General features: G+C 61.5%; 22 protein-coding genes across 49 annotated transcripts; 12 read left to right on the top strand and 10 right to left on the bottom strand.

Moving 5' to 3' along the window:
• The first annotated feature begins 352 nt into the window (after nucleotides 1-352).
• FURIN (furin, paired basic amino acid cleaving enzyme) lies at nucleotides 353-17,552 on the top strand. The gene is made up of 16 exons (XM_049812050.1): nucleotides 353-591; nucleotides 2,633-3,017; nucleotides 8,590-8,688; nucleotides 9,411-9,506; nucleotides 10,127-10,255; nucleotides 10,509-10,585; nucleotides 10,955-11,043; nucleotides 11,287-11,459; nucleotides 12,469-12,681; nucleotides 13,015-13,115; nucleotides 13,251-13,354; nucleotides 13,544-13,661; nucleotides 14,673-14,852; nucleotides 14,927-15,051; nucleotides 15,447-15,563; nucleotides 15,649-17,552. Exons 2-16 carry the CDS (start codon nucleotides 2,838-2,840, stop codon nucleotides 16,215-16,217), a joined length of 2,370 nt encoding a protein of 789 aa, XP_049668007.1. The 5' UTR covers nucleotides 353-591; nucleotides 2,633-2,837; the 3' UTR covers nucleotides 16,218-17,552.
• A 3,011-nt stretch (nucleotides 17,553-20,563) lies between these two features.
• FES (FES proto-oncogene, tyrosine kinase) lies at nucleotides 20,564-27,268 on the top strand. Of its 3 annotated transcripts, none has more exons than XM_049812737.1 (19): nucleotides 20,564-20,699; nucleotides 21,472-21,723; nucleotides 21,826-21,999; nucleotides 22,073-22,169; nucleotides 22,609-22,792; nucleotides 23,105-23,242; nucleotides 23,353-23,472; nucleotides 23,555-23,677; nucleotides 23,747-23,933; nucleotides 24,007-24,108; nucleotides 24,415-24,570; nucleotides 24,900-25,022; nucleotides 25,264-25,317; nucleotides 25,428-25,546; nucleotides 25,758-25,852; nucleotides 25,968-26,091; nucleotides 26,227-26,384; nucleotides 26,598-26,720; nucleotides 26,888-27,268. In XM_049812737.1, exons 2-19 carry the CDS (start codon nucleotides 21,499-21,501, stop codon nucleotides 27,028-27,030), a joined length of 2,445 nt encoding a protein of 814 aa, XP_049668694.1. In that variant the 5' UTR covers nucleotides 20,564-20,699; nucleotides 21,472-21,498; the 3' UTR covers nucleotides 27,031-27,268. The 3 variants fall into 3 exon arrangements, with proteins under 3 accessions (XP_049668694.1, XP_049668692.1, XP_049668693.1); XM_049812735.1 differs by having other exon boundaries at nucleotides 20,565-20,699; nucleotides 24,361-24,570; XM_049812736.1 differs by having other exon boundaries at nucleotides 20,568-20,699; nucleotides 24,031-24,108; nucleotides 24,361-24,570.
• A 425-nt stretch (nucleotides 27,269-27,693) lies between these two features.
• On the top strand, nucleotides 27,694-37,559 carry MAN2A2 (mannosidase alpha class 2A member 2). Of its 6 annotated transcripts, none has more exons than XM_049813465.1 (24): nucleotides 27,694-27,800; nucleotides 28,422-28,576; nucleotides 28,776-29,030; nucleotides 29,187-29,331; nucleotides 29,451-29,622; nucleotides 30,374-30,501; nucleotides 30,655-30,828; nucleotides 31,152-31,338; nucleotides 31,420-31,597; nucleotides 31,706-31,908; nucleotides 32,246-32,428; nucleotides 32,623-32,737; nucleotides 32,950-33,017; nucleotides 33,198-33,363; nucleotides 33,658-33,894; nucleotides 34,002-34,124; nucleotides 34,224-34,338; nucleotides 34,434-34,567; nucleotides 34,682-34,823; nucleotides 35,056-35,189; nucleotides 35,532-35,609; nucleotides 35,945-36,139; nucleotides 36,267-36,377; nucleotides 36,846-37,559. In XM_049813465.1, the coding sequence occupies exons 2-24, from the start codon at nucleotides 28,445-28,447 to the stop codon at nucleotides 36,996-36,998; spliced, it is 3,528 nt and encodes a 1,175-aa protein (XP_049669422.1). In that variant the 5' UTR covers nucleotides 27,694-27,800; nucleotides 28,422-28,444; the 3' UTR covers nucleotides 36,999-37,559. The 6 variants fall into 6 exon arrangements, with proteins under 6 accessions (XP_049669422.1, XP_049669424.1, XP_049669421.1 ...); XM_049813467.1 differs by lacking the exon at nucleotides 27,694-27,800 and adding an exon at nucleotides 28,031-28,167 and having other exon boundaries at nucleotides 28,983-29,030; XM_049813464.1 differs by lacking the exon at nucleotides 27,694-27,800 and adding an exon at nucleotides 28,032-28,167.
• Nucleotides 37,560-37,666: 107 nt separating this feature from the next.
• Nucleotides 37,667-40,742, top strand: LOC126043759 (protein shisa-like-1). The gene is made up of 3 exons (XM_049812591.1): nucleotides 37,667-39,312; nucleotides 40,078-40,291; nucleotides 40,508-40,742. The coding sequence occupies exons 1-3, from the start codon at nucleotides 39,156-39,158 to the stop codon at nucleotides 40,740-40,742; spliced, it is 606 nt and encodes a 201-aa protein (XP_049668548.1). The 5' UTR covers nucleotides 37,667-39,155.
• Nucleotides 40,743-40,851: 109 nt separating this feature from the next.
• Nucleotides 40,852-48,212, top strand: UNC45A (unc-45 myosin chaperone A). 4 transcript variants are annotated; one of them, XM_049813470.1, is made up of 20 exons: nucleotides 40,852-41,017; nucleotides 41,245-41,403; nucleotides 42,044-42,080; nucleotides 42,186-42,361; nucleotides 42,470-42,562; nucleotides 42,835-43,002; nucleotides 43,279-43,447; nucleotides 43,712-43,882; nucleotides 44,013-44,184; nucleotides 44,415-44,715; nucleotides 44,898-44,992; nucleotides 45,072-45,213; nucleotides 45,407-45,547; nucleotides 45,749-45,876; nucleotides 46,085-46,151; nucleotides 46,338-46,451; nucleotides 46,814-46,929; nucleotides 47,041-47,158; nucleotides 47,248-47,403; nucleotides 47,651-48,212. In XM_049813470.1, the coding sequence occupies exons 1-20, from the start codon at nucleotides 41,006-41,008 to the stop codon at nucleotides 47,909-47,911; spliced, it is 2,796 nt and encodes a 931-aa protein (XP_049669427.1). In that variant the 5' UTR covers nucleotides 40,852-41,005; the 3' UTR covers nucleotides 47,912-48,212. The 4 variants fall into 4 exon arrangements, with proteins under 4 accessions (XP_049669427.1, XP_049669428.1, XP_049669430.1 ...); XM_049813471.1 differs by lacking the exon at nucleotides 41,245-41,403; XM_049813473.1 differs by lacking the exon at nucleotides 41,245-41,403 and having other exon boundaries at nucleotides 42,167-42,361.
• A 27-nt stretch (nucleotides 48,213-48,239) lies between these two features.
• RCCD1 (RCC1 domain containing 1) lies at nucleotides 48,240-55,219 on the top strand. Of its 2 annotated transcripts, none has more exons than XM_049813491.1 (7): nucleotides 48,240-48,416; nucleotides 48,856-49,216; nucleotides 53,759-53,880; nucleotides 54,079-54,183; nucleotides 54,338-54,490; nucleotides 54,644-54,673; nucleotides 54,930-55,219. In XM_049813491.1, the coding sequence occupies exons 1-7, from the start codon at nucleotides 48,260-48,262 to the stop codon at nucleotides 55,070-55,072; spliced, it is 1,071 nt and encodes a 356-aa protein (XP_049669448.1). In that variant the 5' UTR covers nucleotides 48,240-48,259; the 3' UTR covers nucleotides 55,073-55,219. The 2 variants fall into 2 exon arrangements, with proteins under 2 accessions (XP_049669448.1, XP_049669447.1); XM_049813490.1 differs by having other exon boundaries at nucleotides 54,296-54,490.
• Nucleotides 55,220-55,370: 151 nt separating this feature from the next.
• On the bottom strand, nucleotides 55,371-63,850 carry PRC1 (protein regulator of cytokinesis 1). Of its 3 annotated transcripts, none has more exons than XM_049813478.1 (14): nucleotides 63,450-63,850; nucleotides 63,160-63,292; nucleotides 62,567-62,689; nucleotides 61,963-62,196; nucleotides 61,710-61,880; nucleotides 61,306-61,455; nucleotides 60,883-61,030; nucleotides 60,597-60,733; nucleotides 60,210-60,305; nucleotides 59,912-60,058; nucleotides 59,367-59,477; nucleotides 58,903-59,013; nucleotides 58,237-58,422; nucleotides 55,371-56,762 (listed from the first exon to the last, which is right to left on the bottom strand). In XM_049813478.1, the coding sequence occupies exons 1-14, from the start codon at nucleotides 63,551-63,553 to the stop codon at nucleotides 56,685-56,687; spliced, it is 1,929 nt and encodes a 642-aa protein (XP_049669435.1). In that variant the 5' UTR covers nucleotides 63,554-63,850; the 3' UTR covers nucleotides 55,371-56,684. The 3 variants fall into 3 exon arrangements, with proteins under 3 accessions (XP_049669435.1, XP_049669436.1, XP_049669437.1); XM_049813479.1 differs by having other exon boundaries at nucleotides 59,376-59,477; XM_049813480.1 differs by having other exon boundaries at nucleotides 58,314-58,422; nucleotides 63,450-63,849.
• Nucleotides 63,851-63,930: 80 nt separating this feature from the next.
• Nucleotides 63,931-71,663, bottom strand: VPS33B (VPS33B late endosome and lysosome associated). Of its 8 annotated transcripts, none has more exons than XM_049813481.1 (23): nucleotides 71,547-71,663; nucleotides 71,175-71,255; nucleotides 71,040-71,101; nucleotides 70,745-70,794; nucleotides 70,332-70,399; nucleotides 70,055-70,100; nucleotides 69,597-69,691; nucleotides 69,069-69,173; nucleotides 68,720-68,816; nucleotides 68,417-68,509; nucleotides 68,060-68,133; nucleotides 67,556-67,642; nucleotides 67,380-67,470; nucleotides 67,051-67,125; nucleotides 66,637-66,701; nucleotides 66,482-66,536; nucleotides 66,348-66,394; nucleotides 65,923-66,055; nucleotides 65,542-65,615; nucleotides 64,841-64,942; nucleotides 64,559-64,634; nucleotides 64,368-64,484; nucleotides 63,931-64,111 (listed from the first exon to the last, which is right to left on the bottom strand). In XM_049813481.1, the coding sequence occupies exons 1-23, from the start codon at nucleotides 71,640-71,642 to the stop codon at nucleotides 64,032-64,034; spliced, it is 1,869 nt and encodes a 622-aa protein (XP_049669438.1). In that variant the 5' UTR covers nucleotides 71,643-71,663; the 3' UTR covers nucleotides 63,931-64,031. The 8 variants fall into 8 exon arrangements, with proteins under 8 accessions (XP_049669438.1, XP_049669441.1, XP_049669439.1 ...); XM_049813484.1 differs by having other exon boundaries at nucleotides 68,417-68,494; XM_049813482.1 differs by having other exon boundaries at nucleotides 71,040-71,098.
• Nucleotides 71,664-71,678: 15 nt separating this feature from the next.
• HDDC3 (HD domain containing 3) lies at nucleotides 71,679-73,453 on the bottom strand. Its single transcript, XM_049813492.1, has 4 exons — nucleotides 73,104-73,453; nucleotides 72,476-72,531; nucleotides 72,126-72,366; nucleotides 71,679-72,014 (listed from the first exon to the last, which is right to left on the bottom strand). Exons 1-4 carry the CDS (start codon nucleotides 73,339-73,341, stop codon nucleotides 71,797-71,799), a joined length of 753 nt encoding a protein of 250 aa, XP_049669449.1. The 5' UTR covers nucleotides 73,342-73,453; the 3' UTR covers nucleotides 71,679-71,796.
• Nucleotides 73,454-74,184: 731 nt separating this feature from the next.
• TTLL13 (tubulin tyrosine ligase like 13) lies at nucleotides 74,185-86,570 on the bottom strand. Of its 3 annotated transcripts, XM_049813477.1 has the most exons (14): nucleotides 86,476-86,570; nucleotides 85,813-85,853; nucleotides 84,431-84,549; nucleotides 83,766-83,896; nucleotides 82,275-82,431; nucleotides 81,850-81,993; nucleotides 80,634-80,719; nucleotides 80,267-80,492; nucleotides 79,541-79,725; nucleotides 78,383-78,571; nucleotides 77,728-77,911; nucleotides 77,199-77,396; nucleotides 75,241-75,595; nucleotides 74,185-74,540 (listed from the first exon to the last, which is right to left on the bottom strand). In XM_049813477.1, the coding sequence occupies exons 3-14, from the start codon at nucleotides 84,449-84,451 to the stop codon at nucleotides 74,302-74,304; spliced, it is 2,115 nt and encodes a 704-aa protein (XP_049669434.1). In that variant the 5' UTR covers nucleotides 84,452-84,549; nucleotides 85,813-85,853; nucleotides 86,476-86,570; the 3' UTR covers nucleotides 74,185-74,301. The 3 variants fall into 3 exon arrangements, with proteins under 3 accessions (XP_049669434.1, XP_049669433.1, XP_049669432.1); XM_049813476.1 differs by having other exon boundaries at nucleotides 80,267-80,719; XM_049813475.1 differs by lacking the exon at nucleotides 81,850-81,993 and having other exon boundaries at nucleotides 80,267-80,719; nucleotides 84,431-86,570.
• A 195-nt stretch (nucleotides 86,571-86,765) lies between these two features.
• GDPGP1 (GDP-D-glucose phosphorylase 1) lies at nucleotides 86,766-87,980 on the bottom strand. The gene has a single exon (XM_049812791.1). The coding sequence runs from the start codon at nucleotides 87,950-87,952 to the stop codon at nucleotides 86,849-86,851; it is 1,104 nt and encodes a 367-aa protein (XP_049668748.1). The 5' UTR covers nucleotides 87,953-87,980; the 3' UTR covers nucleotides 86,766-86,848.
• A 49-nt stretch (nucleotides 87,981-88,029) lies between these two features.
• Nucleotides 88,030-91,219, top strand: CIB1 (calcium and integrin binding 1). Of its 2 annotated transcripts, XR_007507534.1 has the most exons (8): nucleotides 88,030-88,154; nucleotides 88,237-88,271; nucleotides 88,858-88,960; nucleotides 89,361-89,514; nucleotides 89,797-89,915; nucleotides 89,996-90,084; nucleotides 90,368-90,888; nucleotides 90,952-91,219. XR_007507534.1 is itself a non-coding variant. In XM_049812792.1 (7 exons), the coding sequence occupies exons 1-7, from the start codon at nucleotides 88,104-88,106 to the stop codon at nucleotides 90,387-90,389; spliced, it is 573 nt and encodes a 190-aa protein (XP_049668749.1). In that variant the 5' UTR covers nucleotides 88,030-88,103; the 3' UTR covers nucleotides 90,390-91,219. The 2 variants fall into 2 exon arrangements, 1 of the variants encoding a protein (XP_049668749.1); XM_049812792.1 differs by having other exon boundaries at nucleotides 90,368-91,219.
• Nucleotides 91,220-92,901: 1,682 nt separating this feature from the next.
• Nucleotides 92,902-105,931, bottom strand: SEMA4B (semaphorin 4B). 2 transcript variants are annotated; one of them, XM_049812850.1, is made up of 15 exons: nucleotides 105,856-105,931; nucleotides 100,951-101,135; nucleotides 98,004-98,164; nucleotides 97,582-97,644; nucleotides 97,373-97,471; nucleotides 97,117-97,228; nucleotides 96,861-96,977; nucleotides 96,585-96,742; nucleotides 95,936-96,117; nucleotides 95,621-95,771; nucleotides 95,269-95,479; nucleotides 95,066-95,181; nucleotides 94,707-94,870; nucleotides 94,528-94,622; nucleotides 92,902-94,376 (listed from the first exon to the last, which is right to left on the bottom strand). In XM_049812850.1, exons 2-15 carry the CDS (start codon nucleotides 101,051-101,053, stop codon nucleotides 93,601-93,603), a joined length of 2,508 nt encoding a protein of 835 aa, XP_049668807.1. In that variant the 5' UTR covers nucleotides 101,054-101,135; nucleotides 105,856-105,931; the 3' UTR covers nucleotides 92,902-93,600. The 2 variants fall into 2 exon arrangements, with proteins under 2 accessions (XP_049668807.1, XP_049668808.1); XM_049812851.1 differs by lacking the exon at nucleotides 105,856-105,931 and adding an exon at nucleotides 102,585-102,683.
• Nucleotides 105,932-109,302: 3,371 nt separating this feature from the next.
• On the top strand, nucleotides 109,303-113,884 carry IDH2 (isocitrate dehydrogenase (NADP(+)) 2). Its single transcript, XM_049812245.1, has 11 exons — nucleotides 109,303-109,422; nucleotides 110,426-110,517; nucleotides 110,879-111,044; nucleotides 111,493-111,653; nucleotides 111,743-111,886; nucleotides 112,012-112,148; nucleotides 112,305-112,456; nucleotides 112,572-112,684; nucleotides 112,776-112,873; nucleotides 113,022-113,114; nucleotides 113,407-113,884. Exons 1-11 carry the CDS (start codon nucleotides 109,332-109,334, stop codon nucleotides 113,492-113,494), a joined length of 1,335 nt encoding a protein of 444 aa, XP_049668202.1. The 5' UTR covers nucleotides 109,303-109,331; the 3' UTR covers nucleotides 113,495-113,884.
• A 1,007-nt stretch (nucleotides 113,885-114,891) lies between these two features.
• On the bottom strand, nucleotides 114,892-148,734 carry ZNF710 (zinc finger protein 710). 2 transcript variants are annotated; one of them, XM_049812242.1, is made up of 5 exons: nucleotides 148,638-148,734; nucleotides 119,241-120,684; nucleotides 117,939-118,130; nucleotides 117,247-117,421; nucleotides 114,892-116,096 (listed from the first exon to the last, which is right to left on the bottom strand). In XM_049812242.1, exons 2-5 carry the CDS (start codon nucleotides 120,654-120,656, stop codon nucleotides 115,924-115,926), a joined length of 1,956 nt encoding a protein of 651 aa, XP_049668199.1. In that variant the 5' UTR covers nucleotides 120,657-120,684; nucleotides 148,638-148,734; the 3' UTR covers nucleotides 114,892-115,923. The 2 variants fall into 2 exon arrangements, with proteins under 2 accessions (XP_049668199.1, XP_049668200.1); XM_049812243.1 differs by lacking the exon at nucleotides 148,638-148,734 and adding an exon at nucleotides 121,284-124,663.
• Nucleotides 148,735-153,187: 4,453 nt separating this feature from the next.
• Nucleotides 153,188-162,253, top strand: AP3S2 (adaptor related protein complex 3 subunit sigma 2). Its single transcript, XM_049812598.1, has 6 exons — nucleotides 153,188-153,758; nucleotides 154,080-154,171; nucleotides 154,292-154,403; nucleotides 156,914-156,985; nucleotides 160,710-160,817; nucleotides 161,414-162,253. The coding sequence occupies exons 1-6, from the start codon at nucleotides 153,690-153,692 to the stop codon at nucleotides 161,540-161,542; spliced, it is 582 nt and encodes a 193-aa protein (XP_049668555.1). The 5' UTR covers nucleotides 153,188-153,689; the 3' UTR covers nucleotides 161,543-162,253.
• A 3,000-nt stretch (nucleotides 162,254-165,253) lies between these two features.
• On the top strand, nucleotides 165,254-173,527 carry ANPEP (alanyl aminopeptidase, membrane). 3 transcript variants are annotated; one of them, XM_049812597.1, is made up of 22 exons: nucleotides 165,254-165,307; nucleotides 166,314-166,394; nucleotides 167,583-168,251; nucleotides 168,508-168,653; nucleotides 168,739-168,875; nucleotides 168,960-169,086; nucleotides 169,196-169,350; nucleotides 169,424-169,537; nucleotides 169,663-169,806; nucleotides 169,919-169,984; nucleotides 170,128-170,193; nucleotides 170,394-170,566; nucleotides 170,658-170,734; nucleotides 170,841-170,974; nucleotides 171,099-171,154; nucleotides 171,273-171,420; nucleotides 171,584-171,675; nucleotides 171,855-171,965; nucleotides 172,057-172,224; nucleotides 172,300-172,440; nucleotides 172,622-172,703; nucleotides 172,995-173,527. In XM_049812597.1, exons 3-22 carry the CDS (start codon nucleotides 167,590-167,592, stop codon nucleotides 173,151-173,153), a joined length of 2,958 nt encoding a protein of 985 aa, XP_049668554.1. In that variant the 5' UTR covers nucleotides 165,254-165,307; nucleotides 166,314-166,394; nucleotides 167,583-167,589; the 3' UTR covers nucleotides 173,154-173,527. The 3 variants fall into 3 exon arrangements, with proteins under 3 accessions (XP_049668554.1, XP_049668552.1, XP_049668553.1); XM_049812595.1 differs by lacking the exon at nucleotides 165,254-165,307 and having other exon boundaries at nucleotides 165,547-166,394; XM_049812596.1 differs by lacking the exon at nucleotides 165,254-165,307 and having other exon boundaries at nucleotides 165,547-166,394; nucleotides 167,281-168,251.
• Nucleotides 173,528-173,729: 202 nt separating this feature from the next.
• On the bottom strand, nucleotides 173,730-175,885 carry LOC126043757 (mesoderm posterior protein 2-like). The gene is made up of 2 exons (XM_049812589.1): nucleotides 174,908-175,885; nucleotides 173,730-174,014 (listed from the first exon to the last, which is right to left on the bottom strand). The coding sequence occupies exons 1-2, from the start codon at nucleotides 175,883-175,885 to the stop codon at nucleotides 173,730-173,732; spliced, it is 1,263 nt and encodes a 420-aa protein (XP_049668546.1).
• A 3,075-nt stretch (nucleotides 175,886-178,960) lies between these two features.
• On the top strand, nucleotides 178,961-180,922 carry LOC126043756 (mesoderm posterior protein 1-like). The gene is made up of 4 exons (XM_049812588.1): nucleotides 178,961-179,314; nucleotides 179,576-179,698; nucleotides 179,735-180,433; nucleotides 180,860-180,922. The coding sequence occupies exons 1-4, from the start codon at nucleotides 178,961-178,963 to the stop codon at nucleotides 180,920-180,922; spliced, it is 1,239 nt and encodes a 412-aa protein (XP_049668545.1).
• A 1,934-nt stretch (nucleotides 180,923-182,856) lies between these two features.
• Nucleotides 182,857-185,180, top strand: LOC126043682 (gonadotropin-releasing hormone receptor-like). The gene is made up of 4 exons (XM_049812455.1): nucleotides 182,857-182,899; nucleotides 183,336-183,889; nucleotides 184,332-184,536; nucleotides 184,726-185,180. Exons 1-4 carry the CDS (start codon nucleotides 182,857-182,859, stop codon nucleotides 185,178-185,180), a joined length of 1,257 nt encoding a protein of 418 aa, XP_049668412.1.
• Nucleotides 185,181-186,741: 1,561 nt separating this feature from the next.
• Nucleotides 186,742-189,584, bottom strand: TMED3 (transmembrane p24 trafficking protein 3). The gene is made up of 3 exons (XM_049812916.1): nucleotides 189,406-189,584; nucleotides 188,717-188,965; nucleotides 186,742-188,120 (listed from the first exon to the last, which is right to left on the bottom strand). Exons 1-3 carry the CDS (start codon nucleotides 189,562-189,564, stop codon nucleotides 187,884-187,886), a joined length of 645 nt encoding a protein of 214 aa, XP_049668873.1. The 5' UTR covers nucleotides 189,565-189,584; the 3' UTR covers nucleotides 186,742-187,883.
• A 2,324-nt stretch (nucleotides 189,585-191,908) lies between these two features.
• On the bottom strand, nucleotides 191,909-193,697 carry ANKRD34C (ankyrin repeat domain 34C). The gene has a single exon (XM_049812915.1). It carries the CDS (start codon nucleotides 193,650-193,652, stop codon nucleotides 192,057-192,059), a length of 1,596 nt encoding a protein of 531 aa, XP_049668872.1. The 5' UTR covers nucleotides 193,653-193,697; the 3' UTR covers nucleotides 191,909-192,056.
• Nucleotides 193,698-243,793: the final 50,096 nt, after the last annotated feature.

Here is a 243,793-nt window from a genome sequence, read left to right as displayed (position 1 = left end):
CCCGCTGGGGCCGGCACGGGCGGCCCCGCGTCGGGACGGGGGAGCGGCTGTGCTGAGCCCCGGGCCGTGCCCGGTGTCGGCGGAGGGCGGGTCACCCCCGGCCGGGAGGAGGGGGAGCGGCCCCGGCTCTGGCGGTGCCCGGGGTGGGGTGGGGGGAGCTGGGCCCAGCGCGGGGCAGCGGGGCCGGGGGCTGCGGAGGGGCGCGGAGAACTCGGCGGCGCCGGTGCGGCGGCGGGACGGGCGGGGCAGGCGGCGGTGACGGCATCCGGCGGCGCCCGGCGGAGCGGCGGCCGTGCCGGGCCGCGCCGCGCCGCGCCGGGCCGAGCGGAGCCGGGCAGGGCCGGGCCGCGCCGAGCCGAGCGGGGCCGGTCGGTCGGTGCGGGGCCGGTCGGTCGGTCGGCGCGGGGCGGGGCGGCGGGCGGCGCTGACAGCTGCTCGGCGTAAACAAGCGGCCCCGCCGGCCGCCCCGGCCGCCCCTGCCTGGGCCGGGCCCGGCTCCGGGGCGGGCGCTCCGAGCGCCCCGCGGCGTGACGCGGCGCCGCCGACAGACGGGCCCGGCCGCCGGCGGGACGGGAGCGGGCAGGCCGCGCGGTAAGGGCGCGGGGACGGCGGCGGGGACGGTGCTCGACCCGCCGGCGCCGGCGGTTTGACAGCTGGGGTGGCCCCGGCCGGGCGGGACCCCGGGCGGCAGCGGCGGTGGTGGGGCCGGGCCGGGCCGGGCGGGAGCGGCTGGTGGCGCCGCGGCCGTTGGGCAGCCCCGGGCTCGGGGCACCGCGGTCTGGGCTGGGGGGCAAGGTCTGCCCGCCCGGCGGGCACCCGCGGACGCGGAGCTCTGGCCGCCCCGGCGAGGGAGCTGGAGCTGGAGCTGGGGCTGAGGGCGACCGCGGGCCGGGGACCGGCCCGGCCCGGGCGCGCTCTGGGGCTGGCGGTGGGCACGGCCGGAGCAGCGGCCGCGAGAAGGCGAGGGCGAGGAGGCAGCCAGGCCTCGTCCCGTCGCGCCCGTGGGGCCAGCCCCGGCCCGGCCGCCCTCGCAGCCACCCGCGGCTCTGCCGCCGGACTCGCCCTGCGGGTGCGGGGACGGCCGGCGGCTCCGGCCGTGCCGCGGGGCCGCTGCCACAGCCTGGGGACTGCCGTGTCGCTGCCGTGCGGCGGCGGGGCTCGGCTGGCAGGGAAGCGCTGGTGTCCGTCGGTGCCGGAAAGGATCCCGGCCAGCTGCTGCCCTGCATGTGCCAGATGTGATCGGCAGCGTGCCGCTCCTGGGGCTGTGGGTGCGGAGCAGAGAGCGTGGCCTGGGAGCTCGTGGGGACTTGTTTCCCCGCTCGCACCCCACCGTGCAGGCTGGCCTGCAGCAGCCCAAGGCTGTCCCTCCTTCCTTCTTCTGCTCCCAGTGTGTAGGCAGCTCTGGGTGCCTTGGCAGGGTGGCCAGGCCCGCAGCTGGCTGAGGTCTGGTCGTGGAAGGGGAGCCGCAGCGTGCCTGAATCGCGGCACTGTCTGCGCTGCAGCTTGCGGCGAGGTCTCAGGTGGCTGCCAGGAGCTGCTCTCCTCCCCTGGCAGCACCGCAGGCTCCCTGCTCGCTGGGGCCGCTGCTTGGTGGAGGGGGATGGGGCTCCCCTGGGCACTGCTGACTCTCACCTTTCCCACTGTCTCTGAAACACGACCCGGTATTTCAGGGTGCCTGTGGAGCTCCGTGTGTGGAGCTCACACCGGTGCTGTCATGTTACAGGCTCCTTTGCGCTGGGTGGGTCACTCCCGGCTCTGCTCCCCACCTGCCTTCCCAGCTTCTTGTGCTTGGCCTCCGACATGGAGCAAGCTGTCCCCAGGCATCCCTGCGTGCAGGTCCCTGGGTGGGTGCTGGAGGTGATGGTGTACCCCTTTTCCTGGTTCCTGTGCCGGTTTCCTTTCTGTTGTGAAGATGAGTCACACCGGTGTCACCATGTTGTGCTCCAGGGGAAGGGCAGAGCTGAGCTGCTGGTGGTGACAGGCAGCACGGTGCTCGGCACTGCTACCAGGCATTGCCTGGTCGATCGCTGACTGTGGAGGCGCTGGGGCCTGGGGCTCCAGAGAGCCCCAGAGAGCAAGGGCTCTCCCTGGCTTTCCTTCTTCCAGTCTCTCGTTTAACTGGGGTTCCTCACACAGCATCTGTGGGCATCTCCTCTGGTCTCCCTTTGGGACTGGAGAGGCAGGCTTCCCATCCCAGTTGCTCCTAGCTCTGTGCCCAGATAGGCCCGTCCCGGTTGGAGAAGGGGCTCCTGTCTGCTGCAGACCGTGGTGGCAGGAGGCATGGCTTCCCTTGCCTTGCCTCTCCCCTCCTTCGGTGTCCTTCTCCCCTCCTGGTTTGTTTCCTGTGTTTGTAAGCACAGAGCGTAAGTACACATTGGGCAATAGGCAAGGTAAACAGCGGTGGCATGCTGGGGCAAGCATGCCGGGGCGGGCGCCCTGTGGAGCCAGCCGCCACCATGGCTCCTCGGGGCCCCAGGTCCCATGCAGCTCTCTGTGAACCACAGTGGACAGTGGGTGCAGTGTGCCAAGGCCCCCTTGCCCGGTGCCAGAGCTGTGGCTTGGTCCAGCAGAGCCCTTCCTGGGTTTGAGGAGAGGCGCCCCGGGGCCTGACCACTCTTCCATCTCTCTGCAGATTGTGCTGCTGTCCCAGACGGTCTGTTCCTGCTGCTGCTCTCTGGCTCAGCTGTTGTGGGCTTGTCCCCATGCTCTCTTGGGCTGAGCAGGGGCCAGCAGGGCAGAGAGGCCAGTGCGCTTCAGGGTGCTGACACAGGGAGGCCGCTGGACCCACCGCTCCTGGGACCCTCCTGCTCCCCAGCTAGAGGAACTCCGATACTCTGATGGATCTGAGACCCTGCTCGCTGCTCCTGCACTGGACTCTGGTGGTTGCCCTTGCTCTCCTGGCCCAGGAGGTGCTGGCCCAGCGTATTTACACCAACACCTGGGCTGTGCTCGTCCCCGCAGGGCCCCAGGAGGCTGACAGGCTGGCCAGGAAGCATGGATTCCTCAATCTGGGCCCGGTAAGTCCCCTGCTTCCCTCTCCCTATGGAAGTGGTGTCTTCTGCCATCTCTGCTGTGGGCTGGGCAGGCACTGGGCTGGGCCCTGGAGCTGGCTTGGGGGCTGCTCTTTCTGGCAGCAGAGCTGCTGTGTTCGCACCCGTTTGCTGCAGCCTTCCAGCATCCGTTGTGTTGACTCAAGGGTGGTAATTAGCTGGACGGAGCTGGGGCCTTCCCCTGCCAGTGGGATGGTCTGGTGGCATGGCACAGCACAGCACACCCTGCCTGCTGGAGGGGGAAGGAGGAAAAGCCCATCCCAGTGTGAAAAAATTGTGAGTGCTGTGCATTGGTGGAGGAGAGGAGGGCTCCCGGTTCCCGATGGTGCTCCCCCCAGCGAGCTGCCCCAGCGCGGCACAGCCTTGGCTCAGCTGGAACGGCAGCAGCACCTACTGGGTGTCCCCAGAGCAGGCGGTCTGACAGTGGCCATGTGTCCTTGGCCCTAAGCTGCCCTTCACAGAAGGTGTGTCAGCAGGTCCTCACCACTCTCAGCTTTCTCTGCCCTCAGCCAGTGGAGGGACAGGGCAGCGTGCACAGCTGTGCTGGACCAGCACCTCCATCAACCCCTGGCAGCAGAGTGGGGAGAACAGGGTCATGGCAAAGGAACTGGGGCCCCTTGTGTTTCCTGTGGTCCTAGCTGTTCCTGGCCTTGTCCCCAGTGTGGGGACCTCCAGGGTGCTCTCCTCCTGGCAGCCTTGGCAGGACCCAGCTTCCCTGTGCTCCAGGCCCAGGGAGCCGGCTCTGCTTTCCCTGGCCGACTGTGGGCTGTGCCCTCATTGGTAGCAAGGGTGCTCGCAGGTTTGGCTCCTGAGACGTCAGCATGAAAGCCAGGCCTTGGCTGAGAACCGCAGGGCCGGTGGGCCAATGGCCAGGCTCCTGCTTGCCAGCGCGGTGCTGCAGGCAAGACATGTCTCTGTTGGCAGGCCACTTCTCACAGGCCAGCGCTTCTTGATGCTGCTGTTGTAGCACAATGCCGGCTGCCCCGTGCTGTTGGTGCAGGCTGATCTGTGGGGCTTTTCTCTGCCTTGTGCCACAGGCAAGGCACCAGCCTCTGGGCTGGTGGCAGGTGGGGGCTTAGCTGATGGAGCTGGCGCCAGCACGGCTGCCATGACCAAGGCGGGGGCCAAGGAGATCCCACGGGAGCGGGTGCAGCAGGGCCAGCCCAGAGGGACGGCCCCCGTGCAGGCACAGGGAGCTGGACAGGCACTGCTTTGGCGAGGTGAGGCTGGCACTGGCGGAGCAGAGCCTGCTTGTCTCTGCCAGCCCCTGCTGGGCTGCCTGCGTGCCTGGGGGTCTGTTGCCCAGAGAGTGGGGCTCTGCCGCCAGGCTGGGCTGGCTCTCCAGGAAGGAAGCGAGGGGCGAAATCCCAAAGGAAATTGCATAACTTGTGGCTGCTGTGTCAGGACCTCGCTGTGAGCAGCTGCCGCAAGCTGCAGCGGGTGGAGAAGGTGGCCACCACTGAAGCTGGTGGGTGCCTTGTCCTGCCACTTGAAAGGAGCCCTGCATGGGGTGGTGGGTACGCAGGGCTCCAGGGACAGGGAGCCCCAAGTCCTCTGGGATTTGTGCTAGAGGAAGGAACTTTGGGGGTGCCAGGGCCAGGCCCCACTGAGGGTGTCTGTGCTGGGGTGGCAATGGGGCGGCCTCACACAGGTGCTGTCTGCGGGAAGTGTCTTACGGCTGATGTCAGGGCAAAAGACATGTTTGGGCCAGGGCCACTGCCGTGCAGAGGGGACCGGGAGAGCAGCCCAGGACATGTCCTGCTGGGCCAGGTCTCTGCCAAGACCCCTGGGAGCAGGGACAGGACTGAGGTGCCATCAGCCTGCTCCTGGCAGCATTTCCCATCATGCTGTGGTGCCGTGTCCCAGGCCCAGCTGCCAAGGCTGAGGGGCACTGGACTCTGCAGCCATGTCTCCATTGGCCCAGGGGTGCCCGTCAGGCCCTGGGCTGCAGCACAGAGCTGTGCAGGACCCTGTGGCTCAGTGGGGAGCCCAGGCCTGTTTGGGGTCCATCCCTGTGAGGCATGGAGGCTATGTGCCAGCTCTGCCCAGCAGCGCTCACCTTCTCCCCACGCTGTTCATTCTGTGGCCAGAGGCTGGCACCTCTCCCCCGGCCCTCCCGGCCCACTCAGCTGCTGGTAGAGCAGCAGTGAGGCAGCACCTGCAGGCAGAGCCCCGTGGGCTGTGGCAGCTTGGGCTGTGGCCCAGGAGCTGCTGGTCTGGGCATGTTTTCTCCTGTTCTGGAGCCTGTCTCGGTGTCTGTGCTGTGGGATGAGGCTCGGCTGGCCTGGGCAGCCCACTCCTGCAGAGGAGCCGTGGTGGCCTGGTGCAAAGAGCAGAGCTGGAAGGAGCCAGGCTTTCCCCCTCTGGAGGTTTCTGGGCTGCTGTTCCTGGGGAGGGTGTGCTGCTGGGACAGGATGCAGCAGCCAGGCTGCAAGGGGGGGGACCGGGTGCTTCTGGCAGTGCCCCAGTGAGAGGCCCCCAGGGTCCTTATCTGAGAGGATCCTGGCCTCAGCGTGGGGTCTGGACACTGTCCTTGGAGGCATGCTGTCCTGGCGTACTCCCTGTTCTGCTGCTGCCTGCGGAGCCAGGGCAGGCAGTCAGTCCCCTGGGTCAGCGGTGCCTCTGGCAGAGAGGTGCCAGGACCTGTGTCTGGTGCTAGTGGCCTTGAAGGGGACCCAAAGGATGGTGCGGGGGAGGCGAGTGTCAGAGGAGAGGGACAGATGTGGTAGTGAGGCGGGAACACAGTGGTTCATGCTGCTGGGGCTGGTGCAGATTGGGGGGTGCAGGCGCTGCCTGCCCCAGCTGGGGATGGGGAGCACTGGGGAAGGGCTTGGCTGCTGATGCTGGCCTTGGGCTGCAGCGGCAGGACACTGGGGCTGAGTGGCCCCAGCAGCACCAGCCCAGGGAGGAGTGCTCTTACCTCCTGTACCACTGGGCTGCAGGTCCCTTCTAGCCTCGGCTGCCACCCAGCACATTGCCCTGCTCCTAGGGACGTGGGCAGGAGTGTTTGCAGCCCACTGGCCCTGGTGTCCATGAGCTGTGGCAGGAGGTCAGGGCAGGAGCGGCGAGCTGGCACCACTTTCCACGGGATCAGTGCTGCCAGGCCCAGGGGGACACAGGGCTGGGGGGCAGCTCTGCCCTTGCTGAGGACAGGGACTGCAGGGATTAGGGTGGAAGTGCGTGGGCTGGCCGGCTCCTGGCGGCCGCTGCAGTGTCTGTGCAGACCTAATCCAGTTGGATGACCAGGCAGAACCATGATCTGTGTGCAGGAACAATCGGGTCTCTGTCCTTATCCCTGGAGGGGGTGAGGGGGTGCTGGGGGAGGGCAGTGAGCCTGTAGCTTGCTTTCCCCTCCGCCAGCCCAGCGCAGAGGCTTTTCACCTCGGCACCTCCCCAGATGCTCTGAGCTGCTAGGTGTCCTGGGCTTTACTGGGGGGACACAGTGTGCTGCAGGGAACAGGCCCAGGTCTGACCCCAGTGGCTCTGTCAGTGCTGGAGTCACTATCCTGCCCTAACAGGCAGGGCTGCAGCTCTGCAGCTGGCTGTACCAGGGCTCCAGCCACCTGCCCGTGCCCCACAGGGAAGGAGTGGAGAGCTGCAGGCCAAGTTCTGGCTTTTCCTCCACTGGCCCAAGGACAGGAGCAGCGCCCAGTTGCCACTGGCACCAGGGAGTGCAGCCCCATGTCATGAACACTGCATCTTGGGGAGCCAGCATGGTCTGCGGCTTCCCTGGATAACACCAGCTGGCATGGCGTGGGGTTGACTGGCAGGCTGCATTGTCCCCCGCCACGAGCTTGCTCCCCATGGTCCAAAGTCCAGGGAACACATGCAGAGAGAAGTGGGGTCCTGAGTTGGCAGCTGGGGGCTTTGCCTGCCCCTTCCCTGCAGACTGACGTGTGCCAGTGTGCTGTGAGCACCAGACTCCCGTGGTGGTGGAGCCGTGGACACAATTCCTGACCCTGTTGTTTGGCTGCTGCCATCCTGTGCCGCCAGTGCTGGGCTGCCATGAGTTGAGTCCATTCCCTTTCCTACCCACAGAGAGAGGCTGGTGCGCAGGGGTCTTGTGCTGTGGGGGGGAGCCCTGTGGAGTGGAACAATTCCCCTTGGGTGGGTGGGGGCCTGTCCTGCTGGCAGGCAGTTCCCCTCAAGCAGGGGTGGTGGAGGCCTGGCTTCAAGTGCTGGGGTGCATTTCCCTTGCCCTGCAGAGCACAGTGGGGGCTTTGGGGTGAAGCGCATGACTTGGAGAGGTGCATCCTGGATTTGCTGCCCCAGGGCTGAAGGTGCCGGTCAGCTGGGTGCACCTTTCCTCCCCTCCTCGGCTCTAGCTGGCTGTGTGGCTGGCCAGGGTAGTGGCACATCTGCAGAGCTCTGATAAGCTTGGGGGCATTCGTTAGCTGCAACCACACTGTTTTGCGGCAACCTGGGGCAGTGGAGGGCGAGATGTCCTCTCCCTCGTGTTCCCGCAGCCCTTGCAGCCCGGCCCTGCAGGCGATGGCGCAGCCTGGGCAGCTGGATCCTGCCGGTGGCCACTGCCCAGGCTTTGTGGCTTCCAGCAGGGCAGGGTGGGCACTCGGCTCCCTTCTCCCCAGACCAGGCAGGCTGCTGGGCTGGGAGGCCCTGGGCGGCAGGGGTGGGGCCGCCGCGGCCAGGCCAGCCTCCAGGACATGCAGGAGGGGATAAGGAAATGACAGCACTGGAGAGGGTTTGGGGTTTAAAAATAACCGGCTGGGCGGCTGCATGGCCTCCTGGCCCAGCCAGGCTGTGCTGGAGTCCCGTCCTGCCGCAGCCCCAACTGGCCATCCCTATGTGCATGGGAGCTGAGCCGGGGCCATCGCAGCATGGCTTCTCGGCTGGTGGCTGCCCCACCTGGGGTCGGATGCCTGTGTGCCCCCTCGCTTTGCTCTGCTGGAGCTGGCTGTGCCCCAATGTTGAGACCAGCTCTGGGTGGGTGCTCTGGTGGGGTGCTGGCCTGGGGTGCACGGGGAGAAGGGCTATGTGAGTGGCCTGTCTGGAGGAGCAGAGGCTGGCTCAGAGTCTCCCTGCCCTGGCTGGGGCCACCTGGGGAGTGGGGCCTCAAGCCCCCCAGAGTTTCCCCTCACCAGTAGCAGGGGGTGCTGGTTGGGTCTGGGAGAGGAGCAGTGGTTTTGTCTCCTGAGGTTGGTGCCTCTTCCAGGCTGGGTCCGAAAGGCCTGTCCCTCTCTGCCACTGCTTCCTTTAGGTCTTCCTGCCAGGGCAGCAGCTTTGTTGGAAAATTTAGGACATACTGCCACGTGGGGGTCTGTGGGAGGGTGAGGTGGGCAGAGGCTGTGTTGCTGTGGCCCCAGGGTCTCCCCAGCTGCCTTGTCACCAGCTGCCAGCTCCCGCAGCCTCTCGCAGGAGATACTGCCCCATGTACCTGGACATGAGCCCCAGCAGCTGCTCTGGAGTCGGGGGCCCAGCCTGCGTGGGGCAGCCCCCAGGGCTCGGGCTTGCAGGTGGTGGGATGGGGAATCAGAGAGACCGGGCTCTCCTGTCCATCCTGCTCCTTTCTCTGTTGCAGATCTTTGGTGACTATTACCACTTTCGGCACAGTGGTGTGGTGAAGCGTTCCCTCTCACCCCACCAGCCCTGGCACAGCCGTTTGGCCAGGGAACCACAGGTATGTGCAGCGCGGGGGTCCTACCTGCCATCTGCAGGGGCCTGTCTTTGATCCTGGGCACGTCATACTGCCATGTGAGCCAGTAGTGGGCTGAGCTGCCTTGAACCAGCCCCTGGCTCTGAGACCTATGGTAGAGCCAGGTGGGACCCCAGCACGTGGCTGGCAGGGGCAGGGGGTCGACAGAACTGGCATCACCACCCTGTGGGCTGCTGTGATCGCAGGGCACAGGGCAGCCTCTGCTCCCTGCAGGGCTCTCTGTCCTTGTACGCAGGGCAAGGTGTGCAGGGCAGTGCCAGCAGTGCCAGATCCCAGCGTGGTGGTGTGGCAGGGCTGCTGTGACCTCTGGCCCCTGGCTCCAGCCCAGGGGCCTGGCACGCTGGCAGCGCAGCGGGGCATGCAGCATGTCGCAGCAGCTGGCAGGCTCTTGGCAGCCTGCTGCTCTGCAGAGCTCTACGCTCTGACCTTCCTGCTCCACTGGAGCAGAGTCTGCTGCGGGACACCCGGCACTGCCGCCCTGGCATAGCTGGACAGGGGAGGCCAGGAGGGATGGTCTGGGTGCTGCGGTTGCTCTGCCAGCATGCTGGCAGCTGGCTGTGAGCTCCCCAGGGACAGCCCTTCTGGGCAAGTTGCTGGCTGGAGGGCAGGGGGCCTGGGGAGCTGCTGGCACAGGCGAGAGCTGCCAAGGGGGCAGCAATGGAGCCCCATGCCCTCTCTGCCCCCAGGTGCAGTGGCTGGAGCAGCAGGTGGCAAAGCGCAGGACCAAGCGAGACGTTTTCATGGAGCCCACAGACCCCAAGTTCCCGCAGCAGTGGTACCTGGTGAGTGCTGGGCAGGGGCTGCACAGTGCCAAGCGAGGAAGGGAGCCACACAGTTGTGACAGCGAATGCAAGTTCTGGGTATGCGGTTGCGTCATCCGAGGGATGGCTGTCAGGTGGCTGCTGCTGCTGCCGGCCAGGCTGGCAGGGAGGAGGAGGAGGAGGAGGAAGGCCTGAGGCAGCCACTTGGTGCTGTGTGTCCAGGAACAGCCCAGGGAAGAGGCTGTGCTCATGGAGCTGTGGCTCCCTGCCAGGGTGCTGGCAGGGCTGGGGAGAGCTTGGGGCTGGACTAGTGGGGAGCAGCCCTTTGCCTGGCCCAGGAACGGGGTCCATGCCTGTGCCTCTCTGTGTCGTTGAACTCTGGCACAAGCCTGATCTCTGCAAAGGGAGCCATGTTTATGGGCTCCAAACGCAGTCTGAGGCTCAGCCTCCTTTTGGAGCGGCCCTCCTCAGCCGGCTGTGCCTGGGTCCTCCGGGGTTTCCTCATCCCACACCACAGCAGAGAGGGGTGAAGGCTGCCTCTTGCCTGCCCTTACAGCCGGGCCTGGGAGGGGTCCGGGCACACCCCAGCTGCAGTGCTAGTGACTGGGCACAGTTCCTATTGCCAGCACTTCTCTTGGCAGTACAACACAAACCAGCGGGACCTGAATGTGCGTCAGGCCTGGGAGCAGGGCTACACGGGCAAGGGCATCGTGGTTTCCATCCTGGATGATGGCATTGAGAAGAACCACCCTGACCTGGAGGGCAACTATGTAAGTGTGGGGCAATGCTGCAGGGTGGTGTGCTGTGGGAGCCTGTCTGGGTGGCTGCGTTTGCTCAGTGCAGCCCTGGAGCTGCAGGGCTCGTGCCTGCCATGGCGGGACATGGAAAGAAGTGATGGAGGTGGGAGTGGAGCCTGCCCCCCTGCTCAGCCCAGCCTCAGGGCCATGGAGCACAGGCATGGCCCTCATGGTGGGGCTTGGTGGCCAGGGTAGATGGTCTCTAACTGCCAGATCTGTCTTCCAGGATCCAGGGGCGAGCTTTGATGTCAATGACCAGGACCCAGACCCACAGCCCCGCTACACGCAGATGAATGACAACAGGTGAGGCAGGAGACAGAGGCAAGGGTGGCAGAGCCCAGCTGCAGCAGGGACTCAGTGGCAGTGCCAGCCCTCACGGACTGCAGGAGGGTGCAGCGGTGGTGGCATGCTTCTGCCCCACAGAGAAACCCCCTGCCTCCCTTTCTGACACAACCAGCATCCTTTGGGGCTGCCCAGTGCCAGTCCAGGCCATTCATCCCCCTGCTCTGGAGCAGGAGAGTAGACAGAGGAGCCCTGCAGGGCCTTTGTCAGCTGCCTGGTTCAGGAGGGACGGGAGGCAGCCTGGGTACTGGTCCTTCCAGCTGCGGCTGGTGCCCAGCCCTGTGCTCCTTGTGCCTCATCTGAGCATGCTTGGTCCTGTTTTGACTGCAGACATGGCACACGCTGCGCCGGGGAAGTCGCTGCTGTGGCAAACAATGGGATCTGTGGTGTTGGCGTGGCTTACAACGCCAGGATCGGAGGTGGGTGCCACCCTGCCCTGCGCCAGAAGCAAAGCCTGCACTGGGCTCTGCGGGCGCCTCGTGGCTGGAGGAGTGGGTTGTGCTGGGGATCTTGGCACTGCTGGCCAGGGCAGCCCTGTGATGGCCCATGGCATGGGGCGGCAGCAGTGGATGGGAGGGCTCTCACCAGTGGCACCACTGCCCTGTGGCACACGGCCGCCCTGCCCCATCCCGTCGCCCGTGACGTCTGCTCTCTGGCCCTAGGCGTGCGCATGCTGGATGGGGAGGTGACTGATGCTGTGGAGGCCCATTCCCTGGGCCTCAATCCCAACCACATCCACATCTACAGTGCCAGCTGGGGCCCTGAGGACGATGGCAAGACTGTGGATGGCCCGGCCCGGCTGGCGGAGGAGGCTTTCTTCCGAGGGGTCAGCCAGGTGAGCAGGAGAGTTGGCTGGGGGAGTGCTGGCTGAGCTCCTGCCCCTGCCCCCAGGTTTTCCTTGCTCTGACTGCCCTGGTTGTTGTTCCAGCCCTCCTGCAATGAGCTGTCTTCCAGCCCATCTCCAGGATCAGGCTCTGTTGGTTTTTCCTGTTCTTCCTGCATGATGGCTCTGAGTCAGGGCTCCTCCCGTGCTGGGTACTTATCTCGCCTTTCTGAGCAGCCCTGTCCTCCCTGCTCAGAGGGCTCCTGAGCAGCCCCATGCTGGGATGGTCCCTCCCTGCTCTCCAAAGCCCTGTGCTGGTCCCTGCCTGGTTTCATGCCAGCTGCTCGCCCTCCCTTCCTCTGCCTGTCCGCCCGCTGTCCCCATGTGCTGTCAGTGCAGCCCGTGCCTTGGCATTGCTGTGGTGCAGCCCACGTGGTTAGCTGTGCCCCATGTTCTGTCTGGGAATCCCTGCATGGAGAGATGGGTGTGCTGTGCAAGGCATGCTGGCAAACTCGCCTCACTGTGCCATGCCAGCTCTGTCATGTCACATGCTGTGAGTGGAGCTGTGGCTTTTGGGTGCTGAGCAGCCGGTTGGGACTGCTCTGCTGAGCTCCCACAGTGCTGCCAGGCGGCTGCAAATCCCACACAGGCAGAGTCAGCCTGGGTAATTTCCGAGTGGAAAAAGACATCAGTTCTTGGAAGCTCTCCTTTGACAGAGCCTCCTGCCACACAGTGCCTTGCCTGTTGGGGAAGCCCCCGTAGCCTCTGCAGAGGTGCCCCAGCTCCCTCTGTAGGCACAGCGGTGGTGAGGGATGGCAGTGCCAGGTGCCCAGGCCCATGGGCCATGACTGGTGGCATCCCGCTGTCTCCCAGTGTCCCAGCTGCATTTGCTCAGTCTTTCCCACTCAGGCTGCAAGAGCCCTGGGCACCGTCCGCATGTCCCCAGCTTCAGCCTGGGGCTTCCTGCCCTGCAGCAGCGTGGGTGACACTGGCCTGGCCCTCACCCTGCCTCTGTTGCTAGGGCCGAGGGGGGCTGGGCTCCATCTTCGTCTGGGCGTCCGGGAACGGGGGCCGTGAGCACGACAGCTGCAACTGTGACGGTTACACCAACAGCATCTACACACTGTCCATCAGCAGCACCACGCAGTATGGTAACGTGCCCTGGTACAGCGAGGCCTGCTCCTCCACCCTTGCCACCACCTACAGCAGCGGCAACCAGAATGAGAAGCAGATTGTGAGTTGGGGCTGTTAGTGTCTGCAGGCTGGGGGCTCACAGGGGTGGGATGTGCCGTGAGCTGTGGCTGCCATGGGCATCCCTCTGGGAGCCGAGTGGGCTGCAGTGCTGGGAGCAGGGCTGGCCCCACTGTGCCATGCTGCCTCCCTCTGGGTCGTTCCCAGGGCTCGGCCTCATGAGTTGAGGACTTCTGGAGGGAAGCTCATGAGCTGCCCCAGGAGCGGCGGCTCTGCCTCGCCTCCTGCGGCCCTTGTAGGGACGCAAGCCCCTGAGCCAGATCCTGGACGTGGCTAGTGCCCACAGCACCTCCTACCCCAGCACTCCTCCTTGCAGGTGACGACTGACCTCAGACAGAAATGCACCGAATCGCACACAGGGACGTCCGCCTCAGCACCCCTGGCTGCTGGCATCATCGCCCTCGCCCTGGAAGCCAAGTAAGGGCGGGCGCAGAGCAGGGCTGGGCTAGGGGTGGCCACACAAGCCCCATGAGGCAGCAGCACCTGGGCACGGACCTGCCTGGGGCTGGGAGGAGCCGGGTTCAGCTGCCTGAGCCCCGTGTCTCCCCGCAGCAAGAACCTGACCTGGCGGGACATGCAGCACCTGGTGGTGCAGACATCAAAGCCGGCTCACCTCAATGCCAATGACTGGGTCACCAATGGCGTTGGCCGCAAAGGTACCGGGGTCCTGGGGGTGGACCAGGGGCTCCCATTCCCACAAGCATCGCTAGCCTGGGGGTGCTTGGGCAGAGCACCCTTGCATCCCTGGGGGGCAAAGGAGGCAGGAGGCCCTGGTGAGCTGCACAGTGGGGATGGGCACATGTCCCGACCCCCAGGAGTGGCACTGACCCCCTTTCTGTCCACAGTCAGCCACTCCTATGGCTACGGCCTGCTGGATGCCGGGGCCATGGTGAGCCTGGCCAAGAACTGGACCACGGTGGGACCTCAGAGGAAGTGTGTCATTGACGTCCTCACGGAGCCGAAGTAAGGGCTGGTGAGCCCAGGAGGGCATTGCCCAGCATCCGCCCAGTGCACAGCCCCACGCAGGAGCCCGAGTGCCTCTGGGTCCAAGGCGGGGAGTGGGAACGATGTCCAGGGCTGAGCTGTCCCCGAGACCCCAGGCCATCCTGTGAGAGCTTAGGGAGAGCTGGGAAGGGCGCCTTCAGCTGTCCGGCACTGACATCAACTGCTCAGCCTGCCCACTCTTGCTGGGGCCAGGTCGGGTTGGGCACCGTGGGGGTGCAGGCAGGCTGGGGCACTGTGGTTTGGGAGCAGCCGGCACGAGTCATCCCCAGACAGAGGGGCTTTTCAGGGGTCAGACAGAAGCTCCTTTTATTCCTGTTTGGCTCCCACTGCTGCAGTGCAATGTGTGCCGAGTCTCATGTGCGGCCAGGGCGCTCCCCAGGGGCTCTCAGCAGGGAGGGAGACATCCCTGGGCAGGGAGGAAGCCAGGGCTGGGCCCTGTGTGTGCCTGCTGCTCTGCCCTGGTCCCCTGGGACCCACCCCTGCCCGTCCAGAGCGGGCACTTCTTGCAACCGGTATCCTGTGCTGGCACCAGGGCTGGCGCCACAGTTGACTGCCAGGGGGACAGCTGCACAGGAGCACTGGGTTGGGGATGGCCGTGCCCATCCAGTCCCTGGCCACACCGTGCAGGGTGTAGCTGGCCTGGCAGCGGGTGAAGAAGGGGCCCATTCAGGGCTGGCATGGAGCAGCGGCTGGGGAGGTGGCACCAGGCAGCGTGTGCTCGGCAGAGCAAACCCAGCTGTGCCTAGGAACTGGGGCAGGCCTGCCTGCTGCCTGTGCCCTGTCTGGGAATGGAGAGGAGGTGCTGCCAGCCGCTGTGGGATTGCCTTGCCTCCCACTCCAGCTGCCTTGGGACACAGCACCCGGTTCCCAGGGCAGCCACAAAGCCCAGCAGTGGGTGGCAGGGGCTGGAGCACCCTGATGCGTGCCCCAGGGCTTAGGACTGGGCTCACTCTTCCCCGTCCTTGACAGGGACATTGGGAAGCGCCTGGAGGTGCGGCGGAAGGTGGATGCCTGCCTGGGGAAAGCCAACTATATCAGCCGGCTGGAGCACGCACAGGCCAGGCTGACGCTGTCCTACAACCGTCGGGGGGACTTGGCCATCCACCTTGTCAGTCCCATGGGCACCCGGTCCACCCTCCTGGCTGCCAGGTAGGTGCTGGGCTGCGGGGTGTCGCAGGTGTTTGCGGGACACTGGCACCCACCTCTTTCCCCTCCTTGTACAGGCCCCATGACTTCTCGGCTGATGGCTTCAATGACTGGGCCTTCATGACGACACACTCATGGGACGAGGATCCCTCTGGGGAATGGGTGCTCGAGATCGAGAACACCAGCGACGCCAACAACTACGGTAGGGCTGGGCTGGCCTCACCCCCACCATTGCCTCCCTCTGAGCCCAGGGTGGGAATGGGAGCAGAGTGGGTGCCCAGTGTCCCCCCAGCCCCCTTGAGCAGAGCCAGTGACACCTCAAGATGCTTTGCAGTGACCTGGCTGGGGAGAAGCTGGAGGGGATGCAGCTGCTCTGGGGCTGTGGGGGTCTGGGGCAGCAGGTTCCCCCTGTCACAGCTGGCCTGGCTGCCCCCTGCCCTGTGGGCAGCCCTGTGCAGGGGCATGGTCCCACGTCGGGTACTCTTCCAGGTAATGGGCTGCCTGTGGCAGGGTCAGTGCAAGCCCCCTCCCTGTGCCTGTCCCGAGCACAGGTGGTCCCACGGGTGTGTCGGTGGTCCTCACCCCATGTCATTGCAGGCACACTGACCAAGTTCACACTCGTGCTGTATGGGACGGCCACTGACTCCCCCAGCCTCTCCAACCAGCTGGAGAGCAGCGGCTGCAAGACCCTGACCCCCAGCCAGACCTGTGTGGGTGAGTGCGGGGCTGGCAGGGAGGGGGCGGGGGTATGGGATGCAGGTGGCTCCCCCTGCATGCGCTGACCCTGCCTTTCCCACAGTCTGCGAGGAGGGGTACTACCTGCACCAGAAGAGCTGCCTGAAGCGCTGCCCTCCCGGCTTTGCACCCGGTGTCCAGAGCACGCACTACAACCTGGAGAACAGCGTGGAGCCCATCGCGCCCCACCTCTGCCTGCCCTGCCACCCCTCCTGCGCCACTTGCGTGGGGCCCGGCCCCAACCAGTGCCTCACCTGCCCTGCGCACTCCCACTTCAGCAGCCTGGACCTCTCCTGCTCCCACCAGACGCAGAGCAGCCGTGCGTCCCCTGCTCTGGCAGACGGTGAGGGGCTGGCCAAGGTCCCCCCTCCAGCCAACCTGCCTGTCCTCATCGCCAGTCTCAGCTGCATCCTTATCGTCGTCATCTTTGTCACCGTCTTCCTGGTGCTGCAGGCACGCTCAGGCTTCAGTCTGCGGGGTGTGAAGGTCTATGCTCTGGACAGCGGGATTATCTCCTACAAGGGGCTCCCCTCCGACATCTGGCAGGAGGAGGGCCCCTCTGAGTCGGACGGTGAGGAGTACGAGGCCCACAGTGAGAGGACTGCCTTCATCAGAGACCAAAGTGCCCTTTGATGAGCCCTCCCGCCCCTCCCTCCTCCCTGCCCAGCACTGTGGGGCCGGGGCAGGTGAGGCCGAGGGGCCCCGGACTCTGCCCCCATCCCCCTCCTGCACCGCAGCAGCCCGGGGCTCCCCACCCGCTGGCATTGTCCCTTGGCCCTGGCCTGGGCTGCCGGGCATGGCCCCGCCAACACCGTCCCCAGCTCGGCACCGTCCCAGTCTTGCACCATCTCTCTTGGCCCTGCATCCATCCTGTACCCTACTCTGGGGTATTTGATGGCAGCGGGGCCCCTGGCGCTCACTGGCCCTGCACTGGCAGCCATGTCCCCTGCCCGAGGTGGGCAGCTGCTGCTGGGGGGGTCATGCAGGTCCCCTGGCATGGGCAGCATGTGGGGTCCCTGGGTTGTCATTGCTCAGGCTGGGCTGGCCGGGGCAGGAGTGGCTGTGCCCTGAGCCTAGCCCACGGCACGGCATCCCCCTGCCCCTGCCGCCCTCGGCACCTGCCGGGCCTCTGCCCGTGTCCCTGGCTCGGCCCGCTGTGTCCCGGCTCCCCACCACCTCCTGAGGGCCTGTCCGCCTTCACCCGTGCCCTTCAACAGCAATAATGGCCAGGCCTCAGCCTCTGCTGCCTGCTTGCCCGCTGCCTGCCCCTCCCACCGTGGCTGTGGCTGCCTGCAGTGTGGACAGGAGCCCCTCTGCACCAGAGAGCATGGGGCAGGGCCGCGCCTTGCCTTGTGCCTGAGGCTTAGCCCCCCAGTGTGGGCAGGGACCCCCTCGCACAGACCCTGCTCTGCGGGGCTGCCCCGGGCCCCCTCTTGTTTTGCCCCTCGGCAGGGCTGGGTGCGCTGCTGGCCGGGGCAGTTGGGCAGTGCTGGTGCCTGTGCTGCCCAGGCTCTGCCTGCACCCTGCCTGTGCTGGGCAGAGCCCAGCGTCCCTCCAGCCACAGCCCCCAGAGCGCCCCTGCCCCCCCGACGTGCCTTGCCCCCACTTGGTGACAATCCGTTCCGCTCCCTGCCGGAGCCCCTTCCCGGCGCCGCCTGCCCTCGCTGCCCCTTCCCCATGGGCTGGGGGCCGGTGCCGCGAGCCCCTTCACCGTCCGCTGCCGCACACCGGGGCTGTGGCATGGGCTCCCACCCACCCCGTGCCAGCGCCAGTCCCAGCCTGCCATGGACGGAGCCGCCGGCTGGGGGCCACAGGACTATTTTTCTATAATAACTTTTTGGTGCACAGTAATTTTTTCTTGTAATTTAATCAGCCGGGAGCTGCCTCCTGAGCCTGTTTTTAATTTAATGGATGTGGATATAACACTAGAGAGACTGAGTTATTAAATGTTCAGAACTATGCAAACCAGCTCCGCTGCCTGTGCTCTGTGTGCCGTGGCTGCGGGTGGCCCTGCCCTGGATGGGCAGCCTGGCCCTGGGGGCAGGAGGGTGCTGGGCCAGGGGCCATCACCCCGTGCTGCTGTGCTGGGCCTGTGGGGTGCCTGTATCTGCTCCACAGCCACAGGAGGGGGCCTGAGGCTCTGCCAGCACCTCTGCCTGCAGCTGGGCTGGGGGCACCTTGCTGTCGTGTCTGCCTGCTGTGCAGGCAGGGAGCCCCAGCTGCTGTGCTGCCCGCCGGAGTGTGACTGCAGGAGCCTGCAGTGCTGGGTGCCCCTGCAGCCCCTGGTCAGGACAGAGAAGCCCCCCAAGCGGTAAAGAACCCCCTAGAGCCAGGGGCTGCCCTGTCCAGGCTGCAGGCAGGAGCTGGTGCTGGGCAGGGGCTGCTGTTTGGGGATGTGGTGGGGACTTGGCACCTGGGCAGGGACCAGCCCCTTCACCTGAGCGATGGGAAGCAGCTGCTTATCAGGAACCCACAGAGAAGCTAATTTGGGAACCGGATGCGGTGTAGTAGGGGTGGGGGGCAAAAGCCTGGGGAACTCGCACCCATTTCCCACAGTGCACGGCTTGAGCCCCTCCACTGCAGCCTGGGGTCCCACCGAGCTCACACGCTGCAACCCGTGTCCAGCACCACCCTGCAGCGGGAGCACAATGCCCACGGGGCAGCCCTGGGGGTGAGGATGGCCAGGCTGGACGTGGGACCTGCTCATGCCATGGCCAAGCCCCAGGCAGAGCCCACCCCAGCCCCACTGAGTCCCAGCCCCCCAGGAGGGTTTGTCAGGGCTGCGCTTACTCACAGAAGCAGCTCCTCTCTGCAGAGCCCCTCGGCCTCGCTGCTCCCATCTATGGCTGTGGTGGCTTCCTGTGGTCAGGAGCGAGTTCCCCATGGCGTCCAGGCGATGGCCAGCACTTCTTGGCCCGCTCTTCCTTTTTTCATGAAGCCAGGGTGGGGACGGGTCCCTGCTGGCCCTCTGCTGAGGGCTGTGTGGGCCAGAGCTGGCAGCTCGCAGGCCATGCATGGACAGGTGGGTGTTGCAGGTGGGCTGCGGCCATAGGGTGCTGCAGTGACAGCTCCCTCCAGGGGAGCAGGCAGAGGCCGCAGCCCCACCAGGCTCTGCAGGTTGCAGGAGGGTGGACAGAGGATGTGAAACTGGGTGAGCTGTGGTGTGGCTCACAGCAACCTTCCTGCTGCAGGCAGCAGTTGTGGCTTCCAGGGAACAAGAGCTTCTGCACTCACTGTTGCACCCGGAGCCTTGCAGCACAGTCCCGACTGGCCCAGCACTGCAGGGGCAGGGGGCGGCCCCTTATCCCCCAGGCTCAGATACCTCCATCCAGAGGTGCCTGGTGTCCCTGGTGCAGCCCAGTGTAGGTAGGGAGGGGACCAGCGCTGCCTGTGAGGTGCCGGGGGGTGCTGCAGGATGCTGGGGTTAGGGAGAAGCAGCCCCTTGGCCTGGCTTGCAAAACACTTGCTAAGCTTGAGACAATACTGCAAGTCTCTCTGGAACCGGTGGGGCCTGTGGCCACTACTGGTGGGACCTGCAGCTCAGGCAGAAAACAAAACTATTCCTGGGCAGGCTCCAGGGCCGGGGCAGAGGGGGCTGGACACAGATTGGTATCTGCTGCAGGTGGGGGCAGCTGCAGTGCTGGTGCTAGCAGAGCTGCTGTCACCCTCAAACGTGCCATGAAAATTACTGTTTCCAGGATCCTGACACTGGTGGTGCCAGGGAGTGTCAGCAGCACTCAGTGCTCAGTGTGCCTGAATAGGGCACAGGGAAAGCGGAGCCCTCCTCAGCAGGCAGGACTCTGTGGGGATGGGCAGGCAGGGCCCCCTGCTGCAGGCAGGACCCCGGCAGCATGTGGCAGCTCTTGAATTGCTCATCTGGGCAAGCGGCAAATGGGCCATTAACTGGGCTCCTCTTGTGCGGAGGGGGGGCCATGGTGGCTCTGGGTGGGGATTTGTATCACTCAGCACAGCTGGAGCGCTGCTTGGGGTCTGTGGCTGGGGCACTGTGGCAGCCCCTGGCTGTGCCATGCCATGATGTGGCATGCCGTGCCATGCTGTTCCATGCCGTGCCATTGTGCTGCTCCTTGGTGTGATGACCCAGGCATTGCTCAGCTGTGGGAAGGCGTGTCAGCAAAACTCCCATCTGACGCACTTTTCCCCCCAACTTCCTCTAAAAGTGGAATCAGCTCGCTTGTGTCCTGCAGGTGACCATGACACCCCTCTGGGGCCGGGGCCTCCCTGCCAGGCACAGGACGGGGGGCTCAGCACAAACCACCCAAGAGGTTGCCAGGCTGAGCCGAGCAGAGCCAAGCCGGGCTGTGCCAGCGGCGGGGACGTGCAGCAGCACTGGGTGGAGGCAGTGGCAGCTGCCCCTGCGATGCAGCTGCCAGGGCTGAGCAGTCTCACCGTGGCACCAGTGGAGCACTTGGAGCGGGGAAGTGCCTGGGGCTGCCACAGGGAGCGGGGTCCTGGCTATGTGGGCATGGGCTGGCGACAAGAGCTGGGGCACGACTCCATGGCTGCCCATGCGGTGGATGCTCTGTCCTGTGGCCTTTCACGGTAACAAGGGCCAGGCTCAGGGGTGGTGACGGGATGGTCCTCCTTCAGCAGGGCTGCTCGGAGCCCTGGGCACCCCCCTGGGTACCACCCTAGTCCCTGCAGCCTCTCAGGGAAGCAGGGGCACAAAGAGGGGCTGGGGGACAGGCAGGACCAGGCATGGCTGAAGGAGCTTTGCTGGGTGAAACCCCTGTGGGGATGGGGCTGAGTCTAGGCTCCGCAGGGGTGATGGACCACAGCCGGGGCGAGGAAGAGCCCTGGGCTCCCGCAGGGCCAGATCCTGCCAGGGCCAGGCCTTCATTCAAGGCAGCCGGGAGAGGCAGCGGGGCTGGGGGCTGCCCAGCTATGGCGGCGCTGTGTGCCGGCGTCGGCCCCAAGCACAGGGGACTGGTAGGGAGGGGAGGAAGCACAGGAAATCTCGCAATGGCTGTATGGTCAGCACTGGGTTTCCTGTTCCTCCTCAGGAGCGGGAGCTGCACCAGGTCCAGACTGCGCCGGCCCTGACCCTGGGAGGACACCAGCGCCAGCCCCACGGCGGGGACCTCGCAGCACACACAGGTTAGAGGGGCCGTGTGCCAGTGGGGCACTGGCAGGGACAGGGGACCCTTTTGTGGGGCTGGGGGGGTGTCTCAGCCCTGGCCTTCTGTGGGGTCAAGGGCTGTGCCAGGGGATGTCCTGCCCTGCACAGAGACGTGCTCCAGCACCTCCTGCTCCTGCTGTGCCTTTGCCGTGGGGCAGGGCACCCCGGGACCACAGTTAGGACCAGTTCGGCTCCCAACAGCCGTACCAGAGTCCTGGGTGCTGGGATGCGTCCAGGCTCAGCACCTTCCTCTGGGGCTTGTTGCCCCGTCCCCTTCCTGCCGGCTCCCCGCCTGTGCCCTGGCCACCAGGAGCTCTCCTGTCCCGGTGTGCCCAGCCACCCCTGCCACGGACACAGGGGTGACCATGCCAATGGGCAGAACGGGGCTGCACCTGGGCAGGGGGTACAGCTGCGCTGCCCTTGGGGAGCAGACTCGTATGCACGGCAGAGGTGACGCTGCTGTTTTTGACCCCACACTTCCTCCTCCCTGGCACCATCTCCACGGGCCCCAGCTGCTGCGGAGCTTGGGGCGCGCTCAGCCCTCCTGCCTGCTTTGAAAGCGCTTTGCAAGGCAGATTGCATGGGGCAGGGAGAAATCTGCCCCTCGCCACCAGCCGGCCTGGGCATCACGTCCCAGTGACAGGGCAATGGGGTGGGAGGCTGTGAGATGCAAATGACCCCAGCCACCGGTGAGGGCAGCGCGGGGCGTAGGGCAGCAGTCGTGGCTCAGGCTCTCCTGATGCTCCACAGCCTCCTCCTGCTGGAGACGGTGGTACCATGGGCTTTGGGCCAGAGCTGTGGTGCCCACAGGGGCACAGCGCACTACTGCGGCTGCAGGACAGTGAGCTGCGCCTCCTGGAGCTGATGAAAAAGTGGATGTCACAGCGTGCCAAGAGCGACCGGGAGTATGCGGGGATGCTGCACCACATGTTCTCTCAGCTGGAGAAGCAGGAGGGCCCTGGGCAGCTCCGCACTGGTGACCACGGTGGACAGATCGGGGAGGTAGGGACACGCTGGTGCGGGAGCACACCCTGCAGAGCCCAGTGCGGTGTGGTACCGGGAGGCAGCCATCCCCACACTGTCCCTGACAACCCATCCCCGCAGTCCTGGTGGGTGCTGGTGAGCCGGACGGAGACACTGAGCCAGATCCTGCGGCAGCACGCAGAGGAGCTGGCGGCAGGGCCGCTGGCCAAGCTGAGCCTGCTCATCCGCGACAAGCAGCAGCTCCGCAAGGCCTTCAGCGAGCAGTGGCAGCAGCTCAGCCAGGAGTATGCCCGGGTACGTGGGTACTGGCGGGGGGAGCGGGGGGCACAGCCCAGCCCCGCTCCCCTGACAGCATCTGCCTCCCCAGATCACGCAGCAGGAGATGGAGAAGCTGAAGGCGCAATACCGCAGCCTGGCACGTGACAGTGCCCAGGCCAAGCGCAAGTATCAGGAGGCCAGCAAAGGTGCCTGCCAGCCCAGCCCCCTGCCTCCCCCATCCCCATCCCGCTGTGTCCCCTCCAGCTCCCTTCATGGGTCAGGGATGGCGGGAGCACCCGGTGCCCTGTGGGACCCGCAGTGCAATCTGCACTGGGTGGGGGGTCCGGGGGCAGCCGGCACGGGGAGAGCTTAGCCTGGCCCTGGGGGAGCTGGGCACAACTCCTGCAAGTTACAGCTTTGGGACACTGTGCTGCGGGTTGGGAGCATCCCTGGGGGAGGTCTGTGACTGCCCCAGCCCCCTGCCTGCCCTGGGACCCCCTCCCAGCCCTGTCACCTCCCTTGGTCCCTGCCCCAGCCTCGCTGGGTGCCTGTGCCCCTCGCCGGCTGCTTGGGGGGATGTGCTGTAGCACTGGGACTGGTGCCACGGTGGCAGCGGTGGGTGTTTTCTGTGGCCTTTCCACCCAGACAAGGAGCGGGACAAGGCGAAGGAGAAGTACGTGCGCAGCCTCTGGAAGCTCTATGCCCTGCACAACCAGTACGTGCTGGCCGTGCAGGCGGCCACGCTGCACCACCACCACCACTACCAACGGGCACTGCCCAGCCTTCACCAGTCCCTTTACAGCCTGCAGCAGGAGATGGTCCTCATCCTGTAAGAGCCCTGCCTGCCCTGTGTCCCACTGCCTGTCTCACGCCCCGTTGTCCATCCCTGGGCACCCCCATGGCCCCTGAGAACCAGCAGTGCTCCCTCCTCCTGCCAGAGCTCCGCCAGCCACGTGCATCTTCCCTGCCCCGCACACCCCTTGCCCCTCACGTTGCAGCCCTCACAGTGATGCCCTGCAGCGCCATGCAGCATGTGGGAACTGGAGAGCAGGGCTGGGGCAGGGGTGGTGGCGCCTGGCCACAAGGGCCCTGGGCTGGGGGCACAGGAGCCCGGCAGCCCCCAGCACCCATGTCCCCACAGGAAGGAGATCCTCAGAGAGTACTACAGCATCAGCAGCCTGGTGCAGGAGGACGTGCTGGCTGTGCACCGGGAAATTGCCAGCGCGATCCAGGCCATCGAGCCGGCCACGGAGTACAGCGGCTTCATCCAGAGCCACAGGTACGGCCCCACGTCGCTGCAGCCTCTCTGCCAGGCACAGCCCTGCTGGCCATGGGTGCCGGTGCTGGCACAGGGCAGGTGGGAGGCAGACCCATGCTGAGTGCCCACAGGTATGGCTCCGAGTTGCCGCCGGCTGTGTCCTTTGATGAGAGCTTGCTGGAGGAGACCGAGAGCCTGGCACCGGGGGAGCTGCAGCTGAACGAACTGACTGTGGAGAGTGTCCAGCACTCGTGAGTGGAGCCGGGCTGCGGGCAGGGGCCACTGTCACAAGCAGCGTGGCTCAGTGCCATCCGGCACCTGTGTCTTTTGCAGCCTGACATCAGTCAAGGAGGAGCTGGCGGCCGCCATGGAGGTCGTGAGCAGCAAGGAGCAGCGGGTGCAGGAGCTGCAGGCGGAGATCCGGGATGCAGAGCAGGGCCAGAGCCTCGAGGAGCGGTGAGGTGTGGCAGGCAGGGGGCGAGGGGCCAGGGGCGGTGGAGGCTGACCACTCTGTCCTGTCCTCAGGGTGCACTTGCTGGGCAAGCGGCAGGGGCTGCAGGAGGCGCAGCAGCAGCTCGAGGGCTGCCTCTGCACCCAGGCCAAGCTGCAGGCACAGCGGGACCTGCTGGCCGGGAAGCTGGCAGAGCTGGGTGCCGGGGACCCCCTGCCTGCCCTGCCTCTGCAGGAGGACCGGCAGTCGGTCTCCTCTGTGGTGAGTCCTGCCCCACTGTGCCCCGGGAACTGCAGGGATGGGGCATGCTGGGCTCGAGTCACTCCCTAGCCAGCACACAGCTCATGTCTCTCCCCAGGAGCAGGAGCGGAGCAGGGCCACCACACTGGAGACCCTCAAGAACCATATCTCAGGCATCTTCAGCCCCAAGTACTCGGTGAGTCCCCAGGCACGTCTGCCCACCCTGCCCTCCCAGCCAACTGCCTTGCTGACCCTCCCTGCCCTCAGTATCCCCTGCCCTCTCCTCTCTGCCCCCACAGCCCCCTCCCCTCTGTGCTCCAGGCCCTCCAGCCTCTGCTCCCCCCTGCCTGCTGCGCCCTGCCCTGGGCACAGCTTCCAGGCACCGCTGCTGCCCCCACCTCTGGCACAACCTGGGGGCACGGCTGGGCTCACCCCCGTCTCCATCCAGCTGCCACCCCCCATGCCCCTGATCCCGGAGGTGCAGAAGCCGCTGTGCCAGCAGGTCTGGTACCACGGGGCCATCCCGCGCGTAGAAGTGCAGGAGCTACTGAGCTGCAGTGGAGACTTCCTGGTGCGAGAGAGCCAGGGCAAGCAGGAGTACGTGCTCAGTGTGCTGTGGGATGGGCAGCTCCGGCACTTCATCATCCAGGCTGCTGACGTGAGTGACCACAGGCAGGGAGAACGGCTGGGGGTGGCCCTGCACAGGCCCTGGGTCTGCAGTCATGGGGCCCCTGGTGTGAGTGCACAGGACGTGTGTGTACCGTATGAGTTGTGTGCACCCGTCCTTACACAGGCCACGTGTGGAGCGTGGGGTGTGACCCCTGCATCGTGCACGTGTGCATGCTTGCTGTGCCCGGTGTGCATGCATGTCCTGCACCATGTGCGTGCATGCACACTCATCCACATGTGCACAGCCATGCACCCCAGCACTCGTGAGCACACCCATGTGTGTGTGCAGGAAAGCTCCTCAGCCTCCCCTCCCCACAGAACATGTACCGGCTGGAGGGGGAGGGCTTCCCCACCATCCCGCTGCTCATCGAGCACCTCCTGCAGAGCCAGCAGCCCATCACCCGGAAGAGCGGGATCATCCTGGCCAGGGCCGTGCCCAAGGTGATGGCAGGCAGGGGGGAGGGGGATGAGTCCCCTGAGCATGGGGCAACCCTGCCCGTCCCCTTCTCCTGCCCATGGTGGGACTGGGAGCCCCAAGCATGCTTCTCCAGCCAGCTGGGGGGGCCTGAGGGCTGGGAACCCCACTCCAGGGCTGCTTGAGAGGGAGCTGCAGGGGCAGGTGGATGTGGGCCTGGGGCAGGCTGGGGGACAGCTTACCGCCTTCAGTGTCTGCTCGCTGCAGGACAAATGGGTGCTCAACCACGAGGACGTGCTGCTGGGGGAGCGCATCGGCAGGGTGAGTTCAGAGTGCTCTGGTCCCTGCCTGTGCAGGGTCTGTGAGAGGGCAGGGGTTGCCTTGGGCCACATTGTGGCAAGCTGGGCTGGTGCACCCGTGTCTTTCGGCAGGGTAACTTTGGGGAGGTATTCAGTGGCCGGCTGCGTGCTGATAACACCCCCGTTGCTGTGAAATCCTGCCGGGAAACCCTCCCGCCTGAACTCAAGGCCAGGTTCCTGCAGGAAGCCAGGTCTGTGCATCCGTCACTCTTGTTCCAGCCCATCTGTCCATCCTCAGGACTTGGGGCTGTTTAGACCCCACTGGGACTGCAGCATCCTTGTGCTGAGGGCGGTGTCCCCAGGCCAGCTAGGCAGAGCATCCTGGGGACAGCACAGAGGTGGCTTGTGCCTGGGACAGCCAGGCTCCCCATGCACTCATGGTGCCCTTCCTTGTCCGCACAGAATCCTCAAACAATACAACCACCCTAACATTGTCCGGCTCATCGGCGTCTGCACGCAGAAGCAGCCCATTTACATAGTCATGGAGCTGGTGCAGGGTGAGCAGCCCCATCCTGCAGCCCTTTCACTGCAGGGGCAGCCAGTGCATGCATGTGCAAGCTCGCCACGGTGTGCCAAGGCAGCTGCCCGCCAGCTCCACAATCCTGGGTGCAGGGGGGGATTTTCTGAGCTTCCTGCGCAACGAGGGGCCGCACCTGCGGGTAAAGGAGCTGATCAAGATGACTGAGAATGCTGCTGCTGGCATGGAGTACCTGGAGAGCAAGCACTGCATCCACAGGTGGGCTCTGGCAGTGCAGACGGGCACTGGGCAGCGCAGGGTGAACCCCAGAGCCCTCGCTGCACCCCATCCTTTGCCAGGCGGAGGTCCCTGGGGACAGCCAGATGCATGGCTGACAGCTCTGGGACGTCCCAGGGACCTGGCCGCTCGCAACTGCCTGGTGACAGAGAAGAATGCCCTGAAGATCAGCGACTTTGGGATGTCACGGGAGGAGGAGGATGGCATCTACGCCTCCACAGGGGGGATGAAGCAGATCCCTGTCAAGTGGACGGCGCCTGAAGCACTCAATTATGGTACGGGATGCAGCCGGGCACAGCCTGGTGGCCCCGTGGCGCAGCTGGGAGCCAGGAGTCCAGGGCACACTGTCCTGCTCCCATGTGCCTGGTCCTGGGGAGGGACGCAGAGAGAGCTGGGGCACCCCAGTCTTCGTGAGCATGAGCACAGCCAGGGCAGTGGTGCTATGGGTGACCCCAGCTGCCAGCATCCATCCCACCCCATGTCCCCAGGCCGATACAGCTCGGAGAGCGATGTCTGGAGCTTTGGTATCCTGCTGTGGGAAGCCTTCAGCCTGGGTGCCGTCCCCTATGCCAACCTCAGCAACCAGCAGACACGAGAGGCAGTGGAGCAGGGTAAGGGACGCAGCCGGGGTCTGGCTCTCAAGGGCCACTGTGGGGTCATGGGCCCCGCACTATGGGTCTGGGGTGGAGCCATGCCCATGGGATGGGCAGGATGGGGCTGGGGGGTGAGAGGGGCCGGTGGCCTGGGCTGTTGTGTCCCCATCCCTGCCACTCCCCAGGCGTGCGGCTGGAACCCCCTGAGCAGTGCCCTGAGGAGGTGTACCGGCTGATGCAGCAGTGCTGGGAGTATGAGCCCCACAAGCGGCCCAGCTTCAGCACCATCCACCAGGACCTCATCACCATCCGCAAGAGGCACCGGTGAGGTGGACCACCGGCCAAGGGCAGTGCCCTGCCGCCCCCAATCAGGACAGCACCATGTGCCCTGGATCCATCCCGCCAGCAGCATCCATCCCTCGGGCAGGGCCTGCCTGGGAAGCGGGTGCTGCGGGGCAGCTGGACTGGGCTGTGCCCCCACCCTGGCCCAGGGCAGGGGGCTCCTGTGCACCCCAGGGACATGGCACCCATAGCCCCTGCCGGGCTTGATCCTGTATAATAAACAAACGAGCTCTGCAGCACCGCGTCTGTGGGGGCTACGGAGGGACATGCGCCCGGGGCAGGGTGCACTGGGACAGGGCACCAGCACCTTGACCCAGCCCCGGGGCTATGGGGGGCCAGGCATGTCCGGGTGCATCCCCGGGACTGTGGGGGGACGGCTGGGGCTGTCCCCAGGGCTACGGGGGGGGCACGTTCAGGTGCGTCCCCGGCGCTACGAAGCGTTGACCGGGGCTGCTGGGGGATGCCCGGGCCTGTCCCTGGGGCCAGGTGGGGGTCGCGGGGCCGTCCCCGGGAGCTCGGGCGTCCCGGCCGGGCCGGGCCGGGCCGGGCCGGGTCGGGTCGGGCCCGCCCCGGCGGCCGCCCCGCTGCGCTGCTCGGCTGAGCCGCCTCCCGGTAGGGCCGGGGCCGGGGCCGGGGCCGGGCCCGGGGCCGGGCGGGCGGGGCGGCGGGCGGGGCCTGGCCCAGCCCGGCCGCGGCAGCCGGTGGGCCCGGGGCGGGCGATGTGAGGAGCCGGGACGGGCCGCAGAGCCGCCCAGGGTAAGAGCGGAGCGGCCGCGCCCCCGGACCCGTCCCGCAGTGGGCGGCCCCGGCCCTCCCCGGCCCGGCCCGGGCCGCTCCCCTTCCCTCCCCGCGCCGCGCCGGGCCGTGGCGCAGAGGCCCTGGGCTGCCCGGCTCAGCGGGGCCGGCGGGGCCGCCGCGGCCTGCACCTGCACCGGCCCCGGCCCCGGCCCCCCCGCGCCAGCCCCGCGGCGGGCCGGGTCCGAGGCGCCCCTGGGCCCGTGCAGCTCCAGCCCCGGCTATAAATACCCGGCGCCGGATTAAGCGAAGTAGGACGCGGCGGGGGCGAGGAGGAGGATGGCGGGGGGGTCGCGGTGAGGGACGGCGGTGGGCAGGCAGGCAAGGGGTGGGCACAGAGTATGGGGGCACCGGGCTGCGCTGCCCGACCCCAGGTCCCGCGGCAGGGCTCAGCCCGGGGTGAGGGCACAGGGCAGGAGGCACTGTCCCCTCCTGTCCCATCCTGTCCTGTGCCCCCTGGGCCTGTCCCGTCCCATCCCTCCGGTGCCCTGTTCTGGTCCTGTCCCTGTACCTGTCCCATCCTCGGCCCCAGCCCTGTGGCTGGGCTGGCAGGGGAACTGGAACCGCTCTGTCTTGATGCAGGTCTGTCCCTGTGGCTCTCCGGGATGAAGCTGAAGAAGCAGGTAACAGTGTGTGGAGCTGCCATCTTCTGCGTGGCTGTCTTCTCCCTCTACTTGATGCTGGACCGGGTGCAGCACGACCCCACACGCCACCAGAGCGGGGGCAACTTCCCCAGGGTGAGCGGCAGGGCTGTGGGGATGGCAGAGCGGGCAAAGGGGGCCAGGGCCAGGCCTGCTCGGGGCCAGCCAGCACAGCTTGAGGCCTTTCGGTTGCCAGGGCCGGGGCTTGTTCCCTGCTGGTGTCAGTGCACGTGGGCGCCAGGACCCACCTGGCAAAGGGCACTGGAGGCTCTCACCGTGGTGTCTGTGTCCCCAGAGTCAGATCTCGGTGCTGCAGAACCGCATTGAGCAGCTGGAGCAGCTGCTGGAGGAGAACCACGAGATCATCAGCCACATAAAGGACTCGGTGCTGGAGCTGACAGCCCATGCAGAGGGGCAGCCAGCGCTGCCCCACCACTCACCCAATGGCTCCTGGGTGCTGCCCCCTGAGAGTCGCCCGAGCTTCCTCTCCGTCTCCCCACAGGACTGCCAGTTTGCCCTGGGGGGCAAGGGCCAGAGCCCAGACCTGCAGGTGAGGGGCTGGCATCTCAGTCCAGAGGCTCAGCGCCCATCTCTGCTAGTGCGAGGGAGTTATAGACCCCCTAGGGCATCCATGGGGTCCTGGCCCTACTCTGTTGGGGGTCTCTCAATCTGGTGTTGGCCCTGAGCCCTGTCTCCTACCCAGCAGATGCTGGCCGTGTACTCCCTGCTGCCCTTTGACAACCAGGATGGCGGCGTGTGGAAGCAGGGCTTCGATATCACCTATGAGCCTAATGAGTGGGACACTGAGCCCCTGCAGGTGTTTGTGGTCCCCCACTCCCACAACGACCCGGGTGAGCAGCAGGCGAAGGTGGGCAGGGGAGGGGAAGGGCTAGCCCCGCCACTGCTGCCCCACACCGCTGGCGGAGAAGGGCTGGGCGCCGTGCAGTGACCTCCCCACCTGCGCTGGCAGGCTGGATCAAGACCTTCGACAAGTACTACTATGACCAGACGCAGCACATCCTCAACAGCATGGTGCTAAAGATGCAGGAGGACCCGCGCCGGCGCTTCATCTGGTCCGAGATCTCCTTCTTTTCCAAGTGGTGGGACAACATCAGTGCCCAGAAGCGGGCTGCAGTGCGCAGGTAGGACTGCCCGGTGCGGTCCCTGCCTGGAGGCAGGGTGCTGTGGGAGTCGTCAGCTGTGAGCATGGAGTGTGTGAGGGAAGGGCCCTAAGGAGAAGGCAGCTGCCGTGGCTGCAGTGCAGCGGCTTTGGGCTTCACACTGCTCACTGTGGGGTGCCTTGCACTGCCAGCAACCTCTCGGTGCCACGAGATGTCAAAACCACAGCAGTGTGGAGTGAGAGCCAGGGTGCTGCCAGCACTGGGGGCCTGAGGGGCCGTGGGAGGCAGGTCTTGCCCTGTGCTCATGGGGCTTGGGAGCTCCCTCTCGTTGCTGTAACCCTGAGCATGTGAGCACTGCCGCAGCCTGAGCAGTGCCAGCACCTTGCAAGGCCTAGGGTACTGTAGGGTGGGGTGGGTGGGTAATCTGGAGAGCAGGATTTTTTGGTGGGAGAGGGCCCCCTTGTCAGCCCCCCTGCCCTGGGAGGGCTGGGACTGGAGGACAGAGGGAACATGGGCTGGAGGACACAGTGGAGGGCATTGGCCTGTGTGGGGATGGGCTCTGGCTGGGGCCTTGGCCAGTGTGGTGCTGTGGTTAGATGTCTGTCCGCATGGGGACAGGGTGGGCAGTGGGGCATGGCAGCCAGGGGTTGCAGAGGCTGCGGGTGGGACCCAGGTGGCTCCAAGGCAGGAGAAGGCTCTGCCATGGACACAGAGCTCACCGCAGGCAGGGCTCTGCCCGGAGCTGATCACATCTTGTGTGTCCCCCTTGCAGGCTGGTTGGCAACGGGCAGCTGGAGATGGTGACGGGTGGCTGGGTAATGCCGGATGAGGCCAATTCCCACTACTTTGCCATGATCGACCAGCTGATCGAGGGGCACCAGTGGCTGGAGAAGAACATTGGTGAGAGCTGGATGGGATGCCAGGCAGGAGGGGCAGAGTGCTGGATGGGGGGCTGCTTGATGCGCTGGCAGGCACCCACATCCCTGGCAGGACCCTCCTCACAGGCGATGCTGCTGGGCCCATTGCGGGGCTGACAGGTCTCTGTGCCTCCAGGTGTGACGCCCCGGTCGGGCTGGGCTGTCGACCCCTTTGGGCACAGCTCCACCATGCCCTACCTGCTGAAGCGCTCCAACCTGACGGGCATGCTCATCCAGCGTGTGCACTACGCCATCAAGAAGCACTTCGCTGCCACCCAGAACCTGGAGTTCATGTGGAGACAGACATGGGGTAGGGGCTGCTGGGAGGTGACCGCAGAGGGGACCCTGCCAGGGCGGGTGGCAGCAGGGAACAGCTACCAAGCACTTTCCTGTGCGGATGGCAAACTGAGCACTGGGTGCAGTGTCTCTGCCCTGCAGTGGTTTTGCCCTGAGGGACAGCCCCAGGGTGGATCCCCAGCTGCCTCCAGGGGAGGCTGCTGTACTCTCTGTGCTCCAAGTGGGTGAGCTTGTGTGCCAGGTCTGCTCTGCCCGAGCAGCCGACCACATCCCCATGTGCCCATGGGCCCCCAAGGGAGAGCCATTGCTGATGCTCATCTGTCCTTGGTCCCACAGATCCAGATGCCAGCACTGACATCTTCTGCCACATGATGCCCTTCTACAGCTACGATGTACCCCACACCTGTGGGCCAGACCCCAAGATCTGCTGCCAGTTTGACTTTAAGCGGCTGCCGGGTGGCCGGATCAACTGCCCATGGAAGGTTCCTCCCCGAGCTATCACTGATGCCAATGTGGCGGAGCGGTGAGTGCTGCAGGGGCAAGTGGCTCTGAGCCCCATGGCCCTGTCTGGGAGTCAGCCTCACTCCCCATTCCCCCGCGGCAGAGCCCAGCTGCTGCTGGACCAGTACCGCAAGAAGTCCAAGCTGTACCGCAGCAAGGTGCTGCTGGTGCCTCTGGGAGACGATTTCCGCTATGACAAGCCACAAGAGTGGGATGCCCAGTTCCTCAACTACCAGCGCATCTTTGACTTCCTCAACTCCCAACCCAACCTCCACGTCCAAGTATGTGCAGGGAGGTCCGGGGCAACACGGGGTGGGCAGTGCTGGGAGGGCTGGTGGGAGCCATGGCATCTCGCCATTGCACTCAGGGCTGCACGTGCCATCCTGCAGGCGCAGTTTGGGACGCTCTCTGACTACTTTGACGCACTGTACAAGAAGGTGGGCATTGTGCCGGGGATGAAGCCGCCTGGGTTCCCAGTGCTGAGTGGGGATTTCTTCTCCTATGCGGACCGGGAGGATCACTACTGGACAGGCTACTACACCTCCCGCCCTTTCTACAAGAGCCTGGACCGGGTGCTGGAGGCCCACCTTCGGTGAGGGGGAGTGGGCTGGGCCCCGGGGCAGGGGTTGTGGGGGGGGCACAGGTGAGGGTTGGCCGGGCAGCACCTGGGAGCCCTGGCAGTCCCCCGGTCTGTGCCCAGCTGCCAACATGCTGTGGGTGGCCCAGGCATGGCCCAGGCAGTGCCAAACCCTCGCCCAGCCCCAGGGCAGCACGTGCCCCCACCTGCCCTCCTTGAGGCCAGGCCCATGTGCATGGAGAACGTGCGGACTGGGCTGGCTGCTCCCCCTCTGCCCTCCGTCCTGGCACTGCTGGGCCCGGAGCTTTGGGGCACCAGGGCAGGGACCCTCGGTGACTCTGTCCCTGCGCAGGGGGGCAGAGATCCTGTACAGCCTGGCACTCGCCCACGCCCGCCATGCTGGCGCTGATGGCAGGTACCCACTCTCTGACTATGCCCTGCTGAGCAACGCCCGTCGCAACCTGGGCCTCTTCCAGCACCACGATGCCATCACCGGCACCGCCAAGGAGGCTGTGGCGGTTGACTATGGAGTCCGGTGCGTGCGGGGGACCGGGGTGCAGGCCTGAGGGGCCTGTCTTGGATGGGGGCTGGTGGGCACAGGGCTGGGAGCGTGGTTGGGCATGGGGCGTCCTGTAAGGGCCCTCTCCTCGGAGGAGGTGAGGGATGTTGGGGGGATGCTGAGAGAAAATGGGGGACAGTCCTGGGTGGCTCACTCTGCCTGTGCCCCAGGCTGCTCCACTCCCTCACGAACCTCAAGCGCGTCATCATCAATGCTGCGCATTACCTCGTGCTGGGGGACAAGGACACCTACCGCCATGACCCTGCTGCACCCTTCCTCAGCACGGTGAGCAGCACCCTGCCCCTTGGCTTCCTGCACCCCAGCACACTGGGCCATGCTGGGGCAGCTATCCTCGTCCCCCCAGGGAGCACAGCCCTGCCTGCCCATTCGGTGCTGGGTGGGGGCCCAGGGAAAGGGTCCCAGCCTGTGCCTGTGTCCCTGGGCCAGGCTGGTAGGGGTGGCGGGCACACCCCAGCTCTGACCATTTTTCTCCCCAGGATGACATGCGCCCCAACCAGGACTCCCTCCCAGAGAGAACAGTGGTCAAACTGGATGCCTCGCCCCGGTAGGGGCTGCCTGCCTTGCTCTTGGGGCTTGTGGGGCTGTAGGGGGGCAGTGAGGGGGGGTACCTAGGACTCCATGAAGCAGTGGGTGGGTGCATGGGACCCGTGGGTGGTGTGGAGCATGGGGCACCCGGGATGCCATGGAGCTGGGGTCACCATCCCTGTGTGACCCCACTCCACAGGTACCTGGTGGTGTTCAACCCACTGGAGCAGGAGCGCCTGAGTGTCGTGCCGGTGCTGGTGGACTCCCCACATGTGCATGTGCTCTCCGAGGAGGGGCAGCCACTGCCTTCCCAGCTCAGTGCGCACTGGGGCTCCGCCACTGACACGGTGCCTGACATCTACCAGGTATGGGGTGCCCACCCCCATCCTCAGCTTGCACAGCCCATGTGTGCCAGCCTCCCGCCCTTGCCCCATGGCCAGAACACCCTGTGAGCCCTTCTCTGTGGCAACAAGTGTTCCCACACCACAACACAAGCTCCCACTGCTTGCGAACCCCCAGGGCCATGTGCACGTCCCCCCTCAGCAGAAGCCCCAGAAGTGCCGAGCCAGGGTCTTTGCCCTGCCAAACAGCCAGCAGATCCCCACGTGCTGGCCGCTCTCCTGCGGAGAGGCTGGCTCAGGTCTCCATGCTGCCCGCAGGTATCTGTCCTGGCCCGCCTGCCTGCGTTTGGGCTGCGTGTGCTGCAGCTGCATAAGTCCTTCAACAGCCACGGCGCGCTGAAGTCCTCCGTGCGCCTGTACCTGCATGGCCGGGACTTGGCCGTGCGCAAGCAGGAGGCTGTACCCGTGCACGTCTTCCCGGCCACCGCCGAAGACTTCTGCCTGGAGAACCAGCACCTGCAGGCCTGCTTCTCGGGACACTCAGGCTTGCTGCAGGCAAGTGCAGGGGTCTGATGGGTGGTGTGGGGGTCAAGGAGGGGAGGGGGACACAGCACTGCCTTATGCAAGACGTGCTCACCGCTGTGCTGGCCCACACCTCACAGAGCATCCGCCGAGCTGGGGAGGAGCGGGAGCAGAGGGTGAGCAGTGAGTTTCTCGTCTACGGCACCAGGACCTCCAAGGACAAAAGCGGAGCCTACCTCTTTCTGCCTGATGGCGAGGCCAAGGTACAGGCACCACCTCTGTGAGCCAGCTGGCAGCCGTGCCCACGGCTATCTAACAGTCCTGCAGGCAGCAGCCTCAGCACAGCCCTCCTTCCCCCACAGCCCTACGCCCCCAAGGATCCCCCAGTAGTGCGGGTGACAGAGGGACCCCTCTTCTCAGAGGTCGTCAGCTACTACCAGCATGTCCAGACCGTGATGCGGCTTTACAACGTGCCAGGTGAGACAGTGTGAGGCTGTGCCAGGAAGGTCACTGGCCCAGGGGTGCTGGGCAATGCTGCCTGTGAGGCCCAGCCCCTCACTGCCTGCCCGCAGGGGTGGAGGGCCTGTCCCTGGATGTTTCTTGCCTGGTGGACATCCGTGACCACATCAACAAGGAGCTGGCCCTGCGCTTTAGCACTGACATCGAGAGCGATGACACCTTCTTCACAGACCTCAATGGCTTCCAGGTATCCGACAGCTTGGGGAGGGACAGCAGCTGCCCACGGGGGGACAGTGCCCTGCCACCTGGCACTGGCCACCGCAGGAGCCACCTTCATCTGCTGACCTCTTTCCCTTGGCAGATCCAGCCCCGCAGGTACCAGCGGAAGCTGCCACTACAGGCCAACTTTTACCCCATGCCTGCCATGGCCTACATTCAGGACATGCAGAGCCGCCTGACGCTGCACACAGCCCAGGCCCTGGGGGTCTCCAGCCTCAGCAGTGGTGAGCTGGGGCTGCGGGGCTGTGCCTCGGGCGGCCTGCTGCAGAACTGGGGCTGCCCTTGGCATGGGATGCTGGGGAGGAGGGTGCTGTGGGCTGGGCACAGGGTGCCATGGTCCTGCTGTCTCTGGGGGCTCCCCAGCTGCCCCCAGTCCTGTGGGAGCATTTCCATCTGTGGCAGCAGAGGTGGCTGGCTCCTGTTAAAGCCCAGGGCACTGGGACCTGCTCTCTGCAGGTCAGCTGGAGGTGATCCTGGACCGGCGCCTCATGCAGGATGACAACCGGGGCCTGGGCCAAGGGCTAAAGGACAACAAGCGCACCTGCAACCGGTTCCGCCTCCTCCTGGAGCACCGTGCCACTGCCAACAAGGTGCATGGGCTGTGAGGCCACAGGACAGGGGTCGGGTGCAGTGCCGCTCGCCCAGAGAGCCCAGCCCTGCCTTGGGATGGAGCAGGGTGGAGGTGTCTGCAGAAAGCCACACATGAGAGGGATGCAGGGTCTCCTTCCCTCCCACCCCATGGCTGTCCGGCCATCGTGCTGGCACTGCACAGGGTCATCCTGTGCCTGGAACACGGGGGTGTGGGGAGGGTGGGACCATGGAGCGGGGTTTGTCCCTCAGATGGGGTGCAGAGCGACGCTGCCCTCGTAATCACCGTGTTTTTGTCCCGTCCCCTTGCTGCTCTCTATGCATGCGCCATGTCACCCATTCAGAGTTCCAGCTTCTTTTCCAAACTGGCCTCCGTGTTTAAAGCCTTGGGCTTCCCCGGCGCCAGGACTGGCAGCCCAGAGGTAACAGCCGGCCTGGCCCCACTGTCTCTCCCTGTCTCGTGCACTAGCTGCTAGCACCTAGCCTAGCCAGGCCCTGTAGCAGGCCCATAGTCTGACCATCAGCTAGCGGGGGTCTGTGCAGGCTGCCCAGCCAGCAGCTGCCCTCTGTGTTTGGGTGCTGGGGAGGGGGTCAAGCCTGGGTGGGTGGAGCTCTGAGTGCCCTATGCTGGCACATGCCTGTTCTCTGGGCGCTGCTGGAGAGGCTGCAAGGAGCAGGAGGTCCCATGGGTCCTGTCCAGGTTCTGCCTGGCCCTGCTGCTCCCCTGGCCTGTGCTGACCCATGTGCTCTTTGGCAGGTGCAGGATGGCCGCCCGATCAGCTTCCCCTCCCTGCTGAGCCACATCACCTCCATGCACCTGAATGCTGAGGCCCTGGTCATGCCTGTGGCCCAGGAGAAGCCGGCCCCACCAGCCCTGCGCTCCTTCATGCCCCTTTCCACCACCCTCCCCTGCGACTTTCACATCCTTAACCTGCGGATGCTGCAGGCAGAGGTGAGCTGCGCCCCGCAAGCGAGGCGGGCATGGCTTGGGCAGGACTCTCGGGGGGGGTGAGGGGGGGGGTGTGGGTATCGCACCCGCTGTCCCCAGCATTGCACCTCACACCCTGGTTCCCCGGCAGGATGACTCACTACCCTCAGCTGAGGCAGCCCTGATCCTGCACCGCAAAGGCTTTGACTGCAGCCTGGAGGCCAAGAACCTGGGGTTTAACTGCACCACCAGCCAGGGAAAGGTAAGACCTGGCTGCCACCTCCACCTACTGCTGGGTCAGAGCTAGACTGGGGCCCCTGGCACGTCTGGTGCCAGGCCTGCCTCCTGCATCCCGTGCTCATGCCAAGCCAGGACAGAGGCTGGAGGTGGCTCCAACTCGCCCAGCACCAGTGTCCCAGAACCTGTGGCTGGTCAAGAATCCCACGGTTCAGCATGCAGCCCTGTTCTGTGCCTTGCCCAGGCAAAGCTGGAGGATGTTGGTTTCTAACAAAGTGGGTCTGGAGCCTTCCATGAGCCCTGCATCCCCCAGTGAGGAAAAGGCAGAGCCTGGGCTGGGCTGGGTCAGCGTGGTGCCCTGGGTGCTATGGGAGGCCTGTGAACTGGCTGCTGGCACAGTGCGTGTGAGGCTGCCCTGTGCACAGTGCTGCGCTGCCAGGCACCACATCCCACTTTTCCGGGGCACCCACCCTTCTCCCTCCTCTCTCCCTAGCTGGCCCTGGGCAGCCTGTTCCAGGGGCTAGAGCTGGGCTCCCTGCAGCCCACTTCACTGACTTTGATGTACCCGCTGGGCACAACCTCCAACAGCACCAACATCCGCCTGGACCCCATGGAAATTGCCACTTTCCGCATCCGCCTGGGGTAGCGTCTCCTGGAGAGGGAGAGAAGCAGACTGGCTGGGCAGCGTGGGAGCAGCTGCGTAGCCCAGCAGCACCAGCATGGCCCGGGAGAGGCTGGGCCAGCAGGCCCGTGGCTGGCAGGCGGGCTCTGGGCAGGAGGTGCCGGACTTGCAAAGGCTGCTGCCTTCTAATTTATTAGTCCTGTGTTCTCGGATAGATTTCAGAAGCGAACTGCTGTGGCAGGGCTGTGCAGAGGCTGCTGGATGCTGCCTGGGCATAGACGCCACAGGCTGGGCACTGCTCCGAGCAGAGCACAGCTGGCAGGGGCAGCAGGCCAGGTTCTGCTGCTGCTGGCAGGATGGGCACAGCTGCCCTGCGTTTGCACGGCTGCCCAGGAGGGTGCCCATCCCCGCATCTTGGGGCAGAGGCCCGTGCTGGCGCCTGGGCTCCCCCTAACCCACGGGGCAACATGGGGGCTGCCAGGAGCCTGGTGGGGTTGGGGCAGCTGGCCAGGGAGGTGCTGTGGACTGGAGACTGAGCTCGCCTGGAGCTTGTAGGAAACATGAAGCTGTTTCCAAGGGTCCTGCTCTGTGTCTGGTTTGTGGTTCTCACATTGGTTGCATGGGGAAGTGGGGAGATGGGACAGCACTCCAAGGCAGCGGGGAGGCAGGCTTGGAGCTGTGGCCAGGGCCAGTCTGGGTGTGCTGGGCAGGCTGCTGGGGCTGTGCCATGCTCTGCCCCATAGGGTCCCTGCCCCAACCGGTGCTCCAGGGACTGAGCCAGGCATGGGGCCCCAGGACACCTGTGAGAGGCCGGTGGCACAGCCAGGCCCAGCCGTGCTTGGGGGCAGGCAGCACCTGGTGCTGGCAGGAGCAAGGAGCACTGGGTGCAGACTGAAGCTAGGCAGCTCCCTGTGTAGGCAGCAACATCCAAGTTAAGCATGGGAATGGTGTCTCCCAAATTCAGTGCCTTTAGCCTCCTTCTGGTGTGAGCCTGACAGCCTGGTCTCCACTGGGGCTGCCGGTGGCTGAGGGGCAGGTGCTGACAGTCACTGGGGTCCTCCTGGCACCCCAGGAAGGGGGCCTGGCCTAGCAGGGAGGGGATGGGGGTACATTGTCTGTTGCAGCACCTGCATGTGCACTCCTGAGCTGTTGGGCAAGCGCCTGGCACAGCAGTCTCCTGGGGCTGGGGCGTGCTGGCTGCTCTCGGGGCTGAAGTGCTGGCAGCTGCTGGGGGAGCCAGACCCTCCTCCTGTGCACAGGGCTGTGGGGCGCTGCCCTGGGGCACTGCTGGCCGTGCGGGCTGGCCAGAGCTGAGTCAGAGGTTGCTCTGGCATCTGAGGAGCCTGGGCAACCTGTCTGCTGTATGCCCCAGGGGCTGGAGGAAGCCATGTCCCCAAGAGCATCCTCCCGGTTGCTGTGGGGACCGCAAGGGCTGCCGAGCTTTCCTGTCTCCCCCGGGGCTAATTACTGTGAAGGAGTGCCAGCAGTGAAGGCCATGGCCACCTGTGGGGAGGGCTGGGTGAGGAGATAGTGCGAGCTGAGCTCTGTCTTTGTTTCCTGCACAGCCTCCAGCACAGCCCACATCCCACAGGCTCAGCCATGGCCCCAAGAACAGGCAGAGTGCATAGAGCCAGCATGGACTGGCCCCGGCAGCTCGGCCCCTCGCGCTGCCCCAGGGACGGCCAGGCATGGGGCAGCGCAGCAGGGCAGGACCCCAGGCCTGGTGCAAGCTGGGGATGTGAACGTCCTGTGGGGCTGTGCCGGTGAGTAGGGGACCATGGCCCTGCACTGGCACTGTGTGCCACCGGTGGCTCTGGTGGAGGCCAGCTAATGGCATGGCTGGCAGGGGGCCAGGCTACTGGCACAGGGCCCACTGCCCTCTGGGGCTGGGCTGCCGAGGGGCTGCGGCACAGCCTGCCTGCCCATAGCCCCGGGGCCCGGTGCTCACCCCAGCCTGGCCTGTGGCCCTTGCCCGCGACACCGCGATCCCCAGATGGGCTGAGGTGCCCAACCAGGGCCCATGGACTGGCAGCTGATGCCCCACTGCGGGGTGGGGAAGGCGCCTCCCGTCCTGCACTTGGCCCCCGAGAAGCTCATTAGCGATGCTCCCCGCCTCCCGCCCTGGTCCCTGCGGAGCGGGCAGCGAGTGCAGGAGGCTCTAATGGCTCCAAGCAGCTCTTGATGGGCCGTGATGGAGGCGGGAGCAGGAGGGGCTGTGGTTTCTGCCTCTGCCGGAGCCAGAGCTGCCACTGCCCAGGGTCGGCCGGGAAGATGCTGGGTGGGCTCCTACTCTGGCTGCTCCTCGCCACGGCTCTGTGCCCTGGCCTCCTCGGGACAGGTATAGCCCCGTTCTTGCTCCTCCTGCTCCCTGAATGTGTCCTCTGTGTCCCTGCTGGGGCCCCATCCCTTGTGGACTGCTCCCCAATGGCCCTTGAAGGAGGCTGGGGTGGTCTGTGCTGGGAGGTGGTGGTCTGTGCTGGGGATGGGGACCCAGGTGTGGTGGTGCCCAGGCTGGTCTCACTGCAGCATGTCTGTGGGGTGAGAAGTGCTGTCCCTGTGGGGTGGTGGGGAACAGGGAGGGCATTCAGCAGGGGGAAATCGGGGCTGGCCTGGGGGCTTTCCCCTCCCCTCTGCCACCATCATGCCCCTTGCCCATGTTTGCCCTTGCCAGGGCGATGGGGTGCGCCGGAGGTCACGGCACACAGGGGTCCAGGGCCGCCAGCAGGCAGTTATGGGTGGGTGGGTCTGTGCTCAGCTGATGCTGCCCGTTGGCCTGGAGCCCAGCCACGACCGGAGCCCACTCTGAGGCCCCAGCCGAGGGCTCCTGTGCCTTGGCAGTGAGGCCCCGGGGGGCTGTGGTGCTTCCAGCCCCGCCCGGCCCATCGCTGCTGGGGCTGGGGAAGGCTCCACTCTGCAGCGTCCCTGCAAGGGCCACCTCACTGGAGCTGGCAGCCCATCCCAGCAGCACTGTGCCAGCTGCCAGCACACTGACTTGCCTCGATGCAAGGGCGAAGCCCAGCCAGCACCCCTCTCATGGGCTCTGCGGCACCCCACAGTGGGGGCTGAGCCCTGGCGCTTGCCAAGCGCCTGCTCCTTTCCCCAGTGTCGGTGCAGAATCTGCACCTCTGTGAGGGCTACGTGAGCCCCGATGGTCGCTACCACCCTGGCTTCTACTGCCCGCGGCTGACTGACCCGGCCGGCCACCGCTACTGCTGCCGTGCCAGCCCACGCGCCCTCAAGTCCTGCTGCTCTCAGCTGGCCCTGGAGACCATCACCGGGGTGAACCTCTCCAGCCTGGCCAGTCCAGGCCTTCTCCGGTGAGTGGGTGGCAGCCTGGCTGTGGGGCTCGGGGCCATGGTGCCTGGGAGGTGCTCAGGGGCAGCAGGGGCTCCTGGAGCATGGTCCCGGGGCTGGTGTGGTGTCACCCCAGGGCCCAAAACTGGCCCTGACTGGGCCTTCCCTGGCGCAGGGGTGCCAGTGGGGGGCTGTGGCCACTCCCTCCTGAGCTGCCCCCCCCCCCCCCCCCCCCGCAGGAACCCGCTGGCCCTGCCCTTTGTGGGGCTCTACGGGCTCCTCATCCTCCTCCTCATGGCTGTTGACCTCTTCCACTTCTACCGGACCCGCCGCTGCCGCCTCGGCCGCCTCCTGCCCCGCGCCTGCCGCCCGCCTTGCAGACCCCCGGGGAAGCGCCAGCCCCGCTCCCGGCTGCCCTGCGGCCCCCGCGTCCCCAGAGGGCTCTCGCTGCCGCCCCCCGGCCGGGCCTTCTGAGGGGGGGCCGCGGGCAGGGCGGGGCGGGGGGTGGGGGGCGGGGGGGGCTGGGCCGGGTCGGGTCTCTCTGCCTGGGGGTGCAGCGGGACACGGGGGGGGGGGGCGGGCACACACGCACACGAGATCGCACGTGGCCGGTGCTGGCACCGCCGGGCCGTGGGGTGGCGCTGGAGGCTCCCGCCCCCCTCACGTGACGCGGGCGGTGGCGTCCAGGTTCCCCGGGCGATCGCCGGTGACGTCGCGGGCGCGGCGAGAGAGGCGCGATGGAGGAGGTGGTGAGTGAGCGCCGGGCGGGCCGGGGCCGGGGCGGGCAGGGCAGGGCGGCTGCGGCCGGGGCTGGGCCTGGCGTGATGGGGGGCCGGTGCTCAGCGGCGGCCGGGGGCAGCGGGGCCCCTGTCCCAGGGGCCCATCCCCGGGGCGGCCGCTTGGGGGTGTCGGGTCAGGGCCGTGCCCAGGTCCCACCCCCCCCGGCACGCGTGTCCCAGCCGGTGCCCGTCGGCAGGTGACGGCGGGGCAGCTGCGGGAGCGGGGCAACGCGCTCTTCCAGGCGGGGGACCACGCCGCGGCCCTCGCCGCCTACACGCAGGCACTGAGCCTCTGCGACGGCGAACCGGAGCGAGCCGTGCTGCACCGCAACCGGGCCGCCTGCTACCTGAAGCTGGTGAGAACGGGGCGGGTGACTCACCGCGGGGTTCCTGCGGGAACCTGCCCGGCTGCCCCGGCCTGCTGGGGCTGTGCTGCTGGCGGCTGCCCCGGCCCATCTGCCTTCGCCGGCTGCGCTGGGAGGCCCTGTCGGTCCCCGGGCAGGGTGCAGTCGGTCCCGTGTTTCCTCCGTGTGCCTTTTCTTCTGTCCCTGCCCACTGCCTCACCTCTTGGGTGGACTGTCGGGGCCAGGGCAGGGCACTGCCATCCCTGCCTGGGCTGTGTGTATGCACTGGGGCTGTTCCCCAGGCAGTCACAGCGTCTCTGATCTCCTGCTGTGGAACTGTTTCTGAGGCCGGGGGGAACACAAGGAACTTCAGGGGCTCAAGTAGACCGGGAGCACTTGAAAAGTATTGGGGACCCTAGGGCTCCTCAGGGACCCCATGAGGGTTGCATTTTGGGAAGCACAAGAAGTCCTCTGGGCTGGCTCGCTGTCCTCAGTGATGCTGTTCCCATCCTCAAACGGCACAATCCTTTTCCCTGCTCTCCTTTCTAAAGTGGCAGGTGCTGCCTCTGCCTGCAGCAGGCTGGGCTGAGCAAGGCCTGCATGGGCAGCACATGAGGTGTTTCCCTCTCACTGCCTCTCTCTCTCTCTGCAGGAGGACTACGCCAAGGCAGAGGCTGATGCATCTAAAGGTAATGTCAGTGGTGGCTGGCAGGGGACCGGCCTCTGTGCACTGCCCATCCAGGCAGACCAGAGCAGTCAAGGGGCTTTGCAATAGATCCCCTGCTCGTCTGCAGCCATTGAAGCTGATGGCCGGGACATGAAGGCACTGTTCCGCCGGAGCCAGGCGCTGCAGAAGCTGGGCCGCCTGGATCAGGCTGTCAGCGATCTGCAGCGGTGCGTGAGCCTGGAGCCCAAGAACAAGGCCTTCCAGGAGGCCCTGCGCGCCCTGGGGAGCAGCATGCATGAGAAGGTGAGCGGGGAGGCAGTGTGGGGTCTGGGGGCTGCTGTGGCCCCCCTGTGCATGTGGTGGACTAAGGAAAGTGGTAAGGGCTGAGCCACTCTTTTTGCTCTCTCTCAGATGAAGACCATGTCCTGCACGGACTCAAAGGTGGCGCAGATGTTCCAGATCTTGCTGGATCCTGAAGAAAAGGATGCAGACAAGAAGCAAAAGGTCTGAACTTGGGAGAGGAGGGCAACGTGGCTTGGTTGGAAGGCAAGGAGGGGAGGAACGGTATTCCTAGGTCAGCACTGCTGGCTTGAATGGTGCTGCCCAGTGGAGGCTGGGCCTCCTGCCAGCAGAACATGCTTCCCGGAGATTGGGGGCGGAAGGCAGGTGCCTGCAGCCATGCTGGCTGCCCAGCCGGCTCCTGCTGGGGGGTTCCCTGTGCACGGTGGGCTGTGTTCTGGCAGGCAGGTGACCCAGACGAGACTTTCCTTTCCCAGGCTGCGCAGAACCTGATTGTGCTGGCACGAGAGGAGGCTGGAGCAGAGAAAATCTTCCAAAGTGATGGTGTGCGGCTGCTGACGCAGCTGCTCGACACGGTCAAGGCTGACCTGATGCTGGCGGCCCTGCGCACCCTGGTGGGGCTCTGCTCTGGGCACCGCTCCCGGGTAGGTCCTGCCGTAGCCCAGCTCTCATGTGTGATGGGGCCTGGCCCAGGGGAAATCAATGCTGGGGAGGCTGCGAAGCGTGTCAGGCAGGGGAGTGTTGCTGGCTTCTGCCTGGGGCTGGCTGCAGCCCTGCTGAGCAGAGGAGTTCTGAGCTGTCACCTGCCAGGCCTGAGTTTGTGAGAGCCTTGTTGTGACAGGGAACCATCCCGATAAGGTGCTGGGAAGCACCAAGGCTTTCCCAAAGTCTCTAGCAGACAGTTGTGCTTGTACCTGCAGACCATGGCCATCCTGGCAGAGCTGGGGGCCCCTCGTCTCTCAGCGGTGCTGGGTGTGGAGCACGAGCAGGTTTCCCTGGCTGCCTGCAACCTTCTGCATGTGATGTTCGATTCCCTGAAGGAAGGGCTGCAGAAGGACTTCCGTGGCAAGGAGGATGCCGTGGTGCTGGGTGAGTGCCTGCCGCCCTGGCTGGCTGGCGTGGGGTGGGGAGAGCACTCTGGGGAGGCGCTGAGCTGCAGTGGGTTCGCCTCCTGCTGCCCGCCTTTGTCACTGCTCCCTGCCACGGAGCCAGGGCTCTGGTCTAGGGCTAATAGGAGATTGAGCTGGGAGGCAGGAGCCCCTTGTCATGGTAGCAGCTCCTGCCAGCCTTACCATGGCAAGGTTGAGGCCTGTGCGCAGGGTGCTGACTCCTGGGCGCTGTCTCTTCTGGAAGATTCTTCCAAGGACCTGAAACTGTTGATCAAGCACCTCCTGGAGCTGCTAGTGCTGGAAGGGGCTTCTGCGCATGGCCGTGACAACGCCCTCAACCTGCTCATCAAGGTGGTGCCCAGGAAGTCACCGAAGGAGACGAACAACAGCATGAGCCTCTGGGTGATCGACCAGGGTGAGCAGAACAACCTGCAGCGTCCTGTTAGGGCATCGGTCCTCTCTGTCTCAGGGCGCTGTGTGCCTCGGTTCCACCTGTGCACCCTGTTTTGCTTTTAACTGGGTGTTTGATCTCCATGTCCTCCTAGGCCTGAAAAAGATCCTGGAGGTGGGAAGTACAGTGTGTGGCACCCCGGGCAGCCTGCCTGTGACAGAGAACAGCCGGATGAGTGCCTCGGTTCTGCTGAGCAAGCTTTATGATGACCTGAAATGCGATGCCGAGAGGGAAAACTTCCATCACTTGTGCGAGGACTATGTGAGGTGACCCAAGGCGTCCATGGGGGTAGAGCAGGGGTTCAGTCTCGTACGGCCAGCAGCCTTCTGGGGAAGTAGCAGCCCCCCTATCCCCAGATCTTTTCATTCTTAGTGATAAAAGCAGATTGCAGAGCCACCAGAGACCTGCTATGGTGGGCTTCAGTGGAGGGGGCCGTGTGTGGCTGAAGGCTGTGGGTGGGCTCAGCCTTATCCTTCCTGGTGGTCTTCCCCTACAGGAGCTGGTTTGAGGGGCACGAGCTGGCTGGGAAGCTGCGGGCCATCCAGACGGTGTCGTGCCTGCTGCAGGGCCCCTCAGACGCTGGGAACAGGGTGCTGGAGCTGGAGGGGATTATGGACAGCGTGCTGTCCCTCTGTGCCTCTGTCTGCGAGGCCCACCAGCTGGTAGCAGTGGAGGCGCTGATCCACGCTGCTGACAAAGCTAAGCGCGCCTCCTTCATCACTGCCAATGGTGTCAGCCTGCTCAAGGAGATCTACAAGCACAGCGAGAGAGACAGCATCCGCATCCGGGCGCTGGTGGTGAGCACGCCGGGAGCATGGTGGGATGGGAGGAGCAGCAGCTGTGCTGAGCCCTTGGGTGGTGCTGGGCAGGCTGTGGCTGCAGGGCCTACAGCGCTGTCCCCTCCCTGATGGGGGTCTCTCAGAGGCACCTTGGGGTGACCGTGGCCATTCCTGCTCTGACACCCTGCTCCTGACTGCAGGGACTCTGTAAACTGGGGTCCGCCGGAGGCACCGACTTCAGCATGAAGCAGTTTGCTGAGGGCTCCACAATGAAACTGGCCAAGCAGTGCCGCAAGTGAGTGCTGCCAGCTGTGGGGCACAGGGGAGCCAGGCAGGGTGCCCCACAGCCTGGGCTCACAGGGCCCCTCTCCCAGGTGGCTCTGCAATGAGACGATCGATGCGGGCACACGGCGCTGGGCAGTGGAGGGCCTGGCCTACCTCACCTTTGATGCGGATGTCAAGGAGGAGTTTGTGGAGGACAAGGCAGCGATGCAGGCCATGTTCCACCTGGCCAAGGTGTGTGCTGAGCGCCGTGGCAGCCGCCCTGGGTGGTGGGCACCATGGCACTAGGGAAATGTGCCGGAGGGGGTTGTGGGGCTCACACTGTGGGGCTGGGGAGTGTGCAAGGGGCCCAGTGGTGCTGGGTGGGCTTGAGCTCTGGCCTGTTCTCTCCATCGTGGGTGTGATGGGTGCCCCGTTATCGCTGCAGTCAGAGGACAGGAGCGTCCTTTACGCCGTTGCCTCTACGTTAGTGAACTGCACCAACAGCTATGACCATGAGGAGCCAGACCCCCAGATGCTGGAGCTGGCCAAGTACGCCAAGCAGCACATTCCAGAGCAGCACCCCAAGGTAAGCAGGGCACGGCTGTTCTCAGGAGCTGCTAGGACCCCTGGCCCCAGAGGAAGGCGTGGGGGTGGGCAGAGCTTCTGGTCCCGAGTGGGGACAGGGAGTCCTTGGGGCCTTCGGGGTGAGGTCAGAGACCTCGCAGTGGATGGCAGCAGGTGGCAGGCTGGTGGCACTGAGGCGAACAATGACCTGCCTCTGGGACAGGACAAGCCGGACTTTGTGAAGCGCCGGGTGCGGAAGCTGCTGACGGCTGGTGTGGTGTCAGCTCTGGCCTGCATGGTGAAGAGCGAGAACCCGGCACTCACCAACTCCTGCCGGGAGCTGATCTCCAGGTATGGGCGTGCTGGGTGTGTGGCAGGGAGGGAGCTGGGTTCTGAGGCTGCTGGTGCATTTACATGCCTGTGGTGAATGCAAGCTCCCAAGAGCAGAAGGGGGGTGTCTAGGAGTCTGGCATAGCCTGCACCCACTGCGGGTGTCTGGGTGCTGCTGGGACCCACTGCGGTATGTCCCTGACTCCAGCTGCTCCTGCTTTGTCCCTAGGGTGTTCTTGGCACTGGTGGAGGAGGCGGAGGACCGGGGCGGTGTGGTTGCGCAGGGAGGAGGCAAGGTGAGGGTGCAGGCCCTGCTGTGCTGCTGGCCTGTGCCACGTAGTGGGCTCTGGGGAGGGCTGGGGCTCTGCAGGGGTGGCTCTTGTTTGGCAAGGATCACACTGGCTCCCTCATACAGGAGACTTGGAGAAGCTGGGGCTGCTGTGACCTGGCTGCAGGACTGGCTGCTGTATCTCTGCATGCAGGCTCTTATCCCACTGTCCCTGGAGGGCACCGAGGTGGGGCAGACCAAGGCAGCTCAGGCCCTGGCAAAGATCACCATCACCTCCAACCCAGAGATGGCGTTCCCCGGAGAGCGGGTGAGTGTCACTGCTGTGGGCTGGGGGTCTGCCAAGCAGGGCTCCTGCAGTCAGCGCTGCACCGGGGCTTGCATGGGAGCAGCAGCAGGGACGTGGCTGCAGCTGGGGCTGAAGGCCACAGGGCTGGTGGGCCAAGGTGGGATCTGCGCTGCAGAACTGCCAGCATGGTTTTCCCCTTCCCTGGGGTGTGGGAGGTGGCAAGACCCCTGGTGTTCCCTACAAAGGCCCAATGGCTGAGGCCTGACCATGGGAGCAGTTCTGCCTTTAGTCTGGGCTCAGGGCTCCCTGTGCCCCCTTCTTCACAGTGTGCAGAGTCCCTGCCCCTTGCTCGGGGTTTGAGCCCTGCACTGCCGTCTCCACAGATCTATGAGGTGGTCCGACCCCTGGTAAGCCTTCTGCACCTTCAGCGCACAGGCCTGGAGAACTTTGAGGGGCTGATGGCGTTAACCAACCTGGCTGGGATCAGCGAGAGGCTGCGGTAGGGGCGGTGGGGCCAGCAAGGAGCTGGACCGGGTGGGGGGATAGAGGGTGCTCTGGCCTGGAGGTGTGCTGCCCTGGGCAGGGAGTGCTCATGCGCACCACGCCGCAGGCAGAAGATCCTGAAGGAGAAGGCTGTGCCCATGATCGAGGGTTACATGTTTGAGGAGCACGAGCTGATCCGGCTGGCTGCGACAGAGTGCATGTGCAACATGGCCATGAGCAAGGAGGTGAGGGCTGAGCCAGGGTGGGCTGGGTGTCTGCGCTGGCCTCGCAGCCCCCCAGAGCCCCCCACCCTCCTCCTCCTCTTCCTCTGCAGGTGCAGGAGCTGTTTCTGGCAGAGGACAGTGACCGGCTAAAGCTGATGGTCCTGTACAGTGGGGAGGAGGATGAGAAGCTGCGGCGGGCAGCCTCAGGGACCCTGGCCATGCTGACCGCCCTGCACCCCGCCATCTGCAAGCGGATCCCTCAGGTGGTGAGTGCCTGGCAGTGGGGTGGGGGCATCTGGCACCCCCTGGGACAGCACCCAGTGTCCCATATTCCCTCCCACTCCTGTCCTGGATCTGTATCCTAGTGCTGGCCCTGGGAGCTGGGGGAACCTATCCTGACCTGAGGCTGATTCTGAGCCAGGAGTGGGGGTGTTGGGGGCCAGCAGGGCTGCAGGGAGCTGGCCCCCCCTCTTGCAGGGGGCAGTGCTGAGCATGGCCCTGCTCCCCCTGCAGACGGTGCACTGGCTGGAGATCCTGCAGGCCCTGCTGCTGAGCCCCAGCACCGAGCTGCAGCACCGTGGGGCCGTGGTGGTGATGAACATGATGGCGGCCGAGCGGGAGGTGGCGGAGCAGCTCATGGCCAGCGAGATGCTGGAGATCCTCTCAGTGCTCGCCAAGGACAAGGACAAGCCGCGCGTGGCCCAGGCGGCCAAGGAGAGCCTGGCGCAGGCGGTGGCTTATGGCCTCATCAAGCCCAACCCCGGCCAGGAGTGAGGGCCTGGGTGGGGGGCTGCCTGCACACGCTGCTCCGGGCTCGTGCTCGCACACTGCTCTGGTGGGGGGGCTGCCCAGGGGGGGTCCCAGCTGCCCGCTGGTGCTGGCACACTGCTGCCCGGGGGCCGCGGCTGCGCCCGCCCGGTGCCCCCGGGGCGAGGACGGGGCTCGCCGCCGCCTCTGCCACCGTCTGCCTTAACCGGGGGGGCCGGGGCCCTGCACGGCGGCGGGCCCGCCCGGTGACACCGCACTAAAGCTGCTCTTGGACCACGGCCCGGTGTCCGTCCCTCCCTCCCCCCCCACCCCCGCCGCCGCCCCGCCCCCTCCCGGTGCAGGCCCCGCCCCGCCATGGCGGCGCCGCGCCGCGCCTGGCTCGTCTTCGGCTTCAGCACCGAGGAGGCGGCGGGGGAACTGGGGCCGGGCCCGGGGCCGCGGCGCCTGGAGTCGGGCCCCGAGGGGATCCACCGTGTCTGGCCCGCCTGGAGCTACGTGGTCGTGGAGACCGGTGAGCGCCCCCCGGGCCGGTGCCCCGGGGGTCCCCGTTCCTCCCGCGGTGCCGGTGCTGCCCTGTGCCGGCCTGGCGCCCGGTTCCCCCTTCCGCGCCCCCCCCGCGCTGCACCTGGATGGCGGGATCTCCGTTCCCCGCGGCGCCGGTCCCCTCGGTCGCTCCTGTCCGCCGCGTCCCCTGACGCCAGACCCCCGGGATGGAACCCCCACCCTCCCACGGCGCCGGTCCCCCGGGGTGTCCCCTTCTCCCCGCCAAGCGCCGGTCCCCCTGCGATGTCCCCGTCCCCCGTCTCAGCGCCGGTCTCCCCCAGATGTCCCCTTCCCTCCCCAAGCCCCGGTCCCCCCGGCGTCTCCCCTTCCCCCCGCCAAGCGCCGGTCCCCGGGATGTCCCCCTCCCAGGGCCGGTCCCCCGGCGCTGACGGTCCCGCCTGCGGCAGGCGCGGGGCTGGAGGTGCGGAGCGCGGGGCTGCGGCGGCGGCTGCCGCCGGGCTGGACCGAGGCGCTGCCCTCCGAGACCCACCTGGTGCTGCGGGGACCGGCGGCGGCCCGGGCCTGGCCGCGGGCGGCGGCGCTGCGGGGAGAGCTGCGGGAAGCGGCCGCCTGGAGCCGGGCCCTGCCGCCGCCGGGGCCCCGCCGCCCGCCGCCGCTGCCGCTGCTGCCCGGCGGCTTCGCCACCCCGCGGCCGCCCTTCTTCGCCGCTCTGCCCGGGGGAGTGAGGGCCCGCCGGCTGGCCCTGGGGCAGGAGCACGTCCTGGTGCTGGGCGCCGCCGGGGAGGCCTACGCCTGGGGCGGCGGAAGGTGAGCGCCGGGGGGGGGTCGAGGGGGTGGGTGCAGGCGTGGGCCGCGCCCGGCCCCGCGGGAAGGGTGCGAGGGACAGGGTGGGGTGCAGGGGAGGGACGCGGGGAGGTGCTTCCGAGGTGAGAAGGGGATGGGGGGGGGGTGCAGGAGGAGGGTGGCAGCGGGTTTGCCGGGCGGTTAGGAGGGAAGGCAGGAGTGCTGCGGCGGGAGGGGAGTGCGGGATGAAGGACATAGAGGGGGAGGTGATGCGGGAAGGGATGCTGAGCGTGCTGGGGGGGATGCGGCGAGAATGATGGGGGGTACAAAAGGGACGCCAGGGAGAATGCTGGGGATGCAGGTGAGAGAATGTTGGGGGCGGGGGGGGATGTCACCCCAGGGCCTGAGCTCTCCCCGTGAGCTCGCAGGCGTAAGACGGACCACTTGGAGTCTCTAGTGTTGATTGATTAGTCAATGTGGTAAAATAATCTAATAAAGTGATTACACGATCAGTAAACTAATTGACTAGTAAACACACCGCTCATTACTTCATCATCCTGTTATTCCGTGTGGTGTTGCGCATAATTACTGAGCTCCAGTTAAGAACTCTTAAGTCCTCTTGATGATATACAACTGCTGTTGAGTTACAGCCCTTTCTCCTTTCCCTCCACCCTCCTGCAGTGCCTGGGGTTAGGGTGCAAGTCTGTCCCTCCTTCCCTTTCCATGCTGCTACAGCTGGGGGGGGCTCAGGGTTAGGGTGTGGGGGTGCAAGCCCATCCCTCCTTACCCTCCCATGTCACTTGGCGTTAGTCCACGCCTCTAGGCTTAGCTCTCCCACTCCATGTCTTCAGGCCAGCAGTGTGATGGAGGGGGGCTGGTGGGTCACCCCCATGCTCTTCCCTGCTGGTCCCAGTTTTGCTACTTCTACCCGAATTTGGCATTTCTCACACTATCATTAAGCAATCTCAGCCCTGTACATCATTGCTGATGTAGTAGGTGTGCTCTCCATAAAGGGTGCTCCCCCTCGGCCCCTGGCTGCCCGCCTCCCCCCTGCTGCACAGTGTTCACCCCTGTGCTGACAGGATCTGGCATTCGCCCAAGCCAGGTCCTGCTGAGCACCAGCACATCCCCCCTGGCACAGGCAGCCTGGCTCATGGCTTCTGGGGAGCACTGGCCCTGCTGTGCCCACCCTGCCTGTGCTCCCATCCCTGCTGGGTCCCCCCCTCACTGGCCCCGTCTCCTCTGTGGGTGCTGGGGCTGTGGTTTCTGTGGGGCCACTGGCTTGTGGCCCTGTCAGGGCGGCCTCTGAGACCACTCAGGTCTCTGCATGACCCCTGATGTCCCTGTGGTCCCTTTTTGCTGAGTCTGCTGTGGTTTTCATGGTACCGGGCCATGTACCCTCCTGTCTGGTCCTGCAGCACTGCTCCTGTGGTGCGTGGCCCTATGCGTGCAGGATGATAAAGGAAGGTTGTTGCAGCACTATAGGCACAACCACAGGATGCAGTATCAAGTATAACGTAGCCACAGGTTTTGGGGACTGTCCCATAAACCTGTCACACCAGTGATGTACAATTGGCAGTTCACTCTCAGTCCCCATTTGAAAGGTTTTTATTCTCTAATGTACTTGCTAGGCCTGTTGGTTTTCCACTCTCAGCTTCTCTCTGGGTGCTGCAGTGATGTCGGGATGTTTCACCATGTCAGGTTGGCTGGGTCCCTGGCTGAGGTTGTTGGTGCATCAGCCCAGCACAAATCTCTCTTTCCTGTGGGCGAGTGACAGCCAGGTACCGCGTCTGTGCTCTGCCTTACCCTTCACCCGGCTGCTTCAAATCAGTGTAAGGTTCAGCTCCCTCTTCTCCTGCTCCTCTCTAACATGTCACAAAGGCAGCCACCTGCAGTCAAAGATCAGTTTGTTTCTGAGACGGATAGTGGTACCACATGTCTGTTAGCACTTCAGTACAAGATCCCTCTGCTAGGGAGAGGAGTAAACCCCTTGGGAAAAGCATCAACCCCTGACGCCATCTTTCACTTGCTAGCAGTTGCACTTGGGTGCAATAAACAGCCTGCAAGATTGTTCAGTTTAGTCTCTTAAAGGTGTTCTCTGTTAGCTCAGGGTTTGCTTTTGCACATGCTGCCCTGGCTGCCCCACATCCAGTAACATTTTCCCAGAAGATCACAGAGGGCGCAGCTCCAGGCCATCCCTTCTCTGGATCGCGTGATTTCTACTGCCTGGCACCTGCCAAAGGATTCCTGCTTCTCCCTTTGCTGCAAGGCTGAGGTGTGGTTACGCATTTGGCAACACAAGCTGCTGGCTCCTACCTGTGCCACCGTTTGTGTCGCTTGTACGCAGCATTGCAGCCCTCGCGGCTGCAGCTGCTCCGAGTTCCTGCCCTGTCCAGCACCATCAGTTCTGGCACAGTGGGCTAAATGTCCCCGGGGCCGCAGCACACGGGGATGCATCCTCTCAGTCCCAGAGCTGCAAAGATGTGCTGGGAGCCGTGGGCCTTTAAAGCCCTGTTACTGTAGGGCTCGTTTCTGGGTGTAGCTGAGGCATCGCTGGGTCTTGTCACGCTCTGACACCACCCCACCCCCACCCCCCAGCTTGGTAAATCCATTGGTTTGCATCTGTACATCCCCAGTACCACAGATGTACATGTGAGGCACCGTGTTGGGATGCCGGTGCGTGATCAACTCTGAGCACAGTAACTATTAGTTGTTAATATCCATAGGGTGGAAGGGATTATGTGTTCCTCTTTCTTTGCTACTTATGGAAAAGAAAACCACCAAAGACTGATGGTTGTACTCAGCAGAGCTGTGTGACTTGGCCCATCGCCCTCCCTCAGTGTATCTATCTGATCGGCTCAGGAGCATTTTGTTCCCCCATTCTCTGTTCACTGCTGGCTGGGGTCTTGGCCAGCTGGTCCTCACAGCAAACCTAAAACTCAGTTTAAATCAGCAGTTGTTGCGTTTGCAGATACTGTATTATCTTGTCCTTCTTGCTTCCCCTCAGAGGAAAGGTTTCTACACTTGTGAACATGTATTTTAGGATTAACATTTTTGAAAGAAAACTAAATGCCATGGTTAAGCTTTTCTCCATGGCTGAGAATCCTCCAGCATGTCCCTATGCCGTGTCCCACAGTGTCACAGCTCTTCTGTATAATGGCTCGGTGCTGGCCCGGCTCAAGCCTTCATAGCCCCTTTCTTTCTGCAGGCTGCGGTTGCCTTTGCCTGCTCGGGCTAGGAGCCCCCTTTCCCCACTGCTGCAAGCACTTCCCTGCTTGTCGGCACTCTGAGCTGCTGCTCGGTGCCTGCAGCTGAGCTTGGGGCCAGCCAAGAACCAGCCCTGCGTTTAGCCCTGCTGGGTGCATCTCTGTCCTGGCTTTCTGCAGATATCCCTGTGAAGGAGAGCAAAAATACTTTCCAGTGTTGTTGCATTAGCACAGTTTTTGGCATCCTGTTCTGACACTTTGACGATCCCCAAGGCTCATCTGCTCCGTGCAGCTGAGCTGTTTATTTTACCTTTCCAACTCTTTCAGCTTTTTCAACAGCTTTGACAATTAAAGCCACTGGTGTGTTATATTCCACTTGCTCGCCACCAACCCTCCCAGTCTGTAACTGTCACGGTTCCAGTCCTGTGCGCAGGTTGCCTGCACTGGGCATCGTCCTCCCACCAGCACTCGGCTTTTCCCTGTTTCTGGACTCGGCTCCTCCTGTCAGTGTGGCGATTCCTTCAGTGGCTCAGGCTCTGCCACCCCAAATGGTGCCAGAAGCCACATGCATCTCATCGCCTTTGGCCATGGCTGCCGCCCCCGGGGCTGTTTGTGTCCTTGGTGCTGCTGTCAGCACCAGTGATTGCACAGCTTGCCCACGCAGGGTGGATTTTTCGTGGGGCAGCTCCCCCACGGCGTGTGTGTCTGAGTCCTGCCCTGCATAGCCCAGATGGGCCTGCCCTCCTTTGTGTGCCCACCATGTGAAACACTCGTCATAGCAATTGGTGCCAATTGGTGCCACCCCCACCCCGGATGAGCCCCACCTTGTCCCCTTGTGGGATTCCCCCCACTTTCGCTTTCAAACTTGGGGGCCAAACTGATTGCTGCCACTGCGCTGTTGATTGCTGGCTCAGCACAGCCCAAGTGAGCTCAGCAAGCAGTTAGCTGAGCAATGGACTGACTTGTAAACACATTTATCAGTTTGGACTTGTGTCATTCACCGCACCGTTGCACAGCAATTGCACAATGACACGGACCCCTGCCTTGCGTTGTGCAGCTGCTACTGACCCACAGCCTTGTGTGCTGCAACCTGCTCTCTGGGCCCCAGAGCCCCTGCCAGCCTCCCATGGCCTGGCACCAGGGTGCAGGGGCACCCTCCTTCCTCCTGAGGCTGGGCTCTGTGCCCCCTCTGCACCCTCCCCGCCATGGGGGGTCCTGGGGGGCCAGGTCGTGGGCAGCAGCAGGCAGGAGGGGCTCGGTCAGGACCGTGGGCTCACGGCGGGGCTGGGAGGTGCGAGGGCTGGAGGGCAGTGAGGTGCGGGAGGTGTGTGTCTGTCTGTCCATGTGTGTCTCCCCACAGGCACGGGCAGCTCGGCCACGGGACCCTGGAGTCAGAGCTGCAGCCGCGGCTGGTGGAGGCGTTGGCCGGTGTGCCGATGCAGGCGGTGGCGGCTGGCGGGTGGCATTCGGCCAGCGTTAGCGGTGAGGGGCTGTGCTGGGTCCAGGTGGTCAGGGTGGCCAGTGGCAGCGTATGGCCCCGGCAGGACCAGTACCCCGTACTGCTGCCCTGTGCCATGCACGGTCGGTGCTGGTGCCCCCAGAGCACTCAGCCACTGCCAGAGGTTCAGGGCTGAGCTCTGCTCCAGGGACATCCCTGATGTGCTCCCTCCCACCCCGCAGAGACAGGAGACCTCTATGTGTGGGGCTGGAACGAGTCCGGCCAGCTGGCTCTGCCCTCCAAAGCACTGGCGGAAGAGGGGGCACAGGACAAGGACCCGGGAGCAGGTGAGGGTGCGGCTGGTCAGGCCAGGGACAGCAGGTGGTGCTGGAACCACAGGCAGTGCCAGCAGCTAGGTGTGAGGCTGATGTGGTTCCAGCCTGCTGCTGATGTTGACAGGGCCCGGTCATTCCTGGGAGCTGAGGGTCGGTTCTTCCCCAGGGGACGCTGAGCTGACGCCCCACCAGGAGCAGCTGGCTGCTGAGGACACCGCATTCATTTCCATCCAGGCGTTCCCAGCATTGCTGGATCTGCCACAGGACCTGGAGGTCAGCAAGGTCAGCTGTGGGTCCCGGCATACGGCCATCATCACACGTGAGTGCCTGGCTCTTGCTGGCGGGGAGGCGGGCAGCACCCCTGCTTTTGGTGCTGCCCAGGAACAGGGGGGTGGCTAACATGGCCTGGGGTTTACCAGGACCTGTTGGGGCAGAGGTGGGTGCTGTCTGATGGGTGCTGTCCTGTTTGCAGGAGGTGGCGAGCTCTACACCTGGGGCTGGGGTAAGTGATGTCTTTGCTCTGGGATGGTGCAGCACCCCCCAGGAACAGCCTTTGGTTTCTGCTTCCTTACCCTTGGCTGCTATTACCTGTATAACGAGTCAGTTTATCAGGGTGAGGTTTCATAGCAGAGCAGTGCCACAGGTTCCTGGCTGGAGCCAGGTGTAGGGGGACGCACTGCTCTCACATTTCCTCCCTGCCCCCACAAGGCCAGGGACCCCTCACCCTGTAATGGTGACCATGACTGTGGTGTCTGCAGGTAAATACGGGCAGTTGGGACACAAGGACAATGCCAGCTCTGACCAGCCACGCCGTGTTGAGTACCTGGTGGCCGAGGGGTTGCGGGCAGAGGAGGTGGTGTGTGGGCCCTGGACCACCTACATCTGTGTGCTGGAGCCATGAGGGCCCCAAAGGCCCCTGCTGTCCCCCAGCTGTCTGCAGTGAGGAAGACACAGGCAAGCTCTGCTCCTGCGTGCCTGGTGCTAGGACCAGCCCCAGCACCACTCTGCCCTCAGAGATGGGGCAGGCGATACCCCAAGACAGGATCTGGCCAGGTTTAGCCCACAGGGAACTGAACTCACACACTGGAACTGGACTGGCACCTGACCCTGCCCAGGCTGCAGCTGCACAAGTGCTGAAGACAACCAAGGGAAAGGCTGAACATATTTATTACATCTACTTTTCATTACATCTACTTTAATACTCATTATTCTACATTACATCTACTTTAATACTCATTATTCTACATTACATCTACTTTAATACTCATTATTCTACATTACATCTACTTTACTACTCATTACTCTACATTACATCTACTTTACTACTCATTACTCTACATTTACTTTACTACTTTCATTACATCTACATTACTACCACAGTAATGGCTGTGGTGGTGCTTCCTGTTGCATACAAAAGACTGTCCCCATCCCAACCCCAGCTAAAAGCTATGCCCAACCCTCCCCAGCTGCAAGGCCACAGGGGGGAGCCTTCGGTCACCCCACAGATACACAAACAACAGCAGCTATATAAACATATACATATTATTCCATTGAACAGTATATACAGAGTTACAGAACAAGGGCACAGAACCTGGAGAATAAATAACAGCAAGTGGGGGACTGTAGTGATAACAAGGTGCAAACTAGTCACAATCAGGGACAGACACATACATACAGAGCTTTGTTAACAAAAGTGCAAACCGGCCCCCCCAAACTGTGCCCAGGGCTGTCATACTGCCAAAGCACTCGGCTTGCTGTCCTCTGCTAGATCGAAGTGCGAGGGAGGGCAGAGGGCAGCACTGAACGGTGCAGAGCAGGTCCTGGGGTAGGACAAGCTGGTCTCCTTCCCAAGGGCAGGGAAGAAGGCCTTGTCCCCCTGTAGCTCACTTCCTTCCTAGTAATGTGTGCTCAGGCACTCACTGCCACAGGCTCTGCCTCTCCACTGCTTTTGGAGGGGGCAGAGGGAGCAGCAGGATACAAGGGGTCAAGCAAAGTCTGCTAACGGAACCTCAGCTAAAGCAAGCCCCCACTAAAGCAAGCCTGCTGTGATGTTGAGAAAGGAAGATGCTTATGGACAATAGCTACAGCAATATGGAGGGTAAAAAGGCCTCTGACGAAAGGCACCAAAGCCATAGGTCTTGTCTGTCCCAGAGCATGCTCAGCAAGGCAGAGCCCCTGTGACTGAGCACCAATACTCACCCCAGCCAGCCAGGCTGTGGCAGGAGCCAACACCCATCGCTGCACTACCCTAACACAATCTTTAATCATAAACAATTGCAAGAATTCCCTAAATAAAAGCAAGTTTTAAAAAGTGTACTTTTCACACCCTACCCCATTAGGCAGAAACACCCCCCCGCCCCACAGAGAGCCAGGCTGGCCAGAGTAACGCCTGGGACCCAGGTAAAAATTAAACCTAAAGCATGGGACGCTTTGGGCACAGGGAGAGCTGTGTAACACTGCCCGAGCAGCGACTCACTACGACTACGACCAGCTGGAGCCTGGCAGGCAGCAGCTCAGCAGAAGGCATTGGTGGTGGTGGAGTTCAGGATGCGGGAAGTACTGTCAGACCTGGAAGCCTTTGAAAGTTCGCGCTGTGGAAACAAGAAGCAGGAGACAGGGATGAGGGGACAGAGAGGGCAGCTGTGCAGATGGCAGCAGGGACAGTACTGTTGCTTTGTGGAAAAGCAGGAGCAGCTCCAGGCTGGCAAGAAGGGCAGGCCAGGGTGCTCCTGCTTGTTTGTTTGAGCCCCCTCCCCTGCTCTGTCTTGCTTCAGAAGAGGACAGGAAAACATTAGCATCAAGTAGCTGAGAAAGAACTAGGAGCCTGTCAGCCTCCCAGAAGCAGGAGTACCTGTTACCCAGACAGCCCCAGGCTGGGAACCACATCCTTCTCTCCTGCAGCAGGCTGGCTGTCCTGGAAAGCACTGCCAGATCAGTAGAAAGCAAACAAGCTGCCCCTTGGTGAAGGGAGGGCACGCAGGAGGACAGGGACAGCCATGCCCAGCTACTGGAGGAAGGGAATACCTAGCAGGAATCTGCCTCCATCACAAACCAGCACCCTCGTGGCCCTGAGGCTGTGCACAAGCCTGGAATCACAGCCCTGCTGCAGGGAAATCCTCAGCACAGCCCCAGGGACACAGAGGGTGCACCACACACCAGCTTAGCTGCCACAAGGAAGAGATGCTCGTGGCTTTCTAGTGTCAGAAGATGTTAAAGCTTAGGCTCAGCCCATCCTAATGGAAGGGCAGAGGCTGCTAAGGGACCTACAGCCAGCCAGAGACAGCAAAGTCCTGTCCATCAGCAGAGAGTACCTTCTTCAGCAGATGGGGCAGCTCCCCAGGCTTTGCTCACCCAGCACACCACAGAGAGACAGCGGAAAAGGTGGGACAGATGCCAGGGTCCCTTTGCAGGCTCAGCTCAGGGGGGTCAGCAAGCAGCGTCCGTAAGTCCATGCAGGCAGCAGGAAAAGGCTTCCTCCCCTTGGGGGGTCAGGAGACCCTCCCCTCCCCTCTCTCACTGACCAGGTTAGGACAGTAAGAGTGCTGCTGCTGCCAGCTGCCCTGGCCACCATACTGCAGCCCCTTGGACAGGCTGGGAAGCATCATCACCCCCAGAACACGTAGCAACAAGTGACCTGGACCCCATGGGTGGTCAAGCTGCTTGCTCAGGCAGCTGGAGACAGACCCACCTTAGGAGAGTGGCTGCATCACTGCAGCGGGGCTGTTCCAGGGGGCCTGGGCCATGTACAGCTTTGCCCCTGCACAGGGCTGGAAGATGCCACTAACATCAGCATTTCTCTTGTGTTTGTGTCTGTTCTCCATTGGGCTGCTTGGAGCCTTTGTGTGACCTGAGCAGTGCTTGGCCTCAGCCACCAAACCTCAATTTTAAGTTCTCGATGTAGGGCCAACAGATCTGCTGTCACAGGCACTAGCAGGAACAGCCCCTCTGCACAGGGACACCAGGAGGGCTGTGCAGAGCTGAGTCCCTTGGGGTACTCTGGGAGGGGGGGAGCACACCCCCTGTGCTGCCCAGTGAGGGGAGGTGGGTTTAGAAGAGGTGAATTACCGCAAACTCAGAATAGGTGCTGGCAACAGAATTAACGCTGTGGTTACGCTGGGCAGGGGCTGTGGGGGTGCACCCACCGCTCAGGGTGGTTCCATTCAGCTGGGACACGTTCTCCTTGTTCCGTTCCCTGTATCCAGGACGGGGGGGCTTTGCAACTGCACGGATAGGGGTCCGAGCCTGGCCAAACTACAGGAAAAAGTGACAGTTAGACAGGACACAAGAATTAAGTAGAGCTAGGGGAGCTGTGCTGGCTTTGCTGCCTGTCACTCTGCAGTGCCAGAGTAGTTTCAAGCTCCAGGAGCCCTCCAGGGTCTAGGGCCCAATTCTGATCTCAGAAACATACAACACCACACATGTTTTGAAGGTCCCCCAAGCTGCAGGCTCAGCCACAGAGGAACAGAAGTATGCTAGAAATCTGGGCTGGAAAAAGATTTCCTTAATGCTAGTACTACCCTACTCCTCCCTCAGGTCCCAGAAATATCCTGCCAGGATCACAGCAGCCTAATACAGCAGTCTATGGACAAACAGGGGCTTTTGCACCCCAGGAGCTTGGCAGGTGAGGCAGTGAAGCACAGTGTGACAGCAGTCAGAGCTGTGCCATTCCAGCTCACTCATCTCCTCCCCAGCTCATCCTGCTGGGCAGGGACACCCTGGAAAGCTCCTTACCTTCCCTCCAGAAGGTGGCAACCGAGATGTTGGTGAGTGGTAGATGGTTCCCCCAAAAGCTGAACGAACGGTGCTGTTGGGTGTGGCACTGGAGATGGAAGTGCCATTGAGCTGAGGGGAAAAGCAGAGCACATGTTACACTGGGAGGAAGCCAGCAGCTGCACCACGCCACAGAAACCAAGGTGGAAGTCCCAGCTGCACAGAGCCTTCTGCCTCCAGAGCACCACAGTGCAACAGACCCAGTTGTCCCCAGGGAAAACAGAGGTGCCTGCGGCCTGGGGCCTTTCTCTGCATCCATTACACTGCCACAGCACCCTGAGCCTTCCCTGCATCTCTGCATTGGACCAAGGACAGTCCAAGACAAGGCACAGCTCTAGCCTAGTGACAGCACTCAGCTCCCAGCAGGGTCCCAGCCAAGCACCTGGGGTTCAGCACATCTACACTGCTTCGCACAGACAGTTTACCTTCCTTACTTTGCCAGGCGTGTGGGGGCCGAGCACCCGGCGCTTGATGGGTGTCCGTGGGGTACTTCCATACATCATCTCTGCCTCAATCTGGCGGCTTTTCTTCAGGTGCTGTGTGAGAGATCTGCACTTACAAACCCAAGCACAACAGCTGTGCAGAGCTGCGGAGCACCTGCTTGCCACTGGCTGCCAGGGGAAGGGCAGGCTTCTGCCAACAGGCAGTGCCCTGCACACAATCTGTGGCATGGCCAAGCAGCAGGTATTTCAACAGAGGTTTACAGGTATCCAGAACCAAGCTGCAGTTCTGGCACAGCTGGGGCCAAGAAAGGGACTCAACACACACTGACACTGATAGCAATGGACACCAATCCCACCATCAAAAAAAGGTGACTGCATGCAGAGCTGCTTCCAGGCAGAGAGTGAGGAGACACAGAACCCCAGGCAGCAGCTGGGGCAGTTCTGCCACCCGTGCAGAGCAGGACCTGTGTTCAATGCAGCAGAGGCTCCTCCAGGTCAGGAGGCAGCACACTTAGCTTCGCACTCACCCGCTCCTGCTTCTCCTTCTCTTTCTCCAGGCGGTATAGCTGCCACTGCTCCATCACATACTCCATGAACTGCTGCCCCTTCACCAGGAAGGCCCCCTCGTGCTCCTGCTTCCAGGCCTGGACCCTGCTCTCCAGCTCCTCCTGCAGCTGATAGGACACAAGGGCAGTGTAGAGAGGCTGCCCTCCTGAACGTGGGCATCTCCACACCCAGAGATATCCCCTGCTGGCTCCAAGTGCTGTGCTCTTCCTCAGTCAGTGCTATCTGGGACTACAGTTTCTTCTCCAGGGCTGAACCTACCTTTGAAAGTGTCTTCTGCAGCTTTGCGCGCTGCTTCTCTTCTTTCAGCAGATTCCCCCCACGGTTGGCAAAGCGACTGGGGTCAGTTGCTTTCCTCTAGTACAGAAGGGAGGTCAGGAGAGAACCAAACACACTACCCAGTCTCACAGCCCAAGACACACCCCACAGAATAAAGGCCCTGGAGGAAGCCATGCCTGCTGCACAGCCCCCCATCACAAACCATACCAGTGCTCTACGTACATCATCCCATCCCCTCACTGACCCACTGTGGTTTCCTAGTGCCTCCTTGATCTTTCACAAGAGCACTTTGCACATGGCAGCAGAGGCACGCACTGCTCGGTGACCTAGCACTGAGCCAGGCGGAGCACGTTCCTGCCTGAACAATACCTCCAGCTCCAGGAACAGCTTCCAGTTCTCCTCCCACTTCTGGACAGCCTCAAACAGATCTTTGTGTGTTTCATAGTAGCTCTTCATCTTCCCCACCTCAGCGTCGTGGAGCTCAAGCAGGGTCTCTGTATAGTCCTCTGGAGAGGATATAACAGCACACTCAGGAGGCACCCGGGATCCCCACACCCCTGTGAGCTGAGGGCAGTCTTTCTCAGCAGCTGGCCTGCCAGCAGGCAGCTTGCAGCTCCCACAGGGGAGTCAATGAGCAGGAAGAGCCAGCACCCACCATCGTAATAGGGGCTGAAGCCTTCCCTCTGCTCCTGACTGTAGAAGCATTTGTCCCAGTAGTCAGCCAGCTCTGCCCGGATTGCCTGAATCACAGATTTCATGTTCTGCAGCTTCAGCTCCTCCAGACGGTCCACTTCCAACTGCAGCTGCCAACAAGATCAGAGCACAGACTCAGAGAAGGCAGCATGAGAAGAAAAGGATCAGAACAGGATTTATATTCTGCCTAAGCTACTTTCTAAGATGAGGCAGTCAGCAGCACCAACTCCCAGCTCCTCTACCCGCAAGGGCAGTTTTTGGCCTGCTCACCTCGCACCTGGCTGCTGGAAGCAGCTCCTCCCTTCTAGCTGAGCAAACAGGAGCATGAAACCCAGAGCTGCTGCTCCCCAGCCCTCCCCCTCCAAGGGCACAGGAGGGTCCTTACAGCTTTCCTGGTTTTGGCTCTGGACCCAGTCATGTGCACTGCAGAAGTCTCTCTCTCCTCCACAGGAACCTGCAGCCTTTCCCAAAGCGCAATGATTCTGGAGCGCAGCTCTGTGCACACAGCTTCATTCAGGGATCGCCGGGCTTCCAGCTACAGAGGGTAAAGCACAGGCTCAGCACCAGCACAGCCTAGACCAAAGGGCACAAGTATGCCATTTGCTCTACTGCACCTAGCAAAGCCACTTGCTCATCTTCCAAGGTCTTGCAAAAGCTCCCAAAAGGATGTTCTAACACACAATCTTGCTGAAAACCAAGCCGTTGCTCTTTACATTGCAATACTAACTGCTGCCAGGACCCATTGACAGCCTCCACAGCAAGCAACACTGCCTCAGTGTGCCAACATACCTGCTGCAGCAGATTCTGGAGGGCAGCAATGTTGTCCACAGACAAACAGAAGGCTTCCTCGTCCTCGCACACCACATCCCGCTCAAAGCTTGTGTCTGGAGTGTGGTCCAGCTCCTCCATAAGGAGGATGATTTGCCGCTTGCTGCTGACAAACTCTTCTCGCCTTTGCTCCTGGAGGTGGTGAGCAGCGTTAGAAACCAGCTAGCACCTTGCGTGCCACCCTCAGCGAGATCTTCAGCCCCTCTCTGCTTACCTTCTCGGCGGTCAGGGAGGCCAAGTGGCGCCTGTAACGATCCAGGTCCTCCAGGCTGGGCACGGCAGTACTGTCAATGCAGAACGGGGTTGTGCAGAGGATGTCACACAACTCTCGATCTTGTTCTTGCAAGGTTTTGAGCTCCTGCTTCCTGTCCCTTTTCTGCTTTAACATCACTTCCACGCGGGTGCGCAAATTCTTCTCCATCTGCAGAATAGTAGTTTCTTCCTCTGCCTAGAAGAGTACAGAAATCAGTGCTTTTCTCCACAGCTCTTGCAGACCTGACTCATATATTTAGGCTTCTTAAACAAAGACCTGGGACACAAGCCCTTGTTCCAAGCAAGGTGTTCCCCAGGAAGGTGCAAACACAGCAGCAATGCTCAAAATGAGATGCTGCAAGACACCTGGCCTCCTCACAACCATCTCTCAGTACCCAACCTGCAAGGAGCCACAAAGCCTTTGGCTCTACCAAATGTCAGGAAAAGTGGTTTTGAACAGATGCTTGCCTTGCGAAGGCTCCAGCCTTACTGAGGTGCCAGGGCAGAGCCCAGGCAGCAGAAGAGTGTTGCCAGCAGGATCCCAGGAGCGAAAAACAATACCTTACCTCAAAGGGGTCCAGCTGGAGCTCCCTGCAGAGGGTGTCAAGCTCCTTCCGACACAGAGCAATGCTCTTCAAGAGACGCTCCTTCAGGCTCTCCTCCTCTGCAACCATCATGTCCAGGAGACTCTGCGGCACAGGCATGGTTAGATAAGCGGGTCCCGGGGATGGAGAGCGAGAAGGGAGCACGAGGGGAGACTGGGCAAGCCACTGGGACCACGGCTAGAGAACTGCTGCTAGGGCCCAGCAAAGAAAGGGCCAGCAGAAGGGCAGGCAGCACAGGGTACCCAGCAGGACCAGGCCGCACAGGGCAAGGGCAGAGGCACAGCGACATCCCCGGGTGTCCCCAACCCAAGCAGGGACCTCTGGGTGCTTCTGCTAGACCTGGCTGGCCCTGTCCTTGCAGCCTGGCCCGGAGGGCCCCGACAGAGCCCTTCTGGGCGAGCTGCTGCCAAGCTGCCCTAGCCCCGGGCCAGGCTGGGGGGGGGGTGGGGGGGCTCTCGCTGCAGCCGCAGGCCCAACGGCGAGCGTGAGCCTCAACAGCGGGCCCGGGGACCGCCCTGTCCCGGCCGCCGGGGATCCCCACCCTCAGCCCTCACCTTGATGTGTTTCTTGACGACCTCGGTGCGCTCCAGGCGCTGCTCCTCGGGGATGCCGATCTCCTCCCAGATGTCCCGCAGCGCCGCCATGGCTCGGTTCAGACACGACACGGCCTCGGCCGCCAGCACCTCACTGAGGGCACCGGGGCCCGCCAGACATCAGCAGCCAGCCAGCCAGCCGCCCATCCTCCCTCCCGGTCCCGTGTCCCCGGCCGCCCGTCCCACTGCCCCGGTCCCCGCCGCCGCCGCCCCCGTCCCTGTGGCTCCAGCCCCCTGTCCCCGTCCCGCACCTCTTCCTCATGACGACCACTCCGCTCTGCATCCACCGCTCGCTCCGCGGATTCAAACTCGCCTCCCGGACGCACTCATTGGCTGCCGCGGGCGACTGCATCATCACACGCCCCGCCCACAACCGCCACTCGGGCCACGCCCTCTCCGTCAACCCTCTCTTCCTACCCGCCGCTCTCGCGACCGGTACCGCCCCAAGCCGGCCGCCAGCCAATAGCAGCGAAAAGCCTTCAGGGCTTCTAACCAATCACAAGCGAGACCGGCGCCGCTGTGTCACGGGTAACGGCACTCCCTCGCAAGGCACTGGGCGCGCGCCCTCAGGATTTGACAGCAACCACGTGACCTCGCGCGGACGCCCCCACCTGGGGCGGCGCCCGACCGCCACTGCGCACGCGCTACATCGCCGCCGCAGTTTCACACCCCCCCACCCCCCCCGGTTCGCTATCGACCCCGGCCCCCACCACACAGGGGCCTCCACCGGGCCCCTGCCCGCCCCCAGCGCCAGGCCGAGCCGGAGCTGTGCCAGGAGAGATGTTTATTGACAAGGGGGGCACGGAGGGTGGCAGAGCCCCCCCGGCCGGCCCTCACGCCTTGGCCTCGATCATGGCCTCCATCATACGGGCACTGTTGGTGATGGCCGTGGTCAGGAAGATGAACTTGCACCCTGAGGGGGAGAGGACCCGCCAGTGCCCTGCCAGCCCCGGCCGTGCCGTGGGGCAGAGCGGGCATGGGAGAGCCCACCAGGAGGGCCCATGGATCTTGCCACCCCCTTCCCCGCTGGCTCTAGCCACCACCAACACCGAGCATGGCCCCTGCTCTGCTTTATGCCGTGATTGCTGGGTGCCCCGAGCTCTTGCCTGCTCCCTGCCCCTCAGCAGGCAGCAGCAACCCCCCCCCCCCCGCCCTGCTGCAGCTCCTACCTCTCTCCTTCCCCAGAAACCGAAGAGCGGCAATTTCTGAGAAGGTGCAGCCCCCCAGGAAGACGGCAAGGATGACGCGCTGGGACTCCCAGGCAGGGTTGTCCTCCACGGCGCTGTCTGGATGGGGCAGAACACTGTCAGCCCCACCAGCCCCAGGCCCACCCACCCTCAGCCTGGCGCGCTGGTGCTACCTGAGACCGAAAACTCATTGCCATTGAGCAGCCGCACAACCTCCTCCAGGCCCAGCCAGCCCCGGCGCTCCAGCACCTGGGGGACAGGGCAGGGGGTCAGGCTCAGGCCCAGTGGGGCTGGGCTGCAGGTGCTGGGCACAGCTCAGTGGAGGGAAGCACCGACCAGCAGCTGAGCACTGCCAGCCCCAGCCCCAGGCAGAAGGACCCCCACCAGACCCCCCAGAAGGAGGCCAGGGCTCAGGGGGGATGCACGCAGTGCTCCCCAGCAGCAGGTGGGCTCACCTGCTCAATGATCTTGCAGCTCAGGGGGACGTAGGCCCCGCTGAAAACATAAGCCATGTCCCGAGGCATCTTCAGGTCATACTCTCCATCCACCCGGGGGATCTGCAGAGATGTGCAATACTCAGGGTACAGGACCAGCCTGCTCGGGGCTTCACCAACCCCCTTAGAGGTGCCAGCGGGTGAGGAGGGACAGATGCTCAGAGCAAGCCTCTGCCCCCACCTCCTGCCCTGCCGCCTTCGGGCCAGGGCCAGCAAACACATGGCCTGGGCAGGCTGTGCATTGGAGGGCCAGGGACAGAAATGTCACCTCTCCACCCCCTCCTAGGACCAAGGCCACAGAGCTGCCCCCCCCCCCAGTGTCAGGCAGCTGCACAAAGCCAGCGCTGCTGCTGGAGCTGGGCCAGAGCATTTGCAGGCAGCGAGGTGAGCCCCAGCCCCTGCACAGCCGGAGCACCCAGCCCTCCACCAAGCCAGTGGGGCCCAGAGTCAGGGCAGACTGGGAAGCCCGCAGTGACCTCCTGTCTAGGGGAGAAGCTCCTCCACTGCCAGAAACAGTGGCAGCAGCTCTGGCCCCATGCAGTGCATGTCCCTGGGGATGCTGAGCCTGGAAAGGCAGGCACGGGCACAGACTGACCAGAGGTCTTCTGGCACCAGTGGGCACATGGGCAGAGCGGCACGCCAGCAGCCCTGCGAGGACATACCAACCCCAGCTTCTTGCTTATGGCTCGAAAATTGCTCTTCCTGGCCAAAGAATTAAACGCATCAGTGATCTTTCCTGGAAAACAAGATGAGGAGAAATGGCCTTGAAGGAGAGGCCTGGAGACTCTGAATCAATCACAGCCACAGGCTGGGCAGAGGGATGTGCAGAGCTCCTGGCTCTAGAAGAGAACTGGCAGCGGTGCCTGACAGCCCTGTGGCCCCTGTGGGCAGAGGCAGCACCATCTCTGCGGACGTGCTCTGTGCCTGCAGTGTCCACATTTGCCACGTGCTTCCAGCCAGCTCTGAAGCAGCACCTCCCGACTCCAGGGCTCCTCACAGCCCAGGCTCCCAAGGGACTCATGGGGCAAAGGGAAGACTCTCACCTGCAGCGCGGTCCGTCACCAGCTTGCTGACTTTGCTCTCCACAGCAGTCAGAGTCTCTCCAGCCGACTGCTCGGTCAGCAGCCCAATGCGCTTGAGGTTGTGGAAGGTCAGCAAGTGCTCAGGCCCGTAGCTCTGGGGAAGGGGGCAGCTGGATCAGCACGGAGCCCCAGCTGCGAGCATGGGAAGGTGGCAGGGTGCCACCTCCATGGGGGATTCTGCTTAGAGCAACCCCGCAGGCAAAGGGCGGGGGCAGGCAGAGCTCAGGGCTCATGCAGAGCCCATGGAGGCAAGGGCCATCCAGCAGAGACAACCTGAGCACCCCTGGATAGTGCTGCTGCCTGGCGCCTTGCGGCAAGCAGCAGGCAGGAAGGGGAAGCCCTGTCCAACACAACACTTGCTCTGCGGTGAGCCCCCAGTCCCTCACCTGCAGGTACTGGGTTTTCAGGGAGCGGTAGTCTTTGGGGATGAGACCTGTGGGGAGCACCAGGTTGAGCTCTGCGCCAAGGCTGGAGGGCCCTGGTGCCGCCCCTCCCTGCCCAGTGCGGTCAAACACCTCACCGTTCTCTGTGATGGACAGGAGGCACATCAGGCGCAGGCTCTCGATGGGGGACACCTGTGTGGGAGCAGGCGGTGAGCTGCCTGCAGCCCCCACGTCAATGCAGCGGGATGGGGCAGCCAGAGCAGCCCGTCCCTCTGGCTCAGTGCGGTCTCACCTGCCGGTCAATGTGCTCCTCTATGAAGCTGGTGCTCTCACGGATGTCGAAGCCCTCCAGCAGAGCTATGGCGGGGAAGAGGCAGCATCACTTCACCCACCCCCAGCGCTCTCACCAACTAACCGAGCTAGAGTCTGGGCTCAGCCTCCCTCCCTGAGCCCCAGGGAACGGGGCAGGCTTGCGATGCTGGGCCTCCTACCCCACCACACGCCAGCCCTCTGAGGATATGGCTTGACCCTATCTAGGACCTCAAGACCCACCCCAATGCTAACGGTCTGGAAGGACTGTGGTCACACAGGGGGCACCCAGGTGTGAGGCTGCCCAGGGCTGTGGCAAGTGGGTCGGAGTGGAGGGCAGGGAAGGGAGGATTGGGACAGGAGCAGCAACAGATGCGGGACAGGGAACAGTACTCACAGTGTTCAGCCTTGATCATCTCCTGGAAGTCCTGCTTGGTCTTCTTTTTCATGATGGACTCGCAAGCACCAATATCTGCACAGCCAAGAGAGAGGGCCACTTTGGAGGCATAACAAGCTCCGCATATTGCTTGTCCTGCCAGCCCCAGCCCCGCTATGGACTCTTGCACATACTAATGGCCTCTGTAACCCTGCCCACTGCTCAGATCATCTGCCCCTCCTGGGGACTAGCAGGGCCCTTCAGCCCCTGCCACTTTCCCCGGGAGTCCAGGCACCCGCTGCAGCAGCCGAGGGCCTCTCCCTCCCCGCCATCCCAGGCCCAGCTCCTACGCAGGCTCAGCAGGCGATGCTCTTGCTTTAGTCCCTTCAGTTCCTGAGAGACAAAGTTCTTCATTTGCTTGATGTCCATGCCACGGCGCCGCTATGGAAGAAAGAGCACCTGGGGAGGTGACCTGGATGCAGAGGGATGGCACTGTGGGTGTCCCGCACACTGGGGTGATACTCACGTCATACTGTGCCTGCAGGTTACGCGACTTCTGGCTCAGGAAGCCAAACACACTGGAGAAGTGCTCGTTCCGAATCTGGCTGAAGACCTGCAGAGAGCAATGCAGCAGTAGATGCAGGGCCCCATGCTCCCCTGTGCCAGCACGGGGCCAGCCCAGCCACAGCCCCCAGCATGGCAGCAATGGGAGCTGATGCTTGCCAGCAGCCTGACAAGGTGGTATCCCCACCGGGGCAGTCAGTGCCCCAAAATACTGACTGGCTGGCACAACACACCGCTGCACACAGGGACTCTGACGACTACAAGAGCCAAGCTGTGCCTGCAGACCACGTTTTTCCCGTCTCTGTGCCCCGACCCTTCCCAACCTGTGCTCTGAGACCCAGCAGCACCCAGCTACTCCCTGCTCAGGCTTAGGGGAGGAAATGCCTGGCTCAGCCTCCTCCTGGTGCCACCTGGGCACGGAGGATGGGGGGACCCCCTTTCCCCGAGGCATATGAGCAGGACTCACTTTGTCCTGGGCATTAAGCAGCACCTTAATACTCTTGTCAGAAGAGGTGACGTCTGGCCCAAAATCCACACTCCCTGCAGAGAAGGATGAAGTGCTGCTTTGCCCCAGGGCTAGCGACATCCCTGCGCGTGTTGGCCCTGCTGCAAAAGGCAGCAGAGACAGGGGACGCCCGCCCAGCCCAAGGCTGTCCTCATGGACAGACTCCAGCAGCACCCCACACCAGGACTGTCCCCGTGGGGAATAGGCTCAGCTGCAGCACACAAGCCCTGGGTCCGACGATGCTGGGCACAAACCCGAGACTCTTGCTACGCAGGCACGGAGCCCTGAGCCTCCCTGTCACCTTCCCCAGTGACCTACCACACTTGATGCGGAAGGTGTCATCCACCAGCCCCTCGTACACCACCTGGGAGCACAGCGCTGTCACATAGTCCGTGTCTGCAATGAGAGCCACTGCCCAGGCTGCCCTCACACTTCTCCCTTGCCCACCCTCCTTGCCTGCCACAGCCCTGCCCAACCTCGACTGCTGCAGCCAGCCACCCTGTACCTCCTGCTGCTCCCTGCAGCCAGCACACGCTCTCCCTGACCCTCCGGGCAAGCTGCCAGCCCAAACTGCTCCTCCTTGCCTGGCCCTTGCCTGCTGCCCTCCCCGCTCCAGCCTACCTCTGTCCATGAAGAAGACATTGCCAATCTCGGGCTTCCTGCCCTGGCCATCAGCCTCGCTCTCCTCCTCCAGGTCCCGCCACAGCTCGTAGCTCATCTGTGACAGGCAGAGTATGCCAGGGCCCAGGGGAGCAGCCCCAGGCTCCCACCGAGGGCCGCAGCCTGCCCCAGCACTGGCCCCTTCCGTGCTGCTGCTTCCCCGCCTGGGAAGAAGCAGCAATGCGGTGCCACCTCTGCGGTGACACAATGCCACACAGCCGATGGGGTTTGATTCCCTGTGAGCTGTAGTCCTTACAGGACTAGAGAGGCTTCCCCATGTGCTGGCCGAGCGCAGGAGTGTGGACCATACCTTGGCACACCTTCCAATCCCGTAGGCCTTGCCGAAAGGCCCGTATAGGGAGTTCAGTAACTGCAGGGCTCGAGCGATGGAGTTGATCCACCGGTGATCTCCTTCCTGCACGGACAAGACGACATGGGGGAGTGAGTCAGGGCAAGCTGGCTGGGAAACAACTGCCACACTGGGGGACTCGGCTGGAGACAGACTGGGGATGGAGCGGGTCCTGGGCTTGGTGCTTCCAGAAGGAACATGCACAGGAACATGCTGGGTTGCCCCAAAGCTGCTTGGGAGGGAACAGAGGAGGGGCCAGCACAGGGGGAGGTGTGTGGAGGAGAAGGGGAGGCATCACAGCCTGTCAGAGCAGCCACCCCTGGTAAAAGCCACCCTGGGACAGAAAACAAGGGCCTGCGGCGAGGGGACCGAGCAGGACGTCATGCATCAGCCCTCTGAACAAAGCTCTTCTGTCCCAAGCCCAATAGATGAGCGAGGGAAAGGCTGCCATCCTGCAGGGCAGCGTCCCAGTGGGAGTGTCCCACTGACCAAGAAGTAGTCACGAAAGAACTCGGGCAGCTCCATGCTGATGATGTCTTCATCCAGGGGGAGCAGGTAGAAGGACCATTCATCACAGGTGACGTCTGAGTTTGGGACAAGGAAAGATGACAGTTACCCAGCCCTCGGGAGAAACAGCCCCAAGAATCGTGACAGCCCCACAAACAGGGGTGTGGGGAGCAGAGAGAAGGGGTCTTTCCACAGGGATTCATGGCAGGACCCTCTCTCCTCTCAGAAGACAAAGAAGAGGCACCGATGCTGTAGTGAGCACACACCTGCCCGTAGGCAGGCAGCCAGGCTCAAGGGAACCCGTGGTTCCTGCTTGCACTCCCATCCCTCCCAGCACAGGGATCCCAGTACTGGGATTCAACTGGGATTCTGTGGCATCAGAGCTACCACGAGACAGCCCTTGGGGCACGGGAAGAGGCAGGCGCCACAGCTCCACTCACCACCAAAGACTCCTTCTTCCTCCAGCACCATCTCACAAGCATAAAACTGGAAGAGAAGGAGGGACCCTCAGGGCCCAGTCAGGCTCCAAACGAGCAGAAAAGATCTGGCGATGGATGGCACCAGGTCATTCCCAAGCATCGCAACATTTAGTTTTAATTAAACATTTCTGGGTTAGAAACAAAGAACTTCTGGTGTCCGTAGAAGGGGTGCAAGGCACAAAGGCAACACAGACACAGAGAAACAGGGTAACTGGCAGCACAGTGTGGTCAAACTGACCTTTTGGGGGCTGAAGATAATCTTGTACTTCCTGCTCCTCCCTGACATCTTGTCAGCATTGACAATATCTGTGGACAAAAATCACGCCAACTCTGCAAAGGCTGCCTACCCCCCTGAACCAGCACAACTCCTCTTGTCTGATGAGGTCCAGGGTCCCACACCTCACAGGACCCGAAATACCTCAGGCAGAGAAAAAAAACCCTGGGCATGGGGCCCATCTGCCAAGGCTGCGGACCTGCTGAAAGCACTTCTTCAAGCCCACTCAACACCAGTAGCCCAGAGCACTGAGCCCAGCCCAGGCAGTGCGGGACGCTCCCCATGAGGCAGCTGCAGCCCAAGCTTCAGTGTGGGGCCAAGGTGTCACCCATCAACAGCGGGTGACGGACAACTGCCCCTCAGCCGCTTGCACTCACCGGCGATGTACCTCATCGTCTTGATCCGTGGCCGGACGAGGAAGCAGAACCTGCCATCACAGAGCGATGGAGGGGAGTGAGAGGCCCCTTGTGCCCGTCCCGTCCCCTCAGCAGCTCTGCTGTGGGACCTGTCCAGTCCAGCGGAGACAAATCCTGAGCTGGAAGAGGCACCTGCCCCCCCGCCTGCCCCCTGCCTCTTGCCACCAGATCCGCGCACCCCTCTGGCCTGGCCCGGCTGTGGGGTTGGCCGCAGGCCGGCTCGGCAGCCCCAGTGCCACCGCAGCAGGGGACTCACTGGTCGCTGGCGCTGATGGCCGGCCGGCTCTCCACCTTGTACAGCTTGTCCACCTCGTGCTGCTGCAGAGAGAGGCCGGGGCGTGGGCAGGCAGCGCAGGCAGCGGGCAGCCACCCGTCCCAGCCCCCGCGGTACCTTCAGGATGGAGACGTTGGCGATGCGGTCCAGAGGGCTCATCAGGTCGGCCTCGATGAACAGGTCCTTCTTCCCGGGGAGCTAAGGGGCAGGCGGGCCGTGGGGCCGGCGCCCCACCGGCCGCCCCGGGGCCGAGCCCCCTCCCCTGCCGGTGCCGGGCCGGCCACACACCCCACCACCACCTTTTCCCGCCCGGGGCCGACCCCGATCCCGCCGCCTCCCCAGCCCCAGCCCCCGCCCCCGGTGCGGGATCCCCCCCCCGCCCGGTGCGGGGCCCGGCCTCGCCCCCCTCCCGCCGCCCCCCCGGGCCTCGACCCCGCCACCCGCGGCCATCCCCGAGCGGCCCCCGCCGGACGCCGCCCCGGCCCGGACCTGCTCCAGCAGATAGATGAGCTGGTCCCGCGCCAGCCGCTTCAGGATACCGAAGTCGGGAGGCTCGGGCACGTCGCGGCGGCCGGCGAAGGCCATGGCGGGGCGGCGGGGGGCGGCGGGGAGCGACGGAGCGCCCGGAACGCCCGAACGCGGACGCGCCGCCCGCCGGAACCCCGCGGCGGAACCCCGCGGCAGTAGTGCCCGGCGTCACGGCAACACAGGGAGGCGGGACTCTCAGCTCCGAGCACGTTTATTGGCCGCCGCGCCCCACCCGCGGCGCCCGGCCCTCCCAGGCCCCGCCGGTCTCGGTGCCGGTGTCGGTGTCAGGCCCCGGCGGCGCCGAGGCCAGGCCGCGCTCCTCGAAGAGCCGCTGCAGCGCGGCCTCCAGCGGCGGGCTCGTCCCGCGCAGACCGGCCACCACCCGCGCCGCCCACTGGAAGTACTCCTGGACGCGCTGCGGCGACCACCCTGCGGGGACACGCGCGGCCTGCGTCACCTCCGGGAGGAGGGGCTGAGGGGGCCCGGCCCAGGACAGCGGGGCGGGCCGGGGGCACGGGGGGCACCCGGCGCGTGCTGCACCTTGCGGGGTGCAGCGGTTGAGGTCGCGCAGGTTGTGCAGCTTGTCGGCCAGTTTGACCAGTTTGGCGCGGGGGCTGCTGGCGGGGGCCCGCTCGATTTGCAGCCGCTTCCGCTCCGCCTTGGGCAGCGCCTTGTCGTCCGTCACCTCCTCCACGACGCGTCTCACCTCCTCCCCGAACCGCTCCTCGATCTCGGAGAAGGCGGTGTCCGTGTCTTCCACCGTGTCGTGGAGGAGGGCGGCCTGGGAGGAGGAGGAGGAGGAGGAGGAGGGGGGGGGAGGGAGGGGGGACGGACGGTCGGGGGTGCGGGACCGGGCCCCCGCCGCAGCGGGGAGCGGGCAGGGGCGTTACCTGCAGCACGACGATGTCGGTCACGCCGGCCTCGCTGGCCAGGATCCTGGCTACGGCTGCGGCGCAGAGCGGAGAGGTGGGGAGGGGGGGCGCGGGGAGGGGGGGGAGCGCGGGGCCAGGGCAGGGGGCGGGGAGGGGTTCCTCCGGGAGGCGGGCAGTGCCCGGGGCGGCGGGGAAGGACACCCCCGCGGGCACGTCGTGGGGCTGAAAGCCTTGAGCCGGAGCAGGCGGGAACGTCCCTGGGGGCTGACAGCCCCGTGGGGCAGGTGCTGCCCCCAGGCCGGGCGGCTGGGGGGGCTCTGGGGGCCGGGGACCCTGTCCACGGCGGAGTGACGGGGGGGGGGAGGGGAGGGGAGAGCTCCCGCAGCCGAACACGGGGCTGGAGCGGTGGAGGGTGGGGGCCCGGGGCCGGGCAGTGCCCTGGGGGCTCAGACCCCCGCCGGGAGGCAGGGACGTGGCTCTCTCCAGGGGCCGGGGCGGAGGGCTCCCGGGGGCGGGCGGGGAGGGTCCAGGGACGGGCGATGCTTCGGCGCGGGAGGGGGGATCCCGGGGACGGGCAGCGCTCGGGGGCAGAAGGGGCCGCGGGACGCGGGTGCCGGGGTTGTCCGGCACGGGCGGGGCTCCGCACCGATGGGGTGGTTGATGAAGGGGGTGCCCTCGGGGTCCTTCCGGCGCTGCTCCTTGTGCTTCCCGGCCGCGAAGTCGGCCGCCTCCAGCAGCCGCGCCGCGTCGGAGCCCATGGCCGGCGCGGAGGAAGCGGGGGGCGGGCGGAGGCGGGTCCCCTGCAGCCGTTTATTGCGCCCCGGGTCCCCGCCCGCCCCGGGGCAACCGGTACAGCAGCGTGCCGTCGGGGGCGCGCACCTCATGGCCGGTGGCCGGTGCCGCGCTCAGGGCCCTCTCGTCCTGCCGCAGGCGGCGGCGCGGCGGGGGACAGGCCCGGCTGCGCAGCACCCGCCGCACCACGTCGGGGCTGACGCCGAAGCCTTGGGCCAGGCGCTCCGGCGGCCACTCCTCGGGCTGCTCCTGCCGCAGGAACCTGCGGGCACGGGCACGGTCAGCGGGGCGCGGGCACCGGGACCCGACCCCGCCCGGCCCGGCCCCGCCGCTCACCGCATCTGCTCCATCGCCTGCCAGGTCAGGGTGCGCTCGGGGGCTCCGCGCCCCCCGCCCAGCTCCCGCTGCAGCCGCCGCAGCCGCGCTGCCGCCCGCCGCCGTGCCCTGCGGGGGAGAGAGATGAGCGGCCCGGCCCCGGTCCCTGACCCCCGGCCCGGCCGCCCCGCACCTTTCGGCCTCCTCCAGCGCCCGGTCCGGTGGCTCCCGTTTCCCGGTCCACGCCGCCGCCGCCCGCCGCGGGGCCCCGGCGAGGAGCGCGGCCGCCCGCAACGCGCGCCTTAGCAGCGCCGCCATGGCCGGGGACCGGGAACCAGGCGGGGCCGGCGGCGGGGCGGGCCGGGCTCGGCCCGGCGGGGGAGGCGCGGGGGCCCGGCGGGGGTCTTGGCCCCGCGCCCCGGGGGTCCCGGTGCCGGGCGGGTGGTCGGAGGGACGAGGGGCCCACGGCGGGCAGGCAGCGGGGCAGCCTCCCGGGGGGCTCGGCTGCTGCCGAGGGGGGTGCCAGCCCACGGCTTGGCAGCGGTAAAGCTGCTGTGCTGCCCTGGGGTGCGCAGCAGTGGGAGCCCGGCTGGGGCCCAGAGTCCGGTCAGGGGGTGCAGACAACCGGCCCCTGGCCGGGACAACCCTCCCCATCCAGCAGCCGTGGCTCTTCGGCGAGCACCCGCAGGGAGGAAGGCCGAGCGTGGGCATCCCCTCCGCCACGTTACCTGTGCTTTTCACGCTGCAAGCATGCGAGGCACCATCACGGCGCGAGGCACACGTGTGCTGCATGTTGGTGGCAGAGGAGATGGTTTGCTCCTGGACTGCAGCACAGCTGAAGGTGCCATCGGATGTGGCATTCCCCGTGCTGGTTGGGGACCCCGGGTGAAGGTGCCATTGGCTGTGGCATTCCCCGTGCTGGCTGGGGAGCCCGGGTGACAGCTGCCTGCGTGGAAGGACAGCCTGCCACCTTCACCTGGAAGAGCACAGGCAGATGTGGGGGGCAGGCAGACACTGGCAGCTCTGCGTGTCAGCAGCCTGCTGCTACCCTCTGTGATGGTGCTGGGCCCTGCCCCTGCTCCTCCCTGCTCCTAAGGCTGCGAACAGCCTAAGCTGATGGTGAGGGAGCTGGGGGGGGAGGTGGGCAGAGCTGGGTGAAGGTGTGGGTGGTGGGAGCATGGGTGTAGTTCTGGAGGGGACGTGGGCAGCAGGGAGGGAGGGAGGGAGGCCTGGGGAGAGGCTGGGGGCCTTGCTGCATCACCAAGTGTCTCCTCCGTATATCCCACAGCTAACGTGCCCCTTTGGCTGTCCTGTCTGCTGCGCTTCTGACCAGACTCTCAAGTACTTCTGGGCTTCTCGCGTTCCCCCATCCCAGCATATCAACCCTTGGTCCTGGGAAACCACCCACTTTCTTCCTTGCCCTGGCAAATGGGATGCTACTGGCCTCAGGCAGAGACTTCCAGCGGTCACCAGTTCCCAGAGAAGAGTGCAGTGTCACCTTCACAAGGTCTGAGCACCCCAGGGACTCTGAGTTCTATCCAGCCCACCCGTTCCTCCCACCCCAGCAAGGCCAGGAACATCCACAGCTCCCAAGTGTCTGCCCATGGCTCCAGCTCACTGACTTGAGCCTCCGTGAGGCAGCCACTTGGAGCCAAAGGAAGGTAACGCATACTCACAGCCTTCAGCCTTGTTTCCAGTGCCAGGGAGCCGCTGGACTCCTGCCTGCAGCCTCTTGGGTTTGGTGCAGGGCTGGGTAACTGCTGCCATCCGTGCTGTCTGGCCCCGCAGCCAGCCTATGTCCTGTGTCCGGAGGCCCCGCCTGTGGTAAGGGATGCTCTGGCCTCGAATGGAGAGGGTGCCTGTGGCAGCAGGATCCAAGCCTGGGCTGACTGGCAGCTTGGCATGGGCTCTGGCATTGTGTATGAACTGTCGTCCCGAAGATTGGACTGGACCTCCCAGGAGCGAGAGGGAGTTGTGCGTTGTTAAGCAGTGGGTCTCCTGGTCCCCAAGCGCCTCCCAGAGAAACTGTGGCTGGAAGGAAAGAAAGCAGCTGCGGCTTAGCTCTGGAGGCCTTGGCAGGAAGGAAAAGTCTTCTCTAGTCATCTACGGTCACTCGCTAAAGCATCACCCCGCACTTTCTTCCCAGGCACGGCACAGTCACCATCCCAGATTAACATCATCTAAGGGGTCACAGCAGCTGCCTGCCTGATCTGCCTGCAGCAGTGCTGAGACACTCATCCTCTGCCCATAACAGTGGGCTGAGCTGGAGCAGGGTTTGTGTAAAGACATGCCAGAGCAGGCTGGGAAGACTCAGCGATAAAGGATCTGACCCACTCCCAAATAATCCTTCACTGTTGAAAAAATTGGCGAGATTTTAGGCAGAGTTTGGGTTTCATGTTCTGTTCTGCTTTGGTAGAGGAAAAGGCAGCTGCCATTAGTTCTTACAGATCAAATCCCATCTTAGACTTCGTTTGTTAAATTAAATGGACTGTTTCCAATTTCTCCTAAGGTACTAGAAGACTCCTAGGTTCTGAATACTTCCTGCAGCTCTGGTGTCTTGACTTTGTCTGTATCCCCCTGAGGTACATCACCCTTCCAGCTAGGAGCAGGCCCCCTTTCTGGAAACAGCCGGGGCACCACTTGAAGAGGCAATGGACCTTGCACAGTTTTTAATGAATTGCAGGTCCAGAAGTAGCCCATCCCCAACACAGCAGGTGACAGCCACCCTCAGTGCTCCAGAACAGCCCTTGTCACCCAATGGAGCCCACAGATAACAGACTGTGGGCTTCCTCATCTGGTTTTAGACCGGTAGCCTGGTTTGGGAATTGGTGTGGCAGCCAAGACTCAGTTTGAGACAACCATGCAGATCTCCTTTAGGACCCAACCCTGGTTCCCCTGGTGTAATTCTCTGTGAAGACCAGCTTTCCTCAGCTGTGTGCCTTGAGATTGTCTGGGATGCAGCAGCAGCAGTGCTGAGGGTTTACACTGTAGCATGCTCTGGCAGAGCAAGGATGACTCTGAAGGGGGAGCCCCAGACTGAGGGCTGAGCCCTCTGGCATTTTAGGCACATGCACTAACTGGTCCCCTTCCCCATGTGGGGAATGGTGTAATGTAGAAGGCAAGATGTTTAGGGAGAGGCATTGTTTGCAGTGCAGAATTCACTTAGTGATTTTTTTTTTTTTTTTTGACATCCCCATGCTTCCCTTCAGGCCTGCTTTGCTGTGTGTGCTCCTTTACCATGCTCCTAGCCTACCCAGGAATTCATTTTATTCAGCTAGAATTGCACTACTGCCCTGAAGCAGCAGCTCACACTAAGCTGTGTGCTGGGGACAGCAGTGTCCAAAATGCAGTATCGCTGTGGTCTGTTCTTTGGAGTACTGGGGAGAGGGGTCTTCCGGGGAAGGGTGTTCAGGGGCTCTACACAGCTGACTGGCACAGCCCCAGTGCACCCACTGGAAAGGGAAAAAGTCAGTAACTATATGAAAACCCACAGACCCAGAAGCTACACTGGTTCTCATTTAACTGAGCCACACCGGAGATGCTCAATGCCCATGGCTCATTCCTCAGGATCCTCCTGCGAATTACTTTCTCCTGTGTTGGCCTTGCAGGATGGATCTGGGCAATCTTCAGTTACCTGGTGCTTGGGGATAACAGTGCAGGATTTCTGGGTGTCAGCTGGTCTATCAGTCGTGGGGAGCAGCTGGGAGAGCTGATCTATGATGCCCAGGCCTCGGATGAGGTTCTCACGTTGCAGAAGAGCATTTACTCTTTTCTTCTCCTCATCTTCCACAATATCCTGGGGTTGCATAGAGTCATACTGCATGCGCCGTAGCTTAGGAAGGAAACACTTGAGTTACAGCAAAGTTGAAGCTGTAGTAATGTGCAAGGGAGACAAAGCCACAGACTGCTCTGAGCCCTAAGGAGAATTACAGACTTCGAGGTGGAGTGGGATGAAGATCCTGGTGGGAGCCACAGCAGGGAGGGGACAACAGTGGTGCTTGCAAGTACCTCCCAGCACAAGCTGCCACCTCTCTGGACTTCATGAAGGGGAGTCCAACCTCGTAGTCCTGTTCCTTGGGAGACACCCACAGCCCAGCACTGTTCCTAGAGCCGTGTTATTGCATTTGAGAGCCCCGTGAACAGCCACTGACAAAGCAAGGTACCTTTCTATCCCACGTCCTGGTGCTTCTATATGTGAGGCGGGTCATAGGAGCTGTGGTTTTATTACGGATCTGGGATTTGTCCCCAGCTGACTCTCCATGCAGGTCTTCTTTCCTCTCTGTTTTCTTCTTCCTGGTAATGGCTTCCAACTTTTCTTTTTTCAGGCGAATTTCCTCCAGTTGCTGCCTGCCATACAACAGTAGTCTTAGTCACTGGTACGAGAAGAGCCATAATAGCAAAAGGCTATTATGAAGCCTTCAATCTGAGGACATTTTACTGCAGTGAGAAGTTCTGTAGGGAATAGCCTATAACAGAAGTGTGCCAAGAAATAGGCCAGGAGTGCTTTTAAAGGAGACTCTCACTGCTGTGAGAAATGCCCTTGAATTAGGCTGTGCCAGCCAGAAGGGTGGAGGACACTTGCGATACGGTGCTGCCAGAGTCCAAAAGTCAATGGAATATTGCATTTGCCTCTCAAGGCTACATGCGAAAGGAAGTTGCTTTGCTATGGTGACACAGCACATGCAGACTCCTTCCCTTCCACCTCTAACTAGCTTGCTTACATCTGTAAGCAGCAGAGTTGCTCCCAAGAAGGGATCATAAGCAAGCAGTCTCTATGCCAGCCCTGCGAGGAGTGGGTTTTCCGCAGGGGCAGTGTACCTGGCACACTCCTCTCGTGCTTTGGATGACACTGTTTCCTGGAAGAGGGAGCCACTCTGCTTGAAAAACGGCTCATACTTCTCTGTTCCACATGCTGGATAAATGCGCCGATAACCGCCCAGATGTGAGTTCTCGTACTTTTCTGCCTGGGACAGCCAGGCAGCCTGGTTGCTCTCTAACTCCTCGCGTCTGCAAACCGGGAGAAAGCATAGGCAGGGAGCTGCGATAGGAGGATCCAGGTGCTGTTCTGGCTGAGGAACAAGGGCCTAGCTAGCACCTTCCCCTGTCTTTCCCCATTTGGGAGCCTGTTTCACATGGGTGCAGTGCAAGGAACCAAGACAACCCACACTTCTTCATCTTCTCCCTGTAGAGTGCTGGTGAAGCATATACAGATCTCTCCCTTGCCACCCAGGCTCACACCCTGCCCCTCAGCCTTTTCACCCAACTAACCCAGTTACAAGGGAAGTTCAGTTAAAACGGGCCTATTCAAGGCATATCTGCCACCCTGCATGCTGCTGGGAGCTTTCCTCGCTAGCGGGGAGCTCAGAGCAGCCGAGGCTGCAGGGGCAGGCACAACGCAGGGCTAACACACTCAGCGTCTCCAGCCCAGAGTGATCTCAGGTCTCCTAATTGAAATGGGAGCTGTAGACAGTTCCTGCCTTACCTTGCATTGCAGGAAAAGCCCGAGCAGCAGGCTAATCTAACAAGGCCTCATGAAAGGACATGCAGCCGGAGAAGGGGGGGGGACCCTCAGCCCTGAGAAAGGAACCCTGCTCTGGAGAAGGGCCCCGTGCCCCTGGGTGCTCTTGGTCCCTGAAGCAGTGCTGCTGTCCATCCTGCGAGCTTCACTGTGAGCCCACGGATGCTGGCACTGCCCGTCGGCACTGACAGACGTGACAAGCAAGACACAGCTCAATGGGGGTGACTCTGTACAGGGCCCAGAGCACCAGGCGTCTCAGATCTCCTAGCAACAAGAGACGAGCCCTGGCTCTTCCTTGCAGGATGCAGATGGCTTGGGAGAGCTCTTCCCAGAGGCTGTATAGTGCCACAGCCTCTGGGAGCTCTAATTTGGAGACAGCCAGCCTTGGTTTTATCCCGCTCTGCCATGCCCCATCCTTTCTCACTGGGGATGTGCAGCACTGGGGGGAAGAGCAATACCTGGATGCACGGACAGTCTGATGGCCCTGGAGGAGCCGTTCCTTTGCCCGCTGTTTGTCTTCCTCCAGCACCTTCCTTTTGTTACAGGCATGCACATTTATCAGGTTGATGGTATCACAGAGAAGAGCATCCTTCACCTCACGGTCTAGGGGAGAGTCTGTGGTGAAGCTGGGAGAGTGGTTCACCTGCCAAAACAAGCAGCTAATCTAACCTGGCAAGTCCCAGCTCCCAGAAAGTGCTGCCAGCAGCCAGCTTGCTGGCCCCAGTCTGCTCCCCCACACACTTTCCATGGATGTTCTTCCCTGTAACAGCAACAGAAAGCAGGAGGCTGCACGCAGAAGCTGGTTCTGTCCTTCTGCAATGTAATGCCCATCTGCGCCACAGGTCATTCAAATCCCACACCCCACAGGACTATAGGCATGGGGCAGCTATCATAAATTCAACACGCTTGTTACAGGTCAAGGAGTCCTAAGGTTCAGGAAACTCCCTGCTGTTAGAGAGGGTGTACAGGGAACAGGCTCTTAGATCCCACTTAGCCTACAGCAGGTTGCTTGGCTACTTGTCTTCATAGCCTGTTCAATTTTGTGAACGAGGTGGTCCTTTTTAATCAAACGAGTTCTGTTCCTCCCACTACCCCTTGTTCTGGAGCATCCCCCAGACAAGCCAGCTCTTGGCTGTCTGCTGCTTCCAGAGTTGCTTCAACACAGGAGGAGAGTCCTTCCTCACCTCTAGCAGCCAGGGCTTCAACTTTCTGTCTACCAAAATGTCAAAACCCAGTATCTCAAAGCAGGCACAGCCAGTCGTGTGGTTCGGAAAGCAGCTTTGGTAATTGTGCTTCACAACAGGGTGAGCTGAAATAAGAGTCTTTATAATAATATCTTCAATATCTTCCCAGAGTTTTGTTGTGTTGTAGCTGTTATCTGTCATCCAGGCATTCAGGGTGGACAGTTTCCTGTGTGGAGGACAGGAGATGATACGAACTGACCTGTGATAGCATGTTTGCCCCAGGAAAGATGGAAGTAAACCAGTATCCCAAGTGCAGCTCTCCTGCAGGATGTGCACAGGGCATTGGGGTACGTGGACAAGACAATACCTCTTACTGCCCGTCATGTCATCCTGGACAAAGTTTTCATTATGTTTGTTGATAGCATAATTGGTCAAATGCATGCAGATATCATCCTGTGAGAGGAACGGCAAGATACTTTCATTTACTCTTAACCACAGAGCATAAATAGAAACAGCCCCATTAGCACTAGTCTAGCCACCAACTTCGCCTGCTTCTGCCTCTTGTCTGTGGCGGTGACTTGCAGCAAAGAGTTAATCATGCTGGTGATTCCCTCTCTAGTCAGAAGTTAGAGCTAAAAGAGTTCTACCCTCTCTGCTCCTCTGCCTTTATCTCTGTGGGAGAGCACAGGAGTCAGCTCCACAAATGCCATTCCAACTGTGGCCTCACTGACAAACAAGGGACTCCTCAGGACAGAAGCTGCAGCAAATTTCTGCAGATTCTTCCTCTTCTTTCACTCACCCAAAGCAAAAGATGTCTCCAAGACATGCATGTAGTGGAGTGAGAGAGGGCATATACATATGCAGCTCTGGGACAAGTGGGAAGATAACCAGAAGCCTGGGGTGTCTCGGGGCAGCCCATGACTGTAGCACAGCAACCCAACACTACAGTCCATCCTCTGTTAGGATTTTACAGGTTACAGACCCCTGCTTGGAGGTAGGCACGGCCATACTCTGGCACCTTCCCTTCCCAATTCCTTCCCCTCCCTGTCTCTCCTAGGCTGTTCCACTACCACCAGATAATCCCCAGGTCCCTCTTTTCTGCCTGAAGTGTAGGCAGACAAGGAATGGTGTGGACTTGAGAATGCTCATAAAGGCAAGAAGCAGTAGGAATGTTGCCCAGACACACCATGGGATCTCCATCCTTGCAGGTTTTCAACACCTGACTGGGTGAAACCCCCAAGAAACCAGATCTGAATTTATTGTTGACCCAGTTTTGAGCAGAATGTTGGACTCAAGACCTTCCAAGGTTCCTTCCAAGCGAAACAATTCCATGATTCTGTGATAATGCCAGTAAACAGCCCAAATGTGGGGCCTGGGAGCAGATCTACTTCAGGCACTCCTGAAATACCTCCTGTGAGGAGGAGGAGGAGGTATAGAGGAAGGGGAGAACAGGAAAGAAAAAAGCTGGGTCCCATGAAACCCACCAGTCCCTGCCTTTTTAAGGTCCAGGATGCCCCTAGGACGAATTAGGGACTAACACCTACAGATACTATGCGAGTTCTTTGAAAACTTCCCTTTTTTACCAGGTTTCTGCTGCTGGGATCGATGTACCTCATGGTGGCAAACCGGGCCAGACCCTCCTTGTAGACAAAAATCCTCAGCGGGTCACAAGATGTGACCAGCACATAGATACGCATGTCAAATTTAAAGCCATCAATGAGGAAAGGCTGTGAGAAAAAAGGCAGGAACAAGCATGAGCAAACATTGCTAGGCGTGCTGCTGATTCCTTAAGGTTGGCTGCTGTATCTGCATTGCTTCCTTGGCAGCTCAGCAGTGAGGAGAAAGGCAAGCTTTTGCCATGCCTCTGCTGTGCTGCAGCCACCCTGGTGCCCCTGGCAGATCCAGGAAGACAAGGGACAAAGGGCAAAGGACACAAGGAGGGTGTGGGATGCTGGAAGAGATGGAGGTTGCAATCCTCCACCTGTATTTTCGAGACTGTCCCCATTACCTTAGAGATATACCGCTGACAGATCATATGCTCTCCATGTTTGATCTCCTCTGGATTATGCGTTATGAAGATACCTCTCCCTTGGCAGCCGCTGTCTGGCTTGCAGATGAATGTTCTGTTTTTCCTCGCACGTCTGTAGGCCTGGAAATCTCCATAGCTGTGCAAGGAAGGGGTAACTGTTACAAGCTGCAAAAAAACAGCCTCTCTTCTCTCTCATAACAGTTAGGTACTCAAACTATGCTGCTGTGGGCCAGTACAGACCAAACTTCTGCAGCAGAGGAGTAGTACACCTATTCCTGATCTACATGAGTTACAAATTGGCCCTAGGTGGGCCCTAGCCCACCGTCTCTCTAGTGGGCACCACATTTAGGGGAAGAGATTGGCGAACAGGACGAATCCCTGAAAACAGTGCCAAGAGCAATCCAAGTCCAGGAAATGCAGCCTGGAAAAGAAAGATGAGAGAACTAGGTCTGTCTTCTCCAGAAATGGGAAGACTGGGAGCACACATGGCAATCACCTTCCTGCACATGACACGCTATTAGCAAAATGTGGCAAACTGCTGTTCTCCAAGGCCAGTGCAAACAGGAGAATTAGTAAATGCTGATACTTCAGCAAAGATACTGTAGGTCAGATACTAAGAAAATAATTCTGACCATGAGGAAAGTTCAGCTACAGAACAGGTGACAGGAGCCCAACTTCGAGGTCTTCAGGAAACAGTAAGAATAAAATCTAAGACTGGGTATCTTGTCTCCTTGCAGCCACCCAAACTCCAAGGGCTCTTTGGTCTCTTTCAGCTATGTTTCTACCATTGCTTGCCTGTATATGATGAGAGAAGCCAGGCCTTCTGCCCCAAAGCTTGAGTAATTCGGTGATGGTTTACGTCTAACTGTATATGTACTAGCATAGTGACCTGTGCTGTCCCACTACCCTCTGCCATCAGTGTGCTCCACTGCAGTGGATGGCAGAGGTGCAGGGGGCTGTGAAGACAGGCGGCACAGTTGGTGGGGTAGAACTGCCTCTTGCTCCAGTCCTGTGCCCTCCCTGGGTGAGCGACAGGCACTGACCCACCCGGTGGGGAAGGGAGCCTGCCACACTGCCCTGCAGTTGCCTCTCCCATTTGCCTGAGCTGCTGAGAGGCCTTCCACCAAAACACCAGTTTACACTTCCCACTTGCCTGCTGCCCTTTGGCTTTCCGGGCGGGTCCTTCTCCCCAGATTTAGCCCTTTGGCACGCGGTCTGCCCAGCAGCAAGCCACACAGCACAGAGGACACCATTCCACGGGCTAATTCAATCTAATTGCAGTTTAAGATGTGTGAAACTAGAAACGTGTCTCAACACTCCATTCCATTCCAGGGAAGGTTATGAAGGCCCAGGCCAAGCGATGAGATCTCAGAGAGGCCCCCCCATCCCTGCCCTGGCTGTCAAGCATAGTGGTTCCCACTACCTAATTTCATAGCCCTGTTCTCAGCTGCATTAATGCATATCACTCACTCAGCTGGCAGGCACCAAGTGCGGGGAAATATATTGTACTCCTTGGGGAAGAGCCTGAGCATGCGGTTAAGGTTGCGAGCCAACAAGTCCTTACGGCAGATCTCTATCATGCCTGGAAAATGGTTGATTTTCTGAAAGAGGTGCAGACAAAAAACAGAATCAGCAAAGAAACAGCAGGGATCCTCCTCGAGACCTGAGGAAAGCCCGCGTACAGAGAAACTGGCCTGCAGAACAGGAAGCTGGGCCTGCAGTTGCCTTGAACGTCTGCTGAGGGACAAGATTACGCTACAGCTGCTTTATCTGAACTTCACCCATGTGATTTATCTGCTTGTTCCATCTCAGCCCTGAAGCTCTCCCTCCCTAGAATATCGCAGCTTCAGGGAGCCGTTTGTCATCAAGAATCATTTATTTCATGCTACATTAAAGGGGTTGGCGGCTTTCCAATTCACACTACTGCCAAAGTGTTGCCAATGGCACCCTCAGAGACACAACAGAAGTAAAGGCTTGTGAACCTGCACCCTCTGCAACTGATGCAGAGAAGGGGCACAGGTACTAGCTGGGACACTGCTGTTTCCTTCTGCAACACGCTGTTCCACTAACAGCCCCCGTCTCACCCTCCCTCCTGAGCTCTTCTGACTGGGCAGCCTTTGCATGGGAGTATTTACCTGAAACCGCTTCATTTCCATGACGCGCTCCAGAGAGACTGAGTTGTCCGTCCAATACACTGTCCACTCCTCATTCTCTCCTGCTTCTTTCAGCCCGCAGCATAGTGCTGCCCGCCGCACTGTACCAAAGCAAGCACATGACAAGGGGCCCGGCAGAGGATGTAAGTACTAGGGGCTGTTAAATCCCCAAAATAACCAGGGACAGAGTGTGAAACAAAGATCTCCAGGCTGCAATTCTACTCTCAGAGATGCAAGGTATTGGCGGGACCCTTCAGGAGCTGTCAGAAACAAGCTTTACCCAGCTAAACTCACCCCCAGCCTCTGGCTGCAAGTGTACTGGGAGCTATCAGCCCTGTAAGTCCACAGTCCCAGAGCACTTCCTGAACCACAGCAGGCTTGAATCCGCTGTGTGTCTGACGCCACACGGGCAGATACAAGTCTTCTGAGGGTATGAGATTCATCTTCAAAATCAAAAGTTATTTGGCAGCAGAACACACAAGCTCTGGAGCAGAAGGTTGCCGCCAGGATGGTTTGTGTAAGTGCCAGTTCTGAGTTTGGCCTCTCACAGGGCTGGGGAGGCGATGAAGGTCAACACACGTTAGGCACTGTTGTGAAACGCTTCTGGTTCCTGTGGCGCCCGTGCTGCCACACCACCTCCTGCTGCAGGTGCCCATCCACCTCCTGTCACCAAACTGCCCAAGCACAGCCTTAGGTAAAACGCACAGCACTTGTCCCTCTGTATAAAAACTGTGTTCCTCGCACAGCTGACCAGGCTGTGACCTTCAACGATGCCAATGCGGTTGCACTGCTACGATAGTTGTTAGCAAATTGGCTAATAAATCCATCAACTGCTAGGAGTCTGTTCTTTTAAGATATAGATTGTGGCAGCAAAGAAGAGCAAGACAGGAGAGAGGACCAGCTCCCTGGAGCATGTCACAGGAGACGGAAAGCAAAGGGAGAGGTTCCAGGTACCAATCCTGCCTGTTCCATCACTGGCCTTATGTTAAACAGTTGAGAGCTCTCATGTCATTTCCCCAAGCACAGGTACCGATCTTGCATTGTAACTGCCCCTAACTAAACCCTTCTCGCCAATCTTAGCAGATGTTTGGCAAATGCACATGTATGGGGAGGGTCGAGGGCTTGCACTGTTGTTGCACATCTTCTGTCTCTTTAAACCAGAGGGCACCTCAGTCCAAAGTGTGAGAAACTGTACTTTTCACAGGGGCCCAAGTCGCTTGCAACCACTAAATAGCTAAACCAAAAGCAACTGTGCAGTGGAAATTCAGTAGCAGCACTCCTCCCTGGCTGAGCAGACACCCATAGAGCTTGCCATCTGTCGGTGGGCTGATCCAAAGGGACACCCTGCAGCATCTCGGACTTACCGCTCTCGTACTTGCAGCTGGTCAGATTGATGGAGGGAACACTGGAATTGAAAGAGAGGACAGAACAGCTGCTCAGCGAGGAACCGGGGCCCCGTCCCAGGCACGGGCGGGTGGGAGGAAGGGAGGGAGACAACTGCCTTCCTGCACGCACACAGGCAACTTGAGCTCCACAGAGCTAACGGGCAGATCTGATTTGGAGCCATCGCGAGCTCAGCAAGCTGCGAGGCAACAGGGCAAAGAGGGGTCCTGAATGCAGGGTCTTTCCTCGGACATGTCGCGCTTGGGATTACTGGGACAATTTAGGGGAAAGAGCGTTTATTTTCCGATTCAGAAGGTCCCCGGAAAGCCTCTCTGGGGCCAAGGACCAGAGGGCCCAGCTCAGCATTGCCCCTCGGCGTCGGGCAGGGCCGGGCCCTCGCTCCCGCAGCCCCGGGGCTGCGTCCCGCCGGGCTCTGCCACCGCGCCCGGGAACGAACGCGAGTCCGCCGGTCTGTACGGCGGGGGGGAGCAGGCAGGGCCCGGCGGCGGCACCGCCCCGCGCTAACGGCAGAGGGGCGGACAGACGGGCGGACAGGCTCCCCGAGGTCCCGGCGGAACACGGGCACAACGGCCCGGGAGCGCCCTGCCGGGGGTGGTGGGCCGCGTCCCGCCCGGCGCACTCGCCTGCGCTTCCTCCGCCTCTTCCGCGGCTCGGGACCGGGGGGGCCGCTGGGGACAGCGGGCAGGCCCGGGGAGGGCCCCGGGGCCGGCCTCCCGCCGCCGCCGCCGCCCGCCTCCATCGCACCGGCTGCCAGGGTCGCCCCGTTCCCATGGCGACGGGGACGCACTCGCCGGGCGGGGCCCGCGTGGGGGCGGGGCCCGCGTGGGGGCGGGGCCCCCCCACCGCCCCCTCCTCACCGGCCATAGCGACGCCGGCGCCGCCAGCCAGAGCGGCCTCGCGCGCCTCCGCCGGGCCCGCCGCCGCGCAGCGCCTCCTGGCGGACGGCGCGGAGGCAGGCGCGTCCGGGCCGGTGCGGGGGGGTGGCCCCGGTCCCGGTCAGCCCGCCAGGAGCCGCGCCAGGTCCTCGCCGAGACGCAGCAGCTGCGGCTCCGGCAGGAGGTGCTCGCGGATGGCGCGCAGGGCCTCGGCCTCGGTGATGTCCCGGAAGAGCGGCGCCGCCGGCAGCGGCAGGTACCCCGCCAGCTCGCAGAGCGCCACGTTGAAGGCCGCGCCCGCCTTGGCGCCGAAGCTGGGCCTGCGCGCCCACAGCAGCACCCGCAGCCCCCGCCCGGCCCCGGCCCCGGCCCCCTCCGGCGGGTCGCCGCGGGTGACAAAGACGTTGTAGGCCAGGCCGGTGTCTGTCAGGTGCTCCGCCGCCCGGCAGACGTCCCGCGCCAGCGCCCCTAGGCCGGCGGGGCAGGCGGCGTAGAAGAGGAAGGCGGGCGCCGGGACGTCCCGCAGCAGGCTGAGGCCGCGGGCCGGGCAGAGGGGCTGGGCGGGCGCCGACTCCACCAGCAGCGGCCGGCCCAGGTAGAAGGCGTGCAGGTGGAGGTGGTTGAGGGAGGCGCAGGCCCCCAGCCCGTTGAAGCCCAGGCGGAAGCCCGGGTGGGCGCTGAGCAGCGCCGCCTCTAGCCCCCCGCGGAGCAGCGGGGCGGTGAGGGCCTGCGGCAGCCCCCGGCCCGGCTCCGGCAGCAGCAGGACGTGGCCCTGCTCCAGCGGGCTGACGTTGATGGCCACCAGGAGGTAGTCGGGGGCCGCGGCACCCCCACTCCCTCCTCCTCCTTCGTCCGCCGCCCTGCGCAGGCGGAGCAGCACCTCGCCGGGCCGCATCCGTGTGAAGTTGAAGGCCCGGGGGTCGAAGGGCTGCCGGAGGCTGAGGACGGCCTGCGGCGGGCGGCGCTCGGTGCCGCGCTGGACGTTGAGCTGGGCCACCAGGCTCATGGGGCCGGGCAGGACGCGGGTGGGCAGCGGCCCCAGCCGGTACCGGAACAAGCCCCGCTCCATCCTGTCGCTCCAGCCCTCCAGCAGCGCCCGGTCGAAGCGGGAGAGCGCGGAGCCCGGCTCGCCCCCCCAGCCGGTTCCTTGCAGGACAAAGTCCTCCTCCCCGTACACGAAGTCCTGGGGACTGGGGTCGCCCGGCGCCTCGCTCGCCGCCGCCATGCCAGGAGCCGGTCGCTCCCCGGCTTCGCCGCGCTGCTGTCAGTCACCGCCCCGGAACGGCGGGGGCGGGGCGGGGCGGTCCCGCCCCGGGGCGGGGCGTTGCCGTGGGAGCGGCAGAGTGACGTGCGAGGCGGAAGCGGCGCGGGCCGCCATGGGGGGCTCGGCCAGCCTGCTACCGCGGGAGACGCTGGGCGAGTACCAGGTGCGGGGGCACCGGGAATGGGGGGACGGGACGGGAACGGGGGGTGCCCCGGCCCCAGGGCTGACCTGCGCTCTCCCCGCAGGAGCTGACGTTCCTGAGCAAGCAGGAGATCCTGCTGTAAGTGCTACCGGGGGGCGCGGGCACACGGCCCTGACTGCTGGGGCGGGGGTGCTGGCCCCGGGCCCCCCATACCTCCGGGGCCAGCCCACTCCCCTCGGCCCCCATGAGGGGATTCGCCTCGGTCGTGGGGGCGCGGAAGGCCCGCCCCCGCCGCGGGGACTTCCCTTCCCCTCGACGCCAGGCAGGAGACCGGAGGAGGGGCCGCGACCGGAGCCTGGCCCTCGCCCACCGGCGGGGCTTCGGTGGGGGGGGAGGGGGGCGAAGGTCTGCGGGTGCTGCGGGGCCGGCCCGGCGGCGGCTCTCTCCCCCTCGGAAGTGCCAGCCGTCTGGGTGGGCAGGCAGCAGGGCTGGCTCCTTTCTCCTCGCTGCCGGTCCTCCGGGTCCTGGGAGCAGGTGGGGGGGAGACACTACCGTGGGGGGACCCCCCCGGGCCGGCTCTGCACACAGCTGGCAGGGAGCTGTGGGAAACAGGCCGTCCGCCTCGGTGCAGTGCTGGGCAGAGCTGCCTGCACTGCCCGTGCCCAGAGGGCTGCCTCCTGCGCCCCTCACGCCACAGAGCCTCTCTTGTTCTTGCCTCTTCAAGTGCCTACAAGAGGTTCAGTGAACTGCTGCCAAAGGAGGAGAGGGAGAATGCCTGCTCCGCACGGGTTCCCAAGAGCCAGATCCTGACGTTGCCAGAGCTGCGGGTAGGGTGCCTGGCAGACAGCGGGACTTGCTGCTGCTCCCTGGGTCCAGACGTGTTTGGGCAGGGCCATGTTTACCCGCCACAGTGCCGGTGCTCTGCCCTCAACGTGCTGCTCCAACAGTCACCTGGGGAAGCTGTTCACTTACCGCACGTCAGCTGTGCCAACAAACAGCTTCCTCATCCCCACCCCACCGTGGAGGAGCCCGGAGATCCCTGCTGCGTGGGGCTGCTGTCCTGGGGAGGCACAGGACCGGCATGGTTGTGCTGTGCACAACAGACCAGTGGCAGAGTGGGGTACCCACTCGTCTGCAGGGTTGGCACCAGCCTGTGGCCAGTCTCTACTGTAAGGGAGACAGCCTGGCACTGCCCAGCCCTGCCCTGAACCATTCCTGTGTTGGCAGGCAAACCCCTTCCAGCACCGGATCTGCCAGGTGTTCTCCACCTCAGATGACAGGGATGACAGCATGTCCTTTGAAGACTTCCTTGATATGCTGAGCGTCTTCAGCGACTCTGCCACCTCAGACATCAAATCCTACTATGCCTTCCGCATCTTTGGTAAGGCTGGGGGCGGATGCCATGTTCAGGGGTCCCTCCACCTCAAGGTGGGAGGCAGGGATGAATCCATGTTCAGGAGGGCTGGCAGTGCCCTTGGAGCACCTACAGGGATAGTAGCTTCTGGGAACTGCTGGTTTGGTGCAATAATGTGCACCGAGAAGTGTGGCATGGAGCCAGCTGTGTCCTGAGGTCACCCAGGCCCTCTCCTCTCTGAGCATGGGTGCTTATGGCTCTCTGGGGTCAGTGCAGCCCTGCCAAAACATAACTTTCCTCTCCCCACAGACTTTGATGATGATGGGACTCTGGACAGAAAAGACCTGGAGAAACTGGTGAACTGTCTGACGGGGCAAGGCGAGGAGTCCCGGCTGAGCAACACAGAGATGGAACAGCTCATCCGAAACGTGAGGACTGTCAGGCAGGGCACAGGCTGCTGCAGAGTCCTGGCCACACAGCTCACCACTCGCCTTTCCCTCCCCTCCAGATCCTGGAGGAGTCTGACATCGACAAGGATGGTACCATCAACCTTGCCGAGTTCCAGCACGTTGTCTCCCGCTCCCCAGACTTTGCCAGGTATGGTGGTCTCCAGCGGCGCAGCTTGTCCTGGGGGGCCTGTCTGGGGGGTTCGTCCGCCCTGATCGCTGTGCTGGCATTGGGGCAGAGCTCTCAGTGGCAGTAAGGCAAGGCTACCCTGTACAAGGTCTCCCGTAACAGCAGAGGGAACTGGATTTCCTGCTAGCTCTGCAGAGAGCCTCTCCTGCACAGGGCAACGCTGCATCCCTGTAGCACTGGGTGCTCGCAAACCGCTTGTGTGTGACCCAGTGAGAACGTGTGGAACCTGCCATATCTTTTGTAGCTCCTTCAAGATTGTCCTGTGATAGCCCTGCAGCTCTCCAGCAGGATGGCTCCTCCGGCTGTTGCAGCTCTTCATGGTCGCAGATGTTTCTTCTTTCAGTGAGCAGCACAGGCCCCCGCTCCTCACCAGCCTGGCAGTGCCATACAGTGCCTTATGCAGGACACCCTCCTGCTCCCCATTCATGCCCGACAGGCGAGATGGCAGATGTCTCTCCAGCCTGCAGCGGTGGGGCCCTGGGAAGCTGCCTTGCTTGCAGCCACTCTGCTCTCCCAGGATTGGATTTTAACTTCTTATGCAAACCAAGGGCAGCTTTGTGGGTGGGGGGAGGTACACAGAGGTGGTCCTGGCTGGGGGCCACACTGCACCAAGCACAGCTCCTCTCTGCCCTCAGTACCAATTCGTGCCTTCCACTAGTAGGCAGGGAGCTGCCTCCCCCCGCCAAGTCCCTGCCTGGCTCTCCTGTCTTCCCTGGGGGCCTCCCTGCTGCAACGTGGATACATTTCTCTAAGCAATAACCCAATGTGGATCCGTTTCTCTAAGCAATAACCCAAACGTAGATCCATTTATCTAAGCAATAACCCAAGTGGCACTGTAGATGTGCCATCCTGGCAGCAGAGCTGTCCTGCCACAGCTGCACAAGACGCCTTCCTCCCCTGACCAGCGCAGCACAGCCCTGCAGGCAGCCAGGCTTACCCCGCACTGCCTCGGCACTGACCATGCTTGGGGCCTGCTTTTTCCTCCTCTTTTCCTCTCTGCCCCCTCCTCTGGCTCAGGCTCAGCAGCTGCTCTGCCTCCCTTGGCCTCTTCTTCCCTCTGCTCCGGCAAGGATACAAATAAAGGGCTCTGGTTTCACCCTGTGCTCTGTGCTGCCTTTGTCTTGCCGTGGGGACGGCGGAGGGGGCTGCTCCGGCAGTGCTGTGGGACCCGTGCCATGAGGGGTGCTGGGGACACAGCCTCCTGCCAGGCCCCTCTGCCTGCACGCCAGCCACAGCTCCAGGGGACAGGTCCCATGTCCTGCTCCGTGACAGCCCTTTCCGTGGGCCGCCTCCCTCCTCCAAAACCGGGGATTGTTCTCAGCAGCACAAAGAGCTCAGCTCTCGAGCAAGAGCCACAAAGGGAAATCCAGGGCAGGCAAGCAGCTACCTTTGCTGCGGGCAGTGCCGGAGCCCTTTGTGTCTGTTCATCCATCAGGCTTTGGCCTGGCCCACTGCCAGCGACAGGCAACAGCCCTGTCTGCACTTTGCAGCGAGCCCCTGGCCAGCCCGACCACCCCAGCAGCGCTCCCACCATGCCAGCAAGCCTCCTTGCCAGAGCTGCTCTGCAAGACCATGTCCGGGCTGCAGCACCATGTGCCGGGTGGGGCCAGCATGGTGCCTGGGGTCTGGCTTGCCCTGCGGGAGCACCAGGGTGGAGCGGCTGATGGCTGTCTTGGGGTGCCGGCGCGGCTCTTTCTCACGTACCGGCTCCTTGCTCCCGGCAGTGCTGGCCCTTCCAGCTTGGTGCCCCACAGTGCTGATGGTATCTGCCCGCCACAGCCTGTGCCCCTGCAGCCCCGGGGGCCGTGTCTGCTGGCATAGCACCAGTCAACGCCTCCGGTGGCTTTTTTGATGTCCCAGAACAGGCTGGGCAGGAAGTTTGGTGCACTGGTCCAGCTGGGAGCGAAGTAGTGCTGGTCCCTGGGGGAAAGCCTGCCCTGACACGCCAGCTTGGTGTGGAGCTCACTGCTTCCCCCAGCCCCATGCTTGTGCTGCCGGCGCTTCCCAGGCACAAAGGTGCATGAGGACTCACGAGCAGTGCCATAGCATAGGTCCTGGTCCTGGCCATCAGCTGTCATGGAGTCAGGTCCTGCTGGCAAAGTGGCTGGGGTCTGCCTGCAGCTGTGCAGGATGGGGATGCGGAGCTGCCTGCAACCTGGGCTGGCAGTGGGATCCCACGTGTAGCACAACACCATGGTCCCAGGGAAGCAGCCTGCCACAGCCCCAGGCACTCACTTTTCTTCCTCCCAGTCACCTCTGCCTTCCTCCATGTCTTGTGGTGCTGGGATGGCATCACCCCATTGCTCTGCAGCCTCCCCACCTCCACCACTGTGGGGGCCACTCTGCTCTGCCCCCACCAGACTGCCCACCACAGCATGCACTTCCATGTACAGCCCCAAAACAGCCGAGTGCTGCCTGAGCTCGCTGCCGTGGATGCATGACATCCTGACAGCAGGGTCGCAGGGACTCTCTCGCACCAGCCCTGGGCAGCATCACTGCATGGGTACAGAGCCAGCACCCTGTGGGGCCCTGTGTGCCTCAGCCCAATGCTTGGCCAAGCACATGAGGACACCTCAGACTGCAGGAAATCTGACCGCAAGCACAACCCTCCTGCCCTGTCTGTCCCCACCTGGGCAAGGAGCAGCCAGCCATGGACAGGTTTTCCCCCCAACCACAGCGACAGCCGGACACAGTTCCTTTCCACATTGCCGCCAGGATGGTCCTGGCCACAGTCGGCCCCTGGAAGGTGCCCAGCCCTGCTGCAGCTGCACACACATCTAAAGGAGACACTTGGACTTTATATAAAAACCACAAACGTTTCTGCACACGCACATGGGGACATGGGGGCGAGTCGCTGCCCAGCCCGCTGCGGGGTGAGCACCGCTCCCCGTACCCTCCCCGGGACACGATTCACATTTTCGACGTATTAAAAACGAACCAAGCACAGACACACAGCACATGCCGCGGGGCTGCTGCACCAGCACCACCCGGTCGCGCTCGTGGCTCTGGGTCCCACAGTGGGACGTCACAGTGAGTCAGGGCGCGAGGGGGCTGCAGCTGCCCCCTCCTGCCCTCTGCATAGAGGGGGCTGTGGCCCCACAGAGCCATCAGAGCCGAGGGCCGCACCAGCAGCCTGAGCTGGGCACCGCGTCCATCCCCGCAGCGGGGACACCGGGCTGGGGGAAAAGTCCCGCACGTCCCTGGAAGGCATGCAGCACCCCTCACACCTGGAGCTGCCAGCACCGTCCTGAGGAGCGGGACCAGAGCAGCTGAGGTGACGCCTGGGGACCTCCTGGAGGAGCCGAGCCCCAGTGGGACAAGGTGGGGCCGGCCCCAGTGGCTGGGTGGGTGCCACAGCAGGGCATGGGCTCCAGGCATGCACACACAGACAAGACGGACCCCAGCTGTGGCGCTGCGGTCCGGCGAGGCTCAGCAGAGCAGAGGCGGTCGTGGGTGAGGGCTCGGCTCTTGTCCCCGTCACACCACCGAGTCCTGGATCTCGGAGCCCAGGCGCACCCGGGGTCTTTGGCAGGCGGGAGAAACCTCCACGAAGCTGTCCCGGACGTGGAGGGGCCTCTTCTCCGACTCGGAGAAGGCGCGTGGAGGGCCTGGGGGCTCGTGCACAGGGGTGCTGACGATATAGTTGTCCTGCAGAGCCTGGTAGCCCTTGTGCTCAGACGCCGCGTTGGGCAGGCTGCTTCCGTTCAGGGGCAGGCTCTCCACCGGCTTGCGGGGTGGCTTCTGGTGCCGGCCGGGGTCACTAGGCTCCAGCAAGGCTTTCATACCATCACGGTGCCGGTGCAGGAGGAAGAGGGCCAGCACAAGGACAGCGGCAGCAAAGAGCACGCACATCACCAGGAACTCAGTCCAGTAGGTCTTGCCGTCCAACCGGGCTGCGGCACTGCCCACCGCTGAGGTGCTCCGGGACGTGCTGACTGTCTCCAGGGCGTCCCGGCCAGCGGCCACCTTCCTGTTGGGGTCCGGCAGCCCACGGGCTGGCTCCTGCACACTCACACAGTAGCTGGCCATCAGCTTGCGGAAGCCCTCCTCCAGCGACCAGCACTCATAGGTACCTGCCCGCTCAGGGCTGCCCACCAGGATGAGGGCCCCATCGGGCAGCACCAGGTAGGAGGCGTTGACGGGTGCCCCGTCGTGCAGCCAGCGCCGCGAGGCCAGGTTGGAGAGCAGCCGGCACGGCAGCGGCCGTACCGCGTTGGGTGGCAGCTGGATCCGCTGGCATGAGGCGCCTGAGGCTGCAGGGAGACAAACCATGGGAACTCAGCGAGGCTGTGGGGACCCCAGCGGTAGGTGGGAGGGTGATGGAGGGTGCTGAGCAGGAGCCTGGGGCATGTGGCAGCCCCCGGGACACCCTGGGCTGGCATGGCAGCACCTGCAGGAGCTCACCTGGGGGCAGGAGGACGCGGGGCCGGGGCTGGGAGGTGTTGGCCAGCTGGCAGAGCCGCTCCGTGTCAGCGTCCTCGATGTCCTGCGCCCAGAGCCTGGGGACAGAGAGGGGTCAGGGCAGCGGGGTGCTGTAGGGCGCTGTGGTGGGCAGGTGGATGGAGAGGGGGTGCAGCACTTACTGGGGGTGCGCTGGGGGGTGCAGGCTGGTCTTGCGGCAGGCACCCCGGCTCCAGGCACAGAAGGGGTCCCGCGCCAGCACGCACTCGCCGCAGCTGCGGTACAGGCTGCAGTTGGCGAAGGGCACCTGAGCCACCGCCGTGTAGGTGGCTGCATAGACCAGGCCCTATGGGAGGGGGCACAGTGGGGTCAGCGGGCAGCCCCAGCCCCTGAGCCATGCAGCAGGGTTGGCCCCTGCACAGCCCTGCCCTCCCGGGCTCCCTGGCCCCCAGCCAACGAACAAGACCTGCCCAATGCAGACTGAGCCCACAGCATCCCCCCGCCTTGCCCCAGCCCCAGTGCGTCTGTGCCCAGCTCCTGCCTGGTCCTGGTCCAGCAGCAGCTGGAGAATGGGCTGGCCAGCGGGGAAGAGCCGGATCTCCTCGATGATGTGCACCCCGTGGTTCACACGCACAGCCTTGTGCAACCGTCCGTCATCTGCAAACACAAGGGCTGTGCTAAGTGGGGCCGGGGGTACACAGCACACCAGTACCCGCCCCATCGGCAGCCCGCAGCTGCACCCACCCGTGCCCAGGAAGAGGACGTCGTAGGTGCTGTGGAGGCCCTGTGCGCGGTGGACGCCAATCTGCTGGTATCGCAGGCGGCTCTGTAGCAGCAGCGGCTGGCTGCGCACAGGGCTGTCCATCAGGAAGTGGTCCTTGATGAAGTTCAGCACTCGATCTGGCATCTGAAGGGATGAGTTGATCTTCAGGTGCCGCGTGTGGCTGGTGATGCACTGGGGAAAGAGGAAGGAGCTTGGCCAGGGCACATGGCAGTGGGCGGGTGGGTGGCTGTGCTGTGGTAGCTGGCGGGACCGGGAGACTGTGAGGGGCTGCCCCACATCCTGCACTTGGGCAAGCACCAAGGAGGCACCTACCGTGCCTGGCCGGGGCTCCGGCACGGGGCCGGTGTCCGTGTACCACTGCTGTGTCTCGCGATTCACCTCCTTGTAGAGCCCGCCGAAGGCTCGCTGCACGCTGCGCATGGGGAAGGCGCACACGGCCGAGCTGCCCAGGCCACCCTTGTTCCTGGCAAGGGAGAGGCAAAGCCCATGGCAAGATCAGGCACCCCGGCTCCGCCGAGTCCCCCGCACCACCCCAGGAACCTGAGCATGGCCAGAGCTGACCCGCACCTCCATGACCACCCCATGGCACCACAGAGTGCTCTCCTGGGTCCCCCACCTGCCACTCACCACTGTGAGGTGAAGACTCCATAGAATAGCGTCTCCCTCCAGCGCAGCTCCCCTGGCGTGAGCACAAAGACGTCCTGCAGCACGTTGAAGGGGAAGCCGTCCTCGGGGTGCGAGCAGAGCAGCTGTGCCTTCAGGAAGGTCGTCCATCGCCGCTGCAGCACGCGCTCCCCTCCCTGGTCCCCCTGCATGACACAGTGGGTCAGGGCACGATGCTATGGCCACCCAGCAGTGGGGAGCCCCATGGGGCTGAGCGAGCAGAGCAGGGCTCTGTCCATCCATGCAGCAGTGCCAAGGCCCCAGTGGAGCAGCCCCAGAGTTGGGGAGGCACAAGCCAAGCAGTGTCTGAGGTGCCCAGGGAAACACGACCTGAGAGGAGGACAGGGCTTGTGTCCCCTCTGCCAAGGGGTAGAGGAGATGGGGAAGGGTTGCTGCCACCAATGGGGCTGGCAGGAGCAGCAGGCTCGAGCCACAGCCCTGGGGTGGGTGCTTGAGAGCCGTAACTGCCCCAGAGGGGTCTCCCACAGGTGCTGGGGTGTCCAGGAACCTGGGGATGTAGACGTGCAGGGTGGGCCCACATCCCCCCCACCCCAGCGGTGAATGACATCCTGGGCACAACCCCCCCCCACCCCACCCCCACCCCTGTGCCCACCTTGCACACACGTGCGATGCGGGAGACGATGGTGTTCTCAAAGTAGTCGAACTCCTTGCCCGTCTCGCTGAAGAAGAAGTAGACCTTGTCGTCATCGCCTTCAGGGTTGCCGGCAGGCAGGCTCTCCCGCAGGTAGGCTGAGCCCACGAAGACCGGGTCTGGGGACACAGGCACCCTCAGCATCGCCCTGCTGCCGGGATTGGCCCCCCCATCCCCACGCCTCCCCCATTGCGGGGAATGGGGACCCTGACCCGCCATGCCAGCCACAGCTCTCACCCTGCAGCCAGTTGAGGGAGTTCTCTGTCTTGAGGGCAATGCGGCTCTCCTGGCTGCGGTAGATGGTCGGCTCATTGCCCTGGAAGTTGCTGACAGTCCCGGCGTAGAGCTCGCCGTCTGCCAAAGAGACACTCCTGCTGGGACCCAGCACACGCCACCCGGCACAGCTCTGCTCCCCCGCTGGGGTCCATGCTGGCCTGGCCCCAGTTCAGCCCGGCTGCAGAGAGGGCGAGGGTCCCAGGGCGGCGTGCCTTACCGACCATGACGGCCGTGGACCGGTACTCGGGGTCAAAGGGGCAACGTCCCTTCCCATCCTCCAGCAGCACCTTCCCCGACATGTCCCGCTCCAGGCTGAAGCGCTGCACATTCTGCAACAGGACCGAGCTGTGAGCCGGCAGCACTGCCAGCACCCATCCCAGCACCCAGGACCCCCACTCCAGGGCCCCGATGGCGGAGGAGGAGCCGCATCCCCAGAGGGACCCCTGGACCCTGTCCCCGCTCCCCATGCTCACGATGTAGGCACAGGCCGGGCTGAAGGCGCAGGTCCCACAGGTATAGAGGTGGGTGCTGTTCAGCTGCAGCAGCATCTTGATGTAGTTGTGACAGTCTCTCTGCAGGGGCGAGAGGACCTGGCTCAGCCCTCCTGTCCGCGCCCACCCCAGCACGGGGCACTGCCCGCTCCTGCTGCAGCCCCCAGACGGCCACCAGCAGCAGGGCTCACCTGGGGGTCCTTGCCCTTGAACACACACTGCCTCTTCTTCTCATCATCAGCACTCCATGGCAGCTGCAGAGAAGGGACAGTCACTGGGAGCCCCCCATCACCGGCTGGTCCCCACACACCACCCGCCTTGGGCTGGCAGAGCTTGCCCCCAGCATCAATGTCCTCCCCACCTCAATCACACTGGTGAGGCAGCCACTGACTGGGGCCAAGCACCCTGCTGCCTGGGACGGCTGGGACAGCTGCCTCCACACTGTCGTGAGCGGCTCCCGAATGTGTGGCAGCTTACACAGAGTCCAGACACTGCTGGGGAGGGAACCCCCTGCACCAGAGCTGGCTCAGTGCCCCCTTCCCTCCCTGAGGGCAGACCAGCCCCAGGGGCTCTGTGGTCCTGCATGGGGCTCGGCCCCCATCCGCGGGCTCACCCTGCGAGCTGGTGCCCCAGGCTGGAAATGGCTGGTGTTGACAGCGATGAGCAGCTCACGCGCCCCCAAGTAGAGGGTGCCACCATCCGGGCTCAGTAGCAGGGCCGTGTAGTTGGACACGCCAGGCACCTCGAACCGCTGCACGACCCGCTCAGCCGAGTCTGGGGAGGCAGAGCGACAGGCATCAGCCTCGCGCAGCCCATGCAGGTCAGCACCCGACCCCCTGGGGCCCCTGCGCCACAGCTCGCTCCTGGCCCCTCTGCTCAGCACCACTGCCCCAGCCTCGCACCTCGGCCACGCTGCCCACACGGAGCTGCCAGGGCTGGATCCGGCTCTCCCTACGTGGTCACACACACACAGCACTGCACCGCAGTGAACTGTGCACAGCCGCGATAGTGCCCAAGGGCAGCACCCCTGCTGCTGTGAGCATGAGCCACTGCCGGGACGCCAATGCCTTGTCCCGGCCCCGTCACAGCAGCCCTGCCTGGCACTGGGCACCACAGCCAGGTCTGCGCTCGCCTGGCCGCGCACAGCCCCCTGGGGCTCAGCCCTGCGGCGTGGGTGGCCCAGCCCAGCCCCGTGGGGACCCCGAGCTTGGGGCAGGGAGAGATGGGTGCCGGGACCAGCTGCCCGCCCTGGCTCATGGGGCGGCCCGAGCGGCTGCCCGTGCTGGACGCCAGGGCAGAGGCTGCAGGCTGAGTCACAGACACAGAGCACCCGCGCACCCGTCCTGCGTGGGTGGCCCGGCCCCGGAAGCCCTTCCTCTCCCGCAGCCACTCTGAATCAGATGGCCCGGCTGTGTCAGCGGGACACGTCGGGTTGACTCACACTGCCAACTCCCTCATCCCTGACACCCTGCGCCCCAGGGATGCCCCGACCTTCCCCGACCCCATGCCCGCTCCCAGATCCCTGCCAGGATGGCCCCAGGGCTCCTGTGAGCCCCTGCTCGGTGCAAGCCACCGTGAGGGCTCAAGGTGCTGTGGTGCCGGACCCTGCTCCTCTTCCCCTCCCCGGTTGCGCCATGAGCCCCAGCTACCACTGGACGGGGCAGGCAGCATCTCCCCCGTCCCCAGGGGCTCAGCTGGCCCCTGGCCCAGCACCCGCCCCGCTCTCCTGCAGCAGCACAGAGGGAGGGATGCCGACACCCCAGGGCATCCTCCTGCCAGGGGTCCTGCGTCCCAGCACCAGGGTCATGACACCCACAGGGGGCAGAGCCCAGTGCAGGCAGCAGAGGGGCAGCGGGAGCCCCTGCACCCCACAGAGCTGTCCTAGCCCAGCGAGCTGCAGGAGCTGGTGCTGGCTGCCACGGGACCTGTTAGGACAAGACCTGCTTCTTCCAGACAAACCTGCTGGAGGCACATCCAGCGCTTCCAGGGGAGCAGCTCGCCAGCTCCTCCCTCCCACCAACCGCAAGCCCCATGCGGCCACGCTCCCCAGGAGCCACCACTGGGTGCACGCTGCTGTCAGCAGAGCAGCCAGCCCATGCCCCCTGCCCGGCTCCCTGTGGCAACACTGGGTGTCCAGGTAGGGACCCCTGGTTACTGCCTGCAAGCTGCAGCCCCTGCAGCCAAAGCAGCCTCAGCAAGTGGGCAGAGCTCGGCCAGAACCGGTCTGTGCAGGCAGGGCCGGGCAGTGCGGCTTGATGCGGTGTGGCACAGCATGGCATGACGCCGAGCTGGGCTGTCCTACTGGCTCCTGGGCCTCCCATCCAGCTCGGCGGGTCCCAGATTTGCTGGTGCCACCACAACCATGGCCGGCAGTCACGGGAGCACGTGGCGGGGCCACGTCCACACCGACGAACCGCAGTGTGCTGAGCCAGGGAGTGCTCCCAGCTGCCTGCGCCTCTCTGCCAGAGCTGGCCCGGCCCAAACCACTGCACCCTCCCTGGCTGCCCAGCCAGCAGCCAGCACAGGACGGGCTCCGCTGGCCGGCAGCAGCTGGATTTAGCCATCTTCTCCTGGCAGAGCAGCTAGCCCAGACACATGTGGGCGGCCCCCACCATGCTACAGCCACAGCGCCAGACGACGGAGCTGGGCCCAGCAGCTGTTGGTGCCGAGCTCAAGCTGCTTGTGGAGTGTGTCCGGCTGCTCACCCACGCCATACCAGTTTCTGGGGGGGCTCTCTGCAGGGCAAGAGGGGTCTGCAGGCCAGACCCATTTGCGAGGGGCTCTGCTTGGCTGAGCAGCCTCTTGGCTGTCCTTCCCCAGGCCCTGCTCCAGTGCAGCCCTGAACCCTGCTGAGTCCATGCTGCTGATGGGGGCTGCAGTGGGTCCTGGAGCAGCCTGGGGCCAGGCACAGCAGAACAAGGGGCTGTGCAGAGCCCCAGGGATGCAGCTGAGAAGGGAGAGCGCCCGCAGGTACCTGGCTGCCCAAATGAGGATGAAACCGCACAGCAGAGCAGGCAGGCAGAGCCTCTGTGGCCAGCTCAGCCCATCCCACATTTGCACAGGACATGGCTGCCACCACTGTCCTGCATGTGGGGACACGAGCACCCCCGGGTGTCCCAGACCCGCTCCCACCCTCGCTGTGGGTCCTGATGCAGGGAAGCATGCCTTTTTGCTGCCCGCCTGCCATGTGTGCAGCCCAGGGGCTCTGCCCTCGCTCCTGCTGCGCCCCACTGCCCAGTGGGCCCCGCTGCCCCGCGTCCCCCCACGTCCCCGGGGAGCATGGCTGCCCCAACACCAGCCCCACGGCGGGACACGAGCCCCGGCTTGCCGGGCTGGCTGGGAAGGTGTTGTGCAGCCTCAGCACCGCTGGCTGTCACAAGGCGTTTCCACGCGGGGCCGCCCCGTCCTGCGGCGTGGGGAGCCCGGGGACGGGGTGGGGGGGGGAGCGGGTGTGTGGGGGACCGGGCGGGATGCTCAGCCAGCCTGGGGCGGGGGGAGACCCGCGGGAGTCCCCGGAGCCCCGCGGGGCAGACACTCACCGTGGGCCGGCGGACACTCACCATAGGGCAGGCTGACCCGCGGGACGGGCTCCTGCGCCGCCGAGAGCAGCACCGCCGCCAGCACCGAGTGCGCCAGGACCGGCAGCGCCGGCCGCGCCGCCATCCCGGGCCGGGCCGGGCCGGGCCAGGCAGAGCCAGGCCGGGGCCTCCGCCGCCTCCCGCGAAGCCACCCGGGCGCTGCAGACCTGCGGGGAGAGAGGGGCTCAGCTCGGCTCGGCCCGGCCCGGCCCCGGCACCGCCCCCGGCCCCGGGGCTGCCCGCCCGTTCGGGCACCGGGGCGGGACGGGGCGGGGCGACAACGCGCGGAGCCCAGCCCAGCCGTACCGAGCCAGGCTGTACCGAGCCGTGCCGGTGCCCCGGGCGGGGCGGGCAGCTCGGAAGAGGGGGCGGCCGGTTCCCCGCGGGGACCGCCCCAGCCCCGCCCCGCCCCGGCGGGACCCGCTCCCGGGGCACCGCGGTCCCGTGGGGCACCCGGTGCTGCGAGCTTCCCCGCAGTGCCCTGCCCGGGGCAGGGGCTGTGCCCTGCTCCCGCCCGCCCGCCCAGTCCCAACCAGCGGCAGCCGGTCACCGTCCGGAGGGGACGGCGCTTTGTCCCACGCACTAACAGCAGCCGTGGGTCTCCCCTGCACCCACACTTCCCTCCCTGCAGCAGGGAGAACCGGCTGGCCTGGGATCCCGGGGACGTCTGTCCCGGGAAAGGCTGGCCTGGGGATGTCTGTCCCGGGGATGTCTGTCCCAGAGATGTCTGTCCTGGGGACATCTCGGCCCCCAAGGCTGCCGCCAGGGCCCGTGGCCGTGTGGGGAGCGCTGCTGCTCCCACAGCCCCTCAGCTTAAGCTTTGCTCCATCTCCTCTCTCTGCAGAGGCTCTCCCCGGCCATCTGGCCACCCTGCGTGCAGTAGGCTCTGGTCTCTGCTGGGGGCTGTGGCCTCTGCCCCGGCACAGCCCAGCGCTCCCTGCCCTCCCTCAGGGAACAATGGGCTCCCACAGGGCACAGCACCGCCAGGCAGCAGGATGCCTGTGCCAGCCCACCCCACGGGGCAAAGCTCGCCGGTACCGGTGTCCACGCAGGGCAGCACCCAGGCACATGGGACACCTCCCTGCCAGCCCCAGTGCCCTGTCCCCGGGGCCTCCGGGACGGGCATGGTCCCGGTGGGGCCACAGCATGGGCTGGGTGGCGCGGGCGTGCCATCGAGCAGGCAATGCTGGGCCCAACCCTCTGCCTGGGCCCATGGTGGGCACTGCACCCCAGCCAGGGAGTGGGGGGAGTTCTCAGCCCCCCACCAGCAGCACATGCAGACCCCAGAGAACTGCCTGCTCGTCCAGTGGTTGCCGTGGCAACGCGTTATTAATGACAGCTGCTTATTTTGCCATGGCAACGGGGGGAAAAGGGTCTCTCCTCGCAGCAGTCAGCTCTCCTGGGGCCGGGGCTGCCCCACCACTGCCCTCCCCATGTGGGGCAGAGCTTCACACCGTCCTGCTTGGCCCCGGGGCCATCGCCATCCCACTGGTGGGGCCCTCTGCGAGCCCCCTGCCTGGGAGAAGCGCTCCCCATGCTCCCGAGACGGCTGCACCCACGCTCCCATGTTCTGCCCACTTGGCACTGCGAGATGGTGCCTGCTCCTCGAGCTGTACCTGGTGCCCAGGGGCTGGGACTGCCGGCGGTGTCCCTGCCTCCCTCCTTGGCTCAGCTCCCTTCTTGCTCCCGCTGTGGTTGCTGGTGGCCGACGTCCCTTCCTGGGCTGTGGACAGCCCTGCCAGCTCCACCCCACCTCCTTATCAACACCCTTTGCCCGGGAAGTGCCACAGACAGGACAGGGCTCTGCCTCATGGAGCCCGGCACGTCACCCTGCCTGGGGTGGGAGCAGACACTCACCCCTGCAGCCACGTTCCGCCCTCCCGACGGCACCCCGGGGGTCTCTGGGGGACTCTGGGCACCCGGCTATTGCCTGTGCGTGGCCGTGGCAGCGCCGTGCCAACACCCCGGTGTGATGGCATGCAGGGAAGGGAACCCCCCACAGGGAGGCCAGCTGCTCTCAGGGCGGGCAGGGAGGGTGGGCAGGGAGGGCAGGCTGCCCTGGCCCAGGCTGGGCAGCGAGCAGGCAGCGGAGTGAGGCCAGAGTCTGTGCCTTTAAAGGCGGGCCGCGAGGCACTCCCCACCGCTGCTGGCAGCCAGGCCTGTTTACGACAAACTCCCATTTATCTCCTCCGCCTGCCCACGCAGTTTGCCAGCGCGGGGCAGCGCCAGGGGCACCCTGCAGCACCCTGCCCTGCTCGCACACCCGCGCAGGCGCAGCGCCCAGCCGGGCCAGCACGTGCGTGCCCTGTGCGGCTCTGCAGGTACCTGCATGCACAAGTGTGGTGGCTGTGCCGCCGTCCCAGCCTGCCCTCCGCCTGCAATAGCGGTTGGAGATGGGGAAACTGCTTGGGGTGCCGGGGGCCCAAGCAGCACCAAAACCTGTGGCCTGGGGTCACCAGGCAGGCGGGGTGGTGGTTTCTGCACCAAATTCCCACGCCAGCACCCGCCACCCTGTTCCCGCGGGCGGCGGGTGCCTGGGAAGACGGCTGCAGAGCTGGGTGCCGCTGCCTGCGAGGAGCAGGGCTGGGGCTGCGTGCGCCCCACTGCTGCTGCTGCTGCCTGTGTGCTCACGCCTTCCTTCTGCAGCCTGCCCCAGCACAGGCAGCAGCACAGGCACGTCCCCCGCTCAGAGACCTGCACCCGGCTCGCACACAGCCTACGCACCCGGGCTCTTCCTCCCGACCCACATCTCCTGGGGCTCGCACGCACGCCCCCGGGTTGGCTTTCTCCTGGAGGTTGTCAGACAACACCAGGCGGTCCCCCCGAGTCCGTCCCCCACCAAACACCAGCAGCCTCCTCTGGGCCGCGCACACGCGCAGAGCGTGAGCGCGCTTGCACGCACACCTGCAGCCGCGCAGGCTCCCGGGCCGTGCTGATTCACGCACAGATGCTCCCAGACCCAGCTGCTCAGCGCCAGCAGCTCGGAGAACGCTGCGCGTCCCGCTGGAGCTGGGCTGCCTCTCACGGCACAGCCACGGTCGGCGCATCAGGGAGGAGTATGGCGCAGGCACGCCGGCTCTGCTTCACTGCACCCCGGCAGCCAGCGGCCCCAGGAGAGAGGCCTTGCTCAGTACGAGGGAAAGGGGCAGGGGCTGGGGCAGCCTCCAGTCCGTGGCACAGGAGGGCAAAGCCTGGTGCTGGTCCCAGTGCAGGGCCTGCGGGGCATGGCCAGCCAGGCAGGTCAACGCAGGGCTCCCCACAGGGCCCAGGGGCCCTGGGGTATGCTCCCTGTCCCATGGGCACTGGCTGTGCCACCCTGCCCAAGCCAAGGGCCTCCCATGGGGCCACAGCCCTGCTCTCTGCCCCCCTCACAGCCACATGAAGCCTGGCTGCCCCCATGCTCCCTCAGCCAGCTCTGACCCCACTGCCAGCATCTCCTGGCCGGGGTGCTGGTGCCTGTCCGATGGTGACACACAGCCAGCCCCATGCTGCCCCACAGCATCCCCTTCACCCTGGGCAGGGCATGGTGCGGGGGGCCCTGGACCCAGCCCACCATGCAAAACGCACCCATCCCATTGCTCCTATCACTCCCCACGTTCCTTTGCGATGTCGGACTCAGCTCTGAGGACTATGGAGTATCCTCAAGGCCCAACCTCTCCCCTCAGTGCCAATGCCTGCCTGCACCGGCACACACACTGCCTGCACGCGCACACTGCCTGCCCAGGAGGCCTCAGGACACACAGGGTGCTGCCCTGGGCCCCCACTGCTTGTCAGGCATGCCTGGCACAAGACAAGACAGACAGCAAGCACCGCTTGGAGGGCAGGGACGTGGTGGGCTCTGAGTGCAGGCACTTCTGCACCGCAGGGTGTAGGAACTGGGGGGTCCTGGCTTGGGGATGTGTGACCCCTTCCCAGCCATCCCTGGCCCCACAGAGCCCAAATCAGTGTCAATCTCCTTGGCCCTGCTCACCCTCAGCACAGTGGCACTCTCGCTGTGGTGCTGCCTGGGGGAGGAGGGGGTGCCAGTCACCAAAAGCAGCCACAGGACCAGCTGGAGCAGACACTGGGGACCAGTGGGGAGACCCCGCAGCCCATGTGGCCCCAACTCTCCCTGCGCCCCCTAGCCAAAGGGCTACTTTGGCACCTAACAGCATTGCCAGGCACAGCAGCCACACGCCTGGGACACGGAGCACGTATGGAGCCTGCGAGTGCCCAGGGCACATCCACACAGGCGGGACACACTACACACACGCGTGGCCCATAACTGACACTGAGTGTGCACACACGCCTTCTTACGAGCAGCCCATAACACACGTCCAGAGCACTGCATGTGCACTTCCGTATTCTCAGCCAAGCACTGTGCGTAACACATGTAAACACACGCAGGGAGGCTTACGGGTTGTACACACCCAGGATGACAAACACACACCTGGAAACACCCCCATGGGGAACAGCCCCACACAGCGGGCCAGGCTGCCGTCCGCGCACCCACCCCGAATGCGCCTGCACCCTGCACGCGCACACACATGCACAAGCACACGGGCACACACACTCACACACACACGCACCCCCAGGCCCTCCGCCACCCTCTCTGGGAGCCCCGTGCACGTGCACACACAGACCCTTGCACGGGCCCTGTGCACGCACACACACTGCACACCCCAGCACACCCCGGCGCACCCCTGCACACCCGCTGCACACGAACGCTCGCAGGCACCGTGATCACACACACACCCCCCCACACCCCCCCCGCACGCAGCCGCCCGCGCACACCCCCTTGCACACACACACACACACACACACACACACACACACACACACACACACCCCGTCCTTCCCCGTACCCGGTGCGCCCCCCGCCCGCCTGCCCGCCCGCCCGCTGCTCACCGGCTCGGCGGCGGGTGCGGCGGGAGCCGCCGGCAGCGGGGGCGGCTCCCGGGGTCCCCGCCCGCGGCGGGGCGCGGGGCGGCTCCGGGCGGCTCCGGCTGCTCCGCCCGCCGCTCGCAACAAAGGGCCGCCCCGCCCGGCCGCCCCCGCCGCCTCTCCGACTCCCGCTTCGCCACCGGCACGGGCACGGCTCCGGCTGTCCCGCCCGCCGGCCCCGCCCGCAGGAGGTCGGGGGCAGGAGCCCCCCGCCCCCCCACCGGGGGGGGCGGTTGCTTGTTGCTCGGGGGGGTTGGGGCGGTCAGTCTCAGTTCTGGGGTGCGGGAGCTGGGGGGGGGCCCTGGCTCAGCGCCGGGGGAGGGGGAGTCCCGGCGAGGGGCCGGCGGGGGTGATGCCGGCCCCGGGCTGGTGCTGGCCCAACCACGGGAGGATGCTGGTCTCCCCAGGCAAGGCTGGCCACCTGCCCCCCTGCCCCCCGCAGTGCAGCGAGGGGCCCAGCAGTGCCGGGGAGCTGGCAGGGAGCATGGCTTTGGGGGGCAGCAGCATTTGCCGTGCCGGGGGGCCCTTCCCGGGTGGGAGCCTGCAGGGAGGGGGGGTCTTGTGGGGCAGGGGGGCGGCAGCCCCGGCAGCAGAGCTGTCCTTGCTGCGCAGCGGCTGCGGGGACACCCAGTGCATGTGCACGTGGCTCCAGGCATCGCCGTGAGGTCCTCGTGGTGACACCTGGCTCCAGGCATTTTGGGGTAGCTCATGGTTTGGCATCTCGTGGTGACGCTCAGCTCCCTGTGGTTTGGGGTAGCCCATGGCTCCAGGTGTCCCCACAGTGACACGCTTGAAGCTCGAGGCTGCTGGCCAGGCATCAGTGGTGCGCATAGCTGCCAGGGTCTGCAGAGAGCCTGGGTGGGCACATGGCTCTCCTGGGGTGCCGGAGGAGCTGGGCAGCAGGAACTGATGGCGCTGGGAGGGGCTGGCCAGTGCTCCGGCCCAGGGTGGTCAGGGTGGGAGGCAGCCATGCAGAGGGGTGAGCAGGGCAAGGGGCTGTGCTGTGGGGGTGTGACAGGGCTGAGCTGGGCAGGATGCACAGCTGTGCTCCAGCGTGTGGGTCCAACAGGCGGAGCCCCCCCAGCCCCAGAGCAGAGCTGCCAGCACAGCTGTGGCAGCAGTGCCAGCCCTCCCCCAGAGCCAGTGTCATGGGCACTGACCTGCTGGCCAGCACTGGGCCAAGCAGGGGCCCCAGGGCCAGCCAGCTGTGGCCCTGCACCCCCATTCCCAAAGTGTCCTTCCAGCCTGGCTGTGCAGCATGCAGTTTCCATCCCTTCTCCCGTGGCCGAGCGCTGCCATCTGCCTGCCTGGGCCACCGAGACCCTTGGCAGCCTGGCTGCTCCACCTGACATCGCGCCATGTCCCCGGAGTAGCTGTGCCACCTCGCCTCGTGCAGCACAGGCAGCACTTGGCCATGCCATTGACACGTGCAGAGGCTCTGCTGCAGGCAGCTGCCTGCTCTGTGCACTCCTGGGCCTGGGGAGGCGTGGGGAGGGTGTGCTGTGCAGGGTCGCTGGTAGGAGGCTGTGCCCTGCCCCACAGTCCGTGTCATCCCTGGCCCACGCTGCTGCCTGGCAGCCCTGGGGGATGCAGACTGCTGCTGAACTGGGAGCTGCAGCCCCTGCCACCCAGCCTGCAGCCCAGCAGCTCAGAGCAGTGCCAGTGAGGGAGGCCCACATTTGGGGACAGCACTGCTTCCACAAGGAAACAGAGTGCATTGCCCCGCAGGGCACACGGCCTCCACTCAGCCTCCCCGTTGCCCCCCTCCCGTGAGCAGACATGGGGCTGCCTACAAGTGTGGACAGACCACCCCCTCTCCAGGTCCTTGCTTATTCTCTGGCTCTTGGTGCCCCCAACCTGCTGGGGCCAGAGCCCTCGCAGGACACATCACTCCCTGGAGGCCCAGACCCTCTGCAGCAAGCCCTGCCAGCCCCCAGGGACCCTCCCAGGGCCAGGCGCGCTTGGGGGAAGCTGGTTTGGCAGCAGCCTGGGGCGTGTGGATTGGGCTCCGGCCAGGGATGGACTTCTTTGTTTGAAGGCAGCCCTTCCCTGGGACGGTGCCACATGGCTGCTCTCATCAGCGCCGGTGGAGCCCATGCTCCGTGGGGGGATGGCCGCCTCGCTGGCGTGACCTCGTCCCTGCAAGAGCCGTGGTCACTGGGTGGCTCTGACCGCGGGGCCAGGAAGAGGGCAGCCAGGGGGGCCAGTGCTGCGGCTGGGCGCAGCTGGGTGGCCCCCCCGGGCCCTGTGCTGGGGGGGCAACAACTGCCCACTGCCCTGCTGTGGGGCAGCCCCAGCAGCACTGGCCATGTGGCTGCAGGGCTGCTGGCAGGACAGGGTGCCACAGCGAGGGCAGAGGGCAGTGGGAGCGGGAGTGCCCAAGACCCTAGCATTGCCCTGGGGCAGTTGGTGCCGGCCCCCTGCCGGCTGGCAGCCCCACAGACTTCTGCTCTGGTTAATGTTAAAGCCAGGCAGACGTCAGTGCGCCTGGCCCTGCCTCCCCCCCAGCCCCTCTGCCTGGGGCCGGCAGCTCCAGCAGGACTGTTTTTCCTCCCAGAGCAGGATCTGCCCGTCCCCTGTGGCTAAAAAAAGCCATCGGCTTGGCCCGTGCAGAGGGACAGCAAACCCCCTGGGCTGAGCAGCCTCCTGGCCATCCCAGCACACCTCCTGGCTCCGGTGGATGTTCTCGGGGAGCCCCTGGGGTGCATCACACCCCTCCTCACCATGCTGGGGTCAGGCGAGGCGAAGGTGCCCCGGAAAATGGCGGCAGCTGCCCTTCCCCGCAGCCGCCTGTCCCGCTGGGTCCAGCTGCCCTGAGTCACGCGCTGGCAGTGTGTAGGATCGCTCACTTCTATGTAGGGAAAGCCTGAGCTGGCTCCAAGCCCTGGGCTCGGCGGGCAGCGTGTCCCCGACCCTGACATGCCCAGGTGGGCCATGTCCCTTTGCTAGGAACAGGGACCACAGCAAACCCACCTGCTCCTCGCACCCCACACCAAGTAGAACCGGTGTGTGTGTGTGTGTGGGATGCACACAGTGGTGGGGGGAACAGCTCGACCGCCCGCCCTTGCCACCTCATCCCAAGGACCCCAGTGAAAGCCGATCCCCGGGCTCGCCGGTCACCTTGTGCTTTGGCACCGCTTGTACCCAGCAAGTGGCATCTCACCCACCCGGGGGGGGGGCACCCTCCCTCCATGTACACCCCCCCCCCGCGAAGGGCATCATCCCCCGTGGGTGTTTTGCAGATGGGGTGAGCTGCCTGATTGGGGGGGGTATGTGAAGCAGTGGCCCGGGTCCCCCCGCTCCCGTGGGACCCCGCGCGGGCCCCGAAGGGGCCCGCGCGGGGCCCCACGGGGGGGGGGCGGGCACGCACCGCCCCGGGGCGGAGCGAACCGCGTCCCCGCTCCACCGCCCCCGTCGCGTCCGCCCCGTCGCACCCCGCCATGGCCGCCCGCTACCTCCGCGCCGCCCCGGCGCTGAGCCGCTTGGCCCGCTGCCCCCTCCCTGCCGCCTCCGTGGGGCAGCGCCGACACTGTGAGTGGGGGGTGACCTTGGGGGGCGGGGGGGTCAAGCCCTCGTGTCCTTGGGGACGGAGAGGGCGGCTGCTCCTGCCCCGAGTGGGGTTTGCACCAGTCCCGGCCCACGGAGGGTTTTGCACGCTGGGCCAGCTCGGATTTATTTTTTTTTTTTTCTGGGGGGGTGGTTTGCAACTGAATCTGTACCCCCTGCTTACAGCCGGTTCTGGGATGGGGCTGGGTTTGCTACTGGTCACAGACCCACACGGGGTTTTACACCCGGGTCTGGTCTGGGAGGGTTTGCTCTCGCTCCTGGTTCCACGTGGAGTTTTGCACCCCAGCTTGTACCCGCTTTGACCCTGGAGGAGTTTGTTCCTGGTCCCGGTCACATGCGGGGTTTTGCCACCCAATCTGCAGCCAGGTTTGGCCCCCAGAAGGGATCGTTTCTGGTCCCGGTCCCACGTGGAGTTCTGCGGCCCGGCTTGGCCCCCAGAAGGGTTTGCTCCTGGTCCCGGTCCCAGTCCTACGTAGAGTTTTGCAGCCCAGCTGCACCCAGGTCCCTCCTCAGAGGGGTTTGCCTCTGGTCCCAGTCCCAGTCCCGGCCCCACATAGGGTTTCATAGCCCAACCCGCAGCCAGGCTTGGCACCCAGAGGGGTTTACTCCCAGTCCAGGTCCCACACAGGGATTTGCACCCCAGCTTGCACCCAGGTCCTGCCCTGAGAGGCTGTGCACCTGGTCCCAGTCCTGCTACCATGTGGGGTTTTATACCCTGACCTGCACCCAAGCTTGGCTCCAGGCAGGGTTGGTACCATGAACTGGCCCAGACCCCAGTAGGGTTTGTGCCTTGACCTGCACCCAAGCGGGGTTTGCACCCTGACTTGCACCCGGCCCAGAGCAGGGGTGGCACTGGAACCCTGCTGGATGCGGGACGACTCCTGGCCCCACGCCACAGTGCAGAGCTGTGGGGCTGGGGCCGGCGGGGCCGGGCATGCGCCCCTAACGCCCTGCCACCGCTCCCTAGATGCCGACAAGCGGATCAAGGTGGCCAACCCGGTGGTGGAGATGGACGGAGATGAGATGACGCGGATCATCTGGGCTTTCATCAAGGAGAAGGTAACGGGGTTCTGTCTGGGGTGTTGCACAAGTGGAGCTGGCGGGTGCTGTACAGGGGAACAGGTGGCTGTTGTAGAGGGGACAGGCAGTCCCTGCGCACTGCCCTCCCTGTCCGTCAGTCCTCTGTCTGTCAGTCCATCTGCAGGAAGCAGGTGGTGAGATCAGCGCAGCTTCCGGCGGGACCTGTAAGTGAGGAGGTCCCGGGGAGGGGGGACCATCACGGACAGGGGGGACTGTCCCAGGCAGGCAGCTGTGGCTGGGCTGGGGTGGGGGCCGGGGCTGGCTGTGCCACCATGCATGGTGCTGTTCCCTGGGCACCCCGCACTGTCCCCCCCCGCCGACGCTCTCCCGGCACCCCCAGCTCATCCTGCCCAACGTGGACGTCCAGCTGAAGTATTTTGACCTGGGCCTGCCGCACCGGGATAAGACAGATGACCAGGTCACCATTGACTCGGCGCTGGCCACCCAGAAGTACAGCGTGGCCGTGAAGTGTGCCACCATCACGCCGGATGAAGCCAGGGTGGAAGGTGGGTAGGGGCCGAGGGGCCGAGCTCCTGCTGCAGTGGGGGTGGTGCCGGCAGCACCGTGGGGTGCTGAGCCCCCTGTGTGTGCCTGGCCCCTCTGGGTCAGCAGTGCCTCCCCCCCACCAGCTCAGATTTCTCGTGGGTTGGGGGCTGCACTGCTGCCTGGGCTGGGGGCCCTGGTCTTAGTGCTGTGGTGTCCCCCCCGATAGGGGATGCTGCGGGGCCCCTGAGGGTATGGGGCTGGGGACAGACCAGCCTTTGCCCAGTGCCAGTCACGAGCCTGTGCCAGCTGTCCCTCTCCTTTGCTGGCCCAGCAGCGGGGCTCTGGCAGCAGCCCACGGCATGGAGGAGCAGGGGGGCGCTGGCAGGGGCTGGGTGCTGGGCTGGGTTGACTGCTGGGGCTGTGCCTAGTGGGGGGGTCCCTCGGGAGCCTTACCTCTGCGCACCCCAGAGTTCAAGCTGAAGAAGATGTGGAAGAGCCCCAATGGCACCATCCGAAACATCCTGGGGGGGACAGTCTTCCGAGAGCCCATCATCTGCAAGAATATCCCCCGCCTGGTGCCCGGCTGGACCAAGCCCATCACCATTGGCAGGCATGCCCATGGCGACCAGGTGAGCCCCATGCAGCGGCTGCCTGTGGCACGGGGATGTCTGGCAGCTCCTGCCGGACCCTGCATGATGCTCTGTCATTCCCCTTGCAGTACAAAGCCACTGACTTTGTTGTGGGCAAGTCCGGGACGTTCAAGATGGTCTTCACGCCGAAGGACGGCAGCGGGGCCAAGGAGTGGGAGGTGTACAACTTCCCTGGCGGTGGCGTGGGCATGGGCATGTACAACACAGACGAGGTAACGGGGTGGGATGGGAGCAGCTGGTGGGGTCCCTGTGAAGCGGCATGCCCTGCCATCCAGGTGGACCTGGGCCAGGCTGGTGGGACGGGGGTCCCACGGGGGTCCATGCACTTCCCTTGCAGTCCATCTCGGGCTTCGCTCACAGCTGCTTCCAGTACGCCATCCAGAAGAAGTGGCCTCTCTACATGAGCACCAAGAACACCATCCTCAAGGCTTATGACGGGCGCTTCAAAGACATCTTCCAGGAGATCTTTGATAAGTACGGACCTGGAGGAGCTCAGGCTGCTGAGGGGCGAGAGCTGCCCCGAGGGGGCTGACTGCCCCGAGGAGGGGGCTGTTGCCCAGGGCTTGGCTGTGGGACCCAGCCTGGGGTGGGCACAGCCAGGCGTGGCTGATGCCTGCCCTGGGCTCCTAGGCATTATAAGACGGAGTTTGACAAGCTGAAGATCTGGTACGAGCACCGGCTCATCGATGACATGGTTGCCCAGGTGCTGAAGTCCTCTGGCGGCTTTGTCTGGGCGTGCAAGAACTACGATGGGGACGTCCAGTCAGACATCCTGGCCCAAGGTGAAGCAGTGGGAGGAGGTGGTGTAGGACAGGTTGGGGTGGTGTGGGGTGGCATGGGGTGGGCTGTGTGTGTGGTTGCCCTTCTGGAGCCACCCTGACCCCCGTCCTGCCGCAGGCTTTGGCTCACTGGGGCTGATGACCTCTGTCCTGGTGTGTCCTGATGGGAAGACCATCGAGGCTGAGGCAGCCCATGGCACTGTCACCCGCCACTACCGGGAGCACCAGAAGGTGGGTGCGCTCTGCCTGCAGCGAGCTGCCTGCACTGGCTTGCCTGTGGCATGCTGCCCATGCCAGGCTGCTGAGCATGCTCTCCGCGCAGGGGCGACCCACCAGCACGAACCCCATCGCCAGCATCTTTGCCTGGACGCGTGGCCTGGAGCACCGGGGCAAGCTGGACAGTAACCCGGACCTGATCAAGTGAGCAGGGTGGTGTGGGGGCATCCCGGGGTGGGGGACGCTGCCAGCAGCTACCCTGGTGCCAACCATCCTGGTCCCAGCCATGGTGGGGTCCGCAGCAGAGGGGTGCTGGTTTCACTGGAGCTGTGTGTCACGCTGCCATCCCCAGGTTTGCTCAGACGCTGGAGAAGGTCTGTGTCGAAACCGTGGAGAGCGGGACGATGACGAAGGACCTCGCCGGCTGCATCCACGGTCTCGCCAAGTACGTGTGGCTCATGGGGCGGTGTGGGGCAGCCGCCTGCCACGAAGGCAGGCTGGCCATGCGGGGCAGCCGCTGGCCTCCAGACGGTCCCTGGGGACTCAGGGCATCTATTTACAGCCTGCGGGGTCGGGCCATGCCTGCGGCCAGGCAGGGGCCACGTCCTACACCCAGGGCTGTGCTGCCCACCCCGGCTCTGCCCCTCCCAGCCGGGCTGTCTGCTGTCTGCAGTGGGGGGTGGGCAGGGACTCCCCTGGCCGCGGGACCCCTCCAGCCCCTCTCTGTGTCCCCACAGTGTGAAGCTCAACGAGCACTTTGTGAACACCACCGACTTCCTGGACGCCATCAAGAACAACCTGGACAAGGCCCTGGGCAAGCAGTAGGGGGGCAGGGGGGGCCGCCCAGCCCCGCAGTCACCCGGGTGGACAGGGACCCAGCGCCGCTTCCAGCTCACCGACACAGCTCAGGAACAGTTGAATAATTTTTATAAGCATTTTTCTTATGAGTGTTTTTAAAGCCTTTCTAGCAGGGATGTGTAGGACCGGGAAGGGGGCCCATCCCGCACTGATTCATGTACCCTCCTGCCTCGCGGTGCCAGCAGCCATTAAACACCTCACCGGCCCATGGCATGTGGTGGTGGCATGGCTCTCGTGGCGCGAGCATGGGGGGATGTCGGCCGCAGGAGGCAGCCAACAGCTAAAGAATGTGCATTTATTAGAATTATTGCTAAACCATTCTTCAAACCGAGGAGATAAAAAAATAACTAAAACACAGTAGGGCTTTGCACAAGGGGTGGCTGAATGCTCTGCGTACGCGATGGGGGGGATGCCAGGGAGCCACGCAGCTGCCAGCATGAGACCCCCCCACCTCATCCTGCGGGGCAAAGCCTGGTGCTGCAGCTGCCCAGGGCTGCCTCCTGGCAGCAAGGAGGACCCCCTCAGCTCAGCCTCACCAGCCTGTCCTCACCCAGCACGGGGTGGGGGACCACACGCACATTGCAGCTATTTGGTAATGGGACTGGGGGGGGGGGGCCACCGGCTGGGAGCACAGAGGGGGCTGTGGGGAGGGGGCGGCACTGCCGCACTGCAGGAGGGCAGCTGGGATGCCCAACGCTGTCTCCATCCTGCCCTGAGGGTGGAGGAAGTTGGGGGGGGGCAGGGGGAGGTGATGTCAAGGCTGGGGAGCAGCCTGCCTTACTGGGGGCTGGAGGGCTGAGTGGTGCCACCCCCCAGAGCCAGGCTGGGGCTTTTGGGGATGGGGCAGATGCTGGCCTGCCCTGGGGAGTGTGGTGGGATCTGCGCCTGCGGGGAGGTCAGCTTAGGGGTCCTGGAACCTGTGCTAATGCCCCAGCTGGACCCCAGGTCCTGGGCCTGCTGTAGTCTCCCAGGAGGTACCAGTGCTTGCCAGGACCCTGCCCAGCCCTGGGCATGCTTGGGGAGCAATGCTGCTGGTTCTGCTTGGCCCCCTGCCCCACAGCAGGGAGGGTGGACAGCCAGAACAGTGGTCCCAGACCCAGTACTGCCCCCACTCCTTTCTCCCTCCACCACAGCACCTGGGAGCAGAGGACACACCCCCACAATCCCAAGGGCTGTGCAAGCAGCCCAAGCAAAAGCCTTTTCCTGAGCCCCACAGCAGCTCAGGGGGGTGAGGAGTGGGTGCTGGCAGTGCAAAGGGCAGCTGTGGTTTGTTAGCACAGCCCTCAGCATCTCCCCCCCCCCCCCCCCCCGCCAAGCACCACTGCAGCCCCTGCTGCTCCCCACGCACAGACCACACACATTACACAGGTTTACAAAGCACATTGGTTGAAGGAAACTGAACTCAGTGAAAAGATAAATCCAACCACGCGGCACATCTGAAAAAAATAAATTACTTTCAAAATACCATCATTTGCTCAAGTTGAACAGGGTTTACCTTCCTTTAAATACACTGCTCACTACAGCTGCTCTATACCCAGAGCTGCTGCTTCCTCTGAGCTTTGCCATTAGTTTGTAAGAAAATATTCTGTTTTGTATGTGCCCCGTGGCCTCGCGCAGGTTGCCACAGCTTTGCCCATGCCAGCTTGCAGCTGGTGCCAAAGCAAGTGGGACAGCTCTCGCCTGTCTGGGAGACAAGGAAGAGCAAGAAATGCAAACCCACCTCCTCCCGTGGGCAGAGGGGCTTCTGCCCCACGGGGCGCTGGGAGGGGGGGAGCAGGGGGCCAGCTGGGCTGCAGCCCCAGCACAGCCATGGGGGAGGACCCAGGAGGTAGAATAATTAGTAATGCTCATCATCTTCTGGGATGTGTCGTTCCCTCCCTGCAGCTTCAAGTACACTGGACGCTGAAGTACAGGCAAGGGTGAAGACAGAGGCAAGGTCCCGGCTTGCCACCATGTGGTGGAGCAGGCAGGCAGGCAGAAGCAGAGCGAAGGGAGGTCAACAGTGGGCAAGAGAGCTGCAGACAGCTGGTGCACAGCCCGGCACTCCCTCTCTGGTGGTGGTGGGGAAGGAGGGAAGGACCGCAGTGAAGGAGAGAGCTCCACTGGGGCTCTGCAAGGGTCTGGCAGCAGCTTGCAGCTGAGCCCTCACTGCACCAGTTCGGCGTGCCTGTGGCAGGCAGCAACCGCTGCCCTGTGCCACCTCCAGCCTCTGCTCCTGCCTTCGCCCCAGCAAAGGTTTTTGGACATCCCTGTTTTCTCCTTCACCAAGCTCAGCCGGAGCCCCCCTTCTCCAGGGGTGGTGGTGCAGGTCTGGTTGGGTGCCACAGCCTGCCGGCAGCAGCTCCTCTTACCACGCAAAGTCCACACAGGCCCCTGGCAGCCTCCTCCAGCCTCGGCTACAACATGTTGTAGTACGCCATCTCCTTCATGGCCTGCTCGGTCAGGGCATGCTCATCCGGAGGGTTGCCCACCCCCCCGTAGCCATAAGAGTTCTCCTCCTCAAAGTCGTCCATCTCCTGCTGCCCATCCAGCTCAGCATGGTCAGCCCCGGCCAGGTCCATCATGGGATCTAGGATTTAGCACAGGGACACCTGATGACAGACCTGCATGAAGGTCCAAGGGCCAACAGCACCCACCCTCCCCGGGCAGCTCAGGTTTAGAGCCCAAAGCTCCCCAGGAGCTACAGCTCTGCTCAAGCCAGGCCACTTGTGGGGGGGCTCTCAACCCAGAGGATCCCCAGCCACACACCACAGCAGGGATGGGTTGCCGGCAGAGCGCTGCCAGAGCGGAAGGCTGCCATTCGTGTGCTTGCCCCTGACCAGTGCCTGTGCCACACACAGGGGTCTGCAGCATCCATCCCACCACTGGGGAGGTGAGGAAGGCAGCGCAGGAGAGGCATCCTTCCAGCGCTGTCCCTGCACTTGCACTCCCTGCCTGCATCGCGGTGCTGGATGCTGGCCGAGGCTGGGCTGGGAGTTGTCTAAGGTGAGGAGGAAGAGAAAAGGGCAGGAACAGGGGATCCTGCTGGGTCCCCCAGGATGAGTTCGAAGTGAGTGTTGAGCTGCTGGGGAACCCGAGGGGATGAAACAGCCAGAGCTTGTCTCCAGCTCTGTCCGTACGAAGCAGGGGTGGTCCTGCCACAAGACTGCTGATGGAGCATCTGTACTGATGCTGTGCAGAAACATCTCCCATCCCCGCAGGGTGCCTTTGGGCAGGTGCAGAAGGGGCAGCAGGGACAAAACCGGTGAGATTTACCCCTCCCACCCTGCAAAACCCTTTGACCAAGATCACAGTCACCACATCACCAGAGGGCACTGTCCTGTCCAGAGAAGCCAAAGCCTCAATAGCTCCTTGAGGAGCTGTTTATTTTAACCTTCTTTTTTTTTTTTTTAAATGAAGTTTATTTATTTGTATTTGTACCAAGTTTATTAAGCTTATTCCAGCTCCTGCTTGGTACCTTTCCATGGAGGGCACGTGCTTGGCTGGCGAGACAGCATTGTCACCACAGGGCACTGGCAAGACAAGCAAGCCAAGGGCAGCCCTCAGGCTACAGGACGTGAGCTTGCTGAAAGGTGCTTGCCGGAGCCGCTGTGGCACGGGCCAGCTCCCAAAGCAAAGAGCTGAGAGCTGGGTGCTCCCAGGAGTGGCCACAGCAGGGAAGACCACAGTGCCCAGTCTGCAACGGGTAGCACCAGGTACTGGCCACAGCCTGCACCTACCTTGGCTGTCCAGGCTGATGTCCATCACCCCGTGCTTGACCTTCATGTGCCGGCTCAGGTTGCCCTTCAGGTTGAACTTGCTGGAGCAGTAGGGACACTTGAAGGGCTTGCTCCCTGCGTGCAGGTGCATGTGGCCCAGCAGGTTGTACATGCGGTTGAAGGACTTCCCGCAGACCTGTAGGCAGCGTTCCTGGGGTCAGCAAGGGCTCTCCCACTGCCACCCCCAGCAAAGGGTCACAGCGGCAGGCGCTCGTTTGCGATGGCCAGTGCTGCCACAGGGACATGTGCTTTTCAGAGCAGACCTTGCTTTTGGGGTCCCCCATTGCTCCCACCAACTTCTAAGAGTAATGGGGCCATTTCCCTCCTCCCTGGCTGCGGTGGGAGGCCTCAGGGATGCTGTGCTGGTATTGCTGGAGACTCCAGCAGATCTAGTGCTGGTCAGAGAGAGGTACTAATTGTCCTTCCCTGATAGCAGTGCCCACACCCTGCCCACAGCATCTGCTCTCTGCTGTGCGGCTCTGAGCAGATGCGTCAGGATGAGCTGTTTGCCCAAGCGAACAGAGGGAGGCATCACAAAACTGCTTTCCTGTGACTGAGGGCTCAACCCAGCCTGGCTGGGTTTCTCCTGAGTGCAGCACACCAGGGCCTGAGCTAACCACCATCTGCTAACCTCCCGGGACCCCCGACAGTACCTTGCATTTGAATGGCTTCACCGGTGAGTGCACAATCATGTGGGTCTTGAGTGTCTGCTTCTGCACAAATGTCTTGAAGCAGATGTGGCACTGGTAGGGACGGACGCTGGTGTGGATCAGCATGTGCCGCTTCATGTTGGCCTGCAGGGTAAACTCCCGCCCGCACACCTCGCACTTGAACTCCTTCACGCCCTGCAAGGGGTTCGGAGAGCTGTGACCATGGGGCAGAGCCAAGACCTGGGCGCAGACCAGCAGCAGGCAGAGCTCTGCCTGCAGTGGTGGGGGCCAGTGCACAGAGGTGCCGGGTGGCTCTGGGGTTTCTGACCAGACCCCACAGGAGCTGGGGGCACAAGAGTGGTGCTCGGCATGGTGCAGAACAGGGACATGCGCTCCAAGGGGCATGGGAGAGGGTCCTCGCACCAAGCTGAGCTTCAGGGACTGTCAGCAGGCTGGACTGTAGGAACTGGGTGGGGGGAGACTTACCCTCATCTCATCTCACCTTCCCGAGAGCCTCCTGCTCCACTCTCCCTGCCCCTCCTGCAAACGCACAGCAGGCACTACAGAGAGCCTGTGCCATCCCCACACTGCCCCAGGGGGCAATTCCCCCTGCATGGTCCTGCAGCAGGCAGGATCCTGCCTCACTCCCAGATACCATCGTCTCACCCGCCCTGGAAATGCATTTGCAGCACTTGGAAAAACCAGTATTAGGTCAGTGCTGCTGGAGTGAGAGCAGCTCTGCAAAGTGGTGTCTATGGGAAGGAGCTGGCTGGGGAGCGTGGCCAGCATACAGTGGCCGACCCAGCACAGGTACATTTGAGAGCCCTGCCCAAGCCTGGCAGCATGCAGGAGGTGGGCTGCGGGGAGCATGGCTGGATGGGCTCTGTGAGCCCAGCTCTGAGATCCATCTCTGCTCCCTGGTTCAGGCCAGTTGCTTCCCCTTGAAATAACCCCTGGAAAAGAGCAAACCCCTCACTCACAGCCCGCTGGGAGGGGCTGTGGCAGGTCTCCCAAGTCACCCTGCCACAGATCCCGCAGTAGGTCTGAAACCTCCCTCCCTGAGGATGGAGACCCCCAGGAAGAAAGGAGGCCCTGCTCATAACAATGCCGTTTCACTGCTAATCAATGACCCCTAGCAAATGCCAACCACGGGCACCGCTGCCCACCCACACCACCCATTTCCCAGGGCTGACCAGGACTCTGGGACACCCCTCTGCCCCAGCACCCACATCCAGAACTGGGACACCTCCTCTGGGCATGGCAAGGGCAGCACCCCTTAGGTGCTCAACGTGGCCCAGCCCCTACCTTGTGCGTGAGGGAGTGCTGCTTGAGGTGGTGGATCTGGCTGAACTCCATCCCACACTCAGTGCAGACGAAGGGCCGGACGTTCTGGTGCTTCAGCATGTGGTTCTGCAGCTGGCTGCGGTAGTGGAAGGACTTGCTGCACTCCAAGCACTGGTACAGTGTGGGGCCCTGGTGCGTGGAGAGGTGCCGCTTCAGCTGGGTGAGCGTGGAGAAGTCCAGCCCGCACTCCACGCAGACGTGGCAGCGGCCGCTCTCGTGCTTCACCTCGTGCGCCTTCAGCTCGCTGGGGTAGGCGAAGCCCCGGCCGCAGAAGCGGCAGCTGTAGGGCTTGATGTCGGTGTGCAGCAGCATGTGCCGCTTCAGGTGGCTGGTCTGGGTGAAGGCCTTACTGCACACCTCGCACTTGTGGGGCCGTGTGCCCTGGTGGGTCAGCAGGTGGGTCTGCAGGTGGCTGGGCTGCTTGAAGAGCTTGTTGCAGTGCGGACAGGAGTGGGGCTTGATGCCATTGTGGCCCAGGATGTGGGTCACCAGGTTGTACTTGGAGGTGTAGGACTTCTCACACATGCGGCACTGCCAGCGCTTCTGGCGGTCCCCTGCCTCCACCAGGTAGGAGTCATCGATCTGCACGTTGATGTCCAGCCGGTCCAGCTGCGCCTTCTTGTTGCGCTCACTGGTGGCACCCGCCGCCTCTGCATCCAGCTCCCCTGGCTCCTGCCAGGTGAAGCCCTGCTCGCTCTTCACCTGCTCAGGGGACACTGGGGCAGGGGCCTCTGCCTCTCCAGGGGACGGGGCGCCCACCTCAAAGGCGCATTCAGTCCGCAGGGTCCCCACGGTGCCACCATCCGCTGCACCGGCAGGGTCAGGGCCCCCGAGGTGGCACTCGGTGGCCTCCAGCTCCTGGCGCACGTGCCGGCGCAGGTGCCGCAGGCGCCGGGGCTTCCTGCTGAAGGCACCGAGGTCGATCATCTTCATGGTGCTGCTCTGCACCGTCTGCTCCTGGCTAGGGTCCTGGAGGGGGGGCGGGTGTCTGCGCTGCCGCTCACCCTCCTCGTCCCCAGTGACAGACACTTCGTACAGCACCTCATCCTCCACCTCTGCCTTCTCACACTTGACCTTGGGCACCAGCCTCACGGGAGGCCGCTTCCTCCTCCGGGCGTGCTTCTCCAGGGAGGACTCTGCCTCCAAGACATCCTCCTCCTGCCCATCCCCTGGTGCCTGCCCCTCACCCTCCGGCTCCCCGGGCTCCACCGCAGCAGGGTCCGGCAGCTTCCCTCCCAGCCCTGGGAAGAAGCCGGAGGGACTGACAGTGGCCCCAAGCAGCTCATTCTCAGACACCAAGCCCAGAACCGCAGCCTGTGCCAGGGACAGCACCACCACTGCGTCCGTCTGGGTCCCGCACTCAGTGAAGCGATCCATCTCTCGCCGCCTGCCTACGCTGTCATGGCTGGGGAGGGAGAGAGATAGCCATTAGCCCTCCCGGTGTGCCTGCCACCACACAGCCACCAGGGATGCTGCTCTGTGAGGGGCTCATTCCAGCCATCACCCCTTTCCTTATCTCCATCCCCAGCAAACCCCAGAATGATGCAGGCGTTGCCAGTGTGGGTCCGTGGCACTGCACACCCCAGGACATGGGGGCAGCATGGCCTCAGGGGTCTCAGCTGCAGGGGCAGACCAGGGAGCCAGGCTGTGGAGGGGAAGTTTGACTCTGTGTCCACTGTCAGCCTTTCTGGCCAGGCTATCGAACCCCGAGGCTGAGGTCTGGCTCCTTGTGTGTCCCAGAGCTCCCTGGCAGCAATTCCTGGGGACAGCCACCTGTGCAGTTTGGGGACCAGTCAAGAAAGGTGAACATGCTGCTCTATTCTGTGCTCCTTGCAAGGAGCGAGAACCAGCAATGAAGGGCACAAGATGCTCAAGGAACCAAAGCCCAAACCCTCCTCATTGGGAGCATCTGGAAAGCAGTCAAGATGCCAGGCTCACAAGTCCAAGTGAAATGTGTGGCAGAGGCTCTGCTTGGCTCAGCGCCAGTGCCTTTGGTACACTCACCTGTGGGGGTCCGAGCATCACTGCAGCACAGGAGGCTGCTCAGGGTCTGGGCGTGCTGGCCCAGGGCAGGCTGTGCTGGTACCCCCCCAGCCCCCTCACTGCTCTGACCTCCCCTGCCCCACGACAGCCAGGCTCCAGCTTCACCTTCACTGCCTGGCCCATCCCTCTCACCTCACAGCTCCCTCTCATCACCATGGCAAGCACCTCCTCTCCCCTTTGCTTTTATTAACGCCTTTCAGCAGCACTCTTTTGTCCCAGCAATAAGCACACCAGGTTCCAGCAGTATTTCTTCAGGTTTTATAAGTGGTTTGTTTCCATTTTTCCAGCCTCCCTCCTGCTGCAGCACTACTGACCGGCACAGCCTCCTTACACAGCTACGAAGTCACTTGTCAGAAGAGGGCTACAGAGTCAGTTAAAATCCCTGTAAAAGCCACAGTTCTCCAGGGCCCTGATGCAAACACAGACGAGCAGCAGGCAATGCCCCCCCCAGGCTGCAAAGGTTTAAGAGTCTTTTCCCTCCCCCATTGCCCCCCATCTCAGGTGGCCCCCAAGTGTTCATGCCCACATCAGCTCTGGGGTGGCAGGCACCGTGTGCCCAAGTTACACTGGGAAGAGGCACAGGAAATGGTCAGAGCAGGACTGACCCAACACCAATGCACCCTGGGGCACACAGCAAATGGACCACAACAGGTTTATCACTGCTCAGCGACACATCCCCACCACCCTCCAGGAGGGCTCGCGACAGGGTTCTGCAGGACTCCAGTTCCAACATTGTGCTATTTAACTACCCATCCATTTTCAGGAAAAAAGTCAGATAACTGCTCAGGGATGACACACACGGTAATGCTCATTTGTGCAGGGAGGAGCATATCACCATGGGACTCACCAGCAGGACAGCCTGCCTGGGCATGCTGGCACCACAAGATCCCCTGAGCAAGTCACCCTGATAGAAATGGAGACCACAAGGAGAGAGACGAGGGCGCAGACATGGCTCCAGGGTGTGAAGCAGCAGCCTGGACCTGCAAATGATGCAGAGCCTCCAGCACCCAGGTGAGCAACCTGCAGGAGCGTGCCAGAGCCTGACGGAGAGGTGGCGCAAGAGGAGCTGCTCCAGCGCTGCCGTTTGCTGCATCTGATGCTGGTGATGGCTGGGGGAAAGGCGATGGTGGACCTCACATGGGAGCAGTGCACAGTGCCAGTTAGTTTGGGAAATACTGACTTCAAAGGTCAGGTAGACACCAACCAGCTTTGACTAGAAGGACAAATGACCTTTGGTGGAGAAGCAAGGAGCAGTAAGCAAGCACAGGAGACCACACTGGGAGATCATGGCGATGGCATGGTATCACCACTGGGTACCTGTGGGACCACAGCAAACTCACAGGGTTGCAGTTTCAGCAGCAAAAGTCAAAAGTCAGATGAGCAGAAAACTCCATGTTCGCATCATGCCTACAGGCAGTCACCACCAGCCTCACCCAGCAGCTGCCAGGCCACCGGTGCCGGGTCTGTGGCAGTGCCAGGCGCAGATTACCCCAGGGACAGCAGCTCTGCTCCTGAGCCTGAGACAAACCAGGAGCTCCCTGTGCTCTGGTGGTCTCTGGGGTCCCACCAGCCTGGAGAGCAGAGCATGGGGCATGTCCCCACTGAAATGATGTGGCTGGCATAGGACCAGCTGCAGGGAGGGACGAGGCCCTTCTGAAGATCCAACATTCCCCACCAGGTGGACAAAGCCTGCACCTGCCCCACCAGCACCAGCCCTTTTCAGAGAATTCAGGGGCAGCTGGCCAGCAATCTGAGGAATTGCTGCCATAAACAACCTGGCAATCTGGGATAGCAAAGCATGGAGGAGCTGCTGCACCAAGAAGAGTGGGGCAGACACCACTGTGCTTTGGGGATGCAGTTTTGCCATCCCCAGATCCCTCCAGTTGGTGACCGCAGATTCCTTGGCAATTCAGGCTGGAAAACAGGGAGGGGAGACAAAGCAAAACAGAGCAAAATGAGAAGCAGGCAAGACGTAAAGGCACAGGCAGGTCTGCCAGCAGAGCAGCCCGCCGGTAGGCTGGGGAAAGACACGCTGGCTGCCAAAACACTCCCTTCAAGCTGGAGGGTCGTTCATGTGTTTTGTTTTGCAAGTATTAAATCAACACTTTGAGAACATGCTCATGCTCAGCTTGCTCATGCTCAGGGGTCTGATAGCCCTGTACCCACCCCAGAGAGGAAGGGTCAGGGTCCTGGAGGGAGGCAGAGCCCTGAGCAGCAGTTCCAAACTCCCCCAGGCCAAGCCAGCCCAGGACCCTCATCAATGGGGTGCAGCCCAGGGACCCCAGCAGCCCTGGGACAGCTGGTGAGGATGGGCAAGGAGGTGCTTGGAGAGCTGCCACCAGATGAAAGCAAGGAGGCTGCTGCTTCCTCCTGTGGTGAAGAACATTCTCCTAAATACAATTACTTCTGCAGCTACAACAAAGAGAAATCCTATGGGGGAGGTAAAACAGGAATAAACTCTAAACCAGATTATGTTGCAGTCCCAGGAGCACCTGCATGGCGTGAGGGGCAACCACGGGCTAAAGAACCACTCCCTGAGTGGAGAAACCTCACTTTACCAGCTTATCATCTGCATGGTTCTCACCGTGGCACCCACATGGCCTCCACGCAGTGTCCCACCAGCAGCTTGCTAGGTAGGCGAGTTACAGCCTGCAAGGATGAGGAGCGCTGGCCAGAGCACACTGGCCTCTCCACTGCAAACACACCACTGCAGGCAAAGCCACCAGCAGCTGCCTGCCCTTGCTGGTTCCTGTGTGTGCTCTCACGCCAGCTCTGTGCCCACCAAAACACCAGGTCAGAGCACACACATCCCTCTGGGGAAAGGGAAGTGATGGGGAGGGGGAAAAGAATCGGCACGAAAACAGGAAAAGCCAGAGAAGGGGAGAGACACCGACTGCGCGGGGTTGGCTGCCTGGGCTGCTCAGCCCCCCCTGCCCTGGATCCAGCCACAGGATCGGGCACCCTCAACCCAGGGTCTGATGCTCCCGGCGAGGGGACCCTCCTGAGGCTGAGCGTGCAACCTGCCAGCATGGCCAGGGAAGAGGAGATGCTCGGGGGGGGGAGTAGGCCCTGGTGCCTGCATGGACACTGCTGTCCCCAGCCCTCTGTGCCCAAGCTCCAACCGCCTCTGCCCTGGCATGGCAGCCGGGCCCTTCACCAGCAGCTCCAGCACCCTCTGGCTGCTCCCCTCGCCCGGGTAGGGGAAAGGGCCCAGCTGAGCATCCCTGCCTGCAAGGGCATCCCTTCCCCATGGCAGCCAGGAGGGAGACAGGCTGTGCGGAACCAGCGGCCAGAGAGCGGGATCTGGGGGCCTGCTGGCCAGAAATGGAGGGGAGACCAGGCAAGGGGGGCGACCTCAGCCCCTCGGACCTCCAGTCCCCGGCACGGAGCCGGGAAGAAACCCTGCGGAACCGGGCAGAGAGGAGATGGGGGAGAGGAGGAGGAAGAGGATGGAGGGAGGAGGATGGGGAGGAGAGGGGGGAGGGGGAGTGCGGAGGCAGCGAAACAAAGCGAGGAGCGGGGGAGGGCGGTGGCAGGAGGAGGAGGAGGGGTGGGAAGAAGGATGGGGAGGAAGACGAGGAGGAAGAGGAGGGAGCAGCCGGGCAGGCGGCAGCCGGCGCGCACAGCCCGGCCCCGGGGCCCCCCGGGCTGGCCGCTACCCCCAGCCCCCGGGAGACTCCCGGAGGGTCCGGGCTGACCATCGCCCGGGCAGCCGCGGTGCGAGGGCGTGCTGTTGTTGTCATCCTCCTCCTCCTCCTCCCGGGGGGGGGGGGGGGGGGGGGCCTGCCTCGGCTCACCACTCCCTGTCCCCGCCAGGGAAAACAGCCCGAGGCAAGGCACCCCCACACAGACACCCCCGCCAGCTCGCAAGGGCTGGAGCAAGTCCCACTTTCCCGCTCAAACTTCCCCAACCGTCAGCGGGCCCCTCCATCGCCACTGAGCACCCACCCTGGCCCACGTTGCGAGCCGGGTCCCAAGCGGACACCGGCCAGAGGCTTGGGTGACAGGCAGCGCAAGGCCAGGGCTCTGGGTCGGCCGGAGGCGAGCAGCAGCTTCCCGGAAGGAGCGCGCGAGCAGTGCCGCTGCCTTGGCAGATCTGCTAATGTAATTCTTGGTGGAGTTGAGGAAGCTGAAATCAAGAGCCTGCTCCTCAGGGTCTCAGCCCAGACAGGGAAGCTGGGGGTCCCTCTGCTCCGCGCTGGTGAGAGGAGCTGGAGGAGGCTGGGAAGCAGGGAGGGCCTTCCGATTTGGTCTTGGATTTTGTTTTCCTCCTTGGTTTGGGGCACAGTTGCTATTTCCACATACACTGGATGTCTCTTCCAGTCCAGTTAAGATCTCACTTTTCCCAAGGATTTCTCCACAGCCACTTATACAGGACAATAAGCACCCACACGCCTCCTCCTGCAGCAGCATGTTGTTAGCCCAGCTCCCAGCTGGGGATGGGAGAGCACTGCCAGATCCTGCTCCCCATGGCAGGTGCCAGTAAGGACTGTGCAAGGGCAACACAAGGGCAACGCAGGACCTGGACAGCCCCACAGCCAGCTGGCAGCCTCCAGGAGATGAGAGGGGAGAAGGGACATGAGATGGGACCCAACTGTTCTCTCCAAATCTCCAGCACTGCAGAGGGGTCAGCTGGACCCCCCCAGCACAGCTCCGGGTCTCTGCCCCTGAGTACGAGCACCACAAGAGAAGGAAGCTGAAAGAATGACACATTCACACACACTCCCCAGACCAGTGCTGATATGTTTTAAGAACAACCACCCTAACCCAGAGGCTTTTACAAGAAAGTAAATGGTGGACTCCTACTCTGGGGAACTCCAAGAAAGGGGACGAGCTCTGCTCCTTTGAGTCCTCAGTACAAAAATAAAAGCCTTGTGTTACACAAATCGCTCTTCGCACTTTTCTCTATCGAGCGCACAAACCCTGGTACATGAGAAATGGAGCTTTGCTATTCAAGAGAGCAAGGCCACAACAACTCAGCAGAACTGCTGCTGCAGCTGCACAAACACCGCAGGGAGAGAAGTGGGGAATGGGACAGACGCTTTTGTTTCACTTCTCACTCTCACTTCCCCGTTCAGCCTTCTCCAGTCTTGCAGAGCAGGCTGGAAATGCTGTTTCCCGACACACTGGCAAGTAACATTGGGTCACATATTTCAATTCCCCCAGGAAACACCCTGATACCCCCATGGGGTGCAGAGCACCGCCTAAACCTCTGCTCCCCAGGGAGCTGCTTCCAATCTTGCTCAAGAAGCCAAAGCAGCAGCCTCAGAGGGCCTTGGGTCCAGCGCTGCCGCTGAGCACAGACCTGCCACAGCCAGTCCCACGCGAAGCAATCGCTCCTGGGTGAAGCCAGGCAATGCATGCCCAGGGCTGAAGCACGCGGAGCACCCAGATGCTGGGCAGAGGCTTGTGCAGCACTTGCACACCTGAACCCAAAACCCAGCCAGAGCTCTCAGCCTCCCAAGAAATCCCAGAGAGATCCCTGTGCAGGACCCCTCCACAGCCCTGGCACAGCAGCGACCAGGCTGCTGGAGGAGTCAAGGGCTGGTGACCATGGCTACTTTCCCCCTCACAGGCCCACAGCCAGGGCAGTGCAGCAGAAGGAACTCACCCTGGCAGCACCCGCTCAGCCCTGACTCACCTCAGCTGCACGAGAAGGGGCAGGGGGAAGGAAAATAAGCACAAATACATTGTCCCTCCTGGTGCTGACAAAATACCACCAGCTGAGCTGTTAAAGACTCATCCCTCCAAAACTGAGGACTCGGGAGCTGCAGCACCACAGCAGAAAGACCCATGGGCAGCAGGGCACAGATAAGAGAGGATTCTGCTGGTCCATCCTGGCAAAGCAACAGTCCCAGCGTTGCTCCAGTGCCAGACCACCAGGCTGGGTCTCCAGGGGCTGTAAGGATGCTTTAACAAGTAAACTCCAACCCTTTGCAGAAAAGGAGGCTGTTAGGAGCCTTACAAAGGGCTATACTGCCTTGATAATGCCCCTAGAAAATAAGTAGACTCTGGCCAGCAAACAGGACATGCCCTTTCCTCTGCCCGAGGGGGACACACAGGCTGAGTGGGGAAGGTGGGCTACAGGCACATGACCCCAGAGGCAAGCTAGCAGGTTGAGGGTAAGAGGATGAGTTGGGCAAATCCCACTCTCCCCCATCTTCCACCCCACAAAGAGCAAACGATGCCAGGCTGAACCTTAAACTGAACTCCCCTTGTGCTTTCCCACCCCAGTCCTGCAAACATCTCCTCCTGCCTTCATGCCCACCATCCTATACAGTCCTGCACTGACCTCCCCCATCTGCACTCCAGGTTCTTGTGCAATCCAAGATCTGCCTTTCTTTTCCATACCCACAAACTGAACATTTCAGTAACTATTAACCATTCCAGAGCTTGATTTGGTGCAGAGCTCTGTGCCGTACTGGCCAGCAGCATCCTCCTCCCCTCAGACAGATGGGAGACACTTGTGCAGGAGTTGCACTGCTGACTTCTGGTTGTGACCCTGTTATTTCTCCCTCCCATCTTTCAGCTCTACACCAGGCACAAGCTGCTCACCTTTTAAGCCCTTTCTCATCCTATCTCTTCTTGGTTGCCAACAAACAACTGCACCAGCAATGACAAATTTCACCACCCCATTTTTCAACATATTCACAACTTTTCAGGGAAAAAAAAAAAATCTATACAAAACTCTGCTACTACACCAATTTCTTCCCATTTCTTCCTAGAGCACACCCATGCCTTGCTAACACCCAGCAGCGATGGGGCAGCTCCAGCAAGGCACCCATGTCTTTGTGCTCTTCTGCTTACCTGCTTGCCCCATCCTTCCCTTTGACTGTCGGTTTTCTGGGGGCAAAGTCTGTATCTATTTCACTATGTACAATGCCAAGATCTGTTTTTGAGGAAGAGTTGCAAGTATTACTGTAAAAAGGCACATGCACAGTAGTGCTGTGGGTTGGGGTTCCAGCTCTGCTGCGGGTACTGATTTTTTTTTAAAATGCTCCTGGTTTTGCAGTATCATACCATTTCTGCAGCTTCCTGCCCCCACCCCAAGGGGACAGGTCCTACTGCCCCTTGCCGTGTCACACACTGCTGGGGACGGGGTCTACTCTCCCACAGCTATATGCTCCATACATCACCTTTACAGCTCTCCATGCTGACTTCCCTAATCCCCTTTTCCAACTATTGTTTTGTGTTCAGCTCATCCCTCTGTTCCACCTCTCAGATCAGAAAAACAAAATAAATTAAATGTGTTGCTACTGAGATCAATATTAAGACAAGAGCAACTCCTCTTCCTCCCCAGCTCGAGTCTCCAGATCCTTCCTGTGGCTGTACCTGGCAGGTTTTCGCTCAAACTCAGCCATCCCTGCCCACGTACCATAGCTGGGAACTGAACCTGCTTCTGGGCTTAAATCAAAACCTTTAGTTCAGGCTTAGGTGCTCTCCAGCTCATTTGCCGATGGAGACACTCACCCGCCCGCCCCCTTCCTGCACATGGGGTTACACAAACGCATTTGTTGGCATCCCCTCTGAAAGCCACCTGTGTTCTCCTGGTCCCCCTCATCTGCCTCCCCCTGGCCACCACCACTGGTCTCCCTTCTCTGATGCTCGTGGGAAGGACGCACTCAGGGCCACAGCAGCAGCTCCCGTCCCTGCTCCGCTGGGGGTTGTGAAATTCAGTTTTCTTGCAGCATTTCTCCTCCCACTCCTGGAGGGTTTTGTCTCAGTGCAATCTCTCTTCTCCTCCTGTCTTTCTCAACACAGCTGGGAAGAGTCAGGCTCTGCCCTGGCACATCCCTGCGGTTCCTTCCTGCCCCAGTCTTGGATGTCTCCTCAGAGCCTCCACCAGCTCCTCACTCACCTCCCGGTCTTTAAGCACTTAAAGTTTGATTGTTTTTTACATAGCTTTCACTTCCTTCTGTAATTTTACCTCTCTTGCTTCATCTTTATCAACCCAAACACCTCTCACCTCAGGCCTCTTACACCAGACAGGTCCCCTCCTGCAGCAGGGTTTTGCCCAACAAGCCTCTTCATCTCCCAGTACATTTCTTGCTGGATTTGATTTTCCAGCCACTGCACTATACTGAGCACCATCCATCTCCGGACAATATTCCCTTCCCTTCCCATTTTAACTCCCTCAGGTTCACTCAGCCGCTCCCGAGCGCCTCTACCACCTTGTACCACCATCCCACCCAGCCCTTCCACCAGCACCAGGGGCAGCTGAGCCACAACAGACACCAACAGAGCAGCTCTGGAAATGAGACTTTTAGTAATCCCAGATTAAGCAGCTTAAAAAAATGATGTCTGGTTCACAGAAACCTCACCTGTGCACACAAACAAGGTTTGCCTACAACACCCTAGATCTGATGGGGGAACCAGAGTAAAAGGACCACCCACTCCCACAAAGCACCATCCTACCTGAAGACCCATTGAAGGTGCTCTGCAAGGGACTGCAGCTCAAGGTATTAACTATTGCAGAGACCCTCATTTTCTATCAGGTTCCATTTACTGATCAAACACCCTTCTCTCTGCTACTCTTTACATCAGCCCCAGAGCCAGCAGGGTGAGCCATACAGTCACCAAACTTCACCCAACCCCTCTTGCAGGAAAGGGAGTCGAGGACATCCAAAAGATTTGAGATTTACCTTTCACAGCCTTCCCAAGGAGCAGCAACACCCCCACCAGGGCTACAGGAACCCTCCTTGTTATCACAGCCTGTTATCACTGTCCCATCAGAGGGTAAGTGCCGGCACATGAGCTAGTGCCAGGGCCCAGCTGGTACCAGCGGCAGCTTATCTCATCTAACTCACCTTGCACCCAGATTCCGTGTTATAAGCTGTATGACAAACCCAACAGCAATCTGGGAGGACCTTTAGGACTTGTTCCCTTCTGAAAGAAAATCAATGGTGCAACCCGAGCAATGCAATCAGGCTGTCCTGGGCGGGCACAGAGCACCTCCCTTAAAGCTCCTTGGCTTTAAACCTGTACAGTGCCAAGTCCCCGGGGCTGCGGGAGCCCAACCTGCGCCCCTGCGCTGGCCGTCCAAGGGGTGCACTCTGCAGCTGCAGGAGATGCACCTTCCACACCCTAACTCCAGTGAGCTCCCACCCCACAGCCGTCAGAGCTGGGTGGCTGCCGGACCCCTTTTGTAGGAGCCCTTTGCAGGACCCCCGTTGCGGAAGCCCCTTTGCGGGACCCCCGTTGCAAGACCCTGTGCAGAACCCCCTCTGCCAAGCAGACATGGCAGTGGAGGCAACGTGCAAAGCTCCTGGGGTGCTGGGGTTGAGCCCGAGGACAAATTTGGGCTAAAGATGACTGGGTGAATTTGGGCACGTGGGGGTGATCTCTTAGGGGGAGGAGGCGTTAAATCTTTTCAACAATTTTTAATGGAAAATGTCCGATCAACACATCTGTAATATTTGTGATAATACCTTTGATTTTATTTTTCTTCCTTACTTAAAAGAAGCTTTCATTTAAATTTAATAAAGGAAAAATCAGTCTTTCATCTTTCTTGCAGTTTTCACATAAAGCTGCTCAAAGCACCCACAAAAATTGTAAACAGAAAAATATTTTTTTTCCTGAAAATCACAATATCTAAAATTATTCATAAAAGTGATCCAGAGTTGTCCTGTATCAGGCCTAAGGATTTACAAGTTCATCTTGGTTTCACTAAACGCTAAGCTGGGGCTGAGCGAGGGAAGGATGAGTGGGGTCTCCCGTGCTCTGCTGGAGCCATGAAAGCTTTCCCACGCAGGATGATCCATCCAACACTGCGGAAAGGCCTTGCTGCAGCCAGGCTCAAACACTGGGTACATCTAAGCCCAAATGTCTGTCTTGCTGCACAAGCTCCCATCACCAGGGCTGGTCAAGGTCAAGAGCTGTGGAACACGGGGGGCACGCACCTGAGCCTGGCAGAACCGAAAACACCACTTCTCGCCTCACAACTGACATGTCGCAGATAAACTGGACTTGAAATAATGAGTTTAAGTTCTGAGAAACAGGAAAGAGGATGCATGGTGCTGGGTTGCTGCTACTAAATAAACTCCACATTTTGAAAGAAATCAAAACAATTTTTAAATTCATTCAATCAGTGTCTCCACATTAGATACTATCTAACTCAATTTTTTAAGGAAAACTTTTGTTACTGACTTCTCTAGAAAAAAGAAAAAACTACTTATTGTGAGTTGATTAGAAGGCAGAACTGCTGCCTTCAGCCTCAGATATGCTTTCTGACAAGGAAAGACATACATGGTATGATGTGTATCATGTGAAGTGATTCTGGGTGGAGGAATTATCATCTTTGGGGGCTCTGATTTAAAAGAAAAGAAAAGAAAAAGAACACAACCTACAATTTGCAGCATGATATAGATAATGTTTTTTAGTAAGATTAGGTGGAAAAAAAATTGGGGAAAATGATGACTTCAGGTCCATATGACAGACAATGTCTCGGGCAGGGAGCGGCACCCCCTTTGTCAGATCACGTTAAACCATTCCCCAATCGCTCTGTTGATATTGCTTTTAGTGATTCTTACCCCAGCCTTTATATTCCTTGGTGAGAAGTAAATATTTACCTCTTTGAAGCCACTAGGTTATTGGCAAACTCTGACTGGAAGGGGAAAAGGAATGTTTTTCAAATAACTGGAGATTGCCATTTCTGCAGAATAAATGTGTACCGAGCACGAAGCCGCCTGGTCACCCCCCATTGCCACCCAGGGATGGGGGAGCAGCCGGCGCCTTTGAGACCTTCCCAGGAACCAGCCGAAGCTGCTGAGCACAAAACTCTCTCTGGGCTTTGAAATGACACCCGCAGTGTCATGGAAGGAGGGGTTCTGCTTTGCAGCACCCCGCTCATAAGCGAAGCCTCACCATTACTGCAGGTTTTCAAGCAAGTTGTTTCTTTTCCCAGCCCTGGCCCCATGCCCCATCATGCCGCGGGCTCTGCCCGGCAGCCCCCGCTCTGGCTGCGGGAGCCGCCTGCGACCGCAATAAATTACACCAGGATTTATCCCAACCCAGCACTCAATTTCTGCTGGGGAACCTTTGCTCCACGGGTAGGGAACCGGGCACCGCTCTGCTGCTGCGAGGAGGGTGGCAGTGCTGGGAAGCCACCGTCCTGCTGCTGGCGAGTGGTGAGCATCTACCCACTGAGCACCGACTCAGTGCAGGCACACGTGGCATTTGGGCTGGCGCCGGCTCAGGCGGCACCAGCCAAGCTCTGGCACTGCCCTTGCCCTTGCATGGCACCTCGGTGCCCGTCCTCCCCTGCAAGCAGGTCACCACTCTGCCCTCTTGGCCTCACTGTCACACATACACTACCTTTTTTTATCTTTGAAATACAGCAGCTGCATCTGGAAGTGGAATATAAATATCGAGGCCAAGCAGAGGCAAGAGCTCTCCCTCCCAGGTCGGATCCTCTCCCACCTCCCACCAGCCCTCCAGAAGAAGATCCACGTGTTTGACTAGGTATGGGCGCAGTGTGGTGTCCAGTTTCTGAGGAAAGCCTCCCTGCGGTGGGCAAGCAATGTTTCAGCTGATGGAAACGCAGGGTGAGAGGGGTCAGCTTGTGAGCAGCAGTGGATGCCGCAGGCGTTCACTGTGGAGGGACGGAGCCGCGATCCCGAATGCTGTCGCAGCTTCCCAGCAGACAGGCACCCACGCCTGTCTCGGGACATCCCTCCTCTGGCTTCCCTTTCTGCTGAGAATCCACTTTCCTCCTCCACCAGAGACTGAGCCTCCATCCCTCCATCGTCGCTCCCCGCCCCCAGCATCCTCCGCTCCTCCATCCCTCTGTCGCTCCCTCATTCTTCCCGTTTCCCTGGCAACGCCCATCTCGCACTGGAGATCTGTCCCCTCTCTCCCTCTTATCTTTCTCCTTTCTCTTTCATCTATCTCCTAATCTCCCTCTCTATTCCAAACCTCTGTCCTTTGCTTCCTTTCTTTCTCTCTCCCTTTTCATCTCCTCCAATGTCTTCTCTATCTTGGGGTTACAATTATTTGAATCTCACTTAAAAAAAATAATCTACTTCATTAACTGTCGTGCCACCAGCTCGCTTCCTGCTGCTCCTGCAGCCCACCCGCGTGGCTCAGGACCCCTGCCCATGCCTGAGCCCCGATGTGCACCTCTGCCAGAGGACAATAAAGTCACTGTGCTTTGGCAAGGCCCTTCCAACCTTCCTCCAAAGCCCTTCAAACAAAGGGGAAGCAGAATTCTCTTCTCGCACTACAAAACGTTCAGGATCGGGCTACCATATTCCCCTCCTGAGCTGCCCACAGGGCTCACCGGCCTGCCTTTTGCTGTCAGGGCTGCAGTACAAGGAGTCCCTGCTTTGCTGTATTTTCCATGCACATGCTATTCGCCCCAAACCTCTGTTTTAGCAGGAGAGGAACAGCCCTGGGCACACACCCATGCTCTCTGCCTTGCTCTCCACAGCAGGACCTGGCTGCCGGGTGCCGGGCGAAGCCTTGCCAGCCGGTCCTGCGCCCCGTCCTCCAGCCCCTCTCTAACACAGCCAACACGAAAGCCGGTGGCTCCAGTCCAGCGCCTGTTCATGTGTCTTAGATCAGCCCTCAACTTCTACTTTATTTCAAAGCAACCTAGGGGAGATTCTTTCTGAAAATCAGTTTGGCCACGAGAGTGGCAGAAGGACAAGAGCCACCCAGGGAGGATGTGCTCCTCCGGGGTCTGGGGGACAGTAGGAAGGAGGAGGGGAGGCCTGGGAATGACTTGGCAGCACGGGGTCACTTCCAGGGGAACCCCATTTTGTGGTACGCAGCACAGTGAGGAGCCCATTGGAGCAGGTTCATTACCATAAATGCTGTCCGTGCAACCAGGGAAGTCTCCTTAGAAAACTGCTGTGCACAGGTGGACTGAGCCAAAGCAAACGCTGGAGCCAGCACTCCACTTCTGCCAAGGGATCGTGAAACCTTTGCTCCTTGAGCAGCCAAAGCCACACCGAAGCCTGCTGATGGTTAATGCCCAGACCAACACTCGGGCTGGGAGCGCTCGGTGCCCCAGCTGCCCTCCTTGAGGAACTCCTGTCGCTTTGCTACAGGACACAACAATGTCTCTTCTTTAGAAGACCAAACTGATCAAGCTTTAAGCCTGATTTATCAGCCCTTCTGTCTAGGCAGCTCTTCTCAAAGCAAGACGACGGAGCTGCGAGGACAGCTCTGATGGCGAGCTGCTGGTGGCACCAAACTGTATCTGAGGAGCAGCAGCTCGGCAACCAACCTCGTCCTGCTGAGTAAGGGTGTTTTCCTTAGACCCGACTGGAATTGCTGTGGCCTTATGGACATGTAAGAGACCCTTCCTGCTCTTCTGCTGTGGAAGGGCCCGAACGCACGGAACCCTGGCTCCCTGAAGCCCTGTGTCCATCAGATCTGAGCACAGTGACTCTCCATGGCCAATGCCCACCCTGCACCCCAGGGACCCGGCACCGCTCCCCGGCACAGCGCTCCAGCACGTCCCATGTTTTCTCATGGGCTACTTGCGCAAGCACAACGTTCCCCCTTCAAAATGATGCAAACGTGGCCTCTCCATCCCCATCCACCTGCCTCCTCCCCAGCGCCGCGCAGGGACACGCACCGCAGCAGAAAGCTCTTAGGATCTTGCTTTCAGAGCTTATCATCACGTCATGTCTTAAAATGCTCCTGTTCACTTGCACAGGAGCACCAGCAACAGAAATAGCGATTAAATACAAGTAATCGCTGTCGGAAGGTGCAGGGTGAGCAGTGGCCAGGGGTCAGAGCTGAGGGAGAGGGGCTGCTCCTGCCTGGACCCCACTCTCGCAGCATGAGCACCCACACCCCAGCCGAAACAGCGCCGACCCGCAGATCTCCCTGTGCTTTATGGGGGTCTGGGCATTTGTCAGCAGTTTGGGACCGATGGTGTTTGTGGTGTGGTGAGGAGCAGGGAGAAATCCCACCCTGGCCAGCCATCCCAGCCTCACTTCAAAGGCTTTGCACAGAAACCTCGCTCTCCCTTGGAAAACAATTTTTGCTTTTAAGTGAAATAAACAGGGAAAGAAAGACTTTCAAGTTCCTCCTTGCTGCAACGACTTCTCTTCGACATACTCCCTTTCCTCTCCGAAAATAGAAGAGCTATTCAAAAAAGATGCGAGAAGAAAAAAAGGAACTGAATAGAGGAAAGAGGAAAGAAAAAATGGAGCCCCAAGGGGGTGGAGAAAAACAGAATGAAAAGACAGCAAAAGTAAAGAAAAGGGATGAAAAATAAAGGAGGGGGAAGAGAGAGACAGACAGAGAAGCTTTGAAAAGAAAGAATGCTCCCAGCCTGAATACAGTGTGCATGAAAAAAAGAGCGCTTGAAAAGAAACAGCCAGATGAAATGACCTCTCATTCACAGCCTGTGCCAATCACCACCACAATGTAAATCCTTTCTTCTTTTCTGCATTCTCTCTCTTTCCAGCGGGGGCAGAGGGAAGAGGAAGAAAGGGGAGTTAATTCTCAGCATAGCAGAAAATAAATCTGCTCTTTGCTAACTCCCTGAAAGAAACACCGAGCTACTTTTAAAATACCTCTCCCAGTAATCACACATGCAGATATGTAAAAAAAAGTAAACAAAATTCCGCACAGGGTGGCTCTGGGAAGGCCTGTCCTCACCATCAGGTCTCCCAGATGAAAAGCCACCATGCTGTCCCTAGGAAAAACCACAGAGCAAATACTCGGAGAAAACAAATCTGTAGAAACAAGTGTGGCCATGAAAAGCAACCGGTGCCACAGATTTGGGTCAAAACCCAAACCTTCCAAAGAACAATGATGCATGGTTGTGATGGACACAAAACTGGGTGCTCGATTCTGGGCCAGGCACTGTGGGTGCCGGCTCCATGGGGATTGGGGGGTCGAAGGGTGGGCTAGTGCCCAGTGCAGCCCCCCTTGCCCTGCAAACCCCAAACTCCTCAGCAGATGAAAGCAACAGCAGACACCCCTGCCAGGAGAGGCCTGATGGGCTTTCACTGCGGGTCTGCAAAACCCAGTACTGTCCTATTTTGTTCAGTATCTTCAGCAGAGGTGGGGGGGTTAACAGACCCTCACATGTGAAGATGAACCAAAAAGCGCAGTAAGGAGAGAGGCATTGTAACGTGGGACAAAGGGAAAGTAAAAGTGCAGTGAGAAGAAAAGACCGAAGATGGAGCCCACCAGGACATCAGGGTCCCCTAGGGACAGAGGGAAACCAAGCAAGAGATAAGTGGCACCCTGGGTTCCCACTGGCAGCAAGCTAGACCTGGAATTGCAACGCTGTCTGACAGCAAAGCAGACCCAGGCGGGAGGTGAGAGTCAGCAGCAGGCAGAGGATGACGTTCCCGCATGGGAGCCTGTAGAGCAGCCGCTCAGCATCGCTCCTGCTCGGCATCCCCCGGTGCCAGGGGTTAATCATAAACTGTGGGGACCTCAAAGCAAAGCAATAGAAGTGGCTGGAGGTCAGAGGAACTGATACACAAGTAGGAGCTCAAGCACCCTTGTATGTATAACCCGGCTGGCTGGTTGTAAAAGGGGAAAAACAACCAAAATGTTATAAATGTGAGATGTGTGCCACCCCAAAGGGAACAGGGGTTGCCCAATGGGATGTGAAACAGCCTCTCGGGCTGAGAGGGCTGAGGGAAGATCCCCACAGCAGGAAGACAGTCTCACTTTCAAGAGCATTGCTGTCCTTATCCTTGGGAACAGTTTAATATATTTTTTATATTCCCCGTGTGTGGAGCTTGCCCACGTACAGGCCGTGCTGCCCGCAGGATGGCATCTGTTGTGCCCAGCCACCCCTTTTCACCTGGGCTCTGTCCTGTGCTGGGCTGCGAGAATGCAGAAATGGGGACACAGGGACTGCCCGGATCCATTCACGGCAGCCAGAAATTTCCAACCAGAGAGTTAAAAGGCTGGGAGGAAGGTGAATGCTCTAGACTGCACATCATTTTGCTGACAAGTTCAGCCTTCCCACGTGCTGAGCAATGGACGGCCAGGAAATGCTCCCCCCGAGCCCCCACGCCTGGGCGGAGGTTACCCCTCTCACTGCAGGGAAGGGGCAGAGGGCAACTGATGGCCCTGGGGTGAGCAGGGACGGGCAACTGATGGCCCTGGGGTGAGCAGGGACAGGCACCTCAGCACATCGGCCAGTACGGTCACGCAAAACCCTCCTCTGCTTCTCAAACAGCTGTTCCTGGTGTTGGAGAAAAGGGGGTCCCAGAACCCTGCCAGGGCTGCACCGCACCCCTGCCCCCCTGGCCGCCCGCTCTCTGCTGAGATGCTGCACCCACCGCGGCCGGGCATCGGCTGAGCTCTGCCACCAGTGCCACGCCACCGTGCAGCACAAGGACAGACGCCGGATGGGGCAGCAGCGCCAGTGGCGGCACCGCGTGCCCAGGGAGCCGGGGCTGCTTCGTACCACGGCGCTCACCGCATCCGCCGTCACCTCTGCTGGGCCGGGTAATATGATAATCATAGCCAAGGGGTTCTAATTTGAGTGTGTTAATTAATCCTCGACTGGATAATCTTTCACATGTAAAACTTGTCAGAGCTTCTGAAGCCCACTATTACTGATAAGTGGAGGCAGGCCCTGCTGCCGGCATGGAGTCTGCTCTGAGGAGAGGGTGAGGAGCTGTCAGGTGAGGGGACATTGCAATCCGTGAACTTCAGATTTTCAGCCTGTTCTGCTTTGAAGAAAACTGCTACCAACCGCACCAGCCCCTGCAAGCCTAGCAGCCATCGGGACGTCCTTGAGTGCACCACCACCAACTGCAGTTTGCTCTTACTGAAGGGAAAAGATCCCTGATAAGCCTTTGCAAGGCAAAGTGCAGCCAAAACAGCATGGAGGAACGCAGGACCTCCTAGAGCTCAATGTCTCAGGGAATTACCTCCAACACACGAGATCTTCCCTGCAGAACTCACAGGTGACACCAGCTGTGGGGGTAGAAATGTTAAATAACAAACACACCGAGTGCAATTTTCTATAGCCCACAGGTGAAAGGAGGGACAATCAGAGCTTTTCTGCAGCAGACAGGCAGAGGTATGGGCAGGGGCTGGGGAGCCCCTGGACCCCCCCCCACCCGTGCCAGGCACCAGGCTGGGCCCTCAGGGAATGTCCCACTTCGGATTTCTCCGATAACAACGCTATTGGACATGCTGCATCATTTTAGGAGCAAAACTGACTGCATGGCTGTAAACACCACATTACTTTCAGATCCACAAGGTGAAAAATGTTTCAGATCTTTTTCTGAGCAGCTCAGGAAGACGAGTGTTTGGAAAGCATGGTTCAGGGAAGATGGAGCAGGAGGTACCAGGCGAGGGTTCCCGCAGGTGGCAGTTCATGCAGTCTCAGGTCAGGACTGACCCCAGGAAGCGATCGTGCCAAGCCAGATATGGAAAATATGGTATCCCCCAGCAGTGCTGGCCAGGCAAGGTGAATGATGGCCGCAGGCATCTGGGGGGGGATCTGCCGATGGGGCACATGCAGCATGGTTGGATTTGTGGGACAGGGGAACAGCCACGCAGCCCAGAGGACATGGGCTGCTCTGCCCAGCTCCAGGGCATTCCCTGCTCTGCCCCGTCTTGCTGCTCTCCTCTCGGAGTGATCCTTCCCCAGCCCTGGGGCGCCCAGCTCCATCCCCACCGCTGGACCCGCCGCCTCACGGCCACCCGCGGGGGACACCGAGCACACGGTGACAAACAACAGCCACAGCATGGCTGCCTGCCAGCCGCCAGCGCCAAGGGCTTCGGTAGCCAAAACCTTGTCCTGGCAAACAGGGCCATTGCAGCTGACAGCGTTGCCCTGCTCTGTCCCGCCGGTACCTGGCGGCACGAGGCCATAGCGAGGCCGTTTCTGCCTCTGACTGCGCCTGCGTGTGTTAGGGGTTCAGTTGGGAATACAGCTAACACCCCGCATTGCTGTCATCTTCTCAAAGCTCAGCAAACAAGTTTCCAAGCACCAGCGTGTGCACACCGGTCCCGTCCACAGCCACCCTCCATATGCACTGCCAGGGGCCAGGGATGGCGGTTGTCCCGAATCCCCCAGCCCTAAGCAGCGGCACCGCGGAAACACAGAGTCTGTTTCAAAATACCAAACTTTGTTATTAAAGGAAAAATCCTCCAGCACGGAGCCTAACCTGACACAGATGAAAAGTCTGAAGCAGTGACAGATAAAATTCAAGCCAGTGAAGTCAGAGTGACTGATATGGAAAACGCCTCTTCAAGCCAGGAGGCACTGCACCTGCCCTAATGAAGGATAATGAATGTACAGCAGCTACAGGACGGGTACTTCAGAAAATAAAGGCTGTATATGTAATTTCAGACTACTTGAGAGTCTATGAGAGAGTGAAGTTTGGGGATTTTTTCTTTCTTTAAGCTGAGCTACTTTTTATTCCACTTCAGACACATCAGTGAGGAACCTATTGGGGTGATCTCGGCAGATCTCTGCAGATCTGTGCAGAAAGGGTCCCTGCACAAAGGACTCTGCATCTGCTGTCCCTCACGTTCCTGGTGACTTCAGGGGAGCAGAAATTTCGATTTTGAAATCTGAGTCTTGAAATGCATCAGATTGGAGCAGGTGTGAGCAGAGGGAAAAGCAGTCCACAGGGACACCTCTGCTCTCCCGGAGCTCCAGGAGACGCGTCCAGCAGCCGGGTCCCTGGGTGCTGGGGGCAGTGGTCTGCACGTTCTCATCAAGGATGGGGTGCGTAGCCCATGTGATTAGATTTACATGCTTGCCACTGGCTGCCTACAAACCATAAAAGCATTGGCCTTTCTCCACGGCAGATGTCTTTTAAAACCACAGCAGCCGGAGGACCGCGGCTGCTTCTCTCACAGGGGAAGGCAGAGGTCTTTGCCAGTCTGGAGGAACGCTGCATTAACTGCATACTTCTGTGGGGCTTACACGGCCAAGTTAAAAAGAAATTTCCACTTATTGCACTTATGTTTTTGTGTATGTTACCATGTTCTGAGAGTTCACCTAGCACTCCTAACTCCAAGTGGAGGCTGAAACTTTACACGAGAGCTGCATATTTATTTTTTTAAATGGAGTTCAGAGGACAGAGTTTGGCACTGCCATCCGGAGTGTGGCACACCAGCCGGACCGTCAGGCACAGACACAGCCTCGCACACCTGGAGCTCACCCTGCACGATGCCCAGGGCCCTGCAGCTCACAGCCATTTCACTCCTGAAACCAGAGCAGATGTCAGGCAAACCTAGGCAAGGAGCTGCGTGGGCAATGGAGGAAATGCTCTCAGAAAGAGCTCACTGGCTGATATAAGGAAAAATGCAGGGGACAAACACTGGCCATGACTGAGGAGGGTGGGAAAGTTTGTACTTTTTACTCATCTTAATAAATATTTTATAATGTAACTACAAGGCTGGTTTTGTCTATAGGCGTTTTGCCTTTGCTTTGGCAGCAGCAAGGGCTGGCTCGCACTCGGGTCTGCTTGAACCACCCCAGTCCTCATTTTCATCAGAATCTGCATAATTACTGTACTTCACACTCTTTCTTCTTACAGCAAGAAAGTCCTATAAATATACAGAATATTCAGCTGTTGAAATAATTTGCTTATATGTGTCCCTTGTTGATAATCATAAAATGAAACCAAACCACTCAAGCCCTCATAAATCAAGGCTTGCTCTCTGCAGACAAGTTCTGCAATTACCCTGACGGGCTTCACAAGCATGTGCTGAACGGCCAAGGCGTAAAATGGGGAAGGACAAGAAGAAATTCAGCAAAGACGCTTGGCACCACTGTTGGAAAAGGCTCTTTCAGTTCTGCCTACAGTTCTGTTTTCTAGAAAGTTGTTCTTCTCTGGAGAGCACCCGTGCCTACAAACCCAAGCCCCGGGTCTGCAGCTCCTCTGAACAGTGGCAGAAGCCTGCAATGAGCTGGTCTGCCCACAGCAGCCACGGGTACTCATGAGCAAGGGCTGAAGGGTGAGCCTCTTGCACGGTGAAGCGCAAAATAGCCACGGAGAACAGATACCGACATCTCCGGAGCAAAGCCAAGGGGCAAACCAAGGAGGGCAGGTTGATCAGTGCCTGAAAATGGTAACTCTCAGATGGCTCAAGGAAAAAAAAAAGATTGCAATTGGCATGGAGATATTAAAGTTCATATTTTATGGTGCCCCCATTTCAGATGGCCGAGGGGTCAGTACTTGAGAGCTGAATGTCCTCTGCGAGGAAGGAGTCCCACAATCCCCATGGATTTGTGTCCTGGCTGGGAACGGGAACCAGCTCCCTGGAATACCCATCCCTACAACAGTAACTAACAATTCCCAAAAGCAGCTGCTGGCCAGGCCAGTCCTGGACACTTCTGATCTACCCAGCCACGCTCAGCATCTCCCCAGCAAGGTCCAGGACGAGCACGGCTGGACTGCCTGTGAGCCAGCACCTACCTGCATCCTCTGCTGGCTCCGCTCCAGTGGGCATGTTATGGCCAAAATCTCTGCTCAGACTGTCCTGAACCTTAAAAACGGAGCCGTGGTCGGCACTGGGGGAGAGTGGGAGAGCTGAAGTGGGGGGGTGATGCCAGCGTGCTGGCAAGGGGTGGTGGGAGAGAGAAACTCGGCAAGGGGAAAGAGAAAAGTGCTGAAGTGGCAGCAGGTCGGTGGGCTACACTGATTGCCTCCTCTCCAGGAGAGAGTGGCGTATTAAACGTCAAACAAAGGCCTCCCCAAGGGAAAACATCCCAACACTGTCCTCCAGCTCGTGCCCTTATTTCCAGTCCTGGCAGTGCTGAGCCCAGAGGCACTGAGACACCCCTCGACCCGGAGTTTAACACCCCCCTGGCCAGGGGCTGCTCCGGAACCCTGCCTGGCCGCAGCAGGAGGAGGCAGGGGCTGCCCCCCCGGCCCCCGCCGAAAGGGCCCTGAGACAGCAGCCTCAGCACAGGGGTGTGAGAACAGGCTGAGGGTGAAGGAAGGGAAAAACACCAACTAGGGAGCACTTAAAGAATTAAAAATTTGAAAGAAAAAGCAGGGAAAGGACAGAGAGCTCATTAAACCCAGGATAACACAGACGAGTGATGAGATGTCAGGAAAAAGAGGAGGGACGGGAGAAGTGACCCGGCACCATGGAGCATGGACATGAGACAACACTGCTACCGAGAAACAGGAAAGATAAATTTAGAGGCAGCCAGTGAGCACTCTTCCTCCTGCAGCTCTGCCCGTCCTTCCTCCCCCTCCTCTCCCTCGCCAGGTCACCCATGACCACAGGCAGGACATGGGCTCCAGCCTGGTCTGGCTTCTGCCTGTGGGGGGCAAAGCCCAGCTCTCCCCCCAGCCTGGCGGTGCTGTCGGCCAGTCCTGGCCCTACCCAGGGAACAAACCCAGCCCTGCCATGGTGCCTGCTGCGGAGCGGTGGTGGGAAGGATGTTAAAGGCTTCAGATGGACAGTGAGCAGCAAGCCCCAAAGATATCATTTCTGCACTGTTTGTGGCCTCAGCCTGCAATCCCCACAAAATTCCCCTTTTGAACTACAGTGACTCCCATGCTGCCCAGCAAAGTGCATCTGGGCATACAATGCTGAAGCAGAAATACGGTTTCACGTACACAAGACATGGAAGTAAAACAATGAACACATCCACGTGCTGCTTCCTAGTTAAAACACATTCTTCCCCAAACTGACGTGCTGAGATAAAGCCTTTAAAGGACTGACTGATATTTCTTTCTTAGTCAAAACCTCTTTGTGTCTGTCATTTGCAGGCTGTGCTGGAGATACTCATGGTTTTGCATGCAAGAGGGGAGTGTGCTGTTTGTCAGGGCACAGGGGCCCACAGAATGATGTGCTGAAGAGCAAGGGGAAACAGATAAAGAATAGAGTTTTGACTTTACCTAAACTAATTCATTCCAATCACTCTGCGTCACAGCATCCATTTAAAACACACTTGCACTGGACATTGCTTTTTGCTGCAGTACCGAAGTCTCCAACCCCAGTGCCCGGCCGGGTATGGATCCACCAGGCACCACGGCAGCACCTGCACCACCGAGACCCCCAGCCTGTGGGCACTTCTGAGGTGCAAACACGCACGCGCACACATACATGCAGCACTGGGAACTGTTGAGCAGTGCCATTTTTAGGCCATTTTCGGGCCAGAGCTGTGGCGTGTTTGGCATCAATAACCCATTCCTGGTCCCTTCCAGCCACCTGCTCTGAGGGTGGGTTTGGGTGCTGCGCCCACCTTCCCCCTGCAGCCCTGGGCAGGCACCCCCAGCCCTCCCCACCCCTCTGCCTGCCCCATCTAGCCTTGGCTGGGGGGTCCTCAACCCACTGGGGCCACCTCCGAGTGCCAAAATCCCAGCCTCATGCCAGCACCCACAGCTCCTCTTCAGCAGCTCCAACCTTAGGCAGGGCTCCTGTTCAGGCAGCGCAGACCAAACCCGCTCTGGTCATTGCTCCCCCTCCACCATCTACCCACCTGCTTCAACTGCTGCTCTCCCAAAGCTGTAAAGATCCCCATTATTAAAAGTTCTCCACCAAAATTTGTCTGCTTGCATGTCTGTCCTCACCAGCCTTTTTCATATCTCATGTATTACACTCCCAGTCCATCAGACAGATTTTCATTACTGTGACCCCTGAACTGCTGCAGCCTCTGGGGTGGATTTGTCAGACCGCTCCCCGTCACTCACGCTGTGACCACCTCTGCACCACCCTCTGCCTGAAAACTTTGTGGCATTTCCAGTGGCATCATCCCTCCTGCTTTATTTAGGGAGCAGCATCCCACCCATCAGCACTTCCAGCTGTAGCTGCATCCCAAAGCTCTTCAATTGAGCTCCTGGCAGCAATGCTCAGGTCCAATTCTTGGTTGATTCAGTTAATTTTTAACCTTCTAAGGTGAAGAACAGTTATAAATTCTCCTCCTTTGTAGGTTACTGCTCAGCTACCCCACAAAATGTCACCGTCACTGCGCTCTGCACCGCGCTGCCCTTTCCCTCCTCTGAGCCATTCCTGGCAAGCAAGTATCACTTTTGGGGGTAAAACAGCATTTCACTAATTTCCCACTCATCCCTTCCCATGTGAGTTGTGCATTGCTGAGCCGTGCAAGGCCCGGTGCAAATCCCCGGTGCTTCTGCTCCTCACCGCCCTGTGCCGCGCAGGCAGCTGGCTGCTCTTTGCCAACTGGCTCCCTGCTGGTCACTGCTCTGGGACCTCCCTGAAACCTTGGCAGCCTGAGCAAATGATGCCCCAATCCTCCTTCATCCACTACTGCACCAACAAATCACACAGATCCTGTGCATTGAGGGAGACCGTGCTCTGTGCCGGCTGGATCTTGCCAGCTCGGGACTCCCTGGTGACCTGGGAGCGCATATGAATGTACACCGGTCCCTCCAACTCACAACCCGTGAGCGTGAGAGCCCCAGGCTCCCAATCCCACATCTCATTCCCACAGACTTGCATGAACCCAGTGTAACATTTTCGGCCCCCCAGCCTTCAGGAGGGCATTGCCTGTTTCACACTAAAAATAACGTGTCTTGTTTGTTTAAAATCCATTTTAAAATCCACAACTTGGATGCCCCTGCAGACTCCTGGACAGACCCCAGGGCTGCAGGATGTACCTTGTTCTAATTTAGCATCCTGCCCCTGCACGGCCTCTGGTGCTCCCACATCACCCAATTATCTCTTTTTTATTTCAGGAGCAAGCCTTTCGAAGTTTCACATGAAGTTTCTACAAGTTTTTTCCTTGCCCTACACAAAAAAGCAATCCGGACACTGCCTGTCTCCCTCATTTTCTCTGCTGTGAAATCAGAGGTGGCCCGAGATGGAAGGAAGGAAGGAAGGAAGGAAGGAAGGAAGGAAGGGTGGGAGATGAGGCTTTTCTTCCTACTTGAGAATGTTCACAGCGATCCAGGAGACCTGGCATCTGAAAAAAAAAGAACCTCCCCTCCCCCAGTTACTTCTCCTTTACTAAAAACCCTATGGTACTCTGCAGCGAACATTGTGCAAATGTTCAGAGAAGCGGGAGGAGGGCGATAGCACAAGGGCATGGTGGAAGCTACATGCTTTACAGAGACATTTTTACACAGGATGCTTATGTGTTGTTTCTATTTATTTTCATTAGAAATACTTTACTGTCATTCAAATGGTGGACAGACAGTTGAGAGTAAAGACCAGGAAAATTTAAAATCATGTTTCCCCCCCTTAATTTAAAGTTTGGTAAAGAAACTGCATTACGTGCTCATTCTCTCAGCGGGAGAAGCCCACTCCTCCATCGAAACCAGGGCAAAGAAGAGTGGCAGCCTCCTATTTTTTTAAATACAGAAACCCCTCCACAGCTCACTCCAGCAAGAGCACCCTTCCTGATCAACTTCATGCATTTCACTCCACTGCCCCATGCTTTTGACAGAAATTGGTTTTTTAGGGAAAGCTGTGCCTGGACGCAGGCGGGCTGACGTGGGTCCCTCTCCCGACACAAATGCCACCACGACTTGCTGCCGTTTGCGAGAAGGACCGAGGAGGACAAGAGCTGGAGGAGGAAAATGAGGAGGAAAAGAGCTGGAGGTGCACAGGGCTGGAGGAAGAAAATGTGGGACAGCGGGACAAAGGGAAAACACTCATCACTGGATCACAGTCCTCTCTGCCCAAGGTCAAGCCCTGTGGGAAGGGCTCAGGGACCTCAGCAGGGACCATGACTCATCCCAAGAGCTCCCGGCCACCGGCAGGCACAGAGGACGGGACAGCAGCACTCCCGGCACATCTCGGCCATCCAGCAACGTTCTGCCGGTCAAACCTGTGCTGCCTCCATGGAAAGCACGCCCTGAGCAGGTATCTGGGACATTTCATGTGCTGCCCTCACTGCTGGTGAACCCACTTGCCGTCTCACAGGAGGAGATGCAACGGGTTGAGGGAAACCCAACCCCATGGCGGGCAGCAGAGGGAAGGGGAAGCAATGGCAATAAAACTGGCAGGAAACCCCACACTCCCAGCCTGTCGGGGACAGCACTCAGCTCTCCTCTTGCCTCTGGTCTGGCCCTGGCCTGGCAGAACACCAAGGACATGACCTGCTCAGCTGATAGTAAGGAGACCATGCTCAAGCAGGTGCTGAATTGGAGCCTACTTCTCAACAAAGAATAAATGTAAAATAAATCTAAAGAGTATAGGCAACACTCTCACTCACAAGATTTTATGCTGGCACGTTCTTTGCAGTACAAAACCACCATTTTGCCTATTCCTTAACATTTCCAGTGGTACAGTAGAGCAGGGTGATGTTTGTGCTCATCCCTCTCTACACTGTGTCTCCTAAACTAACTTAAAAATGAAAAACCTTCTTTGCATTGTGGTCCAATAAAACCAACTAAACCGCCTTTCTCAGAGATTAATCCAAACCCTGCCAATGTCAAAAGGAACAAGAGAAGACACGCTACTTGGGCACTGTGGAAGATGCTCCCATTCCCTCCGCAGCAGGTATCCACGTCTGATCCTCCGAGTCACCTCCCAAGTTTAGGTTGGGAATGCTTCTTGGCGTGTAGCAGAGTCAAGTTACTGTGATCTAATTTACCATTTTATAGGGATATAATGGGATCACTATTCAAAGAAGGCATTAATGGAAACCTGCTCACAGAAGAGGAGCCCGGCCCAGCAGATTTGTTATCTGGGCTCTGCCTGTGCTGGCTCTCGCTGAGGAGGATTTGCCTGGCTCCTGTGGGTGGGGAAGCTGTCACCCAGGGGTGGGAGCAGTGGGGACTGGTCACAGCACTGCCGTTTGCTGCTGAAATGGTGTTTGCCACCGCAGCTGCTGCTCCCTAACTGACTGTCAGGAGTCGGTTACCCCCTGGGGCTCCAAAGGGGACACTGAGAGGAGTGTCCCTGTTGCGACTTCTCAGGAGTCTCCCTGGGAAAGCCGTGGACCTGGGGTCTCCCTCCAACCTAAGACGCATTTGCGAAAATTTTGCAGCCAGCCCGGACTACCTGCACAATCAGACCCAAACCGTATTTGCTGGAACCGCTGAATATATGGCTTCGTGAGGCTGGTTGAAATCAGTGACATGAGAAGCCACCAAGCTGAGGCCGGGAGCGTGGTGCGGAGCGGGTGTCTCCCAGCAGAAGCGTGGGAGCCTGGCCGAGTTCATGGCGCTGCTGGGTCCGGAGCTGGTGGGAGGTCAGGCTCCGGGGATGTCGCCTTCCACTCCCATCACTCCCCCTCCTCTGCCCACACAGGCTGCTTACAAAGAAACTACTAATGATTGACTAATTAATTAATTATAACTAATTTAACCACCGCATCCTGTTGATCAACAGGGAGCTATCAAAGAGCTGCAGAGACAGGGAGTCCCGGACCAGCCACTGTCCCTAGCAGGGAAGCAGAAGACAAAGCAGCCCCTGGCCCGGCAGCAGCGATGCCCCCAGCCCGGGACCCTCCCACGGAGCCATCGCGGGTCCCGACACCGGCAAATCTGGGGGTGCCTCCGTGACGGAAAGCGCAAGCGGGGCCTGCCTGATGCGGGACGGGGCAGTCTGGGCCTTGCAGAGTCACCCACCCATTTCATTTCAGCCCCCCCCCCCCCCCGCCCGTGGCACTTTCCCCTCTGTTGCTGTAAATACGGGGAGCACACCCGGGACAGCCGCCGCCGGGCCGGTCCCCAGCGCCTGGAAACTCTCCCCAAACTTCGGGCGCGGTTTTCGCCCCCGCCCCCGTCCCGGTCCCGGTCCCGGTCCCCAGCCGCCGGCCCGGGCGTCCCTCGCCGCCCCCCGCGGCCGCCCGGAGGAGGGGGGCGGGCAGCGGCTGCCCCTCGCCGCGGGACGAGGATGCGCCGGGTCGGGGCACCCCGGGGTGCTGCTCGGCGACCGCCCCGACACCCAACCCCCCCTCTCCCCCTCCGGACATCTCCCCCCCCCCCCCCCCAAGCCGTTCCCCGGAGCCCCCGCCGCCCCCCTCCCCGGTGCGGCGGAGCCCGGCCCGGGGGTGATGCTTCCACCGGGCTGCCGCGCTCCCTCCCTCAACAGGTAACGACCGGCCGGCCGGGAGCCGAGCCGAGCCGAGCCGGGCCGGGTCGGGCCGCCCCCCCTCCCCCCCGCAACTTTATCGGCCCCGCGACCGCGGAGAAAGTTTGCGAGCGGCGATGGGGAAACTTGGCGGCGGGGAGCGGGAGGGGGGGTGGGGGGCGGCGGACCCACGTGCGGAGCGGGCATCGCCGCCGCCGGTCCGTACCCCCCCCCCCGCGTCCCCGTCCCCGTCCCTCCCGCCGCCATCGCTCCCGTCTCCGTCGCGGGGGGAAGGTGGAAGTGAAAGAGAAGGCGGCGACATCTCGGTGGCCCCGGCTGCGGACCGACGGTCTCCCCACGGTGGAGGGGGGGGCGGTGGAGGTGGGGGGTGGGAAGCGCCCGGCGGCGGGGACTCACCGTGGGCTCCCACGGCGGCTCCGCAGGACGCGGGGCGGCGGCGGCGGCGGCGGCGGCTCCGGGCCCGGCGCTGGGTGCGCAGGAAGGAAGAAGGAGGGAATGAGGCAGGGCTGACGTGAAGGGATGCAAAACAGCTCCTCCTAACTCGGCCGCCGGCGGCCGCCCTTTATCTCCCCGCCGTGCCCCCGCGTCGTCGTCCCCCCCCCAAGTTTCCCGAGCACCGCGATCCCCCCCCCCCTCCCCGTTCTCCCCAGCCCGCTCATCCCCCGGAGCCGGGTCCGCCCTCGGTACCGGTTGCGGGAAACAAAGCTGCGGGGCGCGGCTCGTCTGATGGTAATGGGGATGGGGGAGTCCGATGGGGACCCCCCCCCCCGCGCCGTGCGAGGACGGTGCGGGCGCGGGGTCGGGCTGGCCGCGACCACCGCCGGTCGCGGCCAGCCCGACCCCGCGCCCGCACCGTCTCCGCACAGCATCTCCTCCTCTGCAGTGGCCACCCAGGACCCCCGACCCCAGGGGTTATTTTATCCTGGGGATGAATATCCCTTGATTTTGGGGGCTTATCACCCCATAGAGGGATGCTCAGGGGGGTTACGTGCTGCCTGGAAGAGTCGTGTTCATAGGAATGGGTGATGGGACGCCTCTTTCCCAGTCGGCTGCCAGGCATTGCTCTCCTTCATGGTGACGGTAGGTGTATGGGAAGGATGAGCTGTGCCCCAGAAACCTTGCAGGGGTTACATTATACCAGCCGATGGCAAGACTCCCCTCTCCCCAAAATAGAAAGGGATGAGCGGAATTAGGGATGTTCCAGAAATCTGAGGGTCTTGTGGTGGGGGGATGCTCTTTACTCCCCACAGGGAGGCCACAGGCGGCGGTGGAGGGAGAGGCCAAGGTCTACTGCGGTGGGGAGGCAGGATGGGGCCGTGGTGGCAGAAGGTGGCAGGTCTCCGAAGGGAGGGACAGGGGTCATAACGTGGCATGGTAAGGGGAAGGGTTGGCAACTGCAAAGTGGCTTACAGCTGTGGACGGGGGACAGGAGCTCTGGCTCCCATCATGAGGAGGATGAGGGTCTCCTCCTCATGGAAGAAGGTGTACATGAAGGCAGCTGGGATTTGGCTGGTGCATCAGGAGATGGAGACTCTCATCTCCATGGAAGCAGGTGGAGCTGGACAGACTAATCACAGCAAAGAGTTTGTCTAAAAACGCAGTCCTTTGTCTGGCAGACGCACATCTCGTTTCCAGTGTTTTTTTGTATTCTGGGGTGAAAATTGATCTCACTGATCCATTTAAGCTCTTAGTGCCTGTGCTTATGGCTTCCTACATCCACCACGCATGTTGGAGGGCTGGCCAAGCAACCCCTGTCATGTTACTGCTGCTGCTGTCTGGCCGGCCCAGGTCAGAGCACTTCCAGAGATCTGACCTGGCAGTGGTGAGCATTCACCTAAACCAACATTTCTCTCCTCGTGTTTGCAATCCTGCCTCACCCTGCGAGCTTCGCTAAGGACCGACTTTGCTGGTGCAAATATTTGCAAATCTTAAAGGATCGTGAACGAGGCCAAAGGAGATTCGCTCTTCTAAATTCCCATGGACGCCCCGGCCGTCGTGTGCGCCCAGAGCATGCCCAGCACACGCCCAGCACACTGGCGGGATGTGGAGCGTGTGGGGCAGCCTGAGCGCATGCAGCAGGACTGGGCTCAGAGGTGGGGAGCCGCCCCCCAGCCCACCCGCCTGTTGGGGAGCCCGCAGCTGCCTCAGCCAATCCAGATGGGGAGACATGATGCCTCAGCCAATCAGGATGTGGAGACACGAGGCTGCAGCTGCCTCAGCCAATCAGCATGCTGGGCCAGGAGCACCCACAGCCTCTTGCAGTTGAGGAACACCAGGCGCCTGCAGAGGTCTCAGCCAATCAGGGGTGGTAGAAGTGAAGCTCAGCCAATCCGTGTCCCTCAGTGGAGGCCGGTGCCTCCCGCCCTTCCTGGAGGACAGTGGGTGGGATGTCCCCACTGGGCAACGTGGCCGCACCCTGCTTGTGGATGGTGCCAGCCTGGGGCAGTGGGGGGGTCTCCATCCCTGGAGGCACCCACAGCCCGGCCGTGGCCTGGGGCCACTGGCTCTGGGTGACACTGCTGGAGCAGCGCCAGGGGCAGGGAACCCCCAGAGGTCCCCTTCATCTAATGCAGTCTTCAGCCCCCAGCGAGAGAGGTTCTGCCACCAGAAGGGTGCGATCTGTGACCAGAACAGCTGAAAATAGGAGATTTCCTTGCTGCCATCTAAGCTGATTTCCTGATTTCTCGACATACAGCATCCCACACGCAGCAGCAGTCCGTTGCCATGTTTCCTCTCGGCCAGCTTTTGTGGACTCCAGAAGTTCTTCCCCTCTCCTTTCCTTATAGGCCAAGTTCTTGGACTTCTTCTCATTCTTCTCGCTCCCTCCTGGATCCCCTCCAATTGCCCCTGTCCCTGGTGAAGCGCAGGGTCCCAAACTGGGCACCGGCTGCAGCCAGGGCTCCCCCCGTGCTCAGCAGACCAGCAACTGCCACCCCGGGGGTGCGAGGTGGCACTTGCCTCCTGCAGCAGCCGCTGCAGTCGCTCCTGGAGGTGGAGACCATGACACTCTGCAGCCCTGCTCCGTGGCGGCTGCTCATCCCTGCGCATGTCCCAGTCCTCCCGCAGAGCACCTCCTCGCACTTCTCTCTATTGAATCTCAGCTTGTTGGTTTTGGATGACATCTTTAACTTGTCAAGATGATTTTGAGCCTGGAGCTCGTCCTGCCCAGCACTTCGGGCCCCTCCCAGCTCCCAGCTTGATGCTGCCTGCGGTTTCAGTCACCCCATACTCTGCTCCAGGTCCTCAGGGAAACACAGGCTGGACCAGGCCAGCCCCGGTGGAATTGCCCTCCTCCGGCACGGCCAGTCTCCATCGGCGTGTCCTGTCGCCCACCACTTCTGGGGTGCAGCTGAGCCGTCACCTGGTGTTCCCGTGTGGGGCACGGTTCGTTAGTTGAGAGCCTTGGTGGGATCAAGGCACGTGGCATATACTGCTCCCCCGTCAGAGGAAGGGGTCCTGCTGTGCTGGTGTCATCCTCACAGACCGTTTCTTATTGCCATACCATCCCCTGGGGCATGAGTGGTGATGGGCTGGTGCCGTGTTTGGCATCACCGTGGGAGTGGATGCCAGGGCAGGACAGCAGCATGGCCCTGGGGACAATTCACCTCTGTCTTCCAAAAACGGGTGCTGCGGTCACCCTCCTCCAAACCTGGTGCCCCCCAATGTCCTTTCCCCTGGCTCTCCTCCCTGTTGTCCTGCTCTCCTTCTCCCTTTGTTAATGTTGTTAAATCCCTGCTCACAAACAACCTTTTCATACGAAGGCTGCAGCAATGCAGGTTTCTCTGTATCCTTGATTGTTTCCTCCCTTTCCCCATTAAGTTATGGGTCTTTATTTTCTCCTGTCTCCCCCTTCCTTCCAGTACTTCTAAACAGCACACCAAATCCTTTTCTTGTTGCCCTTGATGTCCCTTGCTACTCGTAACTCAGTCACGCCGTGGTCTTTAGATTGTACCTTACTTGCTTTCGCAATTTCTTTACATTAATCTGGGATCATACACCCTTTGCTGTTTGCTTTTTGATTTCCTGGTCCTTAAAAAAACCCTGGTGCAACTGCAATTGTCACGTGTGATTCTGTCTCCCTTTCCTCTTCAAAATAACTCTTCAGCAGATTGAGTTTTTCAGAGCTCTAACAATTGTTTGTCTGTGGGTGGTGCCCGTGCAGCGGTAGAGGTCCTGGGGGGTCATAGGCTCTCTGGGTGTCACCCCCTCCACCGCTGTGGCTGATCACCTGGATGGAACTCCCCTATACTGTGCTCCGACCACAGCCCAAGGCTGGCGGCCCCATAAATAATGCTCATCCCCCGGAGCCACCCTGATGGCTCGGCCCAGCTGAACGGCGACGCTGCAGCGGGAGTTTCACCGGAGGTGGCAGGGAGGAGAGCCCACAAGGAGCAGCCGCGGCCGCAAGCAGCCCCCCAGGCCGTGAGCAGGCCACCCTGGGCACCACGGCCGGCGGGGCTGGCCTGGGCCTGGGGGAGCCGTCGGGCCGCAGTGAGCGCAGAAAATGGCGGGCAGCTGAGAGTCCTCCTGTAAAGCCCTTGGTGGCCCAGCCTGGCTGTCCCCACGCAGTGGGCCTGGGGGGGCTTCTCCCCTCCCGGCAGCTCCTGCTGGGGACAGGACAGGGGCTGGTGAGGCAGCGGACAGAAGGGCTGAGCCCCAGGGAGAGGCGGGGAGAGCCGCAGGGCCGGCCCCGCTGGGTGCCGGGGGGCAGCAGCCCCGCCCAGGACAGGCCGGGGTCTGCTCCGGCCGCCCGCACTGCAGCCCCACCGCCAGGCCCCGCCGGTGACCTCTGACCCCGCTCACGACCACCCCGGCAGGCAAGGGAGCGAGCGCTTTAAGAGAGGGCGTGGTCTGTCGCCAACTCCGCCCCGGCGAGCGGCCACGCCTCCCGCTCTCTCCGCCGCGGCGTGGCACCACGCGGCTCCCGTCGCTCTGGGGCTGGTGCGCCCCCTGGCGGCGCGGCCGGCGGCGGGCCTGGGCAGCGTCTTCCCGGTGCGGGCGGCGGCGGCGGCCCGGTTCTAGACCTGCCTGCGCCCTGCCCCGGCGGGGGCCGCGAGGAACGGTTGCCCCCTCCCCGGTCTGCCCCGGTGGCTGTCGCTGTCCCGGAGAGGGCCGGGGCAGGCCCCGGTCCAGCAGCACGGCCCCCGGGAGCCCCCGGCCTTGGCAGTGGGAGAGCGGCTGCGTCCCCGCCCGGGCGCCGCGGGAGGAGCGGCTCCGAGCGTCCCCCGGTCCCCGAGCCCCGGCACTGCGCGTTGGGCCGAGGCCGAGCCCCGGCTGCTCCGGGACCGCGGGGTCCTCGCGGGGCCGCCCGGGTTCGGCCTGCCGGGAGCCGTCCCGGAGCGCCGCCCCGCCGCCGCGTTTCCGGGGCGGGCGAGGGGCTTCCTGCGGGGAGGCTGCGACCGCTGCCGTCCCGGTTCTGCTCCCGTCTCGTCCCGTCCAGCCGCCGGGATGATCAACGCCATCCTGGTGTTCAACAACCACGGCAAGCCGCGGCTCGTCCGCTTCTACCAGCACCTGGTGCGGGGCCGGGGGCATCGGTGGGGCTCTGCCGGGGCTCTGGGGAGGCCCCGGCTTGCAGGGGTGATCGTGGTGGGGTTGGGGAGCCCTGCCTGCCTCAGCCCAGCGCCCAGGCCTAGTCCCTCGGGATGCCCCGTGGCCGGGTCCCCCGTGGCTGCCCCTGCGGCTGCTCCTGTGGTGCCAGGGCTGGCAGGGAGCTGGCACCTGCCTGTCACCTGGAGCTGCCGGCTTACGGTGTCCCTCGGGGTAGCGGGGGGAGAGCAGGGCATGTGGGTCCTGCAGGCCGTGCACCCATGGGTGTTTGCCCTCGCCTTCTTGCAGGCGGAGGAGGTCCAGCAGCAGATTATCCGAGAGACTTTCCACCTGGTGCTGAAGCGGGATGACCACATCTGCAACTTCCTGGAGTGCGGCAGGTAACCCTCCGCCCCTCTGGCAAGGGGGGGGCCCTGCAGGACTGTCCCTTCGGCTAGGAGAGCGTCTGGGCTGCATCCCCCCCCTCCTGAAACTCTTCACCTCTGTTTGTGTCTCTGCAGCCTGTTTGGTGGCTCGGACTACAAGCTGATCTACCGCCACTACGCCACGCTGTACTTCGTCTTCTGTGTGGACTCCTCGGAGAGTGAGCTGGGCATCCTGGACCTCATCCAGGTTGGTCTCTCTGCAGTGAGGTTCACTGCCCAAGAGTGGCTGGCAGGTACCTCCCCCCACAGCACAGTCCTTGCTGGGCGGCCTGGCCCCAACACCTTTCAGGTGCACTGCATGTCTGTGGCACCTCTGTGCTGGCCCTTCTGGAAGCGACTGAGAAGCCGTTCAGGAGGCTGTGATGCGGAGGGGGAGCTGCGAGCGCGTTAGCTGATACACAGCTCCTCCACCTGGAAGCAGCGGGGGAAGTCAATCTGAATGAATTTCTTTAAAAAGAATCGTAGAATCATTTAGGTTGGAAAAGACCCTTAAGATCATCGAGTCCAACCGTTATTATAGAATCATAGAGTACCAGGTTGGAAGTGATCTCAAGGATCATCTGGCCCAACCTTTCTGGCAAAAGCACGGTCTAGACAATATGGCCTTGCACCCTGTCCAGCCGAATCCCCAATGTTGGGGATTCCACCACTTCCCTGAGGAGATTATTCCAATGGCTGATTGTTCTCACTGTGAAGAATTTTCCTCTTGTGTCCAGTCGGAATCTCCCCAGGAGTAACTTGTACCCATTGCCCCATGTGTTTTCCATGTGACTCCTTGTAGAAAGAAAGTTTCCATCTTCTTTGTAGCCACCCTTTAAATACTGGAACATGGTGATAAGGTCTCCCTTAAGCCTTCTTTTCTCAAGGCTGGACAAACTCAGTTCTCTCAGCCTTTCCTCATACAGAAGACTTCCCAGGCCTTGGATCATCTTTGTGGCCCTTCTCTGGACCGTCTCCAGCCTGTCCATGCATTTTTTGCGTTGCAGGGACCAAAACTGAACACAGTATATGAAGTGTGGCCTGCCAAGCACTGAGGAGAGGGGGATAATGACTTCTTTATATCTGCTAGTGATGTGCTTGTTGATGCAACCCAGCATCCTGTTGGCTTTCTTTGCTGCAGCAGCAGCACACTGTTCACTCATACTGAGCTTGTTGCCCACCAGGAAGGATCCCCAGGTCCCTTTCCCCAGAGTTGTGTCCCAGCTGGGTAGATCCCAGCCTGTGCTGCACTCCTGGATTATGTTGTCCCAGGTGCAAGACCTTACATTTGTCTTTGTTGAACGTCATAAAGTTCTTGTTAGCCCACTCTTCCAGCCAATTCGGGTCTTCCTGCAGCATGGCTCTCCCAAAGTGTCCGCTTCCCCACTCAGTTTGGTATCATTGGCAAACAAAGTGTTAACCTAACACTGCCAAGTCCACCACTAAACCATGTCCCTAAGCGCCCACGTCTATACATCTTTTAAATACCTCCATGGCCGGTGACTCAACTACTTCCCTGGGTAGCCAGTTCCAAGGATTAATAACCCTTTCGGTGAAGAAATTGTTCCTAATATCTAATCTAAACCTTCCCTGGTGCAATGTGAGGCCATTTCCTCTTGTCCCCTCGCTTGTTACTCGGAGAAGAGACCAACCCCCACCTTGCAACAACCTCCTTTCAGGTAGTTGTAGAGAGCGGTAAGGTCACCCCTCAGCCTCCTTTTGTCCAGGCTAAACAACCCCAGTTCCCTCACCCCCTCCTCCTAGGACTTGTCCTACAGGGCCTTCACCAACTTTGTTGCCTTTCTCTGGACACGCTCCAGCACCTCAGTGTCTTTCTTGTAGGGAGGGGCCCAAAACTAAAAGTACATTTTAGAAATTGTTTTCAAACACTGCATAGACTTGTAATGGGACCTTTGCTAAATCTGGCTAATGGTAGGTGTGAGAGTGTTGGTGCAGGAGGTGGCAGGAGCTGCCTGCCCTGCTCGGGTCACCCGCCCTGTGATCATGCGTTTCCCGTAACTCTGCCCCTTTCAGGCTGTTCTGGTGGGCTGCAGCCCTGCCCTGAATGCAGCCCCCAGCCATTGTCCCAGCACTGCAGCAGATCAGGACATCGACACCTGGGGTGTTTCTCCCAGAACAGCTGAGTCCCATGTTTCCATGCCCTTGACCTTGTGCCAGGCCCCTTGAGGGGGTGCCGGGTGTGCGGGCAGCACCAGTAGCACCTGAAGACAGCAGTGAGCTGTCACTCGCAGCACCACAGCACACACCGGTGCTGTGAGGGAGCTTGTCTGGGGCTGGAGGAGGAGCCCTCCACGCTGCCTGGGTTGGACCCACCATGTCCTCCCTTTGCAGCTGGCCCAGCCAGGACCAGGCTCTAGTTCCAGCTTGCCAAGACAAGCCCTCTCCTCGAGCAGGTCTGAGCTTCATCTGGTTTCTGCAGTGTAGCGAGGACCAGCACTGATGCCCATGTGGCAGTCCCCTGATCCCATGCTGCTGCTGCAGTACTGGGGTTCCCAGGCAGCCCCTGGGCTGGGTGTCCCTGTGTTTGCCCTGGGAACAGGCACTTTCCTACCATCAGAAGGAGATGGGGTTGTTGAGAGGGTTTTGTTCCCTGCTCAGGGGGATACCCTGGGGCACAACAAGTTTCTGGTCAGGGCTGCGAGTGGGAAGCATCTTGCAGTGGTCTTCTGTACTGACCTTCCCTTCCTGCCACCTTAGGTGTTTGTGGAGACACTGGACAAGTGCTTTGAGAATGTCTGTGAGCTGGACCTCATCTTCCACATGGACAAGGTGGGTTGTAGTCTCTGTGTGCTCCTCTGGGCCAGTGCTGTTGTTCACTCCAGCACCTGGCTGCCCCAGAGCCCTGCCCTCCCTAGAGCCTGCGCTCCCATGGGCAGGAGCTGGCCCAGCCTTGAGCTCTGGAGCCTTTCAGGAGAGGCTGTTGGTACATTAGGCGTCAGTTTTGGGGAGAGGTTGAAATCCCGGGTAGGGAAGTTGTCAGCCTGGGGTCTTCATAAACTGCTTACATCGTGTCCTCCTGATGAGATCTGAGTTGCTGGGCTCTGTTCTGAGTCCTCCATGGGTAAGCTCTGCTCTTGGCACTTGCCCCATTGCATTGCTGCTGTAGGGCTGTGCTCTCTGCTGCAGCACAGCCATGGGTGGGAGGGGGTTGAGGGCTGTCCTGGTGATTGCCACTGACGCTGGGTAACCATGCGGTCAAGTGACAGGGATCTGCGCTGAGTCTTTGCTCTTGTCTTCTGTACAGGCTGGTGTTGATGGAGCTGGGCAGGCTCTGGTGTTGTGCAGGCGTGTTCTGCCTCTTCTTGCTGTACTGTAGGGCCCCTTGGGGGTCTTGTTAACATTTTAGTAGAGCTGCAGGAAAAAAAAGGGAATGAACAATGGGAGTGTTTGGAATACACAGCCTTTAATGCTTCCTTTTTAGCTGGACAGAGTTTCTGGGAGGAAGCCTGTCCTCTTTGATGATCTCATAGATGGGGCTGAAGATAGCTGGGACTATGCTTAGAGAAAGGAGGGACTTAGCTGACATGTGCTGGACTTGTGTTGCTGTTGATAAGGGCTTTCTTGCTTTGTTGAAGACAAAACATGCCAACAAAGAACAGAGGAGTGGAAAAAAATCAGTAAGGCTGTAAATGTTCCCTTTCTGTTGGCTATTCCAGCTTCTGAACTCTGGCAGAGAAATGGAGTTAGGAAATCTTAGAAGGTGATCTGGATCAGCTGAATGTACTAGGAACTGATGAAGTAAGACTTTGATTTCATAATTTGCCTGGCTGTAAGCTTTCAGAAATGTTATAACATTGATTGTCTTGTCAGCAAAAGTGTTCTTATCAAAGCAAGCAAAAGGAGAGGAAGGAGGAAGTCAGAAGGAAGGAGGAGTACCTGCAGGAGAAGTGATGGCAGCCACCCAGATCACCTCTGGCCTCATCTGGGGGAGGGTGTGCTCTCAGTTATGTATTTTGTGGTGTGACCAAGACCTGACAGCTTTACACTCAATCTGCAGCCCACAGGCAGAAGAGATTACCCTGTTGCTTGTCTGTTTTGCCAGCAGTAGCACGGATTGCCCTTCCTCTGAACTCTTCTGCCAGGCAAAGGGTTCAAAGGAGATGGGAGTTGGGAGGGTTTCTGATCCGGGAGACCCTGGGCTCGGTCACCCCAAGGCCCTCCTACCACTCAGGATTGTTTACTGCCTGTCCTGTGCTCCCGCTGCTCCCCAGCCTTGACTTCAGTCCTTGGCCACTATCAGTTGGTCCTTTTGTCTCTCTTCCTATATTTGGCGTGTATTTATTTCTCAGATGTGTTGATGTTGAATGCCTGTGCTTCCGAGCGCTTGGTTGCAGATGGGCGGTGTTGGGGGTGCTGGGAATACGCAGGTCTGTTCTGCTGGTCCCTAGGTCTTGCCCCTCGGATGCCTGGGCAGGGCTTTCTCCAGCTGTGATGCTGCCCCAGTGCTCCCACAGAACCCTGCCTCTGGGACTTCAGTCTGTCAAGAGCAGTGCAGGGCATGGTGCTACCCCTCTGCTCTGGCAGATGGATTGCAGAGTTTGTGAGTTCCCGACTGGAATGGGAGAAATGAGGCCAATGTCAATGGGAAAGCATCGATTTGTCGAGCAGAGACTTTGGCTGTGAACAACCTCAACCCAGCAGGTTCTGGCTGGGATTTGGGTGCAGCTTTGTCTGGGTCCTGTGATTTTCTATTATTGCCTTAAGATACACGTTACACTCTGTATGCAGCACAGGGTCCGTGAAATGGGACCTGCTGCGGGTTTCAGGTCCCTGCTCTTGCAGCAGGCGGCTGGACTGGGCCATTGAGTCTGTGGTTCTTGGGCACCAATGACACCAGTGCTTTTAGGCTGTCAGCTTTGGGAGCAGCAACCTCAGAGCTGCAGGGCTTCCTCTTTTGCAAGGGGAGGCTGGAGCCACAAAGCCTTTGGGAGGGTCAGAGGCAGCTGTTGCCCAGCCCCTGGTTGTTCTTCGTACCTTGGAGGAGAAACGTGAGTTTTGCTCAGCAGCTGCAAGGTCCCAGAGAGGACATGGTTTGTTCAGGAAATGCTGTGTTTCAGTTTGGAAAACAAAGCTTGCTTGGGATTTCTGCCCTGTTGGTTTCGGTCCAACTTGGGGTGAAGCCAGATCTTGAAGGAACAACATTTCCTGCAGCCAGGATGCTCTGTTCTGGGGAACTGCTAGTGCTGTCCAGTGCAGTGTTTGCTGGGTCTGGGCTGAGCTGACACTGTGCTGCGGGACAGCAGTTCCAGTGCTGTGGGTGTCCCGGGAATGTGCTGTATCGCCCGTGGCTCGCCCTGTGCAGTGCTGATACCACACACCTTGCTGCTCCTGGCACTGTTGGAGCAGGACGGGACCCATGGTGAGCATCAGGCTTGCTGTTTGTGCAAAGCTGGGTTTCGCCCTTCTAGCAGATTCTCCGGCTTGCTTTATTTTTCACAGCATTGCCCTGGCCGTATTTGCCACACAGCATTTACAAGTGCAACCTGCCCTCATGAAGCCATAAAACGATATAATAACTTAACCATCTTCCATTAATAGCCTATTTCACGGAAGTAACCAGAGAGCCGTAAATTCATTATCTGTGCTGGGTGGTTGTTGAGACCTGCTGACTTAGCAAGGAAGGTTGGGCTGTGCAGGGTGGTGGAGCTGAAGGTGGGTTCCAGCCACCTGGCATGGTGGGGGATGTTTGTGTTTTCCTGGATTGTAAACCAGGATGGGCCCTTTCTCCTATGGGGTATCACCGGTCCTCCCTGATGGGGCTGGCAGGAGGGAGCAGCTCACTGCCTTGAGACTGCTCCATTTCATCCTTGGATCCAGGCAGACCCTGGGGAAGGGAGGAGACTCTCATAGCATTTTTGTGCTTTTTCTGTGTGTGTGTCACAGTCCCGTCTTTCCTAAGAGAAAGCAAAGAAGTTGGGCTCTAGCCTGGCTTTCTGGGTAGAAGAAACTGTTTATGGGAAGAAGTGTCCTGTGCAGTGGCTCCGGGAGGCTCTGGGGTCTCTGCTGCCTTGTGGGCTCTTCTCCAGCATGCTTTCTAGGCAGGGAGTTGCCCCTGGTTGTGACCTGCATCCCAGCCCAGGGAGGGATCAAGCTTCAGATGAGGTGTCAGAGGTGGTGTAGCCAGGGTGTGCCAGCGAGCTGGGTCAGACCTGGCCTCTCTGGGGGCAGCCCTGTGCCTGGTGGTCCAGTGGGCAACATTTGCTCCTGTCCCTGTGGTAGGCATCCTCTAGAGCAGAGGTACCAGCACTAAACGGGGCTGTGGGACCATGTGCTGAGGACCCTGGCAGCCCTCTTGCTCTCTGGCCAGCCAGCTGCCGGGGCTGTGTGGGCTGAGGGGAGGATGGGGCTGGATTTGTGTCTCCGGGAAATGCCAGTCTCCAACATGCTTCTGCAGCAGTGGCTGCTGCCGCTCCTGGCTGGTCCGTAAGCTGGGCTGGGTTTGCAGCCTTCCTTTCCCATCCCTTCCCATGCCTTCCCTTCCCTGGCCTCGCAGGTTCACCACATCTTGCAGGAGGTGGTGATAGGCGGCATGGTGCTGGAGACCAACATGAACGAGATTGTGGCACAGGTGGAGGCCCAAAGCAAGCTGGAGAAGGCAGAGGTGAGTGCAACGCTGTGGCTCTCCCACGTGGGAGGCTGATGTACTCCAGACTGTAAGGGGGGACAGCCTGTGGGGTCTGGAGCTGGTGCATATGGGGTATCCCCAGTATCCCCGGTCTCTGCCTGCCTGAGTCCTTGGGGAGAGGACTGGGGGCATCCCTTCCCAGCTGTGCTCTGTGCTGTTTAGATGTGTAGGGAGCAGCCTGAGCATGGAAATGGCTGTTGCCATTAAGGTTGATAACCTGAGGTAGTGAAAAGTTTATTGCCCCTGTTTGCACTGTCATTGTGAATTGGAGGTGCATCTGTGCTCGCGTCACAGGGAAGCACCGTGCTGCTGCTCCCAATATAGGACCGGGTCCATCAGCAGTGCGGGAGGTGGGCGTGAGGGCTGCTCCCTGGCTGCACCTGTGCCGAGCCACGCATGGGGGGACATGGCTGGGCCCTGGGGCTCGGGGGAGGCAGGACAGCATGGGCCAGGGCGGTTCAGGGATGCTCCTGCAGCAAAGTGCAGGGCTGAGCCGGGAGCAGCCTGGAGCCCCTCACAGAGGGGCTGCGGGGGGCAAGGGGCTGGCAGTCACTGGTCTCTCCCATCGGCAGGGAGGCCTCTCAGCCGCTCCTTCCCGCGCGGTCTCGGCTGTGAAGAACATCAACCTGCCAGAGATCCCTCGCAACATCAACATCGGAGACATCAACATCAAAGTGCCCAACCTGTCACAGTTCATGTGAGCGTCCTGTGGCAGGGAGGGCTGCCCACACACGCAGGCCGTGGCCTGGGCTGGCTTGGGGAGAGGAGCTGGGCTATGGTGGGTTCCCCCTGCCCCTTCTGGGTCTCTGCCCGTATGGCACATGGTGAGCCCGGTGTGCTGCCGGGGGGCCTGGGCTGGCTGGTGGAGGGTGGGGAGCAGTGATGGGGCTCAGCAAGAATGGGGTGGTGCTGTCTGCCTGTCTGTCACCTTGGACCTGGGCTCAGTTCTGCTCTCTGGTCTCCCAACAAGGGTGGCCTTCCTTCCCCTCCCTGTGGATGGGCAGCCTCTCTCCTTGCTGTGGGGGGAAGAGCCAGGTCCTGCCTCTCCCAGCATTTCTTGGAATTCCCAATTGTAAAAATCTACCTGTAGCTGATAGCTCCCGCAGGAGCTCTAGGTTGTCATCTCCTCCATCCTCCCTGGGCTGGGCTGTCCCCTGCCCAGCATCCCTGCACCCACCCTGGTCCGGCTTGCCTGGACCTGGCGCCCCAGTCTGGGATTGGTACCAGCCTGGTTGGGGTTGCTCACTGGAGCTGCTGTGAGCTCTGGAGCTGGGGCCAGCATGGGTGGTACCTGCTGGACCAGGAGATGCTGGCAGTGAGAGGGAAGGGAGCTGCCTCTGCCTGGGCTGGTGGCTGGGTCGGGGCCAGGCCAGTCTGGGGCCTCCTGGAGCATGTCCCTGTGTCCTAATAAATCACCGTGGGAACTTGTGTCTGCTGTGGGTGCTGCTGGCCCTGTCCCAGGGGCAGCACCGGGAAGGGGAGCACCAGGAGGGTGTTGTGGGGTCCATGGGGGGCCTCTTATGGGGCGGCTGCAGCCCTGGGGGACTCTTGGCTGGCAGAGGCTGGTGTCTGGGCTGTTGCATGAGAGTGGGAAATGGGGCCCTGGACCCAACGTGGGGGAGGGCATGGGCTCTGGGGTAGGGTCCCTAGCTGCACCCTGCCCTGCTCTCCAGGGCATGCAGGGGGGACCACGATGGCCCCACATGGGCTGTGACAGCAGTGTCCCCTGCTTTGGGCCTTTGGAGGCAGGGTCACCAGCCTGCAACCTGCCAGTGCCCGCTGCCCTCCTGCCAGCTTTCCTGCCTTGTCTCTCTGCTGCAAAGCATCCCTGATCTGCTCTCAGGGCAGCTGAAAGCCCTGTACTGCTCGGCTTGACAGGGCATGTGAAGGCTGTGGGGCTGGGGCTAGTGTCCCCCAGAGGCCTGGGGGGAGTGGGGGCTGGTCCTGGGTGTTGGAGTGAGCATGGCTGCAGGGGATGGGCCAGGTGGGGATGGGCCAGGCTGGGAGGTTCCTGAGCTGTGGGGCTTCTCAAGCTGGGTGCCCTGTGCCTCTGGCTATGCCACGGGCACCATCTGGCCATCTGCCCTCTGGGCTGGTTTGGGGGCCCTTTCCTCTGCTTCCCCTCCATTGGTGAGCTAAGCTCCCAGGGGCTCTGCCTCCATCTTCCCTGGCAGGGAAACCATGACTCTGCCTGGAAGGAATTTTTCTGCTGTCTCCTCTCCCTGTGGCTTAACCCTTTCCCAGCTGGCCACGAGCCACCACCAGCAGCTCATGGAGGTCAAGGAGCCAGGCAACCTGCTGCTTCCTCTTTTCTGACAGCCCCCTGTCTCTTCCTCCTCCTCCTCTTCCTCCTGTTGGCTGCTGGAGCAGTGTGGTGGAGGGAGCAGGTGAGGCGTGCTCTGGGCTGTGTTCTGGGGCTGGGACACAGGGTCCAGCAGCACTGGGGCAGTCGGAAGGGAAAACTCCAGCTTGCCCCGTGGCAAGGAACTTGGCGTCATGCCCGTATCCCACTCTGTGCCAGGCCTGGGACACGGAGGTGCCTCGGGGGGTCGGGCTGGGGCAGGCGGCCCTGGCTGTGATGGGCTGTGCCTCTGTCCAGTCCTGTGCCATGGCATGGAAGTTCCTGGTGCAGGATGTGTCCGGCCATACGTGCTTCCTCTGCAGCGAGGAGGTGTTTGTGCACAGCCACCTCTGGTAACGACTCTGGCCTCGCTGTCCCTTCCCACATCCTGCCGGAGCCTCAGGAGGCCGAGGACCGCGCTGGGGCTGGGTGAGTCCTGCTGATCCCAGCTGCTCCCTTTCCCCGTTCCTGTGCAGAAGAGGGCAGAGACGATGGGGTGGTTCACCCCAGGATGAGCTGGGCCAAACTCCTGGACCCCCATGTCCCCACCCATGAGGGCTGCAGCCCTGACCCCAGCAATCACAGGGTTGTGCAGGAGCAGCCCCAGCCTGGCTGGGGCAGAGGTGGCCCTACAAGCCCTGGCTCCTCAGGGCTGGTGTGCTGGCTGCCCATGGTCCTGCCCAGGGACAGGAGCCCTAAGTGCCCTGGCAGAGCAGAGGGAGGATGCTGCACTGAAGGCGAGACCTGGCTCCTGCTGTGGGCAGAGACCATTCCTGCCCAGGGCAGGGCTGTGAGGCAGCGTTGGCAATGACCCTGCGTGCCCCAAAGGGCCATGGCCAGGTCACCAGACCCTTCCTGCTCTCTGAGGCTAGTTGGAGGGGCGCAGCATATGCAGGGACGTGGAGGGCAGGGGCTGGCCAGGGGCTCAGTGCTCTCCTGTCCAAGCTGCCTGTGTGGTCTGGAGATGGGAGATGTGGCTGGGTCTTGGGGCTGGCTCCTGGCCCCATCACCTGTCCCCAGCCAGACTGTGCTTTGGCACCGATGGGTGCTGGATTTTGCTAAGCTCAGCTGGGGTTTACTTGCTGGAGTGTGTCCCCTGACTCTAAGCTCCCCTCCACGGCAGTGAGGCGGAGGGAAGCAGGTGATGGAGCCTGGCGCTGGCCCAGCTCCTCCACAGGTATCTGAAATGTTCACCCTCATCCTGCCAAGCACTGGGTGAGACCAAGTCCCAGCCCTGTGCCCAGGCTGGCTGTGTCATTCTCCGAGTGGGGAGACCCTGGGGCCCTACCTCTGGTGCTGCACCTGGCAAGCCCATCCAAGCCCCGATCGCAGCCCCGCAGGTTGACTACAAGGACTGGGATGTCTCTGAACCCACTGCTGCCGGGACAGGGGGTGCCAGGTGGGGCTGTGGTACAGGGTGCTGGGCTGGGAGACTGAGCAGGGGGCACCCCCAAGCAGGGACACTATTCCTGGTGTGCCTAGGCGTTCCGGGTGCTGTGGGGAGGGGGCAGAGCCTGGCTTGGTTGCTGCTGGGTGGTAGTTTGTCCCCTTTCCTGCCACCCCCTGGGATAAGCATGCTGGCCAATGCTGGTGTGAGAGAGGGGACCCGTAGCAGGACCCTGGGGGGGGGGGGGCTGTGGGGTGTAGGGGCCGGGCAGGTGGGGGCGGTTCACCCCCAGCAGTGGGGCACTGCGGTCCCCAGGCTAACCCGACTAACGCCTCCCAGCTGGGGCGGTGGGGGGTCCCGCAGCCCGGGCGGTCCCGCTCTGCCTTCCCCCAGCAGAGACCCCTCGCCCCGTCCCTGCGCCGGGCGTGCTGGGGCCGGGATCCCCCGCGTCAGGGGCTGGGCGCCGCTGTCCCCCGCTGCCCTGGCCCCCCGCCCCGGGACGTGCCCCGCCAGCCCCCGGCCCGGCCAGCAGCCCAGGGGTTAAGGGGGCGAGGAGGTTTAGGTTACTTCCCTTGGAGCTTTAGGAGGAAACTTTCCTCCGGCGGGCGGCTGAGCTAGCGGAGCCGAGAGAGCGCCCGAGGGCAGGGCGCGGGCAGGGCGCAGTCCTGGGTGCCTCGGTGGGGATGGGGCGGGCGGGAGCCCCCCGGCCCCTCGCTCCCCGCGGTTGAGCGCAGGAAGGTGAGTGGGGGGCGATGCCGCTGCCCAACCCCCCACCGGGGGGGGGGAGCAGACCTCGAGCCAGGGGTCCTGGACGTCCCCGCCCTGAGGGATCTTTGGCTTGGGCCGAGCGGGGAGTAGGGGCTGTGGGCTCGCATGTTCGGGGCTGCGGGGTTTGTGTGCAGGGGGGATATGGAGCCTTTATGTGGCGGTGGGGGGCTTTGGGGGTCCATGGGGTTGCAAGAGGTTATGGAGGGCTCTGGGATGTGTGTGTGCGTGTCGGGTTATGGGGCGTGCGGGGCCAGAGCCTCAAGGGAGCCGTGCGTCCATGCGGGCGATGCCCAACATCTGTGTTCTGGGTGTCTTCGTGCGGGATGGAGCACACACGTGTCCGCTGTCTGCACGGGCTCCCTGGACGAGGCTTTGCAGTGGGGGAGCAGGAGCCCGTGTGCGCTGGAGCTGGGGGAGACAGGGTGTGGGCTGGCATGGGGTGGTGCAGACAGCCTGGGGAGGGGGTGCAGGGGCTGGCTGGTGTTAACAAGGGAGAAGTGCATGAGGGGGCCAGCACTGGGCTGAGCTGGGGTGAGCGCCTGTGTGCCGTGCTCAAGAGGGATTGTGCGGGGAGGGCCACTGCCAGGCAGGGGTGTAGTATGCCTGTCGGTGCAGGATGGACAGTGTGCGGGGTGCCCGGTACCCTCCTGGCTGGCTGTGCCCTCATCCCGGGGGAGCTGCTCCAGCCGTGATTTGGCACTTGCTGTTCCCCAAACCCTGTGCCTTTGGCCAAAGTGAGGGCTGGGACCGGGCCAGAGAGAGCCTGGGCTGCAACCCCATGTGCAGTGGTGGCCGGCTGGGCTGTGGGGATGGCCAGGCTCCGCAGGGCAGGGGCTGTCTGGGGACATTGCAGTATCCCAGGGCTGCACTGCCAGGAGCAGTGATGCTGGTGGATGCAACTGGATGCTGTCGGGGACAGGGCATGGTTCCCTGAGGATGGCTCTCAGCCTCTTGCTGGGTTTGCCCCTTGCCCCAGAGCTGTGGCTCCCAGCAGGACCTGCCTACGTCTCCCCACTGGAAAGATTGGATCTCAAGAAGAGGAGTTTCTATTGCTAGGGTGAGACGTGGCGCCTCCCCTCCCCACCCTGCCTTGCATGGGGACTTTACTCCGTGGGTTTCTGCCACACCCTGTCTGCCACCCCAGTCCAGGAAAGCCTCTGGCAGAGCTCCCCGGGCTGACCCGCACGGCCTGGGGGGGCTTGGGCTGCTCTACCCTGCCAAGGCAGAGCTCTCATGGAGAAGTGTGTGCCCCTGTCCCGCGCACCAGCACCCTGAGCCCTGGTGTGTTTGCTTGGCTCCAGCCAGTGTGCTGGCTGGCGGCTTTGCACTGTGGGGTGCAGGCGGGGCTGTACCCATAGGACCCCGCAGTCTCCCAGCTGCGTTTTGTGCCGGTTGACACCCCCAGCTCGCCCAGGCTGTGGCTGGCAGGAGGGCTGAGCGCGGCCCATGGTGCGTGCAGGCTTCTGGGTGCCCTGTGGCTGGTGGCAGCGGACACACGCCTGCTTCGGTTCATGGGGCCTGGAGTTTGACCTCAAGGTGTGAGCCAGGCAATGCAACCCTGGACTTTGAGAGGGCTGCAGGCAGGGCAGGCTCCTCCCCAGCATGGTCCTGGGCTCCACTCGCACCACCCGGACCCCCAGGGCTGCACCCCATGCCCTCCTGCTTTTCCCCTGGTGCATGGGCAGCACGGTGAGGTGTGCCCCTGCCAGGGTGCAAGTGCCAGCCCCCACCTGCCCTGCCCTCAGCCCCAGCAGCAGGTCCTTTGCAGGCAGAGTGGCAGCTGGGACCCCCTGCTGATGGCTCAGACCCTGTCACTTGAGGGCAAACAAAGTGATGCTGAGCCAGACGCTGGGCTTGGGTGCCAGGGCCACCTGCCTTGCCCCGTGGCAAGGTTGGGATGTGGCCATCAGCTGTGACCACCTGCTTTGTCCCTCCTTTTGCAGGGTCAGGGCAGTGCTTGGGAGGGACCCTGGGAATCCTGGCCCGCAGCCCATGCCCGGTCCCACGCTGCCCATCTCTGATGGTGTAATACGAATCTGCCAGTTTTACCCACCACTGCAGTGGCACTGGGTGTTGGTGCTCCTGCAAGGCCGGGAGGCGGGTGGGTGGAAAGCTCATCCCACCCTGAGCCTCATGGTCGTTTAATACTTCACCCATTAACTTGGAGTAATAAACCTCGTGAGAGCGAGAGGCTAAAAGCCGTGCCACCCGGGCAGCACCTCCTTCACAAGCACTGCTCCCACAGCCTCACCATGGCGGCTGGCTTCTTCATCAGCAAGACCGTGGGCATCGTGGCCATCGTGCTGGCCATGGGGGCTGTGGCCACCATCATCGCGCTCTCGGTGGTGTACGCCCAGGAGAAGAACAAGGTGGTGGATTCTGGCACCACTGGCACCACCACCACCACCACCACCACTACCAAGGCAACCACCACCATGACCACCCTCCACACCACGGCCGCCCTCACCACCACCGCTGTCCCCCCCACCACTGCCGCCCCCCAACACCCCTGGAACCAGTGGAGACTGCCAAAGACGCTGGTGCCAGAGTCCTACGAGGTGACTCTGCAGCCCTTCCTCACGCCCAATGCCGACAACATGTACATCTTCAAGGGCAACAGCAGCGTGGTCTTTGTCTGCAAGAAACCCACCAACCTCATCCTCATCCACAGCAACAAGCTGAACTACACCCTGCAGGGGTCTTTCTATGCCTCACTGGAGCCGGTGGATACCCTCAGAGCACCCCGCATCAACAGTACCTGGCTGGAGATCCCCACCCAGTACCTGGTGGTGCAGCTCAATGGCATGCTGCGGCAGGGCCAGCGCTACCGGCTCTTCACCATCTTCACGGGGGAGCTGGCCGATGACCTGGCCGGCTTCTACCGCAGCGAATATGTGGACGAGTCAGGCATTAAGTAGGTGGAGGGCAGGGGGCTGGGGCGGGTGTGGGGCTCGCCCGGGGGTGGCGGAGGGCACGGGCTGGGTTTAGGGCTTGTCTCCCATTGGGACGGTGGGATGGGTGTGGGGGAGCCTCTGTGGCCCCCTGCATCCACATGCCACCCCAGCGGGGATGGGACTGGGGATCAGGCAGGGCGCAGGGCGAGCGGAGGGACCGGGGGGGTGTGCCAGCCCCTGCAGAGGCCCCCGGGCGCTGACGAGGTTTGCTTGCAGGAAGGTGGTGGCCACCACACAGATGCAGGCGGCTGATGCGCGGAAAGCCTTCCCCTGCTTCGACGAGCCGGCCATGAAAGCCAACTTCACGGTGACGCTGATCCACCCCTCTGACCACAAGGCCATTTCCAACATGCCTGCTATAAGTGAGTGGGGTGGGGGGAGCCCTGGTGGAGGGGTCCAGGGGCCCAGCAGGACTGGGGGTGACCCCCTTCCCTCTGCTCCCCACAGGGACCCAGCAGCAGAACATCAGCGGGGAGAGCTGGAACATCACTGAGTTCGACACCACTCCCAAAATGTCCACCTACCTGCTGGCCTTTATTGTCAGCCAGTTCAGCTACGTGCATACGTTCTCGGGGCATGTGCAGGTAGGCTGGGGGTGGGAGGCACCCCCCACCTGCCCAGGGGTCTGAGCCCAGGCAGCAGCTGAGCCCTGCATCTCTCCCCTCCAGATTCGCATCTGGGGCCGCCCCAAGGCCATCGCTGAGGGCCAGGGCAGCTATGCGCTCCAGGTGACCGGCCCCATCCTCAGCTTCTTCGAAAAGCACTACAACACGGCATACCCGCTGCCAAAGGCCGGTGGGTGCTGCGGGGTGGCCGGGGCACTGGGTCAAGCCGCCAGCCATGGTGGGGGCAGGTGGTCCAGCACCCCAGCAGTGGCGCACCAATGGGACTCCTCCATCCCCAGACCAGGTTGGCCTCCCCGACTTCAATGCGGGTGCGATGGAGAACTGGGGGCTGCTGACCTACCGGGAGAACTCGCTGCTCTTTGACAATGCCTACTCCTCCATTGGCAACAAGGAGCGGGTGCTGACCGTCATTGCTCACGAGCTGGCCCATCAGGTACCCACCGTGTCCCCCGCCCACCCTGCTGACTGGCTGGGCCCGGCTGACAGGTCGCTGTGCCCCCCCCCAGTGGTTCGGGAACCTGGTGACGCTGCAGTGGTGGAATGACCTGTGGCTGAATGAGGGCTTCGCCTCCTATGTGGAGTACCTGGGCGCTGCCGCGGTGGAGACCTCCTGGAATATTGTGAGTGCTGGAGCCAGCGGGCAGGGGCTGCGGGCACCCCCTCCACCCCTGCAACCCTGGGGCCTGCCCCGCTGCCAGGAGGGTGCACGCAGGGCTGAGGCGGGTGCTGGCACTCACCCCCGCAGAAAGACCTGATGGTGCTGAATGAGGTGTATGCGGTGATGGCGACCGATGCCCTGACCACCTCCCACCCACTCACCTTCCGCGAGGACGAGGTTAACACCCCGGCCCAGATTAGCGAGGTCTTCGACAGCATTGCCTACAGCAAGGTCGGCATGTGAGCCCAGGCTCACAGGGACTGGGCACAGGGGTCCCTGGGGCGGTGGGATGGGCTGTGGGGTGCCCCGCGCACCTGGGGTCTCTGACCTGCCGTCTCCACAGGGAGCGTCAGTGCTGCGAATGCTCTCTGACTTCCTCACCGAGGACGTGTTCAAGGAGGGGCTGCAGGTGAGGCTCTGCCAGTGCCGGGGTGCACTGAGCCCCAGTGCAGGGTGGGTTTCCCATGGCAGGGGCGTCCCCGGGTGCTCTGCAGGCGTCCTGCACCCTGGACCTGCCCCTGCCCACCCGTCTCTCCTGGTGCTCTCCCGCAGTCCTACCTCCACACCTTTGCCTACGGAAACACCATCTACACGGACCTCTGGTTTCATTTGCAAGAGGTAGGAGGGGGCTGGCTGCTCTTGGCTGCTCCCCCTGACCCAGCTTCTTCCCTACTGCTGCCCTGGCTCTGGGGGGGCTGCCCGGTGGGATGGGGTCCCAGCCACGCAGCCACCGTGCGCTGGGCGAAGGCTGCAGCACCGGCCAAGCCCTGCACTGCACTCCCCGACACTGGTGACCCGTGGCGCTGCCCTCCTTGCAGGCTGTCACGAAGAACAATGTCTTGCTGCCTGACTCCATCAGCAACATTATGGACCGCTGGACGCTGCAGATGGGCTTCCCCGTGGTGACCGTCAACACCCTCACTGGCACCATCAGCCAGAAACACTTCCTGCTGGACCCCACCTCCGTGGTAGAGAGACCCTCCCTCTTCAAGTGAGTGGGGTGGTGGGCTGTCGGTGTCAGGGGGATGAGGCAGGCTAGGGGGGCAAGGGATGGTCCCACTGCCTGCCTGTCTCTGGCACAGCTACACCTGGATCGTCCCCATCACCTGGATGACGCGCTCAACCACTGGGAACAGGTACTGGCTGACCAAAGTCACAGGTACGGTGCATCCTGCTCAGGCTGGGAGCGGGGGTCTCGCTGCCACCTCCCCTGCCCCTTGCAGGTGGGGGGGCGGCTCCAGCAGACCCTCCTCTCCCCTTCCCAGAAACCAACAACCAGTTCAAGGTGAACAGCTCCAACTGGCTCCTGCTGAACCTGAATGTCAGCGGGTACTTCCGTGTCAACTACAACCAGGAGAACTGGGACCAGCTCCTCACCCAGCTCTCCACCAACCACCAGGTATGTGGGGCTGGCTGGGGCTAGGGTGTGGGGTGTGGAGTGTGGGCTGTAGAGTGTGGGTGGGCCCCCACCCCACACACCCCACTCAGCGCTGCCCTGAGATGCCAACTCTGCCCTCTCCTAGGCCATCCCCATGATCAACCGTGCCCAGATCATTGATGACGCCTTTAACCTGGCCAGGTGAGCTGTGCTGGCTGCCCCAGGTGCCCACCGGGGTGGGGGACTGCTGGGGTGGGCACCCTGGAAGCAGGCAGTGGCTGTGGGGGTGGGGAGCTGACATTACGCTCATCTCTCACAGGGCCAAGTACATCAATGTGACCTTGGCCTTGAGTACTACACGGTTCCTGAGCCAGGAGACGGCATACATGCCCTGGGAGGCGGCGCTGAACAACCTGCATTACTTCCAGCTGATGTTTGACCGCAGTGAGGTCTTTGGGGTGATGACGGTGAGCAGTGCCACCTGCACAGCCCGGGCCCTGCAGTGGGTCCTGCGGTTCGGCAGAGCCCCATGCTGGAGGGATGGGGGGGAGGGGCTGGATCTGCACCCAGAGCTGGGCAGGGGGTTGCTGCTGGTGCCACCAGGTGCTGACCATTCTCCCACCCCCACAGCAATACATACAGAAACAGGTAACGCCGCTCTTCTACCACTACAAGAACATCACCAATGACTGGGTCACCATCCCTAGTGACCTGATGGACCAGTGAGTGCCACGTCCCCGGGGATGGGCTGGACCCCCGGGGTCTCCCCAACTGAACTGGGATGGTCACCCCAGCATGTGCTGGGGAGAGGGCATGGCCCCGCCTGTGGCCTGGCACTGGCGGGTTGGTGCCCTGCTGCTGCTTGCTGGTCCCCAGCCCTGTGTGGCCCCTCTCTCCCCAGGTACAACGAGATCAATGCCATCAGCACAGCCTGCTCCTACGGCATTGTCGAGTGCCAGAACCTGGCCACTAGATACTTCCACGAGTGGGAGAAAAATGTCTCCAGTAACCCGTGAGTCCCCAGGGTGCCCTGGTGCCATGGCAGGCAGCCAGGCTGGACGCAACAAGGGGCTCCCGGCTGAGATGTCTCTTCTCTCCTGCAGGATCCCCCCGAACCTGCGCTCCTCCATCTACTGCAGCATAGTGGCCACGGGTGGGGAGAAGGCCTGGGACTTCATCTGGGAGAGGTTCAAAGAGGCCATCGTCATATCTGAGGCTGACAAGCTCCGCACCGCCCTCTCCTGCAGCCCCTATCCCTGGATCCTCAACCGGTGGGTGCGGGGTCCCAGGTGGGTGCCATTGCTCTGCCCCTGCCAGCTCCTCACCCAGTGGCGTTCCCCCCCCAGGTACCTGCAGTACACCCTTGACCCCAACAAGATCCGGAAGCAGGATGCCACTGCCACCATCAACAGCATTGCCAGCAACGTGGTGGGGCAGCCCCTGGCCTGGGACTTCATCCGCAGCAACTGGAGGATGCTCTTCAGCCAGTGAGCACTTTGGGGGAGGTGGTGGGGGGCTGGCTGGGGCAGGCAGCATTCCCCTGTCTGCCTGTGCCCCTCGGGGGAGTGGCATCGTCTCTTCCCCTGGCCATGCAGGGTCGGGGCAGCCTCGGCCCCCGGTGCTGCTCTACCCAGGGCCCCCAGCTCAGCCGTCCCTCTGTTCTCCCAGGTATGGGGGTGGCTCCTTCTCCTTCTCCCGGCTGATTTTATCGGTGACCCAGCGGTTTTCCACAGAGTTTGAGCTGCAGCAGGTGAGGCTGGACCCTGGCAGGGTCTGTGGGATGGAGCACCAGAGACCCCAGCCCCAGCAGGAGCGGGGGCACAGGTCTGCGCTGCTGGCACCTTGCAACCTGCCCTTTGCCAGCAGCCCTTGTGGGGGGAGGGCTCCAGCCCCTGCCCCTTTTGTGCCCAGGGGTCTAGCCAGCTTCCATTCCCGTCCTGGGCTGCTTGGGTGCTGCCAGAGGCTGCCGGAGTGGTGCCAGGGTGCTGTGGGGGCTGTTGGTGCACCCCATGCCTGCTCCAGCTCCTCTTCTCCCTGGCAGCTGGAGCAGTTCAAGGCAGACAACCAGGACATTGGCTTTGGATCGGGGACGCGGGCACTGGAGCAGGCGCTGGAGAGGACTCGTGCCAACATCAACTGGGTGAAGGAGAACAAGAAGACGGTGCTGACCTGGTTCCAGGGAGAGGTCGCCCCCAGCTAACTGCGCGGCCCCGGCCACCGTGCACCCTCCTCCCAGCCGGGCCGCTGGCTGGTGTGGGATGGGCTGCAGGGGCTGAGCCTGAAGCTCCCAGAGCCCACCGCCGCGCGGCCGGGCTGGACCCTCACCCACTCCCCAGCTCCACTCACTCCATCCTCTCCGGCCCCCAGCCCCAAATGTTCCCTCCTGGCGGCCCCCGTGCCCCCCCCCGGGCCAGCACGGTCAGGGCCTTCGCTGCTTGTGAGGGGCAGGAGCCGTTGCCCGCGGGCAGGGCCTGGTGCCTGTATGATGGGCAGCAGATGGGGGACGGGGGTTTTGGGCTGGGGGATGGGGCCCTGCGGCCCTCGGCTGCCTGGGGCAGAGCTGGGCTCTGCAGACTTGTGCAAAGCCTGGGGGGGTGTAAATAAAGGCTTGCACATCAGCTTTCACCAGCGGCTCTGGATGCTGGGGGATGCTGGCTCTGGGGGGCTGGCCTGGGGGGCTGCGCAGGGGGTTGGGAGGAAGCGGCTGGGACCTTGTGGTGGGTAAAGGGCGGGGGCCAGGGACACGGGGGCCAGGGACGCAGAGCCCCCCGGGCCATTAAGAGCCTGGTGCTAAGTGGCTCTGGGGGCTTTGCCGACGCCAGCCCCCCAGCCCCTCTGTCTGACGGCTGCATGTGAGCTCTCCTGCTGGGCCCCAGCTCTGCGCCCTGCACGGGGGCTGGCGTGCCCACTCCCGACTGGGATGGGGACAGGATGCTTCTGTCTGGCTCCCACTCTGGGGCAGCCGCTGCGGGGTCAGGGCGGGAGGCAGCCGTGGCTTCCCTGAGGCACCCGGGCAGGAGGAGGTGCTGGCAGCCAGACCCCGGGGACTGTCCCCCGTGGGCTACACAGGTCCCCAAAGGGATGGAGCTGGACAGTCCCAGCAGCACAAGGGTGTTTCTTGCAGTGCCAGTCCCAAACCCTTGCAGGGGCTTTGGGCACAGGGAAGGGATGGGACCCGATGGGCGGGTGGGAGCTGCCCTACCAGGAGTCAGTGGGGCTGGGGAAGCCCCCCAGGTGGTGGGTCCCTCTGTCACCCTAGCTCTGGGACATCTCTGGGCTGTAGGGTAGGCTGAGAGGGGGCACCAAGCCCCTGGCCCAGAGTTAGCACCTGGCTGTGTGTGTGGGTGCCAGCCTGTGGGGTGCCCGCCTGTGGGGTGCCCCAGGCCACCAACCCTGACTGTGTTGGGACGCAGCGAGTGAGGTCCTGCAGTAACGAGTCAGGTTGCAGGAGTGCACGGCAGCTTTAATGAGGAGCCCTTCCCCAGTGTCCATCCTGTGTGGCTCTGTGGCATGGCCACGCCACAGTCCCCCATGTGCCCTTTGCAGCCGGGGGTGTGGGATCAGCTCCACCCCCCCAATGCCGTGCTGGGGTGCAGCTGGGCAGGACAGGGGTTACATGGCGGGCTGAGGAGACGAGCCTGTCCAGGGCCGGTGGGCTGCCGAGCTGTGTGGAAAGAGCTCTGTTAGGTGAGTGACTGTGGGACAGCACTGTGTCCCCTGCCCTGCACCCTGTGCCCCACACCCAGGCTGGCTGTGTGGTTCAGCACTCACCATGCTGTGCCCCCCAGCCCATGCAGACACCCTGGCCATGGCATGCAGGGGGATTTGTAGGTGCAGCCCTGCCTGCACCCCATGAGGAGCATCCACCCCCCTTCCTCCCCATCCCCGGGCTCTCCCCCAACCCCAGGGGGGGTGCAGGAGCAGGGGTTGGACTGGGGAGGGGGCTGTGGGTACCTGGCGGTGCGCAGGCAGCTGGGAGCCACGCATGGGGTCCCAGGGGCCCCTGTATCCGTCAGTCCTGCCCCAGGAGGCTGGGGGGGGGGCTGCAGGCTCCAAGCAGCAGGAGGAAGCTGTCCCAGTGCCCGTGGCCATGGTGCATCTCCAGGGGGGGTCCAGGGAGGTCACTGCTCCGAGGCTGTACAGTGGTGATGACCAGGACCCTGAGGTAGAGCCAGGGGTCCTGTGAAGCTCCAAGGGCATTCTTGCCACAGGGATGTGGGGGGGTGACCCCCAGGCCTCCACCCCCATGTCGGGAGCTCCAAGCACCTCTGGGGGGGTCCCTGCAGCAAGGCCACAAGGGGGTGACCCCCAGGCCCCTGTCCCCATACCAGGAGCCCCATGTAGCTCCAGGGGGGTCCCCACCATGGGAGGTGACCCCCAGCCCACAGTGCCAGGGGGCAAAGCATCCTGTGGGGCTGGGGTCGGCAGGTGCAGGCGGGGGTCCGGGGTCTGGCAGCACCCCAGGCCCTGGGGGCAGAGAGGGCAGTGCCGGGGGGCCGCCCCCCGCTGCCGGGCCAGCGCCTCCTCGCTGAGCCCCAGCAGGGCCGAGAGGTGGGCGATGTAGCGGATGGCGAGGCGCAGGGTCTCGATCTTGGTGAGGCTCTGCCCTGCAGGAGCCAGTGAGGGTGGCAGGTAGTGCCGTAGCCGCAGCAGTGCCTGCGCCAGCCGCCGCATCCGCAACTTCTCCCGCTGGCTGGCGCTCTGCCGCAGGCCCCCTGGCCCTCCACACCACCCTGGCTCACCCCTGCCACCCTGCCGCCCCCCAGCCCCTGGTTGCCAGCCCCACGGGGGACGTGGGGATGCGCCAGGGGGCTTCGTGGAAGTTGTTGGGGAGATGGCGTCGGTGAAGTCCCTGGCCTGGTCCCAGAGCAGGGCACAGCCCACCGGGGGCTGGAGGCCCTGGGGAAGGAGCAGGGCTGGGGGTCTGGCCATGGCTGGGGTCCGCTGCGCTGCCTGTGTCTGGGGGTGCCCGGGCAGCCCTGGTTTTATGTGGGGCTGGGGTGCGAGGTAACACCTTTGCGGCCACCTGGAGGTGTCAAAACCTACAGAGCTGAGCTGGGGCCAGCCAGGAGCCTGGGAATGCCAGGCCCATTTGCAGAGGTGTCAATTCTGACTCCTCCAACCCTTAATTAGCACTGCCCGGTGCTGGGAAGTGTGCAGGGACCAATTCACACGGCCGTGATAGATGCTAACGCGTTGACCAGCCCTGCCAGAGCCCACACTGCCCCACACAGCCACTCTGCTGGGCCAACTGCACTGTAGCGGGCAGCAGGGACTTGACCTTCCAGTGCCAGGACCCTGAGCTGCCAGCCCTGATACCCAATGGTGTCCCCGCACCTCCCCTGTGCTCTGCACAGCTCCCAGTCCTAGTGCCTGGGGTCCTGGGTGTGCTCTCAGCTCAAACCAACTGCCCTGAGGGGCCGGGGGATGTGGGATTGCGCAGCCAGGCTGGTGCACTGGCGGTGGGACCAGTGTGGTCCCCTCCCAGGAGAATCCCTGCACCAGGCCATGCTGCCTCGGTCTCCCTGACCCCATGGGATCCCAGCAGACCCCACTGCAGACCCCAGTGCAGCCCCAGCTCTCTAAGCTCCCGGTGTACTCTGGAGAAGCTGGAGGCAGGCTATGAGTGTTTGTGGGCACCCACCAGGCTGTGCCCCTATGCATGGAGCTGAGGCTCCCTGTGCTGCTTGTCCAGCTGGTGCAAACCCCAGACTGGGCTTCAGGGTTCCTGAGGCAGCGGGCAGCACCATGGTGGGGTGCTAAGCTCTTTAGGATGCTCCAGGGCAGGGGACCCTGTCCACGTGCATGGGCTGGGTGATGCAGCAGAAGCAGGGGGAGGCAGCTGCTCACTCAGCTCTGGGTGCTCCTGGCTACAGAAGGCTGTTTGCCAGGATGCTTTTGTGGCACTCACCCCTGGACGGGGCACAGCCTCTGGGCACCATCTCTGCCAGCTGTCCCCATCCCAGCCAGTGGTACAAGAGTGCACAGCCAGGGCTGGGAGCCGTGTGGATGTCTGACCCCCAGGAGGTGCTGGAGCAGGGACAGGGGATCCAAGGTGGACAGTAAGGTGTCCTGGGGAGGGCCCCCAGCAGGGCCTGGCAGGACCCCCTCAGCAGGAGAGCCGGCTGCTCCTGGGGGCATGGGTCCAAGCCAGGCACTGACTGCCTGGGGAGGGTTTTGGCTAGCTTTGTCCAGCAGCACTGTTAGGAGCCCTGTGGCTCCGCAGCTGAGCTCCAACCCAGTGCCCTTGCCACGTCCCACCCCATGGCCCTGTGCCTGTGCTCCGTCAATATGGGCTGGAGGGATGTGGGGGAGACCCTGAGAGGTGAGGAGCTGTGCCCTCTCCCTGGGGGGGGCTCTGACCCCACAGCCAGCACTGTCATGGCCCAGCCGTGCTCTAGCACTTGTCTAAACAGAGAGGGAGGTGGGAAGCAGCTGCCCAGCGGGGCTGCAGAACTCATTACCCAGGAGCTCATCAGCTAATGAGACCCAGGAGGGGGCCTGGGAATGGCGGGGAGCAGGGCAGGGCAGCACTGAAGGGTGCGTGGGGAAGGGGCTGTGCCCCAGGCTGTGCTGTTGGGTGCAGAGCACCCTGCCACACTCCCGGGGCCAGGCTGTTGCTGGGCCCCCACTGCAGCCCCCAGCCCCAGAGATTGGCTTGGGGACGGCATCAGACATCTGTGCACCCAGAGATATGCTGCAGGTCCAAGTTGGCACTGGTGCCCTTGGACCTTGGACGGGGCGGTGGCACAGCATTTCCTCCAGCGAGAGGGCAGAGGGACTTAATGGCAATTAACCCTGGTGGTTTTGTGCCATGTCTGCAATGTCTGTGGGAAGGTAATGACCAGTTCAGATGCCAATATCCTCATGGTGCCTGGCAGGGGGTGTGGGTGCTGAGAGCAGGGCTGGGCTAGAGGCCAGGCTGCAGGTGTGACGCCTTGGGGTGCCCATGGCTCTGAGCAGCACCGGGCCAGGTGCCATGGCATGCTTGGTGGCAGGGAGGGACTGCAGCAGGTCAGCACCCTGTCCTGGCTGCCTCTGCACCGCTGGAGGCCCAGGGCCCTGTGACACCCGCACAAGAGGGCTTTGAAGCGTCGGTGATGATCCCGACCAGGCTCCCCACAGGGCCAGGGCACCCGGGGCTGCCACGGGGCTGCGCAGCCTGCCCTGCTCCAGCGAGTGCAGTGAGGATGGCAGGAGCACTCGGCTGGCGATGAGCGATAAGCAGGATTTATCTCGTCACCTCTGTGTCACGGCATTGCCAAGGAAAACTGAACAAGCTTCATGTGACCACTGGGAAACACGAGCCTGTGAGCAATGAGGTGCTGGCTCACCCGCCGTGTTGTTTGGCAGCATTTCCCTGGGGAGGGGGCCGGCCCTGCACCCCACTGCTGGTGCCATGCCCCATGCCTGGCTCCGTGCCCCCCAGCTGGCCCCGTGCCCCCTGCCCAGCTTTGTGGCTGATACATGATATTGGGGGGGGGCTGTGCACACTTGCTATGGCGGTCCCATGCCCACCGCTGTACCCCACCCTGCCATGTGAGGATCACGTACCCAGAGGCACGGCGGAGCCGTGCTGCCCTGAGAAGGGGGCCGTGCCGGTGCCGGGTGTCTCGGCCCCCCCGCCCGCTACCCTGATGGGTTTTCCTGCCGGCGGCGGGGCCGGGTTTCCCTGGAAACCTTCGCACCCGCCGGCGCCGACACCTGCGGGGCCTGGGAACGCGGCGGGGGGGCCCCTCCCAGCTGCCCCCCCCCCCCCCTTCCGTGGGGGTCACCGAGCCCGGGCCGCCCATCCCGACACCCGCCGGCAGCGGGCTGCGGCCGCGGCTCTGCGCCGGGGCTCAGCGGGCGGCCGGGCTCATTAGGGGCAGCGTGTGAAACGCCATTAGCGGGGGCTGCGGGGGACCTGCCGCGGGAGGGCGGGCCGTGCCCCTCCCCCCCCGGCTCCGGGCGCGGGGTCGGTGTCCCGCAGAGCCAGGCTGGGCACCAGGATGCTTGGCTGGGGCCATGCTGTATGGTGGGGGACGTGGACACCCAGAGCTGGCACTGCTGCACACCTCACTGCAGACCCCACTCCAGAGCCCCGCTGCAGACCCCACCGCAGACCCCCACTGCAGACCCCAGTGCAGACCGCCACCGCAGACCCCACCACAGACCCCACTGCAGGCCCCCACCACAGACCTCACTGCAGACCCCAGTGCAGACCCCACGCCAGACCCCGATGAAGGCCCTGCTACAAACCCCACTGCCAACCTCACTGCAGACCCCACAGCAGACCCATTACAGTCCCTATGGCAGCCCCCAATACAGCCCCCGCATGGGGCCCAAGCCCCATCCTCAGGACAGTGCGGGGGGGGGGGGGTAAGGACTGCCAGGGGGTGGGCAGCACAGAGCAGCCTCACACTGCTGGGGTAAAATTCGTCACCCGCGTGTTCAAAGCCGGCTGCTCTCAGCCCCCCCCCGGCCTTTGAAGTGCTGCTGATGCTGGCCGCGAAGGTGCCACTTCACACCTCCAATCCTGCATAAAGCCAGGGCGGCCGGGGGACGCCAGCACACGGCCCCACAGCCATGGCCCACTCGGCAGCCCCCGGCCTCCCGCTCCCCGCCACCGCTCTGCTTCAGGACTGGGGCTGCTGCGGACCCCCGGACCATGAGGGCTACAGCAGCAGCTCGCCCGCACCCTCGCCTGACTCCTGCGGCCTCTCATCTCCCGCCGCTGCCCGGGGACCCTGCCGTGGCCCCGCTGCCCTCCACCTGCGGGGTGGCCCCGGGGGCAGAAAGGGGGTCCGGGGCTCGGGGCTGGGTGGCCCGCGGCAGAGCGCCAGCGAGCGGGAGAAGTTGCGGATGCGGCGGCTGGCGCAGGCACTGCTGCGGCTACGGCACTACCTGCCACCCTCACTGGCTCCTGCAGGGCAGAGCCTCACCAAGATCGAGACCCTGCGCCTCGCCATCCGCTACATCGCCCACCTCTCGGCCCTGCTGGGGCTCAGCGAGGAGGCGCTGGCCCGGCAGCGGGGGGCGGCCCCCCGGCACTGCCCTCTCTGCCCCCAGGGCCTGGGGTGCTGCCAGACCCCGGACCCCCGCCTGCACCTGCCGACCCCAGCCCCACAGGATGCTTTGCCCCCTGGCACTGTGGGCTGGGGGTCACCTCCCATGGTGGGGACCCCCCTGGAGCTACATGGGGCTCCTGGTATGGGGACAGGGGCCTGGGGGTCACCCCCTTGTGCTCCTGCTGCAGGGACCCCCCCAGAGGTGCTTGGAGTTCCCGACACGGGGATGGAGGCCTGGGGGTCACCCCCCTACATCCCTGTGACGGGGACACCCCCGGAGCTGCATGGGGCTGTTGCTTCCAACACCTCCTACTGGCTGTCCCCTCCTCACTGCACAGGGGCAGGGGCGCCCCCGGACCTCCCCAGTGACCCCCTCCTGGATGCAGGGCTGACGCTGCCGGAGTTCGTGGATGCAGGGACAGTCACCCAGGTACGTGCGCTGGTAGGGATCGGGGTGAGCCCAGGTGGCCCCCAGCAAGGGGCTGGCATGGGGTGGGGCTCTGGTGCGCTCGGAGCCCCCTTGGCTTTGGTCAGTGTGGGGACTGGGTTTGGGGTAACAACAGCCTTGTCTGGGGTTGGGAATGGAGTGGTGTGTCCCCCTCCTTCCTGCAGCGGGTATATGTGGATCCCTCAGCCTGCTCCGATCCTCCCCGGAGCCACCCTCCCTCGTGTTTGTTGGGGTCCCATCAGCTGGGACAGACAGACCTGAGGCCATGGTCCTGTTTGTCCCTGACCAGGAGCCCTCCTGGCTGGCTGGGTCTGTCAGTCCCTGTTCCTGCACCTCCTGAGACCCCAGCCTTGCCATGGACCCCCACCCTGGCCAGTCACCCTCTCACCCACCCTCTGCTCCCCCCAGGACCTCTCCACAGACCTGCTCTCTCTCTTGGAGGCTTTGCTCCCACCACAGCCTCAGGACTGACCCAGACGAGCCCACGCTCCCCGGTGCTGGAACACTCGGTGCCATGCGGCCCCATGACACACCGCGTCCGGATGCCTGCAGCTGAGGGGATGGTGTCCCACCTTGGACATCTGGGAGGTGGTGGGGACGAACTGCCTCTTGCATGAGCCTGGAGCTGTGCTGGACGTGCTGGGGCGGCTGCAACTGCACATAAAGAAACCCTTGTGCCCCTCTGTGTGTCACCGTGTGGCTGTTCCTGTGGCAAGAGCTGGGCATGGGATGGGGTGCAGCGTGCCTGGGCCACCGCATTGGCTCTGGGAGTGGGTTTGGGGCCAGGAGAGGATGGCTGAACTGGTGAAACTCCTGCTCTGCAGCAGGGTAGGCCATGGGCAGGGGCTCTGGCACAGATGCAGCGCCACCTTGCTGGGCTGCAGGGGCTGGGGACCACAGCACACGGCTGCGGGGTGGCTGCACAGCATCTGGGAAAGCAATTGGGGGGGGGGGGGGGATTGGGAGAGACACCTCCTGCCCTGGGTTCTGTCCCCTGGCTGGGGACAGGGGGTCACCAGCACCCTCCGGATCCAGCCTTGGGGTTCAGTGTGAGTCGAGCATCACCTGCCCCCCATGCTGGTGCTTGTGAGACCCCCCACAGCGCAGGGTTAAATGTGGGTATTTGGGGTCCAGCAACAGGGGAAGGGCTCGGGTGTGGGGCTGGGGCTGACCCCACTGGGCCAAAGGGGAGTGCAGGGGGGGCTGCAGATGGGGCTCCTCAGCCCCCTCGGTGGCTCCCTGCAGGGTGTGGGGGCCCATGGGGGCCTGGAGAATCCATTACAGGGACCGTGGCAGGGCCTGACAGCCGGGTGCTAATGTGCTGGGGGGCCCTTCTCTGCCCACTCTGGGGGCTCTGGGGCAGGGGGTCTGCAGGGCTAATGAGCCCCACTTATCTGTGAAATGACTTGCTAATAACGTTAATTCCCTCTGCCAGGGGGAGTGAAGCCTTTGAGATGCAAAGCAGCCCCCTTGCCCTCTCCCAGGCTGCAGCTCCCCCCCTCCCCCAGCCAGGGCTCAAGGGACTTAGGGACACACTCTGTCCATGGGGACATGCTCTGGCCATGGAGACAGCCACAGTCTGGGGGAGCAGCTGGCAGAGGCAGTGCTGGGAGAAGGGACCTGTGGGTCTCTGGGACACCCCCAAATCGAGGAGCCTTTGTGCACCCCAATGCCCAGCCCTGGCAGCAGCAGTCCCAGCCCTGGGGAGGGCAGGCTGCAGTACCCGCCCGGGCTGGGGCAGGTCCTTCCCCCAGGCTGGGGCATGCTTAGGCTGAGGGGCACCCTCTCACGGCCATGGGGCATCTCCCACTGCCTTGGGCACCTACTGCCCTGCCCCGGGTGGGGGCTGACCCAGGTGGGTTTCCTGGGGCTGACAGCCACACAAGGTGCTGAGCAGGGGCCAGCCCTGCACTGTTAGGATGGGATTTGGGATGAGCCGGTGGAGCGGGAGCGGGCAGAGGGGGACAGAGCTGCCTGCCTGCGGGTGGGGGGTAGACAGAGCTGCCTGCCTCAATCTCAGGCCAGAGCTGTGTGTGCACATGTACGAGCATATGTGCATCTGCATGTGCATCAAGAGGAACCTGCATTTGAGTGTCTCTGTGTGAGCACTGTGCACTCTTACACATCTGTGTGTGTGTGGGTGGCGTGCGGTGAAGGACCAAGCTGTTCCAAGCTGGCTGGCTACGTCAAGGAGCAACCTGAGCTACCAAGGGCATCCCCCCAGCCGCCTGCTGAGTGTGGCCCAGCAGCAGGCGAGGAGGTGGCTGCAGGTGCCAGCGCAACAGCGGTACCTGACCCGGTCTCTCTCTTTCCCTGGCCCTCAACGGCTCACTGCCGCCAGGCACGGTGCAGATGCAGGAGCCCTCAGCATGGGCACCCATCAGCACGTGAGAAGCGGCCCTGACATGGCCCAGCTGAGCGGTGCTGGGCAGGACACCCTGGCTGGAGGTGAGGTGGGTGGGGGGACCAGGGAACTTGGTCCCCTGAGGGCTCTGGCATCGGGCTGGGAGGGTCTCCATCCCTGTGCAGGACCACAGGGGATGCTCTGGGGTGGAGGATGGATGGGCAGCAGGAATGGCCTGGGGTAGGTGGTGGGTTGGGGTCAGCTGAGACTGTCTCCCTCTGCCCTGCTTGGTGCCAAGGACTCCCGTAGCTGTATGGGGTGTGGGGGGGCTCTGGGGGCTGCTAGGGGCTCTGAAGGAGCAGTGGGGATGCAGAGAACAGCTGAAGATGGGAACGCAGTGAGCTGGGGTAGGGGCTGGGCAGGGAGCAGGGCTCCAGGGTACGGAACCTCCTGTGCTGTGCATGACCTGTCCCCCGTGGAGCCCTCACCCCAGGGCCCCCTCTGGGCAGGCTGCCACTGCCTGTCTGCCTATTGCAGCAGGAAGGGGCCATCCGGACCCAGACCCTGCAGTGGGGAACGCCAGCGCGGAGCCCCCCAGCAGCCTGCCCCCCCCTGAGCTGGGCTGTGCCTGGAGTCCCCAGGCCGAGGGCAGTGAGGAGCCCCTGCGCCTGCCCACCTTCTCCCCCGCCGCTCAGGCCCGTGTGGCTGTCACCTTCGCCCTCTTCGTCCTCTCTGCCGCCTGCAACCTGGCGGTTCTGCGGGCAGCCAGGGGCCGGCGGGGCGGCCAGCGGTCCCACATTCGCCTGCTGCTGCTGCACCTGGCTGCTGCCGACCTGCTGGTGACGGTGGTGGTGATGCCGCTGGACGCCATCTGGAACATCACGTTGCAGTGGCGGGCAGGCGACCTGGCCTGCCGCCTCCTCATGTACCTCCGGCTGCTGGCCATGTACGCCTCTGCCTTCGTCACTGTCGTCATCAGCCTGGACCGGCAGGCTGCCATCCTGCACCCGCTGGCCATCACCCGCGCCCGGAGGAGGAACCGCATCATGCTCTATGTTGCCTGGCTTCTCAGTGCAGGGCTCTCGGTGCCGCAGGTACCCGTCCCCAGGGCTCCTCTTCAGCCCCATGCCCCGTGGCAGATGCCCACCCAGCCCCTGTGCCGGCTCCCAGGGTGCCTGGCTGCGCCGGCTGGGGTTGCTCCCAGGGCTGGTGCTGCCACGAGCCCTGCGGGATGGGGATGGAGAGGGCTTGGAGGACAGGCAGCCCAGCCGGCCAGCGAAAGAGGGACTGTGGCAGCGTGCCCCCTGCACCCAGCTCTGCCCCCCTCCCCGCTGTGCACCCTAGCCCCCTGGGAGCGGGGAACGGAGCTGGCACAGGGGCAACTGCGGCTCCTGCTCCCACTGGCAGGGTCTGACCCTGTGGCTCCAGTGGTCCCTGGCTCGGGACTCTGGTGCCCTGCCTTCAGGAAGCGCAGAGCCCCTGTCACCCTGTGGCCCCAGCGAAGAGGCCACCATCCCACCTCTGCTCTGTCTCCAGCTGTTCCTCTTCCACACGGTCACCTTCCGCTCCCCGCACAACTTCACCCAGTGCACCACACGGGGCAGCTTCCCCCAGCCCTGGCACGAGACCCTCTACAACATGCTTGGCTTCGCCTGCCTCTTCCTGCTGCCGCTGCTCATCATGATCTGCTGCTACGCACGCATCCTCCTGGAGATCTCCCGGCGCATGGGCTCCAGCCTCTGTGAGTGCCTGGTCACCGGCCTGCCATGTCCCTGTGCCCAGGGGGCTTTGCAGGGACCCCAGGGTGAAGAGAGAAGGGCCTGGCTGGGGCTGCGTGGGGAACCCCCAGCCCTCCTTCAGAGCATGGGGTCCCTGTCCCAGCCAGGCCACTAAGCATCCCCCACTCATGGGGCGTGCCCCCCCTGCCCAGTCTCATCCCAGGACGTGTCGCTGCGGTGCTCCAGGAACAACATCCCGCGGGCACGGCTGCGCATGCTGAAGATGAGCCTGGTCATCGTCTCCTCCTTCATCCTCTGCTGGACCCCCTACTACCTGCTGGGGCTGTGGTACTGGTTCTGCCCACGGGTCATGGAGAAGAGGGTCTCGCCGGCCCTCACCCACATCCTCTTCATCTTTGGCCTCTTCAATGCATGCCTGGACCCCATCACCTATGGGTTCTTCACCATCCCCTTCCAGAGGCGCTGGGGCTGCCCCTGCGGGCATGGCACTGAGCCCCAGCCACCCTCCCCAGTCACCGGCTCCTTCCACTGCTCGGGCTCCTCCCTGCCACCCAAGCGGGGTGTCCCAGGGGGGCAGGAGCAGCCGATGCCCGCTGGGCTGGGGCTGCCCGCTGGGGCTGGGTCCTGCCAGAGCAGCTCCCTGTGAGCCGGGCATGGCCCCGCACCCACAGGGACATCCTGGGCTGCTCAGCAGGCATCGAGGCTGTGGGCAGGAGGAGACTGGGAATGGGACAGTGAGGGCAGGACAGGTCTGGCAGGAACGGGTTTGCTGCCGCTCTCTTCTGGCACCCCAAAGTGCCTCTGTGGGTGGCAGGGCTGGTGTGGGTCACCCTGGTCCCCTCTCCCCTCTCTGCACCTGCCAAGCTCTGCACAGCCACTGGAGCAGAGCCCAGCACCACAATAAAGTGTCCCATGGCCACGTCCTGTCCCGCCCGCGTCCCCAGCTGTGAGCTGGGTTGGGGTCTCCAGAGCCAGCGCTGCTGGGGACAGGCTGGGCAGGAGCCCCAACCTGCTGGCTCTGGGGGGTGGCTGGTCTGTAGCCAGTCTTGGCTGCTCCTGCCCCTGCCATGGGGGGCTGCCAAGGTCCCCAGGGACGGGCAGATCCAAGGGCATCCTGTGCATTGGCCAGGTCTGGGTGCTGCTCTCTCTGCAGTGGCTGCTGGGGCTGTTTGTCCCCCATGGGGCTCCTAGTCCCAGTGGCCCACGGGGCTGGTCCATACCAGTGGCACTGAGCTGGCAGCAGTCCCAGGGCGTCACGCTGCCTGCAGCAGCCTTGCTCTGCTCAAAACGGGAGCTCTTGGCTCCTGCCGAAGGTCGTTGCGAGGCACGGGGGCCCAGCTGCTGTCGGCTGTGCACAGCAACTGCCCCAAGGCCAGTGCTGCCGCAGGAGCTGGTGCAGCTGGCGGGGCTGGGAGAGGCTGGGGAGGTGGGGAGCGGGCTGGGGAGGTGGGGAGCAGCCCCAGGCCTTGAGCAGGAGCTGTAGGTGCCTGGGCCCTTCGCTTCCCCCTGCACCCTGGAGCAGCCAGTCTGAGCCCTCCCCACGGCACGAGGAGCAATGCTGGAGGCGAGGGATGGCTTATGTGAACAGCTCTGGCATCCCCCTGGCCTTGGGGAAGGGTTACTGGCTGAGCTCGGGTTTGCTGAAGCCACAACTGAAGCAAGACGCCAACGCCAGATGGCGTCTGCCTGGGGTTCCCCACTTTGCTGCCATGGGTCACTGGGCTCCCTTGCCCACTTTGGTCCCTGCTGCCCGGGAGGACCCAGACCTAGGGATTTGCCCATAGACCCGGGGAAGCCCCCGCTGATGATGCAGCCTCATGCGTTAGCTGGCCATGTCAGCGAGGGGACTGCTGGGAGAGCTGCTCCTGCTGAGGGGGTCTCCCTGGCTCTGGCATCTAGATGGTCCTGTGCCAGAAGCACGCTCAGCCAGCGTGTGGCAGGGCTGCAGGCAGGCAGGCAGGAGGGGAGGGCTGCGGTAACTGGCTGCACCAAAATGTTTCTTCTTGGATAGGAGTCTGCCAAGGGCCAGGGGGAAGACTGGCATCTTCCCAGCAGGTGCCGAGCCCTGCCCTGTAGTGCTGGCAGGGGGTGAGTGCCCAACAAGGCAGGAACAGGCAGGGCCTCCTGCAGGCAGGGTCAGCCAGCTCAGCAGTGGCTGTACCTGGCTGTCCATCCTGGGAGCAGTGCCCAATAACAGCAGCGCGAACCACGGTCGCAGGGGTTTATTATGAAGTGGTAAAGTAAAACGCCAGTGGTGCTGCTCCAGCTCCCGAGGAGCAATCCCGTGCCCGCTCGAGGGCTGGCAGTGGTGGCTGGTGCACTGCTCTCCCCAGGGCTCTCGCACAGGGTGGTCTCCCAAGGGGTCTTGTGGGGGTCTCTGTTTTGTGGGGGCTCCAGGGAACAGGGCTGCAGTCCCAGGGGCGTGGGGGTTCCTTGCTGCTGCTGCAGTGGGGATGGGGCTTCCTCAGCACGGGTGAGGCAGAGCTGTGCCCGCTCCTGCTGTCTGCTGGGCACAGTGGGATGTGTGGGGTGGCCAAGTGGACTTGTGCAAGTATGAAAATACCATCTTGTAAGGGGCATGCCGCTTGCTTTCACGGCAGAGGAGGGCCTGGGAAATGCTTCACTGTGAGGATGGGGGCTTGCAAAGCAATGGAAACCACCAAGCCAAATGCCCCTGCTGAAACCTTGCCTCTGTTTTTGAGCCAGTGGCTCCTGGAACGCTGCTGCCAGCTTTGGCCCTGGCCTAGGGAAAAAAGGGGAGCTGTGCTTACCGCTCATCTGCCTGCAGGCACAGAGCTTGCACCCTGCAGGGCAGCTCTGCTCCAGGCTAACAGCACTTGGCTGGGGGCAGGAGTGCTCGGGAGGTGGGCGCTGAGTGGGTCGGTGTTGCCCCATCCCTTCGCCAGCCTGGGCAGAGGTCCCCGTCCTGCTGGGTGTGCGTGGGCTGCGTGTGGCCTTGCTGGATGCCGGGCTGCACCCTGCAGTCACATCGGGCTCTGAAGGTGCCTCAGGCGTTGGACAAGGGACCAGAGTGTTGATGCCAAACGCCAGCGCACCCAACCGCTTCCCTGGTGGAGCTGGCGAGTGGGGACAGACTGGCTGGGTGAGGGGACAGGGCTGCAGGGCAGGTGAAAGCAAAGCAGGAGGTGATGCTGGGGGGATTGGCTGGGCGTTGCCCATGCCTGGGTGACCATTTTCCACCTGGCTCAGCAGTGTCACATCATCCCCTGCTCCCCCCCAGCCACCTCCCCACTGCAGCACCTTGTGAAAAACAGAGGTAAAGCGTGACCCAGGAGAATGCTGCCTGCCTGCTCCCCCTGCACAGTTCAGGCACAGAATGGCTGCAGCTCTAGGTGCTGGCCCCACTGCTGCTGGGTCTCTTCTCGGTGAAGAAGCTTTTGAGCAGCATCACTTGCCCAATGCTGACCACAAAGAGGATGAGGGTTTCCCCAACCGACCAGTATGAGACCCGGCCGTTGAGGTCTTCAGCTCTGCTCCGGTCCTGCGCTTCCCGCAGGCGGTAGTGAGTCTGGGAGTCGATCACTGTGTTCAGAGCCTCGTGGATGGTGACACAGGCGGACTCCATCTAGGGAGACAAGCACGCTCCATTGCTCCTGACATGGCACAGCGCAGGCCCGGCGCTCGCAGCCGAGGGAGCTGAGGAGGGTGCTGGGGCACCCGAGAACAGGACAGCAGCGCCCTGTGCTGCTGGGTCTCTGCCAGCCCCAACCCGAGAGCGGTTCTGCTCGAAGGAGCAGTGCTGGAGACCGTCGGTTGGGTGGAGGGAGCCTGCTGTGAGCACCAGGGCACAACCAAGAGCCCTGCCGAGGTGCTGGGGGCCAAGAGCAGGGTCTGGGTCCCAGCCCAGGGTGCAACCATCCCTGTGGGCTCATGCCAAAGGATGGAAAAGCCTTACTGCACTTCCCTTGTGCGGGACGGAAACTGGGTGCTCAGGCCAGGGGAGGTTCAGACCCAGAGCAGCCCTCCCTGTCCCTCTCTGCCCGTGCTACTGGGAGGAGGATGTGGCCTGCATGTGGCAGGGCCGTTGGCTGGTGGTTGGCACTTCTGCATTCGGCAGAGGGAGAAGGGGATGAGCCCCCAACTGCCGTCCTGTGGGGCCGTTCGGCTGCAAGCGGTAACTGTGGCGGGACCTTCCTCCCGCAGCAGCGTGCAGTGACCCACCTGTGTCAGGGCGGTGACGCGGTTGCTCATGTCGGGCAGGATCGGTGGCTCGTCGCCCACCTGGAAGTCGAAGTAGACGGTTTTGTGGGAGAAGGTGGAGAACTCATTGCTGAAGCAGAAAGTGTAGACGCCCTTGACTTCGGTATGGTGCGGGAAGCTGTCGTACTGCTTCTTGGTCTCCTTGTAGATCGTCCTGCCGTTGGGGTCCTCCACGTAGCAGTCCACGTCGTAGTGTCCCCCGGTGATCACCTGCGCAAGGAGACGCAGGCAGCACCTGCCAAACCACATGCCGAGAGCCTCCCGCCCTGCCGGGAGCAGCTCTGCCCGGCCCATGCCGGCGTGCACAGCCGTGCCCACAGCTGACCGCCACGGGGCAGGGGCCCAGGCTGGGGGACCCCCCGGGGAAGCTGTGCCCCGCGGTGCCAGCAGCTCCGGTGGGGTACCCGGACAGGGGGACGGCCCTGATGGCCCGGGTCAGGGGTTCCCGTGGCCGCTGTGGGCACATCCCGGTACCGGCTCCGAGGAGGGCACTGCCGGGCCCGGGGCCAGGGCTGGGACCGTCTCCCGGTGCAGTCCGGGGGGGGGGGGGAGCCGGGGGGGTGCGGGGAAGAGGCGCAGCCGCAGGGGCTGGGGGTAGGGGCAGGGGGCGATGGGCACAAGCAGGGGCAGGGCTGCGGGCAGGGCAGTACCTGGTAGTCCAGCGTGAACTTGAGGCCGCGCTCCAGCTCCTGGTGGAAGCACTGCTTGGCGCTGTCGGGCAGCTCGAAGGTCAGCTCGGTGCCGCCGGCCCGCAGCGCGCACAGCAGCACGGCCAGCACCCGCATCCCGGCCCGCATCCCGGCCCGCATCCCACTGCTCCAGCCGCGCTCCCGGCCCGCCCCGCCTGACGTGGCGCCCGCCCGGCACCGGCACCGGCGGCGCTTCCGCTGGGGGCGGCTCCGGGCGGGGCCGGGCTGCGGCAGCCCCCTCCCTCCCTCCCTCCCTCCCTCCCTCCCGCCCGCCCCGCCTCCGGGACCGGGACCCCCGGGCACCCCGAGCGGAGGATGGCCGGGGCCGCGGGACCCCAGGCAGCGGCTCTCGGCCCAACGCTGAGCTCTTTATTAATGCAGCGATGATATAAAAAGCCTGTACTGTTGCATGACGTCACCTTCCCACACCTGCCTGCTCACACCTATACGCGCACGCAGGCGCTTAAATAAATGCATCGAAATATTCCCGTAGAGAAGCACTGCTCACACGCCCCGGTCCAATGCACAGAATGCGGGAAGCTCCTAAGAGGTGACCCACATTCTGCAGGCACCCAACCTCTGATGGCTGGCTAAAGGCGTCAAACGCTGCTTAAAAGAAGACAAACACAACATATCGGAATATTTAGAAATGAACAGAAAACATGAGCAACGGGATTTAAAAATCCACACTCTAAAATACGAGACAAACGTCACTGTTATAGGGAAAATATGCCTGAAATTCAATCTATAAGACATTTGACCTACAGAGAGTATAAACTTTAAGGCTGTAAAAATATAAGCCCACTTTTGCTCTAAACAGCATATTTAAATCTCAAATGCACTGTCAGACAACATTCTTGTGCAATTAAACCAAAACGCGGTGCTGCTTTGTGCAGGAACTGTGCGAAGTTTTGCAACAGCCTGGAGCAAGGTGGATAATGCCCTGGGCAAGGAACCGGCTCTTTGCCAGCAGTTTTGGAAGGACGGACGGAAGCATGTGCTGGGCTGATTGAGGCAAGGGCAGAATCCGACATCAGTCCCAGCAGGGTGACACTGCTGCCACTTGCTTGTCAAAGTGACGCCGACTGTGCAGTGGGCGTCAGGACACGTGAGACTTCATTGAATAAACCCACGGGAGTCGTTCTCCCTTGGCCTCAGATGGGTGGCACAATGTTCGGGGTGGGCTGCAGATCCAAAACACTCACCAAGTCACCAGCACAGGGCTGTGGGCTGTTTCCTCTTTGCAGCTGGCTCCGTGTGGTGGGTTTGGCTGACTGATGGCAGCTCCGGCACACATCCAGCTCATAGTCCCAGCTAAGCATGGGGTGAGGAGTGCTCCCCACTGCTGGCTGCTGCCTGGCTGGGGCTGGGGCCGTGGGAGCGGGAGGGGGCTGGCGGTGTGTGGTCTCGCTGCCCTGATGCTGCCAAGCTGCCACATGCTGCTGGTGGAGGCCCCGTCCTGCGGCAAAGTGCTGCATGGCCCTGTCTGCGGGGCTGGGCTCCCAGGTCCCTGTGCACAGGGAAGGAATCACAGTCGCACCCCCACATCCAGCCATGCAGACATGTTTGCTGGGTTGGACTCATGCCGCATCAGGATGGTGCTGTGCAGAGAGCTGCTGCAGATACCAATGCCATGCAGAGCCATCCTGCGGCTGCCTCCTCCTCCTGCCTGCGTGCGGCTCAGCTCTGCTTCGGTCCCAGAGGATAGTTGTTGCAGCATGGTCAGCAGGAGAGAGGAGCCTGGCTGCGGTGCTGTGCCTGCAGCTTTCCCCTGCTGGGGTGAACCCCTGACGCTCACCACACGCCATCCTTGGCAACTTGGCATCCTTGCTCCCCCATCGTTGGCAGAATCTTCCCACGCAGGCAAGCTGGGAGTGCTCCCCGCCCAGGAATTCAGCGCTTGGAGTTGCTCATTGTGGTGAGAAATGCCCTTGAACCTTGGTTGTTTCAGAGACAGAGACAATCCCGTTCCAGATCCGGGCCCACTAAAGCACCGGGTTGCAGCAGTAGTGGGATTAGCTCAGCCTCTGGAGTTTCAAAGTGCTTGGAAATCTCTGAGGTGGAGAATTGTCTCCCTCTCCAGCACAGTGAGGGTACCAATACATTCAATTGCTAGGGAGGGGTGTTTCTGTCCAACCTCGCACAGCATTAAGCTCCTTTCCTTCCTGGTAGGCACTTCACAAACACATTAGCCCCACAGCTCACCAGCGTGGGGCTCCAGATGGGTTTCTGTGTCAGAATGAGCGGGATGGAAGAAAAGCGGATTGTAAATAACAAGGAGTAACTGAACTGCAGGCAGGAGCCTTTGTGCAAAACCTGACAGTCTCAGAGGGTCTGGGATTGATCTCAGGTAGTTGCTCCTGGGGTAAGATCCAGAAGTGAATAAAGAGTACAAGAGAGACTCAGCTGCTTGGGCTGGATGCTCAGGCTCTCCTTACAGCTCTGGCATGTGGGAACAGGAACCTCCTGATTCAGCCCCTGGGCACAGGTCTGACCCCCACAGCTGCCAGTGCTTCCCCAGGGCCAAGTCACTGCTCTGTGCGGGAACCATCACGTTTCTGCACAGAGAGCACTGGTTTGGTAACCTTCCTGGGAAGCAAATGGTGACATGGTTACTGGGCCACTATTTCCTCAAAATCAGAGAGCTGCCGCATCTGCTCCGCTTGCATGGAGTGTCTCCGGAGAAGCTTCCTTTTGGCTCTCAAGTCACCCCGTCTGGGTGAGCTGGGAGCGATGGGTACCAGGGACTTAAAGCAGGCAGCAAGCGGAGGGGAGGCTTTGCTGTTGGAGCCGATGTCAGGGATCGGGGGGTTGGGGTTCACATTCAGGGGGGGCAGATATCCCGGCCTCGTGTGGGAGATATGGTCCAGCAGCAGGGTCCCGGACCCTCGCCTTTCCAGCAAGCTGGGTGGTCGGTGCCGGACGGTCGCAGGCGATGTGCTGGCCATGCTGTCCAGGGACTCCCGTGAGCCATCCAGCAAGGCCAGGTGGGAACCGCTGAGCTTCCTCCTCTCTGACGGCACTTTCCCCGCCTCGGTCAGGCCGGGGACACTGGAGACCTGGGGGTCACAGTCGTAGTGCTCGGTGCTCAGCCTCCGCCAGTGCAGCGTGTCCATTGCCGTGGCTGAGCCGGTGACAGTGGAGCTGACGCTCTCCAGCTCTTCGGGGACTGTGCTTCTTCGGGGCAGGCGCTGGTGGGCAGCCTGGCTCTTCTCGTAGGCTGCTTTCCTCGCCAGTGGCCCAGGGGCTGGTGGTGTCCTCAGAGCCTGCTCGTCTACCGGGGGGAAGAGAGAGGGGTCCTTGCTTTTGCTGCTGCCACTCCAGGCAAGAGGAGCCTTTTTGGAGAGCGAGAGGTCGCTGATGCCCATGATCACCTCGTCGTCTGCGCAGACCCGCGTGTCGTCGCGGTGTGCGGAGGCCGCCAGCACTGAGGGCGCGACCAGACCCCATGGCTCTGACCGTAGCCGTTTCAGCTGGGGCAGGCGGGCTCTCCTGGCTGCGCTGGCTCTCTGGCCCGGGGAGGGTGGCTCATCGGCAGACCTGGCAGAGGGGCTGTCCCCAGGATGCGACGGGTGTGGGCCGAAGATGCCGCTCTCCTTCTCAGCAGGGGAAGGTGCCGAGCCAGGAGTTTTCAGGTGGGTGCTGGAGGGTGCTGTGCATGCCTCAGGGGGGGCCTTCTCCTTAAACTCCAGCGAGGGGGGAACGTTCAGGTACTGCTTGGCAGTCTTGGTGCCAGAGGCCGACTTGTCCATAGTGATAATGATCACCTCCTTCCCTTTGGCTTTGCAGGCGTTCAGGAGGTGCTGCAGCACATCCTTGTCATCGGCATTGATGGCGTGGACCAGAGCTGATGCTCCTGAGTGGTCCTCCAGGCTGGGGTCTGCCCCATTCTCCAGCAGCAGGGACACCACATCCCCCCCGGCGCCGCGGATGCAGGCATGCATGAGGGCTGTTTTCCCAGACTTGTCCTGGATGTTGGGGTCAGCTCTGTTGTCCAGCAGGTACTTGACCATCTTGGCCTTGTTAATGCTCTGCTGGTCGACATGCTTGGTGATGCAGGCCACCATCAGGGCAGTCTCCCCTTTCTCGTTGCTCTCATTGATGTAAGCCCCCCCTTCAAGCAGTAGCCGGGTCAGCCGGAGCCGGCCAAGCCACACTGCCTTTAGGAGGGAGTTCCCCCCCATCTCCAGCTCTGTCACCTCATCCATGGCACTGGCCACTGCTCACTGATGGGCAAAGGCAGCGACAGCCAGCAGCTGTGGAAGGAACCGTGAAGGAGAGGTGAGGCTTGCTCCTCAGGCTCTCGCCTCTGCCCGGCTTTCCCAGGAGTGTCACGCTCTTGGCACTGGTCTGCATCCCACTACCTCTCTGACCACATCCACCCCACCCTGTGGCACTAGAAGCCCCCCAGATCCAACCCCCCTTCCCGTGTGCAGCCCCACAGTCCCCCTGCACACAGGGTCTCCTGCCCCGAGGGGTGCTCGGGGAGCAAGGCAGATGAGCGGCAGCAGGAGATAAGGCTTGCTCTCCTCAGGGATCTCCTGGGGAGAAAGAGCTGATCTTTGCCAGCTGGGAGATGCCTCAGGCCTGCCCTCTCACAGCCATACCATGCATTTACTTTATGGCATTGGCCCCCTCTCAGTCATCTCATCTTTAGGATGTACTGTATTTTTCTCTTTCGGCCATGGAGCCTCTGGCCTTCCTCTGTTCTAGACATGCCAGCGGACTTGGCTGCCAGGGACCTGGGTGCATCAGCTGCCCCTAATTGTCCTGACCAGCCTCACCTGAGACACGCCCCCCCTTTCCCCTCCCCAGCCTCCACCCCTGGGCTGGGGGCTCTATTTAAATGCAGGCCCAGAACCCCAGTCCTGGTTTGAGCTATGAAGGTGCTGGAGGCTTCATCTACCCCTGTCAGACCAGACTTGATCATTGCACTTCCCTTGCTGACCTAGAGCCTGACTTGCTGCCTTGCCTTGGCCTGATGATCACTGCTCATGGGACCTGTCACTGACTTGTCCCTGCCCTGCCGATGAGGGCTTGTTCCCTGACTGTGCAGTGGCCACCCTCGGCTTGTGGCTCATCTGCCCTTGTGGAGCAGCTCTGGTCTTGCTGCTCCCTGGCAGTATGTCTCAGTTCATCTTGCCTTGCTCTTTTCCAGCTCTGCTTCCCCCATAGCCGTGCTGACATTTGCCTGGATGCAGCTGATTTCCCCAAGTGCCAGAGAAATCAGAATGGTCCTGATGCTGGGATGGTTTCCACCACGGCTTCTAGGTCTCTCAGGCTGTAATGCAGAGCCCGCTGGAGACAGTGTGAGTATTTCCCATGGTTTCTTGGGCTGGAGCCACGATCTTTGCTTCCTCACTGCCGAAGGAAACGTGAAGCAGCTGCGGTTATGCTGTCTGTAACCCCATGCTGCTTAATGGTGGTGTGAGCCACTTGTGCAGGGGAGTGCTGTAAGAGCAGCTTCCACTCACAGCACTCTGCAGCAGGACCGCCTCAGGAGGATCAACAGGCATAGTCTCTGCTGGCAGGTGCTTCCCTGCCACTGCCTGGCATGGGCTGGCCACAGGAAATTCAGCCAGGTAAGGCTCACGCACATTGCTCCACAGCCATGATACTCAACCCGAGTGCCTCATAGCCCTACTGCCTGTGTCCTTGAGGAACAACACCCGTCCCCTGCACCTCTGAGACCTGGTGGGCTCCACGCACGAGGCAGAGGTAGCAGCTGAGGGACCAGCAGATGCCCAGCTCCATGGAAACATTACAGAGGCATGGAACCAGACCTTCAGCCAGGCTGTCCAGGGTCCCTGCCACCTGCTTGCCCCACGCTCTCATTGCGCTTTGCCGCCTGTCCAGCTGTGAGCAGCAGTCGCTGCTCCTCAGGCCGTGCCCAGCCCTTCCCCGGAGCACCCCCACCTGCCAGGGGCCCGTCGGAGCCTGCCCGCTTTGCTCCGGAGCTCTTGCCAGCCTGTGCTCAGCAGCTCTCTCCGAAAGCCTCCCCCGTGGTGCGTGCAAGCAGCTCTGCCCTTCCCCGCCAGCCCCTGCCCTTCCTGTCCCGGAGGCCGTGGGGATGGATCCTGCAGCCCTGGGACCTGCTGTAAGTGCTCGCACCGGGGGTGTCATCCCCCCCGGCCCCCTCTGAGGCGTAAGCGGTGTCACCTCCCCCCCTCCCCGAAGCCGTATCGGTGAGCCGCCCGCGGCCCCGTCCCCTCGGGGAGCCGACAGGCTCTTTGGAGCTGCTTCCCTGACCCCTCTCACCTCCCTCTCCTCGCCGGTCGCGGTCCGCGGTGCCGCCGGAGGGTCCCAGCCCGGGCGCAGCCTCGTCCCTTCCCGCTGCCCGCCGGGGGTCCGCGGCCTCCGCCGCCCGAGCACGCTCGCCCGCGGGGCTGCAGAGACACCGGGGGGGGAGAAGGGGGACCCCCGGGGCAGGCGCTCCCCGCCCCCCCCCGCCCCGGGGGCGGCCCGCTCCCGCCGGGGCCCCTGTCCGCGGTGCTGATGGCGGGGACGGGCGCCCACCGCCCCCGTGCCCGGTTCCCGGTGCCGGTATCGGTGGCCGGTGGCGGTGCCGGGCTACTCCGGCGCCCCCGCCCGCATCGTCCCTTATGTGCGCTCCGGGTGGCTGCGTCACCCGCCGCCGCTGCCCGGTGCTGCCCGGTGCTGCCCGGCCCGCGGCGGGGCCGCGCGGGGGGGGGCGGCGCGTCCGCCCCCAGGTGGGAGCGGGGAGCGGCGGGGCGGGGGTGTCCGTGTGCGGTGGGGGGGGGGTGGGTTTGTGTCCCTGCACGCCTGCGGGGGGAGGGGGGGCGTGTCTGTGTGCGTGCCGGGCCGTGAGCGTGGGGGGTGTGCGTGTGTCCGTGTGCGGCAGTGGGGGGGTGTGCCGGTGTCCGTGCCCACCCGTGCATGGGTGTCGGTGCTGTCCAGCGGCGTGGGGCGGGGGGAGGCTGTGTGTGTGCCGGTGTCTGTGGGGATGAGCTTGTGCAGGGTGGGGGTGTGCACACATCGGAGGTGCCTGTGTCCGTGCTGGTGTGCGGGGGGGCGTGTGTGTGTGTCCTCATGCATGTGCAAGGTGTGTCTCTACGTGTGCGTGGGATGTGCTGTGGGTGCGTGTCCCTTTGCGGGGCGGCATCCCTGTGTGTGTGCCCATGTCTGTATGTCCTTGCACATATGCGTGTAGCCATGTGTGTACCCACGTGCAAGGATGTGTCCACATGCAGGGGGCGTCTGCGCTCGGGTGCCCATGTCCTGTGGGTTGGTGTGCCCACATGCGGGTGTGGAGCTGTGCCACACGTGTTCCCTGGTGCCCCTGTTGTGCCCAGGCACTGAGGGTGGGCGTGCGCTGGTACACATGTGCTGTCAGTGCCCCCGTGCCCGCCGTGTGCCATGTGGGTGTTACAGTGCCCAGGTGTCACTGCGAGGACCATCCAACACTGGCATGGGCTCCCCAGAGAGGCTGTGCTGTCTCTGACCTTGGAGATTTTCCAGATCCAGCGGGACCCAGCCATGAGCAAACTGGTCTGAGCCCACGGCTGATCCTGCTTGGAGCGGGGGGTCAGACTAGAGACCCCCCGGGGTCCCCTCCAGTGGTCTGGGTGCACCTCTGGGGTACCCGAGTGCTCTGTGTTGTGCAGGGAGAAGCCAGAGTCCCTGCATGCTGCTCTCCAGGGCACAAAGCTGCCCTCAGTGTCAGTGGGAAGTTTCCAGGACCAGCGTCCTTCTGCTGTCCCTGGGCAAACCTCTCTGGTCCCTGAATCTCTCACCTCGGCAGAAAACCGCTTTCCTGCAGGTTCCAGCCCATTTTACTCCGTGGCTGCTGAGAAGATTGGCTCTTTAGGAGCAGTCCCAGCAGAAACAGGTAATTGGGTGGAAGGTGGGGAAATGGTCATAAATGCACAATAAACACACTGCTACACATGGCTCTGTAATTTAGCAGACTACTGCTGCCTGTAACGGTATTCATCATAGCACACTCTTAGATTAGATTAACATTAGGGGAAATTTCTCTTGTGATTACTAAAATATAATCTAAAATTGCAACCTTCTTTAGTAAAAGTTGATAATAACAATAATAATAAGAGCTAGCAGAGAAATTAAGTAGGTCTTACTACATTAGCAAACATTTAGGAAAACCTTATGGCAGCTTCTTTGCTAACTCTGGTAACACAGACTTCTCAATAGTTTCCTAAATTGGCCATATAAGCCCTGAAAATGTATGTGTCCATTCATTTTCAGATGCATGCATGCACACTAGATTATTCATTCAGACGACCCCAAGCAGGTGTTGGGTGCTCAGGGACCTGCGCTGGAGGGGCCCCGTCTCCCATCCGTGGGCTCTCCCTGCAGCACCTGGGCTGGCCACATCCTGGAGGGCAGGAGATCTGCCAGCAGCTTCATTGAAAGGTTTGGTGGGGCTGTTTCAAAATGGGGGGGGATTGCTTGTTCCCAGTGTGCGGTATGAGCTGCTGCACAGAGACAGCTGTGGCTGGAAGCAGAGGGCTGCTGAGACACAGTGAGTCACACACAACCTTCTCCAGGCTCTAATTACCCCTCCTGGTAGCTCTTCTCTCAATTAGGAGACTGTCGGCAACAAGTGATGGGGAGCTGACTCCCCCTCACCTGCAACCGACCCTTCGTCTTCTGCCGACCTTGCAGTTCCTGTTAATTATCGTCTGTGTGCCAGAGCCCAGGCCAGCTCCTGGCCACAGCGCTGGGCTCTGCCATTCACTGCCTAGGTGGCTGTGGTGCTGCTGGAACTGGTCCTGGCTGGAGAGCAGGAATAACCTTTCCTTGCAGATGTTTGGACTCAAGAGTTTGCCTTCCTACTTCACCAGCTCGAACTCACCAGCTTCCAGGCGTCTGTGGGGTGGGAGATCCTCTGGCTCAGCTCCCAGCAGGGAGGGATAAGCATAGCAATGCCAGCTCTGTCTCCCCATCAGCTGCCCGTCCAGAGAGGAACTGCCACGGCCGGGTTGCCTGCAGACAGTGTTGCCCACAGGCTGCCCATGGTTTGCTCAGGAGGCAGGACAGGATGTGGGCTGCCCTGGTGCCAACTGGGGAGACCCCTGCCTGGGCTGTGCTGCTGGGACCACGGCCTGGGGGTGGCTATGGAGCTGAATGCTGATCATAACCTACCTTCTTTCTACACAAGTCGTTTCTGTGTTTGCCTTCTGCTTCCTTTTTTTGCTGAATAATTCATAATGAGTGATTAATGGAGATGCCCCCCCCCCCCCCCCTTCCTATTCACACATGATCACAGGTTGCATTTTTTTCAGAGGAATTAGTTATAATGATTTGCTGAGTAATGTCTGCGCTGCTCCTTAGGCTGCAGTTTACTCCCTGATGGTTCACTGTGGGATCTGGGGAAACCATTCCTGCTCCCTGCCCGGGTACCAGGACTCTGGGCACTGCATACCCTGTGCTGGCTCACTGGGCTCTGAGTATGAAGTTCAGTTGCTGTGAAAATGAGTTGGGATGTGCCTAAAATGGGAAATTTGGGTTAAATGGGCAATAGGTTAAATAGGAGATTTGGGCTGAATATCCCTGCTCCTCCCTTGGTATACTAGGAGCAGTGAACATGAAAGGGGCTTGGCTGAACCCAGGGACATGTAGAGATGCCTGCAAAGTGTCATCTGTATTGTCTCAGCTTTAACCCTGCTGTCCTGGATAAGCATCTCTGTCACCTCTGCTGTGGGACCAACATCAGTGTGGCTCACTTTTTGGTCTCTGCCAGCACAGGTGCAAATCTCAGTATGGTCTGAGACCTCCATAAAATGATCAGACAGGAGAGTGAGGGAGACAGAGGCAGGGGTAGACCTGGGGGCAGCAACACTCAGCTCATTTGCTGTTTATAAGCGAGTGCAAGGTGTCTGCAGGTGGTGATTTCTTTCCACGTCCTTGTCAGAGCTGTGGGGAGAGGAGAAGCTCTCCCAGCTGGCATGCTGAGGGATGGGGAGGGCAGTGGTGGAGCCCTGGGAAGGTGATGCCTGTGCTGTCAAGATCAGGTCAGCATCTCCCAGGGCTGGCAAGGCCAGCGAGCAAAGGGCTCTCCAGGAACCACTGCTGCCAGTTATCCTGGAGAGCTGGGACCTCCAAGGAGGGGAATGGGAACAGCCCCTGCCTGCTGCAGGAGGGCCTCTGGATCTGCCCCAGCCCTGTCCTGGCTATGCAGAACCAACATGTCCACCCACCTTCATCCTCCTCATCTTCCTCACAGCATCTGTGCCATCCCTGAGGATGCCATGGCAACAGGGCTGGCAGGGGTGGCTGCTGGAGGAGAAGCTGCAGCTCTGATGCAAGGGCTCTGAGCCCTTGGTCTGATCCTCAGCGCTGCAGCAGTGCCCTGGGCAGGCTCGGGGGCTGTGGGATGGTGTCCAGACCCAGCCAGTTTGGGGCAAGACTGGGATGGAGGTGGTTTTGTGGATGCCTGGGGTGCCATGTCATGCATGCTCTGGGCCTGGCTCTGCTCTGCCCAAACAGCTCTGGCAGGCTGCGGAGGGCCGGGCACTGACCTGGTGGTGCTGCCAGTGTGAATGGGCCAGCAGCACAGGGGGTACTGGTCCTCAGAACCCTTATCCTGGCAGGGGGGCTCCTTCTCCTCCATGCTGCCTTCCTCCTGAGCAAGGCGGAGAGAGGCGGAGGTGACAAACTGACACTGAAGAGAATGGCACTGAAGTGTTTCGCTGGGCCACTCCAGCAATATCTTACCATAGACAAGCTGTTGGGCAGCTCTCATCTATTTTACAGCTTTCTGAAGCTATAATTAAGAGTCTGGCCCAGCCTAGAGGAGGAGGCAGCTGCTTTCAGCTGCTTGCTGGCACTGTAACGGGCCTGTCTGGTTTGCATGTGGTGCAGCTGTGATCCCCAGGGGCATTCAAGCAGAGGCTGTAGTGATGCTTCAGGAGAGTGAGTCTGTGTGTGCAGGCTCAGGGACAGGATGGCAAGGGGCAATCATGGCCCCATGTGCTTCTAAAGCCCTGGGAGGAGCTGCAGCAACTCAGCCCGTGGCTTGTCAGAGCCTGGTCCGTCTTCTGGGGAAGGGGCTTCTCCCAAAGCACTGACTCCTCAGCTGCCTTGAGACTCCCATGGGAGCAGCAGCTGCCTCAGCAGTGGCGGGGGGGGGGCAGGGAGGGGGAGTGCAGACGCAGGTAGGACGCGAGCACAGCCTCGCTGCTCTGGCTTCCTTGGCTAAATAGGGACCATCTCCCCGGGGGCCGCGTGGTGCTGGCGCTGGTTCTATTTTGGGTATTTTGCAGAACAGCTGGTGATCATCCCTTACACTGCACAGAGAGGGTTGTGCGCAGCTATTTCTGCCAGCTCATCCACGCACAGCCTCTTTTTATAAACACACTTCCCTGGAGGGATGATCGCAGGTAATGGGGGGAGCTTTCAGTGCTGGCATTTCAGAGGGGACCACCAGCTCTGCTGTGAATGCTGCTGCTGCCCTGCGCCCTGGCTGGGGCATGGCCTGTGTCTCCTGACCCACAGGGCAGAGTGGAGCACAGGGCCTGGGGCTGCCCTGGGCACAGGGGGGTCCACGTGCCCGGCACGGGGCAGCCAGAGGTCCCAGCCCTTCAGTGTGCTTGTAACTCACAGCAGTCTGTGATTTGGCCCTGCTGTGGGCTTGTCCCATGCCTCGCTGCTCCAGGAGGATGCTGCAGGTGTGTGTGACTCATTAGGACTGATGATGGTTTTATAAAATTCAGGGTCAGCCCTGCCCATGCTCCCCAGGGAGGTGCAGCCTCTGGGGCCAGCAGGTCCCTGTTGTGCTCCTCACGGGGGTTTTCATGGGCAAGGGGGACCAGCCATACCCACAGCATCCAGACATTTTCCCTGCAGACCTGAGCAAGGCCAAAGCCTGGTGCAGGTTTGCATCTGCTTTAATTTTTACCTTGATTTCTCCTGCTGGAAAAATTAAGCAAGCAAGTACCAGTTTCCCATGGTGTAATGGAAATTAATTAGCTAAATATCCCAGATGGCCTTGGTTAGTGACAGCCCTGCCCCTAACACCTTGTCTGGCCATGCAGTGCTGCACCTGTGCTATTTACAGCTGGCTCCATGTCCTCTCCTGTCCCTGGCTTTGGCCAGAGGATCAAGCTGGCTGTGGGGAAACACAGCCCCAGCACAGGGACATCACCCGGGCACAGCTGCACCTCAGCCAGGCTGGGGGGAAGCAGCAGCTTGCCCTTGACCTGGGGGCACCAGAAGCGATGGAGCAGGCAGCTGTTTGCTCCCATGTCCTGTGGCATTGCCCCTTGGCCGGGCAGGGGGACCTGGCAAAGCTCTGCAGGGCTGGAGGGAATGTCCAGGGGGACCTGCACCCCACTCCTGCTCCAGCACAGCTGTACCTGAGCCCTTCTCCCATCTTCAGAAAGCTGCTGCCCCTTTATTTCTGATTGTTGTGGGTATTGCAGAGCTGGACACAGCCTGGCAGAGGGGATGAATCCTGCACGTGTGCTCTCTCATCTCCAGCTCTGAACTCCTGGGCCCCAAACCCTTCCTGTGACATATCCTGTGTTGGACAACAACATTTCCCTTCTTGCTTTAAAAGCAGCCCAGGTCTAAGCCTCTCCTGCCCAGGTATAAAGAGCAGCGGGGCTGGATGGGGAAGGCATGATGATGGGCTGCAGGGGCAGGCTCCTGGGGTTCTGAAATGCTGCTGTCCTCCTCCTTCTCCCCGTATTCACATGCCCCCCTCTCTGCTGGACCCATCCATCTTCCCAGGCCAGGCTGTCCTGCAGACCTGTGGTGGGGCTCTGCCCAAAATAGTGGCCTCCTGTCCTGTGCGTTATTGGAGGCAGCTGGTGATGCAGCGCTTCCGAAAGAGGCTGCATCACTGTGAGTGGGTCTGATGTCTCTATAGCAACCGTGGGGTAAAAATAGTGCTGGAGAATTTCAGAGCTGTCAGCGAGAGCTCCTGGCATGTGGTGTTTGGGGGAGCAGGGGTTCACCAGGGGAGCAGGGCTCACCATGCTGCTGGGAGCTGCTGTCCGTGCCAGGGCTGCTCCAGGGCCACCTGCAGCGAAGGGAAGAGGGAGCAGGATGTGCGGCTCAGGATGTGAGCATGGCAGCACAGAGCCCTGGGCTGCTCCAGCACCGATCCCCACCTGTCCCCTCGGCCCCACAGCTCCCAGGCTCTCTCAGTCCTGGCTCCTGGCCGAAGGCACCGGTGATGGGAGTTTGAGCACTAGGGGATCTCGGAGGTGAACAAACGTAAAGGATTTCCTGTGCCTGGAGCACACGTGAATGGTCACTGCTGTCGTGTTCAACTTGGATTCAAGGCTGTCCTCCCTGCTGCCGTCCCGTGTTGGATCAGCAGCTCTGCACCTGCATCGGCCATCATGGACCTTGCGGGTGGCTGCGCCTTGCCGTCCCCCTCCCTGTGCCCTGGGCTGCCCTGATTCTGCAGACAGCCGTGTACCCCAGGCAGGGGCTGTGGCTTAGACCCCTCTGGGCTGTGCGTGATGGCGTTTGCTGCCTACCCGTGTGGAGACTGGAGGCTTTCAAAGCTCCAGCATCAGGTGAACACAGAAGCAGCCTAAATCCCACCGGAAGCCCTTGGGGGACAGCAATATTCAGGGCCAGCCTGGGGGGCCTCGGAGAGGTTTAGGTGCTCAGAGACAGGGATCTCCAGCTACACCAAGGCCAGCCTGGGCTCACCCCAGGTTTGGGGCAGGTCGGGGGGGGGGGCACTCATCCCCCACAGTGATTCGCGTAGGGGGGTACAGGAGAACAGGGGCTTCGCTGCCGTCCCAGTGACAGAGGCAGGGCCATCCTCAGGCAGGGGTGGGCACTGCTGCTTCCCATGGCACCTCGTGCTTTGGGGACCTCTGTGGGCTGTTCCTCAGTGATGGGGACGTGTGGCAGGCGCAGGCTCTGCCCCTTCCACACAGACCCACTTGCTCCAGTGCCACAGGCTGCCACATGCGCTGGGGCTACGGCCGTACCGTTGGTGGCCCAGCTCCACGCTGCAGCAGGAGCGATGCTCGGTGGGACTAGGGCTGGGCAACTGGGTGCAGCATCCTTTGCAAGGGACTGCACCAAGGCTTGGGGACCTCAGGGGCATCAGTGGCCTCCTCCATGTGCTGTGAGGACAGCCCAGCTGGGGGCCAGCAGCTTCACAGCATCGCTCCCTGATGCAGAGATGGAGAGCACATGTTGAAATCCACTTATTCCCCTCTGCCAGCACTTCCCCGGGCCTGGCTCTGCCAGATCCTCTCCAGCAGGATGGGTCAGGCGTTACTTCATTTTCCACTTGCAAGCGAAGCACAAAACGGCACCTGTACAGAGAGAGAGAACGAGCCTGGGAGTGAGCCCTGTACAATGCCAGCGCTTTGCCCTGCTCTGGGGACTTCAGTGCCCATGTCCTTCTGATCTGTGTCTGAAGCATGAACAAAGTTTAAAACCTTCCTGTAAGGGAGGAGCATTTGGAGATGAGTGAGATCTGGGTCACTCTCCATTCTCTGCTCAACAGTGTGGTGCATTAATTAGACTTTGACTCTAATAAGTTGTGTTAAGGTCTGAAAATGGAAATGCCACTGCTATGTGTCACTGAACAGCAAGTGCTTCTCATTTTCTAATTACCGGTTGACATTTTGCACAATTAACTCAATGTGCTGGCCCTCAGATAACTGCAGTTTCCATCCCTTGGATCCTCACCACTCTGCTCCGGGGAGCTGGGCTGTGTGACCAGGTGGGATGCAGGCTGATGGGCTCAGGGGATGCTGCTGTGCTGGGAGTCCTTCTCCCTCGCTCAAAGCGGGGATGAGAGCTGCCCCGGCAGGCAGAGGGGCTGGGAGGACTCTGTCTTGGTCCCGTCCTCACCCCTGGGCTTTCCAGCCCTGCTGTCTCCATCGCTGGAGACCCGGGATCCCGAGTCCAAGGTCCACTTCAGAAAAACCTTCCTCTTCCCTCTTCTCTCCTCTCACACACAGGCCATAGGTGGGGTGGGAACATGTTTTGAAAGCCATTGGGAACATTTGCAGACCAACTCCTGTCCTTACAGAGCCGCATGCCGGAAAACCGCATTTCCTCTGGTGAGCCATGTCAATGGCGCAGCACCTCACCCAGCTCCCCTGGGCCACCGTGAGCCGCAGGTGCCCCCGCTTCCCTCTGCCCCCCTCGCCTCACTGCCCTCAGTCCCCCTCTCTCATCCCTGCAGTCGGTGGTTGCCTTGACAACGTATCCCTCTCCCTGCACTTTTTCATCCTTTTTTTCTTTGTAATCTATACATTCTCACACCTCCATGTTGGTTTTTTTTCATCTTGGCTTTACTCCAGTAGGGTCTGCAGAGAAGCCCTTTGGATTGAAATGCAGGGGGCTGCACTCAATGCCAGGCTGGAAAACCACAGACCCCGGGAGGAGGCAATATTTACAGGCGGTGGTGGAAGATGAGGACAGTTGTGTTGCAGCTGGACAAAGCGGCACTGCTCCCTCTCACTGTGGTTGACGGTGTCCTGCGTCCTTCCAAAGGACATGTCACAGCATGTGACATTGTTGTCATGGCAATGCCACCCGCTCCCCAAAGTCATAACCCCTGCAGGGTCTTCTGTGGCCGGGGTAGCTGGCAGGTCCCAGGGTCTGGGAGTAGGTGGGCAAGCCCAGGGTGACGGCACCAAGTGCTGGAGCTTGGAAATGGACTGAAGCCTGTGATGGAGAGCGGTTTCACATGGGTGCTTTCGCACCCACTAGCTCCAGGAGTTAATAGGCAGGCGTAGGAGGAGCTGAGTGGCAATTCAATTTGTAGCTATTATTTGCCAATTAAGATGAAGGCAGGCAGTGTCTGGGACGGGATTAAAAAAGCCACTTGGCCTGAGGACAGGGGTTGAAAAGGCAGAGGTGAAGCTGGGAGTGCAAATGCAAGGGGGGGAAGAGACGAGGCTGGTGATGCTGGCACCCCATGTCTGAGATGTGGCACGTCTGCAGCAACGTCCAGAGCTCAGGCCCCATGTGCCATCTCTTGCTGCCTGCTCTGTCTGTGTTAGGCAGGGGCGTGAGCCTGCCAGTCGCATCCCGAGACAGCTGCAGGGCAATGGGCAGTGACACTGGGGTTGACAAGGCACTCGGGTTCCCAGGACATCAGGACCTGTCTGAGGAGTGAGCTGTCACGATGGACAGTAAACTCCATGGGGTTTTATGAGTCTTTCTGGGGATTTTACCTCTTTATAGACTGATGGCTCCCTGCTCTGAGCTCCTGGGATTGATGCTGCAGCTCTGATCCTTGAAGTGTGTGTGCAGTTGCTGAGGCTCAAGAGTGGCCGTCATTAAGGCATTTTCTCACATGTGCTTTGCAGTTTGATGGGGATAGAGACATGCAGGCAGTAGTTCTCACCCAGTGCTCTTTTTTATTTTATTTAATATTATTAAACTAAGTTTTATAAATATTCATGGCAATGAAGTCAATGCAAGAATATTCCATTCTCTCATTTTGCTGGTTTAATTTTAGAAACTCATTTTCTCTTGAGAAGCCATTACAATGCTCTTTGGGTTGCGTTTCACTTCTAACCCTGTAAGGATCTCCAAACGTAACAGTGCAGGGAACAACAAAAGCAAGACGTCAGCACCTCGTCCTCAGGACTGGCAGAGGCACAGGGCTTCAGACCGAAAGGTGAAATACTGTGATGCACAGGAAAGTGCTTTCTAACAAGAAATAGGAGATGATCCCACTGCTGTGCTGAGGGTCTGTGCAGGGCTGCCTGGGGAGCTTGTTTCCCCCCGCCCCAGCTTTTCCTGGGGAGCACCGGCAGGACCCCAGCCAGCAGGTGCTGCCTCAAGGGTCTGCAGGCACCCACCCACACCCGTGCTCCAAGAGTCGGTGTCCCCCCTACACCATGAATGGGTGCTCCCGGACACCCACTGGTGACACCAAGGAGGGTCTCTTCCCTGGTGCCCCTGCACGCTCTCTGTCCTGCTGCAGGAAGCACACGTGAAGCAGCTCACCCCCTGGCCCTCCTGGACCCATCCACCACCTCAAGACTTGGCAAACAGGAGCTGCTGGGTGAATTTTAGTAGCGTGTGTGTAAGGCATCGCACAATCCTGCGAGCGTTGGGGCGGCTGCGCCTGAACCGTGCCAGGGAGAGCCCGGAGATGGGCTCCGGCACCGGCTACTCCTGGCGCTCCTCTGCCCAGCGGCACTGGGGTTCTGTGCTCCTGGCCGAGAAACTTTATTTCACCAGAGCAAAGGGTTAAGAAGCTAAGCCAGCTTGTTTTACCTTACTAACACAGTAACCACAAAATACGGAAAGATTTCCCCCCCCAGACCAATTTCCTATTTCTTGGAGTGGCAGCTGGCGGCACGGCAGGGCTGCCCTGCCCTGGGGACCATGCAGAGCACACGTGTCCGATTCGCCATGCTCATGCTTTCTGGTCTGTGGGGACTAAGGCCGGGAGCTGGCATTCGTATTTCATCAGCGTCCTCTGCTGAATTCCCATTCCAGACATTTTTTGTGCTCCAGGTGGGTTGGGTAAATACTGGCCCTGCTGTTCTGGCACTCCTGCCTTATGCATGTAGCGCTGAGACCCATCATGGCAAACAGATTTTCATGTAAAAATCATCTTGCTTTAAGCTCGTTTATATAGAAAGTCTTTTTTTTTTGACCTCATACCAATTCTTCCTGATGAAACATTCATTTTCATGATTGCCTGGAGAAGGGCAGCCGAAGGTGATCAGGGGATGAGGGTGAGTGCATTAGTTTATGGGCAGGGTAGTGGTGCAGGAGGGTGGGCAGCCAGCGGTCGTGTGCTCCTGTCTCAGCTCTGCCACTTGTCGCATCAGGGCTTCTCCATCACCCACTGCTGAAGGAGAGCAGCTGCGTCTGTGCCAGGGCTGCAGGGGTCTCACAGAGCCGGGTTAAGGATTTTGGAGGGTTTGGGGGTCCTTGTGTGCTATATGCCATACAAGTGTCATTAGTAAGCATTTCTTCTTCCTATTTCTCTTTCCTCAAGCTCATGTCCTTGTCTCTTGCAAGCACATGACCCCAGCGCTGCTCGCCCCTTTCCAGACGCTGTCTGCCACCAAGTTGGGAACAGACAGCTCCGGGGGAGCTCTGAACGTTGCCTGCAGTGGAAGCCCCCCCAGCTGGCAGGGCAGCCGTGGCTGAGACAGGGCGAGACGCTGGACGCGCTGTGCCAGAGCATCAGCCCTTGACGGCACAGGGCTCGCCCTGGCTGCCAGGTGCCAGGGGTGCCACTATGCCAAAGGGACCGGGGTGACAGTGCATCTCTTTGACCTGAGTGTCTGAACCCCCACCTGAGGGTGGAGGCGCCTGAGGGCAAGCGGCTGGGTGGGCATCTGACAGCCAGCCAAGGTCAACCTGCTGCACGCAGTAAGCCTGTCAGTGCAAAGGCATGCTAGTTTTGGAGACAAAGCCTGGGATTTGGGCACTTGGTTTCTGACTTTGCCAAAATTGAGGCCATCTGGGATGAAATTTTCTCTTGCTGCCTCGAAATGTCTCTCCATGGGAGCAGAAGACAGCCATGGCACCACATCCCGGCCAGGTGGGTGGGAGGCTGGGGAGGCACCCAGCAATGGGGATGGGACAGACGGACTCTCACCTTTTTCCAGGACTCTGACCTTTTTCCCTCATTGCTACATGTGTGTAATTACAGTGACAGTCGCTTTGGCCTGTGCTGTGGTGGAACAGGGGCCGAGCCACAGTGGTTAAACCCAGTGCTTGGTTAACTTCCATTTTTTTCTTAAAATCATGTAGATGAAAGAATTATTGGGGCAGCTGTAACAAAACGTCTGGTGGCCAGGGACACGAGCAGCACCTGACGGTGGATGCCTGAGGAAGGGATGGCTCTGCTGCAGCACCTTACCTCCACAGTTCACAGGGAAAACTTCAAGTGGAAACCAGCAGGGATTCTGGGAGAAGGCAATAAAATAACAATTTTGTCACTTAGCTGGGGTGATACAGCAGGGAGAGCTTTGTAAAGACTGCGGGCTGAATTACCTGCTGAAAATACATGGTGGGAGAGGCACACCTTTCACCCGCCTGAGAACACCCCACAAGCTGATCCTGTGGACAAATGTACTCTGGGTCTGGAAGAGAACTTTGTGGTTTGAGGTGTCCATGTCCATGATGTGTCCAACACACTTCGCATCCTCTGCCACCGCCACGACACGATGCATGTCGCATCCTCTGCCATGGCTGTGACTCGCACATTGCATCATTTGCCACCGCCATGACTTGCCATGGTTCCTGGCAGGTGAGGAGAGGTGCTTGGTGGAGGAGGGAGATGATTTGAGTTTGCATTACACAGAATGCTTGTCGGAAGAGAAGTGATCCGTATTTAACAACAGAGCAGTGTAATAACCTGCAATTACCTCTGCGCGGTGCCTGTGGGGGTGGCTCTTTCCCTGGCAGAGTAAGGGGGATGAGTGCTTCTGTGCTGTGCGTGCTGCCAGGATGGGTGGCTGCTCCCAGTGTGCATCGTCCCTCCTTGGTGTGGTGCTCTCAGGGCCTGGTGTGAGGCACTGTGCTTGCCGTGCACCAAACGTGGCCAAGCGCTGGCACCGTTGGGCACCAGGACAGGCCGTGAGAGCCAGTGGTTGAGAGGACCAGGGTTGGCAGGGCCAGGGCCTTTGGGCAGCACCACTGGCAGGGCAGGACAGCTCTGGCACAGGCATGGAGTAGGTTGCAGAGGAGCAGCCACGGCCCCGGGCAGCTGCAGTCCATCCTCTGTGCCTAGCCCTGTGGGCACTCGTCACCAGTGACCAGGGGTGGCATCCCCCCACGGCCCAGGTGAAGCCAGCCGCAGGACCCCAGCCTGTCAGGTGCTGTGAGGGGGGCTCGGCTGCTGCCCCCTTTGCATTTCATGCCCACAGGGTCCCTCCTGAACCCCTCACTCGTGCATGCCGGCTGCGGCGATGGGGCCGGTGCCTTCGTAGCTGTAGCTTTCTTCCTCCTTCGAGGATGGCCCCAGCGCAGCCCTCCCCAAGCCAGTGGGGTTTTCCAAAGGGGGGGTCCTTGGCCTCTTGGTGATCAAAGGAACATTTTGTGGCGGGTGGGTGGAGGTGGGCAAGGAGTGCTGGGGAGCCCGGGGCAAACCGCCATGAGGCTCTGCCTCCTCCCAGGGCTCCCATCTCTGCGTGTTCTGGGTGGGAGCGGAGTGTGGTGCAAACACCGGCCCCATAGCCAGTGCCCGCAGGCACTGAAGTGCAGCCTCAGCAGTGCCAGGGTAGCCGCCCACTTTCCTGAGCCGCGTCTCCCCCCACTCCCACAACTGCCTGTGGACGTGCCACCACGTCAAAGCACGAGCAATTATCACAATTCCCCGTCCCGCCTCCCCTGCCTGCGCAGTGCTGGGAACACGCTGCAACGCCTTGCTGATGGGAAAGCAAGTTATGCTGGCAGACTTTGCTCTGGAAAGCTTGTGTTTTGTGAGCAGAGGGGGATGATGAAGGCATCAGTGCATGCCCAGCACCGGCTCCAATGCAGCCACGCAGGGGAAGACCCTTTTGCGTGTCTCAGTGCGGGACTGGTCCCATGGTGCCGGGAAGACCTGGGGCTGGTGCGGGGCAGCGTGGGGCATTGCAGAGTGGCCAGCGGCAGGGCTTTCCTTTCCTGGCCGGGGAAAAACTCCGGGCTCCGCCAGCAGCATGGGGCTCTCCTGCAGGCACCCCCTGGCTGCACCTCCAAACAGCAGCAGGTCCTCCAGTACAGGCTGATGCTCACCGCCCTGCCCTGCACTGCAGCGGCACACCACACTTCTGCTCTCTTTCCCATGGCTGTGTCAGGACACTCCCGTGGCTGTGTCTCATGGCCACTTTGGTCCCTGCCCTTGCAGCCTGTTGCCTCTGTTATCAGGGCTCAGACGGGCAGTGATTGTGCAGCTCATGTAGCTGACAGGCAGCGGTGTGCGGGGAGGGCCCACGCTGCCCATGGCAGCCTTGGTGCAGGCAGCCTGGCAGCACCGGGGCTCTGGATGCAAAGGAGGGGACCTTGCTTTTGCAGCTGGGAATACCATAGGTGGGAGGTGATGCTTTCCTGTGGGAGCTCTCCCAGAGCTGCAGCCCAGCTCTGCTAGACGTGGGGTCACCTATTGCAGAAAATATAGCGGCTATGGCAGGGCCAGCGGGGAGAAGGGATGTGAGGGATGGTGAAACATGCAGCTGCTGTGGCCAAGGAGCTGTGTGTGCAGGGCTGGGGCCGTGGCACTTGTGCCTCCCCACAGCCAGCCCTTGCACTGCGCCGGGCCCCGGGCGCACAGTGTGGGTGCTTTGCCATGGCTGGCTGAAGGGCTGCGGCAATTTTAATATCTCTGCTGAGTGAAATTTCCTGATTCAGCTTTCATGTCCGCTGGGACACTTATGAAATATCCGGATTCTGTTTTTTTCTGAAGAAGTGGAATTTCCTATTTATGGATTTAATATAAGGGCTACGTGCTCTGGGAGGGAAGCGGCTGCACGGCGGTAGTGCCGGTGCTGGCTCAGCCATTGCTCTCCCTCTGCTCTGACACCCCCCGGCCACAGCTCCCTCGGCTCAACTCCCCATCGCTGGGGTTGGGCTGCGCTGGGGCCAATGCAGGGAATTCGGCTGCCTCAGTAGTTTTCCAGCCCGCGCTAAGCCTGCTTTTCATGGCTAATCACACCACCTGCCATGGGTGAAATCCAAATGCACACTGACAATTTGCTGGCGGCTCTGTTTGGAGAGGGATCAGATCAGGTCCCATCCCGCCACTGAACCCCTCATGCAGAAGTGGCCGTGAGAATGTAGGTGCTTGTGACCGGCCACTTTGTGTCTCCTGGCAGCTCTCGGCTCTCCCTGTGCTGCTGCTGCTTCCCCAGGGAAAAACCCCAGCACTGCTGGCAGCCGAGTCAAGGCCATGGGATGCCAGGAGCACCCTGGGTTTGGTCCCCTGGACAAGCTCATGGGGGGATGCTAAGGAAAAGCCTCCTCTCCCTCTGCTTTGTTTTTGGGGCTGACTGCCACCTCCCCACCTCCCTGGGTGATGCGAGCAGCCCTACCCAACTGAGAAGCTGGAGGAGATGGCAGTAGCGCAGCACTCTGCCCTTCCTGCTCCTCAGTGGATGAGTGGGCTGGGGGGATGTCCTGGGACTCCAGAGTGCTCTGTGCCCACTGGTGCTAGCCTGCTTGGGATGTCTGCCTGCTGCTACCCCTGCAAACCTGTCCCTCACTCTGCAGAGCCATGCTGTGGGGGGCCTGATCCTGCCACCCTTAGCTTGGCTTCTGAGTCAGCGGGGGGGTTGCACTCTGAGGTTATCGTCTCGCTACTCTGGCTGGTAAAAGCCGAAGGTGAGGGGTGATAGAGCCTGTCCCGCATGTTGACACTTCCCTCTCTGCTTTGAGAGGATGCTCGAATTCCACGGGAAGGGCTGGCTGCAGCTGGGGCACAAGCCAGTGGCAATGCCCCATCCCCCTGGCTGCAGCAGGGGCTGCTGACATGCTGCCTGCGATCAGGGGAGAGCACCCAGGCACCAGCGCAGCTTGGCATTCTCCAAATGGTTGCAGTGGGTGCAGTGAGCCGTGCCCCGCACAAGGCAGCGCAGCCACTGGCTATGGGAGGACGAGCCTGGAGGGCCAAGACCCCCACATAGGTGCTGCACCTCCAACTCACTGTCCGGTGCTGGGCCGGGTCTCAAGGGTCAGGATTGGGCCCAGGCTCTGGGAGCAGGAAGATCTGGGCAGGAGGGTGCCTGAAGGCAGCACCCTGGTTTGGGGGGGTACATCCCCTCCCCAGGCCAGCTGGTGATTTTGGTGCCTGACATGGAGCTGCCTTTCCATGCCGGTCCCTACCCCAATCCCTGCACCTGGAAATTGAGGGGATTTGGGGTCTGGGACCCCCCCCTCCAGCCTCTGTCAAACTGAGGGGCATGCAGGGAGCTGCAGGCAGGGGCTGCCTGCACCAGCGTTGCCCCTTCCCTGACGTCTCGGTCCCCGTGAGGATGGCGATGTTTCTGGGAGCCCTGTGGGGCCGCAGCGGTCTGTGGCTGTGCGGGATCGTGTGGGACCAGGGCAGCCCTGGGGCGAGGGCTGTGTAGCCACTGGGTTTCTGCCAGGCCAGGCTGGCTGCCCCATGAAACAAAACCTACCCCCGGTGCCGGGTCTTTCCTTGCTGGCTGGCCCTGCGGCCATGGGCCCAGCACCCAGGAACGCTGGCGTGCCGGCACGGGCTCTGCAACGCGGCGCAGCTCTTCCCGGCTCCCTGCTTGTGCAAAATGCTTTAGTGGAGATAGGGAAGATCTGACTGACCAGAATAGCTGGAAAACTGGAAAAAAGAGGCTGGAAATGTGAAGCAAATCCCGGGTGTTTTAGAGTAGCGGTTTGTTAGAGAAGGGGCGCCCCTGTGGGACCCCCAGTGTCCCTGGGCTCAGTGGGGACATGGGCTGTGCCCCAGCAGAACACTAAGCCTGTGTGTGAGCGTGGGGCTCTGCCACACGCCTCTGTGCCGTGCGAATACCCCCTTACCTCACGCTTTGGTTTGCTTCCCTAAATCCCAGCTTTGTTCCTCTGACTCACAGGGGTATTTGCCCTTCTGGCAATGCAGTTCCTTTCATCAGCTGCAGTTCGAGCCATATTGCGAGCACTCACCTTTAAAATCACATAAACATTTGGAATAAATAACTTTTAATGTAAACAATTCTAGACACATATAAATATAGGAGTTTTACACTTACACAACACTTGTTCTTAGTTTTGTAATTATTCTTTATACCGACTCCAGAGAATTTCAAGCTAACTCCACTGATACACAAGCAAATGGTAACGTGCTAAAATAGCATTTCAGGACCCCTCACAGAAACAGTATTTCAAGACCTTTTTAAAAAAAATGCATTTTCCTGCAGGAGACCTGTTGTAGATGCTGAAAGAGAAAAAGCCCGAACGACAGGACCTGCCAGCTCGTAGTGCAAAAAATACATTTCTTTAACCCTTGAGTTTGCTTTGCAGTCGGTTTTATTTGGAGCAACATCTGCAGCAGAGCAAGCACGCACGCCTGCCACATCCCAGCCTGCGCGGGCTGCACCGCAGCCGGGGACAGCCGGGGCTGGCGTGCCGGGACGGTTGCTCGTGTCACTCGCATACCCTTATCAGTTCTCCGTCCAACAGTTACAGTGCAGAAGCTGGGCTGGAAAAGTGATAAGGAGATGAGAATGGCCTCAGGAGACGTCTCCCCCCTAAAACTTCAGAATATAAACCGCAAAAAGCAAGCTAGACCGGTAATGCGTGAAATAAAGGTTAGGACATCACCGGTTGCCTCTTCTCTCCGGTCGGCATCGTCTGTCGGACGCGGGAAGGCGATGGGGTTTTGTGCTGGCGAGGGCGGGAGGTGCAGCGCTGGGACCTCGGGGCGCGCGTCGCCTCTGCCTGCACCGCAGCCCCAGCCTGCCTGCGCTGCCCGCAGCGAGTGCCCCGCGCCCCGTGGGCTCCCTCTGCTCCAGCCCCCCAGACACTCCCCATTCACAAATTTCATAACCTCAGTCCCCTCCCTGCGGGGTGGGACCGTCCCCCTCGGCCCCGCGCCCGACGGGGCTGAGCCCGGCACCCTAGCCAGGCCGGGCGCGGGTGGGGACCTGCCCGCCGCCGGATTAAGCTGTATAAATCGCGGGGTTTCAGCTGGGCGGATTCGTCTGACGCTGCAGAAAGGCTCCAACAGCCACCGCCTTCCCCAGCCCGCCGCCATGGTGGTGCCGGGGGACCGGGGCTGGGGGTGCCGTGCTTCCAAAAGGCAAGAAAACCCCATTGCGGGCGGCTGGGAAAGGTCCGTTACCCCTGCCCCTGCTCCCCGCGCCGGCTGCCCACGGTGGCTGTTGGGGTGCCACCCCATCCCGTGCCCCAGGGCAGCTCCTCCTGTGTCACTGTGTCCCCACGCTGTCCTCCACTTCTCTCGTGAGTGATTCTTCCCCCTCAGGACACTCGAGGGCAACGGCTCAAGGAGAGCGGCCAAACCTGCTCCATCTCGGTCGGGTGGGTCAGCCGTGGGCACGTGCCCGCTCTGCACCGGGCAGTGAGGCACGGGGCAGGCGAGTGTTGCTTGTTGCCTGCCAGGACTGAACCTACCGGGATGGCTGGGGGGCCACGACCAGCCCCGGCTGCTGGTGTCTTCGCCCCAGCGCACCCCAACCCCTCCTGTTTTCAGCTCCAGTGCAGCTGAGGCCGAAGCTGAGGAATCCGGATCTCCACTCCCCAGCTTGGGCATGTGTGAGCTTGTCACAGACGTCAAGCTGCTCCGTGCAGGCATCAGCGAGTGCCCGGGGAATGGTCCTACACCAGGCACATTAGGGGATGCTTGAGTTAAACCGGAGATCCTCTCCCAGCATGAGTCAGCGGCAAACGAACACCCAGGACTCTTCCGGAGCTGCTGGCGGGGTGATGCCAAGCGGGTGCTCCTGGCTTCACCACCCTGTGCCAGGGTCCTCCTCTCCTTCAGTTGTGGCTCTGAGCATCCCCGAGGTGGGAGCGATGCCCCCCAACGTTGGGGCACCTCTGCATGGCTGGGTCTGGCCCCAGCGATCACCAGTGCCCAGTGGTCATGGCAAGCTGGTGAATTTGGTCCAGCAGACGGCAGCGGCCACAGCCCTGAGCCTTGGCCACCCAGCACTGGGCTGGGTCGTGAGGACTCACCACAGGTACATTTTAGCTGAAATGAGGCCAGTACAACATCCCCTGGGTCTTTGCTGGCTCTAACGGCCCCACCGCTGTCCCCTGGAGCCAGCCTTGCCCCCACCCAGGTGCAGAGCTGGAGGTGGGTGGCAGAGCCCTTGCTGGTGCTCTGGGGCTGGCATGTCCCCTGCTCCTGCAGCTGGCATGTCCCCTGCTCCTGCAGCTGGCTTGTCCCCTGCTCCTGCAGCTGGCCTCGCTATCTGCACAGCTAATGTAAACTGGATTTGAAGGCAGCAATGAGGAAGGTTTGCAGGGAAGGGTGGAGTCAACAAAACAGCCAGCAATACTGATGCCCCATGTCCTCCCTTCGGGTCACTGTCCTCCTCCCCCACCCCAACCTCTCCCTTCCCCCTCACCCACTGCTTTCCCGAGAGCTTTGTCACCTTTCCCAGGCCATGCACAAGCACGGAGTGAGCACAAGGTGACTTTTTATGTGGAAATAGACTTTTTTTTCAAAACTAAAAACTTTTCCCTAGTTCTTCTGTTGAAGAACAGGGAGCTGTGGGGGCTTTAATACACACAGTCTCTGCAACCATGAGCTCAGAACAGCTGCATCTTTGATTCATTCTTTTCTCAGTCCAGGTTTATTTGCTACTGTAACAATAAGTGACAGCGACAGCACTGGCAAGCTTGACAAGCTTGATGCGCTGCCCCTCGCTGCCCCCTCCATCTCTCTGCACTTTGTGGGGGGCTCGGCTGAGGCCATCGCCTTGGGGAGCAGTGGCTGTCCTGTGGGAAGGGTGCGGGGAGCTCCAGCTCCGCTGGCTCAGGAATGGTGTCTGCTGAAGAGCCTGGGGCCGCATTAAGCCCTTTTGCATCTGCCGCTTGCCGCAGGCTCCCGGCATCCGTCGCAGGCACGCTCAGGAGCCCGCGCACGTCCCGCTGACTCAGGAGCCTGCCCCGTCGTTCCAGCCTCCATCTGCATGGAAAACACAGCTGGGGAATGTTTCCACTGACTGGCGTTAACAAAAGCCTGCCAGGCGCAGGTAACGCACGCAGGGAGACCCTTGCTCCCAGCTGGGAGCGCGCCGGGAGAGCGCAGCTGCCCAGGACCTCGGGCAGATGGCAGCGAAAGGTGCCATGGCCTCCCTGGCTCCGAGCCGTGCCCAGCCGGGGGTTCATGCTGTTGGATGTGGCCATGTTCAGCATCTGACTTCGCTGGAAAGTACAAACCGTCCCATTTAAAACATCTGCAAGGAGAAGAGGAAGAGGAGACAGATGTTTCCCTGTGTTGCACTGAGGCTGGTGGCACTGCATGCCGCTGGCGATGCCGGGCAGAAGCACTCTCTGCCCGTGCACCCCAACCGCTTCGGTCAGGCACACGTCCAAGTGCTGATTGTGTCCTGCTGCTGCCTGAGTCCCATGAGATGGTCACAGCTCGGCACATGGGGGGACAGCTGTTGGGGTGCACAGCAGGACTGGGGGGGTCCCGTTAGGCTGGACCAGGTTAAACTGGATCAACAAAACCTCCACAGGCATCCGTGTGTGGGTGTGAGGGTCTGTGCCTGTGAGCACAAATATCTGGGGTGACACCTCCTCTCCACGGTGTCCCTGGGGTATTTCCTGCACAAATGGGGGCTTGTGAGAAGCTGTCCCAATGCCAGCCCTCCCCTGGAACCAGCCGTGGGCTGGGTGCTTCCCATGTCCCCCCAGGTCTGGGACCCTGTCCCTCGCCCTGGCTCTGCCTCAGGGTGTGCCCCAACACAGCCACCCATGTTTCCCCTGTGGGGGAGAGGGGGTGACAGTGACAATCATGTCCTCACTGCTTTGGGTGGCGGGAGAGAAGAGAGAGTACGACAAACCTGTGGCAACACCAAAGGGCCGTAAGAGCATTCCGCTAGCACAAGCCCCCTTGCATACTGCGAGCACTCCCTGCCCAAGCCGGAGCATGACCCACAGCTTTTCCTCCCAACTCTGGTAGGTCTCAGGCTGTTTAGGAAGAGCATAGTGTTTCAGGGTTAGCAGGAGGCTCGAGCCCTTCTCAAGAGCAGCTAGAGTCCTGCAGCATCGCTGGCTGCACTGGTGATTCTCATGGCACTCCCACCTGCCCTGGCGCTGCCGTGCCTTGACTGGGTGCCACTGCCCCGGTGCAGTGGGAAAGCACGGCAGGCTCAGCCAGACAAAGCCCGCGGGACTGGCTGCGGCTGGCCGGAGCCAAGCCTTTTATCTTTGTGAGCGGCCAGTGGACAAGTACAAAAAGAAAGAGCAGCCCTGGGTCCCGTGTTGGTTTTGATGATTATGTAGCTGAGTAGCTCTGAGGGATGTGAACATTTGTTTCAGAGTAAACAAGGCTTGCTCCCAAAATGAGTTTTTTTGCAGAAGCTGCTCATTCACAATGCTGACGTGATGGCAGTGGGGCTGATGCCCCAAAAGGAGGGGCAGAAATGGGGCTGCGGTGCTGAGTAGCACCAGAAGGGATGTGGCACAAAGGGACCTGCTGTCCCACAGCCATGCAGAGCTGGACGTGCCTGAGGTGAGCATGGCCTCGGGCAGGAGGGCAAGGGGGGCTCTGGCAGTGGTTGCTGAGATGTTGCGTGAACTCAGACAGCCGGGTGCTGACACACCGGTTCCTGCAGCTGCCAGCGGCCAAGCAAAAGGCTGGTCTGCCTGCGGGGCTCGGATGTCCCATGAGGTCCCAGCTCTGCGGGGCTGCGGATGTCCCATCCAAGTTGTATTTGGTGCTGGCTGACGCCTGCTGCCTGTGGGGCAAACCCCCTTTGGCAGCAGGGCAGGGGAGCTCAGGACATGCTCGCTGGGAGTGGGGCCTGGGCTGCTGTGGGCCTGAGGTGTGGAAGCCATGGGAGCCTGGTGCAGGGCTCCTGGCAAGGTCCTGGGTGCAAGGCAAGGTCCCTTTGCTGGTGCTCCTGTCTGTGGATTTATTTGTGCTTACTGGCCTCCCCTCACATACTTCTCTTAATAAAACAGCTCTTGGAGGGAGACGAAAAGCGAGCTTTCTTCTGCTGCCCTCTGGAGAGGGGAGAGAAAATCCCCCTGGGGTGGGGAGGAAATTGCAAATACCTCCTAATGCCTCCCCTCCTCAGCAGCTCCCTTCTCCAGAGCAGCTGGATCCTCTGGCTGCCTGGGGTCGAGGAGGCCCTGGCATGTCCAGCCTGCTCTGGAGAAGGCAGCAGCCTTGTGCCCAGCGGGTACCTTGGGGTGACGTGCCAGGACTGGCAGCAGACTAAACTTCCTGAAGCTGCAGTTTAGGGCTGTGTTCCAACTGGTTTTCACTGGTCCTGACCTGACACGGACATCCTACTGTTCCCTGGATCACAGGCACCCACTGGTGCATGGGGGGTCCCAGTCTCCTATGCAAGCACCGGGTCCCAGAGGAGCAGAGGGAGGCATGGCTGGGCACCCAGGGTCTCCCTCGGGGGCTGGGCCCATGCAGGTCCCTTGTCCCAGTGCCCCCCCCCCCCCCCCCAACAGCAGCGTCATGGCCCTGCCGGGAGGGGTGCATGGGGCACCAGCCTCTGCACGGCACCTCGGGGAGCGCTGCCGGGGAGCAGCGGGCCACGGTCAGGGCTGTGCCAGGGCTTTGCACACCTCAGCCCCTGTCCCGTCCCAGCTCAGTGCAGGACTCGGCGCCTGGCCACGCACCGCGAGGCTGCGGAGAGGCAGAAGCGATGCTCTGAGTGCGGCAGCATGGGGTCGGGCAGCTGCCCCTGAGAGAGTCCTCCGGCTCGCCCGACGTCCCCGCGACCGTTTGAGCAGAGCGGGGGCCCAGCGTCACCCGGGCTCGCTCGGGCCGCTGGGGGCCGGCGGCCGCACGCCCCGGTGCGGATGCCGGGGTGCAGGCTGCCCGCCGCGGCGGTGGGGCTGCATTGCCTCCCCGCAGCCGCTGGATGTCACCTGCAATATGGACTGTGCGTGGTCGGCGCCGCACGGCTCCTGCCCGGGCCTGGGCTGCGGGAGCGATGGAGGCTGCCAGCAGCGGTGCACCGGCGTGGGGCACCGGCCCCGGCCCCGTCCTGCTCTGGAGAAGGGCTCTCGTGCGAGCCGAGGAGCCGAAGGCGGCAAATCCGCCTGCGCTGCACCAACGGGTTCACGGCCAGGGCTGGGACACTCAGAGCCACCATCCCCTGGCACCCCGGAGGATGGCACACAGGGGTCTCGGTGTGTCCTGACACCAGGGCACTCCTGGGACGGAGGGCCTGGGCAAGGCTTTCAAACGCACCTGCAGAGCCGGGATCCTGGAGCCATGCCAGCTGCCAGCATGGTGTGTGCTGGTTATTCACTAGGAAAATCGCTGCGGTATTCAAACACGCCAGCCCAGGCCCTGCCAGCCCTTCGCCTGCAGCACACGGCACATGGCGCAGCTCCCTGCTGGGCTGGCCCTGCGCGGCCTTGCCATGGGGAGGGCGAAGAGCAGAGCTGAAGGAGCTGCAGGCGTGCAGCTGGACGTGGCTTTCCTTGTGCCACCAAGGCAGGGAGAGTGAGGAGCGATGGATGGGACCTTCTTGCCCGGTGTCCTGGCCCTGGGAGGCTTGAGCCTTGACCAGAGCGGGACCATGGCTTCCGTGTTCTGTGACTCATCTCTCCGCTCAGCTCTTTGCCTGGAGCTGCCCCAGCCCCACACTGCCCCATGCGCTGCTGGGGGTTGGACTCTGGGTGCTCGGCCCGGCTCACCCCATGTGAGAGATCCCTATTAAATATTAACGCATGACCAAAGCCTAATGAAGACATTTGTGGCGGATGCAGCACTCGTCAGCACGATTTATCAATTTAAATGACGTGGCATAAACTCAGCCTTTTCTTGCCGGCTGCCCGCGCACTCCCTGCGGGAAGGGCGCTTGGCTGCGGGCAGTGAGCGGCGTCCTGTGGGAGCCCGGCGGGGATGGCTGCGGGGCACCGGGGGGCTTTGGGTGCTCCCCGGGCCCCTCACTGAGGGGTCAGCTGCTTTGGCGGCAGCCGGTTCCCAGCAGCCGGGGGCCGCTCATGGTGCCGGCCGGGGGGGGGTCCAGGGACCACGGGCATCCCTGTCCCGGGGCAGGGTCCCCCCCGCCCGCTCGGCGGGCTGTAGATGGCAGCCTTGTCCTGCGCCCGGCCCTGCCTGAGGCCCCGGCCCGAGCCCCCGCTCCTGCCTGGCAGCGCCGGGACTCCGGGGTCTCCGCTCGGCTGTCCCAGCCGGACGCCCGGGCCAGGCAGCGCCCTGCGGCGGCGGCGGGCAGGGACTCGCCACCCGCCCGGACAGGGCAGCCCTCGGATGCTCGACGTGGCTGCCCTGCGTGTCGACACCCTGACAGCAGCACGTGGGCACCGGGTGCGTGTCCAGCACCCACGTCCACGGCCCATCCTGAGCACGGCAGTGGTGACCCCCTCCAGCACAGCAGCTTTCCCACGCTGCGAGGTCTGCCTCCCGTTTTCCCTCAGCCCTAACATGCGCAAGCGGCGCAGTCCACACCTAGCATCTTTGATTACCCCCCCCCCGAACAGCCCCAAAGAGCTGTGGTTGGGTGTCCGGCTCTGGCCCCAGCGCTCTCCTGCTCTAGGTTTTGGTCCTCCCCGGTGACGGTGTGGCATGTGCGGACCCGTGTGCTGCTCTACACCCACCCAAGGGTGATGCCTCCCCTGAGGTGGGTGTGGGCTGGCCTGCGAAGCCAAACCCTTCTCTGGGAATAAACGCCCTGGGAAGAGCTGTGCCATGGCCATGCTGGTGAGCGCATTCACCCCAGCTGGCAGCGCCTGCGCCCGTGGGGCACACAGGGTGCACACCTGGAAACTCTGATGCCAACTGCTGTGTCTGCACAGCCCAAACCTGTCTGGCTGAGCCACCACCCTGCAACCCTGCAGCGGCTCTGTCAGGGTCTGAGTGGTGCTGCTGCCGCCCACCCTGCTGCACCATGTCCCCACCTGCAGCTGAGGTTTTCAGGGGTGGAGGAGCCTGCACAGGATGCAACAAGGTACCTCCTCTTTGGGGCACGCCCGCCAACAGCACCAGAGCGCAGGGGTCCCTCTGCCTTCACCCCACTTGCCAGCGAGCAAAGTCACAGCAAGCCAGGCTGGGCTAGCAGGAGGGTGCAGAGACCACTCTCAAATCCTGAGCCCCTACCCCAGGTCTGTGGCCCTGCCCTTCGCCCACCGCTGGCCAGCCCTGGGCCCTCGTGCTGATGGAGCTGCAAACTGCTGAGCACAGGGACAGGGTGGGAGAGGTTGATGTGGAATGGAGCCCAGCAGACCCACACATGATGCTGCAAAGTGCCCCTGCCATGCCCCTGTGCCTGCCCACAGTGTCTGTACGTGCTAGGATCGCCCGGGTTTGGCTGCAGTAGCAGGTGAGTGCTGGGGCTTCGAGGGTGGGCACAAATATTCCAACATTTCTCCTTGAAAAATAAGAGCCCTGAAGACAGGTCTATGAGCTCCTGACCCCACTCAGCCTTGTGCAGTGGTCAGCTCTGCGGGTGCTTATTTCAGTGTGCAAATACTCGCCTTGCTCACCCACCTGCACAGGACCAACTTGCAGGGCCTGCGCACACACCCCTGCCCATGGTGCTGGCAGAGCTGCCGACTGCCCAGCTGAGACCCACAGCTACGCCCCGCAAATGCCAGCCTGGTGCAGGGGTCCTGCAGAGCAGCTCTGGGTGCGGGAGCTGAGCCCTCTACTCTGTCTGTGCTCCCCCCTGAATGTGCAGTGAGTTGCAATAGCCATTGTGCGGGGGGGGGGGGGGGGGGGGGGGAGGGAGAAAGAAAAGGAAAAACACAGGCAAGCAAAAGCTAAGGATTTGCTCAGCTCTTACTCGTCCCCAAAACCTGGCTCTGCCACGCCATCCCCAGGCTGCTGTTTCCTCTCCGCTGATGTTGACACCTCCACACTCAGCTTCCCGAGGCTTGGCTCCTTTTCTGCTGCTCCCGGCTCATTATTCCCTCTCTGCTCCTGTTGACACATTTACATTTTATTTACTATTTGGGATTCCCAACACCTCTCTGCTAGCCCCTGGAGCAGGGAGGTTGCCATCCCGAGGGTTCTGCCCCGGCAGGCTTGAGAAGCCTTCCTGGGTGCTCATGGGGAGGCTGCTCAGGAGTGCTGTTTTCATGAGGGGTTGGTAAGAATCACAAAATTACTACATCTGTAATGACATGACTGCAAGTACAATATACTTCCTTTTGGCATTTTTTTCCCCTAGAGAGCAAATTATTCGTTATTAAGTTTCATTTTCACATCCACATTGTTCTGCTGTTTTGGGATACATCCTTTTAATATTTGAGATTAGTAATTGAAAGAGCTGCATGCACAACTGTTTTCAGTGCAGCTTCTGCATCAAGGCGCTTTTGTAAAGCACCCAAAACCAGAGGCTGGGTGGCAGAGTGCATTTTATTGCACTGCTGCTGTGAAAAGGGCCTGATCCTCCAGGTGCTGAGTCTCCCCTCCCACCTGGCAGCAGTGGAAAAGGAGGGTGCAAGGCTGGTCCTAATTTTGCATTAGTGCTTTCTCAGAAGCTGCTTCCCCAGACGTTATTGATTTGTGGCAGTGGGGCCAGCTGCAATCCCACTGCAGGGCTCTGCTCCTGCCCCCGCCATCCAAGGCCGTTGTGTGCCAGCACCAGCGTGGTGCCGTGCAGGGTGGTGCTGGGATGTGATGGGTCGCCCCAACGCCAGGCTTGTGGGGAGGCAGCTGTGGGGGCCGCTCACCACACGGCTCATCCTGTGGACCCGCTGCGCCAGGGTGGAGGCAGCTGCCTGCTGCAGGAGTCTCGTGCCAGGAGCATCTGCCTAATGCTGAGCTGACGCTTTTTGGGGGAGGCCAATGCTGCAGCCAGTGGTCCAACCACCTGCATACAGCCATCTGCCCCCAGAACTCTTCCCCCCCTGCACCCCCTCTCCTCCCCACCAGTCAGGGCTCTTCCTTCTTGCTGGGTGTTGGATGCCCAGGCCCGGTGCTGGGGCTGCCAGCTGCACGTACCCCACTGTCTGGCACACGGGAAAGCCATCTCAGCCACGTGGCATGTCCGTCCCCACGCTGGGCTGCTGCCTGACCCCGGGAGAAGATGGACATGTCCTGGCTCACTGTCTGGGAGAACTTCCTTAGTCTCCCTGCAGTTGCCACCAGCCGCCTCAGCTGCTTGTCGCTCCCTGCACCTCCCTGGGGTACCGGCAAAGTTCCTCTGGGGCTGCGGCTTGGCCAGCCCCGTCTGCCAGGAGCCGTTCCTGCCAGCGTGAACCACAATCACTCCTTTCTGGTAGAGTCCTGCTGTCTCTGTGAGCCACAGGTAACGCAGCAGCTCTGCTGCAAGTGGCCTGCACCGCCGGTTGATCCGTGCAAACCCCAGCATGGCTGAAGGGCTTTGGTCCTGTGGGTCGGTGACTGCAGCAGTGGCGTTGCCTGCTTGGTGCAGCAGCTGCCTGCCCGGGGCCATGGCAGGGCTGACGGGGCTCTGTTCCCGGCTCTGCTGGCAGGCACAGAGCAGGTGGGCTCCATCCTGTTGCTGCTGTGGGGACTGAACTCGCCTGTGACCAGCAACACTCATGCTGCTCCCGGGTGCTGGGGATGCCTGTGCAGGTCTGGGGGCGGCAGCAGCAGTGGGGCGAGGGCAGCAGGAGAGGGGGGTCCCAAAGCCTCTGCGGATCTACGGGCGCAGCCATGTGCAAGGGCAGAAGCAGAGCTGGGGCCTCAGGCAACCAGATCCCGTTGGACCTGCCCGTACCCGAGTGGGTGTCAGCCCAGGGGTCACCCCAGGCAGATGCCAACCAGTGTCACAGGGCAGAGCTGATGCACCCCCCGACAGCAGATGCACGCACCGTCACTTCTCCTTGGTTTTCATGAGCATCAGCATCAGCTCTGTCGTTCCTTGCCCCTAGAGCAGGCAGCAACCACATCTTTATCCTGAGTACAAATCCAGCCTTTTCCCATAAAGCCCACACTCTGCTGGCATGCACCTGCGTAGGCATCTGTTTGGGAATTAGCCCCCTAAAAGCAATTCAACATAAATAAGCAGGAACAAAGCTATGCTCCTGAAAGGTTTCCAACACAACCAAGGAAAATGCTGATTAAACACAGCTGGGGATTTTCTGCGGCGCAGTGCGAGCCTGCCGTTCTGGCTAGCTGGGTCCTGGGCCACCTCAGGCCAGTGGCACTGTGATGAGGAGGCAGCAACGGCAGAGCCGGCAGCACGGGAAACCCTGCTGCTGCAGTGCGCGGGGAGCCCCTCTCAAAGGCTGTTTGCAGGGCAGATGCTGTGTGATGAAAGGGAGCGGTGCACGAAGCCTGCACCACAGCTGTATTCCCACCTCGGGAACGTGCATGTGTGAGAGAGAAAATCGGTGCAGAGCCAGCCCCGCTGCCAGGGAACACGCTGAGCTGTGGAGTGAGATGCAGGTGGAGCCAGACCCAAGTGCTGCAGCGGAAAGTGCCAGGGATTTGGGAAAACATGTTTTTTCCATTGCCTCCTACTCAGCTGTTTCAGGAGGAGAGCACCGAGCTGTAGCTCGTTGCTTCCTCCCCCTAATGCCAGCGAGCAGAGCACCCAGCCGGCCCTTCGCAGCAGAGGGAGGCAACTGAGGGGAGATGCTTCGCTCCCTGATCAGCCAGAGAACAGTGGCTGCAGAGGGGTAGGCTCATGCAAAGTCCAGAAAAAAAGAAAGAATTGGCCCTGTGCTCTTGAGCCCCCTCCCTGCTCAGCTCCGTTGTTATTTTTTACAGGCAGGCAGCACCGTCATCATTTGCAGCCTCCTCCCTGATGGAGAGCATCAGGGCATCCTTTTTGTCTCTTAGCTTTCCAGAAGAATGAAAATTGAATAAAAGATCAAAGTTCAATGAACAAGAGAGCAGAATATTTCTGGAAAGCCCGCGAGCAGCGATTGCTTACAGACCGGCGCACATCACAGGGGCTGGCTGGGTGCAGCTCGACAGACAGCGGGAGGGCAGATGTGGGGCTGCCCCATGCAGCGGCAGGCAACCCAACCCGACTGGTGATGGCGCTTGCGGGGACAGACCTGCATCACGTAGGGATCATCCCTGTCCTTGCTTGGTCTTTGAGAAAGCAAGATATGATAACAGATTCGGGCATCACTGTGTGCCACAGAGGAAGTTTTTCACAGATGTAATGACCTGGCCCTGAAACTTCTCGCTGTGAGAGCCCACCCTGGCTGAGGTGTCTGTAGGAGGAACCCACGGCAGATGGAGACATGTCCCCAGCTCAGGAGCTGCTCCTAGGCTGCTGCAGTAGCAGTGGCAAGGTCAGGGTCGCAGGTGTCCCTGCCGGTGCAGACGCTACTGAAAAGGTGCTCAGACCCCATGCAGCTGCCGAAGAGGCTCCGCAGGGACAGCCCCCATCGCAGGGTGGCTTAAAAGAGGCTGCTCTTAGATGATAGACTGCTGCTAGATGTTCCCCCGCTGAGCCACTTCTCCAGAGACCATTGACCCTGGAAGTGCTGTGAGAGCTGGGCACGGCCACCTCCCTCGGAGCCGCAGCAGCTCCCAGCAGACGATGCGGGGCAGAGGGCGAGGGCAGGGGGGACACTGCGACATGGGCAGGGCACTGCCTCCCATGGCAGGGACCGCGGTTTTCCAAAGAGCCTGCTGGGCCAAAGCGGCTTCTCAGGGTGTTAGACAGGAATTTGCTATTTTAAATGGGGATATAGCAGGCTGTTGATTTTTGAATCTTCACGAGAGCTCATCCTATTTATAAAAAGCAGAGCAAATGTGCGATAAGCTCTGCAGGTCTCTCTCTTCAGAGAGGGAGACGAGCAAGCGCTCCCTGCACTTTTCTTATTACAAACCGATTTAAAGTGGGGGCTAATATTTTATAGGGTAAAAGAACATCTTCACAATGGACCAAAATGATGAGAACCCGGTGCAATCAGATGGTCCCTCTGGTGACTTAGCACTTCAGAGATACACTTCTTCCTTGGCTCGCGTGTCATTTTGCCTTAATTTCCTGGTCAAAAACATCCTTGCCACCTCTGCCCTGCAGGGTAAACACGGCCGGTCCCTCCAACCGCGGCCCTTCATTTCACGCGGCGCACGAGTGATGCCGCTCCCCACTCGGCTGCGCTGGCTGTCGGTAATGCTGGTGCGTGACATCCCGAGGAGAGCTCTGCCTGCCCTTGAGCTGCCAGATGATGGGGTAAAGCCATCTGGGACGGGACGCATAGACTGTATGACTGCAGTGTGTCAGGCCACTGGGGAGTTTTAAGCAGCTCTTCCAGTAAATCCCTGTTGGGCAGAGAAAGGCTGCCCTGCCACGGCCAGTTGCTGATGTGTGGCTGGAGGAGCAGCGCCCAGCTGTGGGCTCCAGCAGGATCCTCTTTGCTCCCACACCAGAAGGGCTCCGGCCGTGCTGGTGGTTGCTGGCCACCTGCCTTCGCAGGCAGGACAGGCTGCTGCCTGCATGGCACAGGGCGATGCAGAGGCACTGGACACAGGCATGAGGTTCAGCAGGCGATGCCGTGAACGATGGAGCTACCGTGGGTGACCCCCACGACAACCTGCTTTCACCCCTCAGCCCCAGAGGCACGCTGGGGGGCACTGGCTGCCAAGCGGGCTCAGCCCACGGGTACTTCTCCTTGGCAGCTACGGTGGGGGACGGGCTCCTCCTCTTTCCTCATTCCCATTTATTTTTGGCTCCTAAGTTGTCATAAATGATTTGAGCTCAAGAGTTTTTAAGATTTGAACTCCAAGCAGCTATTTAAAGCCTTGACAGGATGCAAGAGTGTATTAAAAGCTTATTTTTAGACCCTTTCTTAGCGCAAGAGGCTCGCTTGGCGGTGGTTCAGTCCCCCCTGCTTCCCACTGACTGCCTGAGACGAACCTGGAAATCCCAGCAGGAGCCATCAGGTGCGGGGGCTGTGAGGGTGCGGTGTCCCGGGTGGGGGGCACAGCAGAGACCCCCAGTTTCTCACTGCCAAGGGCTCCAGCCTGGCAGACTGGGAGGAGCCGAGTGGGCACAGGGTGCACAGTTACCAGCTTCTTTGGGGTCAGCAGTTGCAAAGCAAAATGGATTAGTTTCAAGGAGGTTTTGAATCTGCCAAAGTTCTTGTGGTTAATATAGAAATTAATTAGCATGTTACAGATTTTTAAAATCCTGTTAATTAGAGGTTGATGTTGCTAAGTATCCCAATGCTTTGGGATGGAAGAAGCTTTCTGAGCAGCACAGTGCTGCTCTCCACATACTGCTCAATTAAAACCTTGTATGAGTGTATTCACCTCCCAGTGTCCAGGAGTGCTGTTGGCCTCAAATATTGTATTCTCGGTGGTGGATGACTATAGTCCTGATCTGGGATATTTTTCAGCCTGCACTTAATTAGTCATAATTCAGAGGTTTTCATAAGTCACATACTGCACATGCTTAAGTGATAATGAGGTATTTCCATGCTGAATCACCAACTAATGATTTACAACGATGATTTTGTTATTAAATCTGCAACCCCTGGCTCTGGAGAGCAGCGCTTGGGAGCAGCCTGTTTGCTAATACGCGGAGACAGTGGAATGCAAGCAGAAAATATTATGAACTCGTCATCCGAGCGCTGACATATTGATGTGGCACCTGCACCTGCCTGCAGGGTTTTCCAAAAAATGCTCGGGAACGAGCCTGACAGATTGGTTATTTTCAAATTCAGGCTGCTTGTTTAATGCACCGCAGCCAAGCTTGTATACAGCCCGTTTAAGCAGCTAACACACGGAAAACACGCCGGCTGTGAAAGCGGGAAGGGCACAGCGGGTGCTCGCTGTCTGCCCAGCCCGACACCCCTGGCCCCGAGCCCCGACCCCCGAGGAAAAGGGATTTTGGAGGGGCTGGGCTTGGGACCGGGGCAGGTCTGTGCTCTGTACCACCCTTGCTTGCTGCAGTGGGATTTCCAAGCACGGTGGTACCCAAGGGCATCCTGCCTGGGGACGGGGACCAGCCTGCTCTGCTGCCCCATGCTGGGGTGGCTGCGGTGTTTGCCGTGTGCGCCGGGCTGCCCATCCTGACTGAGGTGATGGGGGTGAAACTCTCCTGCCAGGTTTTGCTCTGCGCCAGGGTAGCCAGTGCATCAGGTGTGGGGGCTCAGCTGGGATGGTGAGGTGGGGAGGGGGGGTCCCGCTGCCCTGGGGTCTGCGTGGCTGGGGCTGCTGCCCAGCCCGTGGGCTGGGTACGTTAGTCACATTTTCCGGTGCCTTACGGATGCCGCTGTGCAGGAGCAGCATCCCAGAAGCCAGGGTTTATTTCCCACTAGTGACAGCACAGAAACGATGCCACTTGTTTTTTCATCTTTTTCTTGTCTTTGCTGCTCCTTTCACGGTCTAAGGCAGAGATCTGCTCCCAGGATGGAGAGCCAGGAGACAGAAGGATTTTGTAGGCTTCAGCAAAGCTGATGCCTTGGTGAAATGACCTGAGCTCTCCCTGCTGCCACTCTCCTTGAAAAGGTGAGCAAGATGGGATTTTTAAAAAATTCAGTAGGTTATATTCACATGCAGCAGCCCAGCAGTTTCTGTTTGTGGAAACATCTCCACAGGGGATCAGGGAAGTGATGCATTTAGAGGGTTTCTAGCAAGAAATTGCAAAAATGCTTCCCCAGGGGCCAACGTAAACCGTGCTGTTAGTGGCTGTGTTTATTCATGAGCAAAACTGGCCATGAAACAATTGCTCTTTGCAAATGCTCTGGGAGCAGAGCAGAGGGTTGTACATCCATTTGTTTCCCTGCTTTGCCTGTACTGGCTGCTCCTCTGCACGGGGAGAGCAGGTCCCTTCCCAAAAGGCTGGGGAAGATGAAGAGATTTCCTTGGAGTAAGGTTTAGGGACGTGAGGGCTTGAACCAACTGGATATTTTGGCTGTAGCAAGAGTCCACGTGTGGGCAGGGAAGTCTGCAAATGGCTAGACACAAAAGTTATTAATTAATAAGACCCATGTTCAGAGTCAGCTGTTCTAGACGGTGCAAGGGAATTGTTTTTGTAAATCAGCAGTGCTCTCTGGTTTGGGCAAAAGAGGAAAGATGCCACAGTCCCTGTCGTTGTCTTTGGTTTACAGCTGCAAAGTGTGCTCTGCGGGTGAATAAATGAGCAAGGGATGGCTGTCCAGGTGAGTCGCCATCCTGCTGCTCCTCCTCGGCTCTGCCTGGGTGCGCAGGCATCGAGATGCTGCCTGGTCCAGTTCTGCATGGACTGGTCGTGTAACCCAAATCCCCGGAGCAGCCCGGGGTGCACTCAGCGAAGGTTGGGGTGCAGCGCAGCAGTGGGTGTTGCCGTGCGTGGGCACGGACGCAGCCTGTGTGCCACTGTGAGCCACTGTGGCCGGACTCTGCGGTCCCCGGTCAGCCCTGCCATCCCCAGTCAATCAGCGGTGGGTCTGGACATGCTCTGAGCCATAGCTCCATGTTTTCAGTGCGGTATTCGTTGCCTGAAGACTGCCTGACACAGAGAAGCTTTTACCCACTTGTGCCCCCATCAGCACACGTGCGGGTGCGTGGAGCTCGGCTGGGTGCTCTGTCCCATGGGTGCTGTGCACTGCGCTCATCCTGTCAGCCCTGGGAGCCCAGAGCCCTCCTGGCCTGGGCACCTTTGCTTGCCCAGTGTGCAGCCACCCCAGCCGGGTCCCTGGGCCCCAAGAAAGCTTCAGAGGACCAGCTCCCATGGGCAGAAACACTTGTTTAAAGGGCAGTTGTACAGCTATAATTTCTCAAGCACCCAACAGTTGTTTCCATTCCTGTGCACGGCGTGGCTCAGCCTCCTGTGCTGGGAGGGCAGCAGCAGCCGGGAATGGCAGGAGACGGCTCCAGCGGTGTGGCAGAGCAGTTTCTCACCCTATGCATATTTTAGCTCAGCCTCATTTTACCTGCTGTACCTCTTCCTGAAAGTTTGGACCCTGCGTGGTATTTTGGGTTGATTCCTAAAGCAAAGACACATGGTGCTAGTTGCCAGCTGGGGCAACCCCACACGGGCTGCTCAGCCCTAACGACCCACAGCCTTTACATGAGCTGGGGTGGGGTGTGCGTGGTCAGGCAGTGGCTGCTGCTGGGGGGAGTTTAGCTGCACCCTGCTCTTTGCGGCATAAACAAGGTGCTATGAGGCTTTTGGTGTGCAGCTGGGGCTGTGGATTGTGCATTCCCTGAGGACATGTTGCCTGTAGCACCTAAGTGGTTGGTGGTGTGGCTTGGGCTCTCCATGTTATTTTTCCTGTGGAGAGGTGTCCATTGGAGTCACTGCTGCTCTGGTTGCACAGGACGCTGTGTTTCCCACTGCCCTGGCCAGCCCTGAACACCAGTGCTCGCCTGGTGCTATTAATGAAGCTTGCAGCCTGGAGCCCAGGACGTATTGCTGGCTGCTGCTGCTGCTGGGGGGGGCTCCAGGGGATTTGCTCCTTTGCTGCCCAGTGCCCCTTCTGTGCCTGCCCTGCAAGAGACCCTGAGACCTGGGGGCTGTTGTCTGAGCACAGGCAGTTCTTGGTTTGCAGCTCTGCAGTGAAGTGTGTGGTTTGAGCAAGAAGAAGTTTGTAGAGGGGACCTGTTGCTCACCCCTAAACTCTAGCAGGCTGTTCTTGTGAGCAGCGCTAGGCTGAGGCAGGCTTGGGAAGGGGGTCAGGGCTGGTCTTCTTGCACGGTTCCCCACACACCCAGCTCCTGGTTCCCATCTTTCTGAAGCAGCTACTGTCGGCAATGAGCCGAAGGTGCCGTTTCTCTTCAAGGTCTCCAGTGCGGGCACTGGTGCCTCCCCGCGCGGTAGGGTTGGAGCTGGAGGCACCTGCTGGGATGTGTGCCTGGCCAGCGGTCCCCAGCCCTGGTTGCCATGGCAGCGGGATGCAGCTGCAGGTGAGCTTGGATGAGTGGAGCCCATCACAGATGTGTCACCTGAATGGATCCCTGGCAGTGCCGTACAGGAGACAGGGAGCGGGAAAGGGCATCTGTGCTGCCTGAAAAATAACTGTCAGCAATTAGAAAAATTTTAATGGGATTAAAAAACATGCTGCTGCTTGGGTTACCAGCGTCTGGCATCCTGAAGGCCAGGGCACCTCTGCCTCCCGAACAGGGTTGACAGTGGGCCGTGCCCAAGCTGAACTTTCCCTCCGCAGCATGGGCAAGGGGAAGCAGGAGCCAGGTTTAATGCTGCAGCTTGTGGGACTCAGGTGGTCCTTGTGCTGAAGCACGGGGACTCCCCTAAGATGTGGCTGCCAGTCCCGACCCTACTGCTCTCTGCCCCCTTTGGCTATGAGTTAATTTGCACTTTATTGGAAAGTGCAGACGTTTTTCCAGTAGCCAGTGACCACCTGAGACACGCTGGACATGTGCAGCCCTGGCTTGGGGGGCTCAGAAGCACTTGTGTACCATGGCAAAAGGTGGCTTTCTGCGATAACTCCTGGGGAGAGTTCGGTACGAGCCCCTGCTCTCCTGCTCTGCTCACCCTCCTGTGCCTTTCTTAACTATAACTGTTCAGTCTTTATGCTGCCAATGGGAGTCAGCCATATCACAAAACAAGACGCCCTCCCACCATGCAAGCAGCAGCCACCCTCATATTTTTTAAAAGGGAGTGGGGGACTTTCTGAATGGGACTCGTTAATACATCAGTATGTGACGGGGGAGGTTCAGACTGGTGTCCAGCAGCTGATTCCCAGCTGCATGGTAACGGGAATAAGAGTCTTGCTGCAGCCTGAGGATTAAACTCTTGCCAGCAGGAATGAGACACCACCAAAGCCAGATCACAGCTTGAATTTCAGAGAAGCAGTGCCTCAAGGTAGCTGGATACGGGCACTCTGCAGACAGGTGACTTGTTGCAGTGGTTGGAAACCAGCTGTGTCCGGGAAGGACACAGGGGTGTGAGAGCTGCTCCCAGTCGGAGAGCCGGGCGCTCCTGGGGCATGCACTGGCACTGATGGGGTAGGATCTCAGCATGGTCTGTCCTGCTCTGCCAGCCTCCGCAGAGGGGGCAAGTACCCTTTAGCTGGTAGATGATGCTCGCCCATGAGGTGCAAACAGGAGCTGCAATACATCAGCCAAACCATTCACAGGGAAGCTGCTAATAGTTGGCTGAGGAGCTCTAGGAGAGGCAAGTGGACCCCCAGTAGCCACTGCAGCTTGCCGTGTGGAGCAGAGACTCCTTGGCACCTGGCCTGGTGGTAATGGTGCCTGCCAGGCTATCAATGTTTGGAGAGTGGGTGGCTGCGGCCAATGTGCCCTGAGCTGCTCTATTCCTGTGCTGTCACCTCCAGCTGCACATTCACCTTCTCCTGCCTCAGGAGAGCTTTTTGTCTCTTATTGCTGCTGCTGAGACCTGAGGAAGCTGCTCCCAGTGGTGTGGCCTCCTTGCCACCAGCCCAGGGACAGCCCAGGGACCCCTGCACAGAGCAGCCTGTCCCCCACCCCGTGCAGGGGCTGCCCACGTTGGTTGGATCCTGCACAGCGGTGTGGTTTGGTCTCCTGCATGACCTTGAAGGATGGAGAAGCCCAGCGTGGGGGGCAGAAGCAGCTATGTGCGCAGCTTCCCCTCCTGGGACGTTAGCAGAAGGGCTGCATGCCAGTGGAGCATCTTCCTCTTGTAGATCCCAATTAGACAGAGAGGTCGTGGGAGGGTGCTGGCCCTGGACACTGGGGCTTGCGTTTGGAAAGAAAGGAGGCATAAACTGGGCAGTCTCATTTAAAAAAGCAGCTCTGGTGTGTTTTGCAAACTGTGCCACCAAAGAGTGGTGGCAGGCAGTTTCTCAGAACAGTTTGGAGTCAGGAGCAGCCTTGCACAGAGGGTGGACACGGCGGGAGGGGGCAGTGGCGAAGGGGCAGCACCAGAGCTCGGGGCAGGGTGCAGACCGGGGTAAGCAGCAGCTGGCAGAAGGTACAAGGAGCGTGGCCTGGGCAGTCTGGAGAGGAGAGGGCAGGTGAAAGCTGGGAGACTTTAGGAATCCATCACAAGCTGAGTTTCCAAATGTGACTCTACAAGCGGTGCTCACAATGAACAGGGATGCTGTTTCCATCTGATCTTGCAACGCCTACTAAAGAGCATAAACACCTGAACAGAAACTCTTGTGTAATGCCTAATGCATTCAAAAGCTTGTACAGAGATGTCCCTTGGGTGGATAAGCAGCGTAGCAGCATTGAGGAATGCATTGTGACCTGCTCCTGGTCAGCATGTTTAAAAATGCTGCATTAGCTTTGGCCTAGCTGGCTTTCTCATTTTCAAATCACCTGGCAATAAAGGCTGGTTCATATCTGCTGAAGTGTCTGTTCTGATCTGGAGGTAATGTGGCAACCAGCCAAATAACATGCTGTGCCTGTAACACAGGTAATATCCAAGTATCCAAACTATATTTCCCCCCCTCTCCTTGCCATAACCAATTTTTTTCCCAAAATAATGGCGCTGAGCAATGGGAGCTTCAAAGCAGGAGACGTGGTCCCTGACCCCTTATTGCTTCCCCACATGCCTGCAGTGGCTGTCACCATCCTTTCTCTGCCTGTTGGGACAGAGGCATGTTGTGCAGCTTCTTCTGTGCCAACTGCCAGGGACTGGGACACCAGCTTGAGCATCTGGGGGGAAAAGTGCCTGGCATGTTGGAAATGGAGGGGGTTATTGCAGATAGCTGCAGGCTGAGACAGTGGTTTTGTGTCATTTGGAGATGCTGCAAGTGGCTGCGACATCTGCATCCCCCAGCAAAATATATCAGTGGTCACTACTGCCTGAAGGTAGCCAGCAGTGGGACCCTGAGCCAGCAGAGGTGGCTTTCCGGGAGAGTGCTCCCCCCACTTGGGATGCATTAACTCTTTCACAGCAGCCTTTGTGGCTGTGCTGTGCTGGCACTCTGTGTACGCTGCCAGATACGGCTGCTGCGGCAGGGCGTGTGGAAAACATACCAGGAATGCGTAATGAGATTAGATTTGACAGCCCATCTTCCTGGGAACATCTATGTAATCTGCAATAAAATGAGATCAGCCAGCTGGAATTGCCACTTGGCTACGGCCAAACCAAAGCACATTTCTCATGCTGGACAGGTCCTCCCCAGTTCGCCCCTCAAACGTGTTGGGGGCCGCTGGTTGCTGGCACCCCGTGCTCGAGGGGGACGTTGTGCCTGCCTGCCCTCTCTGCAACTGCAGGCAAAAGGCCGATAACATTCCCTGGCCCGAGGTCTCGGCGCGGTGGTGTGACTGTAGTGTGCAGGGCTGCAGTCTGGCTCTGTTCTGGTTCCTTTTACCTGCAAAAGCAGGTTGGTTTGTGCCAGGGAGTGTGGGGTTGAGGCAAGACTGCACAAACTAGTCTCAGGGTCTCCTGGGTCTGTTTGCTCCCCTATGGTCACCCTGCAGAGACGAGACTTCAAAGGGTTTCATGTGCGCCCTGCCTGCCCCGCTCGCTGCAGGGGTTCGTGGGTGGCTGGCAGGGCACCCAGCGGTGGATGGATCCAGCTGGGTTATTCCCAATTTCTGGCCCCGGGTGCATCTCCTGCAGCTTCTGCGCCAGCCGTCGGGGCTGCTGGGAGGGACAGGCAGGCAGCGGGGCAGGCAGTAGGGCCGGCTTTGCCTGTGGGGCTGCACTGGTGGGGAGCGCTCCCGAGTGGCACTGGGATCCTCTGCCTGGAATCTTGTTGTATCAGGGACAAACCTGGCCCTGGAGCCTGGGCACGGTCCCAGTGGATCTGCTCATGGCTTGGCTGCAGTTGATTGCATTTTGTGGGGTCTTTGAGAGATGGGACCGTTTTGGCTGAGTAGAAAACCAGAATACAGAGGCTGTGAGAATGTTTTTGTGAGGACAAGCAGTGGGGGATGACCTGGAGGTGTTCTCAGCGGTGTTTGCTCGATATCCTGTTTCTCTGAAGAGCATTTTCCTATTTTTGTGTTCTGTGGGTTTTTTAGCCAGGTTTCCTAGGGAAAGTCGGCACATGTAACGGCAGTCCATCTGTCTGCCTCCCCACGGGGGGGACCGAAGGCGCTGCGGGCTGGCAGGGTGTGTGGGAGGTAGGGTGGGGGGAACAGCGTGTGGGGGGATGGGGCATGGGCATGCAGGGGGATGGGGTGGAGGTCGCAGGGGTACAGCCAGCCCCAGCTCCTTCTGCACCACATGGAATGATTCCTCCTTTTCTCCGGAGGTGCAGACCCTACTGCCCCACAGAAACCACAGCGGCGCAGTCCACAAAGTGTTACCGGGTTTCTTTAAGGATATTCCATTTTCTAACTCTCTATCCCCCACTGTGTTCAATGAGAAATGCAATGCTTTGGCAAATTTGCATTGCTTTATATTTTGCTGTATCTTTTAAAAACTTTATCTGACGCCTAAAGGCTACAATTAAATTCCTGTCTGAGCTGTGGCTCCTGCAGCACATGGAGGTACTAGATTTACTGTAGATGCTGTTTTATGTCCTACTTGTTAGTGCTAATTTTGTCAGCAGAAACAATGCCTTCTTGAATGCTCCAAGGCCGGGTATGAATCCGTTAATGAGCCAGGGAAAAGACAGCACTGTAGGTACACCTGAAACAGGCTTGTCCTGTGCTTCCAGTGTAACTGTGCATTAAAAACATAATAAAATACTCTGGAAAACAGTGAGTGCCTGGAAAAAAAAAAATCTCATGTGCCACAAAACACAAAGCAGCAAGTGTTTTCTGATCTGTGGTTTGTGTTGTGAAGGGTTTGCGTGAACCATTTGGCTCTTCCACACATCTGTGGGTTTTGAAGGCAGAACTAGGACCCCAGGCACGTAGGGTGCTGGTCCAGCCTGGCCAGGATCCTGTCTGCAGCGGGGCCGGGAGCAGACGCTGAAGGAAGAGCAAGACCAGCGTGGGTTTAGGAGATGCTGTCCCAGCCCCGTCCATCCCCCTCAGGGTGTAATCCTGGAACGGGGCTGTGTTGGGGGGGTCTGTGGTGTCCTGCCCCTGGCTTGGGGGGAAGCTCTTGCCTCAGTCCCCAGCCAGGCTGTGGGTGCCTTTCTCAGACGCTTGCTGTCACGCGGGCTGTGCGGGGAGGGAGCTCTATAGCTCCCCACGCCTGCAAAAAGGAGATCCTAAAGTCTGTGTGTTGAAATCTGCAAAGGGCAAACCCTTCTCTTCACTTCAAGCTGCTCTTGAAAGCAGGTCACTTATTTAGGCAGCAAACTATGAATTTGAGGTTGGTTGGGTTTTTTAAGGCATTTTCCTGAAAAACTGGCATTTGTGCATGGGGTCTGGGCTACCCATCCCTGAGTTGGTTAGTGTGCAGAAATACTGGGTGTGGAAAGGGGGAAAGGGAGGGTCAGAGCAGACTGTGCGGGAGTGACGGCACAGTCTGCCATTGCTGCCATCGCCTGCTGGCAACACAAACCAGGGACACAGTCCTGGGTGGCTACAAGTTATTTTTAATCCAAGAGGATTATTTGAAGATCCAGTGCTTCTCAGACTGCAGTCAACCCAGCTGTGACATGTTGTACATGACAAGCTGGGCTGGATGGCGAATACAAACCCTTGCTCCGCTGTCAGGCACAATCTGGCATCTCGGACTCATGGCTTTCCACTGACCCACCTCAGATCTGCTGCTGGCTGCCTGTCCCTCTGCCCGTTCCTGCCTGCGACACGCAGCCGACAGGGCAATGGGTCCGCTCTGCCTGCAGTGCAGTGTGTGCTTGGGTGCGATGGGAACACGATGCCCGGAGTAAATCATCTTCATGCTCTTCATGGGTCAGGCACAAAGGGCAGGGAAACTTCCCCAGGCATCAGCACTGGAGCCTCAGGAGGCAGAAAGGCTGGGGAAGCATCCAGAGTATGAAGGCAATTGCTTGTCACACTGGGCTGCCAGGGATTGCCGATGGGAACATGATGGGCCCCTTTTGTGGGCCATTAACGTGGCAGTGGACACTGGGGTGGAAGCAGGAAAGCAGCCTGGGGAAGGGGTTTGTGTCTGCGCTGAGCCCAGTTTCACATGATGCTGAGGCATTGTGTGAAGGTGCAGGTGTCCATTCCCGGTTTGGTCTGCATCAGCTCCGCACTGGGAACCCGGCAGCTGGGGGATTTCGAGTGACAAATGCAGCACTGGAGAAAGTGGCGGGGCTGTACCTGTGACCCCCACGAACCAAAAGCCCCTGGCTGAAGAGCAGCCCGTGGACCAGAGTCACTGCCGGGAAGCTTTGGTGGCATTTCTGGGTGCTGGGGACAGGTCCGGGCAGTGCAGCCGTGTGGTCGGCAGCCTTGGGGCCGGGGCGTCCCTGTGCCCGGACAGACCCTGCTGCAGCTGTTGGGGGGACGGGCTGTGTCTGGGTGCTGGCGGTACCGGGGCCCACTGTCGGCTCTCGGGAGGAAAGGATTCGCAGAGCAGCTGGGAGGCTAACGTGAGTCGCCATGGCAACCAGGCATGGAAACATCATCAAAATGTGTCAAATGAGGGGAATTAAAAAAAATAAAAATACAGTATGGTGTCAATAAACATTTTAGTTTAATGTTGCTGCTCTTGACAACATTTCAGCTGCATCCTCCTGTGACTCATTGCTTGGCTCCTGTGCCAGAGCTCCCTGCGGGGGTCTGGGGCAGAGCCACCCCTGGCCCTGGCCTGTCCCTCAGTGAGCAAGTTCACCGTAAGATGTCTTGGTTTTTAGAGGTGTTGGTGCTGGTGTGGCTGCCAGCGGGTCAGTCCTGCCCTGTGCCCCAGCTGCATCCTCTGTGCTGGCCCATGGCCAGGGAAGCAGCTCCTGGGTCTCAGACCTCGTGGGTCCCCATGCTGCTGCTGCCACCCCAGGGACACAGCCCTGGGGCGGGGGTAGGCAGTGGGACAGGGATGCTGCACTCCCAAATTACCCATCATCAACGTTGAGGCTGGAGCTGCCCGGCATAGCTGGGTGCTGATGTGGTGCCATGACCGGGTGCGAGTTGCTATCTATCTCGCTGGGGGTGGTTTGTGCCCCCCAGGAGCATCACTGAGCAAAGCCCTGTGCTGCTGGTCCACATCTCGGTACCCTCCGGCTCACCCGGACAGTCACCAACTCTTGCCACTTCACCGTGCCTGTGAATGCATACCTTGTATTTGCAGCTCCAGTAAACAACCAGCCACACACGAACACATACCTCATCTCATCAGCCCGTTCTGTTGTAACCTTTGTGCAAGATCTTCCCTCTATGACTAATTAATTTTTAATAATATGCAGCATGCTTGTTTTCAAAAAAAAGTAAATTAATTTGTAAACCATTTGCGCTATTTTATCTGTCACTTAAGCTTCTGGGATTTGCAATTTTAACGCATTACATCAGTTAATCAAAATTCTCTTCCAGCAACAGTTTTAATTAAACCCACTTTCACTTTTTTTTGCTAATTCAATGCTGTAGCTGAAGGCTGTTAATTAGATCATGATTTTTTTTTGTTTTGTTTTACATTCACCACTTATATTACAAAGCTGCAAAAAGGAGTGGAGATGGTGGCAGGAGTCGCGCCACAGAGCCGGGGCTGCCTGTCCCAGTACCGCAGCCCCTGCCCAGGGAGCGATGGCACCAGGGCGGGCAGCTTCGGCGGCTTCGCCAGGGTGTTCCTACACCTGCTGGGCTCTGCCCTGCCCTGGGCTGTGCCGAGCTCTCGCCTCCACTGCCCAGGCATTCTGGAGAAGGGGTTTGCAGACATGGGGTAATGCCACAGTGTTCAGGGGGCCTCTAATCCGTGGAGAGATGTTTCCGGGGGCTGCTGGATATTGGCTAAAGAAAACCTGGGAGAAGGGGGAGTTAAAACCCCAAACATTATTTTTACATGTTTAAAATGTGTTTTGAAACCATTAACTCTGCAGAGTAATTATTTAAGGAAAAAGAACCTGAATCTATTCAGGGCATGAGTGATGTGCAAAGACCTGCATAGCTGTCCTGCACCCAGTGCAGTCCTGCCCTGGATGGTCCTGGCTCCCTCCCACTGTGGTCTACAGGGACGACTTGGTGCATTTTTCTGTCCTCTTCCTTGGCACACACCTCTCGCAGGTAGCAATGAGGTTTTGTCTGTGGAATACACGAAAGGCTAAGCAACAGCATTGGGGAGGAAGGTTTCTCCTGGTGCACTCAGCTCTGCATCCTTCGCAAGGGACTGGCGAGAAGACCCGCCCCCCACGCATGGATGCTGCATCTGCTGTCACTGCACCGAGGCAGCTCAGAAATTTAATTTAATTTAATTTTCCTCCTTCTAAATGCTTGGGACACAAATAACAGCCCCCTGCTTTGTTGTGCACCCACGGGCTCCAGTGATCTTGCATTTCAAGGGGGCACATGTAACCCAGCCTGTGTATTGCCCTGCCTGCTGTCCTGCTTAGCTGCTGCCCTTAATGTAGGGTATGAGTGTGCATGGAGGGGTCTGTTACCCCTCTCTCTCCATATTTTTCTGTTATAAATGTAACCTATGGAGGTTGCAGAGGGCCACAGCAGTGCCTGTATGGCTGTGCGGAGGGGAGATTCCTGGCCCTGTGGCTCTCCCTCAGGATGCCATGGATGTGGGAAGTGGCTGGTGGCTTCCCACCAGCCTGGGCAGACAGGCTGGGCCCTTGGGACCATGCTGGGTTTGTGCTTTTCTCCAGCTTGGGGCCCTTGTTCCAAGGAGTGGGAGCAGCCTGCGAGCTGCCCATGCCAGGGGTCCATGCTGGCAGCACTGATAGCCCTGGGCAGTGCTGAGCCATGCTGGGGTCACAGCCCAGGCAAGGTCAGAACCCACTGTGAGTGACTGGGGTGAGCTCCCGGTCCAGCTGGAGCCACCTGGACTGGGCTTGTCCTTTCTCTTCCATCAGCACATCTTCACCTCCCTGCCCTCCTCCCCCGGTACAGGCAGCTGCCAGCTCCATCCCACCCACGTGCCAATCTCAGCGAGGCCCTGGGAAATGTTACCGCACTGAATCATGTTGGTCTGACTTCGAGCCAAGTCCCGCGATGGCTGTGCTGCTCCTTGGGAAGAGAGGAGTCGGGGCTGGATCCATCCCAGGAGCTGTGTGTGTCTGAGGCAGGGGGTCAGGACTGCAGATGATGGGGCCAGGAGGGGTCCTGCCCTCCCACCCGGGTCTCGCCTGCACCTCCGCTCACAGCAGGACAGAGCAGGAGGCTGCAAATCCCCGGAGAGGAGCAGGGATGCTCCTGGGTGCTGTGCTTGCCCTGGGGAACACCAGTCCCCATAGCCATGCAGTCCTCGCCTGCCTCAGCGCCTGTGCTGGGCGCTTTGGTTTCTACCTCCCATGGAAGAAACGTTTCTCTGCATCACTTCTGCATTCCCCTGTCCCAGCACTGCGCCTTGTCCCCCCGCTGCGGACAAGGGGCTGCCCCCCCAGTCTCCCTTGCGCTCCTCTCCCATCGCTGTGTGCACACTGCCATCACGTCTCCCCTCCGCCACCCTCCTGCTGTCCCCTCTCCTCGCTGGGGAAGTTTCTGAGGCACTGATGGCTTTTGCCCAGCTCTGGCTCTGCAACGGGAGCTCTTGCTGCTGCAGCCCATCCTGGGAGCTCTGTGCCTGGGACTCCTGAAGAAATACCCATGCAACGTGCCAGCAGCAAAATGAGGCAAGTTGCTGAGCTTTGCTTACTGTGTGGAGGGGACAGAGACCTCCGACCCAGCCGCAGGGAGCAGCCCCAGCTGTGGTCTGTGTCGGCACCACCGTCCCCAGCCTGTGCCCCATGCTGGTGGGAAGAGCCTTTGCCCCCCCAGTTTTCCAGTTGTTTTCTAACCGAGCAACCAGCAGACATCCACAAGCAAGCCACTGGTTGGGAGTAACATTGCCCTGAATGAAGGTATTCCATGTAACTACTAAAGCAGGAGCAGCTTTGTCAAATTACGTGCTGTAATTGCAGAAACCTCACGGAGAGCCGACATCATACAATTCTTATTACTGACACGGCTCCTTCTCTTTCAGTTGAATTTCTAAATCCATCCCCAAAACAAACAGCTCCGCAGCAATTGACACCTGATCTGTTATTCAGATTCACCAGTGATATCTGCTCTGACAACTTGCTAACAAGCTTCCACGCCAACAGTCAACAGTCAGAGATAAACGGCTCTGACAGGCCTTTGCTAAATTAGCAAATGTAAATGCAATCCAAACCGCCGCTCTGGATCTATGGCAGTCTTTTTGTGGCAGATACAAGCTAAATATATTATTGCCTTTGCAAGCGGCGCCGTGTATTTGCACCGTCTTTGGTCCTCTCCAATCCACCACGTACCAGATCTCCACGGTTGCCGTGTCCCTGCGTGTTCCTGCTGCTCCCTCCCGGGGCGGCTGTGGCACTGCTGGGTGTCCCAGACCGCAGCTTCCCGTGGGTCAGAGGGGCCGGTGCTGCCTGACCTGGTGAGGCTGGGTCAGTGCCGAGGTGGGGGCTGTGCCCAGCTCAGCCCCCCAGAGCCCCCACTCCCAGTATGGAGCAGCCAGGCTGAACCTAGAGCAGATCCACCAGCAGATCAGACCATGTCCTGCCCTAGGCGTGCGGCAAAGGCTGTGCAGGGCTGCCCCATCCCTTCACCGCCCCATGCAGGTGTCGAGAGGGGGTCTTGCCCTCTGAGAAGAGCAGCCTGGCCCAGCTGCCCTTCCCCAAGGCTGCTGTGGGGCAGGCAGGGTCTGGCTCCCCAAGGGCAGCTCCCTTGAGCCACGCGCAGAGCCCAGTGTCTCTCCCTCCATGTTTAGGACCATAAAGGCACTCACTGTCCTGCAATGACCAGGGGTGCCAAGCAGCCCCGGTATCTGTACCCCCAGTGCATCTGTGGAAGAGCAGCAGCAGCCTGGGGGGGTGAACGGCTCCTGGAAGCATCCTCTTCCCACGGGAGCTGGGGTCTGTCCCATCTGGCACATGCAAATTCAGGACGTTTTAGGGCAATGCAATCAGCTGGACAGCTGGCCCTTGTCCCAAACCTGGTTTCCCAGTAGGTATTTTCTTTGCCCAACTCTTGGCCAGTCAGTTTGGTTTTTTTTATCCCCCCCCCCCCCCTTTTTAAAATGCATTGTAATTAGCCAAGGTGCAGAAATGCAGAGGTCATATTTACACCTCCCCTGGCTCTGTTCCACTCCTGTTGTTCCTGCTAATTGTATTATGCACAGAGATGGGTCCAAAGGGTGGCATTGGGCATCCAGAAGATTATTAACTTAGAAAATGGGGAAAAAAAAAAGATTACAAGCTTATTTATTTGTGCAGCCAATGCTGCCAATTGCTGTATTTTAGAAGCATTTTTTGCCATTTACTGAAGTCAGTTGGAACAGAGAGACAAAATCCAACGTTTGTGACATCTCAGACAGCTTGGAAGGGCTCCTTCAAATGCAGCAAAACTCAGCAGGCTTGACATTTGAAACTCACTTATTTCACTGCCAGGCAAAACCTTATGCCTTTATACTGTATTTCTCCTGCTGTTCCTCAGTTCAGGAATTCCTACTTTTTCTGGTTTCATACCATTATGAACAGACCAGCTTGGGGGAAAAAAAAAAATCTCTGCTGTAATAATAAAATTGGCTTTGAAACAGCAGAAATCTGGTTTGTCCGTGTGGTTCCAGGCTCAGGGGGAGCTCTTGGATACCCACACGCCTGCTTTGTTCCTCACCCATATTCACCAGCAATGGGGGTGTGTGCAGTCAATATATCGCTGTTCTGAACACCTAAAACACACAAAATGTGAAATTGTAAAAGATTATTTAATGTCTGGCTTTTTAGAATTAATTCACTTACTAAATAATAATCTCTGAAGTGCTGCCATACGCATGCATGGAAAACCTTTCCCCTGGTGAGATGTGAAGCTGTACTTTAAATGCTTACAGACTCGTGTGCTGCTGCTATCCAAAATCTTCCATCTAAGGGAACTGAGCTTTGTTTTCCTCCCCTCTCACCTTCAACTGAGCAGCCCAGCAGCGCTTGCTCGTCCCGAGTCCATTCGCCCTTGCACAGAAGTTGACCCCGGCATGTTTAGGCCGGGGCAGTGGGAGGGATGTAGCAGGAGGGATGTAGCAGGAGGGATGTAGCAGGAGGGATGAAGCGGGAGGGATGGAGTGGGCACCCTGTGACCCTGCCTCTGGCATGCCACCCTGCCGGGGCTCTGCTCTCCAGCCGCTGCCTGGCTTTCTCTTCCTGAGACTGAAGATATGGACCCTGCCAGAGCAGCCTGAGGGCCTGTCCTGTCCTGCCACTGCCTGCCCCTGGGACATGTTCCCGCAGTGGGATGTGTTTCAAGAGCAAGAGAGAATTTGGGAGCACCCTGTAAGCCAACCTTCAGCCCCCCTGTGCAACTCCTCTGTCCCCTCTCCGCTTCATCCTTTCCCTTCCTTTGCTTTCCGCCCACAGCATCACCTTCCCCTGCCCCTTTTCCCGTGCTCTTTGCTATCCAGGTAGTAAAGCAAAAGGCAAGATGAGCAGCAACCCATTCCAAAACACTGCCTGTAAACAGACGGATGCTAAAACAGGGGGGCTCCCACAGGCCCCCAGCACCACTCCCCCCATGCTCCGTACAAGGCTGTACGGTGCCGGTGGGAATAACGCTGCCCTGGCCTCCCCCAGCCTGGGGATCCTCTCCAATGGCTGGGAGCAGCCAGCAAATCTCGGGACACCTCGTAGGAGGTGCTGCTCTCGCTGGGCACGGTTTCTATTTCAGAAGTGGTGCCGGAGCTGCACTGTCTCCTCGCTCACGGCATTATCCCCACCCTGCCCGGGGGAGCATGCCGGCTGATTTTATCACTGTCACCAGTGTGGAGGTGGCTGAAACTATCTGCTGGCTTCGGGCAGCCACTTGCAGTATGGGTGAGGGCTGAAGGAGCACATGGCAGACCAGATCCTGCACCCCCCGGCTGGTGGGACCCACCGTCCTGACTGGAGCTGCCCATGGGCTCCTGCCTGCTGGGAGCACCTGGGCTAATACGTGCCAGTGTGTGAATGCCTGTTCTTGGCCATGACTATTGAAAACAATTGCAAAACCGGT

Source organism: Accipiter gentilis, chromosome 10, assembly GCF_929443795.1.
Source record: "Accipiter gentilis chromosome 10, bAccGen1.1, whole genome shotgun sequence".
Classification (NCBI taxonomy): domain Eukaryota; kingdom Metazoa; phylum Chordata; class Aves; order Accipitriformes; family Accipitridae; genus Astur; species Astur gentilis.
Note: the sequence above shows the minus strand (reverse complement) of the source record. Positions and strands in the feature narration are given on the sequence as shown.

Excerpts from the sequence above, each read along its gene's own strand:
- LOC126043682 (XM_049812455.1), top strand. The coding sequence starts at position 182,857 with ATGGCCCAGCTGAGCGGTGCTGGGCAGGACACCCTGGCTGGAG. Across the intron at positions 183,890-184,331 it reads CAGGGCTCTCGGTGCCGCAG|CTGTTCCTCTTCCACACGGT; the intron begins GTACCCGTCCCC and ends CTCTGTCTCCAG. Across the intron at positions 184,537-184,725 it reads GCGCATGGGCTCCAGCCTCT|TCTCATCCCAGGACGTGTCG; the intron begins GTGAGTGCCTGG and ends CCCCCTGCCCAG.
- PRC1 (XM_049813478.1), bottom strand. The coding sequence starts at position 63,553 with ATGATGCAGTCGCCCGCGGCAGCCAATGAGTGCGTCCGGGAGGCGAGT. Across the intron at positions 63,293-63,449 it reads GTGGTCGTCATGAGGAAGAG|TGAGGTGCTGGCGGCCGAGG; the intron begins GTGCGGGACGGG and ends CGGTGCCCTCAG. Across the intron at positions 60,059-60,209 it reads TGCAGAAGACACTTTCAAAG|CTGCAGGAGGAGCTGGAGAG; the intron begins GTAGGTTCAGCC and ends GTGTCCTATCAG.
- CIB1 (XM_049812792.1), top strand. The coding sequence starts at position 88,104 with ATGGGGGGCTCGGCCAGCCTGCTACCGCGGGAGACGCTGGGCGAGTAC. Across the intron at positions 88,155-88,236 it reads AGACGCTGGGCGAGTACCAG|GAGCTGACGTTCCTGAGCAA; the intron begins GTGCGGGGGCAC and ends CTCTCCCCGCAG. Across the intron at positions 90,085-90,367 it reads CGCTCCCCAGACTTTGCCAG|CTCCTTCAAGATTGTCCTGT; the intron begins GTATGGTGGTCT and ends TATCTTTTGTAG.
- LOC126043757 (XM_049812589.1), bottom strand. The coding sequence starts at position 175,885 with ATGGCCAGACCCCCAGCCCTGCTCCTTCCCCAGGGCCTCCAGCCCCCG. Across the intron at positions 174,015-174,907 it reads AGCTGCCTGCGCACCGCCAG|CCCACGGGGGACAGTCCCCG; the intron begins GTACCCACAGCC and ends GGACCTGTGTAG.
- VPS33B (XM_049813481.1), bottom strand. The coding sequence starts at position 71,642 with ATGGCCTTCGCCGGCCGCCGCGACGTGCCCGAGCCTCCCGACTTCGGT. Across the intron at positions 65,616-65,922 it reads GGTGACGGACCGCGCTGCAG|GAAAGATCACTGATGCGTTT; the intron begins GTGAGAGTCTTC and ends CTTGTTTTCCAG. Across the intron at positions 64,943-65,541 it reads TAAGCAAGAAGCTGGGGTTG|ATCCCCCGGGTGGATGGAGA; the intron begins GTATGTCCTCGC and ends ACATCTCTGCAG.
- UNC45A (XM_049813470.1), top strand. Across the intron at positions 42,362-42,469 it reads GGAGCAGCATGCATGAGAAG|ATGAAGACCATGTCCTGCAC; the intron begins GTGAGCGGGGAG and ends GCTCTCTCTCAG. Across the intron at positions 42,563-42,834 it reads ATGCAGACAAGAAGCAAAAG|GCTGCGCAGAACCTGATTGT; the intron begins GTCTGAACTTGG and ends TTCCTTTCCCAG.
- FURIN (XM_049812050.1), top strand. The coding sequence starts at position 2,838 with ATGGATCTGAGACCCTGCTCGCTGCTCCTGCACTGGACTCTGGTGGTT. Across the intron at positions 3,018-8,589 it reads GATTCCTCAATCTGGGCCCG|ATCTTTGGTGACTATTACCA; the intron begins GTAAGTCCCCTG and ends TCTCTGTTGCAG. Across the intron at positions 11,044-11,286 it reads TTACAACGCCAGGATCGGAG|GCGTGCGCATGCTGGATGGG; the intron begins GTGGGTGCCACC and ends CTCTGGCCCTAG.
- LOC126043756 (XM_049812588.1), top strand. The coding sequence starts at position 178,961 with ATGCTGTATGGTGGGGGACGTGGACACCCAGAGCTGGCACTGCTGCAC. Across the intron at positions 179,315-179,575 it reads GACAGTGCGGGGGGGGGGGG|GACTGGGGCTGCTGCGGACC; the intron begins GTAAGGACTGCC and ends GCTCTGCTTCAG. Across the intron at positions 179,699-179,734 it reads GACCCTGCCGTGGCCCCGCT|GGGGTCCGGGGCTCGGGGCT; the intron begins GCCCTCCACCTG and ends GGGGGCAGAAAG.
- ANPEP (XM_049812595.1), top strand. The coding sequence starts at position 166,231 with ATGCAACTGGATGCTGTCGGGGACAGGGCATGGTTCCCTGAGGATGGC. Across the intron at positions 169,087-169,195 it reads ATACCCGCTGCCAAAGGCCG|ACCAGGTTGGCCTCCCCGAC; the intron begins GTGGGTGCTGCG and ends CTCCATCCCCAG. Across the intron at positions 171,966-172,056 it reads AAAAATGTCTCCAGTAACCC|GATCCCCCCGAACCTGCGCT; the intron begins GTGAGTCCCCAG and ends TCTCTCCTGCAG.
- AP3S2 (XM_049812598.1), top strand. The coding sequence starts at position 153,690 with ATGATCAACGCCATCCTGGTGTTCAACAACCACGGCAAGCCGCGGCTC. Across the intron at positions 154,404-156,913 it reads GCATCCTGGACCTCATCCAG|GTGTTTGTGGAGACACTGGA; the intron begins GTTGGTCTCTCT and ends CTGCCACCTTAG. Across the intron at positions 156,986-160,709 it reads TCATCTTCCACATGGACAAG|GTTCACCACATCTTGCAGGA; the intron begins GTGGGTTGTAGT and ends CTGGCCTCGCAG.
- FES (XM_049812735.1), top strand. The coding sequence starts at position 21,499 with ATGGGCTTTGGGCCAGAGCTGTGGTGCCCACAGGGGCACAGCGCACTA. Across the intron at positions 22,170-22,608 it reads GTATCAGGAGGCCAGCAAAG|ACAAGGAGCGGGACAAGGCG; the intron begins GTGCCTGCCAGC and ends CTTTCCACCCAG. Across the intron at positions 25,023-25,263 it reads TGGCCAGGGCCGTGCCCAAG|GACAAATGGGTGCTCAACCA; the intron begins GTGATGGCAGGC and ends TGCTCGCTGCAG.
- MAN2A2 (XM_049813465.1), top strand. The coding sequence starts at position 28,445 with ATGAAGCTGAAGAAGCAGGTAACAGTGTGTGGAGCTGCCATCTTCTGC. Across the intron at positions 30,502-30,654 it reads GTGGCTGGAGAAGAACATTG|GTGTGACGCCCCGGTCGGGC; the intron begins GTGAGAGCTGGA and ends CTGTGCCTCCAG. Across the intron at positions 35,610-35,944 it reads CCAGGACTGGCAGCCCAGAG|GTGCAGGATGGCCGCCCGAT; the intron begins GTAACAGCCGGC and ends GCTCTTTGGCAG.
- SEMA4B (XM_049812850.1), bottom strand. The coding sequence starts at position 101,053 with ATGGCGGCGCGGCCGGCGCTGCCGGTCCTGGCGCACTCGGTGCTGGCG. Across the intron at positions 95,480-95,620 it reads CGGAGCCCCGGCCAGGCACG|TGCATCACCAGCCACACGCG; the intron begins GTAGGTGCCTCC and ends CTCTTTCCCCAG. Across the intron at positions 94,623-94,706 it reads CACCCCCCAGCGCACCCCCA|GCTCTGGGCGCAGGACATCG; the intron begins GTAAGTGCTGCA and ends CTCTGTCCCCAG.
- TMED3 (XM_049812916.1), bottom strand. The coding sequence starts at position 189,564 with ATGCGGGCCGGGATGCGGGCCGGGATGCGGGTGCTGGCCGTGCTGCTG. Across the intron at positions 188,966-189,405 it reads AGTTCACGCTGGACTACCAG|GTGATCACCGGGGGACACTA; the intron begins GTACTGCCCTGC and ends CTCCTTGCGCAG. Across the intron at positions 188,121-188,716 it reads GCGTCACCGCCCTGACACAG|ATGGAGTCCGCCTGTGTCAC; the intron begins GTGGGTCACTGC and ends TTGTCTCCCTAG.
- HDDC3 (XM_049813492.1), bottom strand. The coding sequence starts at position 73,341 with ATGAGGTGCGCGCCCCCGACGGCACGCTGCTGTACCGGTTGCCCCGGG. Across the intron at positions 72,532-73,103 it reads CTTCATCAACCACCCCATCG|CCGTAGCCAGGATCCTGGCC; the intron begins GTGCGGAGCCCC and ends TCTGCGCCGCAG. Across the intron at positions 72,015-72,125 it reads CAACCGCTGCACCCCGCAAG|GGTGGTCGCCGCAGCGCGTC; the intron begins GTGCAGCACGCG and ends GTGTCCCCGCAG.
- RCCD1 (XM_049813490.1), top strand. The coding sequence starts at position 48,260 with ATGGCGGCGCCGCGCCGCGCCTGGCTCGTCTTCGGCTTCAGCACCGAG. Across the intron at positions 49,217-53,758 it reads TACGCCTGGGGCGGCGGAAG|GCACGGGCAGCTCGGCCACG; the intron begins GTGAGCGCCGGG and ends GTCTCCCCACAG. Across the intron at positions 54,184-54,295 it reads GGACAAGGACCCGGGAGCAG|GGCCCGGTCATTCCTGGGAG; the intron begins GTGAGGGTGCGG and ends TGATGTTGACAG.
- GDPGP1 (XM_049812791.1), bottom strand. The coding sequence starts at position 87,952 with ATGGCGGCGGCGAGCGAGGCGCCGGGCGACCCCAGTCCCCAGGACTTC.
- ANKRD34C (XM_049812915.1), bottom strand. The coding sequence starts at position 193,652 with ATGGATGAGGTGACAGAGCTGGAGATGGGGGGGAACTCCCTCCTAAAG.
- IDH2 (XM_049812245.1), top strand. The coding sequence starts at position 109,332 with ATGGCCGCCCGCTACCTCCGCGCCGCCCCGGCGCTGAGCCGCTTGGCC. Across the intron at positions 110,518-110,878 it reads GGGCTTTCATCAAGGAGAAG|CTCATCCTGCCCAACGTGGA; the intron begins GTAACGGGGTTC and ends CGGCACCCCCAG. Across the intron at positions 111,887-112,011 it reads GCATGTACAACACAGACGAG|TCCATCTCGGGCTTCGCTCA; the intron begins GTAACGGGGTGG and ends CTTCCCTTGCAG.
- LOC126043759 (XM_049812591.1), top strand. The coding sequence starts at position 39,156 with ATGGGCCGTGATGGAGGCGGGAGCAGGAGGGGCTGTGGTTTCTGCCTC. Across the intron at positions 39,313-40,077 it reads CCCTGGCCTCCTCGGGACAG|TGTCGGTGCAGAATCTGCAC; the intron begins GTATAGCCCCGT and ends TCCTTTCCCCAG. Across the intron at positions 40,292-40,507 it reads GCCAGTCCAGGCCTTCTCCG|GAACCCGCTGGCCCTGCCCT; the intron begins GTGAGTGGGTGG and ends CCCCCCCCGCAG.
- TTLL13 (XM_049813476.1), bottom strand. The coding sequence starts at position 84,451 with ATGGAAATGAAGCGGTTTCAG. Across the intron at positions 82,432-83,765 it reads ACTTGGTGCCTGCCAGCTGA|CTATGGAGATTTCCAGGCCT; the intron begins GTGAGTGATATG and ends TTCCTTGCACAG. Across the intron at positions 81,994-82,274 it reads GTCAGCGGTATATCTCTAAG|CCTTTCCTCATTGATGGCTT; the intron begins GTAATGGGGACA and ends TTTTTCTCACAG.
- ZNF710 (XM_049812242.1), bottom strand. The coding sequence starts at position 120,656 with ATGGATCGCTTCACTGAGTGCGGGACCCAGACGGACGCAGTGGTGGTG. Across the intron at positions 117,422-117,938 it reads TGAAGCCATTCAAATGCAAG|GTCTGCGGGAAGTCCTTCAA; the intron begins GTACTGTCGGGG and ends CGCTGCCTACAG. Across the intron at positions 116,097-117,246 it reads CATCAGCCTGGACAGCCAAG|ATCCCATGATGGACCTGGCC; the intron begins GTAGGTGCAGGC and ends GCTAAATCCTAG.